This window comes from Silene latifolia, chromosome 8, assembly GCF_048544455.1.
Source record: "Silene latifolia isolate original U9 population chromosome 8, ASM4854445v1, whole genome shotgun sequence".
NCBI lineage: Eukaryota > Viridiplantae > Streptophyta > Magnoliopsida > Caryophyllales > Caryophyllaceae > Silene > Silene latifolia.
Genome location: NC_133533.1, coordinates 50,870,163 through 51,158,520, shown reverse-complemented (window position 1 = coordinate 51,158,520; position 288,358 = coordinate 50,870,163). Strand labels below are relative to the sequence as shown.

Below are 288,358 nucleotides of genomic sequence, written 5' to 3'. Positions count from 1 at the left end.
ACCCTGTACCACCCCGTGCCGCCTAGGGTAGACTGCCGAAGATGGTGGAGCCGGCGGAAAAGGTTCACCGTCGCGGCCTCCCCTTTAAAAATACAAAACCATACGAAGCCAATAATCGTCCTAATGGCCAACGGATGCAGTTGTGCCACGGCGACATTCATGGCTTTGATTATGGCCGCGACGTGTTCATTAAGAGGAAAACGGAGCCCATACTCCAGATGCCTAATATACACGCCGATACAGCCTTCGGGAGGGCAACAGACTACCTGATCACCCTCAGTGACAATAATCCTATACCCCCTGCCGAAGGAGTAATGGTCTTCAAAAAGTTCAGGCCCGGAGACACTAGCGAACTTGTTCGTCCAAACACGATCGGGTATAATCGAGCAGGCTTTGCCGTGCCACAAGAAATGCGGCCTCTCTGCATCAGAATGGGTCTTTTCCTCCTCATCATCATCAAAATCCTCCAAAAATTTCTCATCAATTTCAGGAGAAGGCGACAAGCGACCCCCGAACCCTAACGGGGTGACAACCAGTGGCTCCTGTTCATCAGGATACGGCGGTTCGCCCCCCGGAGTTGAGGTACTAGGCAGAGCATCAGCAGCAGACATGGTGGCAACAATTAATTAAAAAATAAAGGTTGGAGAAGAATTTGTTTGTTTACCTTGAAAGAAAGTGTTACGCCGAGTAACGCTTCGAAAACTAGAGAGAGAAAGAAACTCTTCGAAAACTAGAAAGAGGAAATATTTTTAAGAAAAAGAAGTTTGCAGGTCAAAATGAGGGGCACACTCCTCTATTTATAGAGCAAAGCCCATTCAGTGGACCAATTAGAGCAAAGCCCATGAAGCGTCTACCAATCAACACCAGGCCACGTGTCAAGCATGCAGCCACGGAATGTCAATCGACACACAGTAACAAATCTTCTTCGACACGCTCCTTGGTATCTACTTGCTAACGGCCAGCTGATCAACCAAGCTTGGCAGCACCGGCCGGGGGCAATCAAAAGCAAACGGCACTCCCAACCTTGGTCTCGGCCAGCGCCATTTCCTTTTTCCACATTCGATATCCATTACACAACAATGTGGAGGGGGGATATGGTACGGCCTGAACAGGACCAAGCCGAGGAAGAAGTTCGACATACGCAGAATACGCTCAACACGCATCGAAGGTCCATACCACGGCATAAACTACACTGGGGGCAAATTGATGGGGCATATTCTGCACCCGCTGACCGAGTCAACATATTGAGCAAGGTCAAAGCTAAAAAGACAGCAAGTCAACATATTAACAGCCTAACCGACAAAGCCTGTCGGCCTGTCACTTGGGTCTCGGCTCGACAACTAGCCGGCCGAGAGGTATATCCGCATACTCACATCCAGTCCCCTCGGCATGGAGTCAACCAGGCCTGCCGGCCTGTCATGGGTCCCTTGGCCGAGGGTAAAACGGTCTTTCCACCTGCTACGCCACTTGGCCACTACGTGACAAAAGGTGAAAGTCTATAAATACTCATCATCTCTCATTGAGAAACTAACTGAAAATCTGGTATAAACTCCCTTATCTCTCTACAATATACTTTGCCAAGTTAACATACAACTTATCTCTCTAAGTTTACTGACTTGAGCGTCGGAGTGAGTACGTTCGGCCCCAAGCCGAGCCCTCAGTTTGTTCATCTTTACAGGAGAGAGTGAAAGGAAGAGACAAGCAACGACATCATTCAACAAGCTCAAGTGGTCATAATCCTGCTCCGGAATTACACCCGGAACAACTCTGTATTTCTTATTTTATATATATATTCAAGTGATGTATTTAATTTTTATATAAAGACTTTTACATTTCATTTGACAAAATAATGTCGGTAAACAATTATGAAAATAATATTATTAGATTCATGGTAAGAAATGCTATCATTAGATTATATATAGATCTCATATAATTTGCACACATTAAAGATGGTGTATTTCATAATATGTTATATGTACCACATTGAAAAATAATATAGGCATGCCAAATGTACTACATATAAAAAATAGAATTTTTCCACATTGAAATATAGCATAAGGTGGGTGATTCTATGATTATAAATAGGAGGCATCCTTGAAACTTAGGCATCAACCCCAAATCTCTTGAGTCTCTTAAGTATTGCCTTGGAGAGTTCTTAAATGTTTATATCAATATATTTTCTACCAATAGATTTTATATGTCTCACATTGAAAAATAATATAGGTGTGGTAAATATACTACGTTTAAATAATATAATTAAAATTGTGTTAAAAAAATTCTATCATTAGAGTGTAGGTTCATATCATATGCACATATTTTAATTATGAAAAAAATAAATAGAAAACAAACGTATGAATATTAATAGATAATATAGTATTTGTTTATTATTAAATCGGGTTGGATGTCGAATTAGGTTCAAAAAATATGGTCTCTTTATAAATATGTTATTCGTCTCACATTGAAAAATAATGTAGGTGTGATAAATATATACTACGTATAAATAGTTGAATTGTCCCATATCAGAAGAGTATCATAAGGTGGGGTGATCCCATGATTATAAATAGGATTTATTCTTGGAACGTAGGTATCACCCAAAATATATTTAATCTCTCAAATTATACTTATTATATAAGAGACTTTAAACATAATCTTGAATTAAATGTTAAATTTTTAAAGTTGTAACATTTTTTTAAGTGGGAAAAAGAGCGATAAAATGGTCAATATTATAACTAAAAATTTTCATGGTACCCTCAAATTTTGGTAAATTACACATAATACCCATAATTTTAAGTTTCTACATATAATACCTTTGTGTTTACTTTTTTCATAACGCCGTTACTCCTATGAGTAACTAGATGAGTAACTGAGCATGCCATGCTATTTGTGTTTTGTTATTTGGGTATTAAATGTTAATTTATTAATAAAATATGGATTTAAGAATTAGATGATGAAGTGTTTCTGTAATAGATAACAAAAAAAAGGCGTCACAAGTCATAGGAGTAATGACGTTATGACAGAAGTTGTCAAATGGTATGCTGGGAAAGAAAAAGGTGAACACAAGATACCATTTGTAGAAACTTAAAATTAGGGGTACCACGTGTAATCTATCAAAGTTCAAGGTTACCATGAGAAATTTTCAATATTATAATGATATAGTTAATTAAATTTTCATTTAAAAGAGAGGGATATCCGTACAATGGTACAATAAAGGGGGTATTATTTTTTAATTGTTATTTTATTGTCACGCCATCAAACTTAACGTCCATTTAACAGCCTTTACATTAGGGGGTACCATGGGCAAAATAATGGAACCTCAACGGTACCATAGGCAGATTCTTTAAAGTAGGGTTAACATGGAAAATCTGACAAAATTAAGGGGTACCATGGGAAATTTCCGTATCTCAATTATGATAATTTTTTTTTTTGAAGAAAAACAACGTACAGATATTAATGTACTTGATCATATTATTAAATTTAAATATAATTATTAGATATAATGAGTAGCAATTGTCCGTATTCGGTATTCGGGATCTTGTTGGATGTCGAACTAAGTGCAAAAAAGATGGTGTAATTCTGAGTATGTTATTTGTCCCACATTGAAAAATAGTGTAGATTTGATGAATATATACTACGTATAAATAGTAGAATTGTCTCACATCAGAAAAATAATCTAAGTTTGGTGATTATATTACTTATAAATTGTGTAATTGTCCCAAATCGAAAGATTATTATAAAGTGAGGTGATTATATGATTATAAATATGAGTTAACCCACATATATATTAAGCTTTTATTTTTTTTGGAAAGAGATATTTTAATAATTTGTAAACAAATTATTAGACATAGAATGTAAACATGCGTTAAACCCTTATAACTTTTTTTGTATTATAAATAAGTGAATTACTCCGTTGCAACGCACGAGCATTCAAACTAGTTAATGATATTGGTGGATAGATGATCAGTGAGACTAAATATTCATCTAACCCACCATCCATCCCATATCTGTTTCATTCATCATCTATCGATATTTGTTTCACCCATCATCCATCCATTATTATCGACTAAACACTAAGTTATTGAAGGTGCCGACCGAAATGGTAATTACCTACCAACCCTCTCCCTTATGTTGACACAATTAGTCTCACTATAGGCGGATATATCCGTCTAAAGTGAACGACGGGTTAAATATGCTTAAAATAGTGATATTAGATCCAGCCATGCAATTTGTTGGTTGTTTTATACTTAAGGGAGTGGATATTTGACCCGTCTATAACTATAGACGGATATGATCTCCTGTCTATAGCGAGAATTTGTGATGTTGACAAGCCCTCTCCTACGTTGTGTCAACATTTAGTGTGCCGACTGATAACTATGTTACCGACTACTTCATTGGCCGGTATTTCACCGACCCATCTACTTTGCTCGGTAAAGCTATTTACCGACCAAACTTACCAATTGTTTTTTTTTTTGGTTCGTTGCTGGCTTAGGAAATCTGTTGGTAAATTTATTTACCGAACGATTTTTAATGTTACAGGCCATTATTTTCGATTGGTTTAAGGCGTGTTTTCCCTAGTGGATTACTGTCAATATACAACTAACCCATGATAAAAGCACATGTAAGTATCCCACATTGGAAAAAGAGGAGAGAGTTGTCTATCATATAAACCAATACAAGGAGTTACTCCACCATTGCCAATTGGTTTTAGGATGTATCCTCCCTTGTGTTGTTGAGTGGTCCGTCTCTCCGAACCCGTCTCTTCTCCTTTCGGGTAAGGCCCAGACCCATTTATATGATTTAACAAATACTAACATATCATTCGCCCTATATGGACTCACAAATTATCATTTTTTAAGAGAATGTAACCATTTAATCCACAAAATGTTATCATTAGAGGTGTCACTTTTTACGCTTGATAATGATGTGAAAAATAATGGTAACATGTTATCAGAAAATAACAACATTTTATTGTAATATGACAACATGTTACCCGTCTTATTTCAGACGGGAAACAGATATCTAAGGCAAGACGCGCTGATATGGACTTATAGAGTTATGGTTTTGGGGGTATCTTTATTTTCACTGAGAATTTAAGTATAGCTAAAATGATTGTTAATTTTTTTTTGGTAAAAGGTAAGAAAAATATATATATATATATATATATATATATATATATATATATATATATATATATATATATATATATATATACGGAGTAAAAACCATACACGAGACTAATGGGTTAATCCAATAAGACAACCCAAACCATAATTCCGCAAGCCCAAAACGTAAATGATCCAACAAGACCAAATGCTCAACAACAACAAGCAGACAACAAAACGAAATGTAAAACGACAACAAAAACAAATTGGGGAAAAAAGCAAATCCCTAATTCGTCTTCTCCAATCTCATTAAATCCACCCTATCTTCCTTCTCCACCAGTAATTCATTGAATGAAGCTTCGATCCCTGATCGATTGTTTCCGTTCCATTTCTGCAAATCCGGCAGGTATCCTCTTCGCTAATATTCATATTATGAAGTTTCTCCATGGTATTCATGTTTCTATGTTGATATACCTATGAATTGAAACTATGTTTTTGTATACTCCATTTATTCCGGACCAAATTATGCCAGTTGACTTTCGGACCCTTGTCTCGTATAAAATCGTAACCTTTAGCAATGGCGTATTGTTTGTTGTGCTGTGTAGTCCACATGTTCTGACTGTAGGCTTCCTTGAAATGATTTTTGACTCGACATATTAGCCTCCAATACAAACTAGAACTGGTAGGAGGTTCATAGGTTAGCCAATCCTTCCCTTTTATATAGGTGTGATTTACCCATCTAACCCACATGTGGTCAGGCTTAGATACAAGCCACCAGATCAGTTTCCCCACAGCAGCTTTCTTCCATAGAATATCATTTTCAGTTCCAATCCCCCTTCATCCCAAGGCTTACAGGCCTTATCCCATGACACCAGAGGAGAACGTATATAGTCAGCCCCTCCATCCCACAGGAAATTCCTGCAAATGGATTCTATCCTTGATATTACACCAGTGGGGAGAATAAACATTGTGGCCTAGTATTGGTTTAGGGTTTTAAGGACTGCTTTTACCAATACCAATCAAAATGATTGTTAATTGTCCTTGTTTTACATATTTTTTCTTTTACTCATGAACTAATGTGAAATTGTTAAATGTAATTCTTTTATTTATTATAATAATATTATAATTTATATAACTTTTGATTTATAAAGACAAAATTAGCTTAGTATTTATATACTCCCCCTATGGTTTTCAACTTTTCATATATACTCCTTCCACTCATATCCAACCTTTCCCTTTCCACTTTAGGAAATTTTTAGGACATAATTATCACTATTACCTTTGTACTACACTGTTTTAAGAACTACTACCAAAATATTTTTCGTTTAAAAACAACTACCAGTAAGTTTGATGTTTTTTAAAAACACTACCAAGTGTCATCCAAACCTCAATAAAACACAATCTCAGCCATTTATTTTTGAATTTCCATCTTAAGTTGTAACTTTTATTCCTTTAACACTACGAAAACTACCGTTTGCCAATCATTTTAAAGCAAAATCACTTTAAGTTAGTTTCATCTAATTCACTTATCTAAGGTAAAACATTGCTTAAATTTCATTAAATTAACTCGTTAAAGGGATAAAATTTACTACTTAAGATGAAAATCAAAAATAAATGGCTAAAATTGTGTTTTATTGGGTTTGGATGAAATTTGGTAGTGTTTTTACAAAATACTCACTTAGTGGTAATAGTTTTTAAACGAAAATTATTTTAGAATAATTCTTAAAACAGTGTAGTACAAAGGTAATAGTTATTAAAAAATTGAGTTTGCCTATTTACACAAAATATCATTATTATAATACTATTTTATTATATCTAAGTCTTAGTCTAGTGGCTAAGACAGAGGTATTATAGACCATAGGTCACAGGTTCGAATTGCCCCTCTTCTCTATTATAATGCGACTAAGTGCGCTTCGATCGACCAAAAAAAATAATACTACTACTTTAGTACATCAACATGTACTTATATATTATTCTATTCCACCCTTCATATTTGTGCAAAAAATAAAGACAAAGGTTTGATATAAATTGAAGAGTAATTTTCTCACATTTCGAGGTCGCTCTTCAATATATCTTACTCTAATGTAAGACAAAATATTATGATACGTATACATATGAAAGAGTTTTCGTAATGAATTTAATAATGGTAGCATTTTTTTTTATAATTTTTGGACAGATATACTTTTATAAGTATTAAGTCAAAACTTCCTCAAAAAATACAAAACGTCATATCTAAAGAAAACTGAAATTGAGTACAAAAGGAAAAAGGCCTAAACATAAGGTAGTTTGTCCCAAAAAAAAAAGAATCCAAATTATAACACACAAACAATTAAACAAACAGTAACTCTCCTATAGGACCGTCCTATAAGATAGGACGAGTCCATTAGGAGTAATCAGCCCAATAAGAAGATGATTAAATAGGTGTGAAAACAAATTGAAAACTTCCCTCGTCAATTACCAATTACCATTACAAATCTAGAATCTACTACCTTCACCAAAAAGTGCAATCATCATCCTTATCATCACCATCTCCTTCACCGCTTCTGCGGTCTAGGTCTCACCACTGCCATTTACTCCCTCGTCTTTGCAACCCACATCCTCACACGTTCGGAATTTCCGTTTTCGTCACCATTGTTCGTTCCTTTATCTCCTTCCACCAATCACTTAAGATGAAGAACGATGATAATCATCGTCAACGTCGACTAGCTAGGTTTGGAATTCGATATTGAAAGTCTCTGATTTTAAAAATTAAATTCTATATTTATAAATTTCAACCAATTATTTTAATCTAAATACTCTTATTTTTATACTGAGAACTATGAGTTTTATGTTGAAAGTATAGATTTCAAATTAAAGTCTTATTTAATTTAGTTACAATTTTAATTGGCATATATACATATATACTTAAACATCAAAAGAATATAACTTCAAAACTCAAAATTTTAGTCTTGACACTTAATCGACTAATTATGATGAAAACTCAAGCTTTTATTTTTGTTTCTTCTCAAATTATCAACCATTATTTTAAAAATAAAATTCTATATTCTAAACAAAAAAATAATGACCCGAAATTATTATTAGTGTTAGAATATGCCTTGAATCTGTTCTGAATTCCGCATCTAATTTAGTTTCTTTATCTATTTAGGAAACTATTATTTAGTTTCCTTGTTTATTTAGGAAATTGCTATAGGGTTTTATAAATCTGTTAGGGTTTCCTAATTCTGTTAAGGAAAATATCTGTTATGATAGTACTATATAAACTCTCATAAGCTCTCTGTTTTATTCATTCAGAAATCTGTCAAAAATCTGAGTCGTCTGAAATCTGAATAATCTAACGAGTATACTCTGAAATCTGTAATCCTCAAGATCAATAATATTCTTCCCTTCTGCCAGTGGACGTAGCTAACAAATTGTTAGTGAACCACGTAAATCTGTTGTCTTTTTCACGTATTTATTTATCTTTCTTACATGCGTTATAACAATAAGTGTGGAGAAGTTGTGCGAGTGGTGGCGTAGTGGAAGTTGGGACTAGAGTTGAGGTCATCGTTCATTGGCGGTGGCGTCAGACGTGGAGTTATGGGGGGTCTGATAATTTGACTTGGGAGGCAGTTAGAGGTTGAAGAAGGTGGTATGCTAGTATACAGTTACCAAATTTTTGATAATTATTTTGGAGGGTTTTTTCTCTCTTTGAGCTTTTAGTTTTAGCAGGTCGGTCTTATGTTATGAGACTGTCCTACTTAACAATTAGTGTTAAACAAAAGGTAATTTTTCAAGAAAAAAAATAATAACACAAACAAACGTACAAATTCCATAGTGGTACAATTGAATAACATTTCTACAGTATTTTTATTTGCCAACGTCAACAACGTTGGCGATCAATTCATCAAACACCATTCACACTACAAACTTCGAACTTGTATTCCATTCTCCGGCGACATCATATTAACAAAGGACCCTAGTAAGTTCTTTTGCCGGGAACATTGCCAGCGGGACCATATTTGCAATAGACGATATACCCACCATTATCGCACTTGAGCCGAGCACATTCGACGTAAGCCGTGAATCTCCATACAATTTGTGTGTAATAGCGACATACCGTTTTAGCAACACAAGTATTAGAAGTATGGTTATAGTTGACTTGCTCGTCAACCCATGACTTTACGGCATATACTGAATTTTTTGGTTAATGGGTGTTAATTAGCAAAATAATTAGATAATAAGGGTTCACTTGAAACTATTTGGGTCTATAGTGTACACGTCATCACTTTTTATATTTTTCCAATTTTTATATGAAACCGCTAAGAAACTTAGCAGCTTTACAAAATGTCATCGTCCAAATATTTGTATCTGTTTTATTTTTCTAAAGAAAAAAAAAATTGAAGAGCAAGGCCGCTGAGAACTTCAGCGGCTTATTACAAAGTTTCCAACAATTTTCAACTTCTTCCATTAGCTTCATTACAAAATGACCGTACTGATATGATAAGCCGCTAAGATTCCTAGCAGTTTTACCTTTTATATATAAGAAAAAAAAATTAAGTGAAGCCGCTAAGTTTCTTAGCGGTTTCATATAAAAATTGGAAAAAAATAAAAAGCGATGACGTGGACACTATGGACCCAAATAGTTTCAAATGAACGCTTATTACCTAATTATTTTGCTCATTAACGCTAATTAACCAAAAAATTCGCATATACTCCCGTCATGTAGTCCCCAGTCCCCACCGCAACGTTTTTTCCACACTTAGGAAAGACCTTAGTTCCTTTATCTAGTGCCCAGTCCCCAGTCGCCACCGTTTCACAGTTGTGGATCATCATCATCGTGCTTGCATGCGCGTCCCGCTCTAACCTTCTGTCCCATCTAAGGATGGTACCAGTACCTAAAATGCTTCATGCTGGATAAGACGTTGTTCAAATATTGACTTTAGAAAAACATATATATTATATATAGAAATAAGATCATATGAGTTTGGTCATTCATGGTGAGTTACCCCTCTAAATCTGAACCATTGATCTCATCTAAGATGGAGGGTTGGGATTAAATCTTGCTCAACATATAAATAGACACTTTTCTCTCAAACTTCTTCATTATTAGAAGAATCACTCTCTCTCCTCCTTTTCCCCCAAAAAAGTCACAGAAAAAAAAGAACCAGTAGAGAATATCAAAATCAGATCAAATTTGTTCAAATTCGTTCAAGTTGCAGGTTATAAACTCAATAGTCATCATCCTCGTTCAAATTTCTCATCAATTAAGGAGATTTCGTCAGTTTTGCAGTATGTTACTCTACAACGATTTTATTTTTTTTCGATTTATGACCTAATTTTCGTTTTCAGTTGTTTATTTTCTTATGTTTATGTCATCATCGTCAAATATCTTGTTCCATCAATTTTTTTCATAATTTCTAGGGTTTTGTGTTTGATAGTCTATTTCTACATGATTTTATGCATTTTTAAGTTGTTTATAAGTTGTTTTGTCTACTTGTGTTGTTTCAATTGTGTATTTTTATACAGATTAAACAATCTTCAACATTTATTGTCCAAGCAAAGCATATATATGTGTTAAATTACCCCAGTTATTGTATTATGTTAATCTGTTAATTGCAGTTATTTTATTGCTTTGAACGAGTTATTGTGTTATTCGAACTCAGTTATTGTATTTTGTGGTTATTTTTTTTTTGCAGTGTTAGTCTATTAATAACAGTTATTGTATTACTTTACCCGAGTTATTGTATTACTCAAATTCAGTTATTGTATTTTGTAGCTACTTCTTGTTTTCTATGTTGTAATATATTTTGTCAATAGTAGTTATTGTATTGTTTTAACCGAGTTATTGTATAATTCAATCATAGTTATTCTAGTGTTTTAACGTAGTTATTTCAAATTAGAGTTGTTGTAAGCTGGTTGAAGTTATATTACACCTCAATTAATGTATTGTTCTACACTATATGTGAGCACTTGAACTCGACAGGCTGTGGATTACATGATGGAAATGATTGTGCATGTGATAGCGAGACTACACGATCTAAATACTAAATCAAGCGCATCTTCATCAGGCATTCCAGAGATTTGCCGGTCTGCATCAAGAACATCTTTTTCTGGAACTGGTAAGTTCTCATTTTTCTTAATTAGTGCATTTGTTTCCATGACTGCACTTGTTTGTTGCTCTCGATCGACTGTGTCTTGTTCACTTTCATGGACCACGGCTGTTTAATATTGACATTGCTGGTTTACCAATAGAACTCTGGGATTTCAGTTTGGTTATGTTTGTATATTTATTTTCTCTTACACTACTATATAAATTTGATGATTTATTCAAATCAGCTAAGGCTAAGACAAAGTTTAGAGTTGTTATATGGTTTTAAGCTGCCCATTCACCGAGTTATTGTATTATTAAAACCTAGTTATTGTATTGTTTTAACTTAGTTATTTCAAATTGTAGTTGTTGTAAGATAATGGTGTTTTCTTATATAATTTGTTTAAGTTGGTTATAGTAATATTACATCTTAATTAATGTATTGTTTAACTTAATTATAGTTGGTTATAATAATATGCTTTATTTCTGTAAAATATGCAGTTGTTTTATAGTTGTTTTACGATCATTTCAATACTTATAAGTGATTATTGTATATCAGTTGCAAAGTTATTTATAACTTACCTACTTTTTGTTTTTATTTCTTTCAGTGAGCTTTCGTTTTTTGTTGGTTCAACCCTCATCAATAAGCTAGACATGGTTCTCGTTGGGAAGAAATACTAGTGAAAGAAACGTGAAAACAATGGCAAGACACAGTTCTAGTTGGAAGAAACACTTTAGTCGTTGTATTGGAGATAAATATATGTAATATTTATGATGTTACTATTGTAACACCCCCATACTCCAAGTGCCTTACCAGGACCACTCAGGTCTGAAGATGTTATCATCTCGGTTGCCCGAGGCAATGATAATCAAAAGACAATAACGAAATAGTATTTAAATAGTATAAAGTTAAGTGAAAGATTACAATCCGGAAACCAAACTGAAAAAATGTGAATACATGTTCTCCAAAATCAAATGTCTAAAAGCTAAACATAATGTGTGACAACAGCAGAAGACTCTTCTAACTGCAGTGATGACTCATCCCAGCTAGCCCATGTATCTCTACTCATACCTGCTCAACAACTGCTCACCATCCCCGAATGGATCACCACAGTTTTTAAAACAATAAACGGGGTCAGTACTAATCACACAATTTATATAATCCAACAACACAATAAACAACACAGCTCATTCATCACAGATATACTCCGAACTCCATTCCCAACTGCACAATACTGACTACACACTAAAGTGTGTAGCCCTGCCAGAGTGCCCATCGCAGCAAGTCACTCCACGCTGCCAGTGGGGGACCGTAGCCGTTCCCACCTAATCCCCGCTCATCTCCGTCGAGCGATAAACCCAAATCCATTAATGTGCACATCCCTTCTGTGGCGGGTTTCACAGAAGGCGAATAATGGGCGTGAAGCCACTCCCGCAAGTGACTCCACTCAGCCAGGGACGCGCCCCAAAGAACAAAGACAGATATAAACAATCACAACTACTAAACAACAATCAAAACCAACAACCGTCACAATACTCGTATGTTAACAATCATCAAACACAAATCACCACCAACACATTATGGGACTAATACTGAGTAGGGAAACCCTACCTGGAATGCAATACAGTCAGACGATCTCAACAACTGTTATCAAAAGGCCTCTTTTACGAGTCCTCCTCCTAACATACGATCATACAATTACTACCAATCAAGAAAGGCAACAAAACCCCCAAATCCCCAAATTAGGTTTAACTAACTTTAACAAAATACCATAAAAACAGTACGTAGATCTTACCCTCGAGGCAAGGATCACAAAGGTGTAAAGAAAGACGAATTCCGACCTTCCAAGCTCCGGGATTTGTCAATAATGCGATGAGTGCGAAGAACGTAGGTTGCAATCTCTTTTGAAAGTAATTAGGTTTTTAAAAGTGTATTATGAAAGTGACGGAAGTGTTTATATATTAAATCGCATTATTAACAAAACCCGACAAATCAGCTCCCCTAAACCGGCTACTCGATCGAGTAACTGACGTACTCGATCGAGTGCCGCTTACTCGATCGAGTACCAAGGCTACTCGATCGAGTACCCAACAGTTCAGAAACTATTTTAAATCGCAACACACCCTTACTCGACAAAGTAAGGCCCACTCGATAGAGTACCCAGAGACTCATAAAACCGTAGTATTATAGTCTTCCCTCCTTAAAAAGAACTTCGTCCCCGAAGTTCAAACCACAACAAAGCAAAGACATCCTACTACACTCCCGACACAACAACCAAAACAAAACTCAACATAAAAACATGTTACTAACCCAAACTCAACCACAACAAACATACCGACACAACACACAAAAAGGGTATAAAAGCTCTTAAAAACTCTTTGCGATCATCTCCTACCCCCCTAAAAGAAACAAGGTTACGTCCCCGTAACCATACATACCTGATCAAAACCGAAAGGGTAACGCTCTCTCATAGCCTCCTCTGCCTCCCATGTAGCTTCCTCAGTCTCGTGGTTAGACCAAAGGATTTTGAGCAAAACTGTCTCTCCACTCCTAGTCTCCCTAACCTTCCGGTCAAGAATCTGCTTAGGCACCTCAAGGTATGACAAGGACTCATCTAGCTCTAAGCTCTCTTCCTCTAACACATGTGACGGATCACTCACATACTTCCGCAGCTGAGATACATGAAACACATTATGCACCCTCTCTAACGCAGCTGGTAAAGCCAAACGATATGCAACCTCTCCAACCCGCTCTAAGATCTCATAAGGCCCTATGAACTTCTGACTTAGCTTGCCTTTCTTCCCAAATCTCATAACCCCACGCATAGGAGACACTTTTAGAAGAACCTTGTCCCCAACCTGAAACTCTATATCCCAGCGATGTAGATCTGCATAACTCTTTTGCCTATCCTGAGCCGCTCTCATCTATTCCCTGATCATCTTAATCTGTTCAACCATCTCATGTACCATCTCTGGTCCTAGAACCACTGCCTCAGCACTATCGTCCCAACAAATTGGACTCCTACATCTCCTCCCATATAAGGCCTCAAATGGTGTCATGCCAATACTAGTGTGATAGCTGTTGTTGTAAGAAAACTCTATCAAATCCAACCTCTGTTCCCACCCACCACCAAAGTCCATCACACAAGCTCGTAACATATCCTCAAGAGTCTTGATCGTTCTCTCAGTATGACCTTCTGTCGCAGGATGAAATGCTGTACTCATCTTCAAAGTCGTTCCCAAAGATTCTTTCAACTCTTTCCAAAACTTTGAAATAAATCTCGCATCTCTGTCCGATACTATGTCCTTAGGGAATCCATGCAACTTTAGCACATTCTTCCGATAAGCCATAGCTAATTGTGCCTTAGTCCATGTATCTTTCATTGACACAAAATGAGCTGACTTGGTCAGTCGATCCACTATTACCCATATAATGTTGTTACCCTGTTGACTCTTCGGCAAACCCACGATAAAATCCATGGAAATAGATTCCCTCTTCCACTCAGGTACATCTAAAGACTGAATCTTACCTTGTGGTCGTCGTTGTTCCCCTTTAACTCTCTGGCATGTCAAACAATGGGCCACAAACTCAGCTGTTTCTTTCTTCATCCCAGGCCACCAGAACGTGTTCTTTAAATCCTTGTATAGCTTGTCACCACCTGGATGTACTGAATATGGTGTACAATATGCCTCTGTCATGATTGTCTTTTTCAGCTCCTCATCATTAGGGACACACCACCTATCATCAAACCTCAAACTACCATCTGAATGAATAGAGAATCGAGACACTGTCCCTTTCTCTACTTCAGCTCTCCACTCAACTATCTTAGGATCCAACACCTGTTTACCTCGAATATCATCATAAAGATCAGGCTGCACTGTCAAATCTCCCATGGCATCCCCTCTCTGCATCATATGTATCCCAAACTTCCCCACCTCATCTCTCAACCTCATCAAAGATAAAGCTGTACACAAAGAATGTACACTCTTCCTACTCAAAGCATCTGCAACAACATTGGCTTTCCCTTCATGGTAGATAATATCCATGTCATAATCACCAATCAGCTCCATCCACCTCATCCGTCTCATGTTCAACTCCTTTTGAGTGAAGATGTACTTGAGACTCTTGTGATCAGAAAATACCTTAAAGGTCGCCCCATAAAGGTAATGTCTCCATATGTTGAGAGCAAACACCACTGCACCCAACTCTAGATCGTGTGTAGGATAGTTCTCCTCAGAAGGCTTCAATTTCCTAGAAGCATAGGCAATCACTTTACCGTTATGCATCAACACACATCCCAACCCATTCTTTGAGGCATCTGTATAAACCTCAAAGTTCTCGATCCCTTCAGGCAATGCTAAGATAGGAGCTGTGGTCAAACACTCCTTTAATGTTTGGAATGCCGTCTCACAACTCTCATCCCAACGAAACCTGTTCTCTTTCCTCATCAAAGCTGTCATAGGTCTAGCAATCTTGGAGAAATCCTTCACGAACCGTCTGTAGTATCCAGCTAAACCCAAGAAACTTCTAATCTCAGTAAAATTCTTTGGTGCTTCCCACTTTGTCACTGCTTCAATCTTTGCCGGATCCACAGCTACCCCATCCTTAGAGATCACATGCCCCAGAAAAGCAACTTTCTCTAACCAGAACTCACACTTGGACAGCTTAGCATATAAATCATGCTCCCTCAAGGTCTGCAACACAATCCTCAGATGCTCCTCATGCTCTTCCTTAGTCTTGGAATAGACTAAGATGTCATCGATAAACACCACCACAAACTTATCCAAAAACTGTCTGAAGATTCTTTTCATCAAGTCCATAAACACAGCCGGTGCATTAGATAACCTTAAAGACATCACCACATACTCATAATGGCCATACCTAGACGTGAAAGCTGTCTTTGGTATGTCCACCTCTCTAATCTTCACCTGATGGTACCCCAACCTCAAATCAATCTTGGAAAAGACTGATGCACCACTCAACTGATCAAATAGGTCATCTATCCTTGGCAAAGGATACTTGTTCTTCACTGTCACTCGGTTCAGCTCCCTGTAGTCTATGCACAACCTCAACCTCCCATCTTTCTTCTTCACAAAAAGAACCGCTGCTCCCCACAGTGATACACTAGGTCTAATGTATCCTTCTCTATCAGATCATCTAACTGTTTCCTAAGCTCCTCCATCTCCTTAGGACCCATCCGGTACGGTGCTTTAGAGATTGGCCCCGTCCCCGATTTTAACTCAACCGTGAAATCTATATCCCTCTTCGGTGGCAACCCCGGAATCTCCTCTGGAAAGACATCTGCAAACTCACCCACCACTGGTATCTGATCAACCGTCGGACTCTCTATCCGGTCATCTCTCACGTGGCACAAGATCAAAGGGCATCCCTTCCTCAGATAAGACTTCAAGGTCACAGCTGCAATCAACTTAACTTTGGTTTTGACCACAAACCCACGATAAGACACGCTAACACCCTTAGGACCTCTCAAAGATATTTTCTTTTGATGACAGTCTATCTTAGCTTTGTACGTTCCCAACCAATCCATCCCGACTATCATCTCAAAACCGTCTAAAGGAAACTCTAGCAAGTCTACAGGTAGATCAACATGCCCAAATATCATAGAGACATCCCTATACAACCTCTCATATGATACAGACTCACCTGAAGGTATAAAAACTTTCTCACTTACAGACTCATATACCCTCAAACTCAACCGTTTAACATGAGTCGAAGATACAAATGACTGAGACGCCCCCGAATCAAACAAAACAAAGGTATGAATACCGTTAACAAGAAAAGTATCAGTGATAACATGTGCATCGTCCTCAGCTGCTTTCTTGTCCATCATGAAAAGCTTTCCACTGGTCTTCTGTCCACCTCCCTGGACAGTACTGGCTGATGTGGTCGGCTTAGCACCCGACCCCTGATTGTTGTTGTTGTTCGTAGTTGGTTTCTGATAGGAATTACCGCCATTGCGGTTACCTCTACCCTGGTTGCTCTGACCTCCCCGGTTAGACCATGACCCAACTGGTCTGTTACTCGCATAACTCTGTGCCGGTCCCTGAGAATAGCTCCCCTGAGACGATCTTTGAAAAGCTCCAGGTACACTCGTGCACTCATTTCTCTTGTGGCCTACACCGCCACAGCCATAACAGGTCATCCCCCAACTACCACTACCACTCACACGGCCATGGCCAAAGGAAGCCCCAGCATTGAACCCTGAACCAGAAGAAAACGCTCTAGCCTGATTGTGGTTGCCTTTCTTGTAGTTATATTGGCCACCACCTTCAATCTCAGCCTTTCTTTTCTTACCCACTCTCTCTCGGGCCATCTCCACCAACCTCTCAGCTCTCCCAGCCTTCTCATAAGCTTCCTTAACATCAGTAAGGACTCCCACGGGTAACTTGTCCATGATATTGGGAGTCAACCCCCTCTCAAATCTCAGCGCTAGGTTCTCCTCACTCAAACCCATGTCCTCAACATACCTAGACTTCTCATTAAACTGCTTGTAGTACTCAGCAACTGACATATCAGATGTCATCCTAAAACCATCAAACTCCTCCCTTAGCTTACTCCTCACATGCTCAGGTACAAACTCTTTCCACATAGCCCTCCGGAACTCTTCCCAAGGTATAGCAGGTAAGCCTTGCTTCGTATACATCTCTCTAGCACTCGCTTTCACTTTGTCCCACCACTCACCAGCTGCCTCCCTCAAGTAGAACGCAGCTGGTCGAGCCCTCTTTGAGGTTTAGTTTTCGGTACTTGTCGTTAGGAGCACCTAGACCAAAACAATATTTATAGCTTCACAAACAACTCTACTATTAGTAAAGAGGCAAGTAAAGGTCGGATCCCAAGGGACGGGTATTGAAGTGAGATTTTCAATTGCAACTCGCGGTGTCTAGGGGTGTCACAATTTGGGGTTTGAATAGAAGATCACTAAACTAAATAGCATAGAAAGTAAACAAGCAAGATGATTAAAAAAGGGTGTAAACAATTGATAAAAGGCACTAGGGTGTCATGAGGTCATAGGGGATTCATGGGAATTGATCATACAAACATATTCTCAAATTATAAGCAAGCAATTATTGTTGTGATGGATCGAGTTGGTTTATATCTTACAATCCTAGGAAAGTTTGGGTCCCGGAGCCGAATCGATTAGATTGTACAACACCTACAAGTCGACTTAATCTTCCCTACTCAACTATATGCATGGTCTAATGAGACTCGAGTTGGTTTATGTCTTACAAGTCTCATTGAAAAGATAGGTGATGAGTAAAAAATGCAAGGATTCATAGGCTCGCATTTCATCAAACATAACATGTGCATAAGTTGAGATCACAACAAGCAAACAAATAAACTATGAAAACATATTAATTTAAGCATGAATCATCCCCCATGTTGGTTTCCCCTAATTACCCATTAACCCTAGCTAAGGAAACTACTCACTCATTATCATGTTGAACATGCTAGCAATGTTGTCAATCATACCAACAAAGTAAAATATGATGAATAAATGAAGATAATTAACAATAATTAAAAGGGATTAAGAGAATTATACCTACTAATGATTCCAATAATAAAGCAAAGAATAATAGAAGTACTTGATGATTGATTGGAAGGTTGTCAATCTCCCAATAATAACTCAAATAATCTTCAATTACCCAAAATGAAAGATAAACAAAAGAAAGATTAAGGAAATGAGATTTGTATTAAGACTTGATTAAAATTTGATTACAAGATTAAAGAGAGATTAGAATGATATAAACTACACTAGAGATTGCTAAGAAGAACATGATTATTTAATTAGACTAATGGGGTATTTATAGTGGGGATTAGGTACACAAATTAGGGTTTAATAAGGGCTTAAATGATGATGAAGTCCTTGAGGAATCACTCCTCTCAGAAAAATATGCGAGTCTCCTTTTTGCTAGTCTCTCCCGAGGTATGCGCATCCTTCATAGAACAAGTAGAAGACGAAATAGCTTTCACACAATCCGAGCGTCCAGGGCACGGGACGAGCGGATTATGGGTCTTTTGGACGAGCGGATTTGTGGGGTGGACGGGCGGATTGTGGTGGTTTTGGACGAGCGTACCTCTGAGGAAGACGCTCGGATTCCTGGTCTTGGACGGGCGGATTGTGGGCAATCCGCTCGGATTCTTGATCAGCTTCTTCCCTTCTTCTTTTCTTCCTTTTTCTTCATAAAATCCTTGAGGATTTCGTCGGGGATGCAAGGATCTTTTCTCATCATTGCCCATCTACTATAGTATGTACAAAGGCCTTCTAGTCTTGTCTTCTCTTTGATGCTTGGTCATTGAATTCAATCAATTTAGCTCCATTTTGCCATGAAAATGCAAGGTTTGCACTCCTTTCCTACTAAGGGATCAAAACCTCAAAGAATATGCAAAACAAAGGACTAAAGACAATAAATGACCCAAATATGCACAAAAGCATGGGAACAAGGCTAATTAGGGGACTAAATATGCTCAAATAATGGTCACATCAATTATCCCCAAACCGAACCTTTGCTCGTCCCGAGTAAAGAGGTGACAAAGGCTAGGACCGTTATTTAAACTAACCTAATAGCATAGCCGATATGAGACATTTAGCGGGTCTCACTCTGCCCCTTCAACTCACAACAAGACAACCATGAGGTAGGATGCCTTCTTGCAAGGCAAGGTGGGTCTTGCTAAAATGGCGACACATCCAAGCATTAAAGCACATAAAATCAAGTAATGGATGCATCTACAAAAGAATAGCCACTTTCTTCATCTAAGTGGCGGAATTTATCTACAAGGGAAGCAATTCAAGGGTACACACTCCTTCATAGATGCAATTTCTTCAAGCTACTAAGCCTAGAAGGATACCAATAAATCACCTCCAAGTTGTGTCAAGCTAGGGTACCTTTGTCCTCAATCGTTAAATGTTTTCGTCAAGAGTAGACTCCATATGGTGTTAGAAACACTGGAGGATCGCGGAATTCCCCTTCTTGCCTAGACAAGAAGAAGGGTCGTCCCCTCTCTACCATGCACAAAAATGGATACGATGGATAAAGGGATCGATAGAATTTGAGTTTCATTTGGGAGTTACCTTTTGTTGTTTGTTTTTCCCCCATATTTCTTGTGGCATATAACATTTGAGAACACTTTCTTTTGCCATTTCTTTGATGTTTGGCATTTCAATACTTGACAACTTTCAACTTTTTGCTTTTTCTTTTGAACATTTTCAAAGTCACCCTATATGTAGTGAGGGTGCCTTATATTTGAAGCATAGGAGTCTATTTTTGCTCCTCTTTTCATTTGATGCATTTTGCAAACTTTCTTTCACTTTTCATTTCATTTCTTGAACTCAAATCAATTTCTCTTTGTGACCATTCCCTTTGATGACAAAAAATGGTAGAACATGGATGAATAATGGTTGCATGGTTTCAAGGGTCACCTTGGAATAAACGGTAGCCAAGGAGTTATCACACCACAAGGTACTCTTGACTAGGCCTTAATCCATGGGTCAAAGGATACTAGCATGACACATCCTAGGGTGTTTTACAAGTATTCTAACAAGCAAAGTCTTAAGAAGAAAAAGCATCTACTAGGGCCTATATACACTTGTCAAGCTTCCCAAGTAGACGGTTTCGCAAAATTTTCGAACACGCAAACTACATGCCATGATGCAACTAACATATATACATCCTAATGCATATGATTCTACCAACTAATATGCCAAATAATCTAAATTCAAGTCCTAAATTCACATTATTTATACCACATCAATCAAAATAAAGCCACATAGTCATTAACATAAAGAGGAAAAAGGAGATTGGAAAGATCATACCATGCGGTCTTCAATATCCTCATGTCTCGGATGTGGCGTAGTCGATCAATGTGAACAAGGATAGACAAACATAATATATACAAACAATATATACAAGTCTACACTACAAAGGAAATGAACTTGTTTTTGGATTTTTCAATTTTTCAATTTTTTTTCGAAATTATTGATTTTTTTGGATTTTTGAATAAAAGTTAAGTTAGAATTTCCAATCCCCACACTAATATGGGCATTGTCCTCAATGGCCAATGTGATAGGAAATTATGCAAGTATGATGCATGATTTCTATACTAAATGCAAGCTATACTGATCTACACTACATGATGCATGGATTTTTGTTTATGACGGAGAGCGTAATTTAGATTACCTCCCGTTGCGTATGCATGTACTTCCCCAAACCGACATAGACATTATTTCTAATGTCTTAAATTTTGGGGTAGTTCATGCACACAAGATGCAATGCATGAAACTATATATTATCATTTTGGATTTTTCAAATGGGAACAATAAAAAGAACACCTCAATGGGGCCGAGGTGTTAGTCCTCATGTTGCTAGGACTCTCCAAACTAGTCAAAGTCAAATATTGTACAAGTTAACAAAACATTAAATTCTTTCATTAAAGTTGAAAATAAAGAGAGGGGATAAGTAAACTTCACTTAAGCTTGAGATGGGTGCCTCATGCCCGCTCCATCTAGCTATGAAGAGATCTTCTAGAGATCGCCATCATCTCCCTCTAGGTCACTATCCCATATTTCCTTGGATGCATCACTTGTATTAGGGTCCATGAACTCATCTTCTTCTCTACCAAGCTCCACCGTATCCCCACCGCAAGATTTGTCGCTCCCTTCATCTTGTTGCCCATTTGCCCCTTCATTTTCTCTTTCCGAATTTGGGAAGAGTATATCCATTTGTGCCCAAGAGGGAAATGCTCCCTCATCACTAATCTTCCCTCGTTGAATCATATCGTGGAATTGAGGGTAAAGTGCATAATAGTTATCCACATTAGCTTCATAATGTCGGAAGTGCAAGTCTTGGAGAATTCCCGTTACAAAGTCATCACGGGGGAGGATAAAGGGGTTAGGGTGGTTGTACGGTTGATATGGAAAAGGGTAAGGAGGTATCTTGATTTTCTCATCTTGTTGTTGCTCTTGTTGTTGTTGGGGATTTGTTGGTGGTGGTGCTTGCCTTGCTTGGGTTGGGTTGGGTTTGCGGGGATGAGGTAGGATGAAATCGGTGATAAAGGTCCCGTTCTTGGTGAGATTCTTGGTAGACCGGTCATTGGTAAGTTGATTGGATCACTCCCCTTTGTTATCCACTTGATCCTTTTATCAGCCCTCTCACGGGTTATCCAATGATGATGCACAAGAAGGAGGTCTTCAGTTATCCTTGTATTCCCGGAAAGAGGAGTGTACTCATTGGTCTCATTAAATTTTGGATTGAAATGCTTTGCAATCTTTGTAATGAGCCCTCCATTAACGATGTGTTTCATCCCATCATCATCACCGTTTCTAAAATTGGCCCACTTCTCAAGTAGCACAAGAGGCACATTAAAGTGGTACCCACCCCTTCCTTGGATATCGAGGTAAGACTCCATGAACACAAGATCGAGTTCGTTCACAATTGCCGGGTCTCGGCGAGCAAGGAGGGTGCCGCCGGAAAGGAACCTGTAAGTGAGTCTCAAAATAGAATTTTGAATGTGGAAAGCTAGACACTCCTTGATGTACATGAAATCTCGGCCGGTCATGGCCCTCCATAGGGGTGCAACACTATATCTCTTCGGTTTTGATGTCCGGGTAGGCGAGACATCGAGACCAAACACATTAGCAAATTCCACTAGAGTCATCATTCTTGAAACACTTTGCAACCTAAATTATATGCATATCGTTCTATTCAAGGTTGTGATTTTAAAGAAGCTTAAAAATTCAAGAACAAGGGATCGGTAGGTTTGCTCGTGCATGTGAAATAGGGTAGAGAGACCAAACAACTCAAAAAGGGCTTCCATTTGATGGTAAATCCCAAGCTTCCTTAAAGTTCTATGACATAAAAACTTAGTAGGGAGAATGTTCTTACGAAGAAGTCGGTGAAAAACGAGCCTTTGCACATCATTTACGAATTCAACATTTGAGAAGTCATCAAGCTTGGTAAGATCCACAATTTCTTCATGTTCCCTCCTTAGAGTATTGATGTGATAAGTAGAAGAGCTTCCTCTTACTCTTGGTCCTCTTTTATCCCTAAATGAAGATCCCTTTGGTCCCATTCTTTGATTGTTGAGTTGGAATTTTTGATTTGTTGAAGTATGAAGATGCTCTTTGTGGATTGAATCTTGCTTTTGAAACCCTAGAAATTGGGGCTTTTTGATTTTGTGGAATAAACGAGTGTTTGGCATATGCTTTGGAGTCATAAGAAGGTGGGTTTTGATAATACAAGTGGAAGGAAGGGTGATGTGTCACAAATTGTGTGGTGGGGAGAATTAAAATTGGAAAAATTGGGAGTATGCCGCAGGGAGACGAGCGGACTCGGGCTCGGGACGCTCGGATTCTCTCATTCTGGGACGAGTGGATTCCTGGGAAGACACTCGGATTCTCTAACAGCGGATTTTTGCAAAATTTAAAGCAGCCAAGACGAGCGGATCGAGCCCAGGACGAGCGTCTTTTCTGAAGCAAGACGAGCATCTTTTCTCAAAGACGAGCGGATTCTGTTACAGGAACTTTTCTTAAAATGTTGCAGCAAAAAGACGAGCGGATTGATCACCAGACGCTTGGATTCCTGTTGGACGAGCGGATTCTCAATAATACGGGTGTCTTTTTACAAACCGAGCGGATTTCCTTCTTAGACGCTCGGATTCCTTGCTGCGGATTCCCTTTGATTTCCTTGACTCCGAAAAGCTTCCCTACACTTGAAAACTAGTTCCTTCCTTCATCAAAAATCATTAGTGACCCTCCCTCACTTACTCTCATGGAAAGAATTTACGTTTATGATAAAAGGAATGCAATAAAGTTATAAATACAAGTTAGAGGGGTTAGTATATTTACAAGTGGTGGTTTAGGTAGGACTCCACCAAACTCTCCCTTTGATGATTCCTTCAAGGATGAAGAGGCCCGAGGTAGGTGACCTCGACCTCTCCAATGAATGCTCCCTCATAATATGGCTTCAATCTTTGACCATTGACCTTGAATTTGCTTCCACCTTCCACCTTGATTTCAAAATCCCCATATTTTCCAACCTCGGTGATCACATAGGGACCCATCCATCTAGAGTTCAACTTTCCCGGAAAGAGTCGATAGCGGGAATTGAATAGAAGGACTTTATCCCCTTTGTGCAAGGCTTTTTGCTTGATCCTCTTGTCATGGAGCAATCTTGTCCTTTCCTTGTAGATCTTGGCATTCTCGTAAGATTGTAGTCGGAATTCTTCCAACTCTTGAATTTGAATCATCCTCTTTTGACCACTTAATTTGAGATCAAGGTTAAGGGCTCGGATTGCCCAAAAAGTTTTGTACTCTAATTCAATTGGCAAGTGGCATGCTTTTCCATAAACAAGCTTGTAAGGAGAGGCTCCTATGAGAGTCTTATAGGCCGTCCTATAGGCCCAAAGAGCGTCATCAAGCTTTGTGATCAATCCTTTCGGGTCTTGTTCACCACTTTCTCAAAAATTTGCTTGATCTCTCTATTCGAAACTTCAACTTGACCGCTTGTTTGAGGATTGTTTTGGGAGGGATTTTACTGATCTAGAATGTCCTGCCAGGGATTTATATGTAGGGTGATTTAACTCAAACAACTCGCTTGACTAGTATAGTTAAGTGCAATAACAACTAATAAATAATGACACAAAGATTTTATACGTGGAAAAACCCTGGGAATAAGGGAAAAAACCACGGGCACCAAGCCAGGAGTGATTGTTACTATGATTTTAGGTAGCCTGACAGAGTATTGTTATATCAGGCGTGACAGGCGAATATATTGCTTAAGAATACAAAAGTGTAAGTAGGAATAAGGGTGTGTGGAATGATGCTTCTCATTTCGTCTTCTCTTCTATTTATACTTATTCTTCTAGCCTCTTCTTCTTTCATTTAGGGTTTCCTGGTAAATAGGGCTTGTGCCCTATTTACCCGGAGGTGGTTGCCATCTATCCAACCATTGCCTTTGACTATCTTTCATATATTTTCTTCTTGAATTGGTCTTCCTTGTTTGTAGGGGACATATGTTAATTGCCTAATCTTTGCTTGTTGCGCCTGTTGTGCCCGTTGTGCCTGTGTTATTTTCCTCCTGGGTTGTTTGGTTGATTATCGCCTGTCTTGTATCAACTCCTGCTTGGTGCCTATCCGTATTAAATAAATGTCTGGCTTGGAAATTGGCTTTGGCTGTTTCCTGGCTTATGTCAGGTCAGGCAGGATAATTTTGGGCCCAACAATTGCCCCTTATCTGCTTATTCCATTTTTGGGTCTGGCCATGAATAAAGAGATAAAAACTTGGGCCAGGCAATGGTTCTGTATCTTTGAATGGGCGTTCGGGGGTGGCTGTCAACTTCCCCTTTCTCCTTTCATGACTGAGGTGATTAGGGCTATCAGGGTTCCCCCATTTCAACTCATGCCGATGGTCTGGAAAATTGTCCATTCTGTTGAGCACTTATGTTCTAAGCACAAGTTGGTTATTACCTTGGATGACTTTAAGAATGTCTATCACCTGAAGAGTCATTCCACTGGAAGGTTTAATTTTCGAGTCAGGTCGAAGATGGCTCATCTGATTACCAATTTTGATTCAGGGGATGATAAAGGATGAGCTCAAACCTATATGTTTATCAAGGCTGATTCAATTGCCCCTGATCTGGACTATCTTAATTATCTAGCCGTTGAAGGAGGTAACTTTCTTTCCTGCATTATTTTTGGTTTGGCAATAATATATTTTGGATAGTTTACTTACTTTGCCCATGCTTTCTTTTAGTAAATGATTGGGTGAATGATCCTGATGCCGAGGGGCCTACCGTGGGATATCGTTTATGGCGTTGCTCGAAGAGGAAAGGGCGTGGCTCGCTCTGCCCATGGGGCAAGCTTCTATGCCTCGTTTTAAGAAGGCCAAGTTGAGTACATATAAGCCTGTAAAGAGCACTAAGGTTCCAGGGGTGTCTTCATGAGGGAGTAAGTTTGTTGCTTACTTTTGTCATTATGTCTGTTGTATTGAGCATGTGTTTATATTGCTGATTTTAGAATCTCGTCGTGCAGCTACCAGGGCTTCTGCCAGGATTGCTAGCTTTGGTCTGTCTCTGGTGAAGGCAGGGGTCTCTCAAATTACAGGGGAGAAGTCAAAGAGCAGTGAGGTTACGGGAAGTGATAGTGCTATTCAAATTCAGGAACCTGTGCAGGGGGTTCAGTTGGCATCGCCTGAGAAGGTTGTGGATGAGAGTGACCGTCCTGAGAAGAGGAAGAGAGTGGATGAGTCTTCAGGAGGGGTTCATGAGGTCAGGGGAGTCAGGGCTCGTATGGATGAGGTCCAGTTTGCCAAGGAACAAATTCAGGCTCAGGCTTTTGTGGTTGATGATACCTACTTCAAGTATCAGGCAGAGGATGCTTCTTCCCGTGCTTTGGCTGCTATGTACCGTTCCAGGGACTATGCTGCCAACCTGATTACCATGCTTCAGGAGGTATATATTCTTTATTTTTGGCTTGTTTATTATGGATATTTGTGTGTGTTTTCTTTTTTGTGGCTTAGATAGGCATTTTTTTTTCTTTGTTAGAATGTCAATGATATGCTGAGGAGCGCCTGTCAACTGGAATCAGTCCTGACCTAAAAATACCCTGGATCGGGAGGTACAAATCTTGAAAAAAGATGCTGAGAAGTTTAAGGCTGAGTTGGAGGTGTCTAAGGCTGAGAATCATTCTTTAAAGGAGGATAATGAGGCAGGGAAGGCTCGGTTGCTGGTGGAGTCTTCTAAGTTGAAATCTGCTCAGGATGCTCTAAAAGCTCTTCAAGCCAAATTTGATATTGCCCAGGAAGAGTTGAAGGTTGAAAAGCAGGCTATGCAAGAGCAGTTGAAGGTGAATGAAGAATTGGCTGTAGAGAGGGATGAGGTTCAGGCCAGGTACAACGATGCTGCACTGTATTTCTTTGGCAAGGGTCGTGTGGATGCCATGCAGGAGCCTGTTGAAGTCAGGCCTTTTTGGAATCCTGATCAGGAGTTGGCTGATCTCAATACCACTTATCCTGAGCTTTGTAAATTACATGTTGACGAAGAAGTGGATTCTCCACCATCCAAAGGGAAGAATAGTGATGCTGAAGGGGAGGGAGATAAGAAGAGGAGGCTGCTGATGAGGGAAGTGGCTCTGCTACTGCTTCCAAGGCGGGCTAGTTTGTTTTTTTATTTATTTTGTGGAATTTTGTGTTGTTTTGGCCTATTCAGGAGGGATGTTCCCTGAGCAAACAGTTTAGAACTTGTTTTTGTTGGTTTTTGGGTAAACAGTTGTTCTTTCTGCTTGGGAAGGGTATATTCCTGGGTAGGTATTAATATATATATCCTTTCTTCTCTTGATTTTCTTGCTGTGCTGGACCAAATTTGTGCATGTACATTCATGTAGCATTTTTCTGTTAGAGTAATGCCTATCAGGAGGGCTTATGGCCCTCATTCCTGTGTTTATGGGGAATGGTGGCTCTGTTTGCCTGTCAGGAGGGCTTTAAAATGAAGTTGGTTGCCGGTCAGGAGGGCTTATGGCCCTCAGCCTGTCAGGAGGGCTTATTTTGACAAGTACTCTGGTCTATTCTACCATTGTATTTGCCTTTTTATGTACTGAGCTCCGTTTAGTTTTTAGGGCAGGCAGGCAGGTGCCAAATTAGAGCATTTTAGAAATGCTATTCAGGTTGGGTGGAGTGGCCGTCAATCCTGAACATTTGTTTAAGCCTAAAATGTAGCATATAACAAGTGAAAAGAAGGTGTAAAACATGTTTTCAGGATTGGAATAAAGTTTTAGATAAAGCTAAGAATAACAGGCAAGCAGTTTAGCACATAGCAGGAAGTTCTATTGACATGTCTATAGGGTAGGTAGTTTTACTTGCTTCTCAAATATGAAATAGTTTTATGTGGGAAATGTTCCAGGATCTGGGGATCATTTCTCCTTCCAAAGTTTGTAGCATGTAAGCTCCTTGTCCTACTATTGAATCAATTAGGTACAGGCCTTCCCATGTAGGGGCTAGTTTGCCTGCGTTCTTTGCTCTGGTGTTGGGGAAGACTTTTCTTAGGACTAGGTCTCCCTCTTTGAATACTCTGATGTTGACATTTTTGTTGTAACATCTGGCTACTGCCTGTTGGTAGGAGGCTATCCTGACTTTGGCTGCATCCCTTAGTTCTTCTGTTAGGAGCAGGTTATCTTGCAGTAGGGACCTGTTCTCGTCTATGGTGTTCAAGCTGCTTCTGGTGGTTGGCACATGAATTTCTGCTGGTATTACCGCTTCACAGCCATAGACCAGGGAATATGGTGTCCGGCCCGTGGTCTGTTTTGGGTGTGGTCTGTCGGCCACACAGGACTAAGGGGAGCTCTTCTGCCCAACTTCCTTTTCTCCTTTTTAGCTTTTTCTTCAGGCAGCTGATTACTACTTTGTTGCTTGATTCTGCTTGGCCGTTGGCTTTTGGGTAGCCTGGTGTAGATGTAACTAGGTTGATATTCCATTGTGCACGGAAGTTTGCTGTTCTCTTTCCCACAAATTGTGTACCGTTGTCACGAGATATTTCGAAGGTATTCCATATCTCGCATATGATATTCCTTTTGATGAATGATATGACATCCTTTTCTTTGACTTGTTCGTAAGAGTCCGCTCTATCCATTTGGAAAAGTAGTCAGTCATTGCTAGCATGAAGACTTTTTGTCCAGGTGCCTGAGGTAGCTTGCCTACTATGTCCATGCCCCATTTCATGAATGGCCAGGGAGCTGAGATGGAATGTAGTAGCTCTGATGGTTGATGGATATAAGGGGAGTGGATTTGGCAGGCTTTACATTTTGAGCTATATGTTATGCAGTCAGCTCTCACAGTTGGCCAGAAATAGCCTATCCTAAGAATTTTGCTTGCCAGGCTTCTTCCACCTTTATGATTTCCGCAGTATCCATCATGTATGTCTTCTATGACCTGGCTGGCTTCATTTGGTTCCAGGCAACGTAAGTAAGGTCCAGCCTGAGACTTTTTAAACAAGGTGTTATTTATAATGGTATAAGTGTGTTGGAGTAGTGTCATCCACAATGAGTGCGTTTACATATTAAATCTCGTAAAAGGAATATCGGGGATTTATTTTATTTATTTGTCAGCTGGTCATCGTTAATCGGTAATGATTGGCTTACTATATTTTGACATTACTGTCGTGTGACGGCGGTGATCAACTGATCCCTTTAGGTCACACCTATAGGATGACGCCAAAATAGAATAAATTAATTGTTTGTATGAGATACAAGATAATTAATTCCTTGTATTACTTGACTTTTAATTAGTCACGTAAAAGTATTATTTGATGACGGGTTACGAACTCGGGACAAGGAGATTTATTATTTAATTATGTGATATTTAAATAATAAATAATTAGAATTTATTAATTAATTGTTAATTAATTAATTTTATACGATATGTGTTTTTGTTTTGAAATGGAATTAATTAGCTATTTAATTTTTACAAGAGGTTGTAAAATTAGCTAAGTGGGATAATATTGACACATTGTATGTTGATAAAATGGTCTTATGATTATTTAATGGTTAAGTAGTTATTGGTAATGAATTTGTATTATTTAAGTGTTAAATAATTAAATTAATATTTAATTATGTAAGATAATTAAATATAAGACTTATAACCATTTGTGGGGCAAATGTCGAAAACCGAAATGGACTCAAATATGTCCACTTGTACCGGTTTTATGAGGACATCACAAGTGTCCATTAAGTGGCATTTTTCCACTTAATATTGTCTCCACATTTGCCTATAAATACCCATGCAATTACACCATTTAAGATGTTGGAAAAATTTGAAGAAATTTTTGGTCTTTAAGGGTGCTTTGGCCGGGTTCTCTTCATCACCAAGAGACCAAATTTTCTTCTTATTTTGTTCATCATTTTCATCATAAAACACATATAAAAACTAGCTAATAATATTATCAAAGTAATAATATTAATTAGTACATCAAATATACAATTACATGGTTACTACTACTATTAACGAGTTATTAATTTTAGTAGTATTTTGGGTTAATCTTGGGTGCCACCAAAGGAGATTACCTATATTGGTAATTGGTGTTCTTGAAGGATCATCCATAGTTGGATAGCTCAAGAACTATAAAGGTAGGAGACCTTTATAGTGCCCATATTTTGCCTTATAGCAATGTAAGGAACTTTTGTCTTAAGATGGTTTAATACCATCTTTTATACATTTTATTTGCATGCATGTAGATTTAGACCACATTAAATTAATTTATAATTTTAATATCATAAGATGAGTATTTATTTGGTCTAAATAACTAACAAGTGGTATCAGAGCATTGTTAAATACATGCATGTTGTCTTAAGACGATTTTAGTAATTTATGAGATAAATTAATAAAATTGATATTATGTTACTAAAATTCGTTTTATCACATAATATAGTCTTGAATGTAAATAATCTGGTATTAGGATGATATGGGACGCAAATTTGATTTTTGTTAAATTTTTCCACTTTTTATAACTTAAATTGGCATAAAATTGAGTAAAAATGCATTAAAATTAATTAAGAGGTAATTAAAATTGATTGCATGTTAATTTTATGAATATTTATTTATAAATAACCACATGCATGTTCTATTTATGAGATAAGTAGATACTTTAGGTTAATGTGATTAATTTAGGTAGTTTATTGATTTTTATTTGATAAAAATGGGTAAATAATGGTTATTTTGTAAATAAATATTGATTTAACTTTAGGGCTCGAAATTTCTGAATTTTTAGCTCTTGGAAATTGTTCCAAAATGTACAAAATTTTATTTTAAGTCATTTCAATTTTTATGGTTTGATTTAGAATTAAATCGTAAAAATTATCGCTTTACCGATTAAATTATGAAATCTTTTTAAATAAATTTTAAAAACAAAAAATTTCACTTGCATGGCATTTTTGGTGTAAGACCAGAATGTTCATGGTTTTGAAATTTATTTTTCCATAAATTTTTATATTAAATGGAATTTTTGTATGATAATTGTGAATTATTATATCATTTTTTGTCACAATTGTGTTTTAATTCCCATATAAATTCAAGATAATTGTTGAGAATAATTATTTTGATATTAGACCAGATTAGTATGATAAGTAAGTCTTAAAAGTGTTTTAAGAATTGATTATGAATTTTTATTGGTAAAAATTCCGTCAAAGCAAGCTCAAATGATCGTTGTTGGTAAGTTAGACGATTTGGCATGTCATTTTCCATAATGCATTTTATTATTCACTTAGATGAATGGTTTTTAGAATTATTGTTATGTAATTTTTCCTAATATGGCCATAGGTAGAGGTTGGTATTTCCCGAAATGTAAGGGAATATCGACTTGTTTTGTAATTAATTGCGATTTCGCATCGCCTAATTTGTAATTAATTAATAGTTTTATTTTAATTTTATTACAAATTGTATAATAGGGTATCGTTATGTAATTTAATTATTAGTAATTAGATGAAGCTACTAAAGACGGAGTTTTCATGAAGACGGTGTTTTCGGAAAGGCGTTCCGAAATCCTAAAGAAGAAGGCCAATTTATGAAGACTCAAGGGACCAAGGAGTTGGTTTCCGAAGTGTAACAATTTTAGTTAATTAGATTAACTAGGTTGCCATATTAGGACTTGTTTGTTTTAATTCTTTTATGCATTCATGCCAAATCGTCACTACATGTTTTATTTTTGTTGTTATCGATTTAATTGTCTAGCAATCACCAACTTAGTTCACTTAAAAGTGATAGACAATTAAATTGATAAGATCTCTCACATTTGTTTAAAATTGAGATTAAGCCTTACCAAATAATAGCACATGTGAATCCCTTCTGCATTAGAGGTTGGTTCGGATCACCGAGGTACACTCTTTTTACGTTGGGTAAGTAGGGTAATAAAAGTTACTACGCGTGAAAATTGGTTGGACTCAATGGGATAAATATGGGTTGAATCGGTCCACCGTGCCCATATTTATTCTGGGGCTAAAAGATAGATTTCAAGAAAATCCGTCAACCAAGAGTTCTAGTAGTAGAATCAGTCAAAATGTTGACTCACCAAATTTATATAAATATGGGTTGAATCGGTCCACCGTGCCCGTGTTTATATAAAATTGGATCTTGGAATCATTTATATAATTCAGTGGGAGATCATTATATAAATGGGAACTTGTTAAATAGTTTCACAAGTTAAATATTTCTAGACGATAAATGTTAATTTTTCCTTTATTTCCTTTGTAGTAATCATGATGGCTTCTACTAGTGAAACCGCCACCATAGCTAGAGATTCATGGCTACGTTCTTTTATGGACAAATATGTATTAAAAGCCGACGGTAGTAATTTTAAAGATTGGGAAGAACAACTTCGATTAGCTGCCGCAGGTGATGGCAAATTACGCTACCTTGTCGATCCCTCTCCCCCTTCGCCTAGTACTAGGGCCACTGCCAATGTAAGGGAGGCTTTTTCAAATTATCAAAAGGAATCCGCTGAAATAAAAAGTGTGTTGATTTTTTCAATGGATCGTGCTTTACAAAGGCAATGTGTCAAGTTTCGTGATGCACATGAAGTATTCTCGAGGCTTTCCACTATGTTTTCTCAAGCCCCGAGAATAATTCAAAGATGACACCATTTTGTTCGTTTCTTTGAGGCTAACCACAAAGATGGTCAACCTGTAAGTTCGCACGTACTTAAAATGATTGAGTACGTGGAAACTTTAGAGGGGTTGGGATGCAAGATCCCCGACGAACTTGTGGTGGACCGAGTGCTCCACTCTCTCTCGCACGTCAAGGGATTTACCCAATTTAGGGTAAATTACAATATGACAAACATGAGAGAGTTTACATAAGCTCCATTCTCTACTTGTGCAAGAAGAGAAGGACATGGTATTGAGTGGGAGTACGAGGAAAGATGTGCTTGCGATTAACATGAAGGGGAAGAAGCAGTTTAAGAGGAACGCAGGTAAGAAGCCTGTTCAGGTGGAGGGCAAAGGTAAAGCAATTGCGAATTGCTCTACCAAGCAAAAACCTATAAAGGGTAATCCTCTTAAAGATACTTGTAATTATTGTAATAACAAGGGACTTTGGAGACGTAATTGTACAAAGTACCTGGATGACATAAAAGCTGGCATTGTGAAGCCGACATGTAATTTCTCAACTGAATCTTTTATGATAGACATAAATTATGCTTCAAATACAACTTGGGTATTAGATACTGGTTGTGGTTCTCACTTGTGTAATCATTTGCAGGGCCTAAAAAGCATAAGAAAGCAAAACAAGGGTGATGTCGATCTCCGAATGGGAAACGGGTCTAAAGTAGCTGCCGTCTCTGTAGGAACTTATGTACTTAGTTTAGCTTCGGGGTTGGAGTTAAATCTTAATAATTGTTATTTTGTACCAACGCTATCTAGAAATATAATATCCGTATCTGTGTTAGACACATAAGGGTTTTCCTTTGTAATTAAAGACAAGTGTTGTACTTTTTCCCTTAATGGGATTGTATATAGTCAAGCTATTTCAATCAATGGTATTTATATTCTAGATACATTCAACGATGTTTATCATTTAGATAATAAAAGACTCAAAACAGGTGATCCTGATCTATCTTATTTATGGCATTGTCGATTAGGACACATCAACGAGAAGCGCATTAAAAGACTAGTGTCGACTGGTGTAATTAAACCTTTTGATTTCGAATCATTTGGTACATGCGAATCTTGTCTTGTTGGCAAGATGACTCGTTCACCTTTTCTAGGAAAAGGATCTCGAGCTAGTGAGTTATTGGGTTTAATACATACCGATGTTTGTGGCCCAATGACGTCCTTGCTAGAGGTAATTATGACTATTTCATTACTTTTACCGATGACATGAGTAGATATGGGTATATCTACTTAATGAGTTATAAAAGTGAAGCTTTTGATAAGTTCAAAGAGTTTCAGAATGAAGTAGAAAACCAATTAAATAAGAAGATTAAAGTATTACGATCAGATCGTGGTGGGGAATATTTAAGCAATGACTTTAAAGATCACCTTATAAACTGTGGTATTATATCTCATTTAACTCCTCCTGACACACCACAATTAAATGGTGTGGCTGAAAGGAGGAATCGAACTTTATTAGATATGGTTCGATCGATGATGAGTCAAATAGAGTTACCTAAGTCATTCTGGGGTTTTGCCATTTTATCTGCTGTACAATCACTTAATAAAAGTCCCACTAAAGCAAATGATAAAACTCCATATGAGATATGGAAAGGGAAAGTCCCGAATCTGCGATACATGAAAGTATAGGTTGTGATGCTTATGTCAAGAACAAGTTTGACGATAAGCTTGCACCTCGTTCTGAAAAGTGTATTTTTGTAGGCTACCCTAAGGAAACTTGTGGATATTACTTCTACAATAGTAACGAGAACAAAGTGTTTGTGGCTCGTGAAGCTGTCTTTCTAGAAAAAGAATTTATTTCTAGAAGACAGAGTGGGAGAAAATTTGAACTTGACGAAGTTCAAGAGCCACAAACTGATATGACAATACAGGAAGATGTTCCTTCTACGTCTGAATCGGTTATTGTTCCTTCTGAACCTAGGAGGTCAGAAAGGGTTAATCGTCAGCCTGATAGATACCTTGGTATTATCGAGGAAGATGGTGAATATGAGGTTTTACTTTTAGAAAGTGATGAACCCAAAACCTATAAAGTAGCTATTATGAGTTCTGACTCCAAGCTATGGCTCGAAGACATGCAATCCAAAATGGATTCCATGTACGATAATCAAGTATGGGACGTGGTTGACTTACCTAAAGATGTTCGACCTCTTCAATGTAAGTGGATATTCAAGATTAAAATCGGCATGGATGGACATAAAGATGTCTACAAAGCTAGATTGGTTGCAAAAGGTTTCACTCAGGTTCATGGTTTACACTATGATGAAACTTTTGCACCAGTTGCTATGCTTAGATCTGTTCGGATAATGTTAGCGATTGCTGCATTTCATGATTATGAGATATGGCAAATGGATGTCAAAACCGCTTTCCTGAACGGGTTTCTGGAAGAGGAAGTGTTCATGTCACAACCTGAGGGTTTTGTGGATCCTAAAAATCCTAACAAAGTATACAAACTTAAGAGATCCATTTATGGTCTTAAGCAAGCGTCAAGGAGTTCGAATCATCGTTTTGATCATGTTATTAAACATAATGGTTTTTCTCGAAGTGTTGAGGAACCATGTTTATACATGAAGTTTTGTGGGAGTAAAGTTGTTTTCTTACTTCTTTATGTGGACGACATATTACTCATTGGGAATGATGTAGATATGCTTGCTTCTGTTAAGAAGTGGTTGGGAAATCACTTCCAAATGAAAGATTTGGGAGAAGCTCAACGCATCTTGGGTATCCGGATCTATAAGGATAGATCCAAAAGGATATTAGCATTGAGTCAAGAAGCCTATATCGATAAGATTCTTGACCGATTCAATATGAAAAACTCCAAGAGAGGTTTTCTACCTATGGGCAGTGGGATCACTTTGAGTAAGTCACAGTGTCCTACTGTGCCTAAGGATATTGAACGCATGAAATCGATCATGTATGCTATGATGTGTTCTGGTCCTGATGTCTCGTATGCTTTGAGTATGACGAGTCGTTTTCAGAAAACTCCAGGTGAGAGTCACTGGATAGCCGTCAAGAATATTCTGAAGTACTTGAGAAGGACTAAAGATTCATTCTTAGTGTTTGGAGGAGAATCTGAATTACGTATAAGAGGTTATACGGATGCCAGTTTCCAAACCGATAGGGATGATTTGTAATCCCAGGCTGGTTTTGTCTTTTTGTTGAATGGAGGGGCGGTTTGCTAGAGAAGTTTCAAAGAGTTGTGACTGCTGATTCGACAACAGAAGCTGAGTACATTGCAGCCTCTGAAGCTGCAAAGGAAGCTGTTTGGATTAGGCAATTTTTAGAGGGACTGAAAGTAGTTCCGACCCGAGGATCCTATCACTTTGTATTGTGATAATAGTGGGGCTATTTTTCAAGCAAAAGAGCCCAAGTCTAGTAACAAGTCTAGGCATGTACTTAGTAAATTTCATGTAATTAGAGATTTAATCGAAAGGAAAGAAATTACAGTTTGTAAGGTTGGGACAGCTGACAACATTGTTGATCCTTTAACCAAGCCATTATCTCAAGCTAAACGTGATAGTCATGTAGTTTCGATGGGGTTGAGACGAATGCCAGAACTGTTGTAAATTATATGATATGTAATAATCAAAATATTGTATTTATTATTTCATATATGATAAGTTGCATTTATCGTTATATTCAGTTTTATGTCTGAATTTATATACTTTGTTTTATCCAAATAGGTTGTAAAGACAATGTCGAACCCTATTAAGTGAACTGGATTAACATTATATTTTGTCCCTAGTTACTTAATGAGGTGACGTCTCGGAGTGACTAGATTGTAAGGCGATAGATGACAGGTTCGACTGTCATATGGTCATAGTGATGACTGGTCGATTACATAGGCATATTGTGAGACAATTTGTCGGACAGTGACCGTTTATAGAGTCCTTTTGTTGCTAGGTCGTGGCGAGGACTTCTATTTATTCCTTCGAGTCAATTCTTTAGATTGGTGACTATTTGTCTGAGTTGGTACGGTTTTCCGGTGGCTTTGGTTTTTGTTCTAGGTCGCACCGTAAAAGAAGGCCGATGAGCATTTACTGGGTCATTGTGATTTGTATCGAACGAAGAAAATAGGTCAACAAGATTGTCCTTCTAAGTCATATTTTATCTCAAGGCCACTCTAGGAGAGATGACTGTGAATGCGTGGCCACGCTCGGATGCGATCTATAGTAGATTATCCGGTCAGACAGTCATTCTCCTAATCGAGGAAACCACTTTATGATATGATCACGTGAAAGAACGACCTGAAAGACATCTTGCATTGAGTGGGAGATATTATTGGACAAGAGAATTGGTAACGCACACTTGTGTCAGACAGCGGGAGATTGTTGGAGTAGTGTCCTCCACAATGAGTGCGTTTACATATTAAATCTCGTAAAAGGAATATCAGTGATTTATTTTATTTATTTGTCAGCTGGTCATCGTTAATCGGTAATGATTGGCTGACTAAAGTTTGACATTACTGCCGTGTGACGGCGGTGATCAGCTGATCCCTTTAGGTCACACCTATAGGATGACGCCCAAATAGAATAAATTAATTGTTTGTATGAGATACGAGATAATTAATTCCTTCTATTACTTGACTTTTAATTAGTCACGTAAAAGTATTATTTGATGACGGGTTACGAACTCAGGACAAGGAGATTTATTATTTAATTATGTGATATTTAAATAATAAATAATTAGAATTTATTAATTAATTAATTTTATACGATATGAGTTTTTTTTTTTAAATGGAATTAATTAGCTATTTAATTTTTACAAGAGGTTGTAAAATTAGCTAAGTGGGATAATATTGACACATTGTATGTTGATAAAATGGTCTTATGATTACTTAATGGTTAAGTAGTTATTGGTAGTTAATTTGTATGATTTAAGTGTTAAATAATTAAATTAATACTTAATTATGTAAGATAATTAAATATAAGACTTATAAGCATTTGTGGGGCAAATGTCGAAAACCGAAATGGACTCAAATATGTCCACTTGTACCGGTTTTATGAGGACATCACAAGTGTCCATTAAGTGGCATTTTTCCACTTAATATTGTCTCCACATTTGCCTATAAATACACATGCAATTACACCATTTAAGATGTTTGAAAAATTTGAAGAAATTTTTGGTCTTTAAGGGTTCTTTGGCCGGTTTCTCTTCATCACCAAGAGACCAAATTTTCTTCTTATGTTGTTCATCATTTTCATCATAAAACACATATAAAAACTAGCTAATAATATTATCAAAGTAATAATATTAATTAGTACATTAAATATACAATTACATGGTTACTACTACTATTAACTAGTTATTAATTTTAGTAGTATTTTGGGTTAATCTTGGGTGCCACCAAAGGAGATTACCTATATTGGTAATTGGTGTTCTTGAAGGATCATCCATAGTTGCATAGCTCAAGAACTATAAAGGTAGGAGACCTTTATAGTGCCCATATTTTGCCTTATAGCAATGTAAGGAACTTTTGTCTTAAGATGGTTTAATACCATCATTTATACATTTTATTTGCATGCATGTAGATTTAGACCACATTAAATTTATTTGTAATTTTAATATCATAAGATGAGTATTAATTTGGTCTAAATAACTAACAAAGTGGAGGCTTTGATTTTCAGGGCCCTTGCTTCGTTTTTATTTATAGGGAGTATTCCCTGTAAGAACCAATCATAGTAGGGTTTAGTCCAGGAGGTTATGTCTTCCTGGATAGGACAATTTTGTTCAGACCTTTCTATGGTTGGTTCCAACAGGTGGACGATGGGTATTTTGTCAAACACAGCAGGGCTGAAGTTTGATCCCAGGCTGGCTAGGGCATCCGCCTGGGTATTTAAATCCCTTGGTATTTGATCAATGTCAGAGGTTTTGAATTTTTTGCAAAGGTTTTTGACATATTCCAAATAGAGGATCATATTTGAATCTTTTGCAGCATATACTCCTTTGAGTTGGTTAAAAGTTGATTACAAGATTAAAGAGAGATTAGAATGATATAAACTACACTAGAGATTTCTAAGAAGAAAATACTATCTAATTAGACTAATGGGGTATTTATAGTGGGGATTTGGTACACAAATTAGGGTTTACTAAGGGCTTAAATGATGATTAAGTCCTTGAGGAATCGCTCCTCTCAGAAAAATATGCGAGTCTCCTTTTTGCTAGTCTTTCCCGAGGTATGCGCATCCTTCATAGAACAAGTAGAAGACGAAATAGCTGTCACACAATCCGAGCGTCCACGGCACGGGACGAGCGGATTATAGGTCTTTTGGACGAGCGGATTTGTGGGGTGGACGGGCGGATTGTGGTGGTTTTGGATGAGCGTCCCTCTGAATAAGACGCTCGGATTCCTGGTCTTGGATGGGCGGATTGTGGGCAATCTATTCAGATTCTTGATCAGCTTCTTCCCTTCTTCTTTTCTTCCTTTTTCTTCATAAAATCCTTGAGGATTTCGTCGGGGATGCAAGAATCTTTTCTCATCATTGCCCATCTACTATAGTATGTACAAAGGCCTTCTAGTCTTGTCTTCTCTTTGATGCTTGGTCATTGAATTCAATCAATTTAGCTCCATTTTGCCATGAAAATGCAAGGTTTGTACTCCTTTCCTACCAAGGGATCAAAACCTCAAAGAATATGCAAAACAAAGGACTAAAGACAATAAATGACCCAAATATGCACTAAAAAGCATGGGAACAAGGCTAATTCAGGGACTAAATATGCTCAAATAATGGTCACATCAGCAGCTTGTTCTACTTTCATCTCATCAGGACAGTGTACCAGGTCCAGTATGTTCTCCATCTCACGATGCCAAATGTCAAGAAGAATTGGCTCCCCGGTCCCCTTGTACTCTTTTGGGTTAAACCTCGCTATATAAAGGCTGATCTTAGAGTGATCAACCTCCTTATCCTTTCCCACTCTCTTTAGGGCCTCCATAAGAGCATCTTGATGCTCCAACATCTTAACTATATCATCGATGTTCATGCTCTCAGCTCTCGCATACAACGCGGTTTTCTTGGGCGGCATCTTGAAACTATATAAGAAAAGGTAGATATGAACATACTGTAATACCCGCCCTTTTAGAGACCCTTTGACCAGCGTTGACTGACCTTGGGTGCGGGAATAGTCTTAGAAATGCGTGACAAAACTATCTTGAGTTACGTGTTAGGAGTGGTACTCGATAGAGTAGAGGCTACTCGATCGAGTAGCTAGGTTACTCGATCGAGTAGGGGGTCACTCGATCGAGTATGTTAGGTACTCGATCGAGTATCGAGTTTTCAACGAGGGTTTTTAATCGCATTTTGTTAAATCCGCAATTCATTTCCGCCCCTTTTTTCCCATCCATCAGTCGCCTGTTTCCCTTCCCTTCACCACAAAACCTCCATGGAAGCCCTTTGAAGGTCCTTGTGCCTTAGGAGAGCGTAGCTTGAGTCGGGTAGCGGTCTTTTGCCGGGTTTCTCCTTATAGGTATGTCATAATCATCATCACTATCCTCATCTTTGCAATTAGGGTTTTCTTGGTAGTAATAGATGATCGTGTTGTGCTTATAGGCTTTGCTTGGTTGCTGGATATGGCATGTGTTGGCATGGATTGGTTACAGTTCCTTAAAGGTAGGTTCGCCTACTCAGTTTCTGTAGATGGTCTAGTGTGTCGGATGTTGTGGTTGTGTTGTGGTTGTTGTATTTTATCGCATTCGTAGTGTGATGGTTCTGATTGTGATTGTGATTGATTTGTCTCTGGTTCTCGAGATGCGTTCTCGGCTGAGTGGAGTCACTTGCGGGAGTGGCTTCACGCCCTAGTTCCGCCCTCCGTGGAACCCGTCACGGGAGGGGATGTGCACATTAATGGGACAGGGTTATCGCTCGGTATGATGAGCGGGGCTTAGGTGGGAACGGCTGCGGTCCCCCACTGGCAGGGATGGTCCAGTGGACAGTCGGTGACGGAGATTGTTTGGAGTGGGTGCGATTGTGTATGTGGCTGTTTGTGTTGAGTTGTATTGATGGTTATTATTGATATTGTTGTATCTTATCTCAGTACTGACCTTGTATGGTTGTCTTGTTTGTTTATGTGTTTGCCGTGATCCCTTATGGTGAGCAGTCTGTCTTAGCAGGTGTTGATATGGTTGATAGCTGGAGTTCGGGCAGGGATGAGTCTTCACGAGTTTTGATAGTTATAGCGAGTAGTCTTTGAGTTGTATCTATGTATCATCAGTTGGTTTTAAATCACTTGTAATATAACTTAATAGTTCTTTTATCGACATTTGATTATTACTTCCTCAGGCAACCGAGATGGTAACGCCCTTATATGCTAAGGAAGGCCTAGTTAAGGCTCCTCTGAATATGGGGGTGTTACAAAGTGGTATCAGAGCGACGATTTTGGAACCTGTAACAAATGAACCTAATGAACGTAGTGAGTCTAATAAAATGAACCTGGTGTATGTATAATTGGAGCCCCGCTGATGCTAGATTTTGGGTGAGTAGGCGCCCTCATTTCAAAGTCTTGGCCCCATGATACTTAAGCCAGTCACATGGTACGGGAATGTGGAGTTCGTGTGTCTATGTGTGATGTGTATGTTAATTGTGCCGGAGCTACCTCTGGCTAAGTCTTAAGGGATGTGATAGTGGTATTTGGGCCGTGTGTAGTAATCTTTAGTGGAATTAGTAAAGTTTTTGGCGTAGTTAGTGAGCTTACACGATGGTTATGAGATATGTGATAAAGGTTTACGTGATTGAGATGCGTGAAAATGTGGAAGTGTATGTCGTGACATGAAGAGTGAACATGTTGGTGCTTGCTATAAGTAATGATGACTGATGCGTGTCTTTTATATGATGTTTTACATCCCATTTTACACGCATTTCAGAGCTCATTCATGTAGTTTATGCTACATTTCTCCCTATTTCCGTCTACTTCCGTATTTTTGTACATTAATGCAGAAATGTGAAGAATCCAGCGGAAATCGAGCTAAATCCATCCCCGAGTATCTTGCATTGCATTTGACGTGAAGTATTCGCTTAAGGAACGAGCTTAGTGCGCAATTCAAAGCCCAAAAGACAAATCCACGAGATTATAGAAGTCAATAGCAGCTCAAGCAGTCGATCGACCACTACCATCAGTCGATCGACCAACCATCGGGTTCCAGAAGCTACTGTTCATTGCTATTCAGTCGATCGACCAGTCCTAGCAGTCGATCGACCAAACTGCTATTCCAGACGAAAATTAAAAGACCGTGAATCTTGAAACCCAAAGTCATGTTAGGTTAAGGAAATAAAGTTACGTTAGTTGCTATATAACGTAACCTAGAAACATCAGTTTTGATAAAAAAGTTTTGACATTAAGTTTTACATACGGTTCTTAGAAATAATTAGGGTTTGGGAAACTATTTCGCATTGGATTTTCGTTGTGACTTCAATCATTCCGTTACGATCCTTCTGCAATTTCGGTATTCACTTGCTCTATTTTCAGTTCAAAAAAAAAAAAAAGTTTTGACATTAAGTTTTACATACGGTTCTTAGAAATAATTAGGATTTGGGAAACTATTTCGCATTGGATTTTCGTTGTGACTTCAATCATTCCGTTACGATCCTTCTGCGATTTCGTTATTCACTTGCTCTATTTTCAGTTCATCTTTATTGCATTATTAGTATAGGAATTGTTAGTTAGTCCCCCGAAACCGATTTATCTTTATTGTTAATTGTTTGTTCATTCATTTTAAGCATGAAACCTTCTGTATATTTCGTTAATTTCATTGTTGTTATCATCATTAGTATGAGTAGCTAAATCAATTGTGCTAGGATGTAGGGGAGTTGTAGTGTAGGCGGCAATATAAAGAACACGGCCTGATTCGCGTGTTGGTCGATCGACTGACCACGCGAGGTTTTTATTTTCGTTTTAATTGTTTAAATTCTTAATTCGATGAATCGAGTGCACACGACTAGTTGAATGCTTAGGATAACACTGACCCATTAGATCGAGATATAGGGACAGTTGTTAGATCACCAATTAAAATGACTAAACTATGCTAAGACCGAAAGATAGGTAAAGTTTAGATTATTAGTCACTTTTCAGGACGAGAGTCAGTATTAGTGATATTAGGGACTTATAGCGAGATCGAAAGGTGCTATCTGTTAAGAGTGGACCGAGAGGACCTCTTTATTTCCCGCCTCATGTGGTTGAATTAGACCTGTTTAATATGCTGCTGCCGAAATTATAATGAACCGACCATCCTAGTACCTCTTTTATATTTGATTTTATATATTTCATTAGTCTACTTTTCTTTTATTTAGCAATAGACCAAACCCAATCAAACCCCCACCTTTTGTTATTTTAGACCGAATTTAAACAACTAGTAATTACGTCTGCGTCTCTGTGGTTCGACCCGACTGCCGCTAGCTGTAGTTGTAGTTGGAGATTATAAATATTATTTTTGACACCTCACGACGGGTTGAGACGGTCACAAAGGGTATTACCGACAGAGGAAGAGCTGAGTACTCTGTCAAGCCACTACGAGAACGCTCTGTTCGAAGGAGATCCACCTACATCTCCTGCCTCTACTACTTCAGCTGAGACAGTTACTTCTCCGTAAATCCCGTTATGGTCTGAAGAAGCAACCATTGCTAGTCACTCGTAGCCAACAGTGCGAATCTCTACAAAGGATTCGAACTACCTGGGGAGGCGAGAAAATTCGGGCCAAAGCCTTCCTATATTAACCTGGTTGAGAGAAACCAGTTCGGGGAGCTGCAAATGAAGATGCAGCCAAGCACATGGAGATTTTTATTGATTATTGTTGCTCTATACCCCCGCCGGCCGGTGTGACCCAAGATCAGATCAAGGAGACCATGTTCATTTTCGCTCTTCGTGATGTTGCAAGAGAGTGGTATAGAGATCTGGACCGAGCCGCACATGGGATCACCGACTGGAATTCTTTAGCCTTGGCATTCTACAAAAAGTACTTCTCTGCCTCGAAGACGAATGCTATTAGAGCTCAGATCACGAGCTTTAAACAAGGGCCAGATGAGAACTTCCATGAAGCATGGGTCCGTTTCAAGAAACTGGTGCGAACCATACCGCACCATGGGTTCGAAAAATGGAGCTTGTGCAATCGGTTCTATAATGGGGTATTTACGACGATCGAGGGCCATATTGGATCATGCGACCCAATGGCCGATTTCTTCGAGAACATGAGAGAGACCAAGGGGTGGAAGATCATCGATGATCTGGCCACTCATAAGGCCGAATATGGGAATTCGAGAGGAAACCAGAGGAGAGCTGCTGAATCTTCTTCTGTTGCTGCACTAGAAGCCCTCACTGCAAGGTTTGACAAATGTGAATTAGGAGGAGCTTCTAAAGGTGGGATGTACCAAGTAAATGTTGTTTCAGACGGTCCTTTCGTCTGTAGAAGATGTGGAGCTGAGGGACATGTCTCAGAGAATTGTCCCAGTCCTTTCGAGTCTTGTGCTGCCTTTCAACATTATAGGCAGACAAACACGTACTATCAGCCGAATGTCCACCCCAACTTGAGGAGGAGTAGCCAGAATGTCCTAAATCCGACTCAACCTCCACAACAGCAGCAACATCAAGCTTATGTGCCCCTCATCATAAGCAACAACAATATCAAAAACCCCCTTATGTGCCGCAGCAGCAACAACAATCCCATGGTTCTGATTTTGATGAGTTTAAGAACTTGCTGCTGAAGGAGTCCCAAGCTAGAGAGGCCGGGATGAAGCTACTAGAGAGCCAAATTGCTCAGTTGGCTAGTATGAGTACCACTCGAGCTCCCGGACACTTACCGACTCAAACTGACCAGAAAGAGACCCTAAATGCCATTACTTTGAGGAGTGGGTCTACCCTGGAGGGGCCTGCTATGGTCAAGGATGCCCCTGAAAAGAATGAGGCGGAACCGAGTCAAAACAAAGCGGTAACGAATAATTCAAAGAAAAAGGCGTCTACCAGGTATATCAGTCGATCGACTGATATGCGGGTTACAGGAGCTTCTGGAACTGTACATCTCAGTCGATCGACTGAGCAAGGTGGTCGATCTACTGAGACTCCTGCTGATATTGAGAAATTTCATCCTTCAATGCCCGATAATTTTAGAGACCATTTGTTCCGGGGTTCGACAACTCCGAAAGTATTGGGGAAAGACCCGAGTGCTGATGGGTCCGTCCCGATTCCGAAGTTCGATCCGATGACGGTTAATGGCTCACATTTGAGACGGTTTGAGGAGGGTTCGAGCTTCAATAAGGAGAAGGTGGTGGACTTTCAGCCTAAGTCCACGGATACCGGCACGCGCGATTTAGAGGAGAGGGCTAAGGTACTTCTCTCAGCCCCATATCCAGAGCGACTAGCGCCGACAAAGGAACAGGTATCTTTCAATAAATTTGAAAAGGTTATTCGTAGTTTGAATGTACAAGTTCCTTTCCTTGAGTTGGTCAATCAAGTGCCTGCCTACACTAAATTCATGAAACAACTCCTGTCTAAGAAAAAGTCACTTGAAAATGTGCATACTGTCGCGTTAACCAAAGAGTCATGCTCTTATTTGTCTCATCTCGCACCCCATAAGCTAGAGGACCCGGGTAGCTTTTTCTTTCCTTGCAATATAGGTACCTTCTCTATTGAGAAGGCATTATGTGACTTAGGAGCTAGTATAAGCGTCATGCCTTTGAGTCTAGCTAGGAAGCTCAAATTGACTAGGTTTGCGAGAATGAGATATGACAAGATGAGATGGTCGACCGATCTGCGGTCCAGCCAATAGGAGTCTTATAGGACATCCCTGTCCAAATAGGGAAGTTCTTCTTCCCCGTCGACTTCGTGGTACTTGACATGCCTGAGGATGCCCATATTCCCATTATTTTGGGTAGGCCATTTCTGCACACTGCTGATGCAGTCATATATGTCGGTCTAGGAACCCTGACCTTTAAAGTGGGCAATCATTCTATCATTTTTGCCCAGCCATCTAAGAAAAAGGACCCCATGTGGCCTGTGACTTGTAATACGGTTTCTGACAAGAAATCGTACTTTGTGCTTCCTGATTTACCTATCTCTATTCCTGTTATAACCCCTCCGCCCCAGACTGGGAGTAAATTGGAGGAAGATTTGTCTATTTCTGATATCGTAGGAGCTGGTTTGGGGAAGGAAGAGCTGCAAGTCACTCTAGCTGCAAAGAAGCCGATCATTCAAAGAGGAGGTCTTGGTTGCCTTAGCTATGGCATTGATGAGGAAGTTGATGACGAATCGGTCAAGGCACGGAAGTCCGACTTGGACTTTGATGAGCAAGAAGAGGTCATTGATTGGGGAAACGATGAAAGTGTTGATACGTTGAGCCATACGGACGTGGAAGCTAAGAAGGGTGCAGCTGCTAAGATAAGCACCGTTGAGGCTACCTCTAGTAGCCAGAAGCCGACAAAGTGGGCCATTCCGTGGCCGTTCTTGATCAACTACTAGTTGATCACATGTTTTCCAAACATTTTATTTGCTTTTGTTAGACACTTTTTATTGCTTTTGTGTGCGCGAAACTTCGAATTTTATTTTGCTTGCTTAGGATTTTATGTGTTTGAGACTTTATTCTGGGTTTTGCGCAATTTTTGGCGCGTATTATTGTGCACTTGCAGGTTTTTAGACCTCATTAGCTCAAGTAATTGAGCAAATACGAAGAAATAAGGAGTACATCAGTATTTTCAGTCGATCGACTGGCTACATTGGTCGATCGACTGAGTTGCACTTCCGTGAGCTACGTTTCACGACACATTGGTCGATCGACTGCCGTTCTTAGTCGATCGACCAAGGACGCTGATGTACCTATTCGCGACCTCTCCCCTGCTGTGTTTGGTCGATATGCGGACTTAAGTGAGTTTTCTACTCCACTTTACTTTCCGTCAAATTATTTATTTCTTCTAATTTTCTCATTTGTGCACATATTTACCGCTTCAAAATTGTCTTCTCGATTTTCTGCGTGGGTTTTATCTGTCTTTCAGGTACTTATTAGTAGCACTGCTGGCTACTGAAACCTCCTAGCTCATGCTGGTTTGGGGAGGTTTCCTTTGTGCGTTTAAAGTCTTGTAAGTTCTCGATTTCCACTTCATGTCATTTTTATTTATTTTCCCGCAAATTTCCATTTCTCTTTTCTTCATTACATGATTTTGCACAATGGGGACATTGTGCAATTTGGTTTGGGGAAGGGTTTTGCGTCGCATATCATTTGCTTGCATTCACGTTTACATTCTGTTTTGCATTGTTCATTTCATTTTATACGAAATTCAAAAAAAAAAAAAATTGAAAAATTTCCTTAAAATGCACGTTTATTTTAGCATATAGGTCGAGTCGGAACGGTAGTATTTCAAGGATGATATTGCATTTTGCACCTGTTTTGCCTGAGCCTTGCTTGATTAACATGTTATTAGTAGAATCGTATAAATGCATACCTACGAGTTTTCGTTAATTATTTGCTGGACTTGAGACTTGACTTTGAAAATTGGCAAGCTACATCATATTTCTGAGATTTAGAGCCTATAACTGGTGACATCTATGACCAGTTTATTTAGGAAATGTGAGTAGTACTCCTTATGAGGCATGTCACATAAATGTGCATAAATATGAACTTAATCTGCTTAATACCTGTATGCATTCGGTCTGTGGTTAGTTGACACATGTGGTAGAGGTTTCCCCTTATTCGTTTTGCCCATGAACCCCACACTGCCAAAAACAGCCTTTTTGTCCCATTACTACATCCTACATTTAGCCTGCCCTTGTCAAGCTAGTAGTCTGTGTTCTTGGGATTGTTACTTAGTTTTTGGTAGCATATGCTCATGTTGAGATATTGTTGGAAAGATGAAAAGGAGGAAAGAAAGAAATAGAAAAGAAAAAAAAAAGATGAAAAAATGATTCGAAAAGAAAAAAAAAGAGTTATGTACTGTTCATGTGGTCGATCGACTGCCCCTTTTGGTCGATCGACTGAGGTTCGAGAAAAAGAGAAAGAATCAATTCGCACAATTCAAAATCCTTATCTTTTGGCGATTTTTGCTCCCATGTATTATTCATATTTTGTGGGGAGTTAGTTGATTACTTTTATGCCTGGAGATTGTGAGATTTGTGCTTGCTATAGCACCGTTCCATTTGTTTTTGAGCAAGAAGTTGGATGTTGCCATATGGTTCCGTTTCGGTACTAGCTTGATCACCTGTACCTCCACTTTTCCATAAATGTTTTGCCTCTTCTTACCCATACCTCACATATCCACATATATACCTCGGCATGTGTCATGGTCTCTTATTGGTTGGAATGAGTATGTACGGTTGTAGAGATTGCTTTCATATTCGACTGCAGGCATGTTCTTATAGATTGTAGTTAGGTGAGAGTCTTTACAAAACCAATTCTTTCTATCCTCTTATATATTCACCTGTGCTTATGAGTGATTTGAGCGACTCGTGAGAGTCCAATTTGATAAGTCTCTACAGTTGACGGTTTAGTAGTTTTAACGGCTCCATAACTCGTTTGCATGATTCATTTGCTAATTGATTGTTGGTTGTGCATTAAATTGGTTTAGGCTTTACATGTTGCATTTCGCTCTGAGATTGAACTCGTTCCATTAGGTAATGAGATCGAGTCTAGTTCTTGCTTGAGGAAAAGCAAGGGTTTGGTTTGGGGAAGTTTGATGCGTGTCTTTTATATGATGTTTTACATCCCATTTTACACGCATTTCAGAGCTCATTCATGTAGTTTATGCTACATTTCTCCCTATTTCCGTCTACTTCCGTATTTTTGTACATTATTGCAGAAATGTGAAGAATCCAGCGGAAATCGAGCTAAATCCATCCCCGAGTATCTTGCATTGCATTTGACGTGAAGTATTCGCTTAAGGAACGAGCTTGGTGCGCAATTCAAAGCCCAAAAGACAAATCCACGAGATTATAGAAGTCAATAGCAGCTCAAGCAGTCGATCGACCACTACCATCAGTCGATCGACCAACCATCGGGTTCCGAAGCTCTTGTTCATTGCTATTCATCGATCGACGATCCTAGCGATCGATCGACCAAACTGCTATTCCAGACGAGAATTAAAAGACCGTGAATCTTGAAGCCCAAAGTCATGTTAGGTTTAGGAAATAAAGTTACGTTAGTTGCTATATAACGTCACCTAGAAACATCAGTTTTGATAAAAAAGTTTTGACATTAAGTTTTACATACGGTTCTTAGAAATAATTAGGGTTTGGGAAACTATTTCGCATTGGATTTTCGTTGTGACTTCAATCATTCCGTTACGATCCTTCTGCAATTTCGGTATTCACTTGCTCTATTTTCAGTTCAAAAAAAAAAAAAAAAGTTTTGACATTAAGTTTTACATACGGTTCTTAGAAATAATTAGGGTTTGGGAAACTATTTCGCATTGGATTTGCGTTGTGACTTCAATCATTCCGTTACGATCCTTCTGCAATTTCGGTATTCACTTGCTCTATTTTTAGTTCATCTTTATTGCATTATTAGTATAGGAATTGTTAGTTAGTCCCCCGAAACCGATTTATCTTTATTGTTAATTGTTTGTTCATTCGTTTTAAGCATGAAACCTTCTATCTATTTCGTTAATTTCATTGTTGTTATCATCATTAGTATGAGTAGCTAAATCAATTGTGCTAGGATATAGGGGAGTTGTAGTGTAGGCGGCAATATAAAGAACACGACCTGATTCGCGTGTTCGTCGATCGACCGCCATACCTGGTCGATCGACTGACCACGCGAGGTTTTTATTTTCGTTTTAATTGTTTAAATTCTTAATTCGACGAATCGAGTGCACACGATTAGTTGAATGCTTAGGATAACACTGACCCATTAGATCGAGAGATAGGGACAGTTGTTAGATCACCAATTAAAATGACTAAACTATGCTAAGATCGAAAGATAGGTAAAGTTTAGATTATTAGTCACTTTTCAGGACGAGAGTCAGTATTAGTGATAGTAGGGACATATAGCGAGATCGAAAGGTGCTATCTGTTAAGAGTGGACCGAGAGGACCTCTTTATTTCCCGCCTCATGTGTTTGAATTAGACCTGTTTAATTAGTCTACTTTTCTTTTATTTAGCTATAAACCAAACCCAATCAAACCCCCACCTTTTGTTATTTTAGACCGAATTTAAACAACTAGAAATTACGTCTGCCTCTCTGTGGTTCGACCCGACTGCCGCTAGCTATAGTTGTAGTTGGAGATTATAAATATTATTTTTGACACCTCACGACGAGTATCAATGACGGTAGTCATATACGAGTTTATAAACTCTACCGTGATTACGATGATGATAATTATGGAATTGTTGAGTTATAATATGAAACATAGCTTATAATAATGCTCATATGCCTTGTTTATTAGTTGAAAATTTTCGATGCTTAATAATTGATTTGTGTACATGTTCTAAGTTGAATCAACACAAATTTGGTAGTGATGTATAAAGTAAGTTAATTGTAATATGATGACGTGATTATGTTTATGGAAGATTCGGTAGCAGGTAACCCGAGTTGGGTAACTTGAGTAACGTAATGTGACGTACACCTTATTAGTTGAAACGATATGTTATGCTTGGACAATTGTGGTAATGCGTGAACGAGTGTGATAATTAGTGCCGAGTTACGAACTTAGTTTGGAATCAACACGCGATGTTGTTTTGCAGGAATCTTCGATTTACTTCGTATTTATGACCGAGTACTTGACTATACTTGACCGAGTGCGAGTGCTTACTAGACCGAGTAGACCTCACTCGATCTAGTTAGGAAGCTATGACGTCGGGATGCGGAAAAAAAAAATTCTGCAGATACTCGACGAAATGGCGCCTACTCGATCGAGTAGGGGGGTACTCGATCGAGTACCCTAGGCACTCGATCGAGTAGGTTACTGTACAGTGAATCCTACGGGTTTCTTAAAACCCCTATTCTTTCTATTTCTTCTCATTCTCCTTCTATATTTCGATACCTAAGTTCTCAAACCCTCATAATCTCTCACATTCTTGTGTTAGTGGTGGTTAATTTGGGGTTATTTTCCTTGTTTGATTTCGTTTCTTCACTTTACTACACAATCAAGGTATGCTTTTCTACCCTATTTACATGTTTTTATGCTTTAAACTTGTTGAGGATGATTATACAATCTGAAAATTTCGATTCATATGATCAATTTTTTGCTTTTAATTGTTGAAATATGATTCACATGTCTTCTTTTCTTGATTGTTGGCGATTAATTGCTGTAATATAGACTAGAAATTTGCAATTTGGGGGCCAAAAATTTTAGGGTTACAAAAATTGAAATTGATTTTTGGGTGTTCTACATTGATTAGATGATGAAATTGAGTACTATACCTTGTATATAACATGTTGAAGGATGAATTTTGATGGTTTTCACCTTAAAAAGTTGCCTCAAATGGAAATTCGTGATTTAGATGTGGAATTTGGTGTTGTATATGACTGTTTAAATAAAGGTTAAACTTCAATATGATAGTAGTGGTGTTGATTCATGAAGAATATGTCAAAATTGTTACAAATTGTAGAGACCGTCTCGAAAAAGTTTAACTGAGTTATTAGTTCCTAATATTGAAGGTTGATGATAATATGTTCTAAATTGCTTTCCATGAGCTTGTTCAAGTGCCTCACATGTTGTTAAGTGTGTATGTAGAGTGACATTTGAATCGTGCGAGGATAGTTGAATTGTTGAGCATGTGTAATCACCAAGATAAATATCACACAAATGTGGTTTATGAGTAGCTGTAAACTGAGTTTATATATCAAATTAAGGAAACTGTTGGTGAATGTGTGTACTTAGCTGAATATTCAAAGTTTAATGGCATGAATTGTGTGCTTCACATGATAAATTGGTTGATGAGTTGGTGAACCTAGCTGAGTATATATGAAATCCAAAATTTCGTGAAGTATATGCTTACATGTTTATGCAAGTTTGCTTAAATCATATGCCGAAACAGATGCCGAGACCGAACGTAGGGATCCGTCAGAGTAAATGGGGGAGGGTTACATAGCCTGAGACTGGGGAGGGGAGTGGACCCGTGGTACCCGCAGTTCCGGAGTACCCTTCTGTGGTTTTTGTCGATTTCAAACAGAGGGAGCGTTTTGTAGATTTGCAAAAACGCAAAATGAGACCGACGAGGTGTATAGACACTACATTGTTGGAGAATTTGGGAATAGAGACGGATGTCCGTCACATATTCGAGACCTTGCGCTTTACGGGTTTATACAGACTGAGGAAACACTCTTATCCTTTTCTTACCTTGGAGTTTGTGAGCTCCTTTAGTTATGACCACCGCCTGCCCACCGTTGAATTTTGGCCGATGAACACCATTTTTCGTTGACTATGGATGCATTTGCGTCTCACCTTGGGTTGGCCAAGCCTCCCAAGGATTCTATCACCGATATTCTAGCTGAGTGCGGTGTCTGCCGCCTAATGCCTTGCTTGACCGGAAAGCCAGCTCCCACCTCAAGCAACATGCTGATTAATGATGTTCAGCATGTTACCTTGAGGGTCTTTCTCCGTTCTCTTTCAAACCTCCTTTATTACAGAAAAGATATCAGTAAACTGAATAATCATGAGGTGTTGCTTCTAATTTCCTACCTCAACCCGGAGCGGGCCAGGAAAGTGGTCTTTAATGCTCCTTCCATCGTCTGTGCTGCCCTTGCCTTGATGGCTACTGCTTCTTCCCGGTACTTGAGCTGTGACGCTATCGCCACTCGGTTAGTTGAAAAACTAACCTCCTTTTAGGCTTCTTTAGAGTATGTGCCTCTAGCTACCCCAGTGCCAACTATAGACCGTGACTACTACCTCGACCTGAAATGGTTGAGAACTTTGGCGGATGGTAGCCTAGCTTGGAGGGTGTGGGGCATGAGTTGGATGAAGATTTCAGCTTCTGAGCACCTCTCACTGACGGAGCCTTTGGAGCCGACAGTTGTAGCTGTGGACTCTGGTGATGACGAGGAGGAGGAGGATGTTGACAGACCCAGCCAGCTGCAAACCTACCTCATCGACGACACGATTCTCGAGGTGATGCCAGAGCCGACGAAGGGAGAGAACGCGGCGGTTGTGGTGGAGAGACCCAGGTTGGGGAGAGGACCCCGTCGAGTGAGGGAGAGGGCCTCGGAGACTAGGCCACAACCGGTAGCACCTCAACAGAAGCAGCGTCCTTTTCTATGCTACCCTTACCTTGACACCCCGGAGACGCGATCCAGCTACTTAGCAGAGAGAGTGTCATCTACCTTGACACTCAAGAACATGCACGAGATGGCGTACACTCAGGGGATAGGGACCGAGGGACCGCCTCCGGTTTGGTGGAGCGGAGTTGGGGACTACACAGGGGTTTTCCACTCCTACGGGGTGGATCAGTCGACGTAGGGGACACCTCAGTCCTTTGCCTACGGTGGCTTGCCCCCGTGGTACGTGAGTCCAGGAGCCGGAGTAGGAGTAGATGCGGGGATTGGGTGATCGGGAGCGGGTACTTCTGGAGGTGGTGGTGATGATGAGGTGATGGTTGAGCAGCAGCAGTAGGAGGAGTGATACTCCTTGTTTCATCTTGATGCATGGTCGTTGGTAGTAGATGTTGGTAGTGCCGTTAGATTTCGGTAGTTATTTTCGTTGAAACTGTGGTTATGGATATGTATTGTTGGCCATAAGGCCGGATTCGTTACTTAACTTTGTTGCAGGATTGATTTTGGGGTCGGGAAATCATCTTGACCCAAGTATGTGACGGCTACGTATATATATGTTGGTTTATGACAGGTTTTAGAAGGCATTTGACCTGTAGGTACTCGACAGAGTACCTCCTTACTCGATCGAGTAGGTACAGGTATGACAGATTTGATGCATTCTGATCTCGGGCTACTCGATCGAGTAGCCAAGACACTCGATCGAGTAGCATGTCACTCGATTGAGTACCCATACATACTCGATCGAGTAGCACTGTTACATGAAGTTTTCGAAAAAAATAAAAGTGTGCAATTGTTTTATAATTGCAAGTTCGATGTTTAACGTGGTTGTTAGTACATAGTGACATCTTCGAACCGTTAATTTCATATGTTGGAAGTCGTGCTTGAGTTTTATATGCATATCGGTCACAATTAGTGAAGCGGTGATAGTTTCTTGTCAGTTAAATATTGCATCCGCCCTATTACTACCTAATTATCGGAGTTACATCTTCTCGTATATTCGTGCATACCCTATTAACATGCTTTATCGACGGCGGCTAGTTATTCCGGTGGTTTATGTATGATTTTGAATTTAACAAGGATGTGCTTAGCGAGTAATGTCCATGACAAATAATATGTTTCTAATTCATGCTATGAAGCAAGTAATAGGTAATATGTGTTGTAACTTTTGGTGGTGAACTTCGGGGACGAAGTTCCTTTTTAGAGGGGAAGAGTAATGTCGCAAAATAAAAAGACTGATTTTGAAATTATGTTTGTTTGTCTATAATGTTTTCTTGCTTCATTACAAAATTTTCTAGTAATTTGATCACATTGCTTAAATGAAGTGTAAGTGGTTACTTTAGTTCATTAAAGTGAATGTTATGGTATGTTTTAAAAGACGGTCATGTTTAGATAGTTATAGTGCAATGGATAGTAATTGAATCGCGTGGTTAAGTAACATGGTGGTATTAGTTATGCAATATGAAGTTGATACGAGACATGTTTCGAGTTTATAGTGGTTATCATACGATGAGTAAGCGTTGTTTGTGCTTCGCATTACGAGGTTGATGTTTTATATAACATATAGAGTAACAGTTGAGGATAATAATGTGTGTATGATAAGAGTAAGAGTCGTTACGAATAGAGCGTTAGATAGTGATGATGATGACATGGGGGATGGTATTTCCGGGGAGTAATGACTTGAGTAGGAGGAATGATGATGGCGTGTTTTCCCGTGTCTTGAGCGTTAAGATGAGTGAGTGGAACTTCGGGGACGAAGTTCTTTAAAGGGGGGAAGACTGTAATACCCGCCCTTTTAGAGACCATTTGACCAGCGTTGACTGACCTTGGGTGCGGGAATAGTCTTAGAAATGGGTGCCAAAACTATCTTGAGTTACGTGTTAGGAGTGGTACTCGATAGAGTAGAGCTACTCGATCGAGTAGCTAGGTTACTCGATCGAGTAGGGGGTCACTCGATCGAGTATGTTGGGTACTCGATCGAGTATCGAGTTTTCAGCGAGGGTTTTTAATCGCGTTTTGTTAAATCCGCAATTCATTTCTGCCCCTTTCTTCCTATCCATCAGTCGCCTCTTTCCCTTCCCTTCACCACAAAACCTCCATGGAAGCCCTTTGAAGGTCCTTGTGCCTTAGGAGAGCGTAGCTTGAGTCGGGTAGCGGTCTTTTGCCGTGTTTCTCCTTATAGGTATGTCATAATCATCATCACTATCCTCATCTTTGCAATTAGGGTTTGCTTGGTAGTAATAGATGATCGTGTTGTGCTTATAGGCTTTTTTTGGTTGCTGGTTATGGCATGTGTTGGCATGGATTGGTTGCAGTTGCTTAAAGGTAGGTTCGCCTACTCAGTTTCTGTAGATGGTCTAGTGTGTCGGATGTTGTGGTTGTGTTGTGGTTGTTGTATTTTATCGCATTCGTAGTGTGATGGTTCTGATTGTGATTGTGATTTATTTTTCTCTGGTTCTCGAGATGCGTTCTCGGCTGAGTGGAGTCACTTGCGGGAGTGGCTTCACGCCCTAGTTTCGCCCTCCGTGGAAACCGCCACGGGAGGGGATGTGCACATTAATGGGACAGGGTTATCGCTCGGTATGATGAGCGGGGCTTAGGTGGGAACGGCTGCGGTCCCCCACTGGCAGGGGTGGTCCAGTGGACAGTCGGTGACGGAGATTGTTTGGAGTGGGTGCGATTGTGTGTGTGGCTGTTTGTGTTGAGTTGTATTGATGGTTATTATTGATATTGTTGTATCTTATCTCAGTACTGACCTTGTGTGGTTGTCTTGTTTGTTTATGTGTCTGCCGTGATCCCTTATGGTGAGCAGTCTGTCTTAGTAGGTGTTGATATGGTTGATAGCTGGAGTTCGGGCAGGGATGAGTCTTCACGAGTTTTGATAGTTATAGCGAGTAGTCTTTCAGTTGTATCTATGTATCATCAATTGGTTTTAAATCACTTATAATATAACTTAATAGTTCTTTTATCAACATTTGATTATTACTTCCTCGGGCAACCGAGATGGTAACACCCTTATATGCTAAGGAAGGCCTAGTTAAGGCTCCTCTGAATATGAGAGTGTTACACATACGCACTATAACCCCAAAACACGAAAACAAACGGCCCAGAACCCACTCGATCGAGTGCCTAAACCTACTCGATCGAGTAGAGGCTACTCGATCGAGTGCCCACCATACTCGATCGAGTGCCTCGACCTCAGACCCAAAACAGACCTTCTGATCTCTAACATACTCGACTGAGTAGCACAACCACTCGATTGAGTGACTCCCTACTCGATCGAGTGCCCTATATACTCGATCGAGTACCCAAAAGCACGATTCTGGTTATAAAAACGTCAAATACCCACTCGATTGATTCAGACCCACTCGACCGAGTACCTCACCTACTTGATCGAGTGCCCCCTACTCGATCGAGTCATGCTGACTCGTACATACTACCCGCATGTTATCTCTCATAACCCAACATACTATTCAACTTTATAAACTCAATATTATAATATAACTAAGCATGCAATTCTACACAACTCCTCATATGATCAAAAATTACACTACTTCATGTTATCAAATGCCACATAGTAAACATCCATCATGCTTCTTTATGCAACCAACATACAAACACACCCCACCAAATTTTTCAATCATGTTTTCAATCTCTACTCCCAACATCCAACAATTCATAACATATATCGTCACATCACATACAAACTAGTAAACACCACATACGACTTTGACATATACCCTCCATGTGACCGGTTCAAAATTGTAGGGTGAGTTCGCGACTTTAGGACGTCTCCCAAGCCTTTGCATTAGCTTCTACAACCTTTACCCCGAGTTCATTTTAATTGACTCCCTATGTTCATTAGATTCATTGGTTACAGGTTTCAGGATCGTCGCTCTGATACCATTTTGTAACACTCCCATACTCCAAGTGCCTTACCAGGACCACTCAGGTATAAAGATGTTACCATCTCGGTTGCCCGAGGCAATGATAATCATAAGACAATAACGAAAAAGTATTTAAATAGTATAAAGTTAAGTGAAAGATTACAATCCGGAAACCAAACTGATAAAATGTGAATACATGTTCTCCAAAATCAAATGTCTAAAAGCTAAACATAATGTCTAACAACAACGGAAGACTTTTCTAACTGCAGTGATGACTCATCCCAGCTAGCCCATGTATCTCTACTCATACCTGCTCAACAACTGCTCACCATCCCCGAATGGATCACCACAATTTTTAAAATAATAAAGGGGTTAGTACTAATCACACAATTTATATAATCCAACAACACAACAAACAACACAGCTCATTCATCACAGATATATTCCGAACTCCATTCCCAACTCCACAATACTGACTAAACACTAAAGTGTGTAGCCCTGCCAGAGTGCCCATCGCAACAGGTAACTCCACGCCGCCAGTGGGGGACCGCAGCCGTTCCAACCTAATCCCCGCTCATCTCCGTCGAGCGATAAACCCAAATCCATTAATGTGCACATCCCTTATGTGGCGGGTTCCATAAAAGGCGAATAATGGGCATGAAGCCACTCCTGCAAGTGACTCCACTCAGCCAGGGATGCGCCCCGAAGAACACAGACAGATACAAACAATCACAACTACTATACAACAATCAAAACCAACAACCGTCACAATACTCGTATGATAACAATCATCAAACACAAATCACCACCAACACATTATGGGACCAATACTGAGTAGGGAAACCCTACCTGGAATGTAATACAGTCAGACGATCTCAACAGCTATTATCAAAAGGCCCCTTATACGAATCCTCCTCCTAACATACGATCATACAATTACTACCAATTAAGAAAGGCAACAAAACCCCCAAATCCCCAAATTAGGGTTTAACTAACTTTAACAAAATACCATAAAAATGTGGGAAATAAATCTGTATACTTCCCTTAAACTTGAAGGATTATAACGATTTAATAAAGATGATCAATGGTCATAAAATAAAATACATAAACATAAGTAAAAAAATTTAGAATTAACCTTCGGTCCTAGCAAATATGGCCTAAGAACAATATCAAAATTGATATTCGCCTATTAGTTGCACCCAAGACGATCTGAGATATGCCCTTTGATTATGCTAGAAATCAATCTAAAATTTTCTGTAAAATTTAATTGTCTTTGTGTTCTTGTGATGAGAAAGAGGAGGCTAGGTCAAGAAAAAGCATTAGGGTAAAAATAATTCTCTACCTTTCTTTTTATACAGACTGAAACTTGGAGTCAATTAGGAAAAGAAAAACTTCCCTAATTTCGGCCAAGTGAACCGAAATAAGGAGTATTTTTCTCCTTATTTTGGTCTTTCCAAAAATATATAAAGTGTGTTAAATTGTCATCTAGTGAGGATTGAACCCATGACCTATTGGCTTATGTACCCTCACTATTACCACTATGACACATTCAACTTGTTGATATTAAATACAACTGATTATATTTAACTACGAATTAAAAGATTAATTCGTCCAAAATAACCTTATATATATTTAATTTAAATATAACTTATTATATTTAATTTACGAATTAATGATTAATTTTGTCTCAACTTAATATTATTTAATTTTATTAAATAATTATCTCATCAACACATTGACTAACTTTTTAGTCATTTTGGGCATCAATGTAATTATATTTCTATAACCACATTTCTCAAACACGTCCTATAGGTGTGACCTTTAGGGACAAGTTGATCACCGCCATCTGTATGATAATAACGTCAAACTTTCTAGCAAGCCAACCGTTATTAGGTAAACGTTAATCAACTGATTAAATATACGAAGTATACCCTTGTGAACCTGCAAGAGATTTACAAATGTTATCACACTAATTTGTGGAGGACACAAGCTCCAACAAACTCCCACTTGTCCTCACAAGTGTATGTGCGATAACCGATTCTCATATCCTTTAAAATTTCTCCCACTCAATGTAAAACAATTTGCAAATCCGAATTCACAAAGGTCGTATTTTACAAGCGATCAGTACCAAGAATGGTTTCCCCGACTAGAGAGTAACTTAACTGATAAACGAATCATCATTCGAGCATGGTCATGCATTTCAGTTACAACTCCTCGAGTGGCCCTGAGAAATAACTATACCTGATAAGGGTTGGATATTTTCCTCAACCTCGAATCCTGCAGACGTAAGCACAGTATTAAATGACCCAGAAAAAATCTACTTAGCCCCAGTTACGGTAGACCGTGAGAAAGAAACCAAAGTCACCCAAAAACTGCCTTAATCTCAAGAGACAGTTGATAGTCAAAAGAATCGACTCTAGGAACACAATGGATGTCCTATCCACGACCTAGCACCGAATGTTTATTAAACATTTAGGACTCCATTACGTTGTCACAAAAAGTTGTCCTACGAGGTATCGTCATAATCTCGTATCTGTGATCGATTAGTCAACCGTTTAACTTATGGCTCGTTGAACCCACCATCAATCGACTGCACAATATAATAGCCGGAGTTATCAGCTCACATTGGCGATTACGGACCAAAACAAATATAATGTAATTCAGTTCACTTTGTGGCATTCAATGTTGTCAGTAAAATCCACATGAAAAACAAAATATTATATATAAAACGATGAAGTTATAAATAATATATGAAAAAGATAATGTATCAAATCCATAATCAAGTACTACAACTCTGGAACATGTTTAATTCCCATGGAATTAACATGCCCTACATGCTTATCATAATTCAATGGTTTGGTGAGAGGATCCGCGATGTTATCATCCGTCGCAATCTTGTCAATCACTATCTCTTCTTGCTCCACGTAATCACGGATCAGGTGAGCCTTCCGAAGTACATGTCTAGATTTGTTGCTAGACTTTGGCTCCTTAGCCTGGAAGATGGCACCTCTATTGTCACAATAGATGGTGATCGGGTCATTCGACCTAGGAACTACCGAAAGCCCTTGTAAGAATTGACGCATCCATATCGCTTCCTTTGCTGCCTCCGAAGCGGCATAGTACTCTGATTGAGAGTAGAATCGCTACAACACTGTTTGGAACTTCTTCCACTGACCGCAAAGCACCATTAAGAGTGAAGACGAACCCGGACCGAGATTTTGAATCGTCTCGATCCGTTTGGAAGCTAGCATCTCACAGAATCGGTTGCGCATAGCTTAGTATCGCCTCCATAAGTCAATAACCAATCCTTAGTCCTCCGTAGGTACTTGAGGATATTTTTTGATCGCTATCCAAGTGTGTTTCACCTGGAGTCTTTTGGTACCGACTCGTCATACTCAATGCATATGCCACATCTGGACGTGTGCATATCATGGCATACATGATCGATCCTATTGCAGAAGCATAAGGAACACGACTCATGCGCTCAATACCTTCAGGCGTCGTGGGTGACTGAGACTTGCTCAACTGCATCCCAGTCGTCATAGGAAGGTTCCCCTTCTTGGAGTTGGTCATGCTGAACCTCTCAAGAACCTTATCTAGATAAGACTCCTGACTAAGTGATAACGTCCGTCGTGATCTATCTCGGTAGATACGGATTCCCAAAATACGCTGTGCCTCACCCAGATATTTCATCTGGAAATGGTTGTTCAACCATTCTTTAACAGAAGAAAGGAGAGGAATGTCATTCCCAATCAAGAGTAAGTCATCGACATATAATATCAAGAATACAATCTTGCTCCCACTCGACTTGATATATAAGCATGGTTCTTCGACCGATCGAGTGAAACCATACTCTTTTATCACTTGGTCGAAACGATGATTCCAACTCCGAGAAGCTTGCTTAAGTCCATAAATGGAACGCTTAAGCTTGCATACTTTCTTAGGATGTTTAGGATCTATGAAACCTTCGGTTGCACCATGTACAACTCTTCCTCCAAATAACCGTTTAAGAAGGCGGTTTTTACATCCTTTTGCCAAATCTCATAATCATGAAATGCGGCAATCGCTAAGATTATCCGAATGGAACGTAGCATGACTAAAGGTGCAAAAATCTCATCATAATGCAATCCTTGCACTTGAGTGAAACCTTTTGCCACAAGTCGTGCCTTATAGATATCTGGTTGCGCGTCTACATAACGGTTTATTTTGTAAAGCCATTTGCACTATAGAGGTTTTACCTTATTAGGTAAATCAACTAGATCCCATACGTTATTCTCATACATGAAGTCCATCTCGGATTGCATGGCTTCGAGCCATAGCTTTGATTCAGAACCGGCCATAGCACCTTTATAGGTTGCGGGTTCATTACTTTCTAGAAGTAAAACATCATTCTCCTCGACCATACCAATGTATCTGTCCGGAGGATGAGAGTCTCTACCCGACCTCCAAGGTTCCTCAGGAATATTAACCGTATTATCAGTTAGAGGTACAGTTTCCTCTATCTGTTCCTCGGTTGTTGGTTCTGGAATCTCCGACCGCTCGAAGGTTCTATTACTCGACTTGTTCTCGAGAAATTCTTTCTCTAAGAACGTCGCACTAGCCGCAACAAAAACTCGATGTTCGGTTGGCGAATAGAAGTAATGACAAAATGTTCCTTTTGGATAACCTATAAAGTATGTCTTGACCGATCGCGGGCCGAGCTTATCCTCGTGTCTCCACTTGACATAAGCCTCGCAGCCCCAAACCCGAATAAAGGACAAGTTAGGTACCATTCCCTTCCATATTTCATATGGAGTCTTGTCGACAGCTTTAGACGGACTTTGGTTAAGTATAAGAGCGGCTGACAAAAGAGCATAACCCCATAATGATTCAGGCACTACTGTGTGACTCATCATGGATCGAACCATATCAAGTAAGGTTCGATTTCTCCATTCGGACACACCATTTAATTGAGGTGTTCTAGGTGGAGTTAACTGTAGAGCGATTCCACAGTCTTTCAGGTGTTGATCAAACTCATTTGAAAGATATTCACCACCCCGATCTGAACGGAGTGCTTTAATCTTTCTACCAAGTTGGTTCTCAGACCCTATTCTCGTATTCCTTGAATTTCTCAAAGGACTCACTTTTATGCTTCATTAAGTAGACATATCCGTATCTACTCAAATCGTCCGTGAAAGTGATAAAATATCTATAGCCATCTCTAGCGGTAATTGACATAGGTCCACATACGTCCGTATGTATGAGTCCTAATAGGTCACTAGCGCGCATTCCAACACCTTTGAAGGAAATTCGAGTCATCTTGCCAATGAGACATGATTCACACGTGCCATATGCAGAAAATCCGAATGAGGGAATAGTCCCATTATCGACGAGTTTCTTTACGCGTTTCTCATTTATGTGTCCCATTCGACAATGTCATAGATAGGTTTGATCTTTGTCACCAACCTTTAATTTCTTATTATTCATGTGTAATACTTCCGTGGTTTGATCTAAGATATAAATTCCATTCATGGAAACAGCTTTGCCATAAATCATTTCATAAAAAGAGAAAATACAACTATTATCCTTTATTGAAAATGTAAAACCATCTTTAGCAAGTACGGAAACAGAAATAATGTTCTTAGATAAACTGGGTACATAGTAACAGTTATTTAAAGATAACTCAAAACCACTAGGGAGTTGGATTACATATGTTCCCTTCGAGGCCAGCCTACTCGTGCTCCATTCCCGACTCGCATGTCCACATCACCTTTTTCGAGAGGTATGATGTTCTTTAGGCCCTGCAAATGATTACACAGATGAGAACCACAACCAGTATCTAGTACCCAAGTTCTGAAACTTGCATGGTTAATCTCAATCATATGAATATAAGATGACATACCAACAGGAATGACGCGGCCTGCCTTGATGTCCTCATGGTAGACGGGACAGTTCCTCCTCCAATGTCCAGTCTTGTGACAATGGTGGCACTCTATGTCACCGCCCTTGCTCTTTGTCTTGCCCTGTGAGCCACTAGTCTCACCAGGCGCACTCTTACCGTTTCCTGGTTTCTTAAACTTTGGCTTACCTACAGCTAGGTCGCCATGAGCCTTGCCCTTACCTTTACCTTTGTTGTGAATCGTGAGAACATCCTGCTTCATGCTCCCACTCAATTTCATATCCTTCTCGGTCTGTACGAGAAGGGAGTGTAGCTCATGAGGACTCTTTTTCAAGTCATTCATGTAGTAGTTCGCCCTGAAAAGGGCAAAACCATCGTGAAGAGAATGAAGCATTCGGTCAATGACAATGCTCTCACCGATTCTACAATTGGTGACTCAGTTTCTCGACATTCTCAATCATGTGAAGAATGTGTGGGCTAACCGGTTGGCTTCTTCGGAGTTTCGCATCAAAGAAGCGACAGGTGTATGCTCATATGTAACGATTCTCGGTGCCTTTGAGAACTCGTTAGTGAGCGTGGTGAAAATCTTGTTTGCACCTTGGGCAATGAAGCGTCTCTGCAAATTGGTTTCCATTGCAAACATGAGTACGTTCTTTATCGCACCCGCTTCCATAACAAAATCACTATAAGCGAGTGACACGTTGACTCCTGCATTTGGGCCTGGGTTGACCGGTATTGGCTCAGTTAAATACCTGAGCTTACCGTCGCCAGATGGCAAGCATTCCGTAGTTTCGCCTCCCGATCCGCAAAATTGGACCCATCATTCTTGATCGAGTGGACTGATTCATTTGGTCCATGAACATTTTTAGCCAGAACGAACGATCTAGTGTGGCACTAGGCATTGGGATTGCGTTATTTCCAGCCATTTGTTGTAAAAGTATTATTGATAATAAGCGTGTTCTACATCTTTGCGAAAGAATAATAAAATAATAAGCATGCATCGTTTTTATTTTAAGTCTAATGAACTAATGTCATAACGCGAAGACTCAAAAACATTTATACAATTGACCTCCCTCAAGAATTATATAAATGACCCCAAGACTCAATTCTCTGTAAATTGATATGCTAACCTGTTAGCTAATTCTACCGTTAGAATTCTTGGTCGATAAATTTCTGTAAATACTATCTTTAGTCCATCATAATCACGAGAAACTCTTCGGACTACAATGTTAAGGTAAACTAAGTCAACACAACTACTTACCCAACGTAGAAGGGGTCATATTAGGCCTACCGACGAAGAAGGGATTCATAGATGTTTGCCCTTATAAAGACTAATCTCAATTTCCGTTTTAGAGGAAGATCCCATCAACTTTTTAATTCATTTTAAGTGAACTATAATCTAGCATGCGAGAATGATTTAAACTAAGGTGATGGCTTAAAGATCGAGACATCTCGCATGTCCATGAAAACTAACATACAACCTATATGAGTCAATTTTCATGCATTTTAGTAGTAGGTGGTTTGGTTTTAGGCGGAATATGATGCAATTACTAGCATGTGAATGAAAAGCAATAAAATGAAAAACGTAAAAAAAAAGTAAAGTCCTAGTGTGGCCTATCCTATCAAAATGAACAATAAATACAAGTTTGGAATCCATCCTTGGACCCGAGAAGCTTGTCTTGATGTTCCATCTTGATCCATGTAGCGGGAATGAGCTTGAATCTTCATCTTTAGTCTTCTTTGAAATTACAATAAATAAAATTACATAATTGACCTATTAATTACATTCTAATTTCAAAACCCAAAACTAAAATAAAGGAGATTCGAGATCTCATAATTACATAAAAATCATGTTTCCTTCATTACGAAAACATAATTTGACTAAGGCCACACTAAGTATTACATAATACAACCGATTGCAAAAATTAAATACGTAAATAAAATTCATTCATTCGATTCATTCAATAAAAATAAAACCATCAACTAAAATAAATTAAATATACATAATACAATACATTAATTATGTTGATTAATTTATCCACACCACCTATTTAAATTAAATTAAGTGACAATTCCGCAATTTAATAACATTAATTTCATTTCAATCCATATTAAACTTGTAATATGAATTCTATCCGTCAAAATTTTAAACCGCTTTAAAATAACTCGGTATCTTTAATTTGTGAACCGATTCACAATAACTAATTTGCCAAAACTAAAAAGAAACAACAACTAATTAAAATTGGTTCGGCTGAAAAAATAAACAAAAAAACAAATTTTTAATTTTTTATTTTTAACAGCTACTTCACGGCTGATCATAAAAAAAAAACAGCCCCTTCCCTCTTTTTTTTTTATTCGGCAATTAAGAAAAGGAAAAAAAAACTTTCCATAATTTTTTTTCGGAAAAAAAACTTTCCTACTTTTCTTTTTTTTTTTCTGATTCGGTAATAGAGAAAAAAAAACCTAAAAACGTTTTTTTTTTTTCACGGCATACCTAAAAAAAATTGAGCCGTCAAAATTATTTTCCTTTTGCGGCAAAAAGCCCTAATACAAAAATTGATGAAGAACAAAGTTTATAGTTGCTAATAGAACATGATTTAGCAAATGAATTAACAATCATGATTAATCTTATATGCTAAAACTATATAGCAAAAACAAGTTCTTGTATCAATGACATGATGATACTATATCTATTCTAACTTAATCTGCATTAAATCAAAATTTCCCAATACTTCATATGATAATTTTAACCGATTAAAACAATGATATGATCAAAAGAAATTGAATATAAATCATCAAACAAAAGGAAAAATGAAATAAAAAAAAGCAGGCTGAAAGAAAAAAAAGGTCTCGGCCAAAAAAAAATTTTCAACCGAAAAAAAAAACGAAACCCTAATTTATTTTCTCGAAAATTAGGTTATAGTTTACATACAAAATTTATGAAAATCATCAAAATTAAAATCGTGGCCTAGTGCTCTGATACCACTTGTGGGAAATAAATCTGTATACTTCCCTTAAACTTGAAGGATTATAACGATTTAATAAAGATGATCAATGGTCATAAAATAAAATACATAAACATAAGTAAAAAGATTTAGAATTAACCTTCGGTCCTAGCAAATATGGCCTAAGAACAATATCAAAATTGATATTCGCCTATTAGTTGCACCCAAGACGATCTGAGATATGCCCTTTGATATGCGAGAAATCAATCTAAAATTTTCTGTAAAATTTAATTGTCTTTGTGTTCTTGTGATGAGAAAGAGGAGGCTAGGTCAAGAAAAAGCATTAGGGTAGAAATAATTCTCTACCTTTCTTTTTATACAGACTGAAACTTGGAGTCAATTAGGAAAAGAAAAACTTCTCTAATTTCGGCCAAGTGAACCGAAATAAGGAGTATTTTTCTCCTTATTTTGGTCTTTCCAAAAATATATAAAGTGTGTTAAATTGTCATCTAGTGAGGATCGAACCCATGACCTCTTGGCTTGTGTACCCTCACTATTACCACTATGACACATTCAACTTGTTGATATTAAATACAATTGATTATATTTAACTATTTAATTAATGATTAATTCGTCCAAACTAACCTTATATATATTTAATTTAAATATAACTTATTATATTTAATTTACGAATTGACAGTTAATTCGTCTCAACTTAATATTATTTAATTTTATTAAATAATTATCTCATCAACACATTGACTAACTTTTTACTCATTTTGGGCATCAATGTAATTATATTTTTATAACCACATTTCTCAAAGACGTCGTATAGGTATGACTTTTAGGGACCAGTTGATCACCGCCATCTGTATGATAATAACGTCAAACTTTCTAGCAAGCCAACCATTATTAGGTAAACGTTAATCAACTGATTAAATATACGAAGTATACCCTTGTGAACCTGTAAGAGATTTACAACTGTTATCACACTAATTTGTGGAGGACACAAGCTCCAACAAAAAACAGTACGTAGATCTTACCCTCGACGCAAGGATCACAAAAGATGTAAAGAAAGATGAATTCCGACCTTCCAAGCTCCGGGATTTGTCAATAATGCGATGAGTGCGAAGAACGTAGGTTGCAATCTCTTCTGAAAGTACTTAGATTTGTAAAAGTGTATTATGAAAGTGACGGAAGTGTTTATATATTAAATCGCATTATTAACAAAACCCGACAAATCATCCCCCCGTAAATAGGCTACTCGATCGAGTAACTGACGTACTCGATCGAGTGCCGCCTACTTGATCGAGTACCAAGACTACTCGATCGAGTACCCAACAGGTCAGAAACTATTTTAAATCGCAACACACCCTTACTCGACAGAGTAAGGCCCACTCGATAGAGTACCCAGAGACTCATAAAACTGTAGCATTACAACTATTGTTAGATGTATTACTTGAAATGATTAAATGTAATTATGATGATGCTTAGATGTAATATTTATGATGTTACTATTGTTAGATGTATTATTTGAAACACTTTAGTCGTTGTATTGGAGATGTTTAAGTGTATTGTGTTGGAAATAAAATACTTATATAATGAAAGTAAGTGGGTTTTTTTTCACCTTGTTATATTATTATTTCATTTTCATATTTTGCTATTGCATTAACCAATCTCAATTATTGATTAATTGAAAATGACTAGTTATTCAATTAAACAAGATAACAACAAACACAAGATATAGAAAGTTGATATATTTGAGTTTCATCTCAATACAATAATACGATTTACTCATTACAATAACTGAGTTTCTATATTACAATAACTACAAATACCAGAGTTTTACATTACAATAACTGAGTTTCTACATTACAATAACTACAAATATCAGAATTTCTACATTACAATAACCGAGTTTCTACATTACAATAACTGAGTTATTCAATTAAACAAGATGAAAACTAATAAAAAATGACCAAGTATATACATCATTTTTTCCGTTGAACGTCAATTATCCGCGTCTATCTTGATTCAACCTGTAAATCACCAAAAAGCATAATAGAACTTAACAGGACACCCAAGAAGTAACTACAAGATACAATAACTGAGTTTTAATAATACAATAACTAGGTTAAAGTAATACAATAATCGAGATGTAATATTACAACAACTGCATTTTGTAAGAACATTATATAGAATAACTCAGTCAATATATTACAATAACTAGATATAATATTACAACAACTGCGTTTTTTATTTGTACGAAAACAAAGCAGTTGTTTTGTAAAGAGAGAGGAAGTAGCGTTTGGTAGAGAAAGTTTGAGGTTAGGTTTGTCTCACGTGACATTGTGAGTAATTTGTTTTTTAGATTAATTGTATATATACGCGGGGGTAACTCACGAAAAGTGACAAACTCACCGCATCTTGTTTTATATATATATATATATATATATATATATATATATATATATATATATATATATATATATATATATATATATTTAGGATCAAATGAGTCCACCTCCCTTAGGTGAGTCCAGAAGTCCTAATTCTGGCCATTAGATTTAAAAAAAAAATCAAGGGTCAAGATTAAATCTCAAAATAGAGGCCTTATATAAAAACACAACCAAACCCTAATTATTTCATTTTACTGCCTCACAACACATTTCTCACTTCTCTCTCTTCCTCCCCCACCTTCTCTCTACAAATTCGCATCCCACCACCGAGCACACCCGCCCCCGCTCACCACAAAACATGATTGCCAACACCGCCTCCCTCTGCCTCTCGCCCACCGTGCCTCCTTCAGCCACATTCCTGACACCCTCACCGCGCGCCTCCTTCTGCTGCTCCTTCCCGTTTCTTATTTCTCTTTTTTTTTTTTATTCTTTTTTTTCAAATCTGGGTGTGTGGTGTTGGTGTTTGTATTGGTGTCGCTGTTGGCCTTGTCTTTTTTTTTTTTGTTTTTCCAGATCTGATGGTCTTGTGGTGGTGCTTGCGCATGGTTGTGGTGGTGGCCGTGGGGTGTGGGTTGGATGGGTAAGTCGTTTTTTATTTATTTAAGATTTATCATTTTTTTTAAGATTTTTCCTCTATCGGCAGCGGTGGCGGATCTGGATGGTGTTGTGGAGTCGGGGAAGTCGTGTGGGGTGGTGGGTGTTGGCGGTGGTGGCTGTTGTTTGTGGCGGGTCATATGTGGGACTGTTGGTGGTGGTGCGTGACCTTCTACATTATTTTTTTTCAGATTTGGTGGTGCGTGGTGGTGGTTGCACTAGGGACTTGGTGGGTGTTGGTTCTGGTTGTGGTTGGTGAAGGACTAATGTTTCGCTAATATGACTAAAATTACGCTAATATGAACTAAAGTTACATCCATAAAGAACTAAAGTTACATTTATATGGACTAAAATTACAATCGTAAAGGACTAAAATTACGTATTCAAAATAGTATGAAGTTACCCGTCAAGTGTTAAAGTTATACTTCTAAAAAAATAAATTTTCAGAAATTAGGACTACAGTTACAATTAAGGTTTCACTCGTTTAACATTAAAGTTTAATTCATAAATCGGTGATATTACATAATAAAATTTATATTAGAAAATAACTTAAAAAAAATAAAGTTTCACATTTAAGCATTAAAGTTTCACTCGTGAAATATTGAAGTTTCAATCTTAAATTCGTGAAATTACATAAAATTTAGTAACATACATTATTATATAAATTCAAATTTTTATATTGAAAAATGACCTAAAAAAACTAAAGTTTCACTTTTAAGTATTAAAGTTTCATTCGTTAAACATTAAAGTTTCACTCTAAAATCAATGAAATTTCATAAATTTTAGTTAGAATTACATTATTACAACAATTCAAATTTTTATATTGAAAAATAACCTAAAAAAAATTAAAGTTTCATTTTAAGTATTAAAATTTTACTCGTAAAACATTAAATTTTCACTCTTAAATAGTGAAATTTAAAGTTTTATATTTAAAATTACATTATATAACATAAATTTAATTTTTATATACAAAATGACCATAAAATATTAAAGTTTCAATCGTAGAGAATTAAAGTTACAATAATAGATTAAAGTTTCATTTATAAAACACTAAAGTTTCATTTAAAAAGTTTTCAAATCGCAACCATCAATCTTAGAAGATCAATGGCTTAGATTAGGACTTAAGGACTCACCAATTTAGGTGGACTCATTTGACTTTTTTCTCTCTCTCTCTCTATATATATATATATATATATATATATATATATATATATATATATATATATATATATATATATATATATATATATATATATATATATAGGGGATCCGGTGGGAACCAACAAGATAATGAGAACCATGAGAACCACTCACATCCCTTATATCAAACTTATAATTGACGGTGAGATGAATAGTAAAACAAACTTTCTAATTTTGTTAACGATGTATTCCCAAACTCTCAAATGTCATTCATTTTACCAAATTGATTTTCTCTCTCTTCAACTCTCACATTATTCGACGCATTATAGCTCCTTCTTCCTCCTTATTTCTCTACGTTCGATCGTCACAAATATTGCGATCAAACTCTTCGACAATCATAATCGGATCCTGGCAATTCGAAGAGGTAAACTTTCGATATTGATGATTAATTTCTACGAAATTAAGGTTTATGCCTTTTTCTCATTGTAGTACTTTTATTTTTCGATTAATTAGACGAATTTAGGGCTTGATCAATGTGTTAAATGATGAATTATATTTTTGAAATTAGGGATTTTGTGAATTAGATTGGGGAAACTGAAAAATTAGGGTTGGGGAAGCTGAGAAATTACATAAATTTGTTGAAATCATTAAATTAGGGACTACAATTCCAGATGTTTCCCTAATTAAACAACAATCAAACCCTATTTTGTCTTCACCTTTATTCCTTTTCATTTTTAACCTACGAAAATGCTTCATTTTGCTTTGTTGATCATAGAACTTGTCATTAGGCATCCATTATTTCCACTTCTATTTTGTTTCCATGTTGATGATAACTTGTTTGAAGTTATATTCCCTACGGATGCAGTGGGAACTGATTTTTCTTTCCATGTTAAACATGTGATATTTCTTCAGACCGTTTCACAATAAGCTCGTTAAATGGCTGATTGAGGTCTAGTTTTTGATTAAATTATTTACTTGGCATTGTATTCTATTTATCAGAAGAAGTTGTGGATTTCAGAGCTTTCTAAGAAGATTCCAAGGCTGAATGTTGCATGATTTTTAATAACCAAAGTGTATGTTCCGAATTCAACTTTCGATGTCGAACGTGATATTGGAATATACTTGATGACTCATATGGAGACGTACAATGGGATTAAGCCAGGCTATATTAGGAAGCTGCTACGGGACGTAATTCTCTATTATTTAATTCTAATTTTAAGTTAGTGTTTCTATTTGAATTTATGTTACTTTTTTTTTCATTCATTTAAATGTTTACAAAGCGTATTAAATTGTGTAGATACCCGTATCCGTCGATATTGGAATTTATAGAGAACCCGACAAACACCCGATGATGATAGGACACATGTATTTATTAGTTGTCATTGTCATTATTTGGGTTCGTTTTACGATGTAGAATGAGCGTTGTCGACGGAGTATTTTATTAATTTAAATGATATTTAAATTAAAGCTTTTTAAGGTGAATTCATTTTACTTTATTTTGAGTTTATTTTTTCAAGTTTATTTTATTTAAAATAAAACAAATAATTTATTTGAAAAATCATTTTATGAGTGTATTTGATTTGAAAAATCGTTTATTTTAATGTGTTAATCGATTTGAAAAATCGAATTTGAAAATCGAAAACTCGTTTTAAACACGCGTTTTGGAGCTCGACTATAGCTCGGTTTTTGAGCCTGTTTTCTTTACGAGTTGGCACGAATCTCGAGTACATTAACCAACCTAGGCCTCTACCCATCCAACCCCAGTTCGAACCCCCATATCCACACCCAAATCTCGTCCCAAACATCCCCCCAACACAACCTAATTCCTTTCTTGTACCCGTGTGTGTATAGCCCATCGAAAGCCTTTCTAAACCGACTCAAACTTGGTCTAAACCCGCAACCCATCACCACCAACCCTTGCTCCACATTACCCACAATAACCCAGCACCTAGACCACCTTGAAACACAGCCCAAATCCCGTCCCAAATACTCCCCAAGCAGCCCGCATAACAAGCAGCCCCCCCCTGCTTTGCGTGCTAAATCCCGAGCCCAAAACCCGCTCCAAACACCACCAAAACCCGTGCCCATTAACCCTACACCATACCCCAGTATCCTACCCATATTACCTTAGCTTAACCACCAAGAAAACCCCTCATACAAACCATAAAAACCTCACGAAATAGCTGATGGACAGCAGCTATGCGAAACAGGCCCGACTGCTTGTTGCCCTACTTCTACCCTTCGAAACACCTTATAAATACCCCCCCTTGACTATACATTCGATGCTCTAAGTTCTCCATACATACTACCGTCACTTACAAGCTTTAAACTCCAGAAACAAACCCTAATTGCCTCTCAAAAACCCTCGACAAAACCGACATACAAAACTGAGAATCAGTTTGTGTGTCCTCTTTGGAACCCTTCGTTCAACCCTCAAACCTCCATCAAAATTCGAGTTTCTTGTTCCTAATTAACCATACAACATCCATCTACGTCTTAGATAAATATTCACGAGCCAAATTGCCCTTGAGAGTACACGAATCCCCTGGAAAAACAGAGTGACATACACTCTGTTTTCGCGGCTTTTCCTGTCTGTCCAGTTCTGTTTGTGCTCGTTTTTCGTGCCCAATAACTCAAAACGAGGAGGGATTGTTTTAAGATCTTTGTTCTCCTCTCTTTATAGTTTTCAAAACATCTTTTAAATCTAATTTTCACCGTGAAACGAGTGAGAAATCGCAGTTTGAAAGTTGCTGTCCAGATTTGCAAAAAACGTGTTTGTTGCTTTGTTCCTTCGTCGACGACGGCCTCTCGAGATAAAATCTACCAACGATTACGACCCAAGACGGTGTCAACGATACATGTAGGTTGAGGGTGCATCAAATCCTCCTTTTCTGCCTTTTATTTCGTTCTTTTTTATGTTTGTTTTTTTATAGTTCGTTTTACTTTGTTTATCGTTTGTTTATCGTTTGTTTTCGTTAACTATGTAACTTGTTTAGTTCGAGTATGAGTTAAAGTACCACCACGAACACCCGCATTGACTTGAGATGGGAAAGAAATCCGCCACATCGGTCGGTCGTACACCCCGTCTCATTTACATATCCTCGTGTTCAAGGTAGGGCATTAATAAAACGAATTCTAACTTCGTTCCTCGTTTTTGACCCTTCGTTTGTTTCGACCAATTCGACCTACCCTAGGACCCGTCGCATGTTAGTTTGACCCCCGTTTGTTAACATATGATTCATTTAGACGACTTTAAATCGATTAAATAACCTAATTAGACATATTAGGTGGCATCGACATAGCTTTAAAAATCGACTAACAATTCTATAACTTAATTGAACGCATCTCTCTTTTCACTCTATTTCTCGCTAGCATAGGAGTGCGTGATTAGCACCTTCCTATTAACACTCGATGAGTAGCGTTAATATCGTAACTTCGTGACCTAATTCGACCCCTTTAGGCCGTGTAGAATACACATTCGCGTGACATCTTCTCAATCGATCAATGTCGTTCCTAACTTGTTTCTAGCCCGTTTTCGAACTCGTTTCGCAATTATTTGATCTAACTAATGAACTTGACCTAGGAACTAGGATGGCCGTGGTTTGGCCGTTAGGTTGGCCGATTTCTTTGTCCTTCTTACTTCGTTTTTTTGTACCAATTGTTCTTTGTTGTTTCGTTGCTTGTATTTTATAATTTGTCCATCAAGCTGTAATTTTCAAGTTTGTTTTACTTTTATCGAGTCAAAACTTCTTAAAAAAACCTTAGTCTTGTTTGGTTAGACGGTTGTGCTCCAATTCGTGTAAGAGCGTAGTAAATCGCATGTTGTTTAAAACAACGTGGCCCGATTTATGCTAATGCAAGCTTTGGTGTGTGGCCCTATGTCTAATTCGATAAGATTAAGTGAAAGCACGCATTACGAGGAGTGACCCAAGGCCGTGAGTCATGTAAGCCGTGGGCCACCCCCCTTGTGCACGTTTCCTTAGGCCGAATTGGCCGTGTAATGTGTCGTATATGGTTTTGTGTATAACGTTGTATTTTAGATCGAGTTGTACCTTTAATTTCTCGTTGTGTCGGCATGAAATGCCTGGGTTGTAATAGGATAGGTCCCAACGGCTCCCCCATTCCCCTTAAGCCTTGTTTGCTTTGTATGTTGTTAGATCAATCAACCCACATGCTAAATTACAACTTTGACAAAGTTAGTTTAGTTGCATCTAAATCGACATAGAAACTTCACATGTTAAGGTTTTGAAAACGATGTTTGCATATCATATATCGTAGTAGCTATGACCTTGTTTGAAATCCGACACTTGACTTAGTAGAGGCCGTTATTGACGGGCGGGGTTAGGTGTCCTTACGGGCTTCCTAACACGTACCCTCACCCCTTACTCAAGATCTATGGTTTGTGGATCCGTCTAAATACCATTGGATTACGAGAGTCATTCAAATCGAGTGATATAAGGTACAAGTCTTTATCTTTAATCACTCGTAGTCGATTGGCTTTATGCTTTTCGATGAAAGGTGTAAAGTTGACTTGAACGGTTCCAAGTTCCCAAAAAACTTGTTGGCGACTCTAATTTGTCTTAATTCGATTCGAAAGAACCTCGAGTCGATTATGTCTAGTGTGGATCCCGCGGACGCAGTTCCCGAGGGCCTTGTCCACAGTTTGGCGACTCTGCTGGGGAAAATAAGACTAGTTACACTTTGTTTCTAGGGTCTTTTCCTCCGAGGTGAAACTTGAAAATAAAGTATTGGAAAGTAAAACATTACTCATAGTGCTACGATTCATGCATAAACTCTTAAGGACTTTCCCGGGCCGTCCCAGCGTTTCTTTTTGATGCGTGGGCGGCGACGTCCCACTATGCCCGGAACTGGCACATTGCTTGCTTCCACTCCGCCTCGTCGTGGTTCTTGATGGTGGGGATGCTCTTCTAGGTACTCTACCTAAAGGCCCTTGCTCTATAAGACCCAAAAAGGATGGAGGGCATTGACCTTCTTGTAGAAGACTTGCCGAGACTTAGAGATGTCTAGGAGCATACATCCTTATAACATGAGAATGACAATGTGCGAAATGAATTTCCCGAGTCTTTTCAAAATTTTCCGTATCGATTTCCAAACCGAACTTTTGAACAACTTACTTTCAAAATAGCATGGTTTTAAAAACGCGGAATGCTGCCCAAGTAGGACTAGATTGTTCAGCCCAAAATAAGCTTTTATAGCCGGCATGCTGCCCATTTCAAATCTCATTTTCAAATCAATTATTCGTTTTTTCAAATTCAATCCAAAATGCCTCTCAAACCTTAACCAAGCATGAAATGCGTCGAGTCGCGTCCGGGTCCTGGCCGTGTTAGGCTAGGCGTGTTTTGCCCCGAGAGTCTAGAACACGACCTTGTTGGGTCACCCAAGCTCACCTCTTGGGCTTCGAGTCATGTGGGTCAACCAATTGGTCTAGGATGGTCCGCATAAACGTCCAAGCTAGGCCATTTAGGGCGTTTCACTTAAACCTATGGGCTATGTTAGTCCAATCACGGGTTTAGTCACACCGAGTCCAGTTTAGAATCGAGCTATGACAACTTGAGTCATGGCGTCTCGTCGAGTCTGAAATGAATCGAGGTCTAAATCCAACCGTGAGTCGAACCTTTTGGTTAATCAGTCTTAAGTCGAGTCTTGACTTGAGTCAAGTTGGTGTCGTGTCCTTAAGTGTGCAGGGGCTCTTACATTTGAATATTGACTCAGTTCGGGGTTTTCTTGTAGAAAGGCCGCCAAAAACCCGACGTCAAGCAATGGAAGATGCTGTTAAAAAACTCACTGAGGTCGTGAACCTCATGATGGCCAGAATGGATGTGATCGAATCCAAGTTGGGTGAAGATTCCTCTTCATCTACCCCACCTCTGACAGATCTGGAGAAACGGTTCAAGTTCATTGAAGACCGTCTGAAACTCTCCCAGGGGAAGAACATCCATTACGAAAATGCTAGGGCCTATGCCCCAATTCAGGATAAGTTGCCCACGAACATGGTACTCACTGATATCCAAAAGTTTAAGGGCACAGAAGATCCAGTCCACCATGTTAAGGCCTATAAGGAGTACGTAGCATCAAGGGAGTGCTGCCGACATGCTCTCGAAATTTTCGCTCAATCCTCGGATGAACACCGAAGGCGTGGTTCTACAACTGGACCTTAAGAACTTCCCTACTTTCGAAGATATCACGGTGGAGTTTTGTAAGCACTATGCTGACAATGTCGAGATACGAACCAATATAAGAACGCTAGAGGTTATGACACAGAAAGAAAAAGAAGGCTTTACTGAATTCCTTGCAAGATGGCGCGCTGAAAGCGTGAAATTAGCCAAGAAGCCTGATGAAGTTGAAATGGTAGATAAGTTCGTAAAGAATCTACGACCTATTTACCGCAATGCTCTGAAATACCAGAATTTTGGCTCTTTCAAAGAATTGATAAGAATCGGGATAAAGGTAGAAGATGATGTCATAAGGGCAGAGGCTGAAAAACCGAAAGGGTACCAAGGGGCCTCATCGTCTAAGGCCAAGGCCCCAGCAACGACCCATATTGATGAAGCCATCAATCTCTTAGAAGGGCAATCGAAGAAGTCGCAGCGCCAAACACCTAAGGCATTCACCGATATCGGATGCATTTATACATACGCTCTCCAAAGGCTCATAGCCCAAGGTAAATGGTATAAACCAAATGCCTACTGTGCCTTTCATCAAGGGAAAGGCCATGATACTGAAAGGTGCTATCGACTGAAGCACGAAATACAAGACATGATCGAGAATGGAACACTCCCGATCCCAACTGTTAAACCCAATAACATCACCAATCCATTTGGCGATCACACTAACTTTGTTTCTGTCGAAGACAATGTCGATTATTCCCATCTTATCCGCCCATGTCACCTAAAAGAGGTATTTATCGGGAAAATATTTGTGGATTGCTGTGAATACTTGCCAAACCCGAAGAATGAAATTCAAATCGGGAGTCTCGCTCTAGAATGTACTCCTCTCATTAACGAAGTTAATAAAAGACAATTCGATTCACCAACCTTCATCACTGGCGTAGATCCTCAGAGGACTACCTCGGGATGGAGGCCGACCATCAAAGGGATCAAGGACAAGAGCCGAGCATCTAAGCTGACAGCTGAACAAGAGAAAGCTCATGACCAGATTTGAAAATTATGAGTCAGGATCTGTTTTCTTATCTTAGTCGAGTCGAGTCTAGGACTTTCTTTTCTTGAAGTTGAGTCTTTTGTTCCGCGATGACCTAGGGTGTGTCCTAGGAATCGTTCTTTCGAGTCTGTTAAGCTTTTGCCATTCCAATAAAAGGTTGCAATTTCGTTTCCCAATATGTCTTGTTTTCAATCCTCAATCATTCCGGAAACATGATAAAATGCACAACACACTCAAAGGCATCCTTGGGGTAGAAATATGTCCCGTTTCAAAATGTAAGGTACACTAGGATCCTGTGTTTGATTCCTTTACCTATTCCATGTCTGGCGGTAGAAAACCTCCATCAAAACCAGGTTTATGACAGGCTTTTAGATGATTCTAGGACGAACCCGGACTAGCTCTTTGTTTTCCATATCGATGACGGAAGGCAAGCCTTTTTCCCCAACAAAATCATCCCATCTCGAAGAGAGAAGATATCAACCCGTTCTAACAAGGAATTGTTAGTTCTTACTCAAATTATTTGGCGAAGCCCAGTTTTCAAGGTGTATCCATTTATTATTAAGAGAATGAATAGAAGATCATTTTCAAAGAGAGAAAAAAGATGAAAAAGAATGAAAAAATGAGAAAAAGAGAAAAATTGGAAAAATGAAAAAAAAAAAAAAAAGAAAAATGAAAAAAGTGATGAAAGAAAAAGAAAAAAAGAAAAAAAAGATGTTGAAGTTATTGCGGAATGCTTTTTGGTTGAATGTCGAAGTTACGGAAGCCAGAATTCAAGTCAAGTACCCATAGTTGAGGTTCAATGGGCGAAGCCCAAAAGCGTAAGTAGTTACCTCTTTACCCCTAAGTCCTTCCTGAGACACTTACAAGGGGGTAGTCGGGAATTTTGAGAATCATTCCGCTTGTGTTGTTATACCTAGCCTTTAGGGTCCAGACATGGAGATTTGAACCCACGTTGTTTTCCAACCCATTTGCACTCGGATTTCGTCAAAACCGAGACACCTTTCCAACCACGATGTAAGCCATAACCCGTTAGCCTTAGCACCACAAAACGAACCTTCAGAATGATGGTTTACCTTACGAACCTGTTTTTACCAAGCTCCACATGCATCCCAAAGAATCAAAACCTTTTGTACCAACCCTAGACACAGGATACAACGGTACCTTGCAGGCTAGAATGGGATACGACATGATACCTTAGGTGAAACCTTTGAGTGTGTACACACAATCAAAATGCCATGTTTATGCACCAAGATCGAACTACGTCGGATTTGATTTCGCTCCACGCGAATACGTAGGCAGTCCTTCAGAATAAGGGATTCAATCCACTCATCAACCAAGTTGTCATCTTGTCGGTTTCTTACGGGTCCTAACCAAGTCCAAATGAAGCTACCTTTGTTTGAGTCGGTCTTAGCACTTGATGTAGGCTAGGATGAGGATATAGGTTCGGATGAATAGTATCGAGTCTCATAATGAGCTTTATCTAATGGTTTAGGCAAAGATGCTGAGTCACATAGATGTGGGTTTGTGTTGGGATTAGAAAATATGAAAAACCCGCTGAAAAGAAAGAAGGCGTGGAAGAAAAATAGTAAAAGCCCGCTGAAAAGAAAGAAGGCGGTGGCAAGAAATGATGAATACTCGCTGAAAAAAAAAGGAGGCGAGGAGAAGAGTAGCAGAATGTTCCCAACAAGAGTGATGTGTGATGTCCAATTATTCTCTTAAAATTAGTCTGTATTTAGTGTCTAGGCGAAGCTAACGTTGTCGCTCCGTGAGTTTAATCCACCTTGTCAATGCCAAGTGATCTTGATTCCCATGTGCCCTCGGGAGCACACCCATGCCATACGATATCTCTGTCTCAAGTCCGATGGCCTTGTGATTCCCGTTTGCCATCTTTTGGCGCCAGAATGGCCAATTTACCTTTCTACCCCCAACAAGTCAATAATTGAATTAAAACCCGTGCACACTTACGGTTTTATTTTCCTTTTTTGTTTTACGGTAGCGGGCTACGCCCACGTTGTTTACGGGTCATACAGAGTGTCTGAGTCGTATTTCATGCTCACCCGTCAAGGTTCGATTTCAAAATGCCAAAGATTTCAGAATTCCGAAATTTCAAAAACTTTTTGGGTCGACGACCCAGCATCCAAGTGATTCATTTCAAATTCAAAATTTGGGTCGATAGCCCAATTATTCAAAATTTTCAACATGTTCAAATTTCGGGTCGATGACCCAGTCTTTCAAATTCAAATTTCGGGTCGATGGCCCAACATTCCAAGTGATGTCAAATTCAAACGTCGGGTCGATGGCCCGATTATTCAAAATTTTCAAATTCAATTTTCGGGTCGATGACCCAATCTGTCAATTGATCCAATTTCAAGATCGATGATCCAAATGAGCTTATGTGATGATTATTGCTAGTACATGTTTTTTTTTGTGTTTCAAATATAGCAGGGTATGCTTCAACTGGGGGCTCTAAAGTCTTCGACTTTAGAGCCATCACAAACTGGGGGCTCTGAGGCCGTTGGCTTCAGAGACCATTATCAAGATGTAAAGGATGACATCCACCAAGAATTCAATTCAATACAAGAGTATGAAATGGAAGAATTCCGTAGCTGAAAGCAAATGATGAAAGCGACGGCAACCTCCTCGGAAAGTCCCGTCCCATTTGGACACCTGCCAGCAGATGATAAGCTTTGGGAAAATGTCAGCAGATGATGAATTTTGGGCAAATGCCAGCAGATGATAAACTTTGGGCAAGTGTCAGCAGCTGCCGAACTACGACGCGGGTTTGATTCCGCCAGAAACGGATACGTAGGCGCCTAAGGATAAGGCTCAATCCACCATACATGCATTTTATGGGTCGATGACCAACGATGATAATTTGACGGAACATAAGCAAGAGTTAATCCCCGGCGAAGTTTCAGGTATGATCTCTTCTTATGGCTGGCGAGCTTATATACGCAAGTCTAATGGACTATAAACGACCCGCGGAATCCTCGGTCGAAAGGGACCTGGGGTATACTTTGACTTTCGCCTTGTCCAAGCCTCAGTCAAAGTGGGGGCTCTGTAGATACCCGTATCCGTCGATATTGGAATTTATAGAGAACCCGACAAACACCCGATGATGATAGGACACATGTATTTATTAGTTGTCATTGTCATTATTTGGGTTCGTTTTACGATGTAGAATGAGCGTTGTCGACGGAGTATTTTATTAATTTAAATGATATTTAAATTAAAGCTTTTTAAGGTGAATTCATTTTACTTTATTTTGAGTTTATTTTCTCAAGTTTATTTTATTGAAAATAAAATAAATAATTGATTTAAAAATCATTTTATGAGTGTATTTGATTTGAAAAATCGTTTATTTTAATGTGTTAATCGATTTGAAAAATCGAATTTGAAAATCGAAAACTCGTTTTAAACACGCGTTTTGGAGCTCGACTATAGCTCGGTTTTTGAGCCCGTTTTCTTTACGAGTTGGCACGAATCTCGAGTACATTAACCAACCTAGGCCTCTACCCATCCAACCCCAGTTCGAACCCCCATATCCACACCCAAATCTCGTCCCAAACATCCCCCCAACACAGCCCAATTCCTTTCTTGTACCCGTGTGTGTATAGCCCATCGAAAGCCTTTCTAAACCGACTCAAACTTGGTCCAAACCCGCAACCCATCACCACCAACCCTTGCTCCACATTACCCACAATAACCCAGCACCTAGACCACCTTGAAACATAGCCCAAATCCCGTCCCAAATACTCCCCAAGCAGCCCGCATAACAAGCAGCCCCCCCTGTTTTGCGTGCTAAATCCCGAGCCCAAAACCCGCTCCAAACACCACCAAAACCCGTGCCCATTAACCCTACACCATACCCCAGTATCCTACCCATATTACCTTAGCTTAACCACCAAGCAAACCCCCCATACAAACCCTAAAAACCTCACGAAATAGCTGATGGACAGCAGCTATGCGAAACAGACCCGACTGCTTGTTGCCCTACTTCTACCCTTCGAAACTCCTTATAAATACCCCCTCTTGACCATACATTCGATGCTCTAAGTTCTCCATACATACTACCGTCACTTACAAGCTTTAAACTCCAGAAACAAACCCTAATTGCCTCTCAAAAGCCCTCGACAAAACCGACATACAAAACTGAGAATCAGTTTGTGTGTCCTCTTTGGAACCCTTCGTTCAACCCTCAAACCTCCATCAAAATTCGAGTTTCTTGTTCCTAATGAACCACACAACATCCATCTACATCTTAGATAAAGATTCACGAGCCAAATTGCCCTTGAGAGTACACGAATCCCCTCGAAAAACAGAGTGACATACACTCTGTTTTCTCGGCTTTTCCTGTCTGTCCAGTTCTGTTTGTGCTCGTTTTTCGTGCCCAATAACTCAAAACGAGCAGGGATTGTTTTAAGATCTTTGTTCTCCTCTCTTACTAGTTTTCAAAACATCTTTTAAATCTAATTTTCACCGTGAAACGAGTGAGAAATCGCAGTTTGAAAGTTGTTGTCCAGATTTACAAAACACGTGTTTGTTGCTTTGTTCCTTCGTCGACGACGGCCTCACGAGATAAAATCTACCATCGATTACGACCCAAGACGGTGTCAACGATACATGTAGGTTGAGGGTGCATCAATCCTCCTTTTCTCCCTTTTATTTCGTTCTTTTTTATGTTGGTTTTTTTATAGTTCGTTTTACTTTGTTTATCGTTTGTTTTCGTTAACTATGAAACTAGTTTAGTCCGAGTATGAGTTAAAGTACCACCACGAACACCCACGTTGACTTGAGATGGGAAATAAATCTGCCACATCGGTCGGTCGTACACCCCGTCTCATTAACATATCCTCGTGTTCAAGGTAGGGCATTAATAAAACGAATTCTAACTTCGTTCCTCGTTTTTTACCCTTCGTTTGTTTCGACCAATTCGACCTACCCTAGGACCCGTCGCATGTTAGTTTGACCCCTGTTTGTTAACATATGATTCATTTAGACGACTTTAGATCGATTAAATAACCTAATTAGACATATTAGGTAGCATCGATATAGCTTTAAAAATCGACTAACAATTCTATAACTTAATTGAACGCATCTCTCTTTTCACTCGATTTCTCGCTAGCATAGGAGTGCGTGATTAGCACCTTCCTATTAACACTCGATGAGTAGCGTTAATATCGTAACTTCGTGACCTAATTCGGCCCCTTTAGGCCGTGTAGAATACACATTCGCGTGACATCTTCTCAATCGATCAATGTCGTTCCTAACTTGTTTCTAGCCCGTTTTCGAACTCGTTTCGCAATTATTTGATCTAACTAATGAACTTGACCTAGGAACTAGGATGGCCGTGATTTGGCCGTGAGGTTGGCCGATTTATTTGTCCTTCTTACTTCGTTTTTTTGTACCAATTGTTCTTTGTTGTTTCGTTGCTTGTAATTTATAATTTGTCCATCGAGTTGTAATTTTCAAGTTTGTTTTACTTTTATCGAGTCAAAACTTCTTCAAATAACCTTAGTCTTGTTTGGTTAGACGGTTGTGCTCCAATTCGTGTAAGAGCGTAGTAAATCACATGTTGTTTAAAACAATGTGGCCCGATTTATGCTAATGCAAGCTTTGGTGTGTGGCCCTATGTCTAATTCGATAAGATTAAGTGAAAGCACGCATTACGAGGAGTGACCCAAGGCTGTGAGTCATGTAAGCCGTGGGCCACCTCCCTTGTGCACGTTTCCCTAGGCCGAATTGGCCGTGTAATGTGTCGTGTATTGTTTTGTGTATAGCGTTGTATTTTAGATCGAGTGTTACCTTTAATTTCTCGTTGTGTCGGCATGAAATGCCTGGGTTGTAATAGGATAAATCCCAACGGCTCCCCCATTCCCCTTAAGCCTTGTTTGCTTTGTATGTTGTTAGATCAATCAACCCACAAGCTAAATTACAACTTTGACAAAGTTAGTTTAGTTGCATCTAAATCGACATAGAAACTTCACATGTTAGGGTTTTGAAAACGATGTTTGCATATCATATATCGTAGTAGCTATGACCTTGTTTGAAATCCGACACTTGACTTAGTAGAGGCCGTTATTGACGGGCGGGGTTAGGTGTCCTTACGGGCTTCCTAACACGTACCCTCACCCCTTACTCAAGATCTATGGTTTGTGGATCCGTCTAAATACCATTGGATTACGAGAGTCATTCAAATCGAGTGATATAGGGTACAAGTCTTTATCTTTAATCACTCGTAGTCGATTGGCTTTATGCTTTTCGATGAAAGGTGTAAAGTTGACTTGAACGGTTCCAAGTTCCCAAAAAACTTGGTGGCGACTCTAATTTGTCTTAATTCGATTCGAAAGAACCTCGAGTCGATTATGCCTAGTGTGGATCCCGCGGACGCAGTTCCCGAGGGCCTTGTCCACAAATTGATTTGTTCGTATTTTACAAATCTAAAGTTTGCATTTATTTTCTTCCGAGAACTGGATTACTGATACTCCTTCCGTTCATGTTTTACATATCTAAAGTTTACAATTTTTGTAAGAGGTGTAGTTTTAAGCTTATTATATGAGTTTTAACACTATCCTATTTTCTGTAATTTAGTAATGTTAAGCATGTGAATTTGTGTGGGATTCAATTATGTAGTGTAATTTGTATGTGATTCATTCAAGTTTGCACCCCAAAACAACACTGCTAGTAGTCTAATACTATGCTAACACATTATAGTTGAATTCAATTTATTTTTATTGAATAAGTTAGATTAGCTATAGAAGATTTACAGTGTGTATGTTTCTCGATGTCTGATTAGATTTCTTTCAACTTGTTATGCGTGATTGTTGGAACTAGTTTATGATTTATGAACGAGAAGTTCATAATTTCACTGCCAATAGTTTCTAGTGTAGCCAAAGACTTTGGTCCTCGACTATATTTGAATCTACAAAATGATTCATGAAAATGAACGACTCTAGTCTTCCCTTTCTATATCAGCTGCAATATTCAAGCTCTTTGTTCTTAGGGCCTGTGCGTTTTGTTTTCCTATGTATTCATCTTTGCTGGTGACCGAGCTGCTATCTTGCTAGTTCAATAATTACCATTATGCCTTGTTCGTGCTTTTTCCATTCAAGTATTCATTATCTCTAGGCGACCTTGCAAGTGTAGTTATCTCATTATTTCTCCATCGTTTGTCCCAATAATAATGATTAGGGTTTGGGGTGCAATAGACTTATAAATGCATGAAGTAGCCATGTATATGTATGAAAAAACAATATATGTGCATCAAACAACCGTGTACATGCATGAAATAAGTGTGTTATATGGGCATGAAATAAGATTATATGTGCATAAAATAAGGTTATATGTGCATGAAATAAGGTTATATGTGCATTAAAAAGTTCTCCAATTTCATCTAATTAATGTTGGTCAAGGACATTCATTTTAAGTTAAACTCGTTCCCATCATAAGAGAAAGGGTGTGCATGCATGAAATAAGACTCTATGTGCATAAAATAAGGTTCTATGTGCATTAAAAAGTTCTTCAGTTGCATCATTTGGTTATATTATGATACTAATTACCCTTGGTTAAGGACGTCAATTTTATATGTGCATGAAATAAGATTATATGTGCATGAAATAAGGTTCTATGTCAATGAAATACAGTTATATGTGCATGAAATAAGAGACATGACTGTGGAGGAGATTTAATGCATTTACCGGCCTTTTTATGTAACTACAAAGCATTTTAGTGTATCTATTACATATCTTACTACTATGTGAGAAACATTTCAGTGTACTTATGTCAGTTATTTTGTACTAGTATTTGTTTAGCATATTTTAATGGCTATTAGCTCAATGGTAGAGCAAAGTGCAAAATTTGCACAAAGATATGGGTTCGAGTCCCATATAGCCTATTAAATCGCAAATCCATTGATAGAAACATGTCATGATGCAAGCAATGCAGTACAATTATTTAGGAGGTCATAATAATATCCGGGCAATGGCGCGCAGACCAAGATACGACTCAAGCGAACAACAACAATGGCAATGAGCCAGTGCAATACCTTTGCAATGATCAGAAGTTCAACAAGCATTTCAAAGACTAACATATATACCAAACTATTACTACCATACATGCCATAGTGGAAATATGATTACCAATTACACTATTTTTCATTCTTAGAGTAAAAGAAAATTCTTAGAGTAAAAGAAAAATTGGTATTTCATAGCCAATATGGGAGTCGAACCCACATCTTGTGTATTGCATAATGCTCTTCCATTTGAGCTAATTGACTTTCAAAATAAGTAAAACATAAATATTCATAATGTAGAAACTATAATGACTATATCAAAGATAATATAAACTGATAATTTTTTCTTTTAAATAAAATAGTTTCCTTGCTTTCCTTGGGTGAGGGAGAAAGGATAGAACACGAGCCCGATTCCTCGCTTTCCAAATACTAGCCAGAGCTACATGACAAGCCCCAATAAACTTCCTCTGCTTTTCAGATTGATTCTTCTCATTCATGTGCCCTCTGTACTAAGAGTTCATGAGGATAATGAACATCCAGAACCTGTTGTAACAGCTTAACATAGAGCACTTGTCATTCACTAGAGTTTAGTTTCAAATTAATTAATAACATTTTGTTTTAAAAAAACAAAAAAGACGGCATGAACAAGTGTTGGGATTAACCAATATTATACCTTACTCCAATCGAGCATAAACACGGTTTCGTATTTGAACTTATATAAGGCCATGCACAACACTATTTCATTGATACAATGAAATTAAAATTTGAAGACAAATGCTAAGTGAACACTGAAGAGAGATGTCCATTAGCAATAATTTCTGAACTTTCATGATCATAATACAATTGGAGAAGTCAGAAGTGCTTCGTATCACAAAGTTGTCGGAACCTGCAAGCAATAACCGGGTAGCCATAAATGCAAGAGAAAGATTAAAATTATAAAATGATGCTTAACGTAACAAAAATGATGCTATAATATGTGGAAAAGTAGTTAAAATATATATCAAATGCCATAAGGCTTATATCAGTTATGGTTTGCATTTTCCAAATCAATGTGGTTGGTCGATTTCGATTTCGGCTACTTGTCGTTAGAAGTACCTAGACCAAAACAATATTTATAACTTCACAAACTACTCTACTATTAGTAAAAAGGTAAGTAAAGGTCGGATCCCAAAACACGGGTATTGATGTAGGATTTTCGATTGCAAATGGTCGTGTCTAAGGGTGTCATGATTTGGGTTGAGGTAGAAGATCAGTAAACTAAATAACAATGTAAATAAACAAGCAAGAGGATTAAAATGAGATGTAAAGAATTGATTAAAGGCACTAGGGTATCATGGGTTCATAGGAGATTCATGGGATTTAATCATAGAAACATGTTTTCTACTAAATGCAAGCAATTATTGTTATGATGGGATCGAGTTGGTGTATATCTTACAATCCCTAGGAAGGTTTGGGTCCCGCAGCCGAATCGATTAGATTGTACAACACCTACAAGTCGACTTAATCCTCCCTATTCAACATTATGCATGGTTTAATGAGACTCGAGTTGGTTTATGTCTTACAAGTCTCATTGAAACGATAAGTGATGGGTAAAAAAATGCAAGGATTGATAGGCTCGCATTTCATCAAACATAACATGTGCATAAGTTGAAATCATAACAAGCAAGCAAATTAATTATGAAAGCATATTAGATTGAGCATGAAAAAATCCCCATGTTGGTTTCCCCTAATTCCCCATTAACCCTAGCTAAGGAAACTACTCACTCATTATCAAGTTCACCATGCTAACAAGGTTGTCAATCATACTAGTAAGACAAAACATGATGAATAAATGAAGATGATTAACAATAATTAAAAAGGGATTAAGAGAATTATACCTAATGATGATTCCAAAATAAAGTAAAGAATAATAGAAGTACTTGATGATTGATGGAAGGTTGTCAATCTCCCAAAATAAACCCCAAATAATCTTCAATTACCCAAAATAAATGATGAACAATAGAGAAATTAAGGGAATGAGATTTGTATTAATGCTTAATTAAGAGTTGATTACAAGATTAAGATGAGATTAAAATTGTATTAGAGGAACTAAAATAACATTCAGGATTGATTGTGATCTAATTAGTACAATGGGGTATTTATACTAAGGATTAGGTACATAAATTAGGGTTACTAAGGGCTTAAATGACGATTAGGACCCTTAAGAAAAATTGAAGAAATGCTCCTCTTGAAGGAGATACTCATCTCCGCCTTTCTAGTCTTCATAAAATATGTGCATCCCGAGTGGACTAAAGGAGGAGACGTGCTGCACTGGGAAGGAATCCGAGCGCCCTGAGGTGTGCGACGCTTAGATTGTAGAGGGTCAGGACGAGCGGACTGGCTACGTGACGCTCGGATTATAGCTAGCCAGGACGCTTGTCCCGTGGCTGCGACGCCCGGATAGTAGCTCAGCAAGCTTCTCTTCTTTTCTTCTCCAACAATCCTCAAGGATCTTGTTGGAGATGCAAGGATCTTCTCATCACTGCCCATCTACTTCATTATTTACATATGCCTTCTAGTATTGTCTTCTATTTGATGCTTGGTCATTAGATTCGATCAATGTAGCTCCATTTTGCCATGAAAATTCAAGGTTTGCACTCCTCTTCTACCAAGGAAACAAAACCTCAAAGAATAGCAAAACAAAAGATTAAAGATAGTAAATGACCCAATTATGCACTAAAAAGCATAGGAACGAGTCTAATTTGGGGACTAAATATGCTCAAATATTGGTCACATCACAATGTCACTATTGCAGTAAGAAACACAAAAACGTTTGTTCCTATGTATTAAAAAAATCCCTATGGCTTTTGCTGCTATAATCTTCCCCGCCACTAATTTTGTCGACATTTCGTCTTGAACAAGGCAAAAAAAACTAAAAAAACAAATAATCAACAAAATTATTTATTAGTTGTCCATCAGTTTAAAAATTTGTTCAATTTAAACTTTTGAAAATCTTAGGCAGTTGAATGCATTACTCGATAAGCGCTTTTATACAAGGGTGGATTCACGCCACAATTAGAATTTAATATGTGTATCAAAAGCTACAATCTAATACTCCATAGCTTACACTTGCCAATCCAAAAGAACTATAATCATTAAAATATCATATGGGTGAATAAATATTACTAGTGTATAAAAAGGCTCATCCAGACCATTGTTATAGCTTACTTGTGGTTTCCGCTTTCTTTGGGTGTCCCTGAAAGTAAATTACGATGATAAAGCTTACCATCGTCAAATTCACCCAACAAATGGAACTTGTATGAGCACAAGCTAAAATCGTACAACAAAATGTCACACTTTTAATCTATAGAATGATAAAGTTATCAACAAAAGAATTATATTCCCAATGGAGCCAACCTAATTCATGAAATTGAATTCCCAATTTCATAATTTCAATCACTTGAGGTAATTTCTCAATTTCCCTAATCCTTGCAGATACACCAAAACATAGCTCAGAGTACCTCAACAATATTTTGGTGGTTGTGTGAGGTTAATTACTGTATCTAGGTTCTATATCCAAGCTAGATTTTGATGTCACATAAAATTGCGTAAATTGGATCATTGTATAGGCAGAGATTTAACATGTAACAAATTTACTCTTGAACACTTTAAATAACAACAAAAATCGAATAGAGGTCACAATTATAACATTCGAATCTTTCAATTCTATTGTATAGCTTCAATTACAAACACTAAAATATTTCGGTCATAACACCAGAAATCAACCAACAATAAGTGAAAACGACGAATTACCACCACCTAAATTGATGAATATAAACCCCAATTATCTTCATAGAAAAAGAAATACGAATTAAATTGATGAATATGAACCCTAATTTCGACTAATTTGACTACACATAATTAATGAATCGAAAAATTGGAAAGACATAAAAATATAAACCCTAATTTCACAAAAATAAAAATCAATTTTAAGCCTTTACCTCGTTGAATCCACAACGTCCACTGAGGAAGAAAGCATAACGAGGTTGAATTCACAATGCCTGGAATGCGATCGAAATGGGGGAAAAAGAAAGATTTGTAGTTATACGGAGCCGCGAAATCGATGCTCGAACAGTGGAATTGTTTTTTGTTGTGAGCTATGAAGAAAGAGAAAGAAGTAAAAGTAAGAACAATTAAAATGACGGGCTTTGAGGGATTGGGGGTGTGTGAGTTAGATTAGTCAATCTCGGCCCTTTATTTCTTTGACTTCTAATGGGTGTGGGGGGTTCTCACAGTTCTCATTATACTAGTGGTTCTCACCAGATCCCAACCCTATATAGTAATAGGATCAAATGAGTCCTCCTCTTCCCCTTGAGTCAATAAGTCCTCCTTAGTGCCCTTGGATGAGGGAAATAAAAGGTTGAGATTTACACAAGAAAAAAGGAAATTAGAGCTAATTAAACTCAATGTCTCACTATCCACACTAATTAATCCTAATTAACTACAAATTCAATATATATACTTTTTTCCTCCCACCTACTTATCTCTCATCCACACAATTTCCTTCACCCTCTCTCTCAAAACCTTTCACTCTCAAAAACCCTAAAATTCAAAACCCAAATAAATAAAAAAATTACCCCCTCTCTTCCCTAATCCCACCGGCCATCACCACCTACCCCACGACCACTACCACCCACCCCTACACCATCACCACAACCACACCACGACACCCCCCACTCAACCAGCCCAACTCAGCCGCACCAACACCACCGCACACCCATACCACCTCCTCGCCACCACTCATCCACCACCATCAGAAACAACACATAACACCCTCCCTCTCCAGCCACACCAAACCCACCACACCATCACCATACAACACCAATCCCACCGAACCTCGACCTCCCTTCCCCCCTGCTTACCGCCACCATTCTCACCTATCAGCCACCTCCTCGCCGCCCCCACAACCAGACCCACGACAGGTTTAAAAAAAAACCTACCAGTTGTTGCTTCCACAATCAGATCCACAACACCGTCGACCTCCTTCTTCGTCTTCACCATCACTTCAATGTCGATCTAGCCTTTCAAACCAAGATCTTGTTTTTTTAGTTACCATTTTTCAAAGGATTTTTCTTTTATTAATTTATTGTTGTAGTGGTAGGTGTTGGCTGGTAGCTGTTATACGTTTTCTTTTCTTTCTTTCTTTTTTTTTTTTCCAGATTTCCTGTCTTAGATATCGTCTTGTTATATATTTCAAATTTCGTAGTTCAAATATCGTCTTCTTGTTATACTGTCTTGTTTTATAATTTTACAAATCTCTCCTCGTTTAAATTCGTCTTGTTATGTGTTTTTTTCAATTTTCGTTTTTAAAATTTTGTCTTGTTATTGTGTGATTTTGGATCTGTTTTTTTTTGTTCCTTTTTTACACCCATATTTTTGTTTTTTTGTCTTATTACATGCAATTTTTTTTATTTTCGGATGGTAGTATGACATTAGGTATATTTTTTAAAATTTAGATCTAGTTTTTTGAAAAGTTACACTTTTTTTGTTAAAATTACATTTTTTTTTCTATTATTAAAAGTTACACTTATCTCTATTAAAGTTACACTTTTCTCCATTAAAGTTACACTTATCTCTATTAAAGTTACACTTTTCTCCATTAAAATTACACTTTTTTCTATTAAAGTTACATTTTTCTCTATTATTAAAGTTACATTTATCTCTATTAAAATTACACTTTTCTCCACTAAAATTACACTTTTTTCTATTAAAATTACATTTTTCTCTGAACTTACATTTTTCTCTATTATTAAAATTACACTTTTCTCAATTAAAATTACATTTTTCTCTATTAAAGTTACATTTTTCTCTGTTAAACTTACATTTTTCTCTATTATTAAAGTTACACTTTTATCCATTAAAATTACACTTATTTTCATTAAAGTTACACTTATCTCTATTAAGGTTACCTTCTCAATGGACTAAAATTACACTCGGACTAAAGTTATAATCTCAATGGACTAAAGTTACACTTTCAATGGACTAAGGTCCTGTTCTTTTGGACTTAATTTTAGTTCTAATAAGTTGATTCGATTCGATTCGATTCACTCTATTAAGTTCGATTCGATTCGGATTCGGCTCAATCGATTCAGATTTAGTTCAGTTCAGTTCAGATCAGTTCAGTTCAAAGTAGTTTATTTCAACATTAATATTATTATTCTTATTGTTATCATTATTATTATATTAATTTATTTACTATTGTTATTAATTTATTTAAATTTATTTTTAATATTTATTATATTACTATTACTATTTATTATATTTATTTCTTATTATATTATTATGTTTAATGGCTATTAGGGTATTATTATTATTATTATTATTATATTATATTTAGTATTTATATTAATATATTCATTTTATTAATATTATTAATAACATATTTATTATTATTATATTAATTAATCATTATATTACATCTATTATTATTATTATTATTATTTATATTTATTATTATTATTATTTAAAATATTTATATTATACTTGTCATATTCGTTTTTTAGTTACTATTATTAATATATTATATTATTTGATATATTATAATACTATTAATACTATTATTTATATTACTAATATATTATTATTATATTTATTATTATATTAATATATTATTTTTTATATTACTTATTATATTATTATAATATAATATTGATATTTATTATTAATAATAATAATGAATAATATTATTATAACATTTATTATTATTATTATTGTTATATTATTATTATTATTATTATTATTATTATTATTATTATTATTATTATTATTATTATTATTATTATTATTATTATTATTATTATTATTATTATTATTATTATTATTATTATTATTATTATTCGATTCCGTTTAGTTGATTGATTGACTCTATTAAGTTGATTCGATTCGATTCGGGCTCCATTAATTGTTCGATTCGATTCGGTGGACAATTTGGTCCAAAAGAACAGGGCCTAAAATTACACTCTCAATGGACTAAAATTACATTCTCAGAGGACTAAAGTTACACTCTCAATGGACTAAAGTTACACTTTTAATATGGACTAAAGATAGACTCTCAATGGACTAAAATTACAATTTAATTGACTAAAATTACACTTTAATGGACTAAAATTACAATTTTAAAAGACTAAAGTTAGACTTATAAGTCACTCAATTTACATTTAGTTGTGTTACAGGTGACTAACAAACTACTGATATAAAAGATACAACTCAAAACCACTATCTGAACTACTTCTGTCGTTACTCGTGAAAGACTCATCCCGCCAAGCACCCAGCTAACATCCAGATCACAACCTGCTAAGACTGACTGCTCACCATAAGGGATCACGACAGACACAATAGAAACAAACAATAAGACAAAACCACACAAGGTCAGTAACTGAAGAAACACACCAACAACCACAGATACAACACAGGCACAACAAAACATACACACATCAATCTCCTCCAACCAATCACCGTCACTGACTGTCCATTGGACCAACCCTGCCAGTGGGGGACCGTAGCCGTTTCCACCTAAGCCCCGCTCATCAAACTGAGCGATAAACCCATGTCCATTAATGTGCACATCCCCTCCCGTGGCGGGTTCCACAGAGGGCGAACTACGGGCGTGAAGCCACTCCCGCAAGTGACTCTACTCAGCCGAGGACGCACCTGGAGAACCAGAGACAAACAATCACAATCAGTTGCACCACAACAACGATAATCGAAAGAACACAACACCAACCAATCATCACATTCAGTCAACCATACCGACACTACATCAACCAAACCACATCAAAAGACACTCTAGACAACAAACAGTACTGAGTAGGCGAAGCTACCTTTAGCAAACAGCGGCGATTTCACATCCGACCATACTATATCCATTAACCAAGCAAAACACCTATACACACAGTACAAACATCCGATCTATCACTATTACCGTAACCCTAACTGAAACAACAACAATGATGATGATGACGATGACATACCTACACATAGCAACCGTCATCAAGACCGCTACCCGACTCAAGCATCTTATCCCATGGTGTACGCATCTTCAAGGTCCTCAAAGCAAGGACTATGGTGAAGGAGAAGGAAGAGTGACGGCATCTAGGTTTAGGAAATGAAGTGCGGAAATGATTGGAGGTTTCACGAAATATGATTTATAATTTTCCGCTGCAAACTCGTTACTCGATCGAGTAACTGACTTACTCAATCGAGTGACAGCTACTCGATCGAGCTCCCAAGCTACTCGATCGATTAGCCCCCGCTAGATAGAGCAACTCACAACCTAAAGCTCACACCGTCACCAAACATTGCTCGTAAGGCTTCCGAAGGTCAAGATATGCACCTAAGGTCGGTCAACGTCAGTCGACGCGTCCCTACAAGGACGGATATTACAGTCTTCCCCCCTTAAAAAGAACTTCGTCCCCGAAGTTCAACTCATCCTCTCCCGCGACACATGAGAACAAAACCAAGGTCAACACCACTGTTTACCCGACACAGGTCACATAACTGTTTAGAAATACCATCCCTCAACTTATGTTCATCAGACATCATCATCATCCACCTTAGCACACAATACACAACACGACTCTCAGCTAATCACCAACTTCCTTTTGAATTACAGAACACATACCAATCACATGAACGACCAACTCGACTATCACCTGTACTTAGTACATACCATTATTCGAAAGTACACCAACACAACTATCAGACCATACTTTCATTCATCACTCGTCAACAATTACAAATTACAAAATATATAAAACAACGGTGCTACCATAGATTCACAACAATACACGATTCATTCGACCCTATCACTTTAACCACACAACAACTCTACCAAAAATATCACTATTGCTAATAACATCTAATTCTCAAGACAACATAACGAATAATTACTGAAAATAAAGTATACAATATGCTATTTTATTCAACAATTATAAACTTTTACTCAATTGCACAATAACCACTATTAAACTATTCAAACAATCATTCACCTACTTAAAAATACCACCAAAAATACTGTAAAATTGTTATAATTACGTCATGTTTCCTTTGCGACATTACTCTTCCCCTCTTCAAAGGAACTTCGTCCCTGGAGTTCTTCATCAAACAACTTTCCCGTCCCTCAAACCGATACATATTATACCATACTGACATTACTCACAACCACAAGGCAACCTTGACTCATACTTTTGACCTTACACAGATTAACTCGAATAAATTTAAATCACTGAAATCGTGGCTCACACCATAAGATATACCATTACCAACTAGCACCCAAGTATCTATTAATTGTTACATGATCACACTAATTATTCAACAACATTACAATCATTGTACACTACTTCTCTAGGGTAGCTTGATATAGAATACAAAATTATATAAATAACACCGAAAGTTGTATAAATTAACCAATATGCATGTTCGACTTATGACAACCACGACACTTCCTTGACATTAGGTAAACATGACTCACATGAAATATATATATATAGGGTCAGGATCCGGTGAGAACCACTAACATAATGAGAACCGTGAGAACCCTTACTAAATCATCATCAAATCTTGTTCTGAAAGTTTTCATGGATCGTTTACCCTTAATTTAGTTTATTCTAACACATTTTTAGTATAGCAAAACAAAAAAAATTGATTATATTAACAAAATGTAATCTTAATGTACAAAAATACAATTAGGTATACTAAAATGGTTATAGATGCACGAAAACCAATACTAGGTGCGTGAAAATTGTTAGATGCATGAAAATGATTACTAGGTGCATGAAAATAGCAGCCTCTAGGTGCACGAAAACGAGTTCTAGGTTCGTGAAAATTGTTAGATACATGAAAAATGAGTACTAGGTGCATCAAAATTAATAAAATGTTTCTCTTCTCGATTCCGGTCAATAATTTATACTTTTTGGACCAAAAAATATGTTATCTAGACATAAATTCTATGCTGAATCCAAATATGTCATTATTGTTTAGATATAAAATCATTAAGGTGGAGTTCTCACGGTTCTCACTATGTAGGTGGTTCTCACCGGATCCCAAATCTATATATATATATATATATATATATATATATATATATATATATATATATATATATATATATGCAACATTTGAACTTCCCATAACCTGAAACAATATGCTTTATCATCTTAATTTATATGCATAGCGTTGAAAATTGTATATACCGCACGACCATACGCAATAATGTAACCACCGTTGAGGCTAAACAATGATATAAGAACATCCAACAAGAAATGATATAACAACATCCATAAACAGGATGATTCTACCAAATTTTAAAACGGATCAAAGCTGTAACAGTGCTACTCGATCGAGCTCGTAGGGCACTCGATCGAGCTGCACTTACTCGATCGAGTTCATAAGCTACTCGATCGAGTAGGCTGAGATCAGAACACCTCTTAAGTGTCACATCTGCAGTTACTCGATCGGGTGAGGGGCACTCGATCGAGTAGCCACAAGTTGGAAAAGTCTCCTTAAAGCCATGTCAAACCAAACAATCATATAAACATGAGTCGGGTCGTCTCCCCGACTCCAAGGTCATGCATAAACAATCTAAAGAGTACTCAAAATATGGCCTTATGGCCAACATACATACCAAAGTCTAATAAAGTACCACCAACAAAAACAAATACTATCCACTACAAATCCATGACACGATAGAAAAGAAAAGGAGTATCATCACTCACATCCTGCTCATCCATGACCTCGTCACCACCACCACCACCACCACCACCAGATGTGCCCGCTCCTGCTGCATCATGACCTGCGACACCACCAGCATCCACGCCCATATGCCATAGGGCCAAGCAACCGTAAGGATATGACTGAGGGTCTCCCTAAGTAGATCTCTCCATACCAAAAGAGTGGAAAACATCACTGTCGTCCCCAACGCTTCTCCACCACACCGCCTGAGTTCTCTCGGTCCCGATGCCCTGCGCAAATGCCATCTCATGGAGGTTTGGAGTGTCAAGGTAGAAGACACCCTCTCCGTGAGCTCGCTCACTCTCATCTTCGGGCTATAGAAAGGAGGGTAACCGGGGTACTGGTACTGTAGAGGTACTGGCTGCTCCAACTGGGTCACAGCCACCCTCTCCCTCACTCAACGTGTTCTTCTCCCCACCCTAGGTTGGGCATCCTCAGGTCTAACACAATCCCCTTTTGTTGGTTCGGGCATCACCGTCAAGATATCCGGGTCGATGAGGTAGAGCTGTCCGTGGGGAGCCTCCTCCTCCTCCTCGTTAGAATCGGCACCTACCACTGCTGCCGGTAAGGGCTCAGTCGCTGGGAGGTGCTCAGGAGCAGGTATCCGCATCCAACTCATCCCCCAAACCCTCCATACCAACCCACCACCCTCCAAGGTTCTCAACCACTTATGGTCAAGGAAGTACTCTCGATCCAAGGTAGGCACCCTAGGGGTCAACGGGGTATAGGCCGAGGAGGCCTCAAAGGTAGTAAGCCTCTCTGTCAACCGAGTAGCAATGGCACCACAACTCAGAAAACGGGTGTCGGAAGAGGCCATTAGGCCCAAGCTGGCACACACCATGTCCGGGGCACTAAAGGTGACTCTCTGGGATCGGGTGGGGTTAAGGTACGCCACCAGCAACATCAATTCATGTGAGTTAAGCTTACTCACATGCTTTCTCTAATAAAGCAAACAGGTCAAGGCACGGAGGAAGACCTTCAAGGTGACATGTTGGACATCGTTAATCAACATGTTACTCGAAGTGGGAGAGGGTTTGCCGGTAGAGCAAGGCATAAGGCTACTAACCCCACACTCAGACGGGATGTTCCTGAGAGCTCCCTTGGCAGGTGTAGCAAGGCTAAGGTGGGTGGCAAACATGTCCATGGTGAGATAGAAATTGGTGTTCATAAGGCGGAACTCTACGACCTGTTCCACTGCATCATACTTAAAGGACCTCATGAATTCGAGGGTCAGAAAAGCATAAGAGTACTTTTAGAGGCGGTACAAGCCAGTCATCCCCAAAGTCTCAAAGATATGCCTAACATCGGTCTCAATCCCCAAGTCAGTCAAAAGAGTCGTGTCGATACAACGGGTGGGTCTCATCTTTCGTCTTTGTAAAGCAACAAAATTATCCCTTTGTGTAAAGTCCACAAAGACAACAGATGGGTACTGGGGTACTGCTGGGACCGTAGGTCCCCTACTCCCTCTCCTACCTCGGGCTCAGAGGCCCTCCCCCTCTGACTCTGACGGGTTCCCACAATTGGTATCGACATCTGTTTTGTAACATAATCTTATATTCACATACCACATATACTTGAAAACATGTAAAACATTCATGTATGATCATGGAAAAGAGCTACTACGTACACACTTTCACCAAACAATCCAGAAATTATAATTATAACTCTCAAATTTATCATCAGACGATCTCACAACTGTAAAAATTTATAGCAAAGATGACATCAAGTAACAATACAACTATTAATTTTGAGAATTAAACCTTCAAATTAGCTTCACTAATAGACAAACTTCTCAAGAACGTAAGACGAATTTCAGTTTAGGGCACTTTTAAGACGATGTTTTAAGGCAAAATTTTGAGTAAAAACCATCAAAATCAACTCTAAACATGATATATACAACATACATTACCCAATTTTCCCCCTTTTACATACAAAAGACAACCAAAATTTAATTCAAAATCTCAAACCATAAAAATTCCGAGTCATATAAACCCCCTTTTTGGTTCGATTTTTGCATAACTAATATCAATACCCAACAAATGAAAGCAAATAGATCATGTTACAACAATTACAAGCAAGATTTGGCACATATAAATCAATTTTTTTCCAGCAAACACCAACATCCTACATGATTCTAATTAATTAAAAACACAAAAATCGGATAAACATTCATACCTGATTGAATGGCAAGCAAAAGAACGATTTAAGCAACGGAAAACATAAAATTCAAGCACAAGATCACAAGGTTCAGAGCACTATAGAGAGATATAGAGATTTAGGGTTTTGTTTGAATGAAAGAATGAAAAAGAAAAGAATAGAGAAGAGGGGTTTTGAATCCCGGACTTCTCCGGTTACTATTCACTTACTCGATCGAGTAATTAGGTTACTCGATCGAGTGGCCTCTACTCTATCTAGTTGGAGCTACTCGGTCGAGTTTTCCCCGGCAAATCCAAATTTTTCGATATAATAGCTTCCTAACTAGATCAAATGAGGTCTACTCGATATAGTAGATACTCGGTCGGGCAAGAATAAGAACAAGGTCAAAAGTTACGGATTTAAGTAACAGTTCATGCAAAACAATAACTCGTGACGGTTCCAAAATAAATTCGGAAATCGTCATAGATTATTATACTCATTCACGATGTATTACTACCACACAAATGCAACATATCGATCTAATGTACATATCACTTTATCCCACACATTTTACTTTATTCCATGATAAACATTATGTTGGAATATGTGTCCCCCGACAATAATGCGATCACAACTGTTGATCATGATGATCACATATTTAAATCTCATTTTCAGAATACATGTGGGATGTAATATTTTACAGTCAACTGGTCCACACATATCGGTAATGATTGGCTGACTAGAGTTTGACATTACTGTCGTGCGACGGTGGTGATCAGTTGATCCCCTTAAGTCATACCTATAGGGAAATACTCTTAATTGATTATTTAATTAATCGTATGCCGATACGAGTTAATTAAATTGCTTAAAATTGACGGGTAATATTGTGAGTAAAATTAACGTGTCTTATTGTAATTCGATTATATTAGATACGGTCTAAAAAATTAAATTATTTTATTACTTAGATAAAATTATTGTTTACGAAACAATTGAAATTGAATGAATAATTTATTATAAATACAAGACGTTGTGATTTATAATTCAATAAACCATTTTGGTACAAGTAATTACGAATTACTAGTCGATTTTGTATATGACATGTTTTTATTAGTATGTTGATTTTTAATGGGTTAAAAATGCATAAATGTGAGACATAAACATGTAACATGTTACATGTGACATTGTGACAAAATTGACAAATTGACAAAGATAAAATGGAACCCATTTTATCTTATATATACCGAAATAATGGAGGGAGTATGAGGATTAATATTGTGTTTTTATTTTAAATAAGAACATGATCATTACCTCTAGGGACTAGCCTTGCATGCCTATTTTCTTGGGTAGAAAAACAAGCCCATGCATAGGGCACTCTTCCCCCTCCAACCGGTTTTGGCATGAGAAAAAGGCAAGGGTTTTTCCTCTCTATTTTTCATTCATTCATTTTTTGATATAGAATTTCTACTGTAAGAAATTACTATTTATTCTCTCTACATCTTATGAAAATTCTAGAGAAATAAACTTCACAAATACTCCCTCTTGAACCGATTTTTCAAGAGCAAAAGTTATAATTTTTGTGTCAATTTTATAGTAAGACTTATATTATTTCTAGTACAAAATAATATTAGTTATTAAGAGGTTTCCTTGCGTATATGCTTTTGGGAGAGATTCTAAACTTGAATCTTGTTCAACCATTATTGGAAAGCTCAAGAACTAACAAAAAGGAGATCTTGTTGGTGCTCATAAAACCGAAATCATATAGTAAGAACAATGATTTCTTCTCTTATCTTATTTATGTTTGCATGCATAAGATCTAGGTTTAATTTTATGACTAAATTAAAATGTCACATATATGAATATGTAAATTAATTAGATTAATTCTTCTAACAAGTGGTATCAGAGCCTTAGGTTGTTTGCATGCAAATCGGTTATTGTTTTTCCGAGTTATACGATTAACAAACAAAACTTATAAATTTGTGTTTATTATGAAATATCATGATATTTATTTGAATGTTAAAGTTTCTGGTCCTAAAATGTATTTAGGATATTTTGGTTTATTTATGGATTTTATTGTTCATTTTATATAATAATGGCATTAAAATGTGATTTTTATGATAAAAAAGTCATTTTTGGACTAAAAATAGCTAAACTTCGATTTTTCCATTGGTTTTTGGATATGTTTTCACATATATGATCTACGGATGGCCTGTAAATTTTCATAATAAAATGAGTTGTTATGCTCGAAATATGGATTTTTCAAGTTAAAATCGTATTTAAATAGAAAATAGGTTAATATGAGTTATATTTCGAATATGGTCATAGAAATTTAGTATGTTGTCACATGCGATTTTACAAGATGTGTGTAAAATATTTGGCTATAATGAAATCTTTATGCATGATTTATGATATTTTGATGAAAAATCACATAAATAGTGACTTTAATTAGTAAAAATTGCTAAAACATATTTCATGACTAAAGAAAAACGTCACATGTTGCATTTTATTATATATTTCAGATCTAAAAGTGAAAAGTTAATAAAAATAAATTTTCTCATATTTTATGGTAATAATTGATAAATCCGATAAACCACAACATTGTTTTTCTCGATAAATTTTCGAAATATTTAACCTATGTTTTTTTGAGCATTATGAGTGTCATGGTATTTTTCCAGAATGTTCATGAGTTTAAATTTCAAAATTTGAAATTAATTGAATTTTTTTTTATGATTTAATTTGAAGTTTGAGGCAAAATTTTGTATTTTGAGTCTATTTATGAACAATATTAAGAAATATAAGTTAATTATTGTCAAATGTTAGTGAAGACTAATTTTGAGTCCTAAGATGGTTAGGGTAATTAACTTGTACATAAATATGAATTTATGTAATTATTGTGATTTTAAAAGGTTAAATCACGTAAATCCGTAAAAACCAATTAATATACGATATTGGCTCCTTAAAGGCGATTTAGCATAAAATTGGGCATGTTCATACATATTATAATGCTTCATTTTAGTTATGATTGTCATATTTTAATTTTCTGTAATTTTTGAATTATGTAATTTTACTTAGTATGGCCTTAGTTTTAATTGGTATTGCCCGAAATGTATGGGAATATCGATTCGGTTGTAATTTATTGTGACCTCGTATCACCGTTTTGTAATTTAATAGATTTATTTTAATTTTTAATTACAAATGTATAATAGGAAATTATGTAATTTATTTATTCCGGAGTTCCTTGAAGACGGTGCCACTTGAGAAGGCGATCCATTAAAGAAAGTATTACCTTGAAATGCGTGCCAAGACCGAAGTTCAAGGGACCAAAGGAGTTGGTTTCCGAATTTGTAATAGTTTATTAGATTTACTATTCTAGGAAGGCAATACTAGGATTTAATTTATGCATTGCATTTTATTTATATGTTGCATGCATCGCTAATTCGCCATAACTAAACATGCATTTTAAATCGAGTTTATCGACCGTGTCAATTACAATTATCGTAGTTCACCGCTTTAGTTCACTTAAAACGTGATAGATAATAAATTGACATGAACTCTCGCTAAAAATAAACAATTGAGACTTAGCCTTACCAAAAAGTAGAAACCATGAAAACCTATTTCGTGAGGGAGTGCACTCGGCCACACCGGGGTACAAACCTTGTTACGTAGGGGAAGTGGGTGATAAATGTCTATCCACCGAATTCATATTGATGAGGGATTTATCGGCTACACCGTGCACAAGTTAATGTGGGTTTGGATCATGGACACATTTATTCGAAATTTGGATTGAGCTCAACGGAAGTATTCGTGACCGTTGTTGCATGTGTTCCGGGCTAAAGATAAATGTTAATGTAATTTTATCGACCAAGATTTCTAAAAGTAGAATCGATTAAAGAGTTAATCCACCGAGTTATATTGATAAGGGATTTATCGGCCACACCGTGCCCAAGTTAATATGAATTTGGATCTTGGAATTATTTATCATAGTTGGGTAGAGGTCACTATGTAAATGCTTTACTTGTTATTTATAAGTATTAATAAAACGATAAATGTTATGTTTTCCACTATTCCGTTATCATATTGTTCTATTTCTTTAACACAATTCATATACGATATCATTTCGATTTTTAATTCAAATCTCCATTAAAACATCGTAACTAAAGACAAATATGAATTTGCTTCTAAAACCTCATATGAACCATTGCTTAGGATCTCTTGTAAAAAGTATATCTAAAAGTTATTCGTGATCAAAAGGGTTTTTGATTCTTGACTAACATATCTACTTATAATGAATTGTTTCTCATATGCTTAATTGAGTTAAGTACTTTGAAACATTACATCATTTTGGTAACTAGATTTGTTTGAAATCAAAATTGACCAAAATACCGCAACCACTTCAATGAAAATTTTAAGATTAAACAAACGAATGAAGAGTAGTCTTCATGAATTTCAATTTTGCTTCTCTTAGCAAAGAATCATTGAAATAAGTGGGAGCATTCTCTTAAACCGTTAAGAAAAGGTTAAGGTTTTAAAGAAGTAAAATTAGAATGGAATTGATACAAGGTAATGTTAAAAGTAAAGTTATTGAGAATAACGATACTAAACCTATCAATCCCGACCGATAAAGTTTCTATTGTCTTATTTGTTGGACGCTAGAAAGGATACTACCCCAAATTATTGAAGAATCAACAAGTTAGTTGTGGGACATCTAATGGGACCTTCTTATTTAAATGTTTAGTTGATTGACATAAATTTTGCTAGTACTACTTCGTCAATATTAGAAACCGGTGGTGGTTTTCATTATTGTATTTGATACATAGGATGATTAGAATATGAAAACTAGCAACAATGATGTTCAGAGATAGAGTCATTGTGTACTCAATCTAGTTTTGGGTTTAGAGTTGTACTTAATTGTGACTATTAAGTGCACAAACTCTAAATAAGAATATAAACTTGTTAAGATACAAAAAAGCTTTCACTTTCGCGACCCTATACACCATGATTTGATGTATGGCTAGCCCATTATCAATGTGATTATATTCTAAACCAAACTAGAATGATATATCATGTAGATTATGCAAGACTCAAATTGGTAACCCAAGATTAAACCTTAAATTCCGGAATGATGAATGCAAAGAGTTATCGAGTACTCTTGAAACCATTAGATTGTTAATCTTATGGTATATGCGTATCTCGTATTCAAAGCAAGAGGTCTCGTGCTTTTGGTTGAAAAGGAGATCGAGAATGTAAATCATTGATACAGAATAGGTTGATCATTTACTTTTACCAACGACTTAAGTTGACACTAATGTGTTCACTTAATAAGGTAAATAGAGAAATCTTTGAAGAAGTTCAAAGAGTTCAAGGAATCAAGATTTAGTCATGATGGGATTATCAAAGTGAAGACTTTGATATAAGCCAAATGAAATATGAAATAGTATCACAAGTTAATCTCTCTTAGCACGCATTATGGGATAATGTGTGGTTGGATAAGAAATCAAACGCTATTCGATATGGTTTGAACTTCAATCAAGTTACTTTGAGTTACTTGATTCTTTTGGGACTTTATCATTTTGTCTAAATTATTTTTCCACTAAATCTAAAACAAATAATATGAGATATGAAATGGTAAGGTACCATGTTTGTAAGTTTTTCAAAAGAAACAAATGCTATAATCATGAGTACCAACGGTTTTGTGGCTCGTGAAGCTGTCTTTCTAGAATACAAGTTTATTTCTAGAAGACAGAGTGGGAGAAATTATTCAAGAGCCACAAAGAATGCTATGTCGCAAGAAACTGGTCTTTCTTGGCTACATAAGACATTTTGTGTAAAACGTTGTTTGTTCAAAACCTAGGAGGTTAAAGTCATCACTTGTTGAAGATGATGGATTAGTGTTACTTTTAGAAAGTAAATAGCTTGTAACTTACAAAGAAATTGTTTGATTCAAGTTGATTACTTCTGGAAAGTAATGAACATATGACTTACATGAGGTTGTTTAAGTCACAACTCAATACAAGGCTTAGAGCCATAAAAATCCGAAATAAAAGGCTTGATTAGTGACAAAGGGTTTTGCACTAATAAAGAGAGATTTCAAAGTTTGATTGGTAGCAAAGGGTTTTGCACTAGTTGAAATGCTTAAGTCTATTTGGATCTCCTTAGGGATTGTGTTTCATTATGATGATATACATATTGCGAGTGAATCTAAAACCCACTTTTTCAATTAGAAGGAATGTATTCAATACATGTCTTGAGTTTTGTAGATTCTTACAATCCTAAGATAATGTGAAACTTAAGAGAGGGTCTTAAGTAGGACATCAATGAGCTGGAATCAACATTTTGATCATGTGATAAAACTTTTCTCAATAAGTTGAGAAGTTATGTTTATACATGAAGTTTAGTGGGAGTTATGGAAATTTTAATTAGTCTAATATATGGATGACATATTGATCATTGAGAATGATTTAAGACTTTTGGAGTATTATAATACATCTTAATATCCGTATTTATGGAGATAAATCCACATGATATTAGCGTCAAATTAGAAGTCTTATGTTGATAAGATTCATGACTAGTTCAATCAAGTTGAACATATTTGATTGATTTCAATTGCTTCCGGTGCCAGATCGATTAAATAGGAAATGATGTATAACACTTCATATACTTTGAGTATGATGAATTGTTTCAAATCGAATTTAAGTAATATTTACCAAGTAAGCCATAAAGATTACCCTTAAGTGCCTGCAGAAGCATTAAGGATGTAAAGCAAGGTGTTTTTGATGCAATTTTGTGTAAGGGTGTTACACAAATGACAATTGACAATTGAGATTGCGCATAGTTTCCGACAAAACCATAATCAAAACAAATTAGGATGGTTAAGATACCATTGTGGCTATGTTATTTTTCTAGAATCGTTCTAGGCAATAAAGAACAATGAGAAATATTTACAACGGAAATTGAGTACACTTGCAATTATGGGATGTGCAAGAGGGATGAGTCCCGCACACTGTGAAAACAGTGGGAGCTATTCTAAGGCTAGAGGGCCTATGTCTAGATTGGATCTAGACACGTACTCAGAAAGTTTTGTAATGCAAATGTATACATTACAAAGGAAAACGAGTATGTAGTAAGGTTGAGTTAGGTACAAGAAGTTGATAAAACCTACTAACCAAAGCCTTCTCATAGGCTTAACATGATGAGTCATGTCATATGTCATTTCAATTGGATTGAGATGAATAACTACATACAAGATCTAAATTGGATTATAGAATATGAAGTAGTAATCAAGTATTGACTACTCATATGATAATCACATTTGTCGTTTGAGTTTTTAAATCAAAAACTCCTTTCTATACTTTGTTACATCCAAACGGGTTGTGGAGACAATATTGAACCCCATTAAAGTGAACCCGGATTAACATGGTATTTGCCCATAGTCACTTGTATGAGGTGACGTCTCAAAGTAACTAGAGTGTGATGCGATTGATGGCAAGTTCAAGTGCCATAGAGTCATATGAGATGACTAGTCGATCACATAGGCAGACTGTTAGGAACACTTTGTCGGGCCTTATGACCGCTTATAGAGTTCTGGCAAATTTATATAGCCTGGTCGTGGCGAGAGCTACTATAGTATTCTAATGAGTCGATTCTTTTGAATAAAGACTGTTCGCCTAAGGTGGCACAGTTTCAGATTAACTTTGATTTGTGTTACAACGACCTTCGTAAATGGGGTCAAATGGGCATATTTTGGGCTATGATGGTTGTGGCTAGTCGAAGGGAATAAGTGCGATAGGAATTGTCCACCCCCTTGTCAGGGTTAAAACAATATCTCAGGGCCACTCGAGGAGTAATGAACTGGAAATGCGTGGCTACGCTCGGAAGGTATCTATGGTAGATAATTCCGGTCAATCAGTTATTCTCCAGATCGAGGAAACACTCTTGATATGATCACTTGCAAGTACGACCTGAAAGACACCTTGCATTGAGTGAGAGATAGTAATAGGACAAGAGAATTGGTGACGCACACTTTTCGAGGACAAGTGGGAGATTGTTGGAATATGTGTCCTCCGACAATAATGCGATCACAACTGTTGATCATGATGATCACATATTTAAATCTCATTTTCAAAATACATGTGGGATGTAATATTTTACAGTCAACTGGTCCACACATATCGGTAATGATTGGCTGACTAGAGTTTGACATTACTGTCGTGCGACGGTGGTGATCAGTTGATCCCCTTAGGTCATACCTATAGGGAAATACTCTTAATTGATTATTTAATTAATCGTATGCCGATACGAGTTAATTAAATTGCTTAAAATTGACGGGTGATATTGTGAGTAAAATTAACGTGTCTTATTGTAATTCGATTATATTAGATACGGTCTAAGTAATTGAATTATTTTATTACTTAGATAAAATTATTGTTTACGAAACAATTGAAATTGAATGAATAATTTATTATAAATACAAGACGTTGTGATTTATAATTCAATAAACCATTTTGGTACAAGTAATTACGAATTACTAGTCGATTTTGTATATGACATATTTTTATTAGTATGTTGATTTTTAATGGGTTAAAAATGCATAAATGTGAGACATAAACATGTAACATGTTACATGTGACATTGTGACAAAAATGACAAATTGACAAAGATAAAATGGAACCCATTTTATCTTATATATACCGAAATAATGGAGGGAGTATGAGGATTAATATTGTGTTTTTATTTTAAATAGGAACATGATCATTACCTCTAGGGACTAGCCTTGCATTCCTATTTTCTTATGTAGAAAAACAAGCCCATGCATAGGGCACTCTTCTCCCTCCAACCGGTTTTGGCATGAGAAAAAGGCAAGGGTTTTTCCTCTCTATTTTTCATTCATTCATTTTTTGATATAGAATTTCTACTGTAAGAAATTACTATTTATTCTCTCTACATCTTATGAAAATTCTAGAGAAATAAACTTCACAAATACTCCCTCTTGAACCGATTTTTCAAGAGCAAAAGTTATAATTTTTGTGTCAATTTTATAGTAAGACTTATATTATTTCTAGTACAAAATAATACTAGTTATTAAGAGGTTTCCTTGCGTATATGCTTTTGGGAGAGATTCTAAACTTGAATCTTGTTCATCCATTATTGGAAAGCTCAAGAACTAACAAGAAGGAGATCTTGTTGGTGCCCATAAAACCGAAATCATATAGTAAGAACAATGATTTCTCTCTTATCTCATTTATGTTTGCATGCATAAGATCTAGGTTTAATTTTATGACTAAATTAAAATGTCACATATATGAATATGTAAATTAATTAGATTAATTATTCTAACACATTACACATCCAAATGACTATGCTATTAGATTTCTCATGCATACATTCAACACATTTTTTTATCTCTAACCATGCAATTGCAACTTCGACAATACAACTCCTAATCATATCAATCTAAGCATTCATCTAACGTTAAGCCATTACTCATCGTCCAAGCTTACTAATAACTTAACCATGTCACAACAAATTATCAACTAGCTTTCTCAACTTAATTATGCCATATCACGGAAGGATTCAACCATTCATCCATCACATTTACCAAATACTACTCTGACAAATGTTACAACTAATTCAAAACTTACTACCTAACATTACCACTACATGCAAGACTCACAATTCCCTTATAGCTAATACGTATAGACCGATATAAGAAACATTATTATCACTACATCACACCACGTTGCAACGCACTATAAACATTTCACCACTTCCACTATTTTCACACATATTCCCACTCAACCACGGATTTTCACAGTTCCTCATCACAATTATATACTAGACTATACCATACTCTATGGTGTCCCAAGGAGAAGGTATTATGTGAACTGGTTCACAACCTCTTTCGTGATTATCAAGATCATTACTTGATATTACCCATTTGATCTTCAAAGTCATTACTTTGAAACTTCCGATCAACATCTTGATCTTCACGTGCTTTTGGTTTACTACTTCATTTTGAAAATACTCCACGTTTCAAAAATTACTTTTATGTCTTATTAAATAGATATGAGGTTTTCATATCTACTTAACATTACGGTAAATGTAACCAAGTATGTATATTACCAACTATCGGCCTTACACATCCGTATGTATATGGTCAATCACCTCACTATTTGTGTTTCTTTTCTACAAAAGAAAACATAGTACATGCACACATACCATAAGATTCACAATCAAATGGTTGTTCGATGTGCTTATCGTTTATTCGTGTAAACGAATTTACTTGAGGTTTGATCAATTTGGGTTCACCGAATTTCAGACATTAAAATCTACAAGATAGTATAATATTTAGTTTTCGTGAAAAATGTAAAATTCCTCTAACTTAAGTGGTCTAAACCAACCACCAAGTTATCATAGGAGTAGGTACAACATTTTGTTTTAAATCACATAAATGATGCCTTCCATGTATAAACATAGATGATTACATTCTTTTAAAACCAAATTTAGGTACATTTGTCCCTATCGAAATCATTGCTACTCTAGCACCATTTCGATACAAAAATGTCCTATGCTAGACGTCTTACGTTTTATCAATTCATGTAAACTTCTTTACAAAGAAATGATCCATACTTGGTATCTCATACCAAGATAGTGGAACTAGCCTATCCTTTGAGTAGATGTCTCCTTCAACTTTGTCCTATCGCATACATCTAGGGTTACTTCTTCTTAACTCCCACTCACTTCCACATTCCTCTTTGCTTCAACAAGCAAAAATGAATCTTATGAAGACCTCTCTTCATGTCATTCGTGATATTTTATACACTTAGTAAGAGTGAATTACTATAAAGTGAGTGTAACTTGTGGCAAAATCTCAACTTCTTGCGAAATTGGACTACCTAACCGTTCAATTGTTATCACATGCCAAAACTCTTTAGCGCATAAACAATAGATTTGGCTTTTCTCGAATTGAGCCATTTGACGGTATTATATTGGAGTATTATTTGTGTTTTTGAAAACTCTTTTCGCAAACTTTTAAATTACTCTTGAGTAATTAAAAACTAATATGTCATCTTCATGACGGAGGTGTCACTTCCGAAATCAAGACTCTCTTGATAAAATGTGACTCCCTTTTAAACTCGTAATAAGAGTTTGCAAGATGAAAACCCCTTTTAAATATGTATGGATGTTAAGTTGTATAATAATCTCAATAATTGTTGTAAGCTTATATAGGTGAATTAGTAAATCATGTTACCAATCATTGCTACCGAATTCCTTCAAAGAAACCGCTTCCTATGAAAGAACGAAACAAGTATAATAAATAGAGGATGAAAAGAGGATGAAGTGCGCGATGTCATATATTTTTATGAGAATGAACGAAAAATAGGAAAAATTAACATTCAATGTTTTAAAAATACTTGTGAAAAACATGTTCAACAAGTTTTAGCATTTATATAATGACCTCCCACTAAATTATATAAATGATTCCAAGATCCGTCTTTAGATAAAAATAGGCATCGCTTGGGCGAAACATTCCATAATTGTGTAAATTCGGTAAGTCACGTTGACTAATTCTACCTCTAGAACTCTTGGTCGACGAATTTCCTTAAATCCATCTACTAGCCCCGGAACACAAGACCGTCTTATATCCCGTTGAGTCCAACCAATTTTGGCGTGTGATAACCGCTTACCACCCTACTTACTCAAGGTAAAAAAAGAACACCCCGCTTGGGCGAGCGCGGCTCTAATGAACAAGAGATTCATGGGTGTTACTAATTGGTAAGGCAAATCTCAATTTTAATTATGTGAGAGATCTTGTCAATTTAGTCATAAATTTCCTATAAGTGAACTAAGTCGGTGAATGTAAATGACGTGAATTGACAATCGCAAAAATAAAATGCTTGTGAATGGCGATTTTGGCATGCGCGAAAATAAAACAAGCAAACATGTAAGCATATGAATAAATCCTAGTATGGCCACCTAGTTAATAAAAACTAATCTATTACATTTCGGAAACCAACTCCTTGGTCCCTTGCCTCAGCCTCTTCATTCCATAAGTGGCTCTTTCTTGTGGGATTTGGAACACCTTCCAAAAATAGACTCCGTCTCGTTGTAATCCGTCTTTTGGAATCGCCGGTAAAATAACTATTACAATTAAATTACATAGCTATTCCTATTATACATTAATTAATAAAATAAATAAAACTATTAATTAATTACAAACCGACGATACGAGATCGTATTTAATTACAAACAAATCGATATTACCATTCATTTCGGGTAATAACGATTAAAATTAACTAGGCCATACTAGGTACAACAAGATAAATACTTTAAATAAATGACAATCATTCATTCAACTTAAATAAATATGCTTAAAATGCTGTAAAATGATGACAAAATCGCCCTATCTATCATTCGTTGGTATCCATCTCGGTTTTTGTGGATTTAATCGATTTTTAACATGTAAAAATCAATAATCAACTTTTAAATCTCATTTAACTCCAAACTAATTGTCCAAACTGTTTTGAACCTCAAAATTAGTCCTCACTAATTTTATGATAAATAATTAGTTTGATTTGGTGATATTTTGCTAATTTAGTCGGTAAAATCATAATATTTAAGTAAAATTCAAAATAATTGAAAAATTATCCAAACAATTAAAACAAAAATTTTGAGTATTCTGGAACACTCCCAAGAACACCAAAATGTCAGAAAAATTGCCCAAAAATTCCGGATAAAGTTTATGAAGAAAAAGATCGATATTTATCGGTTTTTAACCACTAAAACCAATAAACATCAAAACAAAGTGAAAACACACATGCAAAATCACTTTTAATATTTAAATAATATTTTTAAATGTACATAAATTTATCATGGGCAGAATTAATTGTTTCAAAATTATGATTAATTAATTTGACTTTTATCGACTTTTATCTCATAAAATCAATAAACATGCAAAAAATTCGAACCAACCTTCAAATTTTTGCATACAATCAGTAGAAAACATGAATGAACTACCATAAAAAATCCATGCACCGAATCAACTTTTAACTAATTTTAGTCAATTTTTAACTAAAATACGGCATTTTGACTCGGTTTTCTACCAAAAAACATTAAAAATAACAAAATAACTTCAAAAATCACCAAATAATTCCACAAACCGTTTGAGATCATTAGGTATGCATGTCCCAAAAATTTCGTGCTAAAACTTCTTCTAACACAATTTTTGAGTTTTTATAAATTATCACATAATTCATTAAAATGCTTAACATCAACATGCAAATTACAAGCCTAAGCTCTGATACCACTTGAAAGATTATAGATCCATACTATACTCTCTAATAAAAATTAAATTATCTCATAATTTGTCATTTAGGTGATCTATGTAACATGCATGCTAATATGAAAGCATAAAAATGAAAGTATAAGGAAAAACAATTTCCTTACATTGATTTTAATTTGTGGTAAAAAGGGCACAAACTAGTTCACCTAACTAGCTTGTTCATGAGCTAATACCAAATGGATGATCCTCCATACTAATCTTCAAAGAGAAGATCTCCTTCTTGTTGCACCCAAGAACTTACCCAAAAATAATAACAAGTATTGAACTAGAAACTTGTTAAAATAATACCCTTGATATTATTTGTAATATTACTAACATCTCTTAGTAATAAAAAGTATTACTAACTTCTTATTAACGATGAATAATTATTTTAGAGAGATGATTGATTTTTGTTCACATGCAAAACATAAAAATGATGTAGTGTTGAAATGAACAAAGGATGGAGTATGTGGGAAGGGAAAGTGGTGGGTGGATGTAGAGTGTTGTAGTGGACAAATTTTCTTATATTATTTAATCTTTCATCACATGCAAAATCTATATAAAATAACTTATGCTAGTATATAAAGTAAGGTGAAATGATTATGTGTGTAATCATCCACTACTCTATTTTACACGGTCCACTTGCCCATATACGGGTCCATGTTTGTTCTTATATTTGTCGCACAAATACGTGTAATTTTATTTTAAACATCGTATCATGTTTAAATACTTCCATAATTAATTCGTCCAATTCACTCCGTAAATATACGTGTACCACTACACATATTATTTACGTACTAATATTAATCACATTAATCAATTAGTACAATTTTAGTAAATTAACAGTTAATTAACTAAAACCCATCTCCCAAAACTTATTATTCAATTATCGCATAATTAAATAATAATTGCCGCTCCTCGAGTTCGCAACTCGAAATCTCTCTAAAAATAATCGACTAACTTTTTAGTCTACAAATCAAGGGACTAAATAAATTGTATCTCATACAATTAATTAGTTGTCTATTGGGGTTCGTTCCTTTAGGTGTGACCGAAAGGGGTCAGTTGATCACCGCCGTCTCACGACAATAACGTCAAACTCTAGTCAGCCAACCGTTATCGATTTACGTTAATCAACTGACGAGGATCAAATAATTAAATATCTGATGATATTCCATTAATGAGATTTATTATGTTAACGCACTATTGTGGAGGACACTAACTCCAACAGATGATTATGCCAATCTTGTTCTAATAGCAACTATAAACAAATTTGTTCATCTTAATGTTTTTTTTGATAATTTAAAAAAAAAACAAAAGGGGGTTGTTTTGTTTTTTTTTTTAAATTCAGCCGAGAGAAAGAAAAAAAAACTGTTTTTTAGAAATTAGGGCAAAATGCCGAGACAAATTGAAAAAAAAAAATTTATGTTTTTTTCTCTTTTGTGATTTTGCCGTGAGAAATAAAAAAAAAATTCTGGTTTTGTTTTTTTTTGTTATGCAGAGAAAAAAAAGAAAAAAAAAAGGGTTTCGTTTTTATTTTTGTTTTGTTTTGGCCAATATTGATTATACATTATTATCTATTATGTATAATAATTGTTGTGAAAAGGTTCACAAATTAAAGATACCTAATTATTTTAAAGAAGTTTAAAATAATATTGGATTAATTCATATTACAAGATTAATATGTATTTAGATTGAATTTAATGTGAGTAATAGACGAATTGTCACATAATTTGATCATTTAAATATGTGGTTTGGATAAATTACTCTACATAATTAAGGAATTATGTCTTGAATGTTTAATTTATAGTTGATGCATTTTTTATATAGTTGAATGTTTTGTTGAATGGTTTTATTTACGTATTTTTGCAATCGGTTGTAATTTGTAATACCTAGTGTGGCCTTAGTTAATTATGTTTTCGTAATGAAGGAAACATAATTTTAATGTAATTTTGAGATCTCGAATCTTCTTTTATTTTCATTAAGTATTATGTTTTGAAATTAGAATGTAAATAGGTTTATTTTGTAATTTTAATTGTAATTTTAAAGAAGACTAAAGGTGGAGATTGGATTGCTCACTCCCGCTACATGGACCAAGATGGAACATCAAGACAAGCTTCTCGGGTCCAAGGATGGATTCCAAAATTGTATTTATGTTCATTTTGTTAGATAGGCCACACTAGGACTTTATTTTTGTTTTTACGTTTTCCATTCTTATTGCTTTTCATCACATGATAGTTAGTGCATCATTTTCCGCCTAAACCAAACCACCTACTACTAAAATGCATGAAAATTGACTCATATAGTTTGGATGTTAGTTTTCATAGACATACAGATGTCACACTATTTTTAAGCCATCGCCTTAATTTATTCATTCTCGCATGCTAAATATTAGTTCACTTAAAATGAATTAAAATAAAGTTGATGGGATCTTCCTCTAAAACTGAAATTGAGACTAGTCTTTATAAGGGCAAACAACTATGAATCCCTTCTTCGTCGGTAGGCATATAGGACCTTGCTCCCCATATGACCCCTTCTACGTCGGGTAAGTAGTTTGTGTTGACTTAGTTTACCTCAACATTATAATCCGAAGAGTTTCTCGTGATTATGATGGACTAAAGATAGAATTTACAGAAATTTATCGACCGAGAATTCTATAAGTAGAATTAGTCAAGAGGTTGGCTTATCGATTTACAGATAATTGAGTCTTGGGATCATTTATATAATTATTGAGGGAGGTCAATTGTATAAATGCTTGAGTCTTCGCGTTATAACAGTATTGCATTAGACTTAAATCATAACGATGAGTATGCTTATTATATTTATTCTTCTTTTCGCAGTGTAGAATTCGTTTTATATCGATAATACTGTTACAACATATGGCTAGAAATAACGAAATCCCTATGCCAAGTGCCACACTTGGACGCGAGTCCTGGCTAAAAGCTTTCATGGACTGAAGAATGACAGGTCCAACTTTGCGGACTGGGAGGCATCATTGCAAAATGCTGCCATTGTTGACGGTAAGCTCAAGTACTTAACCGAGCAAATACCGCCAAGCCCAAGCCCCAATGTAGGAGTCAATGAGTCACTTGCTTATAGTGACTTCATTATGGAAGCGGGTGCGATAAAGAACGTACTCATTTTTGCAATGGAAACCAATTTGCAAAGACGCTTCATTGCCCACGGTGCAAACAAGATTTTCACCACGCTCACTAATGACTTCTCAAAAGCACCGAGAATCATTACTTATGAGCATACCTGTCGCTTCCTTGATGCAAAACTCCAGAAGGGCCAACCGGTTAGCCCACACATTCTTATAATGATTGCGAATGTCGAGAAATTGGAGGCACTTGATTGCAAAATCATTGAGAGCAGTCATTGACCGTATGCTTCATTCACTTCATGATGGTTTTGCCCTCTTCAGGGCAAATTACTACATGAATGACATGAAGAAAAGTCCTCATGAGCTACACTCACTTCTCGTACAGACCGAGAAGGATATGAAATTGAGTGGGAGCATGAAGCAAGATGTTCTCATGATTTCCAACAAGAATAATGGTAAGGGCAAGGCTCATGGCGACCTTACTGTAGGAAAGCCAAAGTTTATGAAGTCAGAAAACGGTAAGAGTGGGCATGGTGAGACTAGTGGCTCAATAGGCAAGGCAAAGAGCAAGGACGGTAACGTTGAATGCCACCATTTTCACAAGACTGGACATTGGAGGAGGAACTGTCCCGTTTACCGTGAGGACATAAAACCAGGCCGCGTCACTCTTGTTGGTATGTCATCTTATATTCATATGATTGAGATTAACCATGCAAGTTTCGGAACTTGGGTACTTGATACTGGTTGTGGTTCTTATCCGTGTAATCATTTGCAGGGCCTAAGAAACATCAAACCCCTCGCAAAGGGTGATGTGGACTTGAGAGTTGGGAATGGAGCACGAGTTGCTGCAGTCTCAATGGGAACATATGTAATCCAGCTCCCTACTGGTTTTGAGTTATATTTATATAACTGTTACTATGTACCCAGTTTATCTAAGAACATTATTTCTGTTTCCGTACTTGATAAAGAGGGTTTGTCATTTTCAATAAAGGATAATAGCTTTATTTTCTCTTTTAATGAAATGGTTTATGACAAAGCAGTTTCCATAAATGGAATTTACATCTTAGATCAAAGCACGGATATATTACATGTGGATAATAAGAAATTAAAGGTTGGTGACAAAGATCAAACTTATCTATTGCATTGTCAAATGGGACACATTAATGAAAAACGTGTAAAGAAACTCGTCGAGAATGAGACTATTCCCGCATTCGATTTTTCTACATTTGGCACGTGTGAATCATGTCTCATCGGCAAAATGACTCGAATTTCCTTGAAAGTTGTTGGAATGCGCACTAATGACCTATTAGGACTCATACATACTGATGTATGTGGACCTATGTCAATCACCGCTAGAGATGGCTATAGATATTTTATCACTTTCACGGACGATTTGAGTAGATACGGATATGTCTACTTAATGAAGCATAAAAGTGAGTCCTTTGAAAAATTCAAGGAATACCAGAATAAGGTTGAGAACCAACTGGGAAGAAAGGTTAAAGCACTCCGTTCAGATCGGGGTGGCGAATATCTTTCAAATGAGTTTGATCAACACCTTAAAGACTGTGGAATAGTTTTACAGTTAACTCCACCTGGAACACCTCAATTAAATGGTGTGTCCGAACGGAGAAATCGAACATTACTTGATATGGTTCGATCCATGATGAGTCACAAGGTAGTACCTGATTCATTATGGGGCTTTGCTCTTTTGTCAGCTGCTCTTATACTTAACCGAAGTCCGTCTAAAGCTGTCGACAAGACTCCATATTAAATGTGGAGGGGAACGGTCCCAAACTTGTCCTTTATTCGGGTTTGGGGCTGCGAGGCTTATGTCAAGTGGAGACACAAGGATAAGCTCGGCCCGCGATCGGTCAAGACATACTTTATTGGGTATCCAAAAGGAATGTTTGGTCATTACTTCTATTCGCCTACCGAACATCGAGTTTTTGTTGCGGCTAGTGCGACGTTCTTAGAGAAAGAATTTCTCGAGAACAAGTCAAGTAATAGAACCTTCGAGCTGTCGGAGATTCTAGAACCAACAACCGAGGAACAGATGGAGGAAGTTGTTCCTTCAACTGATGATACGGTTATTATTCCTCAGGAACCTAGGAGGTCGGGTTGAGTCTCTAATCCTCCGGACAGAAACATTGGTATGGTCGAGGAAAATGACGTTTTGCTCCTATAGAGTAATGAACCCGCTACCTATAAAGGTGCCATGGCCTGTTCTGACTCAAAGCTATGGCTTGAAGCCATGCAATCCGAGATGGACTCGATGTATGAGAATGACGTATGGGATCTTGTTGATTTACCTAATAAGTTAAAACATCTTCAGTGCAAATGGCTTTATAAAATAAAGCATTCTGTAGACGCGCAACCAGATACCTATAAGGCACGACTAGTGGCAAAAGGTTTCACTCAAGTGCACGGATTGCATTATGATGAAATTTTTGAACCCGTAGTTATGCTACGTTCCATTCGGATAATCTTAGCGATTGCCGCTTTTCATGACTATGAAATTTGGCAAATGGATGTGAAAATCGCCTTCTTAAACGGTTATTTGGAGGAAGAGTTGTACACGGTACAACCCGAAGGTTTCATTGATCCTGAAAATCCTAAGAAAGTGTGCAAGCTTAAGCGTTCCATTTATGGACTTAAGCAAGCTTCTCGGAGTTGGAATCATCGTTTCGACCAGGTGATAAAAGAGTATAGTTTCACTCAATCGGTCGAGGAACCATGCTTATATATCAAGTCGAGTGGGAGCAAGATTGTTTTCTTGATATTGTATATCGATGACATACTCTTGATTGGGAATGATATTCCTCTCTTATCTTCGGTTAAAGGATGGTTGAAGAACCATTTCCAGATGAAAGATCTGAGTGAGGCACAACGCATATTGGGAATCCGCATCTACCGAGATAGATCACGACGGATGTTATCACTGAGTCATGAGTCTTATTTGGATAAGATTCTTGAAAGGTTCAGCATGACCAACTCCAAGAAGGGAAACCTTCCAATGACGTCTGGGATGCATTTGAGCAAGTCTCAGTCACCCACGACGCCTGAAGGGGTTGAACGCATGAGCCGTGTTCCTTATGCATCTGCAATAGGATCAATCATATATGCCATGATATGCACACTTCCAGACGTGGCATATGCATTGAGTATGACGAGTCGATACCAAGGCAATCCAGGTGAAACACACTAGATAGCTGTTAAAAACATCCTCATGTACCTACGGAGGACTAAGGATTGGGTATTGACTTATGGAGGAGATACTAAGCTATGTGCAATCGGTTACGTAGATGCTAGCTTCCAAACGGATCGAGATGATTCGAAATCTCAGTCTGGATTCGTCTTTACTCTTAATGGTGCTGCGGTCAGCTGGAAAAGTTTCAAACAGAATGTTGTAGCAGATTCTACTACTGAATTCGAGTACTGTGCCGCTATTGTGATAGTTCTTACAAGGATTATCCATAGTACCTAGTTCGAATGACCCGATCACCATCTATTGTGACAATAGAGGTGCCATCTTCCAGGCTAAGGAGCTAAAGTCTAGCAACAAGTCTAGACATGTACATCGGAAGGCTCACCTGATCCGTGATTACGTGGAGCAAGAGGAGATAGTGATTGACAAGATTGCGTCGGATGACAACATCGCGGACCCTCTCACTAAACCATTGTCATATGATAAGCATGAAGGGCACGTTATTTCCATGGGAATTAAACGTGTTCCTGGGTTGTACTAGTTGATTATGAATTCGATACATTATCTTTTTCATATGCTATTTATAACTTCATCGTTTTATTTCATATTTTGTTTTTCATGTGGATTATAATGACAACATTAAACGCCACAAAGTGAACTGAATTACATTATATTTGTTTTGGTCCGTAATCGCCTACATGAGCTGATAACTCTGGCTATTATATTGTGCAGTCGATTGATGGTGGGTTCATCGAGCCATAAGTCAAACGGTTGGCTGATCGATCACAGATACGAGTTATAACGATACCTCGTAGGATAATTTTTGTGACAACGTAATGGAGTCCTAAATGTTTAAAACATTCAGTGCCACGACGTGGATTGGACGTCCTTTGTGTTCCTAGAGTCAATTCTTTTGACTATCGACTGTCTCTTGAGATTAAGGCAGTTTTTGGGTGACTTTGGTTTCTTTCTCATGGTCGACCGTAACTGGAGGCTAAGCAGATTTTTTCTGGGTCATTTCATACTGTGCTTATATCTGCAGGATTCGAATTGAAGAAAATATCCAACCTTTATCAGGTTTAGTTATTTCTCAGGGCCACTCGAGGAGTTGTAACTGAAATGAATGGCCATGCTCGAATGATGATTCGTTTATCAGTTAAGTTACTCTCTAGTCGGGGAAACCACTCTTGATATTGATCACTTGTAAAATACCACCTTTGTGAATACGGATTTTGCAAATTGTTTTACATTGAGTGGGAGAAATTTTAGGATATGAGAATCGGTTATCGCACATACACTTGTGAGGACAAGTGGGAGATTGTTGGAGCATGTGTCCTCCACAATTAGTGTGATAACATTTATAAATCTCTTATAGGTTCACAAGGGTATACTTAATATTTTATCAGTTGATTAACGATTACTTAATAACGGTTGGCTTGCTAGAAAGTTTGACGTTATTATCATACTGATGGCGGTGATCAACTGGTCCCTAAAAGTCACACCTAAAGCATGTGTTTGAGAGATGTGATTATGGAAATATAATCACATTGATGCCTTATATGACTAAAAGTTTAGTCCATGTATTTGACTAAACAGTTAGTCAATGTGATGATGAGATTATTATTTAATACAATTAAATAATGTTAGCTGAGACGAATTAACTGTCAATTCGTATATTGAATATAAACTGTTATATTTAATTAATGTATATAATGTTAGCTTGAACGAATTAAGATGTTAATTCGTAATTAAACGTAATCGGTTATATTTAATTAGCTAATTATAAATATGCGATATTTATAGTTAAAGTATATATTATACGAGATTGTCATAATAAATTATTACACAGGTATTAATAAATCGATTTTATAAGTTGTTGTGTGTAGACTTATTAATACGGATCAATATAAATGACAATTTATAAATAATACACTTTATATACATTTTTGTAAACTACCAAAAATAAGAAGATTTAATCTCCTTATTTTGGGTTGGTGAAACCGAAATAAAGAGAGAAAAGAGGAAGAATAAAATCTTCCCCTTTGGACTGTTATTCCACACGGTTTTGAAGAGCAAGATAAAGATCATTTTTCTCTCTAATTCTCTTGACCTAATTCTCTCATCATACACACACAAAAAAAACCCTAAAAATTAATTGACAATTTTGGGGATCTATTCTAGCAAGAACAAGGGCATTTCTCATAGCATCTTGGGTGCAACGATTAGGCAAATATCGATTTCGATATTGTTCTTAGACCATATTGCTAGGGCCGAAGGTTGATTCTTAATCTCTATTCCTTTTGTTTATGTAATTTCATTTATGACTTGTATTTCATAATTATAATTTCGTTATAATCCTAATAATCTTAAAGGGAGTATACCGATATTTCCTACATACCCGTCCATGAATGATATGAGAGCATGTTCGGCAGTATTGTCCACCAGAATGTCAACATGTGGCAAAGGGAAGTCGTCCTTTGGACTCGCCTTGTTCAGATCCCTGAAGTCGACGCACACCCGGCTTCCGTCTTTCTTCGGTAGGGCTTAATGGGTATCTGGTGCTCAATTTCCCTGTCAATCCAGGCATATCTCTGTAGGACCAGGCGAACACGTCCTTGTATTCGTGGAGGAGGTCAATGAACTGTTGTCTTTCTGAGGGGTCCAAGGTGTGTTGTCGGTTCCTACGTTAATAGGTTCGGTTTCTTCAATTATGAGGGTTCTGGTATCCCGTTTGTCAAGTTCTTTGGGTAGGTGAGGTGGGTACTCAGTCCAGTCAAATTCCTCATAGTCATTCAGAATTGCATTGCTGTTAAATTGAGACGAGATATAAGCAAACTTAACGTTCATTAAGTTGAGACGAGCGAAAAGCTCGGAGAGGACAGACATCTCTTGGTCGGTCATAGGCGACACAACAGAGGAGGTGGCCCCTGGAACAGGCTCCAGATTGTCACCTTTCATGGGAGTGGGGGTGACCCTCGTAGACTCAGCCTCTGAATCAGCTACAAGCTTGTGATAAAACAGTGGGAAGGGGACCTTGACTGGGACATCAGAACTGTTAGGAGCTATGACAGACTCTAACTCCGACTCAGACTCAGATCCTTCTTCACTTCCATCTATGAACATAGGGCCTTCTCCAGTTGTGATCTTTAGAATGCAACCTTGACGATCGGTCCACTTGACGGTTTTCCTCCAGCCTTGTGTACCTTTCTTTGGGTCAGTATCGGAGATCAAGGCGGTCAGGTCAAATTGTTTATCCTTCAGGGCGATGTTGATGATGTCCTCATAGTCGAGGCGCTTGATTTTATCCTCTCCAAAGAGGAGAGTGACAGCTTGTCCATCGAGGCATGAGGACGGCTTAGACTCGGTTGATGCAGCTTCAGTGTTGTCAGGGATGAAGTAGCAGTCCTGGAAGACTTCCACACCCAGGCATCTGACCTTGGACACAGAGTCATAGATCGGCTCAGGAAATCCATGGTAGAGCTCGGACTCTCCCTCGGGGACAAAGTATCCATTAAGGCCCAGATGATAAGGACGGAGGATAACTCCGTGCTTCTTGCGCTTTCGAACTAGGAGGTTTATCTCTTAGATATCCTCATCGGTAGGTTCATATCCCAGTCCGAAGAGGATGTTGGGGACTTTAGCTTGCTTTAAGGGAGGTAAGCTGTCCTTCAGTGGATTGAGGGGTAAACCCGGGAAATAACCCTGGTGCATCAGAATGCGGTTTACTGTGAGGTTGTAAAATGGGTCACAATCAGAGAGTATTGGTTCGTCAGTTATGGCATTCACGGCCTGGAATCCCCACATTTCATTGTGGTCCTCCTCGATGGATTGGGAGGCTATTCCCATTCTCATGACGGCTTTGATCGGGGAAGCAGGAATCATGATCGTTTTCCCGTTGAAGGGGACCCTGATTTTCTGGTGGAGAGTAGAAGTACCTGCCTTGACGGCGTGAATCCAGGGACGTCCAAGGAGCATATTGAAGGAGGCGACAATGTCGACTACCTGAAAAGTGGTTTGCTTTTCCAGTGGTCCGGTCGCGACGGTTAGAGTGATAAGCCCTGCGACCTTACGACGAGTGTCATCATAAGCGCGTACTCCTTGATTGGTTGGGACCAAATCAGCTTCTTTGATATCCAGTTTATGAGACATTTTGAGGGGAACGACATTCACCACGGATCCGTCATCCACAAGAACCATAGGCACATTCTTTTTGAGGCACTGTACGGTGATGTACAGGGCCAGGTTGGGGTTGGCTCCGAAGGGAGGGATATCTTCGTCAGAGAAGATGACCGGGTTGCTCAAATCAGGCACATCTGATGTGACTCATAATTGCGCATATTTAGTCCCCTAATTGAGCCTATTTTGCATACTATTATAACATTCCATAGCCATTTTATCCGTCAAATGCTTTCTATTTTGCTTTCCTAGTGCATTTCGTATGTTTTGTAGGAAGGAAGATAATTAGGCGGAAATTCCCGTCTCTCGTGCATATTTGGAAGCTTTGTGACGATATTGGATGGGCTAGTATAAAGAGGAGGCAAGAATGATGTCCAAGGATGTAGGAATAAAGAGTATATAGAAGGATCATAGGCTAAAAAGCAAGGATGACGAGAAGGAAGTCAATGTAAGAAGAAATTGCTCGGAACCAAACCAAGAATTTCTCCTTTAGCTCTGAAAGTGTACTAGATGAAACGGCATCGGAAAATCAAGTGATCTAGGATTTTGAATCACTCTAATTAATAGGAGTCCGGATGAGAAAATAACGTCCGTTTTACAATCCGAGCTCAAACAGAGAAGCTGTCCGCCAATCTGCTCGTCCCGAGACTCAAGACCCTCGTCCCCAGATACAAGACGCTCGTCCCCCCCCCCCCCTTCCCCCCTCTTGGACGCTCGACTTGAAGCCTTGTGATCCGAGCATCCCATGCTCAAGACGCTCGCCTTCAGGCCTTGTGATGCGAGCGTCCCGAGACCAATCCGCTCTGATTCCTTTCCAGTGCAGACCGTCCCTCAACCAAGCTGCTCGGGATGAGCATATTTTCTGGAGACCACCAAAACGGAGATGAGCATCTCCTTGGAGAGGAGAACTTCCTCAACTCAACAATTAGCATTGTTATTTACTAATCTACCCTTGCTTAACCTAATGATGTACTACTATATATACTCCATTTGTAATCCTCTCTTAATCAAGTTTTCCTTAGATTAAATCAAGCTTTCTTAGATTAAATCAACTTTCCTTAGATTAGATTAGGAGTAGATTAGAATAGATTATCCTTTAATCTTTCCACAAAATTAAACATTAATCTTTCCTTAATTATTGTTCAAGTTTATTAATGAGTAATTCGAGTTTATTATTGGGTATTTAGAAGATCATTTGGGTTTATTGGGAGATTGACAACCTTCCATCAATCATCAAGTACTTGTATTATTCTTCGCATTATTATTTTGGAATCTCCATAGGTATAATTCTCTTAATCCTTGTTTTAATTATTGTTAATCTTTCTTACTTGTTCATCATGTTTTGCCTTGTGAATATGATTGACAACCTTGTTAGCATGTTAAACTTGATAATGGGTGGGTAATCTCTTAGCTTGGATTAACGGGTAATTAGGGGAATGTTGGAGTAGTGTCCTCCACAATAAGTGCGTTTACATAATAAATCTCGTAAAAGGAATATCAGGGATTTATTTATTTGTCAGCTAGTCATCGTTAATCGGTAATGATTGACTGACTAGAGTTTGACATTACTGTCGTGTGACGGCGGTGATCAGCTGATCCCTTTAGGTCACACCTATAGGATGATGCCCAAATTGGATAAATTAATTATTTGTATGAGATACGATATAATTAATTCCTTGTAATAATTGACTTTTAATAAGTCGTGTGAATGTATTATTTGATGACGGGTTACGAACTCGGGCCAAGAGGATTTATTAATTAATTATGTGATAATTAATTAATAAATATAAATTAGAATTTATTAATTAATTGTTAATTAATTAAATTTATACTATATATGTATAAGTTTTGAGGTAAAGATAATTAGCTATTTTAATTTACAGGAGATTGTAAAATTAGCTAAATAGGGTAGTATTGACACAATATATGTTGATAAAATGGTCTCATGATTACTTAATAGTTAAGTAATTATTAGTGGTTAATTTTTATTATTTAACTGTTAAATAATTAAATTAATATTTAATTATGTAAGATAATTAAATATAAGACTTATAAGCATTTGTGGGATAAATGTCGGAAATCAAAATGGACCAAAATATTACATGTTGGTTGACACTTGTATAAGATAAGTGTTATTACATGTGGCATAACCCACTAAGAAATGTTTAACTCATTTCTTTACATTTTGTTCTCTATAAATACCCCCACTATTTACACTCATTAGATGATGATCTTGGAGACCAAAAAAATCTCAAAATAGACCCTTGGTCGTGCCATATTGAAGAGAAAAAAGAGAAAGAATAAAAAAACCTTATTTTCTTCATATTTTCTCATCAAAAACTTGATCAAATTGTTGATCATCATCAAAAATAATTCACAAAACTATAATATACATAAACTAATATTATTAGTGTAATAATATTACATAGTATACAAGGTTATCCTACTAATTATCTAGTTAGTAATTATTAGGATTTTTGGGTTTAATCTTGGGTGCATCCAAAGGAGATTACCTATTTTGGTAATTGTGGTGTATTTGGATGATCATCCATATTCATATAGCTCAAGAACTACAAAGGTAGGAAACCTTTATAGTGCCCTTACTTGCCTTAAACCATTGTAAGGTTTTTTTGTCTTAAGATGGTGTTATACCATTTTTTTTATATTTTTATTTGCATGCATGTAGATTTAGGCCATATTAAATTAATTTTTAATTTTAATATTATAAGATGAGTATTAACTTGGTCTAAATGACGAACAAGTGGAGTGCCCTTACTTGCCTTAAACCATTGTAAGGTTTTTTTGTCTTAAGATGGTTTTATACCATTTTTTTTATATTTTTATTTGCATGCATGTAGATTTAGACCATATTAAATTAATTTTTAATTTTAATATTATAAGATGAGTATTAACATGGTCTAAATGACGAACAAGTGGTATCAGAGCATTGTTAAATACATGCATGTTGTCTTAAGACGATTTTAGTAATCTATGAGATAAATTAATAAAATTGATATTATGTTACTAAAATTAGTTTTATCACATAATATGGTCTTGCATGTAAATAATCTGCTCTTAGGATGATATGGGACGAAAATTTGATTGTTGTTAAATTTTTCCACTTTTTATAACTTAAAATGGCATAAAATTGAGTAAAAATGCATTAAAATTAATTAAGAGTTAATTAAAATTGATTGCATGTTAATTTTATGCATATTTATTTAAAAATAACCACATGCATATTCTATTTATGAGATAAGTAGATACTTTAGATTAATGTGATTAATTTAGATAGTTTATTGATTTTTATTTGATAAAAATTGGTAAATAATGGTTATTTTGTAAATAAATATTGCTTTAATTTTAGGGCTCAAAATTTATGAATTTTTAGCTCCTGGAAATTGTTCCAAAATGTACAAAATTTTATTTTAAGTCATTTCAATTTTTATGGTTTGATTTAGAATTAAATCGTAAAAATTATCGCTTTACCGATTAAATTGTGAAATCGTTTTAAATAAATTTTAAAAAACAAAAAATTTCACTTGCATGACATTTTTAGTGTAAGACCAGAACGTTCATGGCTTTGAAATTTATTTTGCCATAAATTTTTAAATTAAATGGAATTTTTGTATGATAATTGTGAATTATTATATCATTTTTGTCATAATTGTATTTTAATTCCCATATAAATTCAAGATAAATGTTGAGAATAATTATTTTGATATATGACCAGATTAGTATGATGAGTATGTCTTAAAATTGTTTTAAGAATTGGTTATGAATTTTTATTGGTAAAAATTCCGTCAAAGCAAGCTCAAATGATCGTTGTTGGTAAGTTAGACGATTTGGCATGTCATTTTCCATAATGCATTTTATTATTCATTTGGATGAATGTTTTTTTTTTTGCATTATAATAATGTAATTTTTCCTAATATGGCCATAGGTAGAAGTTGGTATTTCCCGTAATGTAAGGGAATATCGACTTGTTTTGTAATTAATTGCGATTTCGTATCGCCTAATTTGTAATTAATTAATAGTTTTATTTTAATTTTATTACAAATTGTATAATATGGTATTGTTATGTAATTTAATTATTAGTAATTAGATGAAGCATCTAAAGACGGAGTTTTCATGAAGAGGGTGTTTTCGGAAAGGCGTTCCGAAATCCTAAAGAAGGAGGCCAATTTATGAAGACTCAAGGGACCAAGGAGTTGGTTTCCGAAGTGTAATAGTTTTAGTTAATTAGATTAACTAGGTGGCCATATTAGGACTTGTTTGTTTTAATTCATTTATGCATTCATGCCAAATCGTCACTACATGTTTTATTTTTGTTGTTATCGATTTAATTGTCTAGCATTCACCAATTTAGTTCACTTAAAAGTGATAGACAATTAATTTGATAAGATCTCTCACATTTGTTTAAAATTGAGATTAACCCTTACCAAATAATAGCACCTATGAATCCCTTCTTCATTAGAGGTAGGTTCGGATCACCGAGGTACACTCTTTTTACGTTGGGTAAGTAGGGTAATAAAAGTTATTACGCGTGAAAATTGGTTGGACTCAACGGGATAAATATGGGTTTAATCGGTCCACCGTGCCCATATTTATTCTGGGGCTAAAAGATAGATTTTAAGAAAATCTGTCAACCAAGAGTTCTAGTAGTAGAATCAGTCAAAGTTGTTGACTCACCAAATTTATATAAATGTGCATTGAATCGGTCCACCGTGCCCGTGTTTATATAAAATTGGATCTTGGAATCATTTATATAATTCAGTGGGAGATCATTATATAAATGGGAACTTGTTAAATAGTTTCACAGGTTAAATATTTCTAGACGATAAATGTTAATCTTTCCTTTATTTCCTTTATAGTAATCACGATGAATTCTACTAGTGAAACCGTCACCATAGCTAGAGATTGATGGCTACGTTCTTTTATGGACAAATATGTTTTAAAAGCCGATGGTAGTAATTTTAAAGATTGGGGGGAACAACTTCGATTAGCCGCCACAGGTGATAGCAAATTACGCTACCTTATCGATCCCTCTCCCCCTTCGCCTAGTATTAGGGCCACTGCCGATGGAAGGGAGGTTTTTTCAAATTATCAAAAGGAATCCGCTGCAATAAAAAATGTTTTGATTTTTTCAATGGATCCTGCTTTACAAAGGCAATGTGTCAAGTTTCATGATGCACATGAAGTATTCTCGAGGCTTTCTACTTTGTTTTCTCAAGTCCCGAGAATAATTCAGTATGACACCGCTGTTCGTTTCTTTGAGGCTAACCTCAAAGATGGTCAACCTGTAAGTTCACACGTACTTAAAATGATTGAGTTTGTGGAAACTTTAGAGGGGTTGGGATGTAAAATCCCCGACGAACTTGTGGTGGACCGAGTGCTCCACTCTCTCTCGCACGTCAAGGGATTTACCCAATTTAGGCTAAATTACAATATGACGAACATGAAAAAGAGTTTACATGAGCTCCATTCTCTGCTTGTACAAGTAGAGAAGGACATGGGATTGAGTGGGAGTACAAGGAAAGATGTGCTTGTGATTAACGTGAAGGGGAAGAAGCAGTTTAAGAGGAAAGCAGGTAAGAAGCCCGTTCAGGTAGAGAGCAAAGGTAAAGCAATTGCGAATTGCTCTACCAAGCCAAAACCTTCTAAGGGTAATCCTCTTAAAGTTACTTGTAATTATTGTAATAACAAGGGACATTGGAGACGTAATTGTACAAAGTACCTTGATGACATAAAAGCTGGCATTGTGAAGCCGACATGTAATTTCTCAACTGAATCTTTTATGATAGACATAAATTATGCTTCAAATACAACTTGGGTATTAGATACTGGTTGTGGTTCTCACTTGTGTAATCATTTGCAGGGCCTAAAAAGCATAAGAAAGCTAAACAAGGGTGATGTCGATCTTCAAATGGGAAAAGGGTCTAAAGTAGCTGCCGTCTCAGTAGGAACTTATGTGCTTAGTTTAGCTTCAGGGTTGGAGTTACATCTTAATAATTGTTATTTTGTACCAACGCTATCTAGAAATATAATATCCGTTTTTGTGTTAGACACAGAAGGGTTTTCCTTTGTAATTAAAGACAAGTGTTGTACTTTTCCCCTTAATGGGATTGTATATAGTCAAGCTATTTCAATCAATGGTATTTATATTCTAGATACTTGCAACGATGTTTATAATTTAGATAATAAAAGACTCAAAACAGGTGATCTTGATCAATCTTATTTATGGCATTGTCGATTAGGACACATCAACGAGAAGCGCATTAAAAGACTAGTGTCGACTGGTGTAATTAAACCTTTTGATTTCGAATCATTTGGTACATGCGAATCTTGTATTCTTGGCAAGATGACTCGTTCACCTTTTCTAGGAAAAGGTTCTCGAGCTAGTGAGTTATTGGGTTTAATACATACCGATGTATGTGGCCAAATGACAGTCACTGCTAGAGGTAATTATGACTATTTCATTACTTTTACCGATGACATGAGTAGATATGGGTATATCTACTTAATGAGGTATAAAAGTGAAGCTTTTGATAAGTTCAAAGAGTTTTAGAATGAAGTAGAAAACCAATTAAATAAGAAGATTAAAGCATTACGATCAGATCATGGTGGGGAATATTTAAGCAATGACTTTAAAGATCACCTTAAGAACTGCGGTATTGTATCTCAGTTAACTCCTCCTGGCACACCACAATTAAATGGTGTGGCTGAAAGGAGGAATCGAACTTTATTAGATATGGTTCGATAGATGATGAGTCAAACAGAGTTACCTAAGTCATTCGGGGGTTTTTCCATTTTATCTGCTATACAATCACTTAATAAAAGTGCCACTAAAGCAACTGACAAAACTCCATATGAGATATGGAAAGGGAAAGTCCCAAATCTGCGATACATGAAAGTATGGGGTTGTGATGCTTATGTCAAGAGCAAGTCTGACGATAAGCTTGCACCTCGTTCTGAAAAGTGTATTTTTGTAGGCTACCCTAAGGAAACTTGTGGATATTATTCTACAATAGTAATGAGAACAAAGTGTTTGTGGCTCGTGAAGCTGTCTTTCTAGAAAAAGAGTTTATTTCTAGAAGACATAGTGGGATAAAATTTGAACTTGACGAAGTTCAAGAGCCACAAACTGATTTGACAATACAGGAAGATGTTCCTTCTACATCTGAATCAGTTATTGTTCCCCTGAACCTAGGAGGTCAGAAAGGGTTAGTCGCCAGCCTGATAGATACCTTGGTAGTATCGAGGAAGATGGTGACCATGAGGTTTTACTTTTAGAAAGTGATGAACCCAAGACCTATAAAGCAGCAATTATGAGTTCTGACTCTAAGCTATGGCTCGAGGCCATGCAATCCGAAATGGATTCCATGTACGATAATCAGGTATAGGACCTGGTTGACTTACCTAAAGATGTTCAACCTCTTCAGTGTAAGTGGATATTCAAGATTAAAATCGGTATGGATGGACATAAAGATGTCTACAAAGCTAGATTGGTTGCAAAAGGTTTCACTCAGGTTCATGGTTTACACTATGATGAAACTTTTGCACCAGTTGCTATGCTTAGATCTGTTCGGATAATGTTAGCGATTGTTGCATTTCATGATTATGAGATATGCCAAATGGATGTCAAAACCGCTTTCTGAATGGGTTTGGAAGAGGAAGTGTTCATGACACAACTTTGAGGGTTTTGTGGATCCAAAAATCCTAACAAAGTATGCAAACTTAAGAGATCCATTTATGGTCTTAAGCAAGCGTCAAGGAGTTGGAATCATCGTTTTGATCATGTTATTAAACAGAATGGTTTTTCTCGAAGTGTTGAGGAACGATGTTTATACATGAAGTTTAGTGGGAGTAAAGTTGTTTTCTTACTTCTTTATGTGGACGACATATTACTCATTGGGAATGATGTTGATATGCTTGCTTCTGTTAAGAAGTGGTTGGGAAATCGCTTCCAAATGAAAGATTTGGGTGAAGCTCGGCACATCTTGGGTATCCGGATATATAGGGATAGATCCAAAAGGATATTAGCATTGAGTCAAGAAGCCTATATCGATAAGATTCTTGACCGATTCAATATGAAAAACTCCAAGAGAGGTTTTCTACCTATGGGTAGTGGGATCACTTTGAGTAAGTCACAGTGTCCTACTGAGCCTAAGGATATTGAACGCATGAAATCGATTCCCTATGCTTCCGTTGTTGGATCGATCATGTATGCTATGATGTGTTCTCGTCCTGACGTCTCGTATACTTTGAGTATGACAAGTCGTTTTCAGAAAACTCCAGGTGAGAGTCACTGGATAGCCGTCAAGAATATTCTAAAGTACTTGAGAAGGACTAAAGATTCATTCTTAGTGTTTGGAGGAGAACCTGATTTACGTATAAGAGGTTATACGGATGCCAGTTTCCAAACCGATAGGGATGATTTGAAATCCCAGGCTGGTTTTGTCTTTTTGTTGAACGGAGGGGGCGGTTTGCTGGAGAAGTTTTAAAGAGTCTATGACTGCTTGATTCTACAACGGAAGCTGAGTACATTGCAGCCTCTGAAGCTGCAAAGAAAGCGGTTTGGATTAGGCAATTTTTAGAGGGACTGAAAGTATTTCCGGCCGCCGAGGATCCTATCACTTTGTATTGTGATAACAGTGGGGCAATTTTTTAAGCAAAAGAGCCCAAGTCTAGTAAAAATTCTAGACATGTACTTAGGAAATTTCATGTAATTAGAGATTTAATAGAAAGGAAAGAAATTACAGTTTGTAAGGTTGGGACAGCTGACAACATCGCTGATCCTTTAACCAAACCTTTGTCTTAAGCTAAACATGATAGTCATGTAGTTTCGATGGGGTTGAGACGAATGCCAGAACTGTTGTAAATTATATGATATGTAATAATCAAAATATTGTATTTATTATTTCATATATGATAAGTTGCATTTATCGTCATATTCAGTTTTATGTCTGAATTTTATATACTTTGTTTTATCCAAATAAATTGTAGTGACAATGTCGAACTCTATTAAAGTGAACTGGACTAACATTGGATTTTGTCCCTAGTTACTTAATGAGGTGACGTCTCGGAGTGACTAGATTGTAAGGCGATAGATGACAAGTTCGACTATCATATGGTCATAGTGATGGCTGGTCGATTACATAGGCAGATTGTGAGACAATTTGTCGGACAGTGACCGTTTGTAGAGTCCTTTCGTTGCTAGGTCGTGGCGAGGATTTCTATTTATTCCTTCGAGTCAATTCTTTAGACTGGTGACTATTTGTCTGAGTTGGTACGGTTTTCCGGTGGCTTTGGTTTTTGTTCTAGGTCGCACCGTAAAAGGTGGCCGATGAGCATTTACTGGGTCATTGTGATCTGTATCGAATGAAGAAAATAGGTCAACAGGATTGTCCTTTTAAGTCATATTTTATCTCAAGGCCACTCGAGGACAGATGACTTTGAATGCCTGGCCACGCTCGGATGCGATCTATAGTAGATTATCCGGTCAGACAGTCATTCTCCTGATCGAGGAAACCACTTTATGATATGATCACGTGCAAGAACGACCTGAAAGACATCTTGCATTGAGTGGGAGATATTATTAGACAACAGAATTGGTAACGCACACTTGTATCGGACAAGGGGGAGATTGTTGGAGTAGTGTCCTCCACAATAAGTGCGTTTACATAATAAATCTCGTAAAAGGAATATCAGGGATTTATTTATTTATTTGTCAGCTGGTCATCGTTAATCGGTAATGATTGGCTGACTAGAGTTTGACATTACTGTCGTGTGATGGCGGTGATCAGCTGATCCCTTTAGGTCACACCTATAGGATGATGCCCAAATTGGATAAATTAATTATTTGTATGAGATACGATATAATTAATTCCTTGTATTAATTGAATTTTAATAAGTCGTGTGAATGTATTATTTGATGACGGGTTACGAACTCGGGCCAAGAGGATTTATTATTTAATTATGTGATAATTAATTAATAAATATAAATTAGAATTTATTAATTAATTGTTAATTAATTAAATTTATATGATATATGTATAAGTTTTGAGGTAAAGATAATTAGCTATTTTAATTTACAAGAGGTTGTAAAATTAGCTAAATGGGGTAGTATTGACACAATATATGTTGATAAAATGGTCTCATGATTACTTAATAGTTAAGTAATCATTACTGGTTAATTTGTATTATTTAACTGTTAAATAATTAAATTAATATTTAATTATGTAAGATAATTAAATATAAAACTTATAAGCATTTGTGGGACAAATGTCGGAAATCGAAATGGACCAAAATATTACATGTGGGTTGACACTTGTATAAGATAAGTGTTATTACATGTGGCATAACCCACTAAGAAATGTTTAACTCATTTCTTTACATTTTGTTCTCTATAAATACCCCACTATTTACACTCATTTGATGATGATTTTGGAGACAAAAAAAACCTCAAAATAGACCCTTGGTCGTGCCATATTGAAGAGAAAAAGAGAAAGAAAAAAAAACCTTATTTTCTTCATATTTTCTCATCAAAAACTTGATCAAATTGTTGATCATCATCAAAAATAATTCACAAAACTATAATATACATAAACCAATATTATTAGTGTAATAATATTACATAGTATACAAGGTTACCCTACTAATTATCTAGTTAGTAATTATTAGGATTTTTGGGTTTAATCTTGGGTGCATCCAAAGGAGATTACCTATTTTGGTAATTGTGGTGTATTTGGAGGATCATCCATATTCCTATAGCTCAAGAACTACAAAGGTAGGAGACCTTTGTAGTGCCCTTACTTGCCTTAAACCATTGTAAGGTTTTTTTGTCTTAAGATGGTTTTATACCGTTTTTTTATATTTTTATTTGCATGCATATAGATTTAGACCATATTAAATTAATTTGTAATTTTAATATCATAAGATGAGTATTAACATGGTCTAAATGACTAACAGGGAAACCAACATGGGGATTGATTCATGCTTAATCTAATATATTCCCATAATTAATTTGCTTGCTTGTTGTGATTTCAACTTATGCACATGTTATGTTTGATGAAATGCTAAGCCTATGAATCCTTGCATTTTTTACCCATCACTTTATCTTTTCAATGAGACTTGTAAGACATAAACCAACTCGAGTCTCATTAGACCATGGATAATGTTGAATAGGAAGGACTTAGTCGACTTGTAGGTGTTGTACAACTAATCGATTCAGCTCCGGGACCCAAACCTTCTGAAGGATTGTAAGATATCCACCAAATCGATCCCATCACAATAATAAGTGCTTGCTTCAATTTGAGAACGTATTTGTATGGTCTTTTTCCATGAATCCCCTATGAACCCATGACATCCTAGTATCTTAATCATTTTTTTGCATCTTTATTGCTTATTGCTTTCATTAGACTAGAACACAACTACAAACCCAATCAATTGTGACACTAGCGTAAATTAAGATGGATAGACTTAGAACCCTAAGCACACCAACCCATGGATCGACCTCGACTTAACCACTAACTAGTTGTTTGTTGAGAAATATAAATGTGTTTGATTGAGAGCCCCAACGACACTCTCATCAACATCCCTTGTCATGTGTGCCACCACTTCTTCTGGGGAGGAGGTAGAGGGCACAGTCAGTTTTCCCAAGGCTTGTAGTAGAGCTTGCCGATGCTCGAAGGATTTAGCAATTAGTTGCCAAATTGAGATTTCGGCTTTCTCTTTCTACAGTTGTTTGAGGATCAAATTCTCGGGAGCCCTGGGTTGAGTGTCCATGTCCGAGACAACTTGGTCATTCGTTTTTGGAGTGACCGTCGATTTGTTCGGGTTTCGATAGGGGCGTCCGGACCGGGTAAGATGACCGATCTCTTTTGCCTGCTTCACTTTCCCTGGGACGATATAGACATATTTAACATCATATCTCCAAATGCTATTGATTTTGGGATCCCGAGGCTACCTTGGAGAGGTATTCTTCGGTGGGCAGTTTTTTTGAGGGACATTTTTGTGAGGGTAGTTTTTGTGAGGGTGGTTTTTGTGAGGTTGATTATTGTGAAGGTGATTATCGTTAGGTGCATGCCAGAATGGTCGCGGGAGCAATCCATCCTGGTGAGGGTAGTTTTGGGTGTTTGGGGGACCTTCCTTTGGGCGTGGGGTTGGAGGATTGAAAATCAATCGGCGGTAGGCATCGTCAAGTCGGGTAATCCTTTCGGAGAGACTGGCTATAGCTTCCTCAACTTGTTGGAACATGGCAAGCATAGTTTCGGCAATGAACAGAAATACCCCGTCCGGGGCATCCTTCTCCAGGGCATTCACCTCGTCATCAATTGGTAGGATGAGGCGTGAGCAGTCCAAGGTTGGCTTATTATCGCAGATAGCATGGATTCCCAAAGGGTTTATTTTGTTGTTTAGTTTAGTTGGGGGAGGCAAAGGCAATTCTCCTTTCTCGATCATGTCTTGGAAGATGTGTTTGAGTTTGAAGTAGGTTTCTATGTCATGACCTTTCCCTTGGTGGTACTGACAGTAGGCATTAGGGTTCCAGAAGCGGGATTTCTTAGCATCAGACGGATCCGGGTAGGTCCGATCGGTTGTAGCTTTTCTTGGTCCATAAGCCTTTTCAGGGCGCTGCTGTTTTGTGTGGATTTTGCGCAAGGCGAAATCAGGCCAGGGTAGATTTAGGTAGGGTTAACTAGCTCTAGTATGTCTGTAGGTCAGGTCGTCAAGGTGGAATATAAAGATATAAATATGATAAAAATAACAATAACAACACAAAGAATTTTGTACGTGGAAAACCCTTAAATGGGAAAAAACCACGGACACAAAGCCATGAGAGGATTTCACTATTATATTATGTATTTAGCACAATGGGAAATGATTATCTAAAAGTAGTATGAGAATAATGTATGCAATATCTTGTCTTGTGTTGTCGTCCTTCAAATGATTTCCAAATGTTCCTTATATAGGCATTAGTTGAACGGCTGCTTGATCCTGGCATTAATGCGGAATATTTTCCTTAATTACGCACAATAATTCCAAATATTACGTCCTTAATTGTTGTATTAATTGGGAGATCTTTCTATTTAATGCTGCGTATGTATTCTTCTTGCAATATGACTTCCTCATTTAATATCGTACTGATATTTTGGCCGTTGTCCTCTCCATGGCCTGGCGCCTATCTTCATTGGTCCTGACAGCCTGACATCCTGGCACCCTGATGGTCAGGTTAAGGTGAGACACTGATCATGGATGTCTGCGGATTTCCAGGTCTAACAATTGCCTCTTATCTCCTTATTTTCAATGTGTCAGGACAACAAATAAGGAGATAACCTCAATCTCTGGAAAATTACCCAACGGTTGGATTATACCTAATCAGTTCATGTAACGGCTACTTTCTTCAGTTCATGACGCGTGTAGTTTTTACTGGAACCTCTTTAATGATTATCCATCCAACTTGCGGTTGAAACCCTAATTTAATCTACTATAAATACTCATTCAGTTCATTAAGTTAATCTCCATCATAATAATCTCCCTTGTTCTCTCTTAATAATCTTCTTCTTTGATCTTCCCTTAACTTCGAGTTTTTTAATCTTCAATTAATATTTTATAATCTTTCAATAATGGGCGCAAAGAAAAAAAAATCTACCAGGGTGGCGACTCCTGGAACTCCACCTCCCCAAAATCTTGAGGAAAATTCTTCTAAAAACTTGCCTTTGTCTTATGTTGCTCAACCTTCTGTGGTTGAAAATCCGAGTGATTCTCCTCTGGAGATGATCTTAATTTTTCATGGTGATTTTCAATTTAAGCCTACGAAGGCTTTGCAAGATGACCAGTCTCTCTCAAACCGTTTGAAGCCTGAGTTTGAAAAGGTACTGAAGGATAAGGGGATCATCCCTGCTGAATCTGAAGTCTGGATCCCTGAGAATTCTCCTATCAGGGCTGACTGGGCATGTCCTGGTTTGTTCTGTATTCATGACTGGGCTTTCAGGGCAGGTTGTAAGCTTCTCTTTTCCCCTCTTATGGTTGAGGTTATTAAGGAAATTGGCGTTCCTTCTTATCAGCTGATGCCTATGGTGTGGAAGGTGGTATGTTATGTTGAGTACCTCTATAAAAAAACACAATATCTCGTTTTCTCTTGATGATCTGAAAGCCTGTTATGCTGTCAAAACCAATAGCCCTGGCTGTATAACTTTGAAGGTCAGGGCTTCCACTACTCCCCTTCTGAGCAATCTAGATAGCGGCCACGATAAGAACTGGGCTGCTGGGTACATGTTTGTCAGGAACAATTATGTGGGTCCAGACGTGGCATATCTAAACTATGAAGCTTGTGTTGCTGGTGAGTTTTTTTAACTTTTCTTTTATCCTGCATGTTTTATTCGTTAGTAAAAAATAAAATGAAATTTGTATTAAACATACCTCTCATACGTGCAGTTGATGATTGGGTTATTGAAACTGAGTATCCCACTGCAAATATTTCTGCTTTCCTTGCCATTCCTCTTTTGGAGAGGTCTTGGCCTCTTTCTTGCGGAGATGGCCATCTTCCTCGTTGTCTGAAGGCTGACGGTACAACCAGGGTGGCTAAACCTTCAAGGGCTGTTAGTGCTTCCACTTCAGGCAATAAGTCTATCTTATTTTATTTTTTCCTCTTACTCTGGCTTCCTAGTGATGTTTAGTTTATATTGCTAATGTAGTGTTTTGTGTTGTAGCTACCAGGTCATCTACTCGCCTTGCCAGGTTTGGTATGGCTTACCTTTCAGCCAGGTAGGCTAGGATCAAGGAGGAAGGTTCCCAGGGAAGCGGAGATGCTGAGCCCGTTATTGCTTTAAACGAACAGCCTGATGTTCCCAAGGTCTCTACCGTTCCTGTTGGCTCTACTGAGACAAGCTCAGCAGCCCAGAAAAGAAAAATTGAAGACTTTGATACATCTGCCCCAGTCAGGGAAGTGAAAGCCAGGGTGACTAATATGGAGGTTGCCAAGGTGAAAATTAGGGATTATGCTATTTCTAAGTCAGATGTCATGCTCACCCTTGACCCTGTTGAGACTACTACTCAGGCGGTTGCTTCAGTGGATCGCTCAGTCAGCCTTTTGGCAGGTGCCTTGGCTGCTGTGAGGGAGGTTCACTATTTTTATCATTATGTGTATTTTGTGCATTTTGTTTGGGTATTTTTATTATTGGGGTATAATATTGATATCATTCTTTTTGTTTTTGGTCAGGGTATTACGGCATGTCTACATAATACCTATCAGGCTACTTCTTTGGTAGCCAGGATTGATCTGATGAGATCAGATTATGATCGGCTGAAGTCTGAACTAGATTTTACATGGGCTGATTTGGCTGCTAAAGCTACTGACTTGGTGAGGGTGCAGGCTGAGAAGGATGCTGCTAAGGCTGAGGCAGATTCAAGTAAGCGGCGCTTGCAGGAGGCTTTGGACAGGAATGAAGAGCTTACCCAGGAGTGGGATGATTTGGATTTTAAGCTCTATGATGCCTCCCTTTATTTATATATTAAAGGGAAGGTCGCTGCTATGTCAGAGCCTGTTGAGGCCAGGGAAAATTGGAACCCTGAAGCTGAGATGGCTTTTGCTGCTTCAAAGTATCCTGACATGCATAACATGGGAAATGAACAGGAGGTTGACTCTCCAGGGGAGCAAGATGTTGATGCTGATCCGGCTAAGAGTGGGAGTGCTGGCGCTGTTTCCAAGGAGAAGCAGTAGTTTTCTTTTTAGTTGATATTTGGCCCATCCAGGGGGGATGTCCCTGGACAAACAATTTTAATTTTTCTGTCTCTTATTCAGGTCAGGGAGACTATCCCTGGCCTCTATGAATATTTTGGTGCCTTTGCCCCAGGCGGTAAGGGCTTTATTAATATAATCGAGGTGGCCTTTTTTGGCTGATTTTGCTTTTTTGACTTTGTTTGAACCTGTGAATTTTGGTTTTCCAATCCTGTTGGACCTGTCAAAAATTTTGTTTGGTTAACCTGTAAATCCTTTTTAATTTGTCCTGTCATTTGAACTGTCGTGAGTGATTCAACCAAGTATGGCTTTTGCCATAATGGTTGAAGGGGTGGGAAAACCGGCCTATCAGGAGGGCTTATGTCCTCTGCCTGCCTTGAGGGCTTGGTATTCGGTCTGTCACGATGGATTTTAGACTAAATTGTTTGGATGGCACACCCTTCCACCGTCTTGCTGCGTCCAGCCGTTTCTAAACATTAGCAGTAAACCTAGTCAGGTCAGGCAATTATTTCATGCCTGATTGGTCCTGACGTTTACTGTATCCGGTGATGGTTACCAACTCGTCAGGCACAATTAAGTGCAACGTTTTATTTCAGATTTTGATATATAGTAGAGTAGCTCTAAATCCTGAATATTTATGCGTATAAACATTTATTATGTATAATTGTTCAGGATTCAAAAAGTAACAGAAATTGGGTTAGTTAAATATATAAACATGAGTTGTATATAGAGCATATAAAACACGTAATTTTTCAGGTAGCACATCAGGTTGACTAAAGATATGAGTTTGTACCTGATTGTGGCCTGATTTGGGTTTTACATATGGAATAATTTTAAATGGGTTACATTCCAGGATCTTGGGATCATTTCTCTGTCTAATGTTTGGAGCATGTATGCCCCTTGTCCAAAAATTGAGTCAATTAAGTAAGGGCCTTCCCATGTGGGGGCCAGCTTGCCTGCTATTTTTTCAATTTTATTCGGAAAAACTTTGCGTAGGACGAGATCTCATTCCCCGAAGACTCTAATTTTGACATTTTTGTTATAAGTCCTGGCAACTGCCTGTTGGTATGATGCTATCCTGATTTTGGCAGCATCTCTCAGTTCTTCCGTTAGGACCAGGTTATCTTGCATCAAGTCTCTATTTGTTTCAACATTGTTTAGGCTATATCTTGATGTTGGCACCCGAATTTCTGCAGGAATGACAGCTTCACAGCCATACACCCAAGAATAAGGTGTTTGGCCTGTTAATGTCTTTGGAGTTGTCTTGTCTGTCTATAGTACTAAAAGAAGTTCTTCAGCCCATCTGCCTCGTCTTCTTTTTAGTTTCTTCTATAGGGAGCTTATGACTACCTTATTGCTGGATTCAGCCTGACCGGTAGCTTTTGGGTATCCAGGGGTAGATGTTACCAGGTTGATATTCCATTCTTGGCAAAATGCTTGGGTCTTTTTCCCCACAAGTTGGGTTCTATTATCACATACTATTTCTGATGGGACTCCATATCTGCAAATAATGTTTGTTCTGATGAAGGATATTGCTTCTTTTTCAGTTACTTGCCTGAAAGAGTCAGCCTCAATCCATTTGGAGAAGTAATCAGTCATAGCCAACATGAATACTTTTTGTCCTGGAGCTACGGCCAGCTTTCCCACAATATCCATTCCCCACTTTATGAATGGCCAGGGTGCAGAAATTGAATGAAGGAGCTCAGATGGCTGATGTATGATTGGTGCATGGACTTGGCAGGCTTCGCATTTTGAAGAATATTCCAAGCAATCAGTCCTCAGTGCAGGCCAATAATAGGCTGTCCTGAGTTCTTTATTTTCCAGGCTTTTTCCTCCTTTGTGGTTACCACAGTGTCCATCGTGTATTTCTAGTACTAATTTGGCTTCTTCAGGCTCAAAGCATCTTAGATATGGTCTAACCTGCGATCTCTTAAATTAAGTGTTATTGATAATAGCATAAGTTAAAGCTCTAATTTTAAAAGCCCTTGCTTCGTGTCTCCCCTGAGGTAGTATGCCTCGGAGAAACCAATCATAATAGGGTTTAGTCCAAGAGTTACTATCCTGATTGATAGGGTTGACTTGTTCAGGCTTGCTGATGGCTGGCTCTAATAAATGAACAATTGGTATTTTATCGAAGGCCGTAGGGGTAAAATTTGAACCTATGCTAGCCAAAGCATCAGCCTGTGTGTTCAGGTCTCTTGATATTTGATTTATATCAAATAAAGCAAATTTAGCGGTAAGGTTTTTTGCATATTCTAAATACGAAATCATTTTTGCATCCTTAGCTGTATAAATTTCCATTATTTGATTGGCAATTAGAAGTGAATCAGTTTTTACGTTTAGGTTTTGAACACCGAGGTCTAGACACACCTTTAAACCTGCTATCAGAGCTTCATATTCCGCTTCATTGTTTGTAGCTTTGAACTCACAGCTTATAGCCTGCGCTATCATATCTCCCTGTGGTGATTTAAGCACTAATCCTAACCCTGTCCCCCTGGCATTGGATGCCCCATCTATGAACAAGGTCCATTCTTGATATGGGGTTTTATTTTCTAATTGGTTGACCTCTTTTTCAAGGTCAGGTTCTAGGTTAGGGCTAAAGTCAACCACAAAGTCCTGACTATAATGGGATGGCTTTCAAAATAAGGTCGCAATTTAGTACATGACATAATCAAAGCTAAAACATATTTCTTAAGTAATCCATACCTCATCTCAGCATCCAGCAGGCTTTTACTTACATAATAAACCGGATGTTGTTGGCCTTCCTGTTCTTTTACTAGAACTGCGCTGACTACTGTGTCAGTGACAGATAAGTATACTGACAGGGGTTCTCCTTTTTCTGGTTTAGCCAGTAAAGGTGGAGATGACAGATAAGATTTTAAATCTTGAAAGGCTGCCTCATGTTCATCCGTCCACTGGAACTGTTTATTTTTTCTGAGTAGGTTGTAAAATATCTTACACTTTTCAGAGGATCTTGATATGAAGCGGTTCAGGGCAGCTACCCAGCCTGTTAATTTTTGGATATCTTTGACAGATCTGGGTGACTGTAGTTCCAGGAGGGCTTTTATCTGTTCAGGGCTGGCTTCTATGCCTCTCTTCGTGACCATGTATCCCAGGAACTTACCTGCTGAGACTCCAAAGTGGCACTTTGCTGGATTGAGCTTCATGTTGTATTTCTCCAATATTTCGAATGCTACTTCTAGATGCTTCACATGATCTTCTGCATTTTTGGATTTTACTACCATGTCGTCTATGTATACTTCCATGATATCACCTATTTGGTCTTTGAAAATCATGTTGACCAGGCGCTGGTACGTTGCCCCTGCATTTTTCAGGCCGAAAGGCATTGCAGTGTAACAATATATGCCTCGGTCTGTAATTAATGCAATACTCTCCTGGTCAGTAGGGTGCATCTTTATTTGATTGAATCCACTGGAAGCATCCATGAATGTTAGAATCTCATGGCTTGCTGTGGCGTCTACCATGGAATCAATATGTGGCAAAAGAAATGGGTCCTTGGGACAAGCCTTGTTTAGGTCAGTGTAGTCTACACAGACTCTCCATTTTCCATTCTTTTTCTACACAACAACCACGTTAGCCAGCCACTCAGGGTACATTACTTCCCTGATCATTCCCATATCCAAGAGTTTTTCCAGGTCCTCGTTGAATATGACATTTCTTTCAGTTGAAAATTTTCGTCTTTTCTGTTGTACAGGCTTAAAAGATGGGTCAACATTGAGTTTATGTGTAATTATATCAGCACTAATTCGAGTCATATCAAAATGAGACCAACCAAACCAAGATGATTTATTTTTAAGAAACTTTTCCAGTTCGGGCCTGACACTATCTGGGGCGTCAGATCCTACCAAAACATACCTGTCAGGGTGCTCAGGGTCTAGAATTACCTGATCTGTTTCCATTCTGGGAGGTGCTATATAAGTGCTCATCACAGGGTACTGTAATTGCTATGCAAGGGACTTACCTGCCTTGGAGGGTTTCAAGGCTGTTGTGTAGCATTCTTTGGCTGTTTTATGATCCCCTTTGATTGTGGCTATACCCCAGTCTGTTGGTATCTTGATACACTGGTGATAGGTTGATGGCACGACTTTTAACATTATGAACCCAGGGTCTGCCCAAGATTGCGTTGTAAGCCAACAGGGAATCAAGGACTTCAAATTTCTCATAGGATGAGACTCCTTCAATGTAGGTTGGAAGGTGGATTTCTCCTAGAGTGCCTCTGGTTTATCTACTGAACCCTACCAAAACGCTGGACTTTTTGGTGATTTGGTCCTCATTGATTTTCATGGCTTCCAGTACATCAAGCATGATCAGGTTTACTGAGCTGCCTCCATCTACCAGAATCCTTCTTGCTGTGGTGGTTCCAATCTGCATAGAAATGACCAGGCCGTCATGATGAACATCGGGGATGCCCACCAGGTCACAATCATTGAAAGTGATTGTTGGGATATGATCCGGCTTGCAGGGCGATACGGTCCTTGGCGTCCTGGCTATCTTTTTTGCTGCTGAACTGGTCAGGCCGCAGATTTCTGATCCACCAGATATGAACTTTACTTCATATATTGGAGGTGGTGGAGGGAGGCTGCGATCCTGCTTATGCTCCTTGTTCTCTTTGCCCTAATTCACATTCCTACCTTTCGTCTTGATCAGGTATTTTAAGTATCCAGATTTCAGCAGGTAAGGCACTTCTTTCCTTAGGGTGAAGCAATCATCAGTTGTGTGTCCAACGTCCATGTGAAATTCACACCATTTGGAATTCTCCCTCCTAGGGTTAGGATTTTCCGTCTTCCTGGGCCATCTGACTACTGGTCCCATGTTGTCAAGCCTTTGGATTAACCCTTCAATATCAACACTGAAGTTGTGCTCGGAAATAGGCGGAAAAGTTTTAGCCTTACCTTGATATTTATGTGCCAGGTTAACTTCTGAATAGTCCGGCCTGGAATATGGAGTAGGTTTATAGTTGGTTCCTTTGTTGCTTTTCCTATTGCTTTTCTCATAGTCCTTTGGTCCACTGGATGATCTAAGTTTGTAGCTCTTGTCCTCTTCTAGTCTGATAAAAGCAAGAGTCTTGGCCTGGACATCTTCAAAGGTGTGGTAGGGATATTTGGTGAGCTCGTTATATAAGTCACTATGTGGTAGTAACCCTTGCCTGAATGATTCCACTGTTGTTCCAACGACACACCTGGGAATAAATACTTTTTCTTTGTTGAATCTTACAAGGAATGTCCTGAGAGTTTCAACAGGCTTCTGTGTAATCCGGTAAATATCACTAGATCGCTTCTCCAACTCCCTGCTACTCGCAAACTGTTGGTTGAAATTGTTGATCAGGTCGGCGAAGGAATGGATGCTCCTAGTTGGCAGGTTGATGTACCATTGTAGATTAGGGTCGGTCAGGGTCGTCCCAAATCCGTTACACATGCAAACTTTTCTGAATTCGCTGGGAATAGATGTAGCCAGCATTTTTTGTTTGTAGAGGGCCACATGGTTTTGTGGATCTATGGTTCCATCATAGATTTTCATGGACGGGACCAGAAACTTCTTGGGTAAATCTACCTTTGCTATTTCGTTTATAAAAGGCGAATCAACATAGCTGTCAGGGGCAGCTTCTTCCAGGCTGGCAGGTACTCAAGGTATGTTGTCGAATTTTTCATTGAGTTTCCTGATCTCCTGGATTACTGCCATTATGATGGCTGCTGCAGATTCATCAGGTTTTTCATCGTCATTCTTTGGCTCACCATCACCATCAACATTGATAAATTTAGAACCACTGGGCTCCCAAAACTGGAGAAATCGATGTTTTTGACAATTGATGCAAATGGGGTTCCCGGCTGGAATCTAGAGCCTACTCCTTGGGTTTTTCCAACTTTTGCTTCAGAGCTGACTCAGATTCTCTTAATTGCAGGATTTCTGCCTCAGTTTGGGCCACTTTTTCATTCAAGCTTTCCAACTCAGCGATTTGTTGAAGGGCTGCATTCAACTGTTCTTCAACGGTAGGCTGGGCCATTTTTTTAGGTTGAGAAAAAAGGGTTTAAAGAGCTAAAGGCCCCACGGTGGGCGCCAATTGTTTTGTGTGGATTTTGCGGAAGGCGAAATCAGGTCAGGGTAGATTTAGGTAGGGTTAACTAGCTCTAGTATGTCTGTAGGTCAGGTCGTCAAGGTGGAATATAAAGATATAAATATGATATTAATAACAATAACAAGACAAAGAATTTTGTACGTGGAAAACCCTTAAATGGGAATAAACCACGGTCACCAAGTCAGGAGAGGATTTCACTATTATATTATGTATTTAGCACAATGGGACGTGATTATCTAAAACTAGTATGAGAATAATGTATGCAATATCTTGTCTTGTGTTGTCGTCCTCCAAATGATTTCCAAATGTTCCTTATATAGGCATTAGTTGAACGACTGCTTGATCCTGGCATTAATGCGGAATATTTTCCTTAATTACTCGCAATACTTCCAAATATTACGTCCTTAATTGCTGTATTAATTGCGAGATCTTTCTATTTAATGATGCGTATGTATTCTTCTTGCAATATGACTTCCTGGTCTAATATCGTCCTGATATTTTGGCCGTTGTCCTCTCCATGGTCTGGCGCCTATCTTCATTGGTCCTGACAGCCTGACACCCTGATGGTCAGGTTAAGGTGAGACACTGATCAGGGATGTCTGCGGATTTCCAGGCCTAACAGCTGCCATAAGTAGACCCTATATTAGTGAACACTCTTTGGGGGCGCTCAACTCTCTTGGCGGTTGGTTCAAGGAGGTTGACCTCATCAATCTTGTTCGTCTGACCATAAGGGCGAGATCCGGTTGATGTGGATCCTTGGTAGCCTCTACCGGTGGTTTTGGCTAGGACACCCTTTCGGAGTTCGTCTTCAATGCGTGTCCCAAGGATTTCCAGATCCTGTAAGGTCTTGATGTTTTGGTACCTCAGCAAGTTGGCATTCACCGGGCGGAGATTGTTGACAAACATTTCAACGAAGGTTGAATCACTCGGCTTGCTGACCAACTGGGTGCTTACCCTCCTCCAACAGGTTAGGAACTCAGTGAATCCCTCCTTGTCATTCTGGGTTAGGACCTCAAGAGTACGGGTTTTAGCTTGGATTTCGACGTTGTCGGCTTATTGGTTATAAAATTTGACTGCGACCTCATCCCAGGTGGTGAGATTCTTCGGGTCAAGGGAGTAGTACCATTGGCGAGGGATCGGTTCCAAGGATAAAGGAAAGATCCGGGTGAAGAGTCCTTGTTTAACCCCTTTTATGGCCATGTAGTCCTTGAAGGCTCTGATATGATTGAATGGGTCCTCCACTCCCTTGAATTTGGGCGCATCAGTCAGGGTAAAGTTGTCGGGTAGTTGATCCCCAACAGGTTCAAACCTTCGGTTGTTCTCAAGATGGATATTGTTACCCCGGGCTAAGAGTTGTTCTTCCAACAGCTTAAGCCTTTTCTCAGTTTAAGTCAAAGGCGGATTGTAGATACCCAGTATCTGCTGAGACTCCAACAAACACCCGATGATTATTGGACTACAACATGTTTTGGGATCGCAGCGTTTGATCGACAGTTTGTGTACAACTTTACGTCGGAAAACATAAAACGATTTCTAAAACAAAACATTTCAAAACATTTCAAAAATACCTGGAGTGTTTAATGCACGGCGACGGGGTCGTGATGACACTAACTAGAGTCAAAACCGACACCGAACCAAAAACCGACTCGAAAATTCAAATCCCGACTCCAACAACGAGTCAAACCGAGTCAAACACAAAAACCAAAATATCTCAAGCCTTCTGTAGATACCCGTATCCGTCGATATTGGAATTTATAGAGAACCCGACAAACACCCGATGATGATAGGACACATGTATTCTTTAGTTGTCATTGTCATTATTTGGGCTCGTTTTACGAGGTAGAATGGGCGTCGTCGATGAAGTAATTTATTAATTTAAATGATATTTAAATTAATGTTTTTTTAGTGAGTTCATTCTATTAATTTAAATGATATTTAAATTAAAGTTTGTTTTTTAAAGTAATTTCAATTTAATTTATCTTATTTTGAATTTATTTTTCCAAGTTTATTTTATTATAAAATAAATAATTGATTTGAAAAATCATTTTATGAGTATTTTTGATTTGAAAAGTCATTTATTTTAATGGATTATTTGATTTGAAAAATCGATTTGAAAAACGAAGAAAACTCGTTTTGAACACTTGTTTTTGAGCTCGATTTTAGCTCGATTTTTGAGCCCGTTTCTTTTACGAATTGGCACGAATCTCGAGTATGCTAACCCACCTAAGCCAATGCCCATCCACCCTTGTTCGAACCCCCCATACCACAGCCCAAATCCTCGTCCCAAACCCCTCACAAGCAGCCCGCACCAATGCAGCCCCCCCTGTTTTTGCGAGCCAATTCCCGAGCCCAAACCTGCTCCAAACACTACCAAGACCCGTACCCATTAACCCTAACCCATACCCTAGTATCCTACCCATATTATCCTAGCTTAATCACCAAGAAAACCCCCCTCAAACCCTCACAAAAACCGATGGACAGCAGCCATACGGGATTGAGCCCGACTGCCTCCTCCTCCCTTTTACCCTATTTTAAACCCTTATAAATACCACCCCTTCACCATACATTCATTCCTCTAAGTTATATATACATCCAACCATCACTCACAAGCTTGAAACCTCAGAAACAAACCCTAAACATCCTCCAAAAACCCTAAACAAAACCGACACACAAACTGAAACTGTTTGTGTGTCCTCTTCGAAAACCCTTTCGTTCCTCCATCAAACCTTCATAAAAATTCGAGTTTCTTGTTCCTAATTAACCACATAACATCCATCTACACATTAGACAAAGAATTACGAGCCAAATTGCCCTTGAGAGTACACGAAATCCCTCGAAAAACAGAGTGAAATAACACTCTGTTTTCGCGGTTTCTTCTTGTCTGTCCAGTTCTGTTTGTGCTCGTTTTTCGTCCCCAATAACCCAAAACGAGCAGGGGTTGCTTTAAGATCCTTGTTCTCCTCTCTTTCTAGTTTCCAAAACATCTTTTAGATCGAATTTTCGTCGTGAAACGAGGGAGATATCACTGTTTTAAAATCGCTGTCCAGAAACTTTCCAAAACGCGTGTTTGCTTTATTCTTCGTCGACGACGGCCTCTCGAGATAAAATCTACCATCGATTACGACCCAAGACGGTGTCAACGATACATGTAGGTTGAGGGTGCATCAAATCCCCTTCTCTTTCCTTGTTTTATTTCGTTTTCTTATGCTCTTTTTATAGTTTGTTTTTTTGTTTGTTTTCGTTTTGTTTATCGTTTGTTTTAATTAACTATGAAACTAGTTAGTCCGAGTATGAGTTAAAGTACCACCATGAACACCCGCGTTGACTTGAGATGGGAAAAGAAACCGCTCCTTCTGTCGGTCGTACACCCCCGTCTCATTTACATATCCTCGTGTTCAAGGTAGGGCATAAATAAAACAAGTTGTCTAACTTTCATCGCTTTCGACCCCCCTTACTGTTTCGGCCAATCGATATACCCTAGGACCCGTTGTATGTTAGTTTAACCTCTGATTGTTAACCTATGACGTATTTAGATGACTTTAATTTAATTTAATAACCTATTTAGACACGATAGGTGGCTTCGACGTAAGTTATAAAATCAATCGACGATTCTGTAAATAATTGAATGCATCTCTCTCTTTCACCTAATTTCTCGCTAGTATAAGAGTGCGTGATTAGCACCTTCTTATTGACACTCGATGAGTTAAATTAATTAGCGAATTTGACCTAATTAGACCTCTTAGGTCGTGTAGAATGCACCCTCATGCGACAATCAATCGACATCGTTTTTAACTCGTCTTCTAACTTGTTTCCTATCCCTTTTCGCAATCATTCGATCTAACCAATGAATCTAACTTAGGAACTAGGTTGGCCTTATCTTGGCCGTTGGTTTGGGCCGTGATTTGGCCGTGCGTTTTGGCTTTCTTTTTTCGTTTCTCTTTCTTTGTTTATCGTTTGTTCTTTGTTGTTTTGGTAGTTTATAATTTACAGTTTGTTTATCGGGTTGTAATCTTTCAAGTTTGTTTTACTTCTTTTTGAGTCAAAACCTTTTCTAAAAACCTTGGTCTTGTTTGGTTAGACGGTTGTTCCCAATGCTTGTAGAAGCGTAGTAAACCGCGTGTTGTCTAAAGCAACATGGCCCGGTTTATGCTAATGCATGCTTTGGTGCGTAGCCCTATGTCTAATTCGATGAGATTAAGCACGAGCACGCATTACGAGGAGTGACCCAAGGCCGTGGGTCCTGTGAGCCGTGGGCCACCCCTCATGTGCACGGTTTTCAAGGCCAAACGGCCGTGTGTGTCGTTGTGTGTCGTTTTGTATGTAGCATTTGTATTTAGATCGAGTTGTATCTTTAATTTATTGTTGTGTCGGCATGAAATGCCCGGTTTGTAATAGGTAGATCCCAACGGCTCCCCCATTCCCCCTAAGCCTTGTTTGTTTGTTTTGTATGTTGTTAGATCAATCAACCCACATGCTAAATTACAACTTTGACAAAGTTAGTTTAGTTGCATCTAAAACGACATAGAAATTGTTGTCACATGATAGGGTTAAAACAACGTTTGCATATCATACATCGTAGTAGCTATGACCTTGTTTGAAATTCGACACTTGACTTAGTAGAGGCCGTTATTGACGGGCGGGGTTGGGTGTCCTTATGGGCTTCCCAACACGTACCCTCACCCCTTACTCAAGATCTATGGTTTGTGGATCCGTCTAAATACCATTGGATTACGAGAGTCATTCAAATCGAGTGATATAGGGTACAAGTCTTTATCTTTAATCACTCGTAGTCGATTGGCTTTATGCTTTTCGATGAAAGGTGTAAAGTTGACTTGAACGGTTCCAAGTTCCCAAAAAACTTGGTGGCGACTCTAATTGGTCTTAATTCGATTCGAAAGAACCTCGAGTCGATTATGCCTGGTCTGGATCCCGCGGACGCAGTTCCCGAGGGCCTTGTCCACGGATTTGGCGACTCACTGGGGAAAAGAGGACTAGTTACACTGTGTTTCTAGGGTCTTTTCCTCCGAGGTGAAACTTGAAAAGAAAGTGTTGGAAAGTAAAACATTACTCATAGTGCTACGATTCATGCATAAACCCTTAAAGACTTGCCCGGGCCGTCCCAGCGTTTCTTCGTGATGCGTGGGGGGCGACGTCCCACTATGCCAGGAAGCTGCACATTGCTCGCTTCCACTTCGCCTCGCGTGGTTCTTGGGAGTGGGGACGATCTTCTAGGTACTTTACCTTAAGACACCTTGCTCTATAAGACCGCAAAAGGATGGAGGGCATAGACCTTCTTATAGAAGACTTGCCGAGACTTAGAGGTGTCTAGGAGCATACATCCTTATAACATGAGAATGACAATGTGCAATATGTTTTCCCGAGTCTTGTTTTTCGAAAATTCCCATGTCCTTTTCAAAACCGAACTTTTGAACAACTTATTTTCAAAATAGCATGGTTTTAAAAAAACGCGGAACGCTGCCCAAATAGGACTAGAAATTTCGGCCCAAAATGAGCTTTTATAGCCGGCATGCTGCCCATTTCAAATCTCATTTTCAAATCAATCCTTCATTTTTCAAAATCAATCCAAAATGTTTCCCGAACCTCAACCAAGCATGAAATGCGTCGAGTCGTGTCCGGGTCATGGCCGTGTTAGGCCGGGTTTGTTTTGTTCTAAGAGTCTAGAACACGACCTAGTTGGGTCACCCAAGCTCACCTCTTGGGCTTCGAGTCATGTTGGTCGACCTTTTGGTCTAGAATAGTCCACAAAAAACGTCCAAGCTAGGCCCTTATGGACGTTTCACACGAACCCATGGGCTATGTTAGCCCAATCACGGGTTTAGTCACACCAAGTCCAGTTTAGAATCGAGTTATGACAGTTTGAGTCATGTCGTTTTGTCGAGTCTAAAATGAACCGATGTCTAAATCAAACCGTGAGTCGAATCCTTGTTAATCAATCTCAAGTCGAGTCTTTGTTCGAGTCAAGTTGGGGTCGAGTCCTTAAGTGTGCAGGGGCTCTTACTTTAAATATTGACTCAGTACGGGGTTTTCTTGTAGAAAGGCCGCCCAAAACCCGACGTCAAGCAATGGAAGATGCTGTTAACAAGCTTACTGAGGCCGTGAACCTCATGATGACCCGAATGGAAGCAATCGAATCCAAGCTGGTTGAAGATCCCTCTTCATCTACTCCACCTCTGACTGATTTGGAGAAACGGTTCAAGTTCATCGAGGACCGTTTGAAGCTCTCCCAGGGGAAGAACATCCACTATGAGAATGCTAGGGCCTATGCCCCAGTTCAGGATAAGTTGCCCACGAACATGGTACTCACTGACATCCCAAAGTTCAAGGGCATCAAGATCCATCCACCATGTTAAGGCCTATAAAGGGTACTTAGCACCGAAGGGAGTACTGCTGATATGCTCGTAAATTTTCGCCCAATCTCTCGGGTGAACACCCAAAGGCTTGGTTCTACAATCTTGACCTCAAGAACTTCCCCACTTTCGAAGATATTACGGTGGAGTTCGTAAGCACTATCCGACAATGTTGAGATTCAAACCAACATAAGAACTTTGGAGGTTATGACACAAAAGGAGAAAGAGGGCTTTACTGAATTCCTCGCAAGATGGCGCGCTGAAAGCGTGAAGCTAGCTAAGAAGCCTGATGAAGTTGAAATGGTAGATAAGTTCGTGAAGAATTTACGACCTGTTTACCGTAATGCTCTGAAATACCAGAATTTTGGTTCTTTCAAAGAATTGATAAGGATCGGGATAAAGGTAGAGGACAATGTCCGAATTGCTGAAGCTGAGAAGCCAAAGGGATACCAAGGGGCTTCGTCATCTAAAGCAAAAGCGCCCGCAGCGGCCCACTTTGTTGAAACTGTCAATCTCTTAGATGGACAGTCAAAAAGGCCTCCGCGCCAAGCTCCTAGGGCATTCACCGATATCGGATGCACTTATACATATGCTCTCCAAAGGCTCATAGCCCAAGGAAAGCTGAAGCCTATTGGTCCAACTCCGGACCCTCCCGCTGAACAACAAGGCAAATGGTACAAACCGAACGCCCTCGTGCCTTTCATCAAGGGAAGGGACACGATACTGAAAGGTGCTTTAGACTAAAGCACGAAATTCAAGATATGATTGAGAACGGAACGCTCCCAATCCCGGCTATAAAGCCCAACAACGTCACCAATCCGTTCGGCGACCACACTAACTTTGTCTCTACCGAAGATAGTGTCGATTACTCTCACTTGATTCGCCCATGCCGTCTAAAAGGGGTTTTCGTCGGAAGAATATTCGTAGATTGCTCCAAATTCCTACCAAGCTCGAGAAACGAGATTACATTCGGGGATTTTGTTGTCGATTGTACTCCTTACATACTCCGAAGCGGCAATGAAATCAATGACGTTTGGGCTGATGACGAGGATGATGTTTACCTCGTCAAAGGCGCGACAATTCCTCACACCCAAGAAGAAATCTTAAAGGTGAGGCAAGATGCCCTAGAGTCAAACCATTTGACTAGATCCGGGCGCCCATATCGTGTGGAGAAAGCTAAGGATATCCCGAGTAAGATACCTCAAAAGGAGCCGGCAGTGGTCGAAGTTTTTGGTGAAGGGTCGACCTCCGAGGCTTCCCTCATCAAGCAACTCCAAAAGACTAAGGCCGACGTGTCTATCTGGCAACTTATCCTGAGCTCTTTCGAGCATCGTCAAGCTCTGTTACAAGCTTTGATGAACATGACCGTGTCGTCAAATACTACTCCTGCGGACATGGTCACTCACGTCGCCCAGAATCGACCTCAGATTACCAACGGTGTGACATTCTCCGACGAAGATCTGCCACCGTTCGGGCCTCGACATAACCTGGCCCTCTATATTGCTATTGTGTGCCTCAACAAGCATATCCCTATGACCTTGGTTGACGACGGATCGGCCGTCAACGTACTCCCTCCAAAACGGCGCATATTCGGGCTTGGAGAAGAATGACTTCATCCCCACTACACGACGGTCCGGGCATTCGATGGCACCGTACGTCGAGTGAGTGGACTTGTCGACCTGGTAGTACTGACCGGGCAAGTGGAAAAGAAAATAAACTACCAAGTAATTGACATTTGCTCATCCTTCAACTTATTGTTGGGAAGGCCCGGATCCATCTTTGCAAGGGCCGTAACATCAACGCCGCATCGAAAAATCAAGGTCCCACTCAATGGCAAAACCGTCACCATTGACGCCACGCCAATTATCGTGGGGGGAGGAGACATTACTTCTGAAGTAAGGGTCGAAACGCAACGACGCATGTGGTTTCGAGATTGTCAACATGATCGATTTGAACTCCGGCGTAAAATATGGATCTATATACGGAAGTCATGTCTGCGAGGTGATTCTCAAAACTGGGAAGTACTTCGGTTTCTCTTTATATCCTAGAAGGGAGGAGGCTTTCAAGTTGAAACCACCCGTAGCCAAAGGAGTAACGTTCGGGCTTGGATATGAGCCCACTGAGAAAGATCTACGGGAAAAGAGGGGAAGGACGATCGAAGATCGAGATATTAAAATGGGACCATATCACCTAACTCTAAACGGTCACTTCGTGAAAGCTGGGGAAGAGCTCCCTTGCATGGACTTCCCCGAACCTATCTTTGACCCAAAGAAGAACCTCATGGTCCCAGGAATCGAAGTATTCCAAGATTGCTACTACATCCCTGAAGACATTCTAACCGTGATGCCAATAGAGACCAAACCGGATCCAATAAATGACGAGAACGCCATGGGTCTCCTTTTCGGTGAAGAGAAGAAATCACCAATACCAAACGAAGATTTGGTAAGCATGATACTGAGGAGCGAGCGATTTGACCCATCTACCCTCATCACCGATGTGGATCCTCTTAGGACCAACACGGGATGGCGGAAAACAATCAAGTGGACTGACAACAAAGGACTTCTTTTCAAGTTGACAACGGGAGAAGGAGAGACGTTCAAGCCAGATGATGTTACCGATTCTCGAGTCCGAGTCGAGTCCGAGTCCGAGTCGAGTTAGGTCCTAAGATTGAGTCTAAGGAGTCGGTGTTGAAAATACCCCTCCCTAGCTTTCCCTTCCTATGCACCTTTTCCTAATGGTGGTATTCCGGGGCCTGTCCCGAATACCCCTATCTCGCCACTGAGCTCTGACCAGTTGGCTCAAATGTTAGCGCATTTCGCGCAATTTCAAATCAATAATAATATGAACCAGTTTGCTTACGACTTGTCTTACTTACATTGCAATTCAAATTTTGAAAATGATTGTTTTAATAATGACATTGAGACTGAGGTCGAGGATGAGAAGTTGGTCGAAGAAGAAGAAGAAGAAGAAATGGAACCACCTCTACAGTTGATAAAAGGGTTGGAAGAATACGAACAGAAAACTTCGATCATCGAAGATACCGAAACTATCAATGTAGGTACAACCTTAGAACCACAGGAGCTTAAAATAGGAACTACTTTAAGTCCCACCGAAAGACAAGGGTTCATTGATTTGTTGCATGAGTTCAAAGATGTTTTCGCATGGTCCTACAAAGACATGCCAGGCATTGATAGGGAAATTGCGGAACACAGGATCCCAATCAAGCCAGGATATAAGCCGGTCAAGCAGAAACTACGCAAAATGCATACAGATTGGTCTCTGAAGGTCAAAGAAGAAATCGACAAGCAACTCAAAGCTGGGTTCATCAAGGTGTCAGAATACTCGGACTGGGTGGCTAACGTCGTTCCAGTGCCTAAGAAAGATGGTAAAGTTCGGGTTTGTGTTGACTTCCGGGATTTAAACAAGGCAAGTCCGAAGGACGATTTCCCATTACCTCACATCGACATCCTGGTTGACAACACAAAGAAACACGCGTTATCGTCCTTTATGGATGGATACGCCGGTTATAATCAGATCAAGATGGCGAAAGAAGATATGCATAAGACTGCGTTCAGAACGCAATGGGGAACCTATTGCTACACAGTAATGCCTTTTGGGTTGATAATCACAGGGGCTACATACCAGAGGACCGCGACAACATTGTTACATGATTTGATGCACAAGGAGGTCGAGGTTTATGTCGACGACATGATTGTCAAGTCAAAGGAGCGTGATGGCCACCTTGGTACACTACGCAAATTCTTCGAACGATTGCGCAAGTATAACATGAGGTTGAATCCACAAAAATGCGCATTCGGAGTCACATCCGGCAAACTATTGGGTCACATCGTTAGCCACCGTGGCATCGAAGTGGACCCATCAAAAATAAAGGCCATAATGGAAATGCCTCACCCGAAAACCCGAAATAAATTCGAGGTTTCCTGGGAAGAATCCAATACATAAGTCGGTTCGTGGCAAGGCTAACTATGATATGTGAGCCAATTTTCAAGAAATTGAAGGTCGGGGAACACGTCGTATGGGACGATCACTGTCAAGCTGCGTTCGATAAGATCAAAGAAATACTATCTTCCCCTCCCGTGCTTAGCCCACCAACGGCTGGGTTACCACTTTTGTTGTATCTTACGATTACGGGATCGCAATGGGGGCAATCTTTGGCGCAGACGGTCGATAAAGAGGAGAGAGCGATTTACTACATTAGTAAAAAGTTCCTGGAGTATGAAATCAAGTATACTCAACTCGAAAAGACATGTTTGGCTTTAGTATGGGCGACAAAGAAGTTACGGCACTACATGCTCAGTCATAGTGTCTGCATCCACTCGAAGATGGACCCAATCAAATACTTGTTTGAAAAACCAGTTCTGAACGGCAGGGTGTCAAGATGGACTTTAATGCTTTCCGAGTTCGACTTGAAATATGTACCGCTGAAAGTAATAAAGGGAAGGGCGGTTGCAGACTTCCTGGCGGATAACCCGATAGAAGAAACTGAGGTTTTGGATACGTGGTCGTTTCCCGACGAAGATATCGTTCACATAGACAATGATACATGGGACCTCTATTTCGATGGAGCATCGAACTATAGGGGATACGGGATAGGAGTTCTACTCATTTCACCGGAAGGTGAACATGTTCCTATTTCGATCAAATTGGACTTTAACGTCACTAATAACGCGGCTGAATATGAAGCATGCCTACTCGGTTTGCACAGTGCTCTCGAGTTAGGCATCAAAAAGGTTGTAGTACATGGGGACTCGTCATTAGTGATCAATCAAGTGGCCGGGACGTGGAAAACCCGAAGTGATAGCTTGGCCCCGTACCAAGCAAAAATTGAAGAACTAGAAAAGTTGTTCATCGAGGTCAAGTATGTGCACCTCCCCAGAGACGAAAACCAGTTTGCTGATGCACTATCAAAACTAGCTGCTCTGATCAACATACCTGATCATATGGATACTATGCCGATATGTGTCGAACGAAGATCGTCACCTGCTTATGTTAATGTAATCGGAGGCACAGAAGAAACCGAAGCCGAACCTTGGTATCATGCTATTCTGAAATTTAAAGAATCAGGAGAGTATCCACCCGACATGGATAACCGCGGAAAGCGCGCTATTCGAATGCTAGCCGCTCAGTTCGTTAGAACCAATGACGGGCAATTGTACAAGAAGACTGCGCAAAATATCCTTCTTGCGATGCATAGACTCACCAACTGCGAAAAGAGTCATGGAAGAAGTCCATGACGGAGAGTGTGGCCCACACATGAATGCCCATATGCTGGTTCGTAAAATCATGAGATTAGGGTATTATTGGACCACGATGGAGACAGATTGTCGCCAATATGTCAAACATTGCCATAATTGCCAAATTTTCGCAAACATACAGCATGTGCCGCCATCACTGTTATATACTTTGACATCACCATGGCCTTTCTCAACATGGGGAATCGACATTATTGGAAAGGTCAACCCATCTGGAACAGGTGGGCATTGTTTCATGCTAGTCGCCATTGATTACTTCACGAAGTGGGTAGAATTAAAATCATACAAGGTTCTACAAGCAAAGCAGGTAGCAAAGTTCATTCAGAATGAAATCATTTGCAGATATGGGGTGCCGCATGAGCTCATTAGCGATCATGGCACTCACTTCCAGGCTGAAACGGCCGTAATACTTGAAAAGTATAAAATCAAACACCACAAGTCGTCACCGTATCGACCTCAAACAAATGGCGCGGTGGAAGCCGCTAACAAGACAATCACTGTGATTCTCAGAAAAATGACCGACAATTATCGCGAGTGGCCAGAAAAGATACCATTCGCACTGTGGGGATACAGAACGTCTATTCGCACAGCCACTGGAGCAACTCCGTTCTATTTGACATATGGGATGGAAGCAGTTCAGCCTATCGAATTAGAGGTACCTTCTTTAAGGATCTGTTAGAAAGTCGGTCCCGGTTTGACTGGCGCAAGCCAGGTATGATTCCTTGGTCATGCTCGACGAGCGACGATTAAATGCGCTACATCATGTTCAACTCTATCAGAAAATGATACAAAGGGCATTTAACAAAAAGGTGAAACCTCGAGGAATAAAAGATGGAGATTTAGTCCTAAAATCCGTTCGCGCTTTACTACCAATTGACCCGAGGGGAAAATTCAAGCCGAATTGGGCCGGTCCTTACCTGGTAAAGAAGATATTATCGGGAGGCGCAGTTAGACTAACGGATCTAGATGGAAATGACTTTGCGAATCCGACGAATTTGGATCAACTGAAGAAATACTATCCGTAGAACTCACTCTCAATGTCATAAAATAAAATTTTGAATTGCAGTGCTCGTGAGCGAGTCTGGGCCGCGGCACTTTTGCTTCGCTGCTTTTTGTGCGTTATAAATCGATGATTGTAGCGCGTTTGTTTTGTGGAACTACGAGCTCGGTTTGATTCTGTTGATAGCAGATACGTAGGCAGCTCTTTAAAAGAGTACAACCGACCCTTTCTTTAAATAAAATGAAATTTTATGCAGAAACTGGGATTTTTAATAAATAGTAAGTCTTATTAAAATCGGGCGATGCCCATTACAACATCCAAAAAAAAAAAAAAGAAAACGGCAAGCAACAAATAATAAGTAGTAGTATTCAAATAATAAATTGGAGTCGAAGACTCCTACATCTTCTTTTTCCCTTTGCCTTTTGGGTCACGTGACCGAGGCTCCTGTGGGGGAGGGGTAGTTGTGTTCTGTCTAGCGCGCTTCTTAGGAGGAATCGTCATTTCCTCCCGAGGGCCCAACCTATCTTTTACACTCAAGCGAGGACCAAGCCTCCCTTCTAAGGCTGAGCCCGAGTGTGCCTTTGAACCCAACCGTTTCCACACACCTGTCGCCTGTGAGTCAGTCTTAGGAGTCTTCTCAGTCCTAGCTTCAGGTCCAGATGTAGACGAAAGATCGTTAACAAAGAAGTCGCGACTGTTTTTGCTTCTGTCATAATATTTGATGTCGACAAGCTCATCCTTCCGACACAAATCCTTACCTGATTCAGTCTTCTCTTTAAGCCATTTAGTATAAGACGGGGATACCCAGGTAGTCTGAGGGCGCACAGATACATACCAAAGACGCCTTTGGTGCCACCTCTTGAGCCAATCATCACATATAGAGGAATTCAGCTCTCTTGCTCGTCCCAGAACAGCCTCACACTTGGGAATCATTTGTCTGCGGCCCATCCGACGCAGGACGCGGTCGGTAAATGTGGATAGACCTCTCTAAACCCGTGAGTTGCAAACGTCTGGTTTTGTCATCTTCCGGAAGGATAGTAAAGGATTTGAGGCGAAGCCAAGGCATGATCCAGCACAGAGGGCGACCGTCCCCTCCTGTCAGTTTGTTTCGCCAATAGGCAAGGTCATTTTGACGCTCGTCTTCATACCGCTTGGCACACATAGTCAGCATACGAGCGAGATACGAGCTGGGCTCACGCGGCGGGGCGAAAAGCCAAAATCTCTCGCAAAGCCACACCTGAAAAAAAAAGAAATAATGAAAAAGACAAAAAAAAAGAAAAAATGAAAAAGACAAAAAAAAAAAAAAAAAAAAAGGGACGAAAAAGAAAAAAAGAAAGAAAAAAGAGGAAAAAAAAAGAAAAAAAAAACGTGAAAAAAAAAGAAAGAAAAAAGAAGGAAAAAAAGAAACGGAAAAAGAAAAAAAAAAAGAAAAAAAAGAAAAACGGATTTGTGACGGGAATCGTGGCAGAATACAGCAAAATCGTGGCAGAATACAGCAAAATCGTGGCAATAACACAAGAATTGTGGTAAAAAAGAAAATCAATTAAGGATGCGAAATCAAGAGAATAAATCTTATTACCTGCAATAGACGGGAGCATCCCGACCAATCGGCACCAGGGTTCATTTTCTTAGCATCCAAACCTCGAAGGGTTTCAGCGAGAATAATCCAGGAAGGGTTATGTCCCGTCTCCATCTGAGACACAATGGACAAAAGCTTCGCTTGTCCTACACAAGTTGTCTTGTTCATCCTACCTTCGAAGACATAAAGGTGTAACATGATCAATCCAAAGGCCCTGCGGCAGTAGGCTGGCAGCGAAATACTATTCCGCAAGATATAAAATCTCCTATGAATAGCAAAAAGGTTGACTTCGTCACCAGTCACTATCCCCTCAGATTCCGTCCTGGAAAGGCCAAGGCAGTCTAGATATGTTCCACGCCACCCTGAATGAAATTTAGGTATAGCTGGTATGGCCTCAGCATCCCATCCTCCCAGGGCAGAAAACTCTTCGGGTAGAGGGCAGATCTCCCCCTCAGGAAAAGCAATGACATGGTTGTAAGGATCCCAGTAGCTGAGGCAGTGTTCCAACAGCGCAGGTTGAAGAGGGATTTGGCGTAAGGGAAGTAATTGCGCCAAGTGAACGGTCTTTAATTCTTGTCTCTCTGCAATAGTAAAGTCGGTCTCCCATGCTCGCATAGCACTCGCTAGATTATTCATAATGATTTATGTTATTTGCACCAGTTTGGGGAAAAGGCAGAATAAATTTGGCAGTACAGCTCTTCCTTATATATAGAAATTATAAGGGAAAGAAGCACCTAGGATGACACCCCTAGGGTGCCGTTTTTTTGAAGCTGTGTGGGCCTTGGGTCGCGCGCCTCTTAGGCCCGCCCCAGCTCACACCAGTCTTTGGCATGATACATCGGGTTTTCGCGCATCTATCGCGTTTTGGGAGCGCCGGAACGGCCGATTTACATTTCTACCCTCGACAAGTCCATATTTGAATTCAAACCCGTGCACACTTAGGGTTTTATTTTCTTTTTTTGTTTTACGGTAGCGGGCTACGCCCACGTGGTTTACCGGTCATACAAAGTGTCTGAGTCGTATTTCAAGCTCACCCATCAAGGGTCGATTTCAAAAAAAAATAATTCCAAAAGTTCAAAATTCCGACATTTCAAAAACTTTTTTACATATTGTGGATAGATGATCCAAGTAGTAGAATCTTTTCGGGTCGATGATCCAATCTTTCAAATTCAAAAACCTCAAATTCAATTTTTTGGGTCGATGGCCCAACATACCAAAAATTTTCAAATTCAAAAATTCGGGTCGATGACCCAATCATTCAAAATTTTCAAATTCAATTTTCGGGTCGATGACCCAATCTTTCAAAATTTTCAAATTCAATTTTCGGGTCGATGACCCATTATTTCAAATGATCCAATTTCAAGATCGATGATCCAAATGTGCCTATGTGATGATTATTGCAAGTGCGTTTTTGTGTTTCAAATGTAGCAGGATATGCTTCAACTGGGGGCTCTAAAGTCTTCGACTTTAGAGCCATTGCAAACTGGGGGCTCTGAAGCCGTTGGCTTCAGAGACCATTATCAAGATGAAAAGGATGACATCCACCAAGAATTCAATTCAATACAAGAGTATGAAATGGAAGAATTCCGTAGCTGAAAGCAGATGATGAAAGCGGCAACTCCTCCTTGAAAGTTCCGTCCCAGTCGGACAAGCGCCAGCAGATGATAAATTTTGGGCCAATGTCACGAGATGATGAGTTTTGGACAAACGCCACAGATGATAAACTTTGGGCAAGTGTCGCAGATTCGAACTACGACGCGGGTTTGATTCCGTCGAGAAACGGATACGTAGGCGCCTAAGGATAAGGCTCAACCCACCATTTATGCAATTTATGGGTCGATGACCGACGATGATAATTTGACACAACAGAAACAAGAGTCAATCCTCAACGAGGTTTCGTGTATGATCTCTTCTTATGGTCAAGCGAGCTTATATACGCAAGTCTAATGGACTATAAACGACCCGAAGAATCCTCAGGTCGAGAGGGACCTGGGGTGTACTTTGACTTTCGCCTTGTCCAAGCCTCAGTCAAAGTGGGGGCTCTGTAGATACCCGTATCCGTCGATATTGGAATTTATAGAGAACCCGACAAACACCCGATGATGATAGGACACATGTATTCTTTAGTTGTCATTGTCATTATTTGGGCTCGTTTTACGAGGTAGAATGGGCGTCGTCGATGAAGTAATTTATTAATTTAAATGATATTTAAATTAATGTTTTTTTAGTGAGTTCATTCTATTAATTTAAATGATATTTAAATTAAAGTTTGTTTTTTAAAGTAATTTCAATTTAATTTATCTTATTTTGAATTTATTTTTCCAAGTTTATTTTATTATAAAATAAATAATTGATTTGAAAAATCATTTTATGAGTATTTTTGATTTGAAAAGTCATTTATTTTAATGGATTATTTGATTTGAAAAATCGATTTGAAAAACGAAGAAAACTCGTTTTGAACACTTGTTTTTTAGCTCGATTTTAGCTCGATTTTTGAGCCCGTTTCTTTTACGAATTGGCACGAATCTCGAGTATGCTAACCCACCTAAGCCAATGCCCATCCACCCTTGTTCGAACCCCCCATACCACAGCCCAAATCCTCGTCCCAAACCCCTCACAAGCAGCCCGCACAAATGCAGCCCCCCCTGTTTTTGCGAGCCAATTCCCGAGCCCAAACCTGCTCCAAACACTACCAAGACCCGTACCCATTAACCCTAACCCATACCCTAGTATCCTACCCATATTATCCTAGCTTAATCACCAAGAAAACCCCCCTCAAACCCTCACAAAAACCGATGGACAGCAGCCATACGGGATTGAGCCCGACTGCCTCCTCCTCCCTTTTACCCTATTTTAAACCCTTATAAATACCACCCCTTCACCATACATTCATTCCTCTAAGTTCTATATAAATGCAACCATCACTCACAAGCTTGAAACCTCAGAAACAAACCCTAAACATCCTCCAAAAACCCTAAACAAAACCGACACACAAACTGAAACTGTTTGTGTGTCCTCTTCGAAAACCCTTTCGTTCCTCCATCAAACCTTCATAAAAATTCGAGTTTCTTGTTCCTAATTAACCACATAACATCCATCTACACATTAGACAAAGAATTACGAGCCAAATTGCCCTTGAGAGTACACGAAATCCCTCGAAAAACAGAGTGAAATAACACTCTGTTTTCGCGGTTTCTTCTTGTCTGTCCAGTTCTGTTTGTGCTCGTTTTTCGTGCCCAATAACCCAAAACGAGCAGGGGTTGCTTTAAGATCCTTGTTCTGCTCTCTTTCTAGTTTCCAAAACATCTTTTAGATCGAATTTTCGTCGTGAAACGAGGGAGATATCACTGTTTTAAAATCGCTGTCCAGAAACTTTCCAAAACGCGTGTTTGCTTTATTCTTCGTCGACGACGGCCTCTCGAGATAAAATCTACCATCGATTACGACCCAAGATGGTGTCAACGATACATGTAGGTTGAGGCTGCATCAAATCCCCTTCTCTTTCCTTGTTTTATTTCGTTTTCTTATGCTCTTTTTATAGTTTGTTTTTTTGTTTGTTTTCGTTTTGTTTATCGTTTGTTTTAATTAACTATGAAACTAGTTAGTCCGAGTATGAGTTAAAGTACCACCATGAACACCCGCGTTGACTTGAGATGGGAAAAGAAACCGCTCCTTCTATCGGTCGTACACCCCCGTCTCATTTACATATCCTCGTGTTCAAGGTAGGGCATAAATAAAACAAGTTGTCTAACTTTCGTCGCTTTCGACCCCCTTCTTTCATTTCGCCAATCGATATACCCTAGGACCCGTTGTATGTTAGTTTAACCTCTGATTGTTAACCTATGACGTATTTAGATGACTTTAATTTAATTTAATAACCTATTTAGACACGATAGGTGGCTTCGACGTAAGTTATAAAATCAATCGACGATTCTGTAAATAATTGAATGCATCTCTCTCTTTCACCTAATTTCTCGCTAGTATAAGAGTGCGTGATTAGCACCTTCTTATTGACACTCGATGAGTTAAATTAATTAGCGAATTTGACCTAATTAGACCTCTTAGGTCGTGTAGAATGCACCCTCATGCGACAATCAATCGACATCGTTTTTAACTCGTCTTCTAACTTGTTTCCTATCCCTTTTCGCAATCATTCGATCTAACCAATGAATTTAACTTAGGAACTAGGTTGGCCTTATCTTGGCCGTTGGTTTGGGCCGTGATTTGGCCGTGCGTTTTGGCTTTCTTTTTTCATTTCTCTTTCTTTGTTTATCGTTTGTTCTTTGTTGTTTTGGTAGTTTATAATTTAAAGTTTGTTTATCGGGTTGTAATCTTTCAAGTTTGTTTTACTTCTTTTTGAGTCAAAACCTTTTCTAAAAACCTTGGTCTTGTTTGGTTAGACGGTTGTTCCCAATGCTTGTAGAAGCGTAGTAAACCGCGTGTTGTCTAAAGCAACATGGCCCGGTTTATGCTAATGCATGCTTTGGTGCGTAGCCCTATGTCTAATTCGATGAGATTAAGCGCGAGCACGCATTACGAGGAGTGACCCAAGGCCGTGGGTCCTGTGAGCCGTGGGCCACCCCTCATGTGCACGGTTTTCAAGGCCAAACGGCCGTGTGTGTCGTTGTGTGTCGTTTTGTATGTAGCATTTGTATTTAGATCGAGTTGTATCTTTAATTTATTGTTGTGTCGGCATGAAATGCCTGGTTTGTAATAGGTAGATCCCAACGGCTCCCCCATTCCCCCTAAGCCTTGTTTGTTTGTTTTGTATGTTGTTAGATCAATCAACCCACATGCTAAATTACAACTTTGACAAAGTTAGTTTAGTTGCATCTAAAACGACATAGAAATTGTTGTCACATGATAGGGTTAAAACAACGTTTGCATATCATACATCGTAGTAGCTATGACCTTGTTTGAAATTCGACACTTGACTTAGTAGAGGCCGTTATTGACGGGCGGGGTTGGGTGTCCTTATGGGCTTCCCAACACGTACCCTCACCCCTTACTCAAGATCTATGGTTTGTGGATCCGTCTAAATACCATTGGATTACGAGAGTCATTCAAATCGAGTGATATAGGGTACAAGTCTTTATCTTTAATCACTCGTAGTCGATTGGCTTTATGCTTTTCGATGAAAGGTGTAAAGTTGACTTGAACGGTTCCAAGTTCCCAAAAAACTTGGTGGCGACTCTAATTGGTCTTAATTCGATTCGAAAGAACCTCGAGTCGATTATGCCTGGTGTGGATCCCGCGGACGCAGTTCCCGAGGGCCTTGTCCACACCTTCTATGCTAAGTTTTCCCGGATTCATGTTGGTCAAGTACCAAACATGTGACTACAAAACCTAGGATAGAACAAATCATGATTGCGTTTGTTGTGATAGTGACAACACGACTCGAAGTGCCGCGATGTGGCTCGCACCTCTTTGAGCAGCACAGGTGGCCACGTCGCTCAAAACTCACACAACCACTCATTCTCCTATAAATACCCCTTAAATGCCACCCATTTAAGACTTACGCGAGTGTCCTCCCCCTCTTTTCTCCCTTAAAATTCTCGACTCGACTTCTAAAGTCATAATCCGACGCGTGTTTACGACCTACCTATCGTAAACACGAGCCTTACACATTGTTTGGTACCGTCATCGTGCATTAAATCACTTGTCCGACCACTTTGACCATTACACCATCACTAAACTTCTAAAACACTCTTTTACTTACCAAAAGGGTTTTAAACCGAGTTTTTTCCGATCAAACAAGTTGTTACACTTACGTCGGTCACTCGCCATAACCAAACATGTAAGTATGAGGGTGTAAAAATCCTCTTTTATTATGTTTTCATTTGTTTCATGACTTTAACATGCTAAAACATGCATAACATGGAATTAACGAGCTAAAACTGATTTTTGGTCTGAGGCAGAAGCCCCTTAGGTCGCCAACAGGCTCGCGCCTAAATGGGGTGCTCAGACCAGAGATCAACCGTGTTTGTTTTCGTCATTTCCCTTAATCCATTTTTCATGTTTGTAATCGGTTTTTACCATTTCAAGTATTTTCGAAACCTTTTTGTTTCATTTCACACGTTTTAACCATAAAGCATTTTTCACCCTTGGTTCTTTATACCATGACGGTTAAATCCGTGTTTCGGTGATAATATTTGGTTAATGACATTTAAAAGGTATTTTAAAGCCTTTTATTTCATTTCTTTACATTTTTCAAACAACCATATTAGTCACCAACACAAAATCATCCTTGGTTATACATACCATGCCGGATTTTAACCCGGGTACGATGATGAGTACCGACTAATGAAATTCAAATGGACTTAAGACAATTAGTCCATAATCATTTTCAAAACTATTCATGTCAAGCTTGTCAAAACCGAACCCGACACCGAATATTATCAAATAATGATGATTATTCGAGTCTAGTTCCTCAAATCGACAAATGCGGTCTAAACGACCCATTTTCAACACGTTTCATAACGTTTTCTAAACAGTCAGAACACGGCATACAGCCGTTGGCTAACCCGCGCCTCAAGCAGGCCTTTTCTTTCTCATTTTCAAAACCAGAGGGAGGCCCCTTACACCGCCGGCTGGTTCGCGTCTCTTATAGCCGTCTGGTACAGGGCCTGTTCCCTTCCACCATTAGTCTAGGACGATCTCGACTCCGGTCAACCCGGATATAGGACGGATCAGATGACTATTCAAACCGTATTTGCAACATGCCTTACTAAGACAAATGGATCACGTTATGCACCCTAAACCTAATACGGTAAATGGATGTTTAATTTCCGTCTTGCATGCAAATCAATCATTAATCCAACTCGACATCTTATACTTGATACTTGGATTAAATCAACCGACTTAGAAAGCTCTCACATGTTAGGTTTAAATCATTGGATGCGCATTCATGCATTTAAACCGTTTTATCAACTTTTGCATTCAACCAACCAAGATCGATCAGTAGAGGCCGCTAAACGCGGGCGGGATTGGGTGTCTGATTAAAGGGCTTCCCAATACGTACGTTCACCTCTTACTCAGGAACTTTGGATAGTGGATGACCTTATCCTGGGCGTACGAGAGTCATTCTAGAGATAGGATGCTAAAGAGGGACGATTTCCTTATCTTTAGTACCTATGTCAAAACGCTGCTTTGTGCTTCGATTTGACCGAGGTATAAAGTGGAATTCGAACGGGTTCCAGGCATCCCACAAATGCTTGGTGGCGACTCCGAACATCTCTAATCGTTTCGAGACCCTTACCGAGACGAAACCGACCGATCTAAAAAACGATCTGGTCGAAAGCATCTTTACGCCGCCGAGCGTGGCTTTCAAAAAGACTGCTGCATGTCCGCAGATCGAAGCGGAGCTGCAGGTGGGCCATGTCCACAGATTGGCGACTCTGCTGCGGAAAACTAGTACACTTACGTCTTTGTGATCCCTAGATGGTGAGACTCGAACGAGGTCTTGGTTGGAATGCATTAATTGATATTACGGTCACGGTCGGGTTCCTTGTCCGGGCCCACAACCTAACCCTTTTCGACCAATTGGCTCGACCCGTCGGCCTAAGTTTTCTCATCCCCGCGTGTCGAATCCCGATTGAGTCAAGCATACCATTGACGTTACACATTTCTGTTTCGTCAAAGAGCTTTCATCACTTTTGAGCACGAGACTAGGGCACCCTCCTTACACATTTTGTTTGGATTGGTATCCCTCTCGCAAATCGGGGTTTGATTGCTTGGTGTGTAACCCACCCTTTTAAGCCAAAACCCGTGTCAGCATGATGCATAATATAATGAAACTGTGAGTGCTTATGTGCTACTTGATCATAAGTCCTTCCGTGTCATTTCAAACTTTCAAATCACCTTTTTTGCGCCGTTATAATGGCCATTTCAAACCTCGGTCTTTCGCCGACCGATGCACGCCTTTCTAGGCCGTCGTAATGACGATTTTCAAACCCGGTTTTGTATAACCATTTCAACACGCCTTTCTAGGCCGTCGTAATGACGATTTTCAAACCCGGTTTTGTATAACCATTTCAACACGCCTTTCTAGGCCGTCGTAATGACGATTTTCAAACCCGGTTTTGTATAACCATTTCAACACGCCTTTCTAGGCCGTCGTAATGACGATTTTCAAACCCGGCTTTGTATAACCATTTCAACACGCCTTTCTAGGCCGTCGTAATGACGATTTTCAAACCCGATTTTGTATAACCATTTCAAATCACCTTTTTACTCCGTTATAATCGCCGCGTCTAGACACGGATTTTAACCCGTTTCGCGCCGACAATGGCTCTTTCAAAACCCGAGAAAAGCACACACCCTTTTCTCGAAACACTTTCGGGATCCCGAGGACCGTACACCGTCCCCGAGACCTCTTCAAACATTTCAAACTCGATTTTCAAAACATACAATTTTGAATTTCAAAACCGTCTTGGGAAGCAACACACTGCTTTCCGAGCCGACTCGAACTCAAACCGTCTTTTGCAAATAAACTTAAGACAACCCTTTTCAACTGATCGACTTGCGGAAATCTCTATCTTCAGAAGACTCTCATTAAAGCGACAAATGAATCTTTTGAAAATTTCTATTTTCGAAAACTTCAGTCCACCATTCCAATTCCGCCTCGTGTCTATCGAGTCAAAGCAAACGTACTTATGGGTCTTTACTTATGAGTCGTCTCACCACGAGACCCGTCCAATGGCGTCACGCCGTCATGTTGGACTCGTGTCAAAGGTTAGGTCAAACACCGTCACATCATAAATCGAGTCAGCACCGAGGGACCACACACGGTCACCCTCGTCTTGTTGAGTCCGATCTTAGTCTCGTCCTCTATGTTGTCTGCGTTCAGTCTTGGAACCATGTCGGATTGAGTTGTAATGTGATCCATTTTTCTGCCTCAGAGCCATGGCCCCGTCTTCAGCTTCGTCCAACAACAACAATGATAACAACAGAGATGTCACAACTGATTAGCTAGCCAGCCTGCTTACCGCTCTTAAGGTCACCCTGGATCGCGTCGAGACCCGTATCGACGCCCTGGAGAACAAGGAAATTGGGGAACATAATACCCCACCTCTGACTGAGACTCAGAAGAGGCTGAAACTTCTGGAAGAACAACTCCTAGCCCGGGGTAACAACATCCACCTTGAAAATAACCGAAGGTTCGAACCTATTGGGGACCAGTTACCTGACAACTTCACCCTGACTGATGTGCCTAAGTTCAAGAGAGTGGAGGACCCACTCAACCACATCCGTGCTTTTAAAGACTACATGGCCATTAAGGGGGTCAAACAAGAACTTTTTACCAGGATCTTCCCATCCTCTTTGGAGCCGATTCCTCACCAATGGTACTACTCCTTGGACCCGAAAAACCTTACCACCTGGGATGAGATCGCAGTTGAGTTTGCCAAACAGTATGCCGACAATGTCGAGATCCTGGCCAACACACGTACTCTCGAGGTGTTAACCCAAAACGACAACGAAGGATTCACTGAGTTCCTAACCCGTTGGAGGAGGGTGAGTACTTAGTTGGTTAGTAAGCCGAGTGAATCAACTCTGTTGGAGAAATTTGTCAACAACCTCCGCCCGGTTTATGCCAACCTACTGAGGTATCAGAATATCAAAACTTTTCAAGATCTGCAGATTCTGGGGAAACGTATTGAGGACGACCTCCGAAAGGGTGTCTTAGCAAAGACCACAGGCAGGGGTTATCAAGGATCCACGTCAACCGGATCTCGCCCTTACGGTCAGACAAACAAGATGAATGAGGTTAACCTCGTCGAACCATCTACCAAGAAAATTGAACGCCCCCAGAGAGTGTTCACCAACATAGGGTCAACTTATGCAAGTGCCCTGAAAAGGCTAATGGACCAAGGTAAGCTACAACCGATCGAGCCCACCCCGGACCCGGCCGACGCCAAGAAATCCCGATTTTGGAACCCCAACTCCTACTGCTAGTATCATCGAGGGAAAGGGCATGATACCGAAAATTGCTTCAAACTCAAGCACCTCATTCAGGACATGATTTAGAAGGGAGATTTTCCTATACCCCCACCCAACTAAGCCAAACAACAAGACGAATCATCTGGGAATTCACGCCATCTCTGACGATGAGCCGACCCTAGACTGCTCTCATCTCATCTTGCCAAGTGACGATGAGGTGAATGTTCTGGAAAAGGACCCTTCAGATGGAGTGTTCGTATTCAGTGCTGCCACTATGCTCACTATGTTTCCGCAAGTTGAGGAGGCCATTGCCAGCCTTTCTGAGAGAATCACCCGACTCGACGACGCCTACCGTCGACTCATCTTCAATCCCCCGGCACCACGTCCGAGGGAGAATTCCCCAAGCATTCAAAACTACCCGCCCCAGGATGGATTGCTCCCGCGAACATTCTGGCATAGACCCCACAAAAATCACCTTCAAAATAACCACCCTCAAAATAACTACCCCCACAAGAATCGCCCTCACAAAAATATTCCCCACAAGAACTACCCACCGAGGAATACCCCTCCAAGGTATCCTCGAGACCCTGAAATTAACGGCATATGGCGGGATGATGTTGAGGATGTCTATGTCGTCCCAGGAAAGGAGAAGAGGACGAAGAAAATCGGACACCTCACCCGGTCCGGACGTCCCTATCAGAATCCGAGCAACCCAGCGGCCGTTCCAACAACGAATGACCAAATCGTCCCGGAAGCGGACACTCAACCAAAGGTTCCTGAGAACTCAAGACTGAAACAACTTCAGAAAGAAAAGGCCGAGATCTCAATTTGGCAGTTGATCGCAACGTCTTTCGAGCATCGGGAGGCCCTACTGCAGGCCTTGGGAAAATTAACCGTGCCTTCCACCTCTTCCCCAGAAGAAATAGTGGCACACATGACAAGAGACGCCACTGATCTGAGCGACCCGGTCGTCTTCTCCGACGAGGATATCTTCCTGTTCGGAGCCAACCATAACCTGGCCTTGTACATCACTGTGCAATGCCTCCAAAAGAATGTACCAATGGTCCTTGTGGATGACGGTTCTGCCGTGAATGTCATCCCTCTCAAAACTGCCCACAGGCTGGGTATTAAGGAATCTGATTTAATCCCAACGAGTCACGGAGTACGCGCCTACGACGGCACTCGTCGCAAGGTCGCCGGGCTTATCACTCTAGTCGTCGCAACCGGGCCACTGGAAAGACAAACCAGTTTCCAAGTGGTCGACATCGACGCATCCTTCAACATGCTCCTCGGACGTCCCTGGATTCACGCCGTCAAGGCGGTCACCTCAACGCTCCACCAAAAGATCAGGGTCCCCTTCAACGGGAAAACGATCACGATCCCCGCTTCCCCAATCAAAGCAGTCATGAGAAGAGGGGTAGCCTCCCAAGCCATTGAGGAGGACGACAATGAAATGTGGGGTTTCCAAGCCGTGAACGCCATAACTGATGAGTCAACACCCTTTGATTGTGACACGTTCGCCAACCTCACGATCAACCGTATCATGATGTGTCAGGGTTATTTCCCGGGTTTGCCGCTCAATCCGCTAAAGGACCCATTGCCTCCCTTGAAACAGGCTAAGGTCCCCAACATTCCCTTTGGGCTGGGATACGAACCTACTGACAAAGACATCCAGGAGATGAACCTCCTAATCCGAAAACGCAAGAAGCACGGAGTCATCCTCCGCCCCTACCACCTGACTCTCAACGGATACTTTGTCCCCGAGGGAGAGTCTGAACTCTACCACGGTTTTCCGGAACCAATCTATGACTCTGTGATGAAGGCTAGATACCCGGGAGTGGAAGTCTTCCAGGACTGCTACTTCATCCCCGACAACATCGAAGCCGCATCAACTGAGTCCAAACCGTCACCGTGCCTCGACTGACAAGCTGTCACACTACTCTTTGGGGAAGATAATATCAAACACCTCGATTATGAGGACATCATAAACATCGCCCTGAAAGACAACCAATTTGATCCAACCGCCTTGATCTCCGATCCTGACCCGGAGAAAGCCACTCAAGGCTGGAGGAAAACCATCAAGTGGACCGATCGCCAAGGCCGCATTCTCAAGATCACAACTGGAGAAGGCCCTATGTTCAAGGAGGGAAGTGATGAAGGATCCGAGTCTGAGTCCGAGTCGGAGTCAGAGCCTGTTATAGGTCCTAACACTCCAGATGTCCCGGTCAAGGTCCCCTTCCCACTGTTTTATCACAAAGTCGTGGGTGATTCAGATGCTGAGTCTACTAGGGTCACCCCCACTCCAATGAAAGGTGACAACCTGGAGCCTGTTCCAGGGGCCACTTCCTCTGTCGTGTCGCCTCTGACTGTTCATGAGATGTCTGTCCTCTCAGAGCTTTTCGCTCGTGTCAACTTAATAAACGCTAAGTTTGCTTATGACTCGTCTCAATTTAACTGCAATGCAATTCTGAATGATTATGAGGAATTTTACTTGAGTGACTACCCACCTCACTTAGCCGAAGAACTTGACAAACGAGAAACCAGAACCCCCATCATTGAGGAAACCGAGCCTATTAACGTAGGAACCGACAATACACCTCAAGAACTTAGGATAGGGACAACCCTGGACCCCTCGGAAAGACAGCAGTTCATTGACCTCCTCCACGAATACAAGGACGTGTTCTCCTGGTCTTACAGACACATGCCTGGGATTGACAGAGAAATTGCAGAGCACCGGATACCCATTAAACTCGGAGCTAAACCTGTGAAACAGAAGCTACGCCGGTTGCGTCCGGAGTGGGCCCTAAAAATCAAGGAAGAAGTGGATAAACAATTCAAGGCTAGCTTTATCAAAGTGTCTGAATACTCTGACTGGGTGGCCAACATTTTGCCGGTACCAAAGAAAGACGGAAGAATTCGGGTTTGCGTCGACTTCAGGGATCTGAACAAGGCGAGTCCAAAGGATGACTTCCCTTTGCCACATGTTGAAATTCTGGTGGACAACACTGCCGAACATGCTCTCCTATCCTTCATGGACGGGTATGCCGGGTACAACCAGATTAAGATGGCTAAGGAAGACATGCACAAAACTTCGTTCACTACACAGTGGGGTACATATTGCTACACGGTCATGCCTTTCGGCCTCATCAACGCCGGAGCGACCTATCAAAGAACTACTACCACTCTCCTACATGATATGATGCACAAGGAGGTAGAGGTATATGTCGATGACATGATCGTCAAATCAAAAGAACGAGACGGCCACATCAATGCCCTCCGGAAATTCTTCGCTTGTCTGCGGAAATATAACATGAGACTAAATCCTCAGAAGTGTGCATTCGGGGTCACCTCTGGAAAACTCTTGGGACATGTCGTCAGCAAAAGAGGCATTGAGATTGATCCAACCAAAATCAAAGCCCTTCAACAAATGCCTCGGCCTAAGAACGAGAAGGTGATTCAGGGATTTCTCGGTCAGGTCCAGTACATCAGGCGGTTCATCGCCAAGCTCACTATGATCTGTGAACCAATATTCAAGAAGCTTCGCGCCTCCGATCACACCGATTGGGACAACGACTGTCAGAAGGCGTTCGACAGGATAAAGGAAATCCTATCCAAACCTCATGTCCTCATGCCACCTCAACCGGGGATTCCTCTATCCCTATACCTGACTATAACCAACACAGCCATGGGAGCAATGCTAGCACAAACAGTTGGCAACGAGGAGCGAGCCATCTACTACATCAGCAAAAAGTTCATTGAGTACGAGACGAGGTATACCCAACTGGAAAAGACATGCCTTGCCCTAGTTTGGTCAACAAAGAAGCTTCGGCATTACATGCTCAGCTACTCGGTCCACATCTACTCCAAGATGGACCCAGTCAAATACATCTTCGAAAAACTCATACTAAACGGAAGGCTGTCTAGGTGGACACTGATGTTGTCCGAGTTTGACCTCAAGTTTGTACCCCTCAAGGTTATCAAGGGAAGAGCAGTTGCCGATTTCCTAGCAGAAAATCGCGTCAGCGAGGATCCAGCGACCGACACATGGTCACTTCCTGACGAAGACATCCTTTGTGCTGACTCCGACGCATGGGACCTATACTTTGATGGTGCATCTAATATGAGAGGCTTCGGGGTAGGAATCCTTCTAATTTCACCAGAGGGAGATCATGTTCCGATCTCGGTCAAGCTAGACTTCGCCGTCACCAACAATGCCGCTGAATATGAAGCATGTCTCATCGGCCTACAAGCTGCCATCACACTTGGCATCAAGAGATTGAGGGTCCATGGCGATTCCTCACTCATCATCAATCAGGTATCAGGATCATGGAAAATCCGATCTGACAGCTTAGCTCCCTACCAAGCGAAGATCGGTTAAGAGGCCGAGTTCTTCGACCAAGTCGACTACTTCCACTTGCCGCGAGAGGAAAATCAATTTGCTGACGCCCTGGCAAAACTTGCCGCGCTCGTCAACATACCTGACGACATGACATCGTGCCCCTTTGTGTCGAGAGAAGGAGCGAGCCAGCTCACGTTTGTGCCATTATCAACGACGAGGAAAGCCATGATGAACCTTGGTACCAAGCCATCCTAAATTACAAAACCAAAAACGAATTCCCTCCCAACTCTGATCAAAGAGGACAAAGAGCCATCCGTTTACTTGCATCACAATTCGTGAAAAACCAAAATCAGCTCTACAAAAGAACACCCCAAGGAATTTTCCTCCTTTGCATTGACCATCACGAAGCCAAAAGAGTCATGGGAGAGGTCCACGACAGAGAATGTGGCCCTCACATGAGTGCAATGATGCTTACACGGAAAATCATGCGGCTAGGTTACTACTGGACAACCATGGAAGCTGATTGCCGTAACTATGTCAAACATTGCTACAATTGCCAAATTTTCGCCAATATACAACATATACCACCATCCCTTTTATACACCATGACGTCACCCTGGCCGTTCTCAACCTGGGGCATCGACATCATCGGGAAAGTCAACCCGATAGGCACCAAGGGACATTGCTTCGTCCTCGTTGCCATCGACTACTTCACCAAATGGGTGGAAGCACAGTCATATGCAGTGTTGACCGCCAAACAAGTGGCCAAGTTCATTCAAAACAACATCATCTGCCGATATGGGGTACCCCATGAGATCATCAGCGATCAAGGCTCTCACTTCCGGGCGGAAACTCAAGCTTTGCTGGACAAATACAAGATCAAACGACATCGATCATCCCCCTACCGTCCCCAAACCAACGGAGCGGTGGAGGCAGCGAACAAAACTCTTGTTACCATTATGAAGAAAATGCAAGACAACTACCGCGATTGGCCGAGCAAACTCCCATTCGCACTCTGGGGATACCGAACCTCCATTCGAACACCGACAGGCGCCACACCCTTCTACCTAGCATACGGTATGGAGGCGGTTCAACCGGTGGAGTTAGAGGTCCCATCTCTACGCATCCTGCTAGAGAGTCAAGTTCCTGAGGCGGAATGAACCCGTCGAAGGTACGAACAACTCACCCTTCTAGACGAACGGCGACTCAACGCCTTGCACAGCGTCCAGCTATACCAACGACGTATACAACGGGCATTCAACAAGAAGGTCAAACCCAGAAACATCCAAGAGGGGGACTTGGTCCTCAAGTCAGTTCGAGCACCATTACCCGTCGATCCGAGGGGAAAATTCAAACCCAACTGGGCTGGGCCATACCTGGTCAAGAAGATACTTTCGGGGGGCGCAGTGAGACTGAGTGACCTAGACGGGGAGGACTTTACAAACCCGACCAACCTAGACCAACTCAAGAAATACTATCCTTGAACTCTATCAACCAACAACCTAGCCTAGTTTTGCAACTAGCACCAACCTCAACCCTTTTCAAGTCAAGTTCCTCAATATGTTCTGATTTGAAATTGCATGTTTTATCGAGTCTAAGCTGCGGCACCTTGCCCGTTTCGAATGTCCTTTGATCCGTCGAAGGCAACGTCCATTTGCACTACAAAAACAAACCCCCTGAACTACGAGCATGGTTTGATTTCACCTCTTCCGGTGAATACGTAGGCAGTCCCTCTTATGCCTGAGGGATACAACCACAAAACCCAATTCAAATTCACAAAACATTTCGAACTACGATCATGGTTTGATTTCACCTCTCCAGGTGGATATGTAGGCAGTCCTTTCTTACACAAGAAGGATACAACCATTCCCACAATCAAAAAAACAAATCCCTACATACAAACAACATCAAAAAAAGAAAGGGAAAACCATTCCCTTTCCTCACAAAATACAAAAATGAGCCTTTCTCCCTTTCCACAAAATACCACTTTCCCAAGTGCAAATGTTTAGGACGATTCAAATCGAATTGCCTTTACCAATGGATGGAAGAAATAAGCGTTCACAACTTTTCGACACGAGCAATCCTCTTATTTAATTAATAATGGGAGGGATTACAATTTCAACAAATAAAGCACGACGAGTCTACAACTTGTCAAAGCTAAGGTGTCCACTAACACACCTCACATAATAAAACTAGCACAAAACACACAACAACTAGCTAGTACAACATAATAAAAATTCACAACAATAATACAACATAATAATAAAGTGGGTAATGGAGGTCTTCACTCTTCCATTCTACCCTTGACTTTTCCCTCGGGGTACATCTTCCCCTTGTTCTTCTTGTTGCCCCGCCTAGCATGGACTTCTTCCTCGGAACGGATCCTAAACGGATCTAAGACGCCGATGGCCTCCGGTCTAGCACAATACCCCATGTTCGACCCAAGACGAGCCAATGCACGGCCCACCATATTCTTGGGGCCGGAACTCCTCCTCTTCGGTGGTCTCATCACATCGGGGGTAGCTCCATCAACATACTCCTCAAAGAAGGCACGGTTGGCCTTGCCATCCTCTCGGTACTTCAAGTCGACAACCTCGTCCTTACGAAACTTGGATCTCTCTTCCAAGGACGGAGCACGTGACCACTTGACATAAGCAGGAGTCACCCATGTCGTGGCAACGGGGTTTGGCACCTCCCAAAGCGGCCGAGTGGCCCACCATCTTTCGAAGAATTTCACAAGCTCGGAGTTCCGGAAAACATTCTCTTGGACAAGAGTATCTTGAGCGGGCACCTTTTGTTGACGCCCCATTTGCCTCATGAGCCTTTAGGTATAAATGAAGGAAACCACCTTCAAACCCACCACCATCAAATAACGAGGACTAGCACCTGAAGCGGGCAACCCCGTGAAGGACCTCAAGTGCCACCACGGCACCACCCAACGGATATGAGGACCACCCTCCTCCGCCAATCTTGCGGCCCAATAGGCCTCGGTGGAAGCAAAACTATCCGGGTACAACTTCTTCCTCATGGTAAGGTGACGGAAAGAGTAAGAAGAAGGATTAACCGGAGGCTCTACATACCTTAGCCTCTCCAATAGCCACACTTGGAGGATCCTCGGCGATCCAAAAGAGGGAGCTTCTCCACAAGAGCCTTCCTTATCTAAAGCTTGGATAATCTCTCCAAGCACCAACCATGATGGATCTCTACCATGCTCCATTTGCTCAATCACATGGATGAGGGGTCATGCTACCATGACATCTCGGCCCCTCCTTCTTCAAGACAACAACAAAGAGGTACACATGGACAAGGCAAAATGCAAGAGCCCTTCTCCTAGCCACCTCCGTGACATTAGCATCTAACCGATTCGAGAAGATGTTGATAAGAGCCAACATATCCACACCATGTGGAGCAAGAAGAAAGTTGACTTGGCTTGTTGATAAGCCCAACATGGAACGGAATTTCTCCTTGTAGCACAACCGAGTCGGAGGAAGCACCGGAACACAACCCGGCCACCCACCAATGGCTCCAACTTCTTCGGCAAGAGGACAAAGCTCGCCTTTCGGGAAAACAAAAACATGATATTTCGAATCCCAAAACCGAGAACATGCTTCAAGAAACGAAGGTTGCATCTTCATTTGACGAAGCACCAACAATTGACCAACTCCCATGCAATCGAGTTGATACTTCTCGGGAGGCGACAAATCCCGACACCATTGTCGCAATGCATTCTCGAAAGCATCCATGAAATATTTTTCTGGAAGAAGAAGAGGTTTTGTAGAGATTTTTTTGTGTTTCGGATGATGAAACAATGAAGCGCAAACGTCTCTATTTATACAAAATGACCAGCGCATTTTTTCAGAAAAAGTGGAGAGCCGGCTTGCATCGCCAAGACGCTCGCGCCTCTTTGAGGCTTCCCCAGGATTCCCGCTGTTGACTTGTCTCTTTCAACATGTGTTTTCTCCTGACACCTCAAACCTCCCGCCAGGAACCTCGCGCCTCTTCGGGATGATCCGGGAAATTTTGTGTTTCTTCACACTCACACTTCCATGTTTTCGCATTTTACGAAATCCGACACGATTTCCATGACGCAGCTTTAAACATACGGATTTTTCTTTCTTTTTTTAAGGGGGGAAGGGCTAGTCGCCCCGATCCGCGATGGATCGTTTTCATGTCAGTCGAAATTCCGAAAATTTTTCCTTTTTTCGCAAAACAAAAATCAAAATCGAAAACTGATAACACGACATCAATTTTCCTCAAAAATTCAAGCACTCACAAATTCGAGTCTTGACCTCAAGAGCCAAACATACTCGCAAAAATCATTTTCTAAAATTCTTTCCTGGCGGTTTGAGTTTTATTTTTTCGAGTCATTTTCGAAATTTCGATGCAATTTAATTCACGACACGAGTTAATTGCTCAAATTTTCAAATCAACTCCTTTTGAATTCCGCACGTGACGATTTTGTCACGGAATTTTCAAAATTCGTTTCAAAATTTCAATTTTAACTTCAAGTCATCTTAGTTAATTTTGATTTTCAAATGTTTTACGTGTTTCAATCAAATGCTTCTACGTGTTTACGTTTATGCGTACGTGCTATCTGTTGCCTGTTTTCCTACACTAACGATGCAGGAACTGGTGCAAAACAAAAGGAGAATCAACAGCGGACAGTGCTCCTCCGAAACACAACACAAAAAAGCCAACAATCAGAAAATAAACCACAATCCAAAAACACATACATACAAACCGCCTTGCGCAAAATACATCAACAAACATCTATCATACAGACACTGGCCTAAGACAAACGTCTATCATACAGACACTGGCCTAAAACAAACGTCTATCATACAGACACTGGCCTAAGACAACGAACTGGGGGCTATCCGCCACCTACCGAACTAAGCACTCTCTATCCTCTCAAACGGAAAAGAAAGAGAGCAACAGGGGAAACAAAGGAGCAATAGCGGAAGCAGAGGTGGTTACCATGACGGTAACACCTCGTTCTTGCTCCATGACAAAAAAGAAGACAGTGTCTTGCAGACTTCGGATGATGAGGAGGCCAAAAACCATGATGCGATGCACCATTCCGATACTGAACCCCACTTATCAGCCACCCTGTCTATGAGCCACAACGAAAAGGACAAACCAGCCATATCAGCCGCTATCCCCCTCTACGGAAGCATCCTCCACCACCGCCTCGAATACGGCAGCCTCCTCGGCCACTACATCCCCTCCAGGATCGACTTCCTCCTCCAAAGACTCAACAACGGACTCCATCTGTCCCAGATGATATCCTGCAAAAAAAACAAACAAACAAAAAAAACGTCAGCCGAAATTTCGGCATTACGACGGCATGAAATGGATAAACCCAAAAACAAAAAACAACCTGCAATACAAAAAACGAGGGGCAATCCCGCCCCCAAACCATTCACAAACAAAAAACACGAACGACTCGCCCCTCTTTTCAAGCAAAAGACGAGTCAGAACCACAAAAACGGCATTTCAAGACCCATACAAGGTCTGCCAACAACCCAAAATACATGCCCGACACGATGGGGATTTTTCTACGGTTCAAAAAGGCAATTCATACGCTAATTTGAGCCCCAAACCGGTCAAAATCCAAAAACGACCGTAAAAAGGCAAACATGATTTTATCACGCCACAAGGTGACCTAAAATACCAATGAGGTCCATTTCAAGGCAGACTGACTCAATTCAAGCCCAGACAGGCGCTTATTTGGTCAGACGTAAGACCGTCGCAAAAGGCAAAAATCCAATTTTGCCCACAAACATCCAATGAAGGTCCTTAAATGGCAAACACGGGTTTTCCCAACTACAATGCAACCTAGTGGGACCCATTGCCCAAGCAAATAAACTTGGCATTGTGAAATGAGACGGTTTCTCGCCTCAATCACGTTTTCGAGCCTAGGGAGCGGGAACGGAGACCAAAATGCAAATTAAAAGCACCCCTATACTCCTAAACATGTTTCTAACCTAATGCAAACATCAATTTCACTCGAAATTGGCTCAATCAAAAACGCCCAATTCGATTTTTAGGGCAAAATTTCGCCCTAATTTAATCAAGCTAAAATGAAAAAATTTGAAAGGATTCAAGAGGAAATACTTACCTTGAGATGACATTTGTTGGTAATGGCACAGGCAAAAGCAAACTTGAAGGTCCTTTAATGGCGATTTTGGCGAGATTTTGAGGTTGAAGATGAATATTCATCCGCAACTCAACCTCGCATCTTTTTAACAGAAAATAGGGAAGCCGGCTTGCCTCGCCAGGTGGCTCGCGCCTAAACCAGGCCTCCCCTTTTCTTTATCAGCGAAATTTGGGCTTTGGCCCAATTTCCCACAACAAACTTCAAAGTTTTCGTTGACGGTATTGAATGTCGTCATTTCCTCGAAAGCAAAAAAAACCAAATTGTGAATATTCAAAAATTGCAAAGCAAACGGCGATCAAAACCGCCAACTTCTAAAATAATGGCAAAAATTCAAAAATCGCTATTTCAAGCAACGGCGGTCAAAACCGTCAATTTCAAAATTATAGTTGGAAATTGAATTCCACTATTTTCACGACACATGTCAACGGCGGCACGTAAACCGTCACTTCAATCAATAGTGAACATTTCAAATTCACTACTTCTGTCAAAATGTCAACGGCGGCACATAAACCGTCACTTCAATCAATAGTGAAGATTCCACATTCGCTATTTCTTCCAAATGTCAACGACGACACATAAACCGTCACTTCAAACGTAATAGCAGATTTAAAATTTGATATTTCCTTTCAAAATTAAGAAACACGGCGATCGAGACCGCCACTGCAAATTCAAACCGAATGGTGAAAATTCCAAATTCACTATTCCTTCAAATGCCAGCAGGGGGCTTCCTCGCGAAACCCGCTCATTCCAAAAATAGTGATAGTGCGAATCCATACTCGCTATTTCCCCAGCGACATCAGGAGTTCGCTACTTTCAAAACAAGCCCATTCGGCACGGCTATTCCCATGGTCCACTAACCGACCGTCACATTTGGCTGACGAGCCTTTATCCGCAACACATCAAGGATACATCCCGAAGATGCCTCGGGTACATTTCCTTACCGCGGCTGGCGAGCCTTACAACGCACCGCAGCTGGCGAGCCTTACAACGCACCGCGGCTGGCGAGCATTTGTCCGCAACCCTCTTCAAGGATACATCCCGAAGATGCCTCGGGTACATTTCCTTACCGCGGCTGGCGAGCCTCACAACGCACCGTGGCTGGCTAGCCTTTGTCCGCAACACATCAAGGATACATCCCGAAGATGCCTCGGGTATATTTCCTTACCTTTTCAAGGATACATCCCGAAGATGCCTCGGGTACATTTCCTTACCTTTCCAAGGATACATCCCGAAGATGCCTCGGGTACATTTCCTTACCTCTTCAAGGATACATCCCGAAGATGACTCGGGTACATTTCCTTACCGCGGCTGGCGAGCCTTACCACGCATCGCGGCTGGCGAGCCTTACAATGCACCGCGGCTGGCGAGCCTTACATCGCATCGCGGCTGGCGAGCCTTACAACGCACCGCGGCTGGCGAGCCTTACAACGCACCGCGGCTGGCGAGCCTTACAACGCACCGCGGCTGGCGAGCCTTACAACGCACCGAGGCTGGCAAGCCTTACAACGCACCACGGCTGGCAAGCCTTACAACGCACCGCAGCTTGAGAGCCTTTATCCGCAACACATCAAGGATACATCCCGAAGATGCCTCGGGTACATTTCTTACCGCGGCTGGCGAGCCTTACAACGCATTGCGACTGGCCAGTCCTCCTCACATACGCACCAAGGCTGGCGAGCCTTTGTCCGCAACCTTTCAAGGACACATCCCGAAGATGCCTCGGGTACATTTCCTTGTCTCGGCTGGCGAGCCTTACAACACACCGCGGCTGGCGAGCCCTCCTTACGTACGCACCGCAGCTGGCGAGTATTCATCCGCAACTATGCAAGGACATATCCGAAGATGCCTCAGGTATGACTCCTTCTTATGGCTGGCGAGCCTTCATACGTAGTCTAATGAACTTTAAATGACCCGCACGGACAGTCGACAGACTCTAAACTATTCCCGACGACAGATCCTGGACTCGTACCCTCGAGTCGCCTCGACGTCGCCCTTCCCGACGGCAGGTCCTTGGCCCGAGTCCTTTCGAGCCGCCTCGACGTCACTTGGGTCTTCAGGTTGTAATCTTCGATTGACCTGGGGACTCTACTTTGACTTTCGCCCTGTCCAAGCCTCAGTCAAAGTGAGGGCTCTGTAGATACCCAGTATCTGCTGAGACTCCAACAAACACCCGATGATTATCGGACTACAACATGTTTTGGGATCGCAACATTTGATCGATAGTTTGTGTACAACTTTACGTTGGAAAACTAAAAACGATTTCGAAAACAAAACATTTCAAAACATTTCAAAAATACCTGGAGTGTTTAATGCACGGCGACGGGGTCGCGATGACACTAACTAGAGTCAAAACCGACACCGGACCAAAAACCGACTCAAAAATTCAAATCCCGACTCCAACAACGAGTCAAACCGAGTCAAACACAAAAACCAAAATATCTCAAGCCTTCTATGATAAGTTTTCCCGGATTCATGTTGATCAAGTACCAAACATGTGACTACAAAACCTAGGATAGAACAAATCATGATTGCGTTTGTTGTGATAGTGACAACACGACTCGAAGTGCCGCGACGTGGCTCGCACCTCTTTGAGACTTACGCGAGTGTCCGCCCCCTCTTTTCTCCCTTAAAATTCTCGACTCGACTTCTAAAGTCACAATCCGACTCGTGTTTACGACCTACCGATCGTAAACACGAGCCTTACACATTGTTTGGTACCGTCATCGTGCATTAAATCACTTGTCCGACCACTTTGACCATTACACCATCACTAAACTTCTAAAACACTCTTTTACTTACCAAAACGGTTTTAAACCGAGTTTTTCCGATCAAACAAGTTGTTACACTTACGTCGGTCACTCGCCATAACCAAACATGTAAGTATGAGGGTGTAAAAATCCTCTTTTATTATGTTTTCATTTGTTTCATGACTTTAACTTGCTAAAACATGCATAACATGAATCAAAACATGGAATAAACGAGCCAAAACTGATTTTTGGTCTGAGGCAGAAGCCCCTTAGGTCGCCAACAGGCTCGCGCCTAAATGGGGTGCTCAGACCAGAGATCAACCGTGTTTGTTTTCGTCATTTTCCTTAATCCATTTTTCATGTTTGTAATCGGTTTTTACCATTTCAAGTATTTTCGAAACCTTTTTGTTTCATTTCACACGTTTTAACCATAAACCATGTTTCACCCTTGGTTCTTTATACCATGACGGTTAAATCCGTGTTTCGGTGATAATATTTGGTTAATGACATTTAAAAGGTATTTTAAAGCCTTTTATTTCATTTCTTTACATTTTTCAAACAAGCATATTAGTCACCAACACAAAATCATCCTTGGTTATACATACCATGCCGGATTTTAACCCGGGTACGATGATGAGTACCGACTAATGACATTCAAATGGACTTAAGACAATTAGTCCATAATCATTTTCAAAACTATTCATGTTAAGCTTGTCAAAACCGAACCCGACACCGAATATTATCAAATAATGATGATTATTCGAGTCTAGTTCTTCAAATCGACAAATGCGGTGTAATACTACGGTTTTATGAGCCTCTGGGTACTCTATCGAGTAGGCCTTACTCTGTCGAGTAAGGGTGTTTTGTTTTTTTTAAAAATTGTTTCTGACCTGGAGGGTACTCTATCGTGTAGCCTTAGGTACTCGATAGAGTAGCAGGGCACTCTATCGAGTAGCCATAGGTACTCGATAGAGTAGCCGACACTCGATCGAGTACCTCAGCTACTCGATCGAGTAGCCGGTTTACGGGGTGATGAATTGTCGGGTTTTGTTAATAGTGCGATTTGGTATATAATTACTTCCGTCACTTTCTTTAAAAACTTTTATAAACCTAATTGCTTTCAAAAGAGAAAACAAACTACGTTCTTCGCATCAATCGCATTGTTGGCAAATCCCGGAGCGTGGAAGGTCGGATTTTATCTTTCTTTATACCTTTGTGATCCTCGCGTCGAGGGTAAGATCTACATACCAATTTTATAGTATTTCGTTAAGTTTCGTTAAACCCTAATTTTGGGATTGGGGGTTTTTGTTATGTTTCTTGATTGGCAGGAATTGCATGATTATATGTTAGGAGGAGGATTCGTAGGAGAGGAATTTTGATACAGCTGTTGAGACCGTCTGATTGTGTTGCTGTTCTAGGTAAAGTTTCCCTACTCAGTATTACTTACATAATGTGTGGTGATTGTGCTGTAATTAGTGTGATTCATTGATTCAGACGGTTGTGCTTATACATTGTTGATTCGTTCAGACGGTTGTTGATATTGTGATTGTGATTGTTTGTCTGTGGTTCTCGAGATACGTTCTCGGCTGAGTGGAGTCACTTGTGGGAGTGGCTTCACGCCCTAGTTTCGCCCTTCGTGGAACCCGCCACGGAAGGGGATGTGCACATTAATGGGACAGGGTTATCGCTCGGTATGATGAGCGGGGTTTAGGTGGGAACGGCTGCGGTCCCCCAGCGCGCGAGGCTCAAATCCGGTGGACGGTCGGTGACGGAGATGGAGTGGAGTGCCCGATTGTGTATGATTGCTTGAGTTGTGTTGGTTGTCATCTTTGTTGATATATAACTTGTGTAAATAGTCGACCCGTTTAAATGTTTTAAAAGCTGTGGTGATCCATTCGGGGTGGTGGCGGTTATTGAGCGGTATGATATGATGCGTACGGGATAGCTGGGATGAGTCATCACGTTGCAGTTAGAAGTCTTCCGTGTGTCGACGATGTCTAGTAGCTTGATAGTTTTATCAAGAGACGGATTGAGTACTTTGTAATTCCTTTGTGATTTTGGTTTGAGATATGTAATCACTTAAATTATATTTACTATTTAAATATGTTTCTTTATTGTCTTATGATTATCATTGCCTCGGGTAACCGAGATGGTAACATCCTTGTACCTGGGTGGTCCTGGTAAGGCACTTGGAGTTTGGGGGTGTTACAAAATGGTATCAGAGAGACGATCCTGAAACCTGTAACCAATGAACCCAATAAACATAGGGAGTCAAATAAAATGAACCCGGGGTAAAAGTTGTAGGAGCTAATGCAAAGACTTGGGAGACGTCCTAAAGTCGCGAACTCGCCCTACAATTTTGAACCGGTCACTGTGGGATATGAGTCGGAATTGCTATGTGTTTACCTTGTGTAGTGTGTACCTGTGTAGTGAAGTGTGGCATGAATCAGTGGATGTATGTATGTTGAGAATGGGGAATTTGTAGAAAAGATGGTGATGATGTGATTTCGTTAGTTATTGATTGAAAGTATGATAGTTGTTTTACGATATGGCATTATAGGAATACGGAATGAAAATTTGTCTGATTGAAGTTATACATAAAGTTATATATACATATAAGTTGTTGGTAGTGTTGTACGAGTTTATATAGCTGAAAGTTTGAGTAAGAGCTTGAATAATTGGTGGAAAAAAAAAGAGATGATAATTGTTGCATGATAATATGATATATTTTTTTTATAACGCATGTTGTATGATGGAACAGATTTTATAAAGTTGTTATGCTAGTAACATGTGAATATGATACTTGATGTCATATAATTGTGATTTTGTTTACGTAACGTTATATAATAAAAACATGTGGGTAATATGTGATTGGTAAGTTGAATGATATATGTGCATCGAGTTATTTGTTGTTTGGCTTTTGAAGTTAGTAACATGTGGTTAGGGATACTGGTTTTATGAGCATCGAGTTGTTTTTGTTTACCATGTTGTCGTTTAAGTTGTTGGGAAGTAAAATCAAGTAGTTGTGTTTTCGATTATAGGGAGGTTCTCTTTAAACTGTTATAACTTGAGATGCATAAATTATTTTAATGTGATTTCAATTGGAGGTGATATCTTGTCCTTTTACGATTGTAACGATAGGTCACACGTCCAAAACGACCAAGAAATGAGTGAGTTATGACTTTTTGGAAAACTGGAAAGGTCTTTGAGAAATGTGTAGGTACTCGATCGAGTAGCCTTGGTACTCGATCGAGTAGGGGGACTCGATCGAGTACGTCAGTTACTCGATCGAGTGGCCCTGGTAATTTGTTTTACGTGCTTCCGATCTTCACCTACTCAATCGAGTAAGTCACTTACTCGATCGAGTGTTCAGATTTCGATCTAGTGACCCCTGTTTTGGGTCATGCTTATCTTTTGAATTCGTTGCATATTATGTTTGATTCAAAGTTGTTACTTTGCTTCTTTATGCATTGTTTTACATGTACGTTGGTCTTGACGCATAAGTTACCCAATCTTGTGGTGTAGTGAGTGGCACCTGTGGTGAGTATGAGTTCGGTGGGAGGACATGAGTTTTACGTGGTTGTGATAGATAGTGGAAAAAGAAAAGAAAGATCGTTATGGTTTATTGAGACATAGAGCATGTTTTGTGAGATGAGATGAGCGATATGTTTGTACGTCGAGTAATGCAAAAGTAATTAAATGTGGGCAAGAGATGATGTGAGTTTATGGAACGTGAGAATGAAAAGATTGAAATGAGGGACGCAAATGGTGGCATCTGGAGATGTGTAAAGAATCATGGAGGGGGATGCATGGTTAGGAGTCGTGTGGGTTAAGAATATACATAGTGAAAGTTCGTTTTAAAAGGGTTGAGAAGAGTAGTATATAGTGAACTTTGTGGAGACATGTCGCGAGGTGGATTTGTAGACAGTGAATGAGTTTGGGAGATTTGGTTTATTAAGAGATGAAACTACTGTGTGATTTCTTTGGGCAATTAGCGGTATGAAAGGAATTTTGATTTCTAGAGATGTAATTGTTGAACAAGAATGTGATTCTATGGATGGATTAGTGGCAAGGGTGATTGATGACATAATAAGAGAATATTTGTGGTAAGAAAGAGTGAGATGATATCGATATGAAATAATTAGATGTGAGTTTTGGAGCGGTGAGAACGTGAACTTAGGAACACTAAAGAGTTAGGTAGAAGTGATAAGGAGTTGAATGGTTAATTGATTTTGTAGATGTAAAGGAAAAGAATGAGGGGAATAAAACTAAGAAAATGTTGACCGGAGTTATGTGATATAGAGGTAAGGAGTCGTCGAGATGTGTGCTACCAATCATGAAGATGTTAGTTAATGGTTATAGAGGAGTTTTGGGACAACATGATTAGTCTTGAGTTTTGAGGAATTCAGGAAAGTAAGAAGTTGGTAGAATATCTGCATGATATGAGATTTTGGTGGAGATTTAGATGAGGTTACAGTTAAGAATGGTATTGGGAAGAATGTTGAAGTAATTTTGTTGATGGATTTGATGTTCGTTATTTGGGATGTTAACCAAAGATAGGAAAGAAATCGTGATATTTAGAGATGAGTGTATGGATTTGATGTCCGGACAGTGGTAGTTTTATGGTTTGTGACTAGTGGTTAAGGGTGATGGTATATTAGAAAGGTAACAATTCTGAAGCGGTTGATTTTGCAGAGACCAGGTTGATATGTATGGTTGTGAGAGAGTGTAAGATGTGGTTATATGAGGCGGTTGTTAGTAGTTGAGTATTAATTGTATGGTTACAATTGGCAGGGGATGATGGATATGCGAATGGGAGAATATGTTATGAGGGGCATATGAGTTAAGCTCGGGCGACAGGTAACCTTTGTTGAGTGGTAACTTACGTGATCAGGATTGACTAGGTGGATGTGATTACGGGTCTATGATACGAGTAAATGTTTGTGTGAGGTTCTGACCTCACAAGAAGTGGTATGGTGTGGTAATTATAAAGTTGTTATATGATTGTTTTGTAATTTATGTTGGGTACGGTATACTGATGGAATGAGGTTCCAAAGGTAATAATGTGATTGATCTGGCAAGGATAGTTAAAATTGTATGTGTATGGATGATACTTGTTTATTCCGTGAAATGGTAAGGATGATGTTCATGAGATTATTATCTGTTTAATTCATATAACATGTTGCATTGTGATTTAGTAAAGTGGATTTGAGTAAGTTTTTCTTGTCCGAGAAGTTATGTTGGGTTAGTGTTTATGGGATTGTGTCTGTTGTGATGTATATCGGTGTAGTTGTGGTGCCTCGGGTGATGATCCGGGCACGGTACCTAGTGTTGTGATGCGGGTATTTTCGCACTGCGGTGTGGCTGTTGGTGGCGGTGTTGCGATGCCGTCACCGGTTCTGGTGGAGTAGGCGAGATGATTATGATGCGAGTTTTCGAAAGTACATACTAGTTAAACATAGATTGTTGTTTTGTTTGCTGCTATTCCTTGTGAGTTTTGGTTGAACATGTAGACTGTTGTTTTGTTTGTTGATGTTTCTTACCAGTTTCAGCTTGGGTGTGAGGGTAGAGTATGATATGAAAGAGAGTTGTATATGTTTTCGTTGTTGTCATGATATAGTGATATTCTGTTGATGGAACATAGTTGTTTTAAGATGAGGCATCGGTAGTCATAGTCATGGCAAGTGATTCGTGGAACATGTGTTGTAACGATCTGAAAGCGGCAGGTGGTTCATAATCTTTTGTTGAGACAGTGAGTGTAGGGTATTGGGAATTAGTATCATGTTAAGTTGTGTATGAGTTTTGCGGTAATGGAAGAAAGAACTTGAGGATCTAGTGTGCGTGTACGTAACGAGTGTGGATCTTGAGTTATGCTTCTGGGAGATAAGTGCCTTACATAGAGAGGTATGTTGTTTTGCAGTAATAATGAAGAGTTGGTATGGTGATTTTGCTACGAGTTTTATGGTATAGGTTAGGTGGTATGCCGAATGAGTTGAGGTATGAGAAATGTTTATGTATGGGAGCATTGGATATAGGAATGGTGAGTGTTGGGTTTATAGGCGGTTATCTATGACATGTGATGGTGATGAAAATAATGAGAAGATATAACTAAGGATATAGTATTAGTGAGTTACGAGGACGTAACATTTATCTCAAGAGGAGTAGGATGCGATAAAAGAGAATTTGATGATTGTGCATGTCGTAGTATAATTCGAAGTAGAGTTGTATATACTGTGGTTGATGTTGTTAAAAGGCCATAGTCGTGCTTGTAGTAGCGTGATGTTTAGGAGTGTGAGAATATTTCACTAGTGTTGACAGTTGAATGATGAGGTTATGAGTGTGAGTAAACTTCGAGGACGAAGTTCCTTTTAAAGGTGGTAGAATGTAACATTCTGTTTAATGCCTATGAGTGTCTTGATATGGGATTTGGTAGTGGATGATATATTATGGAGCTAGCAGCGTTAGTGGATGGTAGTTGGTAGTGTATGAAGTTAGTGTTGGGAGAGTTTATGATGTAGTTGATACGACATCGTGAGCGATATGTGGAGGTAGGAATAGTTGATGGAGTTTGTGTTAAGAGTTCATGGTTTCATGTTTTATAAGTTGGGGTGTTGTTTTGAGTTCTTAGTAGCTTTGTTGCGTCTTAACCGAGTTAGTATGTTTGTTTTTATGTATGGGTTGAACTTCGGGGACGAAGTTCGTTTTAAGGAGGGAAGACTGTAATACTACGGTTTTATGAGCCTCTAGGTACTCTATCGAGTAGGCCTTACTCTGTCGAGTAAGGGTGTTTTGTTTTTTTTTAAAATAGTTTCTGACCTGCAGGGTACTCTATCGAGTAGCCTTAGGTACTCGATAGAGTAGCGGCACTCGATCAGTACCTCTCACCTACTCGATCGAGTAGCAGGTTCTGAGGTGATGAATTGTCGGGTTTTGTTAATAGTGCGATTTGGTATATAATTACTTCCGTCACTTTCTTTAAACACTTTTATAAACCTAATTGCTTTCAAAAGAGAAAACAAACTACGTTCTTCACATCAATCGCATTGTTGGCAAATCCCGGAGCTTGGAAGGTCGGATTTTATCTTTCTTTATACCTTTGTGATCCTTGCGTCGAGGGTAAGATCTACATACCAATTTTATAGTATTTCGTTAAGTTTCGTTAAACCCTAATTTTGGGATTGGGGGTTTTTGTTATGTTTCTTGATTGGTAGCAATTGCATGATTATATGTTAGGAGGAGGATTCGTAGGAGAGGAATTTTGATAATTTGTTGAGACCGTCGATTGTGTTCTTTGTTCAGGTAGGGTTTCCCTACTCAAGATTACTTACATAATGTGTGGTGATTGTGCTGTAATTAGTGTGATTGATTGATTCAGACGGTTGTGCTTATACATTGTTGATTGGTTTAGACGGTTGTTGATATTGTGATTGTGATTGTTTGTCTGTGGTTCTCGAGATGCGTTCTCGGCTGAGTGGAGTCACTTGTGGGAGTGGCTTCACGCCCTAGTTGCGCCCTTCGTGGAACCCGCCACGGAAGGGGATGTGCACATTAATGGGACAGGGTTATCGCTCAGTATGATGAGCGGGGTTTAGGTGGGAACGGCTGCGGTCCCCCATCAGCGGCTGGTCCAGTGGACGGTCGGTGACGGAGATGGAGTGGAGTGCCACGATTGTGTATGATTGCTTGAGTTGTGTTGGTTCTTGATCTTTGTTGATATATAACTTGTGTAAATAATCGACCCCGTTTAAATGTTTTAAAAGCGTGGTGATCCATTCGGGGTGGTGAGCGGTTATTGAGCAGGTATGATATGATGCGTACGGGATAGTCGGGATGAGTCATCACGTTGCAGTTAGAAGTCTTCACGTGTGTCGACGATGTCTAGTAGCTTGATAGTTTTATCAAGAGACTAATTGAGTACTTTGTAATTCCTTTGTGAGTTTTGGTTTGAGATATGTAATCACTTAAATTATATTTACTATTTAAATATGTTTCTTTATTGTCTTATGATTATCATTGCCTCGGGTAACCGAGATGGTAACATCCTTGTACCTGGGTGGTCCTGGTAAGGCACTTGGAGTATAAGGGTGTTACATGCGGTCTAAACGACCCTCGCAAAATAAAACCGGGTTCAAATACCCATTTTCAACACGTTTCATAACGTTTTCTAAACAGTCGAGAACAGATACACACCGTAGTTGGCTAACCCGCGCCTCAAGCGAGGCCTTTTCTTTCTCATTTTCAAAACCAGAGGGAGGCCCCTTACACCGCCGGCTGGCTCGTGCCTCTTATAGCCGTGCAGTGCAGGCCTGTTCCCTTCCAGCATTAGTCTAGGACGATCCCGACTCCGGTCAACCCGGATATAGGACGGATCAGATGACTATTCAAACCATATTTGCAACATGCCTTACTTAGACAAATGGATCATGTTATGCACCCTAAACCTAATACGGTAAATGGATGTTTAATTTCCGTCTTGCATGCAAACCAATCATTAATCCAACTCGACATCTTATACTTGATACTTGGATTAAATCAACCGACTTAGAAAGCTCTTACATGTTAGGTTTAAATCATTGGATGCGCATTCATGCATTTAAACCATTTTATCAACTTTTGCATTCAACCAACCAAGATCGATCAGTAGAGCCCGCTAAACGCGGGCGGGATTGGGTGTCTGATTAAAGGGCATCCCAATACGTACCTTCACCTCTTACTCAGATACTTTGGATAGTGGACGACCTTATCCAGGGCGTACGAGAGTCATTCTAGAGATAGGATGCTAAAGAGGGACGATTTCCTTATCTTTAGTACCTATGTCAAAACGCTGCTTTGTGCTTCGATTTGACCGAGGTATAAAGTGGAATTCGAACGGGTTCCAGGCATCCCACAAATGCTTGGTGGCGACTCCGAACATCTCTAATCGTTTCGAGACCCTTACCGAGACGAAACCGACCGATCTAAAAAACGATCCGGTCGAAGGCATTTTTACGCCGCCGAGCGTGGCTTTCAAAAAGACCGCTGCATGTCGCAGATCGAACCGGACCTGCAGGTGGGCCATGTCCACACGGATTTAGATAGCCAGTATCTGCTGAGACTCCAAAAAACACCTGATTATTATCGGACTATAACATGCTTTGGAATCGCGGCGTTTGATCGACAGTCTATGTACAACTTTACGTCGGAAAACTTAAAACGATTTCGAAAATAAAACATTTCAAAAATACCTGGAGTGTTTAATGCACGAAGACGGGGTCGCAATGACACTAACTAGATCAAAACCGACACCGGACCAAAAACCGACTCAAAAATTCAAATCCCGACTCCAACAACGAGTCAAACCGAGTCAACCACCAAAAACAAAATATTCAAAGCCTTCTATACTAAGATTTCCCGGATTCATGAATGGTCAAGTACCAAACATGTGACTACAAATCCTTGGATAGAACAAATCATGATTGCTCTTGTGTGAAAGCGACAAGACACCTCGAAGACCCGTGACGTGGCTCGCGCCTCTTTGAGCAGCCCAGATGGCTACGTCGCTCAAAACTCACACAACCACTCATTTACCTATAAATACCCCTCAAATTCCCCCCATTTGAGACTTACGCGAGTGTCCGCCCCCTCTTTTCTCCCTTAAATTTCTCGACTCGACTTCTTAAGTCACAATCCGACGCGTATTTACGACCTACTGATCGTAAATACAATCCTTACACATTGTTTGGTACCGTCATCATGCATTAAATCACTTGACCGACCACTACACCGTCACTAATCTAAAAACACTCTTTTTTACATGCCAAAACGGTTTTAAACCGAGTTTATTCTGACCAAAAGAGTTATTACACTTACGTCGGTCACTCGCCATAACCAAACATGTAAGTATGAGGGTGTAAAAATCCTCCTTTTATCATGTTTTCATTTGTTTCACGACTATAACATGCTAAAATGTGCATAACATGAACCAAAACATGGGATAAACGAGCCAAAACTGATTTTTGGCCTGAGACAGAAGGCCCTTAGGTTGGAGACTTGCTCGCGCCTAAATGGGGTGTCCACGTCAGAAATCACCGTGTTTGTTCTCTTCTTTCCCCTTTAATTCATTTTCATATTTGTAATCGGTTTTACCATTTCAAATATTTTCGAACCCTTTTTATTTCATTTTATTTGTTTTAACCATAAAACATTTTTCACCCTTGGTTCCTCATACCATGACGGTTAAATCCGTGTTTCGGTGATAATATTTGGTTAATGACATTTAAAAGGTATTTTAAAACCTTTTATTTCATTTGTTTACATTTTGGGAGGTATTTTAAAGCCTTTCATCATTTCTTTACATTTTCAAAATAAACATATTAGTCACCAACACAAAGTCATCCATGGTTCTACATACCATGTCGGATCTTAACCCGGGTACGATGATGAGTATCGACTAATTATATTCAAATGAACTTAAAACAATTAATTCATAATTATTTTCAAAACTATGCATGTCAAGCTTGTCAAGTCGAACCCGACCCCGAATATTATCAAAATAATGATGATTATTCGAGTCTAGTTCTTCAAATCAACAAATGCGGTCTAAACAACCCTTTCAAACCAAATCAGGTTCAAATACCCATTTCTCAACACGTTTTACAACGTTTTATAAATGGTCAGAATACGGCATATAAACGTAGGTTGACCCGCGCCTAAAACATGCTTTTCAATTCTCATTTTCAAAACCAGGGAGGGTCCCCTTGTACCGCCGGCTGGCTCGTGCCTCATGCAGCTGCCTGGTACAGGGCCTGTTCCCTTTTCCAGCATTAGTCTAGGACGAACCCGACTCCGACAAGCCCGGATATAGGACGGATCAGATGGCTACTTGCCCATTCAAAAATCACATTTGCAAAATGCCTTACTAAGATAAATGGATCACGTTATGCACCATAAACCTAATATGGTAAATGGATGTTTAATTTCCGTCTTGCATGCAAATCAACCATAAATCAAACTCGACATCTTATACTTGATACTTGGATTAAATCAACCGACTTAGAAAGCTCCCGCATGTTAGGTTTAAATTATTGGATGCGCATTCATGCATTTAAACCTTTTTATCAACTTTTGCATTCAACCAACCAAGATCGATCAGTAGAGGCCGCTACCACGGGCGGGATTGGGTGTCTGATTAAAGGGCTTCTCAATACGTACCTTCAGCTCTTACTCAGGAACTTTGGATAGTGGACGACCTTATCCAGGGCATACGAGAGTCATTCTAGAGATATGATGCTAAAGAGGGATGATTCCTTATCTTTAGTGCTTTGTTCTTCGTTTGACCGAGGTATAAAGTGGATTCGAACGGGTTCCAAGCATCCCACAAATGCTTGGTGGCGACTCCGAACATCTCTAATCGTTTCGAGACCCTTACCGAGATGAAATCGACCGATCTAAAACAATCCGTTCGAAAGCATTTTTACACCGTCAAGCGTGGCTTTCAAAAGACCGCTGCCATTGTCCACAGATCGGGTGGGCATACGCAGGTGGGCCGATGTCCACAGTTTAGCGACTCCGCTGGGGAAAACTAGGACACTTACGTCTTTGTGATCCCTAGATGGTGAGACTCAAACGAGGTCTTGGTTGGAATGCATTAATTGATATTACGGTCACGGTCGGGTTCCTTGTCCGGTCCCACAACCTAACCCTTTTCGACCAATTGGCTCGTCTCGTCGGCGTGAGTTTTCTAATCCCCGCGTTTCGAATCCCGATTGAGTCAAGCATGCCGTTGACGTTACACATTTCTGTTTCGTCAAAGAGCTTTCATCACTTTCGAGCACGAGGCTAGGGCACCCTCCTTACACATTTTGTTTGGATTGGTATCCCTCTCTCAAATTGGGGTTTGATTGCTTGGTGTGTAACCCACCCTCTTAAGCCAAAACTCGTGTCAGCATAATGCATAATATAATGAACTGTGAGTGCTTATGTGCTACTTGATCATAAGTCCTTCCGTGTCATTTTGAAACTTTCAAAATCACCTTTTTGCGCCGTTATAATGGCCGTTTCAAACCTCGGTCTTTCGCCGACCGTTGCACGCCTTTCTAGGCCGTCGTAATGACGATTTTCAAAACCGGTTTTTACAACCATTTCAACACGCCTTTTTATGCCGTCGTAATGACAATTTTCAAACCCGTTTTTTACAACCATTTCAACACGCCTTTCTAGGCCATCGTAATGACGATTTTCAAACCCGGTTTTTATAACCATTTTCAACACACCTTTCTAGGCTGTCGTAATGACGATTTTCAAACTTGGTTTTTATAACCATTTCAACACACCGTTGTAATCGTCGCGTCTAGACATGGATTTTAACCCATTTCGCGCCGACAATGGCTCTTTCAACACCTGAGAGAAACACACACCTTTTTATCGATACACTTTCGAGATCCCGAGGACCATACACAGTCCCCGAGACCTCTTCAAACATTTCAAACCCGATTTTCAAAACATACAATTTTGAAAACCGTCTTGGGAGGCAATACACTATTTTCCGAGCCGACTCAAACTCAAAACCGTCTTTTGCAAATAAACTTTAGACAACCCTTTCAACTGATCGACTTGCGGAGATCTCTATCTTCGGAAGCCGTCCATAAAGCGACAAATGAATATTTTTAAAAATTTCTATTTTCGAAAACTTCAGTCCACCATTCCAATTCCGCCTCGTGTCTATCGAGTCGAAGCAAACGTACTTATGGGTCTTTACTTATGAGTCATCTCACCATGAGACCCGTCCAATGGCGTCGCACTGTTATGTTGGACACGTGTCAAACGTTCATTCAACATTGTCACGTCATAAATCGAGTCAGCACCGAGGAACCACACACGGTCACCCTCGTCTTGTTGTGTCTGATCTTTGTCTCGTCCTTTGTGTTGTCTGCGTTCCGGCTTTGAACCGTGTCGGATTGAGTTGTAATGAGAACCGTTTTTCTACCTCAGAGCCATGGCCCCGTCTTCAACTTCATCCGTCAACCACAACAACAATGATAACAATAGAGATGTCACGTCTGATCAGCTAGCCAGCCTGATTACCGCTCTTATGGTCACCCTGGATAGCATCGAGACCCGTATCGACGCCCTGGAGAACAAGGAAGCTGGAGAACATAATACTCCACCTCTGACTGAAACTGAGAAGAGACTAAAGCTCTTGAAAGAAGAACTCCTAGCCCGGGGTAACAATATCCATCTTGAGAACACCCGAAGGTTCGAACCAGTTGGGTTTAATTACCTGACAACTTTACCCTAACTGATGTACCTAAATTCAAAGGAGTGGAGGACCCGCTTAATCATCTTCGTGCCTTCAAACACTACATGGCCATTAAAGGGGTCAAGCAGGAACTTTTCACCCGGATCTTTCCGTCCTCTTTGGAACCAATCCCTCGCCAGTGGTACTACTCCCTTGATCCGAAAAACCTTACTACTTGGGATGAGGTCGCAGTTGAATTCGCCAAACAATACGCCGATAATGTTGAAATCCAGGCCAATACCTGTACTCTTGAGGTTCTAACCCAGAACGATAAGGAAGGGTTCACCGAGTTCTTAACCCGTTAGAGGAGGGTGAGTACTCAGTTGGTCAGTAAACCGAGTGAATCAACTTTGGTGGAAAAGTTCGTCAACAATCTCCGCCCAGGGTATGCCAACTTACTGAGGTACCAAAATATCAAGACCTGCCAGGATCTGCAAATTCTGGGGACACGTATTGAAGATGACCTCCGAAAGGGTGTCTTGGCCAAGACTACTGGCAGAGGGTACCAAGGATCCACCTCAACCGGGTCTCGCCCTTACGGCCAAACGAACAAAATTGAAGATGTCAACCTTGTTGAACCATCTACTAAGAGAGTTGAGCGCCCCAAGAGAGTTACAACCAATCGGACCCACCCCGGATCCGACCGATGCTAAGAAATCCCGCTTCTGGAACCCCAATGCCTATTGTCAGTACCATCAAGGGAAAGGGCATGATACAGAAACATGTTTCAAACACAAGCACATCATCCAAGACATGATTAAGAGAGGGGATTTGCCTTTACCCCCGCCGACTAAGCCAAACAACAAAACAAATCCTCTCGGAATCCACGCCATCTCCAATGATGAGCCAACTCTGGACTGCTCACACCTCATCCTGCCAATTGATGATGAGGTGAACGCCTTGGAAAAAGACCCATCAGATGGGGTATTTGTGTTCAGTGCAGCCACTATGCTCACCATGTTCCAACATGTTGAGGAAGCCATAGCCAGTCTCCCCAAGAGAATCACCCGACTTGACGATGCCTACCGTCGACTTATCTTCAATCCTCCACCACCACGCCCGAGGGAGAGTCTCCCGAGCGCCCAAAACTACCCTCACCAGGATGGGTTGCTCCCGCGACCATTCAGGCATTCACCTCACAATAATCACCCTCACAATAATCAACCCCACAAAAACTACCCTCACAAAAACTAACCTCACAAAAATTACCTTCACGAAAATATCCCTCACAAAAACTACCCACCGAGGAATACCGCTCCAAGGTGCCTTCGAGATCCTGAAATCAATGGAATCTGGAGAGATGATGTTGAAGATGTCTACCTTGTCCCAGATAAAGAGAAACGGGCGAAAGAGATCGGTCACCTTACCCGGTCCGGACGCCTCTATCAGAATCCGAACAATCCAACGGTCGTTCCAACAACGAATGACCAAGTCGTCCCGGAAGTAGACACTCAACCAAGAATTCCTGAGAATTCGATCCTCAAGCATCTTCAGAAGGCGAAAGCCGAAATCTCAATCTGGCAACTGATCGCAACGTCTTTTGAGCATCGACAGGCTTTGCTACAGGCCTTGGGAAAGTTAACCATGCCCTACACCTCTTCCCCTGAAGAAATAGTGGCGCACATGACGAGGGACGCCCCTGATTTGAACAACCCAGTCGTCTTCTCCGACGAAGATATCCCTCCCTTCGTAGCCAATCATAACCTGGCCCTGTACATTACCGTACAATGTCTCAAGAAGAATGCGCCCATGGTCCTTGTAGATGATGGATCCACGGTGAATGTCATTCCCCTCAAGACTGCTCACAAGCTGGGTATTAAGGAAGCCGATTTTGTCCAAACGAACCAAGGAGTTTGCGCCTACGATGGCACTCGTCGCAAGGTCGCAGGGCTTATCACTCTGACCGTCGCAACCGGACCACTGGAAAGGCAAACCAGTTTTGAAGTGTTCGACATCGATGCCTCCTTCAATATGCTCCTGGGACGTCTCTGGATTCACGCCGTCAAGGGAATTGACTCCCAAGCCATTGAGGAGGATGACAATGAAATGTGGGGTTTCCAAGCTGTGAATGCCATAACTGATGAATCAACACCCTTTGATTGTGACCCGTTTGCCAACCTCACAGTCAACCGTATCATGATGCGCCAGGGTTACTTTCCGGGTTTACCCCTCAACCCACTGAAAAACATCTTACCTCCCTTCAAACAGGCTAAGGTCCCCAACGTTCCCTTCGGACTGGGATATGAGCCTACCGATGAAGATATCCAGGAGATAAACCTCCTGATTCGAAAACGCAAGAAGCACGGAGTTATCTTCCGTCCTTATCACCTGACCCTCAACGGATACTTTGTCCCCGAGGGAGAATCCGAGCTCTACCATGGCTTTCCAGAGCCGATCTATGACCCTGTGTCCAAGGCCAAGGACCCGGGAGTGGAAGTCTTCCAGGACTGCTACTTCATCCATGACAACGCCGAAACTGCTTCAACCGAGTCTAAGTGATCGGTCCGTTTCGTGTTCACAATTAAAGGTGTGGTCGTTGGGTCACGTCCGAATCAAAACAAAATTTATAGCTTCACAAACAACTCTACAATTAGTAAAGAGGCAAGTAAAGATCGGATCCCAAGGGACGGGTATTGAAATGAGATTTCTATTGCAACTAGTGGTGTCTTAGGGGTGTCACAAATTGGGTTGATGTAGAAGGTCAATAAACTAAAATATCAATAGAAATAAACAAGCAAGATGAATTAAAAGGGTTGTAAACAATTGATAAAAAGCACTAGGGTGTCATGGGATCATAGGGGAATCATGGGAATTGATCATACAAACATGTTCTCAAATTATAAGCAAGCAATTATTGTTGTGATGGATTGAGTTGGGTTATATCTTACAATCCTAGGAAAGTTTGGGTCCCGGAGCCGAATCGATTAGATTGTACAACACCTACAAGTCGACTTAGTCTTCCCTACTCAACAACATGCATGGTCTAATGAGACTCGAGTTGGGTTATGTCTTACAAGTCTCATTGAAAAGATAGGAGATGGTGGTAAATGCAAGGATTCATAGGCTTAGCATTTCATCAAATATAACATGTGCATGAGTTGATATCAAAACAAGCAAGCAAATAAAACATGAAAGCATATTAATTTAAGCATGAATCATTCCCCATGTTGGTTTCCCCAAATCACCCATTAACCCTAGCTAAGAGACTACTCACTCATTATCATGTTGATTATGCTAGCAAGGTTGTCAATCATACCAACAAAAGGAAACATGATGAATAAATGAAAGTAATTAACAATAATTAAAGAGGGAATAAGAGAATTATACCTACTAATGATTCCAATAATAAAGAAAAGATAAAAGAAGTACTTGATGCTTGATTGAGAGGTTGTCAATCTCCCAACAATAACCCAAATAATCTTCAATTACCCAAAATAAAGGATGAACAAAAGAGAGATTAAGGAATAAAACTTGTATTAGAACTTGATTAATTGTTGATTACAAAATTAAAGAGAGATTTGATTGGTATTAACTACTCTAAGAATTGATAAGAAGAACATGCTCTTGTAATTAGACTAATGGGGTATTTATAGTGGAAATTAGGGGGATGCATTAGGGTTAACTAAGGGATAAACTAGTAATTACACTTTTTAGATTGAGCAGGGAGGAGTCGGTATTTTTCGAAGGAAGGGCTTCTTTCTTTGTAGCTTGGAGAAGACGAAATTGCGCTGTAGAGGAATCCGAGCGGATTAGTGTCGGGACGGGTGGATTCTGGCGGTGGAACACGAGCGGCTTTGGAGGAATCCGGGCGGATTGTGGCAGTGCTAACCCGAGCGTCTTGGGATGAAACCGCATGGATTGTGCAGGTGGAGGACGGCTGGATTGTAGTCAATCCGCACGGATTGTTCTTCAGCAAGATTTCTTCTTCTTTTCTTCCCTTTTCTTCATAAATTCCTTGGGGATTTCCTTGGGGACTCAAGGATCCTTTCTCAACATTGCTCATCTACTATAATATGTACAAAAGCCTTCTAATCTTGTCTCTCCTTGATGCTTGGTCATTGGATTCGATCAATTTAGTCTCGTTTTGCCATGAAAATGCAAGATTCTTACTCCTTTCCTACCAAGGGATCAAAATCTCAAAGAATATGCAAAACAAAGAACTAAAGATAATAAATGACCCAAATATGCACTAAAAAGCATGGAAACAAGGCTAATTCGGGGGCTAAATATGCGCTAATTATGGTCACATCAAATATCCCCAAACCGAACCTTTGCTCGTCCCGAGTAAAGAGGTGACAAAGACTAGTACCATTATTTAAACTAACCTAATAACATAGCCGATATGAGACAATTAGCGGGTCTCACTCCGCCCCTTCAACTCACAACAAGACAACCATGAGGTAGGATGCCTTCTTGCAAGGCAAGGTAGGTCTTGCCAAAATGGCGACACTGTTGGGGCTGGTGTCCTCCACAGTTAGTGCAATGACATATAAATCTCTAAAAGGATTAAAGGGTATACTTTTGTATTATTATCAGTTGGTCCACGTTTATCAATAACGGTTGGCTTGCTAGATAAGTTTGACATTATTGTCATACAGATGGCGGTGATCAACTGGTCCCTAAAAGTCACACCTATAGGATACGTTTGAGAAATGTGACGGTATGAAAATACAGTCATGTTGATGCCTAATATGACTAAGCGGTTAGTCGGAGTTATTGACTAATAATTAGTCAAACGCGATGTTGAGATATTTATTTAATACGGATTAAATAATACTGGCTAAGGTGAATTAAGCGGTTAATTCGTAAATTGAATATAAACTGTTATGTTTAAATTAATGTATATTGAATTAATTAATTATACAATATTGTCATTGTCGGACAAGTATTAACATGTCGACTGATTCATGTTATTAGTCGATATTTTAATATTCGATATCGGATGACGATTTATAATTAAAACCCGTCATATACATTTAGCAAAACGAATCGGACCACGAGTTAAATAAGGAGAAAGTGGAAAGCCCACTCCCTCCCTTGGCTCACGGTTGGCCGAGAAGAACAAAAGGAGAGTCTTTCTCTCCTTTTGACCTAATCATTTTTCATTTGAAGAAAAATTAGGGTTTTGGAGTATTTTTTTTCTGAAATCCTAGATCTCACATCAAAACTCACAAAAGCTCTCTCAATATTGCAAGGCAATCAGAGAGCAATTTCTAGCACAAGGGGCATAGTCTCAGACGATCTTGGGTGCAACATTTAGGAGGAAATCTACGTTGATATCTGTTCTTAGGCCGATTTGCACAGGACCCGAGGTTGATTCTTATTCTTTTATCGTTTCTCTTGTTTTTCGTTTATGACAATTAATCACATGATAAATTACGTTATAGTCCTTAATTTTAAGGGGTTTTATACGGATATTACCCTGCAAGTTGTATCAGAGCGAGGCCACGTAAATTTTTCATTGTGATTTTCATAAAACGATTTGAATCGATATTTTTTTGTCTTGAAAACCATGCCATGTATGCTCACGGCTGATCAGTCGATCGAGGACTGTAGTGTCTCGATCGATTGGTTTTGTTTTCGATTTGTTCTTTGCATATTGTTATTTTAAACGATAATTATAGCAATATGTTAAGGTTTTGTCATTTGTAGATTTAATTTTATACGTATTAGGATTAAATTACAATTGGTTTTTGTTTTGACAAATCGATTTCAACGAGGGTTTTTTTTAGTTTCGTTTTTTTTTAAACCCTAACTGTTCGATCGAGAAGTCCTCGTACTCGATCGAACAGCGTTGCTAATAAAAGTACTCGATCGACCTCAAGTTCAGTCGATCGAGCACTTTCTGTTTGGCAAACCACTCGATCGACTGGCAGTATCAGTCGATCGAGCCCTTTTTGTTCTGGCCGCGCTGAAAAGAAAAAAAAAATTGTGTTTTATTTTTTTTCTCGGCCAAATATGTACATAATACGGATTTTGTACACTCGCTTGATTGTGAAACGGTTCATACACGTACCATTTAGTTATTTTAAAGCGGTTTAAAGTAACGGATTGTAATGAATTAAAATTAAGTTGATAAAAGCGGTTTTGTCACATAATTTTTAATCGTTAAAAGGTGGTTTGGATAAATTTAACATAATTACGGAATTATGTCACGAATAAATTTTGTTTTAGTTGATACATTTTTATTTATCGTTACTTTTGAATGCCATGAATGTTTTTATTACGTATTTAATTTTACTAACTGTTGTAACTTAGTGTGGCCTTAGTAGAACGTGTTACCGTAATGATGGAACACGGTCTTGGTTGTATTTTGAGATCTCGCATCTCCGTTTTGGATTTTTCATTGTAATTACAGTTTTAATTTAGAATGTAAATAGGATTATATTTTGTAATTTTTAAATTTTAATTTTGAGAAGACCCAATATGGAGATCGAATGCTCACTCCCGCTGCATGGATCAAGATGGAACATCATGACAAGCTTCTCGGGTCCAACGGTGGATTCCAAAGTTGTATTATGTTCATTTTGCTAGGATAGGCCACACTAGGACTTTTATTTACGTTTTGCATTTTTTGTTTTTCATCGTAACGATAGTTTGCATCATATTCCGCCTAAAACCAAACCACCTAATATTTGCATGAAAACTGACTCATATAGAGGTTACGCGTTAGTTTTCTATGACATATAGATGTCACACGGTCTTAATAAGCCATCACCTAAGTTAATTCATTCACGTAATGCTAGTTTTTCGTTCACTTTAAATGAATTAAAACTAAGTTGATGGGATCTTCCTCGTATAACCAAAAATTGAGAATAGTCTTTATAGGTCAAACTCCAATGAATCCCTTCTTCGTCGGTAGGCATAATATGACCCCTTCTAAGTCAGGTAAGTTGGAACTGATTGACCTATTTTATCACAACACTATGGTCACTCGTACGATCCTGTGATTATGGTGAACTAAAGATAGGATTTACGGAAATCTATCGACCAAGAGTTCTAACGGTAGAACTAGCCAAACAGTTGGCTTATCAATTTACGGAAATTGAGTCTTGGGATCATTTGTATAATTCTTGAGGTAGATCGATTATACAAGTGCAATGAGTCTACACGTTAAAATGAATTTTAATTAGACTTAAATCACCTCGATGAGTTGCTTATTTCGTTTTATTTTTCTTTCTTTTTCAGTGTAGAACACGATCATTTAAACTGCTAATAACAAAATGGCTGGCCGTATGAACGACCCAATGCCAAGTGCCACATTGGACCGTGAGTCACGGCGGATCTTCATGAATCGGATGAATCGTCTACTCGACTGAAGAATGATGGATCAAACTTCGCGGACTGGGAGGCGACATTACGAAATGCTGCCATCGCTGACGGGAAGCTCAAATATCTGATAGAGCCCATCCCGCCAAACCCAGGCTCCACGGCTGGAGCTAACGAGATTGCCACGTATAGCGATTTCGTCATGGAAGCTGGTGCGATAAAGAACGTACTCATTTTTGCAATGGAATCCAATTTGCAGAAACGCTTCATAGCCCAAGGTGCAAACAAGATTTTCACCACGCTCACTAAGGAATTCTCGAAAGCACCGAGAATCGTGACCTATGAGCACACCTGTCGCTTCTTTGAGGCGAAACTCCAGAAGGGCCAACCGGTTAGCCCACACATTCTCAGCATGATTGAGAATGTTGAGAAACTGGAGGCACTTGATTGTAAGATCAGCGAGAACATCGTGATTGACCGCATGCTTCATTCACTCCACGATGGTTTTGCGCTCTTTAGAGCCAATTACTATATGAATGATTTGAAGAAAAGTCCTCATGCACTACACTCCCTTCTCGTACAGACCGAGAAGGACATGAAGTTTAGTGGGAGCCTAAAACAGGATGTTCTCGTTGTGTCAAACAAGGGCAAGGATAAGGGCAAAGCTCAGGCAGACCTAGCAGTAGGTAAGCCGAAGTTTAAGAAGTCGGGATCGGGTAAGAGTGGGCCTGGTGAGTCGAGCACCTCACTAGGCGCGACAAAGAGCAAGACTGGTAACATGGAATGCCATCATTGCCACAAGACTGGGCATTGGAGGTGTACATGTCCTGTATACCATGAGGACATAAAAGCAAGTCACGTTACTCCTGTTGGTATGTCTTCTTCTTCTTCTACTTTTGTTCATATGATTGAGATTAACCATGCAAGTTACGGAACTTGGGTACTAGATACTGGTTGTGGTTCTCATCTATGGAATCATGTGCAGGGGCTCCGAAACATCGAACCCCTCGTAAAGGGCGAGGTGGACTTGCGTGTCGGGAATGGAGCACGAGTGGCTGCCGTCTCGAGGGGAACATATGTGATCCAGCTTCCAACCGGATTTGAGTTATTTTTATATAACTGCTATTATGTACCCAGTCTATCCAAAAACATTATTTCAGTTTCTACACTTGACAAACTTGGTTTTTCATTTGTAATAGAGAATAATAGCTGCATTTTCTCATTACACGATATGATTTATGGCAAGGTAGTCTCCATGAATGGAATTTATGTTTTAGATCAGACCACTGAAATATTGGACGTAATGAATAAAAAGTTAAAGGTTGGTGACAAAGATCAAACTTATCTATGGCACTGCCGTATGGGACACATTAATGAGAAACGCGTTAAACAGCTCATACAGAATGGAGCTATCTCGGCATTTGATTTTGAATCATTTGGCACGTGTGAATCATGTCTCATTGGTAAGATGACTCGAATTTCCTTCAAAGGTGTTGGAATGCGCGCTGCTGACCTATTAGGACTCATACATACGGATGTGTGTGGACCTATGTCAATTACCGCACGAGAAGGCTATAGATATTTTATCACTTTCACGAACGATTTAAGTAGATATGGCTATGTCTACTTAATGAAGCATAAAAGTGAGTCCTTTGAGAAATTCAAAGAATACCAGAATCGGGTACAGAACCAACTGGGTAGAAAGATTAAAACACTACGATCAGACCGTGGTGGCGAGTATCTTTCACACGAGTCTGATCAACACCTTAAGGACTGTGGGATTGCCTTACAGTTAACTCCACCTGGAACACCTCTGTTGAATGGTGTGTCCGAACGGAGAAATCGAACACTACTTGATATGGTTCGATCCATGATGAGTCACACCGTATTGCCTGATTCATTATGGGGTTATGCTCTTCGTCAAAGCTGCTCTAATACTTAACCGAAGTCCGTCTAAAGCTGTTGACAAGACACCATATGAACTATGGAAGGGAACGGTCCCCAACTTGTCCTTTATACGGGTTTGGGGCTGCGAGGCTTATGTCAAGTGGAGACACGAGGATAAGCTCGGCCCGTGATCGGTCAAGACATACTTTATAGGTTATCCTAAAGGAACATTTGGTCATTACTTCTATTTGCCAACCGAACAACGTGTATTTGTTGCGGCTAGTGCGACATTCTTAGAGAAGGATTTTCTCGAGAACGCGAAGAGTAATAGAACCTTCGAGCTGTCGGAGATTCCAGAACCAAATGCCGAGCAATTATTGGAGGAACCAGTTCCTTCAATCCCGGTTGTGGTTAATATTCTTGAGGAACCTAGGAGGTCGGGAAGAGTCTCTATTCCTCCGGACAGATACATTGGTATGGTCGAGGAACATGACATAGATGACATTCTGCTCTTAATGAGTAGTGAACCCGCAACCTATAAAGGTGCCATGACTAGTTCCGACTCAAAGCTATGGCTTGAGGCCATGCAATCCGAGATGGACTCCATGTATGAGAATAACGTATGGGATCTTGTTGACTTGCCTGCTAAGGTTCGTCCCCTTCAATGCAAATGGCTTTACAAGATAAAGCATTCTGTGGAAGGTCAACAAGATATCTATAAAGCACGACTAGTTGCTAAAGGTTTCACCCAAGTGCCAGGTTTGCACTTCGATGAAATTTTTGCACCCATAGTCATGCTGCATTCCATTCGGATTATCTTAGCGATTGCCGCTTTTCATGACTATGAAATTCGGCAGATGGATGTGAAAACCGCCTTCTTAAACGGTTATTTGGAGGAAGAGTTGTGCATGGTACAACCCGAAGGTTTCATCGATCCTAAACATCCTAAGAAAGTATGCAAGCTTAAGCGTTCCATTTATGGACTTAAGCAAGCTTCTCGGAGTTGGAATCATCGTTTCGACCAAGTGATAAAAGAAAATGGATTTACTCGATCGGTCGAGGAACCATGTCAATATATCAAGTCAAGTGGGAGCAAGATTATCTTCCTAATATTGTATGTTGATGACATACTCCTCATTGGGAATGACATACCTCTCTTAACTTCGGTAAAAGTATGGTTGCAGAACCATTTCCAGATGAAAGATCTGGGTGAGGCACAAAGAATTTTGGGCATCCGTATCTATCGAGATAGATCACGTCGGATGTTATCTCTCAGTCAGGAGTGTTATATAGACAAGATTCTAGAGAGATTCAGCATGACTAACTCCAAAAAGGGGTTTCTTTCTATAGCTCCAAGGGTGCATTTGAGCAAGTCTCAGGCACCAAAGACATCGGAAGAGATAGAGCGCATGACCCGGATTCCTTATGCTTCGGCAATAGGATCAATCATGTATCCCATGATATGCACACGTCCGGACGTGGCATATGCATTGAGTATGACAAGTCGATTCCAACAGCATCCAGGTGAATCACATTGGATGGCTGTCAAGAACATTCTTATGTACCTACGGAGGACTAAAGATTGGGCATTGACTTATGGAGGCGATCAAAAGCTATGCGCAACCGGTTACGCTGATGCTAGCTTCCAAACGGATCGAGATGACTCGAAATCTCAGTCTGGATTCTGGAAGAGTTCCAAACAAAGTGTTACAGCAGATTCTACGATTGAGTCCGAGTACTATGCCGCGTCTCAAGCTGCAAAGGAAGCGATATGGATGCGTCAATTCTTACAAGGACTATCTGTAGTGCCTAGTTCGAATGACCCGATCACCATCTATTGCGACAATAGAGGTGCCATCTTCCAAGCTAAGAAGCCTAAGTCTAGCAACAAGTCTAGACATGTACAACGAAAAGCTCATCTAATCCGAGATTACGTGGAGCAAAAGGAGGTAGTGATAGAAAAGATTTCTACAGATGATAATATAGCAGATCCTCTCACTAAACCATTACGACAAGATAAGCATGAAGGGCATGTTATTTCCATGGGAATTAAACGTGTTCCTGAGTTATAGTACTCTTTTATGGATTAGATTCATTTTCTCGTGTACTCTATACGACATCATCGTTTTGATATTTATATATTTTGTTTTTCATGTGGAGTTGTACGACAATTTTGAACACCACAAAGTGAACTGAACAAACATTATATTATTGGTCCTTAATTGCCCAAGTGAGCTGATAACTCTGGCAATTATTTTGTGACGTTGGTTGATGGTGGGTTCAACGAGCCATAAGTCAAACGGTTGACTGACCAATCACAGAGGCGAGTTATACGGATATCTCGTAGGACACAATTGTGACAACGACGTGGAGTCCTAAATGTTTTATAACATTCGGTGCCAGGTCGTGGATAGGACCTCCATGGTGATCCTAAGAGTCGATTCTTTTGACTATCGACTGTCTCTTGAGACTAAGGCAGATTTTGGGTGGCTTTGGTTTCTTTCTCACGGTCATCCGTAACAGGGGGCCAAGTAGATTTTTTCAGGGTCATTTCATACTGTGCTTAGATCGGCAGGAGTCGAGTTGAAAGAAATATTCAGCCTTTATCAGGTACTCGATATTTCTCAGGGCCACTCGAGGAGTCAGAATCGAAATGCATGGCCATGCTCGAATACGGATTCGTTTTATCAGTTAAGTTACTCTCTAGTCGGGGAAACCACTCTTGATATAGATCGATTGTAGAATACGACCTTGCGGATACGGATCTGCAAATTGTTTTACATTGAGTGGGAGAAATTTTAAATGGATATGAGAATCGGTTATCGCACATACACTTGTACGAACAAGTGGGAGTTTGTTGGAGCCTGTGTCCTCCAGTTAGTGCGGATAACGTTATTGCACGTACACTTGTATGGACAAGTGGGAGCTTGTTGGGGCTGGTGTCCTCCACAGTTAGTGCAATGACATATAAATCTCTAAAAGGATTAAAGGGTATACTTTTGTATTATTATCAGTTGGTCCACGTTTATCAATAACGGTTGGCTTGCTAGATAAGTTTGACGTTATTGTCATACAGATGGCGGTGATCAACTGGTCCCTAAAAGTCACACCTATAGGATACGTTTGAGAGATGTGACGGTATGAAAATACAGTCATGTTGATGCCTAATATGACTAAGCGGTTAGTCGGAGTTATTGACTAATAATTAGTCAAACGCGATGTTGAGATATTTATTTAATACGGATTAAATAATACTGGCTAAGGTGAATTAAGCGGTTAATTCGTAAATTGAATATAAACTGTTATGTTTAAATTAATGTATATTGAATTAATTAATTATACAATATTGTCATTGTCGGACAAGTATTAACATGTCGACTGATTCATTTTATTAGTCGATATTTTAATATCCGATATCGGATGACGATTTATAATTAAAACCCGTCATATACATTTAGCAAAACGAGTCGGACCACGAGTTAAATAAGGAGAAAGTGGAAAGCCCACTCCCTCCCTTGGCTCACGGTTGGCCGAGAAGAACAAAAGGAGAGTCTTTCTCTCCTTTTGACCTAATCATTTTTCATTTGAAGAAAAATTAGGGTTTTGGAGTATTTTTTTCTGAAATCCTAGATCTCACATCAAAACTCACAAAAGCTCTCTCAATATTGCAAGGCAATCAGAGAGCAATTTCTAGCACAAGGGGCATAGTCTCAAACGATCTTGGGTGCAACATTTAGGAGGAAATATACGTTGATTTCTGTTCTTAGGCCGATTTGCACAGGACCCGAGGTTGATTCTTATTCTTTTATCGTTTCTCTTGTTTTTCGTTTATGACAATTAATCACATGATAAATTACGTTATAGTCCTTAATTTTAAGGGGTTTTATACGGATATTACCCTGCAGACACATCCAAACATTAAGCACACAAAATCACATAATGGATGCATCTACAAAATAATAGCCACTTCCTCATCAAGCGGCGGAGGCACTAAAGAGGAACAAATTTAAGAGCATGTAATCCTTCACAAATACTAGTTCAACAAATTACTAAGGCTAAGAGGATGGCACTAAATCACCTCCAAATGGTGTTAAACTAGACTACTTTCGTCCTCAATTTCCTAATTCTTTCGCCAAGAGAGATCGGATGGTGGTGGAATGATGATCCCTATGATGCTAGTAGCATATGACATGACAAGTCTCGAATTCTCTACAAAAGTAAAGGTCATGGATCGTGCCAAGCTCGACAAATTGGCTTGACAAAAAGGCTTTTTGGGAATGAAATGCTCAAATCTTTATACACAACGGGTGGATATGACTAGTATTCAAAATTGTCCTCATTTCACTTTCACATTTCAAAAATTTTAGATGGGGTTTGTCCCTTCCGGGCTAGTGTCTTTTGCTTTCGCCAATCGCTTATTAGGAAACCGGTTAACCTCTAGACAATAGCTTTTCGGGGTGATAGTCACTCTGTCTCTGGGCGGCCGAATTCACAACCGTGTGGGGGCCCAATTCAATGGATCCCGCTCCAAAGCACTTCGAAGTGGTACGCCTCCATCAAAACAATTTAAATTTCTCAACATTCAACAATTCATAACATTTGAGGTTTCCTTGACATTAAATTACTTCCACATGACAAAATTCTTTGAAATGAGCACTTCAAACTTATTGATAGAAAATATTTTTGGGTTGCCTTACCACAAGGTCAGTCAAGGTCACCTAGACAAGTTAACCAAGTCCACATCGCATCACGGGGTTGGATAAGTGACTCACATGCAAACCCTTGACTAGGCTTTGGGTCATGGGTCAAAAGACACTAGTATGACACTATCTAGGGTGTTTTACAACCATTCTAGTAGGCAAAGTCTTAAGTTGAACAAGTATTTGTAATGGCTTAGTTGCTCTTGTCAAAGTTCCTAATTAGGCATTTTTCAAAACTTTTATCTAAATGCAACTATATTCTATGATGCAACTAATATAAACATCTTAATGCAAGTGATTCTATCAACTAATATGACATATAAACTAAATGCAAGTCCTAAGTTCACATTGTTATACCGCATCAAACAAAATAAAGCCACATAGTCATTAACATAAAGAGGAAAAAGGAGATTGGAAAGATCATACCATGCGGACTTCATGATCCTCATGTCTCGGATGTGGCGTAGTCAATCAATGTGAACAAGGATAGAACAAACACAATGTATACAATAATATATACAAGACTACACTACAAAAGGAAATAAACATATTTTTGGCTTTTCAATTTTCAAATTTTTATGATTTTCAAAATTTTTCAATTTTTATCATTTTGGAATATAAAGTTAAGTTACAATTCCCCATCCCCACACTAATATGGGCATTGTCCTCAATGGCCAAAATGATGGGAAATTATGCAAAGATGATGCATGATTTCTACACTAAATGCAATCTACACTAGTCTATACTACATGATGCATGGTTTTTGTTCTGACGGAGAGGATAATTTAGATTACCTCCCGTTGTGTATGCATTAACTTCCCCAAACCGAGTTAGACACTATTGCTAATGTCCAAGGATGGGTGTAGTTCATGCACACACTATGCAATGCATGAAACTAATTTGTCATTTTGGATTTTGAAAGTGGGAACAATAAAATGAGAACACCTCAATGGTACCAAGGTGTGAGTCCTCTATGGTTCTAGGACTACTCCAACAATGATCAAGAAAATAATTAAAACAAAGAGAGAAATAGACAAACCATGAGAGGGTAGGAGCCTCCAAGGCTTGCTAATCTTCCATCATATCATCGCCATCATCACTTTCCTCATTAGAAGTGGTCTCATTGCCACTTCCCTCTTCATTTGCTTCTTCACTTTCTTCTTCACCTTGCTCATCATCTTGCTCACCATCCTCTTCTCCTTCTTCACTTGCTTCCTCATCAATGTTATCATCAACCTCTTCATTACCGACAACCTCATTGTCACCCAAAACGACCCTAGATGCACTCGGAAATAGGACTTCTCTATCCGCCCAACTAGGCAAAGGACATGATGGATCAAGTATTCCTTTCCTAGCTAAGTGTAGGAGGGGTGGATATTGAGCCAAGTAAGCATTTTTCCGATCCTCAAAGGCTTGCTTGTGCATTGCTTGCATGAGAAGAGACAAATAATCATTTCTTGCTTCAACACCTTCCGGCTTGAACTCTTGGTACTCAAAAGGGTAAGGTGGTGTGACAATGGAAAAGGAGGGCATTTCAAGTTCACCGTTTTGTTGTCGGATAATATACTCGGCCTCTTTTGAAAGGGGAAGTAGATAATTGGTCCGGTGGACGCTTAGACGACAAATCTTTGAAGGCAAAGTAAATGATCTAGCCTCACTAGTGAGCCATCCATACTTGGTGTCAAGAGGGTTATGGGCAACCCACTTGTACTTGTGTATCATAGTATGCATATCAACAAGATGACCACCCTCCTTTGCTTCATACTTGTTATCCTTGTTGAAGTTAGGATCAAAGTATTTAGCTAGGATAGTGACTAGGCTGCCATTGACAATAACGGTAGTGCCTTTCTTCCCACAATCAATGTTGAGCCATCTATCTACCAAAAGCCTTAAAGCGTTGAAAGGCTTGGTGTGTACTCTTCCAATGTTCAAAGCCGATTCAAGAAGAATAAAATCAAGTTTGGTGAAATGGTTGGTATCTTTCCTTGCAATAATGGTGTTTCCTATGACCTTGTGCCATACCCTTATGCCCGGATGGTGGACTAAAAGAGCACGACTCGCATGAAAATCCTCAAATTTCCTTCCGGAAATTGCCTCCCAAAGAGGGACGGGGTTATACTTTCCATAATTCTTAAAATAACTCGGTTCATCACTAAGACCCAAAATTTCACGCAATTCCCTAAAGGAAATGCATCTACTAACATTAGCTAGACGAAACTCGAGGTTCTCCCTAGTCTCAACTTTGGTGACTTTCAAAGAACTCAAAAACTCCAAGGTAAGGGAGGGGTATGTCAATTCTTTTGATTCAAACAATTTCTTCAACCCCATTGCTTTGAAAAAAGCTCTAGTTTGCTCAAGGACACCCAACTTATCTAAGGTATCTTCACAAACAAACTTGGTAGATTGAAATGATTTCCTAGCAAACTTGGCAAAAGTATCTCTATGGGTTTTGGAAATAAAAGTTACCTCCGGATAATGCAAAAGTTGATCAATTTCCGGAGTTGTAGATGTTGTTGCTCCCATAGAAGGTTGTTGTTGTTGTTGCACTTCCATGTTTGAGGTTGCTACCACCATAGCCAATGCTTTCTTTGCTTGAAGAGCCTTTTGCCTTTGTGAAAGTGTCTTAGCCTTTGGTGCCTTTGTTGCCTTTGTTGCTCCCTTGGTCCTTGCCATTGATGAATTAACCAAGAAAAGAATGAAAAATCTTCAATTTGTAGTGTACCCAAATCGATTTAAAGGTGAAAGGCTTTGCCTTTATCAATTCAAAAATCGACTCAAAGGTTGAAGATTTTGTGCTTGGTTTTTATTTTTATTGAAAAAGGAGTGATTGATTTGTTGTTAAAAGGATGATTTGATTTGATTTTGGTGAATGTAGTTGAGGAATTTTGTTTTTGTGATGGAGAGGATGAGGGTTTTGATGTTTTGAAGTAGTGTTATGAATGAATGAATGAATGAATGAAGGTGGGAGGGGTTTTATAAAGCCCGAAAAAATTCGAACTGCAGGGGCAATCCGTGCGGTTTACGCTCAAGACAGGCGGATTCTCGCACTTTCGGGTTGGGAAAAACTCGCCTAAAGACGGGCGTCTTTAAGAAAAGACGCTCGGATTCGCTGACACGGGACGGGCGGATTCTTCAGAAGACGGACGGATTTGATCCAGAATTTTTCTTGTTTTCCTCGGCAAAGAAGACGGGCGTCTTCCTTTCAAGATGAGCGGATTTTCGAGACGAGGCGGATTCTTTGTTCGGGACGCGGATTCTCTTACAGTCAAAAATCTTTCAAAAATTCAGCTCATAGGGACGTGTGTCTTCTACACAATACGCTCGGATTGTCTGTAGACGGGTGGATTCTCCTGTATCCGCTCGGATTCGGCCCTTTTGTACCCGGATTCAGTTCTATCCGTGTACACTGCATATCCCTTATCATTCTTCCATTCTTCTTCATATCTCGTGTTCTTCATTGTGGAGGCACTACTAAGGCATGGATAGCCTAGGCAATTGTCATCCCCACACTAAGCTAAAGCACTACACATCAATTGAAATTATTAGTCCCTCCCTCACTTCTATCAAACATGACAATTATCTTGATCAAAGTAAATAAAAATCCAAAGATGACAAAAATGCAATACAAGAATTGAAATGCGAGTTAGGGAGTTAGAAATATTTACAAATGGTGGTTTAGGGAGGACTCCACCAAACTCTCATTCTTGATGAGATGTCAAGGGGGCATGTCCAAGGTGTTGTTGATGTTGCTCAACACCTTGAAAAAGTAATCAAAAGCTTGTTCATTATCATGGTAGAGGTCTTCAATAGACCTTGGCCCTTGTTGTTGGTCTTGATCGATGGCATTACCAATGTAGGGATTAAAAATCCCTTCAAATTCGTCGTCCCAAAGACCACAAACTTCATTAAGTTGATCATTGAAAATCTCTTGATTTGATGGTGACAACTTTCCCATTTCTTTTTCTTGGCCAATGAGGCCATCTTCTTCTTCTTTGATTGATTTTTATGAGCTTTGCAAGCTCTCCTTGTCACAATTCACTTGCTCTTTGAATGGAGTATCTTCAATTTTCTTCTTCCATAGGAGTTCCGATTTCTTCCTCTTATCCTTTCGGCTATAATGATCAATCATGAAACACGGTTCATGCAAACGAGGAGCTCTCATAGTCTTGTCAAGATTAAAGGTTATGCTTTCATCTCCCACTTCTAGAGTGAGCTCACCATGTTTCACATCAATCACCGCACCCGCGGTGTGTAGGAAAGGTCTTCCTAGAATGATTGGAATGTTGGAATCTTCCTCCATATCAACAATGACAAAGTCCACCGGGATGAAAAACTTCCCAATTCGCACGGGGACATCTTCCCATATCCCTAATGGTGTCTTCGTCGATCTATCGGCTATTTGGAGTGTGATGTTGGTGCATTTAAGCTCTCCCATCCCCAACCTTTTACTCACCGAGTACGGCATAACACTCACACTAGCCCCTAGATCACATAAGGCTTTGTTGATCGTTGTGTCGCCAATGGTACACCGTATTGAGAAGCTTCCCGGATCCTTTAGTTTTGGAGGTGAACTCCCTTGAAGTATTGCACTACTCACCTTAGTGAAGGCGATAGTCTCAAATTTCCGGATCGACTTCTTCTTTGTGAGGATATCTTTCATGTATTTCGCATAGGCCGGCACGTGATTTATTAATTCCGTGGAAGGAATTGAGACTTCCAAATTCTTCACAATTTCCATAAACTTTCCAAGTTGGTCATCAAATTTGGGCATGGCTTGACGACTTGGAAAAGGAAGTCTAATCACAATGGGCTCCTTCTCCTTGACCTTGTCTTCATTTTTCTTTGAAATTTCTTCTTTTGATGATTCTCCATCTTTGGAGTTTTGCACAATTTCTTCCTTATCACTAGCTTCCACAACTTCATCCTCAACTTGCTTCTTCGGTGCTTCATACCTTGTACCACTTCTCAAGTGAATGGCACTAACCGTTTCATGTCTTGGGGGATTACTTTGAGGTGTTAATTGCCCCTTTTGTCTTTGCGAGCTTGAAGATGTTAGTTGAGTCAATTGTGTTTCCAACATCTTGGTGTGAGCTAGGATGTTGTTGATGGTGGTTTCCTTTGCTTGACTATCTTTTTGCATTTGAGTGAAAAATTCTTGTTGATTCTTTTGCATTTGGAGGACCGCCTTTTGGACATCAAAACCTTGGTCATTTTGGTGATTGTATGGATTTTGATTTTGGTAACCTTGGTTTTGATTGTAAAAGGGTCTTTGATTTTGGTTTCTCATGGGTGGTGGAGTGTATGTTGTTTGAGGGTTTTGAACATTTTGGCTTTTGTATGAGAGATTTGGATAGAATTTGGTGTTCTCATTGTAATAGTTGGAATAAGGGGTACCACTCTTGTATGCTTGGAAAGCATTTACTTGTTCATTTGTTCCCCTACATTCACTTTGGTCATGTCCCAAATTTTCACAATTCTCACATATCCCACTTGGGATTGATGAAGATGTCGTCATGGCATTAACAAGATGCTTTGGTGATTTTGAGACTTCTTCAAGTCTAGCCATAGCTTTTTCAAACTTCAAATTGATTGTGTCAATATGGGCACTAAGTTGAGCACCCAATTGAGTAACGGAGTCCACTTCATGCTTTCCTCCTCTAGTAGCCTTGCGAGGTCTACTATATTGTGAGTTATGGACCGCCATTTCCTCAATTTTGTTCCATGTTTGATTGTCATCAACTTCGGTGAACATTCCATTTGATCCCATGTTGAGAATGTTCCTTGAATCTTCATATAAACCGTTCCAAAATTGTTTTACCAAGAACCATTCGCTAAGTCCATGGTGAGGATATGAGCGACAAATTCCCTTGAACCGCTCCCAAGCTTCTTACAAAGATTCTTCATCCCTTTGCTTAAAACCCGTTATTTGAGCTCTTAGCATGTTAGTCTTCTCCGGTGGGTAGAACTTTTTGTAGAAACCTAGAGCCAACTTCTTCCAAGAATCAATTTTGAGAGTGGCCTTATCAAGGCCCTTCAACCATTGTTTTGCGGTACCAATTAGAGAAAAAGGAAATAAGACCCATCGAATTTGGTCTTGAGTCACACCGGTTTGAGAAATCGCATCACAATAGTCGCAAAAGGTTTCCATATGAGAATGAGGGTCTTCACTAGGCATCCCCCCAAATTGGCTATTTTCGACTAATTGGATAAAGGCGGATTTGGCAATAAAATTTCCGGTTAGATGTTGTGGTGTAGGAGTAGCATTGGGTAGGTTCTCCTCGGTGGGTACGGAATGTGACGAAAATTTAGGCATTGTAGGTTTATTTTGGGTGGTATTGTGTAATGGGTTCTCCTCTCCTTCTCTTGCAAAAGGGTTGATGAACTCAATAGTTGGTTGAACAACCTCACTAATACCTCTCAAATTCCTCCTAGCAAATCTCCTATTGTTCGTCAAGGTTCTTTCAATTTCACGGTCAAAAGGTAACAAATAACCTTGTGACCTTCTAGACATGCAAAATATCAAACAACTTGAAAACAATTAGAGCAAACCTTGAGGAGTTTTACTTCCCCAAGGCGAAGAAAGACACAACTAATAACAATAAAAGGAAATCTAAATCAAGTAAACACAGTCCCCGGCAACGGCGCCATTTTTTATCGGTCCGTTTCGTGTTCACAATTAAAGGTGTGGTCGTTGGGTCACGTCCGAATCAAAACACAATTTATAGCTTCACAAACAACTCTACAATAAAGAGGCACGTAAAGGTCGGATCTCAAGGGACGGGTATTGAAATGAGATTTCTATTGCAACTAGTGGTGTCTTAGGGGTGTCACAAATTAGGTTGATGTAGAAGGTCACTAAACTAAAATATCAATGGAAATAAACAAGCAAGATGAATTAAAAGGGTTGTAAACAATCGATAAAAAGCACTAGGGTGTCATGGGATCATAGGGGAATCATGGGAATTGATCATACAAACATGTTCTCAAATTATAAGCAAGCAATTATTGTTGTGATGGATTGAGTTGGGTTATATCTTACAATCCTAGGAAAGTTTGGGTCCCATTGAAGGAAATGTAGATCTTTATACATACTAACATACTCATATATGTTTAAATTAATTTGTCATAAAATTAAAGGTGAATTTTATGCATGCAAACATTAATAAAAGAAGATAAGAAAACATTTTCTCACCATATGAATTTCGGTCATATTGGGCACCAACAAGATCTCCTTCTTATTAGTTCTTGGGCTTTCCATTAATGGATGAACATACTTGACTTCAAATTAGAAGCCCTCCAATTAGTTGCACCCAAGACAATCCCTTAAACCCACAAATGAACATGTACTAGATGTTTATAATGTAGTTTACCTTAAATTTGATTACTAATACTCATATACCACTTTGATAATTTTAGTAATCTTACATGAACAATTTAGATTAAAATCTCATCCTTTTTTATGAAGATGGAAGAGAGAGACGAGAGGAAATTATACATGAACATTTTGCATGTGAAAAATTAGAATGAATGATAGTAAAAATTAGAGAATAAAAATTCTCTACTAACTCTCCCAAAACCGGTTGGAGGAGTCTTAAAAGACCAATGCATGATCTTTGCTTTTTACCTTTTTGTCTTATCAATATTGTAGGTGTAAGGCTATGTAATAATAGGTATGATTATAATAATTTTAGGCATTAAAATAATACACCCATCATCCTCCACTACCTACAATATTTCGGTCCATATGTTAAAATGGACTACCATTTTATTTTGTCAATTTGTTACTTGTCACACAATATGTCACATGTTATGAGAAACATGTTATTAATTAATTTAATGCATATTTATCACATAAATATCATTTCATGAATTAATTAAATTATATACAACAAATTGACTAGTGATACTTGATCACATAAATAAAATGGGTCATATAGTTATAATTCACAACTTCTTGTAATTATAATTAACCATTCATTCTTATCTTTATTGTTTCTCAAACAATAAATAATTTTAGCAACAAAGCATTTTATTACTAAAATAAATCTTATTTAATCCCATTACAATAACATATCAATATTCTCTTTCTCACAAATCGAATTGTTCAATTTTAAGGAATTAATTAATCTGTATCGGTATACAACTAATTAACCTTTTCAATTAAGGGAATCGTCCTTTAGGTGTGACCTCAAGGGATCAACTGATCACCACCGTCGCACGACAGTAATGTCAAACTCTAGCCAGCCAATCATTACCGATATGTGTGGACCAGTTGACTATATATGTAATGTATCATCCCTTCCGTATTCTTGGCATGAGATTTAATAATGATATTTAAATCATGTGATCGCACTATTTTTGAGGACACATTTCCCAACAATCTCCCACTTGTCCTCGACAAGTGTGCTTCACCAATTCTCTTGTCCTATTACTATCTCCCACTCAATGCAAGGTGTCTTTCGGGTCGTACTTGCAAGTGATCATATCGAGAGTGGTTTCCTCGATCTAGAGAATAACTGATTGACCGGAATTTATCCACCATAGATACATTCCGAGCGTGGCCACGCATTTCCAGTTCATTACTCCTCGAGTGGCCCTGAGATATTGTTTTAACCCTGACAAGGGGGTGGACAATTCCTATCGCACTTATTCCCTTCGACTAGCCACAGCCATCATAACCCAAAATATGCCCATTTGACCCCATTTACGAAGGTCGTAGTCACACAAATCAAAGTTAATCTGAAACTGTGCCATCTTAGGCGAATAGTCTTTAGTCAAAGAATCGACTCATTAGAATACTATAGTAGCTCTCGCCACGACCAGGCTTTATAAATTTGTCAGAACTCTATAAGCGGTCACTGCCCGACAAAGTGTTCCTAACAGTCTGCCTATGTGATCGACTAGTCATCTCACATGACTCTATGGCACTTGAACATGCCATCAATCGCTTCACACTCTAGTCACTTCGAGACGTCACCTCATACAAGTGACTATGGGCGAATACCATGCTAATCCGTGTTCACTTTAACGGGGTTCAATTGTCTCTACAACCCGCTTGGATGTAACAAAGTATAATAAAAGAGTTTTTATGGTAAAACTCGAACGACAAATGCGATTATCACACATGAATAGTCAATGCCTGATTACTATCTCATGTTCTATAATCTAATTTGATCTTGTATGTAGTTGTTCAATTCAATTCAATTGAAATGACATGACTCTTCATGTTTAGCCTTTGAGAAGGCTTTGGTTAGTAGGTTTTATCAATTTCTTGTACCTTACTCAACCCTACTACATACTCGTTTTCCTTTGTAATGTATACATTTGCATCACAAAACTTCCTGAGTACGTGTCGAGATCCAATCAAGACATAGGCCCTCTAGCCTAAGAATAGCTCCCACTGTTTTCACAGTGTGCGGGACTCATCCTCTTGCACATCTCATGATTACAAGTGTACTCAATTTCCGTTATAAATATTTCACATTGTTCTTTATTGTCTAGAACGATTCTAGAAAATCTACTTCTTTAATATCATAACCACAATGGTATCTTAACCATCCAGATGTGTTTTGATTATGGTTTTGTCGGAAACCATGCGCAATCTCAATTGTCAATTGTCACTTGTGTAACACCCTTACACAAAATTGCATCATAAACACTTTGCTTTACTTCCTTAATGCTTCTACATGCACTTAAGGGTAATCTTTATAGCTTACTAGGTAAAGATTACTTAAATTCGATTTTGAAAACAATTCATCATACTCAAAGTATATGAAGTGTTATACATCTTTTCTTTTTAATTGATTCGGCAGCGGAAGCAAATGAATTCAATCAAATATGTTCAATTTAATTGAACTAGTCATGAATATTATCAACATAAGACTTCTTACTGACGCTAATATCATGTGGATTTATCTTCATAAATCCGGATATTCAAGATGTATTATAATACTCCAAAAGTCTTAAATCATTCTCAATGATCAATATGTCATCCACATATCGGACTAATTAAAAATTTCGTAACTCCCACTAAACTCCATGTATAAACACAACTTCTCGACTTATCGAGAAATGTTTTATCACATGATCAAAATGTTGATTCCAACTCATTGATGTCCTACTTAAGTTCCTCTCTTAAGTTTCACATTATCTTAGGATTGCAAGAATCTATAAAACTTATGACATGTATTAAATACATTCCTTCTATTGAAGAAGTGGGTTTTAGATTCACTTGTTGTATGCATATCCTCATGATGAAACACAATCCCTAAGAAGATCCAAATAGACTTAATCATTTCAATTAGTGCAAAACCCTTTGCAACTAATCAAGCCCGTTTGTTTCGGATTTTCATGGCTCTAAGCCTTGTATTGAGTTGTGACTTTAAACACTCTTATGTAAGTCATATGTTCATTACTTTCTAGAAGTAATCAACTTGAATCAAACAATTTCTTTTGTAAGTTATAAGCTCTTTACTTTCTTAAAAGTAGCATGAATTCATCATTTTTAACAAGTGACGAATTTAACCTCCCAGGTTTTGAAGAAACAATGTATAATGTCTTACACAAAACGTCTCATGTAGCCAAGAAACACCAGTTTCTTGCCACATAACATTCTTTGTGGCATTCTTTGTGGCTCTTGATTAATTTCTCCCACTCTTTCTTCTAAAAATAAACTTGTATTTTAGAAAGACAGCTTCATGAGCCGCAAACCCGTCGTGCTCGTGATAATTGGAAAGGAAAAAATGAGCATTTGTTTCTTGTGAAAACTTACAACCATGGTACCCTTACCATTTCATATCTCATATGATTCGATTTAGTGGAAAAATAATTTAGACAAAAATGATAAAATCCCCAAAAGGATCAAGTAACTCAATGTAACTTGATTGAAATCCAAACCATAACGAATAGCGTTTGATTTCTTATCTAATCACACATTATTCCATAATGCGTGCTAAGAGAGATTAACTTGTGATACTATATCACATTTCCATTGGCTTATATCAAAGTCTTCACTTTGATAATCCCATCACGACTAAATCGTGATTCCTTGAACTCTTGAACTTCTTCAAAGATTTCTCTACTTACGTTATTAAGTGAACACACTAGTGTCAACTTAAATCGTTGGTAAAAGATGATGATCAACCTATTTTGGATCGATGTTTTATGACCTCGATCTCCTTTTCAACCAAAAGGCACGAGACATCTTGCTTTGAATACAAGATACGCATATACCATTAACAATCTAATGGTTTCAAGAGTACTCGATAACTCTTTGCGTTCATCATTCCAAAATTTAAGGTTTAATCTTGGGTTACCAATTTGAGTCTTACATCATCTACATGATATATCATTCTAGTTTGGTTTAGAATATACTCACCTTGATGATAGGCTAGCCATACATCAAATCGTGGTGTATAGGGTCACAAAAGTGAAAACCTCTTTTGTATCTTAACAAGTTTATATTCTTATTTAGAGTTTATGCACTTAATAGTCACAATTAAGTACAACTTTAAATCCAAAAACTAGATTGAGTACACAATTACTCTATCTCTCGACATTATTGTTGCTAGTCGTCATATTCTTATCATCCCATGTATCAAACATAATGAAGAAAACCACCACCGGTTTCTAATATTGACGAAGTAGTACTAGCAAAATTTATGTCAATCATATAAACATTTAAAGAAGAAGATCCCATTAGATGTTCCACAACTAACTTGTTGATTCTTCAATAATTTGGGGTAGTTTCCTTTCTCGTGTCCAACATTTAAGACAATGGAAACTTTATCGGTCGGGATTGATAGGTTTAGTATCGTCATTCTCAACAACTTTACCTTTAACATAACCTTGTATCAATTCCATTCTAATTTTACTTCTTTAACCTCGTCCTCATCTTAACGGTTTAAGAGAATGCTCCCACTCATTTCAATGAGTCTTTACTTAGATAAGCAAGGTTGAATCATATGAAGATTACTCTTCAATTTAATCGTTTTAGTCTTAAAACTTTCATTGAAGTGGTTGCGTTATTTTGGTCAATTACGAATTCTAACAAAACTAATTACCAAAATAATTTATCGCTTGAAGGTACTTAATTCAATTAAGTATATGAATAATAATCCATTGTAAGTAGATGTGTTAGTCAAGTATCAAAAACCTGTTTGATAATCAATAACTTTAATCTATACTCTTTACAAGAGATCCTTAGCAATGGTTCATATGAGGTTTTAGAGGTAAATTCAAATTTGTCTTTAGTTAAGATATTTTAATGGAGATTTGAATCAAAAACGAAATGATATCGTATATGAATTGTGGTAAAGAAATAGAACAATAATAACAACGGAATAGTGGAAAACTTAACATTTATCGTTTTATTAATACTTGTAAACAAGTATAGCATTTACATAGTGACCTCTACCCAACTATGATAAATGATTCCAAGACCCAAATTCATATTAACTTGGGCACGGTATGGCCGATGAAACCCTTATCAATATAACTCGGTTGATTAACGCTTTAATCGATTCTACTTTTAGAACTCTTGGTCGATAAAATTACTCTAATATTTATCTATAGCCCGGAACACATGCAACTACGGTCGCGAATACTTCCGTTGAGCTCAATCCAAATTTCGAATAAATGTGTCCATGATCCAAATCCACATCAACTTGGGCACGGTATGGCCGATGAAACCCTCATCAACACGAATTCGGTGGATTTGACATTTATCACCCACTTCCCCTACGTAACAAGGTTTGTACCCCGGTAGGGCCGAGTGCACTCCCTCACGAAATAGGTTTTCATGGTTTCTACTATTTGGTAAGGCTATGTCTCAATTAATTGTTTTAGCGAGAGGTCATGTCAATTTATTATCTATCACGTTTTAAGTGAACTAAAGCGGTGAACTACGATAATTCTAATTAACACGGTCGATAAACTCGATAAAATGATAATGCATGTTTTAGTTATGGCGATTTAGCGATGCATGTGACATATAAATAAAATGCAAAGCATAAAATAAATAAATCCTAGTTTGGCCTTTCCTAAAATAGAAAAACTATTTAACTATTACATATTCGGAAACCAACTCCATTGGTCCCTTGAACTTCGGTTGTGACACGCATCTCGAGGCAACACCGTCTTTATGTATCGCCATTCTTGAAGAAATCCGTCTTTGGGAACTCCGGAATGAATAAAATTACATAATAAATTACATAATTTCCTATTATACATTTGTAACTAAAATAAAATAAATCTATTAAATTACAAAACGGTGATACGAGATCACAATAAATTACAACCGAATCGATATTCCCATACATTTCGGGAAATACCAATTAAAATCTAAGGCCATACTAAGTAAAATTACATAATTCAAAATTACATAAATTAAAATTATGACAATCATAAAGAAAAATGCAGCATTATAATATTTATGAACATGCCCAATTTTATGCTAAATCGCCTTTAAATAGCCAATATCGTATATTACTCGACTTTTACGGATTTGCGTGATTTCAACATTTTTATAATCACAAAAATACATAAACTCATATTTATGCATAAGTTAATTACCCTAACCTTTTAGGACTCAAAATTTAGTCTTCACTAATAATTTGACCATAATTAACCCATATTTTATAAAATCGTTCATAAATGGACCAAAAATTACAAAAATAAGCTATAAACTTCAAATAAGTCACAAAATTTCAAATAAATTTGAAATTTGAAATTTAAACTCATGAACATTCTGGAAAAATACCATGACACTCATAATTTTCAAAATCTTAGGTTAAAAATTTCGAAATTTTTCCCGGAAAAACAATGTTGCGGTTTATCGAATTTTAATAAAATAATCATAAAAACATGGAAAAATTATATTCATTAACTTTTCAATTTTAGATCTGAAAAATATAATAAAAGGCAACATTAGACGTTTTTCCTAAGTCATATATTATGTTTTATTAATTTTTTCACTAATAATGTCACTATTTATGCTATTTTTCTACAAAAATCCATAAATCATGCAAAAAGACTTCTTTATAGCCAATTATTTTACACACATATTGTAAAATTGCATGTGACAACATATTAAATTTCTATGACCAGATTCGAAATTTAACTCATATTAACCTATTTTTCACTTAAATCCGAATTTAATAATGAAAAATCCATTTTTCGAGCATAACAAGTCCAAAAATTCTGAAAATTTACAGGTTATCTCAAAATAATATATGTGACAACATATCCGAAAATCAACTGAAAATTCGAAGTATAGCTAATTTTAGGGCAAAAATGACATTTTTACTCATAAAATCATATTTAAATGCCATTATTGAATTATATGAACAATAAAAATCCGTAAAATTAACCAAAATATCCTAAAACATTTTAGGACCAGAAATATTAACATGCATGAATTAATTTCGTGATATATCATAATAGCACAAATTTTACAAGTTTTATATGTTATTCTTATAACTCGGAAAAACTTTTAACCGATTTGCATGCAAACAACCGTGGCTCTTGATACCGATTAAAGGAAATGTAGATCTTTATACATACTAACATACTCATATATGTTTAAATTAATTTGTCATAAAATTAAAGGTGGATTTTATGCATGCAAACATTAATAAAAGAAGATAAGAAAACATTTTCTCACCATATGAATTTCGGTCATATTGGGCACCAACAAGATCTCCTTCTTGTTAGTTCTTGAGCTTTCCATTAATGGATGAACATACTTGACTTCAAATTAGAAGCCCTCCAATTAGTTGCACCCAAGACAATCTCTTAAACCCACAAATGAACATGTACTAGATGTTTATAATGTAGTTTACCTTAAATTTGATTACTAATACTCATATATAACTTTGATAATTTTAGTAATCTTACATGAACAATTTAGATTAAAATCTCATCCTTTTTTATGAAGATGGAAGAGAGAGAAGAGAGGAAATTATACATGAACATTTTGCATGTGAAAAATTAGAATGAATGATAGTAAAAATTAGAGAATAAAAATTCTCTACTAACTCTCCAAAAACCGGTTGGAGGAGTCTTAAAAGACCAATGCATGGTCTTTGCTTTTTACCTTTTTGTCTTATCAATATTGTAGGTGTAAGGCTATGTAATAATAGGTATGATTATAATAATTTTAGGCATTAAAATAATACACCCATCATCCTCCACTACCTACAATATTTCGGTCCATATGTTAAAATGGACTACCAATTTATTTTGTCAATTTGTTACTTGTCACACAATATGTCACATGTTATGAGAAACATGTTATTAATTAATTTAATGCATATTTATCACATAAATATCATTTCATGAATTAATTAAATTACATACAACAAATTGACTAGTGATACTTGATCACATAAATAAAATGGGTCATATAGTTATAATTCACAACTTCTTGTAATTATAATTAACCATTCATTCTTATCTTTATTGTTTCTCAAACAATAAATAATTTTAGCAACAAAGCATTTTATTACTAAAATAAATCTTATTTAATCCCATTACAATAAGATATCAATATTCTCTTTCTCACAAATCGAATTGTTCAATTTTAAGGAATTAACTAATCTGTATCGGTATACAACTAATTAACCTTTTCAATTAAGGGAATCGTCCTTTAGGTGTGACCTCAAGGGATCAACTGATCACCACCGTCGCACGACAGTAATGTCAAACTCTAGCCAGCCAATCATTACCGATATGTGTGGACCAGTTGACTATATATGTAATGTATCATACCTTCCGTATTCTTGACATGAGATTTAATAATGATATTTAAATCATGTGATCGCACTATTTTTGAGGACACATTTCCCAACACCCGGAGCCGAATCGATTAGATTGTACAACACCTACAAGTCGACTTAGTCTTCCCTACTCAAAAACATGCATGGTCTAATGAGACTCGAGTTGGGTTATGTCTTACAAATTTCATTGAAAAGATAGGAGATGGTGGTAAATGCAAGGATTCATAGGCTTAGCATTTCATCAAATATAACATGTGCATGAGTTGAGATCAAAACAAGCAAGCAAAAAAAACATGAAAGCATATTAATTTAAGCATGAATCATTCCCCATGTTGGTTTCCCCTAATCACCCATTAACCCTAGCTAAGAGACTACTCACTCATTATCATGTTGATCATGCTAGCAAGGTTGTCAATCATACCAACAAAAGGAAACATGATGAATAAATGAAAGTAATTAACAATAATTAAAGAGGGATTAAGAGAATTATACCTACTAATGATTCCAATAATAAAGTAAAGATAAAAGAAGTACTTGTCGCTTGATTGAGAGGTTGTCAATCTCCCAATAATAACCCAAATAATCTTCAATTACCCAAAATAAAGGATGAACAAAAGAGAGATTAAGGAAATAAAACTTGTATTAGAACTTGATTAATTGTTGATTACAAAATTAAAGAGAGATTTGATTGGTATTAGCTACTCTAAGAATTGATAAGAAGAACATGCTCTTCTAATTAGACTAATGGGGTATTTATAGTGGAAATTAGGGGGATGCATTAGGGTTAACTAAGGGCTAAACTAGTCATTACACTTTTTAGATTGAGCAGGAAGGAGCGGTATTTTTTTGAAAGAAGGGCTTCTTTCTTTGTAGCTTGGAGAAGACGAAATTGCGCTGTAGAGGAATCCGAGCGGATTAGTGTCGGGACGGGCGGATTCTGGCGGTGGAACACGAGCGGCTTTGGAGGAATCCGGGCGGATTGTGGCAGTGCTAACCCGAGCGTCTTGGGATGAAACCGCATGGATTGTGCAGGTGGAGGACGGCCGGATTGTAGTCAATCCGCACGGATTGTTCTTCAGCAAGATTTCTTCTTCTTTTCTTCCCTTTTCTTCATAAATTCCTTGGGGATTTCCTTGGGGACTCAAGGATCCTTTCTCAACATTGCTCATCTACTATAATATGTACAAAGGCCTTCTAATCTTGTCTCTCCTTGATGCTTGGTCATTGGATTCGATCAATTTAGTCTCGTTTTGCCATGAAAATGCAAGATTCTTACTCCTTTCCTACCAAGGGATCAAAATCTCAAAGAATATGCAAAACAAAGAACTAAAGATAATAAATGACCCAAATATGCACTAAAAAGCATGGGAACAAGGCTAATTCGGGGGCTAAATATGCGCTAATTATGGTCACATCACTAAGCCGTCGTCATGCCTCGACGGACAAGCTGTCACTCTCCTCTTTGGAGAAGATAACATCAAGCACCTCGACTTTGAGGACATCATCAACATCGCCCCGAAGGACAACCAATTTGACCCAACCGCCTTGATCTCCGACACCGACCCGGAGAAAGCTACACAGGGCTGGAGAAAGACCGTCAAGTGGACCGATCGCCAAGGCCGCATTCTCAAGATCACAACTGGAGAAGGCCCTATGTTCAAAGAGGGAAGTGAAGAAGAATCTGAATCTGAGTCTGAGTCGGAGTCAGAGTCTGTCATAGCTACTAACACTCCTGATTTCCCAGTCAAGGTCCCCTTCCCACTATTTTACCACAAGGTCGTGGCTGATTCAGAGGCTGAGTTTACTAGGGTCACCCCCGCTCCCATGAAAGGTGACAACCCGGAGCCTGTTCCAGGGGCCACCTCCTCTGTTGTGTTGCCTCTGACTGACCACAAAATCTCTGTCCTTTTCGAGCTTTTCACTCGTGTCAACTTAATGAACGCTAAGTTTGCTTATTACTCATCTCAATTTAACTGCAATGCAATTCTGAATGACTATGAGGAATTTGACATGAGTGACTACCCACCTCATCTAGCCAAAGAACTCGACAAACGGGAAACCCGAACCCCCATCATTGAGGAGACCGAACCTGTTAACGTAGGAACCGACAACACACCTCAAGGACTTAGGATAGGGACAACCCTGGACCCCTCGGAAAGACAACAGTTCATTGACCTCCGATACGAATACAAGGACGTGTTCGCCTGGTCCTACAGAGATATGCCCGGGATTGACAGGGAAATTGCAGAGCACCGGATACCCATTAAGCCTAGAGTTAAACACGTGAAACAGAAGCTACGCCGAATGCGTCCTGAATGGGCCCTGAAAATCAAGGAAGAAGTAGACAAACAGTTCAAGGATGGGTTCATCAAAGTGTCTGAATACTCTGATTGGGTGGCCAACATTGTGCCCGTACCAAAGAAAGACGGAAGAATTTTGGTTTGCGTCGACTTCAGGAATCTGAACAGGGCGAGTTCGAAGGACTACTTCCCTTTGCCACATGTTGACATTCTTGTGGACAATACCGCCAAGCACGCCCTTCTATCATTCATGGACGGGTATGCTGAGTACAACCAGATTAAAATGGCTGAGGAAGATATGCACAAGACAACATTCACTACAAAGTGGGGTACATATTGCTACACGGTCATGCCCTTCGGCCTCATCAACGCCGGATCAACCTATCAAAGAACCGCTACCACTCTCCTACATGATATGATGCACAAGGAGGTAGAGGTGTATGTCGATGACATGATAGTCAAATCAAGAGAACGGGACAACCACATCAGCGCCCTTCGGAAATTCTTCGCTCGTCTGTGGAAATATAACATGAGACTAAATCCTCAGAAGTGTGCATTCGGGGTCACCTCCGGAAAACTCTTGGGACATGTCGTCAGCAAAAGAGGCATTGAGATTGATCCAACCAAAATCAAAGCCCTTCAGCCAATGCCACGACCTAGGAACAAGAAGGAGATTCGAGGATTTCTCGGTCAGGTCCAATACATCAGCCGCTTCATTGCCAAGCTCATTATGATTTGTGAACAATTCATCAAGAAACTGCGCGCCTCCGATCACACCGATTGGGACGACGACTGTCAAAAGGCCTTCGACAGGATAAAGGAAATCCTATCCAAGCCTCATGTCCTCATGCCACCTCAACCGGGGATTCCTTTATCCCTATACCCGACTGTTACCGACGCAGCCATCGGAGCTATGTTAGCACAAACATTCGGCAACGAATAACGAGCCATCTACTACATCAGCAAAAAGTTCATTGAGTACGAGACAAGGTACACCCAATTGGAAAAGGCATGCCTTGCCCTAGTATGGTCAACAAAGAAGCTGCGGCATTACATGCTCAGCTACACGGTCCACATCTACTCCAAGATGGACCCGGTTAAATATATCTTCGATTAACCCGTACTAAACGGAAGGCTGCCTAGGTGGACGCTCATGCTGTCCGAGTTCGATCTCAAATTTGTACCCCTCAAGGTTATCAAGGGAAGAGTAGTTGCCGATTTCCTAGCAGAGAATCCTGTCAACGAAGATCCAACGACCGACACGTGGTCACTTCCTGACGAAGACATCCTTTGTGCCGATTCCGACACATGGGACCTATACTTCGACGGTGCATCTAATTTGAGAGGCTTCGGGGTAGGAATCCTTCTAATATCACCAGAGGGAGAACATGTTCCGATCTCGGTCAAGCTAGACTTCGCCGTCACCAACAATGCCGCTGAATATGAAGCATGCCTCATCGGCCTACAAGCAGCCATCACACTTGGCATCAAGAGACTGAGGGTCCACGGCGATTCCTCGCTCATCATCAATCAGGTGTCAGGATCATGGAAAATCCGATCTGACAGCTTAGCTCCCTACCGAGCAAAGATCAATCAAGAGGCCGAGTTCTTCGACCAAGTCGATTACTTCCACTTGCCATGAGAGGAATATCGATTTGCTGATGCCCTGGCGAAACTTGCCGCGCTCGTCAACATACCTAACGACATGACATCGATGCCCTTATGTGTCGAGAGAAGGAGCGAGCCAGCTCACATTTGTGCCATCAACATCGACCAGGAAAGCCATGATGAACCTTGGTACCAAGCCATCGTCAACTACAAAACAAAAAACGAATTCCCTCCCAACTCTGACCCAAGAGGACAAAGAGCCATCCGTTTACTTGCATCACAATTCGTGATAAACCAAAATCAACTACACAAAAGAACACCCCAAGGAATTCTCCTCCTTTGCATTGACCATCACAAAGCCCAAAAAGTCATGGGAGAGGTTCATGACGGATAATGTGGCCCTCACATGAGCGCAATGATGCTTACCCGGAAAATCATGCGGCTAGGTTACTACTGGACCACCATGGAAGCTGATTGCCGTAACTACGTCAAACATTGCCACAATTGCCAGATCTTTGCCAACATACAACACATACCACCATCCCTTTTATACACCATGATGTCACCCTGGCCTTTCTCAACCTGGGGCATCCACATTATCAGGAAAGTTAACCTGGTAGGCACCAAGGGACATTGTTTCGTCCTCGTCGCCATCGACTACTTCACTAAATGGGTGGAAGCGCAGTCATATGCAGTCTTGACTGCCAAACAAGTTGCCAAGTTCATTTAAAACAACATCATCTGCCGGTATGGAGTACCCCGTGAAATCATCAGCGATCAAGGCTCTCACTTCCGAGCGGAAACCTAGGCCTTGCTGGACAAATACAAAATCAAACGACATCGATCATCCCTCTACCGTCGCCAAACCAACGGAACGGTGGAGGCAGCGAACAAAACTCTTGTCACCATTATCAAGAAAATGCAAGAAAACTACCGCGATTGGCCGAGCAAACTCCCATTCGCACTCTAGGGATACCGAATCTCCATTCGAACACCGACAGGCGCCACACCCTTGTACCTAGCATATGGTATGGAGGCGGTTCAACCGGTAGAGTTAGAGGTCTCTTCTCTACGTATCCTACTAGAGAGTCAAGTCCCCGAGGCGGAATGGACCCGTCCAAGGTACGAGCAACTCACTCTTCTAGACGAACGGTGACTCAACGCCTTGCACAACGTCCAGCTATACCAACGATGTATACAACTGGCATTCAACAAGAAGGTCAAACCCAGGAATATCCAGGAAGGCGACTTGGTCCTCAAATCAGTCCGAGCCCCACTACCCGTCGATCCGAGGGAAAATTCAAACCCCACTGGGCCGGGCTATACCTGCTCAAGAAAATACTTCCGGGGGGCGCAGTGAGGCTGAGTGACCTAGACGGGGAGGACTTTACAAAACTGACCAACCTAGACCAACTCAAGAAATACTACCCTTGAACCATAGCAACCAACAACCTAAGCCTAGTGTAACACCCCCATACTCCAAGTGCCTTACCAGGACCACTCAAGGCATGGAAGTGCTACCATCTCGGTTACCCGAGGCAATGACAATCAAATGACAATGAAGAAACATAATTTAAATAACAAAATAGTTTAAAGTGATTACATGATCAAAACCAAAACCAAAACTGAAATACAAGATTCTCAGACGGTCTACTGCTAAAACTATCAAAGCTATAAAACATCGTCTGACACAGCGGAAGACTATTAACTGCCACATGATGACTCATCCCAGCTATCCCATACGCGTCATATCATACCTGCTCAATAACTGCTCACCACCCCCGAATGGATCACCGCAATTTTTAAAACATAAAACGGGGTCAGTACTACTCACACAATTTATATAACCAACAACACAGTAAACAAGCAGCTCACACGGTCACACACACAATCACACCCACTCTAATCAATCTCCGTCACCGACTGTCCACTGGACCAGCCCTGCCAGTGGGGGACCGCAGCCGTACCCACCAAATCCCCGCTCGTCATACCGAGCGATAACCCTGTCCTATTAATGTGCACATCCCCTCCCGTGGCGGGTTCCACGGAGTGCGAAACTAGGGCGTGAAGCCACTCCCTCAAGTGACTCCACTCAGCCGAGAACGCATCTCGAGAACCAGAGAAAAACAATCACATCCATTAAACAGCAATCAAACCAACTACCGTCACAATACGAATACGATATTATTCAACAATCACACAACACCAATAATGCATTATGGGACTAATACTGAGTAGGGAAACCCTACCGGAACAAAGAACACAATCGACGGTCTCAACAAAGTTTGTATCAAAATTCCTCTTCTACGAATCCTCCTCCTAACATATAATCACATAATTACTAACAATCACAAAACTAACACAAATCCCCAATTCCCAAAATTAGGGTTTAAACAAAGTTAACTAAATACTATAAAATTGGTATGTAGATCTTGCCCTTGACGCAAGGAACACTATGTTGCAAAGAACAAGATGATCCGACACTCCTAGCCTTAAGGATTCGCCAACAACGCGACGAGAGAGAACTACGTAACTCCTTTTTCTTTTGAAAGGTTTAGAAAGGTTAAAAATGATGAAATAAACTGACGGAAACCTTTTATATCAAACTCGCGTTATTAGCAAAACCCGTCAAAACAACCCCGTAAAACACACTTACTCGATCGAGTAACTAACGTACTCGATCGAGTGCCGCTTACTCGATCGAGTACCGAGGCTACTCGATCGAGTACCCAACAGGTCAGAAACTATTTTAAAACGCAAAACACACTTACTCGACAGAGTAAGGCCCACTCGATAGAGTACCCAGAGACTCATAAGACCGTGGTATTACAGTCTTCCCTCCTTAAAAAGAACTTCGTCCCCGAAATTCAACCCATACCCAAAAACAAACATACTAACTCGATCAAGACACAACAACCAACTAAGAACTCAAAACAGAACCCCAACCGACCAAACATGAACTCGTAACCCCAACTCCACCAACTATTCCTACTTCCACAACATGGCTCACGATAAGTACCAACTCCATTATATCTCTCTCGATCCTAACTCCATACACTACCAACACAAACGCTGCTAGCTTCGTAAAATATCATCCACTAGATAATCCAATATCAAGATACTCATAACATCAAACGGAATGTTACATTCTACCATCCTTACAAGGAACTTCGTCCTCGAAGTTTACTTACACTCATAAACATCATCATGCCACTATCAAAACTCTCGAACTCCTAAATATCATCATCCAACCCTTACCACTATCGAAGTATTCTCACACTCCTAAGAATCACACTACTACAAGCACGGCCATGGCCCTTTTATAAGTATCATCCAAAAAACAAATCCCTCTTTTACGCTATGCTAACACTCTACTTCCAATTATATTACAACATGCACCACCATGAAACTCTCTTTTATTGCATCCTACTCCTCTTAAGACAAATGTTACGTCCTCGTAACTCACTAATACTAAAACCTTAGCTATATTATCTCATTATCCTCATCACCACCACATGTCAAAGATAACCGCCTATAACCTAATTTCCATAACCATTCCTATTTTCAAGGCTCTCTTACTTAAACAGTTCTCATACTTCAAATCACTCTGCACTCCATCTAACCAATACCACAAAACCCTTAGCATAACCAATACTCCAACTCTTCCACATTACCGCAACACGACATACCTCTCTATAAAAACTATATAAACTCCTATCGTCAAAAGCATAGCTCACGATTCACACTTGTGACGTACACTCATTCCAAATCCTCAAGTTCTTTTCTTTCATCACTGCAAAACTCATACATGACTTAACATGACACTAAATCCAAACACCCTGCCCTCACTGTCCCAACGAAAGCTTATGAACCACCTGCAGCTATCAGATCATTACCACACATGTTCTACGAATCACTTGCCAAGACTATGTGCACCGATGTCTCATCTACAACAAGATCAAATGTACTGTAACAACTTCTGACATCTGTGTCCCATCAACAGAATATCCCTATGCCATGACAACCACGGAAACAAATACACTCTCTTTCATATCATACTCTACCCTCATTCTCAAATTGAAACTGGTAAGAAACATCAGCAAACAAAACAACAGTCTACCTGTTCAACCAAAACTTACAAGGAACAGCAGCAAACAAAACAACAATCTATGTGTCCAAACAGAAACTCACAGCGAACAACAACAAACAAAACAACAACTGTGTATAATTGATATGTACTTTTGAGAACTCGTATCATAATCATCTCGCCTACTCCACCATAACCGGTGACGGCATCACAACATCGCCACCAACAGCCGCACCGCAGTGCGAAAATACTCGCATCACAACATGAAGTACCATGCCCGGATCACCACTCGAGGCACACAACCACATCGATAAACATCCCAATCACATATAATTCTCATAAACACTGACTCAATATGACATTTCGAACAAGAAAACTCACTCAAAACCATTTTATTAGATTATAACACAACATATTATGCGGAAAGAACTGACAAGAATCTCATGAACATCATCCTTACCATTTCACGGAATAAACATGTATCATCAATACACATACCATTTTAACTATACATGCCAGATCAATCAAATTATTACCTTTTTGAATATCATTCAATTAGATTAGCGTACCCAACTTGCATTACAGAACATTCAAATAACAACTTTATGATAATCACACCATACCACGTCTTGTGAGGTCAAAACCTCACACAAACATTTATATATATCACAGACCCGTAATCACATCCAACCAGTCAATCCTGATCACGTAAGTTACCACCTGATAAAAGTTACCTCTCACCCGAGCTTAACTCGTATGTACCTCATAACGTATTCTCCCATTCGCATATCCATCACCCTCTGCCAAATGTAGCCACGCCATTAATACTCAACTACTAACAACCGCCTCATATAACCACATCTTATACTCTTTCATAACCATACTTATCAATCTAGTCCCTACAAAATCAACCTCTTTAGAATTGCTACCTTTCTAATATACCATCACCTTTAACCACTAGTCACAAACCATAACACTACCACTGTCCGGACATCAAACCTCTTATACTCATCTCTAAACATCACGTTTTCTTTCCTATCTATGGTTAACATCCCAAATAACGTACATCAAATCCATCAACAAAATTACCTCAACATTCTTCCCAATACGATCCCGAACTATATCGTCATCTAACTGTCCACCAAAATCTCATAGAGTGCAGATACTAAATCAACCTCTTACTCCCTTAATTCCTCGAAACTCATGATTAATCATGTTATCCTGAAACTTCTGTATGACAATTAACTCACTTACTCTTGGTAGTATCATACATCCCGATGATTCCTTACTTTTATATCACATAACTCCGGTGAACATTTTCCTCAGCTTACTTTTATCCTTCTTTTCTCTTTATACTCAACAATTCCATTTAATATCTCAACTCCTTATTACTTCTACTTAACCCTTTAGTGCTCCAATTACCTTCTCATCGCTCCAAAACTCAAATCTCATTATTTCATATCGATATCATCTCACTCTTTCTTACCATGGATCTTCTCTTATTATGCTATCACTCACACTTGCCACTAACCTATCCATAAAATCAACGTTCACTGTTCAAACAATTTCATTTCATGTCGTTAACTGCCCAAGGAAATCACACATTAGTTTCACCTCTTAATAAACCAAATCTCCCAAACTCACTCACTGTCTACAAATCCACCTCGCGGCATGTCTCCATCTCAGTTCACTATAGACCACCATTCTCCATCCCTCTACAACGACCTTTCATTTAAGATATTCTTAACCAACACAATCTAACCATCTCCCTCCATAATTCTTACACATCTCAAGTTGCTACTATCCACATCATTCATGTCAACCCTTTATCCTCACATTCCTTACACTTATATCACTCCTTACTCACATCTACTTGCCTTTACATCACTCAAATTCGCGAATATATCACTCACCACGTCTCACAAAACTTGCACCATGCCTCAATCAGCTCATCAATGATCTTTTTCTTTTTCCACCTCCCATCACAACCACATATAGCTCATCTCCTCCCACCAAACTCATACTCACCATAAGGTGCCACTCACCACCCCATAAGATTGGGTAACTTACGCATCAGGACCAACACATACATAGAACAATGCATAAAGAAGCAAAATAACAACTTCGAATTAAACATAATATGCAACGAATTCAAAAGATAAGCATATGACCCGAATCATGGGTCACTAGATCGAGTACTGGCCACTCGATCGAGTAAGGGACTTACTCGATCGAGTAGGTGAAGGTCAGAAGCATGTAAAACAAATCACCAGGGCTACTCGATCGAGTAACTAACGTACTCGATCGAGTGCCTCCTACTCGATCGAGTATCAAGGATACTCGATCGAGTACCCTACGCAATTCTCAGCATTGTCCAGTTTTTGTAAAACAGTTATAACTCGCTCATTTCTTGGTCGTTTTGGGCGTGTGACCTATCGTTAGAATCGTAAAAGGACACGCTATCACCTCCAATTAGAATCACATTAAAATCATTTATGCATCTTAAGTTATAACAGTTTAAAGACAACTTTGCTTTAATCAGACGACATAGCTATTTGATTTTCTCTTTCAAACAACTTAAACATCAACGAGGTGAACAAAAGCGACTCAATATTTATAAAACCACCATTTATAACCACATGATACTACCTACCAAAACTAAACAATAATATCTATCATGCTCATATAACATTCAACTTATCAAACATGTACTACCCGCATGCTTTAACTTTATAACTTTCATAACACAAATCATACCAATACATTACAAATCCTATTTCCATGTTACTAACACAACAATATTACAAATCCACTTCATCACATAAATATGTTCATAATCAAGGAATTCATATTCTCATGTAATTGCCACTTCATTTTTCCAATCAATTCATCTAGTTCAATCACATTCTTTATCTAACAAGCGCATATGATACAACATTAGACAAGTATAAGAAATCATTATATAAAATTACACAAAAAAAATTATGTATAATCATATCACAAATGAACTACTTCCTTTTTCCACCACATTACTCATAATTCTCATACACTTTTCCAACGATTCCAACCAACATGTAAACCAACTATCATGCAACATGCTTTCAACCAACAACATAACAAAAATCACATCATCACCATCTTTCTTACATATTCCTCATTCTCCACACACATACATCCACCGATTTATACCACACTTTGCTACAAAGATACACAATTCATAAGATAAACACATAGCGATCCCAACTCATATCCCATGGTGACCGGTTAAAAATTGTAGGGCGAGTTCGCGACTTTAGGACGTCTCCCAAGTCTTTGCATTAGTTCCTACAACTTCTACCCCAGGTTCATTTTATTTTGACTCCCTATGTTCATTAGGTTCATTGGTTACAGGTTTCAGGATCGTCGCTCTGATACCATTTTGTAACACCCTCATACTTCAAGTGCCTTACCAGGACCACTCAAGGCATGGAAGTGCTACCATCTCGGTTACCCGAGGCAATGATAATCAAATCACAATGAATAAACATAATTTAAATAACAAAATAGTTTAAAGTGATTACATGATCAAAACCAAAACCAAAACTGAAATACAAGATTCTCAGACGGTCTACTGCTAAAACTATCAAAACTATAAAACATCGTCTGACACAGTGGAAGACTTCTAACTGCCACATGATGACTCATCCCAGCTATCCCATACGCGTCATATCATACCTGCTCAATAACTGCTCACCACCCCCGAATGGATCACCACAGTTTTTAAAACATTAAACGGGGTCAGTGCTAATCACACAATTTATATAACCAACAACACAATAAACAAGCAGCTCACACGGTCACACACACAATCACACCCACTCCAATCAATCTCCGTCACCGACTGTCCACTGGACCAACCCTGCCAGTGGGGGACCGCAGCCGTACCCACCAAATCCCCGCTCGTCATATCGAGCGATAACCCTGTCCTATTAATGTGCACATCCCCTCCCGTGGCGGGTTCCAAGGAGGGCGAAACTAGGGCGTAAAGCCACTCCCGCAAGTGACTCCACTCAGCCGAGAACGCATCTCGAGAACCAGAGACAAACAATCGCATCCATTAAACAACAATTAAACCAACAACCGTCACAATACGAATACGATATTATTCAACAATCACACAACACCAACAATGCATTGTGGGACTAATACTGAGTAGGGAAACCCTACCTGGAACAGCAACACAATCAGACGGTCTCAACAGTTGTATCAAAATTCCTCTTCTACGAATCCTCCTCCTAACATATAATCACATAATTACTAACAATCACAAAACTAACACAAATCCCCAATTCCCAAAATTAGGGTTTAAACAAAGTTAACTAAATACTATAAAATTGGTATGTAGATCTTACCCTTGACGCAAGGAACACTATGATGCAAAGAACAAGATGATCCGACACTCCTAGCCTTTGGGATTTGCCAACTACGTAACTCCTTTTTCTTTTGAAAGGTTTAGAAAGGTTAAAAATGATGAAATAAACTGACGGAAACCTTTTATATCAAACTCGCGTTAGTAGCAAAACCCGTCAAAACAACCCCGTAAAACACACTTAATCGATCGAGTAACTAACGTACTCGATCGAGTGCCGCGTACTCGATCGAGTACCAAGGCTACTCGATCGAGTACCCAACAGGTCAGAAACTATTTTAAAACGCAAAACACACTTACTCGACAAAGTAAGGCCTACTCGATAGAGTACCCAGAGACTCATAAAACCGTGGTATTACACCTAGTTCCACCACCCTCAACCCCTTTTCAAGTCAAGTTCCTCAATGTGTTCTGATTTGAAATTGCATGTTTTATCGAGTCTATGTTGCGGCACCTTACCCGTTTCGAATGTCCTTTGATCTGTCAAAAGAAATATCCATTTGCATTAAAACTAAAAACCCCCTGAACTACGAGCATGGTTTGATTTCACCTCTTCAGGTGGATACGTAGGCAGACCCTCTTATGCCTGAGGGATACAACCACAAAACCCAATCATATCTACAAAACATTTCGAACTACGAGCATAGTTTGATTTCACCTCTTCAGGTGAATACGTAGACAGTCCTTTTTTACACAAGAAGGATACAACCATTCCCCTAATAAAAAAACAACCATCCCCACGATAAAAAAACAACCATCCCCGCGATAAAAAAACAACCATCCCCATAATCAAGGGAAAAACATCACCCACATACAACAAAAAACATCCCCATCAAAAAGAGAATAGGGAAAAACATTCCCCTTTCCCACAAAAATACAAAAAATAAGCCTTTCTCCCTTCCCACAAAAAACCACTTTCCCAAGTGCAAATGTTGATGATAATTCAAATCGAATTGCCTTTACAAAATGGATGGAAGAAACGAGCGTTCACAATTTTTGACACGAGTGATCCTCTTATTTTATTAATAACGGGAAGGATTAAAATTTCAACAACAAATAAAGCTCGACGAGTCTACAACTTGTCAAAGCTAAGGTGTCTACTAAAACACCTCACATAATACAACTAGCACAAAACACACAATAACTAGCTAGTACAACATAATAAAAACTCACAACAATAGTACAACATAATAATAAAGTGGGTAATGGAGGTCTTCACTCTTCCATTCTACCCTTGCCTTTCCCCTCGGGGTACATCTTCCCCTTGTTCTTCTTGTTGGCCCGTCTAGCATGGACTTCCTCCTCGGAACGGATCCTCAACGGATCTAAGACGGCGACGGCCTCCGGTCTAGCACAAGATCCCATGTTCGATCCAAAAAGAGCCAATTCACGGCCCACCATACCCTTGGGGTCGGAACTCCTCCTCTTCGGTGGTCTTATCACATCCGGGCTAGCTCCATCAACATACTCCTCAAAGAAGGCACGGTTGGCCTTGCCGACCTCTCGATACTTCAAGTCGACACCCTCGTCCTTACGGAATTTGGATTTCTCTTCCAAGGACGGAGCACGTGATCACTTGACATAAGCGGGAGTCACCAATGTCGTGGCAACGGGGTTTGGTACCTCCCAAACTAGACGAGTGGCCCACCATCTTTCGAAGACCTCCACAAGCTTGGAGTTCCGGAAAACATTCTCTTGGACGAGAATATCTTGAGCGGGCACCTTTTGTTGATGCCCCATTTGCCTCATGAGCCTTTCGGGATAAATGAAGGAAACAACCTTCAAACCCACCACCATCAAAGAACGAGGACTAGCACCCGAAGCGGGCATCCCCATGAAGGACCTCAAGTGCCACCACGGCACCACCCAACGGATGTGAGGACCACCTTCCTCCGCCAATCTTGTGGCACAATAAGCCTTGGTAGAAGCAAAACTATCTGAGTAAAACTTCTTCCTCATGGTAAGGTGACGGAAGGAGTAAGAAGAAGGATTAACCGGAGGCTCTAAATACCTTAGCCTCTCTAATAGCCACACTTGAAGGATCCTTGGGGATCCGAATGAAGGATCTTCTCCACAAGAGTCTTCCTTGTCCAAAGCTTGGATGATCTATGATGTGACTCATATTTGCACACATTTAGTCTCCTAATTGAGCCCATTTTGCATACTTTTATAATATTTCATGACCATTTTATCCGTCAAAACCTTCCTATTTGCTTTCCTAGTGCATTTCATAAGTTTTGTAGGAAAGAAGATAATTAGGCGGAATTTCCCGTCTTCCATGGATATTTGGAATCATATGCATTAGGATGTATATATGTTAGTTGCATCATGGCATATAGTTGCATGTTAGAAAGATTTTGTGAAACTGTCTACTTGGGAAGCTTGACAAGTGTATATAGGCCCTAGTAGATGCTTTCTCTTCTTAAGACTTTGCTTGTTAGAATACTTGTAAAACACCCTAGGATGTGTCATGCTAGTATTCTTTGACCCATGGATTAAGGCCTAGTCAAGAGTACCTTGTGGTGTGATAACTCCTTGGCTACCGTTTATTCCAAGGTGACCCTCGAAACCATGCAACCATCATTCATCCATGTTCTACCATATTTTGTCATCAAAGGGAATGGGCACAAAAATTGTTCAAAAAATTTAAGTTCAAGAAATGAAATGAAAAGTGAAAGAAAGTTTGCAAAAATGCATCAAATGAAAATAGGAGCAAAAATAGACTCCTAAAAGCTTCAAATATAAGCCACCCTCACTACATATGGGGTGACTTTGAAAATGGTCAAAAGAAAATGCAAAAAGTTGAAAAGTTGTCAAGTATTGAAATGCCAAAAATCAAAAGAAATGGCAAAAGAAAATGTTCTCAAATGTTATATGCCACAAGAAATTGGGAGGAAAAACAACAACAAAAGCAAACTCCCAAATGAAACTCAAATTCTATCGATCTCTTTATCCATCGTATCCATTTTTGTGCATGGTAGAGAGGGGACGACCCTTCTTCTTGTCTAGGCAAGAGGGGGAATTCCGCGATCCTCCAGTGTTTCTAACACCATAGGGAGTCTACTCTTGACAAAAGCATTTAACGATTGAGGACAAATGTACTGACACGGCTGTCGTAACCCTATCAAAGATAAAACCAACGGGTCTCAACTAAATGTAGCAGAGGCAGTCGGGTATCGAATCCACAGGGAGATGGGAATCCTATAGTCAACTAGGTATGTCGGAAGTATCCAAAATGGGGGGTTTGATTGTTTGTTTTCTAAAAACTACGAGTAGAGGAGAGAATAAAAGGAACGAGAGAGGAATAAAATAGAGATGAGCAAGGAAGACAAGTACTAGGATTGTCGGTTCACCATGGCTTCTAAAATCTGGACTAAATCATGGATGCCCTAAATTCAAGCTGTGGGTAAAAAACGTCACCTTTCGGTCCTTAGTTCGCCCTAGGCAATACTAGTTTAGCTTTCGCCCTAGCTAGCATAAATCCTAATGAAACGCTGCAGAACTACTCCTTCTCCAATCTTTCGATCTAGGAGAAGGGGATATCGAGACAGTTAATTGAGTGCGTCGACTCAAACAAATAAAGGATATTAAAGCAGCAGATGCATACAACTAGACTATGGGTATTCTAATTAAATCGTCCTTCCTACGCCATGGCTACCCTAAATCCTAGCAAAGCGATTAGCTGTTCATGATCGAAATGAGGGACAATAATAGCAAAACAAGTGACAATAGATACATAATAAACGAAACTGAACTGAAATTATGCTAATGATAATACCGAATTCAACGAAAGAAGAATTGAGAAAATGGCGATGAAAAGTATTTCCGATCCAAAAAAACTAAAGCAACAGTCTCCGTTCGACGTCTAGAATTTGATAATTAGGTCTCTAGTATTCCTTGCCTATTTATAAGAAAAATAGCAAAGAAACAAAACTTATAAAATAACAACACAACCGAACTAAAGCCCATCAGCGCGTGGCCTCTCGATCGAACTCCATAGTTGCTCGATCGAGAGCTTTCCCTAAGTATATCCCTCGATCGAGAACAGGACATCTCGATCAAGGCCTTCACCTTTGCATTCACTCGATCGAGAACATGACATCTCGATCGAGGGGTTCTTGACTTCTTGTGTGTTCTCCTAATCCTTTGGATGCCTTCACGCGTCTCAAGATGGCAAGGTTGCACGCCGACTCTCTTAAGCAAGCTTGGAGGACCGCAAATAGGCTGCTTTCCAGTCATTCCGGTTCGTACTTGCAAATAATGCAAAACAGACCAAAGTAGACTATTCGGGGTATAAAGTGACATAATATCACTCAAATACATAGAAATGCGTGCCAAAAGAGACCGTAAAAGTCTATATAATATGCACGCATCAAACATCCTCAAACCAAACCTTTGCTTGTCCTCAAGCAAACTAATGCAGCTAGCTAGGACGAAATGGATAGGAGTAGAACATAGACAAGCTTAAGACTGTCGGCTTAAACCGTTTAATGCATAAGAATCAACTACTAGTAGCTCGACATCAAGGCAAACGAATTTATGCATATTTCAAAGAGACGTTGAACTTTTGACCTTGCAAGAGTTTTAAAAATGGACTCTCACGGGTCGCTCAAACACACAGTTAAGCATAAGGTGATATATAATATAAGATAGAAGGAATAAAGAACACTCACCTAACTGCGACCTATAAGAACATGCATGCAATCTAACATGAATAAAGTATCTACAACCGTACATATGCATTCCAACCAACTGATGACCAAGACACATGCCGAGGACTTACATATGGGTAAGTGAGGTAATAGTTAAGAAGGGGCTAAAATGAATTTGGATATGTGGGGTTAATAGCCAGGCTGGCAACAACGGATCCAAATTATACAACTTCCCTACTTCAAACTCCATACAAATCAATACGAAACAGTGCAAATTGGATGCACACAACTCACTGATCACCATAAAAGTATCAACTCCCCATAAGACATAGATTAAATATGGGAGTATAAATCACAACATACAGTCTTTCATTTTCCGTATATGATTTTTTTCTCTTTTTTTTTTCTTTCATATTTCTTTTCGGATTTTTCTTTTCTTTTTCATTTATTTTCAATTCTTTTTCAATATTCCTCCTTCATTTCCTTCACCCATCCATCTCATGAAAAGATATAATAACCAACTGCAAATCAACACGTTCCCAACATTGCTACCATTATTAGCTCAGCTAGGGTAGGAAAAATGTGGATTGTAGCTAAATAGGGACAAAATAGGCAATTTGGCTATGTGGAGCTCGTGGGTAAAATGAAATAAAGGGGTTGCCTCTCCAAACATGTGTCACCAAACACAGACCCGAATGCATACAGGTACTAAGTAGACTAAACTCATGCTTATGCAATTTGATGTTACATGCCTTATAAGGAGTAACTACTCACTTTCTACATGAACTGGTCATGGATGACACCAGTTATAAAGCTCTAAACTTCATAAAGATATTGTAGTTTGCCAAAATTTCAAGTCAAGTCTACTTGTTCAACGAATTTTGAAGCGAAATTCGAGAAATTGCAAAGGCTCTTGCTAAAAGATGTGAAACAATGCAAGGCTTAAGCAAAAACACAGTTATCAGCAATGAAAAACTTCAATCAGACTCAACCTAAAAAGCAAAAATAAACATGATTTTTTTTGAATTTTGAAATTTTTCAATTTTTACGAGATTTTTGATTTTTAAGAAATAAAATACAATGCAAACGTAAGTAAACGTGGTAACAGAAATACAATAAAAACAACATGCTGACACGATATGGATACAAACCCTCCTCAAACCAAACTGTACAATGTCCCCATTGTACAAAGTAAAGGAAAAGAGATGCAAACTAAAGAGAGGGAGAGACGAAAACTTACAAAAGCGCGCAGACCACGGACCTCCCCAAACCGAACCAGATAGAGAGGTTAGTAGGGCTCTCGATCGACAAAGGATCAGGTCGATCGATAAGAACACGGTACTCGATCGAGACAAGTAACACTCGATCGAGGCTTTTAGCGGCGCATAAACTCGATCGAACAGGTAGGAGCTCGATCGAGAGCTTTGAACAGGTAGGACCACTCGATCGAGCAAGAAGGCTACTCAATCGAGGGCTGTTGCATCAGTAAGCACGAGTACGGTACCTGTGCTGTACAAATTACGCATAAACGTTATTAAAATTGTTCGAACGCACACCAAACAGAAATAAAGAGTGTCAAAAGTTCCAAAAACAAATACAACAAATTACAATCGGGTTGCCTCCCGATAAGCGCAGGTTTATGAGGTCCCGCACGACCTATAAGCATCAAACATCACTTTCCGCCATCGCGTCGAAAAAGAGAACTTCAACGCGGCCAATTACAGCATCAGCCCCATAATAGTGCTTCACAAGATGACCATTAACTTTGAAGCGATTCCCATCGGAGTCCTCTAACTCAACCGATCAAATTTTGTGACGCCAGTCACCGTGTACGGACCACTCCACCTAGACTTCAGCTTACCAGGAAACAATCTCAACCGGGCATTAAACAATAACACCTTTTGCCCAACATGGAACTCGCGGGGTACAATCCTCTTATCGTGCCAGCGCTTAGTCTTCTCCTTATAGATTTAGGAGCTATCATAAGCGTTCAGCCGAAACTCCTCCAGCGCATCTAGCTGCAATAAACGCTTCTCACCACACAAGTTAGCATCATAATTAAGCTGGCGGATAGCCCACCAAGCTTGATGTTCTAGCTCAACAGGTAAATGACATGACTTCCCATACACTAAACGATACGGTGAAGCACCGATTGGTGTCGTAAAAGCCGTCCTATAAGCCCACAACGTGTCCTCTACTTTAGCACTCCAGTCTTTCCGTGATTTAGACACTACTTTGCTCAATATCTCTTTTAGTTCCCTATTAGAGACCTCAACCTGTCCGCTAGTCTGAGGGTGATACCCCAAACCCCTACGGTGTTTGACACCATATTTAGACAGCAAAGCAGTCAACTGTTGTTCTCTAAAATGCATACCCCTATCGCTAATCACGACCCTAGGGACACCAAAATGGGGAAAAAAATCTTACGAAACAGCTTAATCACGGTCCTGGCATCATAATTGGGAGTGGCAATCGCCTCCACCCACTTAGACACATAGTCTACAGCTACTAGAATATACCTGTTACCCTGGCTAGACGGGAATGGTCCTTGATAATCGATGCCCCATACATCGAAAATCTCAACCTCTAAGATGCCATTCTGAGGCATCTCATGTCTCTTGGAAATGTTTCCCACCCACTCAATACCCACTTCACAATGAATTTCAATTGCCACAATACAACCACTTTCACACACACCCACAACTAGAAGATGAACCCATCCAAAATGTGATTCTCCAAATGATGGGAGATCAATAAAACTTCTTCAAACAAATGCTAGAAGAGAGCCAAAAAAGGACAATGTTCTTCAAGACATTGTTACCCAAGGTGAGGAGTTGAAGATTCAAATTGCCCAAATAAAGGAAGCCCAAATAAGTACCCCTCACCATTCCTTAGATTATGAATGCGAGTTTGAAGGAGTTACCTTTGATGACAAGTGGGAAGAGCCAATCTCCTTGAGCTCTTGTGAGTATGAAAGTGTGATGTTCAACGAAGAAGATATGAGGTTGAGTAAGCCAAATGATCTTTACCTTTGTGAGTATGAGGGTGTGTCTTTTGACATGAACATTGAGATGTTGGAAGAAGAATTAATGAAGAAAAATGAAGCCCCCACTCATGATTCATATGAAGATAGCAACGATGATGATGAGCCTAAGGGATGGACTTGTAACATCACCTTGCTTGAGGAGCCTATCCTTGAGACATTTGAGATATCTTATCATGAAGATGAATATCCTTTCCCTATCTCCCATGAAGACTACTTGACACCTACCATGGAGCCAATGATTGTTGAAGAGGATATGGTGGACCTTCTTAAAAAGGTCAAGGCGTCATACAAAAGCAACTTGGTGAAAAAGCTCAAAGAGAAACTTGCTCGTGAAGCTACTTGTGGAAATTTGGCACCCAGAATGACAACTTCTAAGGAACTCGATCATCAAAGCCATGAGAATTCTCCTTCCATTCTTGAAGGATTGAATAATCAAATTGCTATCATCATCACCAAAATTGAAGAAGAAGTTGGTGAGTGGAAGTCTACGGACGGAAATGAACCATACTTCGTACCTAGTATTGACGAGAACCATGGGCTTATTTGTTTGAAGCATTGGGAAAGCTCTAGTGCCGAGGACAAGGCGAAAGAAAGAACATATGACAAGCTTCCTTGGCCAAATTTCATGTTCAAATGGAGCAACCCATACTTATGCTTGTTTGGAGCTTGTTCACAAGCTTTTGATCTTCTATTGAGAGCCTTGAGCTCTATGGACAAGAATTTCTACAATTTGAACTAGTTTGGTGGAGTCCTATCTCAAACCACCATTTGTAAGATATTTCTTGAAATCCTATTTTGTATAATATTGTACATACTTGCATTTTTATTTAATTTCTTGCATGAGAGTAGTGAGAGAGAGTTTTCTTACATTTTTATTGAGCAAAATTTCAGGAAAAGATAAGGAGGAACATCAAATTTGTGAAAGGGTATGATTTTTGCAAAGAAAAGAAAGAAAAGGAAGGAAAACAGCGAAAGAACCTCATCCGATTACTGTTCAGCGCTGTCTCAAAATCCGAGCGGATTTTCCGTAAGACGCTCGTCCAAGGCCCTCATCAGATTACTGTTCAGCGCTGTCTCAAAATCCGAGCGGATTGCTCCAAAGACGCTCGTCTTCAATAAAAACGCTCGGATTCCCCTCGAGACGCTCGTCCTGAAAGGCACCTGAAGAAAAGAATTTGAACTGTACCAAAATCCGAGCGGATTTTTGAGAAGCCGCTCGTCCGAGTTCAGACGCTCATCTAAAACAGAAGACGCTCGTCTTCAGCCTACTTCAGAAAATGCAAAGTTCCTGTCACGAAATCCGAGCGGATTTTCCGTAAGACGCTCGGATTCTGCTTAGGCAAGACGCTCGTCTCGCAACAAAGACGCTCGGATTCTGGTGTTTTTCTCGAATCATCCGTCCAGACCCCACCCGTGCCCGCTCGTCTTCCCCCTTTCTCTATAAAAACACCTCATTTCTCCCTCATTTCCTCAGCTTATCTAACCCTAAAACACTCATCTTCATCCCCAAAAACACTCCCCTCACATCAAAAGCCAACAAAACCCCATTTCTCCAAGTTCAAGATGATGAATCTCAAGGGCAAGGCTAAGAAATTTATTGAATCCGCCGGTAGGAAACGCAAGGGTTCATCCTCCTCATCCCCACAAGAGATAATACCACCAAGGAACTTCCGCCCCATCATGAGAGGAGGAATAGAGCAACTTGAGTACTTCCAAGAGGTACTCTTCACCTCCGATGCACACCACAAGAAGTTTGTCAAGTTGCTAGGTAAGAACTATGAACCCACTCAATTTATCGATACTAAGGTGTTGGAGATCCATGGGAGACAAAATATAGGACTGCCAGCTTTAGAAGTCTTCCAGGCATTTTTGACAATTTCCTCATAGTCAGGATGCCCAATCCAACTATTCAGGAAACTAAACCTTTTAGGGACTTTCCTATCATTGAACACAGTGACCACCACTAGAGAATGATCAGAGAGCCCATATTCATAAAAGTGAGCATTAGAACAAGAAAAAAAGTAGCCCAGCTAGAGTTAACAAGGACCCTGTCCAATTTAGACCAAACTCTAGTCAGCTGGTCGTGCTTGTTAGTCCAGGTTAAATCAGTGCCAGTACTAGACATATCATCGAGAGAGCAGGAAGCCAAACAGGAATTAAAAGCCAACATATCTTGCAAAATAGGAGGATTAGAACTCGATTTCTCTTGAGGACTTCTAATAACATTGAAATCACCCAAGACAATCCAAGGCTTAGAGGTGCAAATAGTTCTAAGGCTATTCCAAAGAAGAAGCCTCTCAGTAGCATCATTGCTGCCATATACAGTACTCAACTGGAAGTCAGTGCTAGAGAGATGGTGATGAATTTGACAGCTGATCCACTGAGCATCAATCAAGATATTACTAAGAGAGACAGAAATAGGATTGTTGATCAACTAAATCCTGCCATTATGATGAGCATTGTAATTACAAATAACCTTCCAATTACTAAAAAGTTGTCTTATAATTTTCCTGGCTTTGTTTTCTTTAACCCTTCTTTCCAATATAGCTAGAACATCAAGCTGATTATGTACCAAGAAATCCTTAACATCACACTGCTTAACAGGACAATTGAAACCTCTAACATTCCAGGAGGCAACTTTCATTAAAGAGAAATATCAGGGGGATCAACCCCTCGAGGAATTACCAATAAACCCTGAGCTGAACATTCTTGATGCATCTCATCTATAGCTACAAAAGAGGAAGGTTCTAAACAAGAGGATCTCTGGCCTAGCTCAAGGCATCCTGGCCTACATTCCTCCCCATTAAAACCACCCCCTCTGCAGCTAGAGATGAAGTACCACCTAGTTCAGTAACATGTGTATCCTCCTCTAGAACTTTGAGAGAATTAGTAGTAATCAAACCATCATGTATGGCAACAGAACTGGAATTAGAGCATACAGAGTGCATTACAGGAACATCTTGGGAAGAAGAACTACCAGGTGGAAGAGATCTCTGACCTAGCAATGAGCATCCTGAGTCTACATTCTCTACCACACTGTTAGTCATCTGCCCAGAGGAATCTGAGGTACCACCTTGCTCTATATTGCTAGGAGAGTTCAGCTGGGACTCCTCTTTATCAGTAACATGTTCTACCTCTTCTAGAACTTGGAAGGAATTAGTAGTAATCAAACCCTCAGTTATGTCAGCAGAATTGGATTCAGAGCATTCTGAGTGAATTACAGGAACATCTTGGGAAGAAGAACTATCAGGTGGAAGAGATCTCTGACCTAGCAAAGAGCATTCTGAGTCTACATTCTACTCCACACTACTAGTCTTCTGCCCAGATGAACCTGAGATACCACCTCGTTCCACTGCAGGGACCACAACTTTAGGGACTGACACCTTTTTTGGTTGGGCCAACACCCTTTTGCAAGTAGATGAAGTGTGACCTAGTTTGCCACATTCCCTACAATAATAAGGCAACCATTCATAAACCACTTTTTGAATGATTTGACCTATATGGGGAACATTAAGCACCACATAGCTAGGAAGGTCCTTAGAAACATCAACTTCCACCATTATCCTAGCAAAGGAAAGCTTGGATTTCTCAGTAGTAGCAGGGTCAGCAAAGAGAGGCTTTCCTATTTTGCTGGCTATTTTACTAAGAACTTTATCAGACCAGAGGTAGGGATCCAATCCAGGGAAAAGTATCCAAACAGGAACTCTAGCCACCCTCTCCATTTCAAGAGAAAATGAAGGAGACCAGTGTTTAAGAATAAGAGAGTTAGATCCAACTTTCCATGGTCCATTCCTAAGAACATTAGACATCTCTTCCTCAGAATTGAAACGAAAAGAATACCAACAACTTCTGAAATATTGAACAATAGGAGAACCAATATTGTCCCAATGAGCTGAAACATAATCCTGGATAGTTTTAAGAGATGGTTTAGATCCTAGGACATGACCCATTAAAGTATTTTCCCAAATCTTGATTTCAGCAGCAAAGTCAGATTCCTCAAGATCAATTTCAGTAGAATGCACACTTTGCTCACAATAAAAGAGGTTCATACCTAACTTCTGAGGCTTTTTACCCAGAGAACTCCATTTTTCCCCAATTTTAGGTGAAGATGAGTTAGGGATCGTATTAGGTATAGCATTTTCAGTATTATCTTTAACAGTTTCCTTTACAGTGTTATCAACAGTCAAAACAGCAGTAGCATCAATCAAAGTATCATTATGAACATGAGTAACAATATTATCCACAGAAGAATCCGAGACAGAGATGGAATTAATCGGACACTTAATAGTTTGAATTGGAGACGTTGCCGAGAGAGAAGGACCTTTTGAGGCAAATGTAGGACCAGAAGACTGAATTAAAGAAGGTTGAAAAATACCAGTTGCTTTAATGGCGGAATCGATCAAAACATTCACCGTATTCGGAGGATTCGAAACCAAAGAGAGCTCCCCCAAATCACCACCATTATCATCGATAAGAGATTCCGAAGAAAGCACCGCCATGGATGGAGCTATGGTGGCCTTAGAACAAGAAATGTGACCCCTAGTTCGCGCCAATAGAGAGGGCGAGAAGAGTAACTAAAAGGAAGCCATGAAAAAAGTTAGAAAAGTTTGTTATAAAAGAAAAAACGGTTTTAGGAAAAAATTTTAGAGAGAAATTTTTAGAGAGAGAAAGAAGTTTGTTTTTCTGGGGTTCATCTTAATTGACTCCCTATGTTCATTAGATTCATTGGTTATAGGTATTAGGATCGTCGCTCTGATACCACTTTCTGACACCCCCATACTCCAAGTGTCTTACTAGGACCACTCAGGTATAGAGATGTCACCATCTCGGTTTCCCGAGGCAATGATAATCAAATGACAATAACGAAACATAAATTAAATAGTATAAAGTTTAAAGTGATTACAAACCAAAACCAAACTGATAAAAGTGTAATACATATCCTTAAAACCAAATGTCTAAAAATACTCAAGTACTACAGCGGAAGACTCTAATCAGCTCGTCGTGACACATCCAAGCTAGCCCATATGCCTCTAATCATATCTGATCAATAACTTCTCACCATCCCCGAATGGATCACCACTGTTTTTCAAAACAAAGACGGGGTGAGTACTAATCACACAATTATATAATCACAATAAGACAGAAAACAACACAGCTCAATCGTCAGACAACCCGAACTCCATCACCAACTCCTCAATAGTGACTACACACTAAAGTGTGTAGCCCTGCCAGAGCACCCATCGCAACAGGTTACTCCTCGCCGCCAGTGGGGGACCGCAGCCGTTCCCACCTAAGTCCCGCTCATCTCCGTCGAGCGATAAACCCAAATCCATTAATGTGCACATCCCTTCTGTGGCGGGTTCCACAGAAGGCGAATCATGGGTGTGAAGCCACTGCCGTAAGTGACTCCACTGAGCCAGGGACGCACCCCGAAGAACACAGACATATACAATCACAATAATCAACAACAACCAACTCCAACAACCGTCACAATACGAATATGATACTTTACAACAATCACAATCAACAACAACCACATTATGTGACTAATACTGAGTAGGGAAAACCCTACCTGGAATGAAACACAAGCAGATGGTCTCAACAGCTGTATCAAAACCTCTCCTCTACGAATCCTCCTCCTAACACATGATCATATAATTACTAACTATCACAATTAACCATCAAAACCCCCAATCCCCCAAATTAGGGGTTAAACAAAGTTAATTAAATGCTATAAAATTTGTATGTAGATCTTACCCTCGACGCAAGGATCACAAGGACACAAAGAACGATAAAATCTGATCTCTCAAGCTCCGAGATTTGTCAATAACACGGATGATGCGAATAACGTAGTCTCAATCTCCTTTTTAAGATTATTAGGTTTGTAAAAGTGTTTAATAATGATGATGATATGAATTATATACTAATCCATGTTATTAACAAAACCCGTCAAAATAATACCCGTTAACCGACCTACTCGATCGAGTAACTAACGTACTCGATCGAGTGCCACTTACTCGATCGAGTACCCAGGTTACTCGATCGAGTACCCTACAGGCAGAACACTGTTTCTAAAACCAAAACACCCTTACTCGACAGAGTAAGGCCCACTCGATAGAGTACCCAGAGACTCATAAAACCGTAGTATTACACTATCACAACAAGTATTCACACAATATCACAATACTTGAAATCAATCGTACAAAAGACTGAGTAGGAAAAACCTTACCTTATTCGCAAACTCCGCAAATCAACACAACAATGAGGTTAGGACTCTTATTCTACGAAATCACCACCTAACAATCATAATTGAGCAATACTAATCATAATCAACAACAATCAAACTTTATCCCCCAATCTACCCAATTAGGGTTTCCATAAACCCATAATGATAACCATAAACTGATTAAGTTCTGTCTCCAAGTACTCGACAGAGTACCGCATACTCGACCGAGTGCTTGTTGGTACTCGATCGAGTACCCTGGGCTAGAGTTCATATCTTGATTCGTAAACCGTAGCTTGATTGTATGTGCTTCTTAAGTTTTGGTATTTGTTTCTTGATGAGGTTTAGTGGCACCGAGGTATATATAATATGGTATTAGTGTGATGATATGGTAGCGATCCAATAACTTGGTTAGGAATTGAGACAGATGTGAAATGTGAATTGGTGTGGACAGAAACATAGTAATCATATGGTACTAGTTGGTATTGTGAATTGCATACGTCTTTACACGCATTTGTGATTAAAAGTTATGTTAATTTCGCTTCATACAAGTACGGTTACATTAGATCAATTTCGTGCATAATTATAATTGTTAGAAGTGGTTATGATTGCTTTCGTTAATTGTGGTGCTCAAACATTTGTACTTTACTTCTACATTTGAGAGTGAACTTCGGTGACGAAGTTCCTTTTTAGAGGGGTAGATAACCTCGCGGCAAAAGAACTTGCAAAACTTCTTTAAATTGTTACTTTTAATTCTTTAAACAGTTGCTCTAATAACTTTTAATAGTTGCTATTTAAACTATTTTAGTTTCATAAGCTTTTTTTTTCTAAACGATTTAGTGGAAGGGCATGGTAGTAATGTAGTTGTTTGGGTAAACTCTAATTTTACTTTTGGCAAACGTTCGTTATATGATTATCATAATCATGTCACGGTTACCTTCTGGTGTAGGCATGTAATAATAATAAATATGTAGTTTATACGTTGGTGTTATTTGATGATTGCATGAGTATTACATGACCTTTCATTTTGCCTTGTTGCGTTATGGATGGCGTGTAGGATGAACTTTGGGGACCAAGTTCCTTTTAAGGGGGAAAACTGTAATACTCGCCCGATTAAGGACCCATTGACTGACTTGATGACCATGGGAGGCCCTTAGTAAAGGAGACTTCGTTGTCATAGTAGCTCGATACTCGACCTAGTAGAAGTCACTCAGCCGAGTAACTGGGGTACTCGGCCGAGTATCTCCATACTTGACCGAGTACCTCGTCTGATAGCGTGTTAATAGAAAATGCGGTGGCTAAAACTTAATTCATTTCCACGATTCTTTTTATCATTTCAAAACCTAAACTCTCTCTCTCTCTACAATTCTTAAGTATCCTTGAACCCTAATCCGGAAAGGGGAGCACCTATGCATGTGGTCCTCGAGTTGAGTGTGTTGGAATTAGTGTCCTCCGATAATAATGCGATCACAACTGTTGATCATAATGATCACATGTTCAAATCTCATTTTAAGAATACATGTGGGAAGTAATATTTTACAGTCAACTGGTCCACACATATCGGTAATGATTGACTGACTAGAGTTTAACATTACTGTCGTGCGACGGTGGTGATTAGTTGATCCCCTTAGGTCATACCTATAGGGAAATACTCTTAATTTATTATTTAATTAATCGTATGCCGATACGAGTTAATTAAATTGCTTAAAATTGACGGATGATTTTGTGAGTAAACGAGAATCAACGTTCATTTGGCATTGTCGATTAGGTCGCATAAACGAGAATCACATCAAAAGATTAATTTCGACTAATGTGATTACACCATTTGATTATCAATCATATGGAACATGCGAATATTGCCTTCTTGGCAAGATGACTCGTAAGCCTTTTAGCGGTAAAGGAACACGAGCTAGTGAACTATTGGGACTCATACATACCGATGTGTGTGGACCAATGAGTATCACCGCTCGAGGAAATTATGACTACTTCATAACCTTCACCGACGACTTGAGTAGATATGGGTATATCTATTTAATGAAGTATAAGAGTGAAGCTTTTGAGAAATTCAAGGAATTTCAAAATGAGGTAGAGAACCAATTAAACAAAAGGATAAAAGCACTACAATCCGATCGTGGTGGAGAATATCTTAGCCATGAATTTGATTCACACTTGAAAGGTTGTGGCATAATATCACAACTATCTCCACCCGGAACACCACAACTCAATGGTGTGGCCGAAAGGAGAAATCGAACCCTACTTGATATGGTTCGATCAATGATAAGTCAAACCGAGCTACCAAACTCGTTTTGGGGATTTGCGATCCAAACCGCAATGAAATCTTTGAACATTAGTCCTACCAAAGCAACCGAAAAGACTCCATATGAGATATGGAGAGGAAGAGTTCCAGTTCTATCCTATTTGAAAGTTTGGGGTTGTGATGCTTATGTCAAAGTTAAAAATAACAACAAGCTAGCCCCACGATCTGAAAAATGCATCTTTGTAGGATATTCTACCGCCTCAAGAGGTTATTACTTCTATAAACCTCAAGAGAACAAAGTGTTTGTGTCTTACGAGGCTGTCTTCTTAGAAAGAGAATTTATTTCTAAGAGACAGAGTGGGAGAAATTTTGAACTTGATGAATTTCAAGAGCCACAAACCGAGGTAGAGACGCAAGAAGATGTTCCTTCGTCGTCTAGCGCGGTTGTTCCTCCTCCACTTTGAAGAACGGGCCGAGTTTCTCGCCATCTCGATCGATATGTGGGACTTATCGAAGAAGATGGAACACTCGATGTGTTGCTTTTAGAAAGTGACGAGCCCGCCACCTACAAAGCTGCAATCTCTAGTCCCACTTCCTCCTTATGGCTTGAAGCCATGAAGTCCGGGATGGATTCTATGAATGAAAACCATGTTTGGAACGTGGTGGATTTGCCTGAAGGGGCAAGACCTCTTCAATGCAAATGGATTTTCAAGGTCAAGAATGGCATAGAAGGATATGATGATGTCTACAAAGCTAGGCTAGTGGCAAAAGGATTTACCCAAGTCCAAGGTCTTCATTATGATGAAACCTTCGCCCCCGTAGCCATGCTAAGATCCATACGGATTTTTGTTAGCGATTGCCGCATTTCATGATTATGAAATATGGCAAATGGATGTCAAAACCGCTTTTCTAAATGGACATTTAGAAGAGGAGGTGTACATGATACAACCCGAAGGTTTTGTTGATTCTAAAAATCCTAACAAAGTATGCAAACTTAAGAGATCCATTTATGGACTTAAGCAAGCATCAAGAAGTTGGAATCATCGATTCGATCATGTGATAAAAGAGAATGTTTTCACTCGAAGTGTTGAGGAACCATGTTTATACATGAAATTTAGTGGGAGCAATGTTGTATTCCTAATCTTGTATGTCGATGACATACTACTCATTGGAAATGACATTCCGATGTTGTCTTCGGTTAAGAAGTGGTTAGGTAACCACTTTCAAATGAAGGATTTAGGAGAGGCACAACGCATATTAGGTATCCGGATCTATAGAGATAGATCCAAGAGGATATTGGCACTAAGTCAAGAATCTTATGTTGATAAGATTCTTCGACGTTTCGGCATGGACAAATCCAAAAGGGGATTGGTACCTATGGTAAGTGGGACAATATTGAGCAAATCTCAATCGCCCACCGAACCCCATGATGTTGAACGCATGAAGTTGATCCCTTATGCTTCTGTTGTTGGATCAATCATGTACGCCATGATATGCACACGTCCTGATGTCTCGTATGCCTTGAACATGACAAGTAGATATCAAGGAAATCTAGGTGAGAGTCACTGGATAGCCGTCAAGAACATCCTTAAGTACTTGAGAAGAACTAAGGATTCTATCTTAGTATTTGGAGGAGACACCGAGCTCCGTGTTAATGGTTACAAAGACTCAAGTTTTCAAACGGATAGAGATGACATGAAATCACAAGCTGGTTTTGTTTTCATGCTCAATGTTGGTGTCTTTGTTATGGAGAAGCTTCAAGGAAGTCTGGATCATGGATTCAACAACGGAGGCGGAGTACATTGCAGCATCAGAAGCTGCCAAGGAAGCTGTATGGATTAGGCAATTCACGGAAGGTCTAAGAGTAGTACCTATCGCCAATGATCCCATCACTCTCTATTGTGATAATAGTGTGACGATCTTCCAAGCCAAAGAGCCAAGGTCTAGTAATAGATCTAGACATGTACTTAAAAAATATCATGTAATTAGAGATTTCATTGAAAGAAAGGAAATTGCGATATGTAAGGTTGGGACGGATGATAACATAGCTGATCCGCTCACCAAGCCTTGATCGCAGGCTAAGCATGATGGACATGTTGCATCCATGGGACTTAAACGCATGCCAGTTTTATGTTAGATTTTGATATGAAATAAAAGAGTTGTTTTATTTGCTCATATGCATAATCACATTTGACTTTTATTTTTCCATTACTTTGTCATATTCAAATGGGTTGTGGAGACAAGATTGAACCCCATTAAAGTGAACTAAATTGACATAGTAATCGCCCATAGTCACTTGTATGAGGTGACATCTCGAAGTCACTAGAGTGTGATGCGATTGATGGCAAGTTCAAGTGCCATAGAGTTATATGAGAATGACTAGTCGATCACATAGGCAGACTGTTAGGAACACTTTGTCGGGCTAATGACCGCTTATAGAGTTCTGGCAAATTTATATAGCCTGGTCGTGGCAAGAGCTACTATAGTATTCTAATGAGTCGATTCTTTTGACTAAAGACTGTTCGCCTAAGGTGGCACAGTTTCAGATTAACTTTGATTTATGTTACTACGACCTTCGTAAATGGGGTCAAATGGGCATATTTTGAGTTATGATGGATGTGGCTAGTCGAAGGGATAGTGCGATAGGAATTGTCCACCACTTGTCAGGGTTAAAACAATATCTCAGGGCCACTCGAGGAGTAATGAACTGGAAATCCGTGGCCACGCTCGGAAGGTATCTATGGTAGATAATTCCTGTCAACCAGTTATTCTCCAGATCGAGGAAACTACTCTCGATATGATCACTTGCAAGTACGACCTGAAAGACACCTTGCATTGAGTGGGAGATAGTAATAGGATAAGAGAATTGGTGACGCACACTTGTCGAGGACAAGTGGGAGATTGTTGGAATAAGTGTCCTCCGACAATAATGCGATCACAACTGTTGATCATAATAATCACATGTTCAAATCTCATTTTAAGAATACATGTGGGAAGTAATATTTTACAGTCAACTGGTCCACACATATCGGTAATGATTGGCTTACTAGAGTTTGACATTACTGTCGTGCGACGGTGGTGATCAGTCGATCACCTTAGGTCATACCTAAAGGGAAATACTCTTAATTTATTATTTAATTAATCGTATGCCGATACGAGTTAATTAAATTGCTTAAAATTGATGGATGATTTTGTGAGTAAAGTTAACGTGTCTTATTGTAATCCGATTAAATTAGATACGGTCTAAGTAATCGAATTGTTTTATTACTTAGATTAAAATATTGTTTACGAAACAATTGAAACAGAATGAATAATTTATTATAAATACAAGTTGTTGTAGTTTATAATTGTATGACCCATTTTGGTACAAATAATTGTGAATTACTAATTATTTTTGTATGTGACATATTTAATTAATATGATAATTTTTAATATGTTAGAAATGCATTATAATGTAACATGTCTTGTAACATGTCACATATGTCACAATTGATAAATGACAAAAATAAAATGGACTACCATTTTATGGGATAACCGGTTTTATGAAGGGAGTAATGGGGTTGTGTTTTTATATTTTAAATGACTAAAAACAAAATGATTACCTACCTAATAGTAGCCATGCAAACCTATTTTATTGGGAAGAAAATGAGCATCATGCATTGGTTCCCCTCCACCCAAGCCCACCGGTTTTCTAAGAGAAAACATAGAGGGTTTTTCCTCTAATTATTCATTCACAACTTGATATATGTTTTTCTAGTGTAAGAAAATAAAAATACTCTCTACAATTTGTAAAACACTTTAGAGAAATAAAAACCTCACAAAAATCTTCTCCCTTGACCGAAATAAAAGAGAACATATTAATATTTAGTGTCAAATTTTAAGTAAGACTAATATTATTACTAGTTCATAATAATATTGGTTATTAAGAGTATTCCTTGGGTATATGCTTTTGAGAGAGGTTCTAATTTGAACCTTGTTCATCCATTGTTGGAAAGCTCAAGAACTAACAAGAAGGAGATCTTGTTGGTGCCCAAATGGCTGAAAATAAGATGGTGAGAAATCGATTTTTCCATCTCCTTTTATTAAGTTTGCATGCATAAGATATCGTATTTATTTTATGACCAAATAAATTAATTTATATATGAATATGTATACAAATGAGATTATTGAATCTAAACAGAGTGTCGCTGTCTTCAGCATCGTTTTGTCCTTCAAGGTGAGTTTATGAATTATTGTTTATTTTACAGTAGAGCTTGAGTAGCTTAGTGATAAGGTATGTTTGTTGTTTGTAGGATAGGATATGTAGTTTTGATTTATGTGGTGTGATTGATGCGTTCTATGGAGTTGTGGAAAGTTGGGGTTTCCTACTCAGTTTATTGTATAATTGGTATAACATTGATTATGGTTGATTGTATAACATGTATCTTTTAGATTGAGATTGATTGAGATTATATTGTTGTTTGATTGTTGTTATGGGACCATTTTGGTGGATGGTTCCAACCCCATGTTTGCCTCTTGTGGCTCCCGTCAGAAGGGGTGTGTGCACATATTGGTTCACTCGTTGCGATAAGTGGGGATTTGGCGGGCAAGGATGCGGCTCCCCACTAGCAGTGTGAGTTACCTGTTGCGATGAGTAACCTGGTATGGCTACACATTTTGGTGTGTAGTCGGTTACTGTTGATTGATGGAGTTTGGAGGATTTATTGGTTACTGTGTGTAATGGATTAAGTTGTTGTGAATTCCTATTTCGATTGTGCAATTCACTGACTCCGTTTTATTGTTTCTAAAACTCTACTGATCCATTCGGGGATGGTGAGCTATTGTTTAGCAGGTATTGGATGTTAATGTTGCATGCGGGATATGGACGGGATCGAGTCATCACGGTGTTTTTATTTAGTTAGTTGTTATTTCTAATTTTTTCCAGAGATGTATCTCTTTTTGGTTTTGAAATTGATTAAACAATAGAATACCAGTAATTAATTTTCTTTTAAGGTCTATTTGATATACTTAATTTGGGCAACCGAGATGGTAACGTCCTTAGTTATTGGGGAAGGCGTTGTTAAGGCTCCTTGGTAGATGCGGGTGCTACAATAGTTGGCAGTATTATGGAATTTGGTAAGCTAAACAATAGTTGGTGAAACATTGTGGGCAACGTTGTGAGTTATGTTCTTAAAGTAGGCGTTGTTGGTTAAGTTGGTGTAGAGGCAGATGCGAACGTCGACAATGAAATTCATTTTAAGTGGGGAAGACAACAATACTCCTTATTTTTGTATTGTGGCACTCGGTCGAGTAGAGGGGACACTTGACCGAGCGAGCATTACTAAGGCGAGTATGATAGTTTTGAGTATGAGTTTGGGAGTTGGGAGGTCTCGTACTTGGTCACTCGGTCGCGTTTGTTGGGCACTCGACCTAGTAGGTGCCACTCGGCCAAGTGGAATTAGCCACTCGACCGAGTGGGCGGTCTGGGGGGGGGGGGGGAGTTATTTATGCGGTTCATTTTCGTGTTTAAGTGAAAAGTTTATAAGTCGCCTAATCAGTTTCTAATCATTGTTTTAACCATAAACTTCTCTTAAACTCTCCTAAACTCTTCTCTTCTCCTTATATTCATCCACATGAGAAGATTCGTTATGATTATTTGATTAGGGTTTCGAACATCACCTTTGTTAGTAATATTTCCATGTAAATTTCTAATCTAAGTTTATAATCTGTTTCTTTTGTGACCAAACCCTAGGATTGGGATTTCGGGGAATAATGTTCTTATGGATCGTTGATTAGGATTTATGGTGATGGTATAAAGTTATTGTGTGTAGGTGACGGTTTCATGGAGAATTGCTATTGATTACTTGTGTGTGGTTGGATTTCAGAAAGGTAATATTTCCCAACTCGGTACACTTTTTGATTGATTGAATTGTTGTGATTGTTTGTCATTGTGATTATATCATGGTTGTTGAGATTTATGAACAATGGAGGAGCTGGAATGGATATTTTTGAGCTATGTCAGGAGATGGTTTCACCCCCATGTTCCCTCCTGTTGAGATTAATGATTTGGGTTTGCTCGTTGCGATGAGCGGGGATTTTCATGCCCCATGTTGCGGTCAGGCATCAACAGGGGTTGGTTACGAAATATTATCGGAGCCATTGTGGTCTGCACTATGGTTTAGCCCTAGATTATGACGGAGTACGGGTGATGGAGGATGGTATTGAAGGAAAAGTAGATCTATATACTTACATATTCATATATATGTTATAAATTAATTTGTCATAAAATTAATAAAGGTCTTATGCATGCAAACATTAAAGCAAAATAAGGAAGAAACATTATTCTTACATTGTATTTTCGATTCAAAATGGGCACAAAAGAAATCTCCTTTTCTTTTGTTCTTGAGCTTTCCTTTTGGATGAACAAAAGATCCAAGTGTAGGATCTCTCCCAAGGAATAATACCCAAAGCTACTCTTAATTAAAATTAATAATATAGGAACTAGTACAATATTAATCTTGTAGAAAAATGACCCAAAAATATTATAATCTCTTAATATTTTCGGCTATGGGAGAGAAGAAGAAGAGAAATTTTTGTCTCTCTAGAAATCTTATTTTTGGATGAGTAAAAATGAATGAATAATCACTAACTCCTTCTTAGTGAATATTATGCAAAAATAAGAAAAATCTCAAGGATTTTCTCTTCCCAAAACCGGTGGGAGTGGAGGAACAAAAGAGCCAATGCATGCCCTAGTTGTTCTTCACAATGAACCATAGGCATGCAAAGCTAGTTTAGTAGGTAATTATATTGTTTACCACTAATAAGAACAACTTAATATTTGCCTAATATTCCTCCAATTTTCGGCACATAGGATAATATGGGTTCCATATTATTTTTGTCAATTGTCAATATGTCACATGTAACATAAATTTGTAATGTATTTTTAACATATTAAAAATCAACGTATTAATAAAAATACGTCATATACAATAATTGACTTAGTAATTCATAATTACTTGTACCAAAATATTTCACCAATTTATAAATCGTATTTATAATAATTCATTCAAATTTAATTGTTTCCTTAAACAATAATTTTATCTGAGCAATGATACAATTCAATTACTCAGACCGTATCTCATTTAATTACATTTCAATGTGATACGTAAATTTTACTTCCAAAATCGTCCGTCAATTTTCAAGTAATTTAATTAACTCGTAACATTATACGATTAATTAAATGATCAATTAAGAGTGTTGCCCTATAGGTATGACCTAGAGGGTCAATCGATCACCACCGCCGCACTAAGTAATGTCAAACTCTAGTCACCAATCATTACCGATATATGTTGACCGAGTTGACAAAGTAAAAATACTTCCCAATTGTATTCTTTAGAATGAGATTTAATAATGATATTTAAATCATGTGATCGCACTATTGTTGAGGACACATTTCCCAACAATCTCCCACTTGTCCTCGACAAAAAGCGCCACCAATTCTCTTGTCCTATTACTATCTCCCACTCAATGCAAGGTGTCTTTCGTGTCGTACTTGCAAGTGATCATATCGAGAGTGGTTTCCTCGATCGGAGAATAATCGATTGACCTAGGACTTATCTATCATAGATACTTTCCGAGCGTGGCCACGCATTTCCAGTTCATTACTCCTCGAGTGGCCCTGAGATATTGTTATAACCCTGACTAGGGGTGGACAATTCCTATCGCACTCATTCCCTTCGACTAGCCACAGCCATCATAACCCAAAATATGCCCATTTGACCCCATTTACGAAGGTCGTAGTAACACAAATCAAAGTTAATCAAATCGTGCCATCTTAGGTGAATAGTCTTTAGTCAAAACAATCGACTCATTTGAATACTATAGTAGCTCTCACCACGACCAGGCTATATAAATTTGCCAGAACTCTATAAGCGGTCATTAGGCCCGAAAAAATGTTCCTAACAGTCTGCCTATGTGATCGACTAGTCATCTCACATGACTCTATAGCACTTGAACTTGCCATCAATCGCATCACACTCTAGTCACTTCGAGACGTCACCTCATACAAGTAACTATGGGCAAATACAATGTTAATCCGTGTTCACTTTAACGGGGTTCAATTGTCTCTACAACCCGTTTGGATGTAACAATGTATAAATTAAAGATAAAAGACAAATGTGATTATGAACATGAACAAAAACAACACTTTTATTTCATTTCAAAATCTAACAAAAACTTGGTACACGTTTAAGTCCCATGGACGTAACATGTCCATCATGCTTAGCCTGCGATAAAGGCTTGGTGAGCGGATCGGCTATGTTGTCATCCGTCCCAACCTTACAAATTGCAATTTCTTTTCTTTCAATGAAATCTCTTATTACATGATATTTTCTAAGTACATGTCTAGATCTTTTACTAGACTTCAGCTCCTTAGCTTGGAAGATCGTCCCACTATTATCACAATAGAGAGTGATGGGATCATTGGCGGTAGGTACTACTTTTAGACCTTCCGTGAATTGCCTGATCCAAACGACTTCTTTAGCAGCTTCGATCTTTGCGATGTACTCACCCTCCGTTGTAGAATCATGTTACTGACTTCCTTGAAGCTTCTCCAGCTTACGGCACCACCATTGAGCATAAAAACGAAACCAGCTTGTGATTTCAAGTCATTTCTATCTGTTTGAAAACTTGAGTCCGTGTATCCATTAACACGCAACTCAGTGTCACCTCCAAACACTAGGATAGAATCCTTAGTTCTTCTTAAGTACTTAAGGATGTTCTTGACTGCAATCCAGTGACTCTCACCTGGATTTCCTTGATATCTACTCATCATGCTCAAGGCATACGAGACATCAGGACGTGTGCATATCATGGCATAGATGATTTATCCAACAGCGGAAGCATAGGGGATCAACTTCATGCGTTCAACATCATGGGGTTCGCAGGGAGATTGAGTCTTGCTCAAAATCATCCCGGTTACCATAGGTACCAAACCGCTTTTGGATTTGTCCATGCTGAACCGTCGAAGAATCTTATCAACATAAGACTCTTGACTTAGTGCCAATATCCTCTTGGATCTATCTCTATGGATCCGGATACCTAATATGCGTTGTGCCTCTCCTAAATCCTTCATTTGGAAGTGGTTACCTAACCACTTCTTAACAGAAGACAACATTGGAATATCATTTCCAATGAGTAGTATGTCATCGACATACAAGATTAGGAACACAACATTGCTCCCACTGAATTTCATGTATAAACATGGTTCCTCAACACTTCGAGTGAAACCATTTTCTTTTATAACATGATTGAATCGATGATTCCAACTTCTAGATGCTTGCTTAAGACCATAAATGGATCTCTTAAGCTTGCACACTTTGTTAGGATTTTTAGAGTCAACAAAACCTTCGGGTTGTATCATGTACACCTCCTCTTCTAAATGCCCATTTAGAAAAGCGGTTTTGACATCCATTTGCCATATTTCATAATCATGAAATGCGGCAATCGCTAACAAAATCCGTATGGATCTTAGCATGGCTACGGGGGCGAATGTCTCATCATAATGGAGACCTTGGACTTGGGTAAATCCTTTCGCCACTAGCCTAGCGTTGTAGACATCGTCATGTCCTTCTATGCCATTCTTGACGTTAAATATCCATTTGCATTGAAGGGGTCTTGCCCCTTTAGGCAAATCTACCAAGTCCCAAACTTGGTTTTCATGCATAGAATCCATTTCGGACTTCATGGCTTCAAGCCATAAGGAGGAATTTGGACTAGAGATTGCGGCCTTGTAGGTGGCGGGCTCGTCACTTTCCATAAGTAACACATCGAGTGTTCCATCTTCCTCGATAAGTCCCACATATCGATCGGGATGGCGAATTACTCGACCCGTCCTTCTTAGTGGAGGAGGTACAACCGCGTCAGACGACGAAGGAACTTCTTCTTGCGTCTCTACCTCGGTTTGTGGCTCTTGAACTTCGTCAAGTTCAAAATTTCTCCCACTCTATCTCTTAGAAATAAATTCTCTTTCTAAGAAGACAGCCTCGCAAGACACAAACACTTTGTTATCTTGAGGTTTGTAGAAGTAGTATCCTCGAGAGGTTGAGGGGTAACCTACAAAGATGCATTTTTCGGATCTTGGGGCAAGCTTGTTGTCGTTCTTAGTTTTGACGTAAGCATAACATCCCCAAATATTCATATAGGATATATTTGGGATCTTTCCCATCCACATCTCACTTGGAGTCTTTTCGGAGGACTTTGTTGGACTATTGTTCAAAGATCGAGTTGCGGTTTGAATCGCAAATCCCCGAAATGAGTTCGGTAACTCGGTTTGACTCATCATGGATCGAACCATATCAAGTTGGGTTCGATTCCTCCTTTCGGCAACACCATTGAGTTGTGGTGTTCCGTGTGGAGTAAGTTGTGATATAATACCACGACCTTTCAAGTGTGAATCAAATTCAAGGCTAAGGTATTCACCACCACGATCGGATCGTAGTGCCTTAATCCTTTTGTTCAATTGGTTCTCTACTTCGTTTTGAAATTCCTTGAATTTCTCAAACGCTTCACTCTTATGTTTCATTAAATAGATATACCCATATCTACTCAAGTCATCGGTGAAGGTTATAAAGTAGTCATAATTACCACGAGCGGTGATACTCATTGGTCCACATACATCGGTGTGTATGAGTCCCAATAGCTCACTAGCTCGTGTCCCTTTACCACTAAAAGGATTACGAGTCATTTTTTCAAGTAGGCAATATTCGCATGTACCATATGATTGATAATCAAATGGTGTAATCACATTAGTTGAAATTAATCTTTTGATGCGATGCTTGTTTATGTGACCTAATCGACAATGCCAAATGAACGCTTCACTTGGGTCACTTGATTTGAGTTTCTTTGATTGAATGTTATAGATATCATTAGTTGGATTTGAGGTCTCTAAAATGTAAATGCCATTGATAGAGGAAGCTTGGCCTATAACCAAGTCGTTCCTAGAAATAGTACAACGATTGTTCTTAATGACAAAACAAAAACCGTCCATGTCTAGCATGGCGATTGAAATAATGTTTTTAGAGAGTGTAGGCACATAAAAACAATTATGTAAATATAACTCAAATCCATTAGGCAAAGCTAAAACATAAGTTCCTTTGGATTCGGCCGCTACCCGAGCTCCATTTCCAAGGCGTAGATCCACATCTCCCTTGCTAAGCCTCTCCACATCTCTTAAACCCTGTAAATGATTACAAAGGTGAGAACCACAACCGGTATCTAGTACCCATGTCGTAGTGGAAGTATAATTTATATCAATAACATAAATTTCTTTAGGAATTGTACCTTTTGGAGTGATGAGTCCTTCCCTTATATTTCGCAAATATACGGGACAATTCCTGAGCCAATGTCCCATGCCATAACAATAATGGCACTCATCATTAACTTGCTGGAAGTTTTTGATTTTCTTTCCTTTCTTCTTGAACCTTTTGCCCTTTGAAGAAAGAACTTGATTGCTTGAGCTCCCACTAGCTTTGGCATCTTTATCTTCCAGAGACAAAGACCCTATAGATTGTATGAGGTAGTCTTCCTGAGACGGACTCACACGAGGTCTAGTAGTAGTAGGTGGTTTAGAAGAAGTGATGAAGTTAAGGTTTCCATCCGAACCTATCCCAAAATGAAGTTCTCTAGTAGTATCGAAATCATTGTTGGAGCATACGTCGTCAAAAACATTGTGGTAAGACTCAATGGTTATCGGTGCGGTAGCATTTGATGGATTCATTTTAATGAACTACAAATATGGAGGAAAAGGAAATATTAACATTTGTCTTTTTTAAACCATACTTGCAAATTAACAAGATATGATACATTTATATAGTGACCTCTACCCAACTATAATAAATGATTCCAAGACCCAAATTCATATTGACTTAGGCACGGTGGGGCCGATACATCCTTTATCAATATAACTCGGTGGATTAACGTTTAATCGATTCTACTTTTAGAACTCTTGGTCGATAATATTACATTAACATTTATCTTTAGCCCAAAACACATTCGACAAGGGCACGGTGGGGCCGATACATCCCTTATCAAAAAATTTTGTTGAGTTCAATCCAAATTTCGAATAAATGTGTCCATTATCCAAACCCATATTAACTTGGGCACGGTGTGGCCGATACATCCCTCATCAACATGAATTCGGTGGATAGACATTTATCACCCACTTCCCCTACGTAACAAGGTTTGTACCCCGGTGGGGCCGAGCGCACTCCCTCGCGAAATAGGTTTTCATGGTTTCTACTATTTGGTAAGGCTATGTCTCAATTAATTGTTTTAGCGAGAGGTCATGTCAATTTATTATCTATCACGTTTTAAGTGAACTAAAGCGGTGAACTACGATAATTTTAATTGACACGGTCGATAAACTCGATAAAATAAGGATGCATGTTTTAGTTATGGCGATTTAGCGATGCATGTGACATAAAATAAAATGCAAGCATAAAAATAATTAAATAAATCCTAGTATGGCCTTTCCTAAAATAGAAAAACTATTTAACTATTACATATTCGGAAACCAATTCCATTGGTCCCTTGAACTTCGGTTGTGGCACGCATCTCGAGGCAACACCGTCTTTATGTATCGCCATTCTTGAAGAAATCCGTCTTTGGGAACTCCGGAATGAATAAAATTACATAATAAATTACATAATTTCCTATTATACATTTGTAACTAAAACAAAATAAATCTATTAAATTACAAAACGGTGATACGAGATCACAATAAAATTACAACCGAATCGATATTCCCATACATTTCGGGAAATACCAATTAAATCAAAGGCCATACTAAGTAAAATTACATAATTCAAAAATTACATAAATTAAAATTATGACAATCATAAAGAAAATGCAGCATTATAATATGTATGAACATGCTCAATTTTATGCTAAATCGCCTTTAATTAGCCAATATCGTATATTACTCGGTTTTTACGGATTTACGTGATTTCAACATTTTACAATCACAAAAATTACATAAATTCATATTTATGCATAAGTTAATTACCCTAACCTCTTAGGACTCAAAATTTAGTCTTCACTAATAATTTGACCATAATTAACTCATATTTACAAAATTGTTCATTAATGGACTAAAAAATTACAAAAATAAGCTATAAACTTCAAATAAATTCAAAATTTGAAATTCAAACTCATGAACATTCTGGAAAAATACCATGATACTCATAATGTTCAAAATCTTAGGTTAAAAATTTCGAAATTTTTCCGGAAAAACAATGTTGCGGTTTATCGGTTTTAACTAAAATAATCATAAAAACATGGAAAAATTATATTCATTAACTTTTCAATTTTAGATCTGAAAAAGATAATAAAAAGCAACATTAGACGTTTTTCCTAAGTCATAGATTATGTTTTATTAATTTTTCACTAATAATGTCACTATTTATGCTATTTTTCTTCAAAAATCCATAAATCTTGCAAAAAGATTCTTTATAGCCAATTATTTTACACACATCTTGTAAAATTGCATGTGACAACATACTAAATTTTCTATGACCAGAATCGAAATTTAACTCATATTAACCTATTTTTCACCTAAATCCGAATTTAATAATGAAAAATCCATTTTCCGAGCATAACAAGTCCAAAAATTATGAAAATTTACAGGTTATCTCAAAATAATATATGTGACAACATGTCCAAAAATCAGCTGAAAATTCGAAGTATAGCTAATTTTAGACCGAAAATGACATTTTTACTCATAAAATCATATTTAAATGCCATTATTGTATAATATGAACAATAAAAATCCGTAAAGTTAACCAAAATATCCTAAACCATTTTAGGACCAGAAATATTAACATGCATGAAATAATTTCGTGATATATCATAATAACACAAATTTTACAAGTTTTATATGTTATTCTTATAACTCGGAAAAACTTTTAACCGATTTGCATGCAAACAACCATGGCTCTTGATACCGATTGAATGAAAAGTAGATCTATATACTTACATATTCATATATATGTTATAAATTAATTTGTCATAAAATTAATAAAGGTCTTATGCATGCAAACATTAAAGCAAAATAAGGAAGAAACATTATTCTTACATTGTATTTTCGGTTCAAAATGGGCACAAAAGAAATCTCCTTTTCTTTTGTTCTTGAGCTTTCCTTTTGGATGAACAAAAGATCCAAGTGTAGGATCTCTCCCAAGGAATAATACCCAAAGCTACTCTTAATTAAAATTAATATTATAGGAACTAGTACAATATTAATCTTGTAGAAAAATGACCCAAAAATATTATAAACTCTTAATATTTTCGGCTATGGGAGAGAAGAAGAAGAGAAATTTTTGTCTCTCTAGATATCTTGTTTTTGGACGATTAAAAATGAATGAATAATCACTAACTCCTTCTTAGTGAATATTATGCAAAAATAAGAAAAATCTCAAGGATTTTCTCTTCCCAAAACCGGTGGGACTGGAGGAACAAAAGAGCCAATGCATGCCCTAGTTGTTCTTCACAATGAACCATAGGCATGCAAAGCTAGTTTAGTAGGTAATTATATTGTTTACCACTAACAAGAACAACTTAATATTTGCCTAATATTCCTCCAATTTTCGGCACAGGATAATATGGGTTCCATATTATTTTTGTCAATTGTCAATATGTCACATGTCATATGTAACATAAATTTGTAATGTATTTTTAACATATTAAAAATCAACGTATTAATAAGAATACGTCATATACAATAATTGACTTAGTAATTCATAATTACTTGTATCAAAATATTTCACCAATTTATAAATCGTATTTATAATAATTCATTCAAATTTAATTGTTCCTTAAACAATAATTTCATCTGAGCAATGATACAATTCAATTACTCAGACCGTATCTCATTTAATCACATTTCAATGTGATACGTAAATTTTACTTCCAAAATCGTCCGTCAATTTTCAAGTAATTTAATTAACTCGTAACATTATACGATTAATTAAATGATCAATTAAGAGTGTTGCCCTATAGGTATGACCTAGGGGGTCAACTGATCACCACCGTCGCACGACAGTAATGTCAAACTCTAGTCAGCCAATCATTACCGATATATGTTGACCAGTTGACAATAAAAATACTTCCCAATTGTATTCTTTAGAATGAGATTTAATAATGATATTTAAATCATGTGATCGCACTATTGTTGAGGACACATTTCCCAACAGGTATTGTTTTATATGATGTATTATGTGAGTTATTATAGTTATGTCTCTTTCATATGCGGTTATTGACCTTGTGTTGTGTTTTCCATACTGTTATGTGTCTGCGTTGATTCATTTGATATTGTCGGCAAATGGTGAGCAGGTAGTGTTATCAGGTGTTGGAGGTTGCAACGAGCTTTGATTGCGGTCCTTGGAGGGAGCGAATCACTGCGGAGTTCGCTTAGTTCTGACTGTCGTAGTTCTGCTAGTTGTACAGGACACTGTAGATAGTTACTTTTGGTTTTAGTTTTGTATCAGCATTTAAAAAATTAATTAATAAAGTTATAGTTGTTCTTTTATTGTCAATTTGATATGTACTACCTCAGGCAACCGAGATGGTAGCACCCCTATTTATTAAGGAAGGTTTGGCTAGAGGCTCTTTAGTAAATGGGGGTGTTAAAGTTATCACATAACCAAGTTTAGAAGAAAAATTTTCAAGGTACGCCTGATTTACCCCCCCCCCCCCCCCCCCTCCCCCCCTCTCTTTGTTGTTAATCGTTTTTAACTCTTCAGAGAAAATTTATATATTAATTTTTTGTACATAATTCATATATCAGATATACCTTCCGTTTGTGCATATGGAAAGCTCGGTTGAGTAGCATTCTTTGCATATCCCATTTATCACCCTCGTAATTAGCAAGTCCACAAGAAAGTGAAACAACTAGTGGATTTGGTTGTAATTTTAGACACCCATGCATCCTAGAAAAGACATCGGTTAATAAAATTGGGTTTGTTAAATTTATAAAAGGTGTAGGAACCATCCATGAGAAACAAATTCCACCTGCATATTTAGAAGTTAAATGTCGCTCTTTTAGGTAAAAGTTAGACGTTTAGTGACCTGAAGTATGACGATAATTAGTTGGATTATATAAGATTTCAAATTTACCTCGGGATCCGTAAAAGACGGTCTTTTTCTTTGAAATGTTCACCTTGTTCCTCTCACTCATAGCCTTCAACAAATAAATTGTATCGAGAAACGTAATCATGACCAAACACTAAACTAAGTATACTTCTTTACTTACTATTATTCAGTTACCTTAAACTTGTTAAACTGCCTATAAGCGATATAGCTATCCCAATGTTCGTGACTGGCATACAGATTCTTCTTTTTTGGTGGCTTCTTGTTCATCTCCCAAGTTTCCTTGTTGAACAACTGGTTCTCGGCAATCTTTAACTTCCCAGATCTGGGGGCTTCCCCTGTCTTTTTTTAGGTACTTATCATACTTTTCGGGGATACGTAAGCTAACTGCATATACGATGAGCATAGTTGGTACAGGTGTTTCGGCTAATGCACATATAAAATACTAACTTAATTCCAGGTAAAGCATTTATTATTGTATATACATACCTTTATTCTGTTTATTAGCATGGTGTTTTGTATTTTAATGAGTTCATTGATACGCGGCGTACCGAGAGGCACATACTGTCTTACTCAACAGCTAATCCAACTCACAAAATATCCTGTATTCTCACCAGATGATAGCCCCGTATCTTTATCCCATTATAAAGGATTATGTATCTTTGAATTTATTGCTTCTAGGGAAACCCTGTGGCACACTCGACCCGCAGCGTGTTGCAAATTATTCTCATCACCTGAGTCGTCGCCTGACACATTTCCATCATTTCTTTTCCGCTTTTCGACCTAATCTAAAGCAAAAATTAATAAATAAACAATAACAATGCATACTTATAATAACAAACAAATATCTAGAGAGGAGGGTTTATTACTTCTTTAAATAGGAGAATCCGGATTGATCTGGCGGCGACAATGACGATGATGATGGTGACTGCAACCACGACGGGGTAGGCTGGTGGTTAGGAGGAAGCTCCGTGTTTGAGGATATAATGTGGGGGAGGGAAAGCTTAGAGTATATATGTGTGAAAAATACGACACTTACAAGACCTTGCTTAATGGAAAGTAATAAACACGGAATAAGAAAAACCGTTGTATTTTGCTTCCAAACAGATGTGGACGTAGGCCACGGAATGACGTTCGGGAGGGAGGTGTACGGAGTCGCCACCAAGTGTTTGTGGGGTGTTTGGATCCCGTTCGAATCCACTTTATACCTAGGTCAACGAAGGCAAAAAGTGGTGTATGACATAAGTACTAAAGATAAGGAATCGTCCATCTTTATCATCCTTTCTCTAGAATGACTTTTGTATGCCCTGGATAAGGTCATCTACTATCCAAAGGTTCTGAGTAAGAGGTAAACGCCTGAATTCCCATCCACTAGTTTGAACCTAACATGTGAGCTTTCTATGTCGGTTGTTTTAATCAAAGTATCAAATATATTATGTTAAGTTGGATTTAATGTTTATTTGCATGCAAGACGGAAATTAAACATTCATTTACCGAGTTAGGTTTATGGTGCATAATGTCATCCATTTGTCTTAGTAAGGCATTTTGCAAATATAACGTAAAGTGGGCAGATTTGTCATCTTATCCGTCCTATATTCGGGTTAACCGAAGTTGGGATCGTCCTAGACAAGTTTCTGAAAGAAAAAGGCCCTGTATCAGGCAGCCAGTATAGGCGGGAGCCAGCAGGCGATGCAAGCAGGTCTGACCTAGTTTGAAAATGGAAAAATGAGTGGCCTGTTTAGACGCGGGTCAATAGACGATGGAAGAACGTCTTCTGACCATTGAAAAAGTTCGTGAAATGTATTGAAAAGAGGGTGTTTAAACCCGTCTTGATTTGAAAAGATCATTTAGGCTGATTTTGTGTTGATGTGAAGAACGAGACTTAAATAATCGTCATTGTTTTGTCGATGCGGGTTCGGTTTTGCAAGCTTGACATGAATAGGTTTTAAAATAACTATGAACTAATTGTTTTAAGTTCATTTGTTTGTAATTAGTCAATATTTAGCATCGTACTCGGGGTAAAATCTGACATAGTATGTATAACCAAGGACGATTTTTGTGCTTATGACTAATACATTTGTTTAAAAATGTAAAGAAATTAAAAAAGGTTTTAAAATACCTTTTAAAATGTAAAGAAATGAAATAAAGGGTTTTAAAATATCCCTTAAAATGTAATTAACCAAATATTATCACCGAAACACAGACTAAACCGTCATGGTATTAGGAACCAAGGGTGAAAATGTTTTATGGTTATAAGGTTATCATAAAAATGACTTGAAATACTTGAAATGGTAAAAACGATTACAAATATAAAATAAAAACAAAGGGAAGAAGAGACCAAACACGGTTGGATTAAGGCCTGAGAGGGGCTTTAGGTGCGAGCCCTGCTCCAATACAAGCAGCCCCTGTCTTGGCCGAAAATCCGGTTTTGGCTCATTTATCCTATATTTGGACCAAGTTATGCATGTTTAAGCATGTTATAGTCATGAAACAAATGAAAGACATGATGGAAGAAGATTCTTACACCCTCATACTTACATGCTAGGCTTGAGACGAGAAATCGACGAAAGTGTATCAACTTGTTTAGTCGGAAAACTCGGTTTGGAAACCGTTTTAGCAAAGTAAAAAGAGTGTTTTAAGTTTAGTGATGGTGTAGTGATTGAGATGGTCGGTCAAGTGATTTAATGCACGATGAAGGTACCAAATAATGTGTAAAGCTTGTGTTTTCGATCGGTAGGTCGGAAACACGTGTCGGTTTGTGACCTGAGAAGTCGAGTCTTGAATTTTAAGGGAGAAATGAGGGGGCGGAACTCTAAAATGGTGGCATTTGAGGGTTATTTATAGGAAAATGGGTGGTTGTGTGCGTTTTGAGCGACGTGGCCACATGAGTTGCTCGAAGAGGCGCGGGCCATTTCGCGCGTCTTCGAGGTGTCTTGTCACTAGCACCCAAGTGTAATCATGATTTGTTCTATCCTATCTTTTAGATGAACTTCATTTTTACTTGACCAATAAGGATTCCGAGAAACCTTAACATAGAAGTCTTGAAAAGTTTGTTTTTTGTGCTTGACTCGATTTGACTCGTTGTTGGAGCCGGGATTTGAATTTTCGAGTCAATTTTTGGTCCGGTGTCGGTTTTGACTCTAATTAGTGTCCTTGTGACCTCGTCGTCATGCATTAAACACTCCAGGTACTTTCGAAAATTTTTGAAATGTTTTATTTTCGAAATCGTTTTAAGTTTTTTGACGTATAGTTGTACAAAACTGTCGATCAAATGCTGCGATTCCTAAGCATGTTGTAGTCCGATAATCATCGGGTGTTTGTTGTAGACTTAACAGATACTGGGTATCTAATGATGCCCCACTTTAACTGAGGCTTGGACGGGGCGAAATTCAAAGTATAGCCCCCAGGTCAATCAAACATTACAACCTAGAGACCGAACCGACGTCGAGGTGGCTCGAAAGGATTGGGGCCAAGGACATGCTGCCGGGAAGGGCGACGCCAAGGTGACTCGAGGGTACGAGCCTAGGACATGTCGTCGGAATAGTTTAGAGTCTATCGACTGTCCGTGCGGGTCGTTTAAAGTCCTTTAGACTACGTATAAAGGCTCGCCAGCCATAAGAAGGAGTCATACCCGAGGCATCTTCGGGATATGTCCTTGAGTCATTTCTTATTTGTGGACAAAGGCTCGCTAGCCGTGTTACGGATATAATGGGGCTCGCTAGCTGTGGTGCGTATATGAAAGGGGCTTGCCAGCCGCGGTGCATATATGAAAGGCGCTCGTGAGCCGCGGTGCGTACATGAAAGGGGCTCGCCAGCCGCGGTGCGTACATGAAAAGGGCTTGCCAGCTGTGGTGCGAACATGAAAGGGGCTCACCGGCCATGTAGAATATGCATTGGGAGGCTCGCCAGTCATATCGAATGTGCGTTGTAAGGCTCGCCATCCATATCGAATGTGGGTTGTGAGGCTCGCCAACCGTATCGAATACAATGTGTTTTAAGGCTCGGCAGCCATATCGAATACGCTTTGTGAGGCTCGCCAACCATATCGAATGTGCGTTGTGAGGCTTGCCAGTCATATCGAATGTGATGCGTTTTGAGGCTCGCCAGCCATATCGAATACGCTTGTGAGGCTTGCAAGCCTTATCGAATGTGCGAAATAGCCGCGTTGGATGGGCCTTTTTCAAGATGTTGTTTGACTTTAGGGCTCCGTGAGGAAGCCTCTGATATCCTGTTGGGGAAGATCAGTGTTAGTATTGATTATTTGTGGCATCGGAAAGGGATAGGTTTGTGAGCCTGGCCCCCATGGTCGGCAGTGATTTTGAATCTTGAAGAGAGATAGCGGTTTTTATTGCCATCGTCGAAAATTTGAGAAAATACTGAATTTTGAATTTCGCTATTAATGTTTTCTTCCGCAAAATGACGGTTTTTATTTCCGTCGTTGAAATTTTGAGAAAATAGCGAATTTCGAATTTCACTATTTTGTTTTTGTAAAATAACGGTTTTTATTGCCGTCGTTGAAAACTCGAAATTTGTGTGAGAAATTGTGTCAAAGCCCAAACTTTCGCTGAATAAAACAGGGAATGCCTCATTGAGGCGCGAGTATACTTGCGAAGGAAGGGAGCTCCCCTATTTTTGTAGAAAAGACGCGAGAATCAGGGCGATCCTATTTCACTTCGTCTTCCTTGACAAAACTCTCAAAAACCCGACAAATAGCCATTTCTTATCCCGTCCTTTGCTTGGCTTTGTGCTCTTAACATCATGTCATCTCAAGGTATGTAAATCCTCTTGAATCCATCTGAATTTGTTTGTCTTTTTGTTAATCCAATTAGGGCGAAATCCTAAACCTTCAAAAATCGAATTGGGCGTTTTTGATTAGGCCATTTTCGAGTGAAATTGATGATTGCATTAGGTTAGAAACCTATATAGGGGTATAGGGGTGCTTTTAGTTTGCATTTTGGTCCCCCTTCCTGCTCCCTATGCTCGAAAAACATGAATGAGACGGTAAAACCATCTTATATCACAATGTCAAGTTTGTTTGCTTGAGTTGAGTGCCCCACTAGGTTGTATTGTAGTCGGGGAAGACCATGTTTGCCATATTGAACTTTCATTGGATATTGCGAGCAAAATTTAAATTTTTGTCTTTTGTAGTGGTCTTATGTCTGTCGAAATGACCGTCTGTTTGAGCTCAAGTTGCGTTAGTTTGTTTTGAAATGGATCTCATTGGTAGTTTGGGTCACTTTCAGACGTGATAAAATCAAGTTGTTATGTCGTGGTCGTATTTTGAAGTTTTGACCAGTTTGCGCCCGAATTGGCGTTAGACTGCCTTTTCGAGCCATGGAAAATACCCAATCGTGTCGGAAACATTTTTTTGGTTGTTGGCGGACCTTGTGTTGGTCTTGAGGTGTTGGGGTCTCTTTTTGAAATTTTTGTTGTTGTTTTGACTTGTCTTTTGCTTGAAAAGAAGGGTGAGTCATTTTTGCGCTTTTGTGAAGTGTGTTGTTTTTTTTGTTGGTTGGGTTTGGGCGGGTTTGCCCTTGTTTTGTTTTGCATGTGTGTTTTTTTTTGGATTTGTCCATTTTATGCCGTCGTAATGCCGAAATTTCGGCTGACGTTTTTGTTTTGTCCCGATTGTAGGGGAGTGTTCTGGACCTACTGGGTTCGTTGTCGAGACCTTGGAGGTCTTGTTTGGGACTAGGTCGGTCAGTACACTGGCTTGTGTTCCTAGGGTGGTAGTAGAGGACGTTTCCGAGAAGGAGGAGCCCACCGAGGAGTTTGCCGGGGCTGAGGCAGCCGTTGAGGTTCGTGAGAGGCCTGTTGTTGGGGCTGTTGGTGTTGGGAGAGCTCAGACTGGGTCTCAGGCTGGTACCTCCGGGAGGAGGGTTAGTACCGTTAAGATGAGGGGTCCTCGACCGACTAGACGGGAGCTTCGGAACGTCATTAGGGTCGTTGAGAGGCCTCCTCCTCGTCGTGTGGAGTCTCGCGGGCTGAAGAGATGGAGGGCAGAGACGGTTGAGGACAATGCTTACGTCACATGTTGGGAGGCTGGACGGGCTATAGCTCCGCGGGGGTTAAACCTGCGGGTGGCGCCTGCTTGGGCTGATGGTTTTGATGGTAGCCAGCTGTTGCTGCGGCTAGATACTCACCTCTCCTACCGTGCACACGAGGGCCTGGTAAATTATACCGTTTTGTCGAGTTTTTGTTGTTTTTGATATTTCAGACTTGAGTAGGTGTTCTGGCGCTGTTCATTTCCCAATTTCAGGAGATTGCTACCATGAGAACTTTTTCAGGCTTCTCGACTTGCTTGGGTTTCAACGACGTTCTCCAACCCAGTACGAGGGCGTTGGTAGAGAGTCCGCTATGGGATCGTTGGTGGCTGCTTGGCGTGATATTCACAGGGCTTCAATTAGGTCAAACCTGTGTCTTATGCGCGCCATGTTGGATCACTACTGGGACACGACGTCGTCGTTTCACATGGTGTTCGGGGAGGTCGGTGTGACCTTGGATGATTTCGCCATGATATCGAGCCCCCCTTGTGGTGAGACGCCTGTTGAGTTCCCGGAGACGCAGGAGAGAGTGTCTTCCTCTGTGGTTACGGGTTTTATAGGTAATGTTTTTCCCCCGCCCTCTGACATCACTCCTTACTTGATCGAGAACAAGTATGTGAGGGATCAATTCAGGGAAAGAGCGGTGGGCTACGCTCCGGCGCCGTTGGCGAGTCCGGGGGCTTAGGCTAGAGCCGACGCGCAGGAGGCGCCGTTGTGGTTGTTGTACTTATTGGGTACCACATACTTTGGTGACAAGGGTGAGCGCTTGTCGATCAAGGTACTTCCTCTTCTTGTTGACCTGGATACTTTGGGTTAGTTTGACTGGGTTACGCAGGCTTTGGCGAGTTTTACCTGGTACTTGCACGTCGCGGTGCGTTTGGAGGTGATGGGGGATGACAGTTCTCCCGCTTTCGCTGGTCCCGGTCTGATCTTGGAGGTACGAGCATTTTTGTTGTTTTTTGTTGAGTTTGATTTTGATTTTGATTTGTGGTTTGTGGTTTGATTATTATTTTTATTTTTATTTTGAGTTTGATTTTGATATTGAGTTTTGGCAATTTTCGAAAAAACTGGATGATTTATGGTTGCTGCGTCTTGTTACAGGCTTGGTTGTACGCTTACTTCGTCCCTCTGCGTTCGGGGATGATGTGTGGTGTTCCTTCGGCCTACCCTGCCATTAGGGCTTGGATGGTGGCTCGGAAGAATTCGACCAAGTCGACTGCCGAGGACTATAGGCGTCGGGTGAACGCCATCAGAGCCGTTGACGTAAGTTTTTTCTTCTTACCTCTTTTGTTTTCATAGAAACGGATAGAGATAGAATGACTAGGTAGCCTAGAAAGCCCCCAGTTAGTTGATTAGTTTTACCTTGAGTGCAGTTTGTTGGGTTGCCTTTAGAGCAGTACACGGGCGTGCTGGCTGCTGTCAGGGAGCTTCTGCGACCTCGCAGCGCCCAGCGTTTGTACCTCGAGATGGCGATCGAGCCGGTTTGGTACCTGGGCGAGCGTTTAGCTCGTTGGTGCTTTAGTGAGACCTTTCTGGTACTGTTCAATCCGCCTAGGGTATTGTTCTAGGAGTCGACACCCGACGAGATTAAGGAGCACCTTCACAGGCACGGAGGTGAGGAGCTGTTGTTACGGGAGGCTGAATACGACACCTTCCAGTTGTCGAGGCTTGCCTGGTGCCAGATTAAGGTATGTTTTCCTCTGTTCCTCGTTTTCATTGCCTTTTGATATAAGGGTTTGTTACCTTCGATGTGTATCAATGTTTTAGGGGATCGATGCGCTGATAAGAACCCAGTCCCTAGTTTTTTCCGATACAGAACACCTTTCAGGGGCCGGTTGGTGAGGAGCTACAGCTGCACCTGCCAGAGCTTGCGGTTGCTGAGGTGACCGATGCTGGCATGGAGTGGAGGTTAATTGTTTTGAGGGTGAGTTTCTGACCCGAATACTTCTCCCCATTTATGTTTTGCCTTGCATTTTCATGCATTTAAAGGATCTTTCTAGTTGTAGGTGTCGACCGCTAGTCACCAGGCTTTGTGGCTGATGGCTAACCGGTGAAGGGCACTTGCTGGTGACCTGGCTGCGAGGGAGTCTCGGCTCGCACATGTACTTTTGTAGGATGTTTTTGTGTGTTTTTGTGTTTGCATTTCCCGTTTTTAGATCTCAATGATCTGTATTGTGCTTTGCAGGGTACTGCGGATTCGGCAGAGCTTGCTCGGGTCCGTGCTGAGTTCAATGCAGCGAGGTCGATGATCCAGGGACAGGAGCTGGGGATCATCAGTCGGGACCAGGAGTTAAGGCGTCGCGAGGACGGGTTGTGTAATACTACGGATTTCAAAGGATAGAACTCGACCGAGTATGGCCTACTTGGTCGAGTAGTGTATATTGTGTAGTCTGTTTGGCTACTGCCGAGGCATACTCGGCCGAGTATGATGAATACTTGACCGAGTAGAGGATACTCGGCCGAGTATACTCTATACTCAACCGAGTATCCGGTCTGGCGAGTAATATTTCAGCGGTTTGATTCGGGAGTAATTAGGGACTATATATTCGATAATCAGTCTCTAAAAACGTCATTTTCAAACCTAATCAAACCTACGACACTCTAATCACTCCCAATCTCTCCTCTGTGTGTGTGGGCACTGTAGCTGTCGCATTCAATTTTTTTATTTTTCTGTCGATAAGTCTTTATCCCTATGTTGTTGATGGTTAGTTCTAGGGTTTGTCTTTATTCATGAATTGGGGGGAAATGGGATTGTGCAATGTGTAATTGTGTTATGTGAATATTGTTTAGGCGAGGATTTCGAAGAGGAGCCATTCTAGTGCTTGCTTTCCATCATTGCTGGTTATTGCTAAGGTAGGGTTTCCCTTCTCAGTCTCTATTAATTGAATTAAGATGTTATCGTATTGTGATTATTATTATCTACTGATCATCGGAGTTATGGTGTTGTGGTTGTGGTTTTGATGTTCTGGTGTTGTGATGATTGTGGTGGAGTCACTTGCGGGAGTGGCTTCACACCCTACTTCGCCCTCCGTGGAACCCGTCACGGGAGGGGATGTGCACATTAAGGGACAAGGTTATCGCTCGTTGATGAGCGGAATTTAGGTGGGGATTGGCTGCGGTTCCCCACTGGCGGCAAGGATTACCTGTTCCGATGGGTAATCTGGCAGGGCTACACAGTTCGGTGTGTAGTCGGTTACTATGTGAGATCGGGAGATTGGGATTGGAGGATGATCAGCTGGTTACCTTGTGTATTTTTCTTATTTTGATTGAACAGTACTACCCTCGTTGTTGTTTTATGAAATCTGTTGTTATCCATTCGGGGATGGTGAGCAGGTTGTGACAGGTATTGCATTTGGTGAGCTTGGGCGGTCATGGGAGAGTCGTCACACCAGTCGTAGTATCACCGTCGCGAGTCTTAGCATATGATTTTGTAGTTGTTAACATTTGGATTCACTTTTATTGGATTTCTGATTATTGTAACCTTTAATATTTACAGTATTTTTAATAAATGTGTTTGGGACAATTGCTTTTGATATATACTAACCTCGGCCAACCGAGATGATAACATCCTTTCATTCTAGGGTGGTCCTGGTAAGGTACCTTGGTATGAGGGGGTGTTACAAAGTGGTATCAGAGCTGACGATTCCGACACCTAAAACAAATGAACTCAATGAACTTAGGGAGTCTAATAAAATGAACCCGGGGAGATTTGTTTGCCGCAAGGACTCGGGGACGTCCCGGAGTCGCAATATGGCCCTCACTAACTCAAGCCGGTCACTGGGGAATGTGTTGAGAGTTTGTTTAATACATGTGTGAGGTGTGTCAAGTTGAATGGTTGGAACATGTGGTAGGAGGCATAATATGTGAAACTCAAAAGAAGTATCGAGAATCGTTAAAAGAATAAAATGAAATTGTTATGTGACATCGTTGGACACGGTTTATATGAGAACGATGGCATGATACATGTTTGTTATGTGGCATTCAGATTTATATCGTATTGTGTTTGATTGTTGGGTAGAAAGCATGATAGGAGGTACTGTGTACCGTTTTTAGCTTGTTTTTGGCATGAGTCGGCCGAGCAGGGCGGGTACTCGACCGAGTAGGGGGTACTCGGCGAGTAACCAAGCACTCGACCGAGTGTTGTTTGTTGGTAATTAACAATCGCTTCTGGAGTGACTACTCGATCGAGTATACATAGGCATACTCGACCGAGTAGAGCATACTCGGCCGAGTACAGCTTATACTTGACCGAGTATGATTCTTGTGGATCTGAAGTTGTCTACTGGAGTTGACTACTCGACCGAGTATCAGTGATACTCGACCGAGTATTGCTGGATACTCGGCCGAGTGCTTCTTTGGCGGAGGATCATTACATTTTGAGCTGTAGCCTTTTGTGCTTACGTTTCTTTACTTCTTATCAGCTCAAAATGCCGCCAAAAAGAACTGCCGCACAACTTCAAGCTGCTGAGATGACCGTAGATGAGATTGCTCGTATGATTGAGCAACAACATGGTCTTCTTGAGGCTCTCAAGAATGTGGGGAAGGGGGCGGAGAAACCAGTGGATGCTACTCAACTTAGCATCATCATCGCCCGCTTCAACCCACCTACCTATGAGGGCATTGGGGAACCTAAGTTGCTTGAGAATTGACACCGCGAGATGGAAAGTCTCATGGAGGTGGTCAAGTGTCCGCAAGATATGATCGTTGAGCAGGTAGTGTACTACCTGAGAGGTAAGGCCGCCATGTGGTGGAAAAATGTCAAAGAGGATGCAAGAGCCTACTACCAAGCTGAGGGTTTATGGGCTATTCCCTGGTCAGGCCTGAAGAGTGCTATGAAGGAGCAGATCATGAACCGTCTACCAGCTGGAGTTATCACTGATCTTAAGGATGTGTACATGAGAGATGGTCAAGCTGAGAGAATGGTAGATCTCTCAAAACAACTTACAGAGAGGACTGCTGCTGAGAAAAGAAAGGCTGATAGTGGAAACAACAATCAGTCGGGTAACAGGAAGGGCAACTTCAACCATGCTAAGGCTTTTTCTGGTGGGGCTGGTTTCTCTGGAGGATCCCGAGGTTGGGGTAGAGGTGGTGGTCGGAGTGTGAGTAACAACTCCAACCTTTCTTGCTTAAACTGTGGTGGCATAGACCACAAGAGACGCGATTGCACGAGTGCCAGGACTGGAGCAGGCTCGAGAGCTTATCAGGGGAACTTTTCACAGGGTCCGATTAAGATTTTTGCCAGCAACCGGCTGGGTGGATCATGGGGCAATCAGGGTGGTCATAGCAGCAATGGCGGCTTTAACCGCAACAGTGGTGGATCTTATCAGCACCAGAACAACAGTGTCACCCAGGATTCGGCAGCCAAGCCGAGTACTTCCAATGCTTCGGTCTAAGGAGGATGGCAGAAAAGCAGTGGAAAGCTCTTCATGATGGATAAGCAGGAAGCTCAGAATGATGCACATGTAGTTACCGGTACCTTCCTTATTAATAATGTACCGTCTTTTGTTTTGTTTGACACGGGGGCAACATATTCTTTTATGTCTAGGAGTAATGCTTTATCTATAGGCTTAGGGGAGTTTCAACTTGTAAAGGATGATGTGTTCATACCTTCCGGGGAGTCTGTGTCATGTGTCAAGGTGTATAGGGGAGTGTCTATGTTAGTTGGAGGGGTATATTTACCGGTAGACCTGTTAGAGTTTCCTATGGATGGGTTTGAGGTGATTGTCGGGATGGATTGGATTGGTAAGTATGATGCCAGGATAGATTGTCGGCTGAAAGTGTCTTTAAAAGGTTCTAAGGGTATAAGGGTGTCTTATAAGGGCTTTGTTGTGGGGGCCTAAGTGTAAGTTCATAGCGGTGATGACTTTAAAGTCATGTTTGAGGAAGAAGTGCCCCTTGATTCTTTGTCATATGAGAGATCGCGTAGTACAACCGCAGACAGCTGCTGAGATACCAGTGGTGGGAGAGTTTGATGATGTCTTTCATGAGGAGATACCGGGGTTGCCGCCGAATAGAGATGTTTATTTCAACGTGGAGCTCAAACCAGGAACATGTCCTATATCCAAAGCACCATACCGTAAGGCACCTAAAGAGTTAGCTGAGTTGAAGAAACAGATACATGAGTTGTTAGGCAAGGGTTATATCCGGCCAAGTGTGTCACCACGGGGAGCCCCAGTTCTGTTTGGAAAGAAGTAAGACGGGAGTATGAGGCTGTGCATCGACTATAGAGAGTTAAACCTTGTCACAGTGAAGAACAAGTATCCTTTGCCTAGGATTGATGACTTGTTTGATCAGCTGAGTAGAGCAGGTGTGTTTTCCAAGATCGATCTAAGGTCATGTTATCACCAATTGAGGATAGAAGATGAGGATATTCCAAAGACGACTTTCCTGACCCGTTATGGTCATTATGAGTACGTGGCGATGCCTTTTGGTTTAACCAATGCACCAGCAGCTTTCATGGATTTGATGAATCGGATCTTTACACCGTTCTTGGATAGGTTTGTGGTTGTTTTCAACGACGACATCTTAGTCTACTCCAAGACTAAGGAAGAACATGAGGAGCACTTGAGGATTGTTTTGCACACTCTGAGAGAGAATCAACGTTATGCCAAGCTATCTAAGTGCGAGTTCTGGTTAGAGGAGTTGGCTTTTCTGGGTCATGTGATATCTAAGAAGGGGGTGTCCCTGGATCCTACCAAGATTGAGGTCGTGACCAAGTGGGAATCACTGAATAGTGTCGCTGAGATTCGGATTTTCTTGGGCCTTCCTGGCTACTACCGGAGGTTCGTGAAAGACTCTTCTACCATAGCACAGCCTATGACTGCTTTGATGAGGAAAGAGACCAGATTTTTTTGGGGTGAGAGTTGTGATACGGCGTTCACGATCTTAAAGGAACGTTTGACCACACCTCCTATTCTAGCTTTGCCAGAGGGATGTGAGAAGTTTGAAGTATATACCGATGCTTCAAAGAATGGTCTGGGTTGTGTTTTGATGCAAGAAGGGAAGGTTATAGCTTATGCTTCTAGGCAGCTGAAGCCATATGAGGAGAATTACCCTACTCATGATCTGGAACTAGGTGCAGTTATTTTTGCTCTTAAGATTTGGAGGCACTACCTTTATGGGGCAGCCTTGCAGGTGTTTTCAGATCATAAGAGCCTAAAGTATATCTACACTCAGAAGGAGCTTAATATGCGGTAGAGACGATGGGTGGAGCTGATCGAAGACTACGATATGGAGATCATCTATCACGAGGGTAAGGCTAATGTTCTTGCAGAAGCTTTGAGTAGGAAGAGCGTTCATTCGCTATGTACAGCCATGTCCTTGCTAAAGTTGAGGGATGAGATGTCCAAGATGGGGATCTTTACGATAAGGAAAGGGGACACCATCGGGGATTTGACGATCAAGCCAAACCTGTATGAGAACATCAAGAGTAAGCAAGAGCTTGATCCTAAGATCCAAGAGTGGAAGTCAAGAGTGGAGAGCGGCACCGTTTCCAGGTTTTCTATCCACACAGATGGGAGTGTTCGTTTTGATGGGAGATGGTGTGTTCCTGAGGATGCAGAGTTGAGGAGAGTGATCCTAACGGAGGCTCATTGTACTCCTTATTTGGTTCACCCAGGTGGTGATAAGCTTTAGAAAGACCTTAAGAAGACTTTTTGGTGGCCAAACATGAAGAGAAATGTAGCTGAGTTTGTGGCTAGGTGTTTGACCTATCAGAGGGTCAAGGGTGAGCAGCGGAGACCATAGGGTAAGATTCAGTCGTTAGAGGTACCTGAGTGGCAGTGGGAGTCGATCTCTATGGATTTCGTTGTGGGGTTATGTAGGTCACAACAAGGTAATAACATGATCTGGGTGATTGTTGATCGGTTAACGAAGTCAGCTCATTTTGTTCCTATGAAAGATACCTGGTCTAAGATGCAGCAAGCCTTGGGTTATAGGAGACATGTGGTTCGGTTACATGGTATACCTAAGGATATAGTGTCTGATCACCTTGAAGATGAGCACAGCTTTTCATCCTGCAACTAATGGTTAGACGGAGAGGACTATCAAGACCTTAAAGGACATGTTGAGAGCATGTGTTATGGAGTTTGGGGGCAGCTGGGAGGACAGGCTAGATATGATGAAGTTTTCATACAACAACAGTTATCATATGAGTATCGGGATGGCACCTTTTGAGGCTTTGTATGGTCGGAAGTGCCGAAGTCCAGTGTGTTGGGATGACAGTTCTGATGCAGTGGTTTTAGGACTACAACTGGTACAGGATATGGTTGAGCAGGTTCGGGTAATGCGGCAAAAGATGAGAGCAGCTCAAGATCGTCAGAAGAGTTATGCCGATTTGCACCGCAGAGACATAGAGTTTGCAGTAGGTGACAAGTTTCTTTTGAAAGTGTCACCTATGCGAGGTGTGATAAGATTTGGAAAGAAAGGCAAGCTGAGTCAGAAGTTTATAGGTCCTTATGAGATTTCGGACCGCATAGGCGAGGTAGCCTACAGATTAGCTTTGCCACCGGCTTTGGATAGAGTCCACAATGTCTTTCATGTTTCATAGCTTCAGAAGTATGTGAGTGACCCGTCACATATACTTAAGGTTGAGAATAAAGAGCTTGATGAGTCCTTCTCCTATGCTGAGGTTCCTAAGGAGATTCTAGATCGCAAGGTACGCAAGACAAGAAATGGTGAGACCGTCTTACTCAAGTTGCTTTGGTCCAATCACAATGTGGAAGAGACACATGGGAACCAGAGGTGGCTATGCGAGAGTGTTTTCCTAACCTTTTTTATCAGGTACGGTTGGTTACAGGGACGTAACCGTTGTCTTTTTAGGGGGGTAGGAGATGGTCGCATGCGTGTTTTTGGTCTTAGTTTGAGTCGGGTTAATCGGATTTTGTGATATTTTATGCTTGTAAAGTGTTGGTATGTGCGTCGGGAAGTCGTTTTGTTGTGTTTGTTTTGGGTAGAGTGTGAACTTCGGGGACGAAGTTCTTTTTAAGGGGGGAAGACTGTAATACTACGGATTTCATAGGCTAGTACTCGACCGAGTATGGCCTACTCGGTCGAGTACTGTAGATTGTGTAGTCTATTTGGCTACTGCCGAAGAATACTCGGCCGAGTATGATGAATACTCGGCCGAGTAGAGGATACTCGGCCGAGTATACTCTATACTCGACCGAGTCTCCGGTCTGGCGAGTAATATTTCAGCTGTTTGATTCGGGAGTAATTAGGGACTATATATTCGATAATCAGTTTCTAAAAACGTCATTTCAAAACCTAATCAAACCTAAGATACTCTAGTCACTCCCAAATCTCTCTTCTGTGTGTGTGGGCACTGTAGCTGTCGCATTCAATCTTTCATTTTTCCGTCGGTAAGTCTTTATCCCTATGTTGTTGATGGTTAATTCTAGGGTTTGTCTTTATTCATGAATTGGGGGGGAAATGGGATTGTGCAATGTGTAATTGTGTTATGTGATTATTGTTTAGGCGAGGACTTCGTAGAGGAGCCATTCTAGTGCTTGTTTCCATCGTTACTGGTTATTGCTAAGGTAGGGTTTCCCTACTCAGTCTCTGTTAATTGAATTGAGATGTTATCGAATTGTGATTAATGTTATCTGCTGATCGTCGGAGTGATGGTGTGGTCGTGGTGGTTGTGATGTTGTGGTGTTGTGATGGTTGTGGTGGAGTCACTTGCAGGAGTGGCTTCACACCCTAGTTCGCCCTCCGTGGAACCCGTCACGGGAGGGGATGTGCACATTAAGGGACAGAGTTATCGCTCGTTGATGAGCGGGATTTAGGTGGGGATTGGCTGCGGTTCCCCACTGGCGGCGAGGATTACCTGTTGCGATGGGTAATCTGGTAGGGCTACACACTTCGGTGTGTAGTCGGTTACTATAAGAGATCGGGAGACTGGGATTGGAGGATGATCAGCTGGTTACCTTGTGTGTTTTTCTTATTTTGATTGAACAGTACTGGCCTCGTTGTTGTTTTATGAAATATGAAGTTATGCATTCGGGGATGATGAGCAGGCTTTGACAGGTATTGCATTTGGTGAGCTTGGGCGGTCATGGGAGAGTCGTCACACCAGTCGTAGTATCACCGTCGCGAGTCTTAGCATATGATTTTGTAGTTGTTAACATTTGGATTCCCTTTCATTGGATTTTGGATTATTGTAACCTTTAATATTTACATTATTTTTAATAAATGTGTTTGGGACAGTTGCTTTTGATATATACTAACCTCGTGAAACCGAGATGGTAACATCCTTTCATGCTAGGGTGGTCCTGGTAAGGTACCTTGGTATGAGGGGGTGTTATAGGTTGCGGAGCCGAGATGAGGAGATTGGCTCTCTCAGGGCTAAGTTGGCTGCGGCGGAGGAGCTTCGCGTCACGATGGAGTACGAGACGCTGGAGAGTTCTTCGGAGAGGGGGCCGAGCAGGAGGTGGTGTCTGTCTTGGCTGCGACACCTCGTGAGACTGAGACTGGTCCACCTGGAGGTGTTGAGTAGCGTAGTTTTATGTCCGTGTTTTTTATTCTTGTTTGTACATATTTACATTTTGCGTGAGGCGGTTTGTATATATGTGTTTTTGGATTGTAGCTTACTTTTGTTTTTGGCATTTTTGTGTTGTGTTTCGGAGAACCACTGTCAGCTGCCGGTTCCCCTTTGCTTCGCATTAGTTCTTGCGTCGTTAGTGTAGAAAACAGGCAACACGTAGCACATGTAAACATGTAAAAGCATTTGATGGAAACAAAATAACTACGATGACCAGAAGTTAAAATTGACATTAAAATTGATATTTTGAAAATTCCGTGACAGACCGTCACGTTTGGATTTCTCAAAAGAAAATGATTTGAAATTTTGAGCAATTAACTTGTGTTTGAATTCATTTGCATAGAATTTTGCTGGAATTGATTTGCAACTCGAAGAATTTAAAACTCAAACCGTCACGGGTGAATTTAAAGAAAATGGTTTTAGCGAGTGTATTTGCTTTGATTTTTGTGAGATTAAGACTCAGATTTGCAAGAGCTTAAAAAATTGACATTTGTGTTATCAATTTTGATATTGTGGAAAATGCGAAAAAGCGAAAAAAATTCGCAATTTTCGACTGATATAGAAATGATCCGTTGTGGATCGTGGCGACTAGACCTTCCCCCTCCAACAAAAAGACAACAGAACACGTATGTTTAAAGCTGCGTCATGGAAACCGTGTCGGATTTCGTAAAACGCAAAAACAAGGGAATGTGAGTGTGAGAAAACACAAAACATCCTGGTTAGGCCCGAAGAGGCGCGAGTCCTGTGGCGGGAGGTTTGAGATGTCAGGAAGAAACACATCATAAAAGAGACAATTCAAGTTGCGGATCCTGAGGAGTAGCCCAAAGAGGCGCGAGGCCACGCGCTATAGAAGTCAGCTTCCCCTTTTTTTCGAAAAAAAGCGCTGATTGTTTTGTATAAATAGGGACGTGTTCATTATCTCATCATCTGAAACACGAAAACATCTCCACAAAAATCTTTCTTCATTTTCCACAAAATTATTCATGGATGCTTTTGAAAATAGGTTGCGGCATTGGTGTCGGGATTTGTTGCCTCCCGAAAAGTATCAACTCATAGTTATGGGAGTTGGTCAATTGTTGGTGCTTTAACAAGTCAAGGTGCAATCCTCGTTTCTTAAAGCATGCTCTCGGTTTTGGGATTCAAAATATCACGTTTCCGTTTTCCCGATTGGTAAAATTTGTCCTCTTGCCGAAGAAGTAGGTGCCATCGGTGGGTGGCCGGGTTGTGCTCTGGTGCTTCCCCCGACTCGGTTGTGTTATAAGGAGAAGTTTTGTTCAATGTTGGGTTTGTCAACAAGTCAAGTCAACTTTCTCTTTGCTCCTCATGGTGTGGATATGTTGGCTCTTATCAACATTTTCTCCAAACGGTTGGATGTCAATGTCTCGGGGTGGCTAGGAGACGGGCTCTTGCTGTTTGCCTAGTGCATGCATACCTCCTTATTGATGCCTTGAAGAAAGAGGGATCAAAATGTTATGGTAGTATGACCCTTGTGCATGTGATTGAGCAAATGAAGCATGGTAGAGATCCATCATGGTTGGTGCTTGGCGAGATCAGCCAAGCTTTGGACAAGAAGGGCTCTTGTGGAGAAGCTCCCTCGTTTGGATCTCCAAGGATCCTCCAAGTATGACTATTAGAGAGGCTAAGATATGTAGTGCCTCCGACCGATTCTTCTTCTTATTCCTTCCATCACCTTACTACGAGGAAGAAGTTGTATTCGGATAGTTTTGCATCCACCGAGGCCTATTGGAGCTCGAGATTGGTGGAGGAGGGCGGTCCTAATATCCGTTGGGTGGTGCCATGGTGGCACTTGAGGTCCCTCACGGGGTTACCCGCTTCGGTTGCTAGTTCTTGTTCTTTGATGGTGGTGGATTTGAAGGTTGCTTCCTTCATTTATCTCGAAATGCTCATGAGGCAAATGGGGCGTCAACAAAAGGTGCCCACTCAATATACTCTCGTCCAAGAGAGTGTTTTCCGGAACTCCGAGCTTGTGGAGTTATTTGAAAGATGGTGGGTCACTCAGCCGCTTTGGGAGGTACCAAACCCCGTTGCCACGACATGGGTGACTCCCGCTTATGTCAAGTGGTCAATAGCCCAAACCTTGGAGGAAAGGTCCAAATATCGTAAGGACGATGTCGTCGACTTGAAGTATAGAGAGTTTGGCAAGGCCAACCGTGCCTTCTTTGACGACTTTGTTGATGGAGTTAACTCGGATGGGATGAGGCCACAAAATAAGAGAAGCTCGGGTCCCAAAGAGGTAGTAGGCCGTGTATGTGCTCATCTTGGACCGAGTATGAGGTCATGCAAGAGAACGGAGGCCGTCGCCGTTGTAGATCCGTTGAGGATACATTCCGAAAAAGAAACTTATGTTAGGCGAGCCAACGAGAAGAACAAGGGAAAGATGTACCCCGAGGGAAAATGCAAAGGTAGAATGGAAGAATGAAGACCTCCATTACCCACTTTATTATTACGTTGTATAAGTGTTTTGATTTTTATTATGTTTTACTAGCTATGTATTGTGTTTTTTGTGCTAGTTTTACGATGCAAGATGTCTTATTCGACACTCTAGCTTTGACAAGTTGTAGATTTGTTGAGCTTTATTTGTTGTCAAATTTTTAATCCTTCTCCTTATTAATTAAATAAGAGGATTGCTTGTGTCAAAAGAGTTGTGAAAGCTTGTTTCTTCCATCCATTTCTTAAAGGCAATTCGGCTTGAATTATCATAAACATTGTACTTGGGAAATGGGATTTTTGTGGGAAGGGATAAAGGCTTCTTTTTTGTATTTTTTGTGGAAAAGGGAAGGTCTTTTACTTTTCCTTTGTTGTTTTTTATGTTGATATGGGTAAATTTTTTGGTGGGATATGTTTTTCGATTATGGCGATGTTTATTTTTGATTATGGAGATGGTTGTATCCTTCTTGTGTAAGAAAGGACTGCCTACGTATCCACCTGAAAAGGTGAAATCAAACCGTAATCGTAGTTCGAAATATTTTGTGAATTTATTTGGGTTTTGTGGTTCTATCCTTTATGTATAAGAAAAGACTGCCTACGTATCCATCTGAAAAGGTGAAATCAAATAGTGCTTGTAATTCTGGTGTTTTGTTTAATTTGTTTGAGTGCAAATGGATATTGCCATTG

General features: G+C 39.5%; 1 non-coding gene across 1 annotated transcript; it reads left to right on the top strand.

Annotated features, from left to right (window-relative positions):
- Positions 1-213,994: 213,994 nt before the first annotated feature.
- On the top strand, positions 213,995-214,101 carry LOC141597718 (small nucleolar RNA R71). The gene has a single exon (XR_012522938.1). It is a non-coding gene; the product is annotated as a small nucleolar RNA R71 (small nucleolar RNA).
- The last annotated feature ends 74,257 nt before the right edge of the window (positions 214,102-288,358 follow it).